Raw genomic sequence first — 228,517 nt, 5'->3', positions numbered from 1 at the left:
AAATACCAGAATGTTTTGAATAAAAATCTAATTACCTCTGCCAGAAAGTGAAAACGGGTAATTAATGGACCTTATACCAGGACAAGGATTCCAAACATACATACAAAATACTAACTAGGCACAAAATCAACCTTTTTTTCTAAAATGTTCCCAGTGAGATTATCCCAATGCAATAAAAGATCAATTTAGGGCTTTTAAGACATTTTTAACAAGGAGTGCCAATAAGTGTGGAGGGTGTGGTAGGCTGATCTGGTTTTAAATAATGTAGACATACTGAGAAGCAATGAGACAAAAAATGTCTTCATTAGACTTTTATCTGTTGTTATTTTTCAGTTTTGTTCTTCTTCATATTCCTAATAATCTTGTTCTTTTTAGCTCACTAGAGCTCACTAGAAAAGTATTGGAAAAATAATACACACAAAAATACGGAATTCTTCAGTGGAATATCATAACCATTTGTTACTCTCCATACTGTATGTCTAACTAGGATTGTTCACTGTTGGGATCACTAGGTGGTACCACCAGATTTGGAAAGTCCATTTTCTTTTTTTTAATTAAACGCCACTTCAACATGATTCTACCTGTCTCCTGCCTGTCCTTGCGTCCTACAACTCTACAAAACCTGCCTATTTATTGCTACATTTCTTTGCAAAAATCTGCACAGAAATTGCCTTAATACAAGTAATAACTCTGAAAATGTGTGTCCTTATGAGTAAGTGGTCAAAAAAATAAGATGTTTTACTAAAAAGGACCAAGACCAACAGGACTTTCGCTTCACTGTTTTACTTATGACTTAACCTGATGTGAATCTAAAATGCATATTTTATGCAATCATCTACCTCCAAACACAAGTATTGCTAATATGATGCAGTGAATAGATTTTTATTTTTTGGGGACATTTCTGCAAACAAATTGCTGATGGTAAATGGTAAATGGCCTGAACTTGTATAACGCTTTATCAAGTCCTCATAAACCCCAAAGCGCTTTACACTACAATCAGTCATCCACCCATTCATACACACACTTACACACTGATGACAGCCTGTTGTGAAAAAAAACAAAAACCCATGAACTCCAAGGTGGGTGGTCCATCTCTATTTAATGTCTGTCTGCAAGTTTAGCTCTAACTTTACACCTTTCTGCCCTATGGACCACCATCACGCTGCTGACCATGACCTGGCCTTCAGGGATTACTTCAGCACCTACCAGCTCTTGCACACCTGAGAAAATACACCTGATCATGCAAACATGTCTTTCCAGATGCTGTTTGAGCACATTTGGGAGGTCAGCATCTTTATCAAAAATGCAGGCATTTAATTTAGGTTTCACAGACATAGACAAATTAAAGACACCTTTCACAAACATGCCTCCGCTGCAGCCCTTCTATAAATCAGTCAAAATGAATTAAAAGTTCAAATCCTTCTGAAGAAATGCACCCATCACTTTACTTTTATTGGTCCTAATTTATTGCGATATTAATTAAGGACCTTAGTGTACTCTTCTCACGGTTGACAAGACACTGATTATTTCAAGGAGAGTTCAGCAAAAAGTTCTCTTTCTCAAAACATGCGGTTGGCTACTGACAGTTACCCAAAAGTATTTGAGAAATCTGCATATTTATTTACCCTTTATTCATTTGACTCTAATGAAATGTCTAATAGTGAAGTTAAAACAGTGTGGACATTGAACAGGCTGTGATTGAAGTGACGGTCAGTCCCCCGTTTTGCTTACATTGGACCTGCTCTCTGAGATTAGAATAATATAAGCACATAAGCCTTTGCTTGTTCACAGCCTCCTCACCTACAACCTCCCCGGTCCTTTTCGTTCTGAGTATGTAATTGCACTAAGAACCTTCTGCATCACATCTCCTGCTTAACCGCATTCGAAAGGAGACATAAACTCTCTCTTAAGTGGAATTTTTGTCCTTATGAGGGGTATGATTGATCAAAACCCTGCCTTTCAATAAGAGTGAGTGAGTAGGCCTGAAAATACCAAAACCACTCCCCCCCTCCTTTTTCTCTGGTTGCAGATGTCAAGCAGGAAGAGGAGGGTAGGTCGAGCACAGAGACCCCTCTCAGATCCTTAGCTGCCCGTAAAAGCAAAAGAAAACATAAAAAAATGAATGTATTTCACAGGAAAGCTGAATCATGTTGCCGGGAGAAATATGAAAAAACACGTCTACTTTTCTGTTTCAATGTTAAGTTTCAGTTTGAGTGAGTATTTGAACCCAAAGTTATTCAGCCCTCAATGCAAATATGCAAAAAATAAAATATATAAAAATCAAAATGTTCAACTAAGCTAATATTATAAGCATTTATCTATAATCAACACATAATGCCACTACATAAATCCACTGAAGTTTCAAATGAATCAGCTTATTCATTCAAAGCATTTTTAGTACGTAGTAAATCATCCTGTTGTTCTTATGACCTTTTGTGAAGTGAGCCCATTATTTCCGACCAATGGCCAGCACTTCTCAATAGAAAATGTCTAATGTGTGTTAACTCACCACAGCACCCCTGATTGACAAAGGCCTCCATTTCATTAATGTGGTACAGTTTGCATAACCCAACCTCCATTTTCAATTTCCACCAGAAATCATCAATAGAGTTCAAGTTAGGTGACTATGATTGCCACCTTAGCACCGTGAAGCCTAGATTTATTTAAACCAATGGCAGACTTAGTTTTAAAGTCTTCTCTTGATTTACAGGCTTTTTCTGACAGGAATCATGTCAATGTTTTGGAACGGCCCAGTCAGAGACCTTTCTATAGAGGGAGCTAAAGATTAGGGTGATGACTATGAGGCCTTCTAGCCTCAGAAATGGAGCTCATCACTTGTTTCCAATCAATGTTTTTTAACTGAAGAGTAAGTGTTGCTCTTCCACTCAGAATCCATCTTGTCATCTCTCTTAAAGCAGCCTGTAGGCATGGTGTTCTTTGCCGCACATGCTTCATTCTTCAGCATTTATGTGCCTTACTGTGGAAACTGAAACATCTGGGGCTGCTGCCACCAAGTATTGTTGCAGCGGCTTTTGCAGTAGCTGTGGGTTTTTGACGACCTGCATTATTAAGAATCTGGTGCCAGTCATTGCTTCCTCTTTCTGCCACAATCTGCTGGCATAGCTTCTGTTCTTTTTTTTTTTTTTTTAGGCACAAAATGTTTCAATTATTTTTGAAAGTGAGCTGTCAGGAGATTGCGTGGAGAGAGAAAAGGGGGGCATGCAGTACACATCAATGGGCTGGGACTCGAACCCACAACAGCATGTGTCGAGGACTAAGGGCTCTGTACATGGGTCTCACGCTTTACCCCTGTGCCACCACTGTGCTTGTAGCTGATGTTCTTTTAGCATAAAACTTGTGAACTATTCTTTTACTTGTATATCTAGGAACATCCAACCAGGGCCTATCTTTTTGAAAACATTTGGCCAGTTCTCTCGAATTGAGCAAATTTCTCTTGAAATAAATTCTACATGCAATAAAACATCACCCTCAACAGCTCAGGTATTTGACTTAAGATCAGTTTCATTAAACTCTTTTAACAATTGTGAGGTGTTTATTTTAATCACTATTTGGACTTTTTAGGTAATAAACCCAATTTTGCAGTAGGGGTAAAAATATTCAGGGGCCTAGCTTGTCTTGGCATGTACAAGCAATGATAAACACAAAAAGGCATTTTTTTCAACAAACATTAAGCAGTGTTTATTTCAGTAAGATATCTTGTAAGTGCAACATACACAAATGAAAGACTCTGTTAACTAGAAATGATACAGTGGTAGTCTGGCCTAAAGAGTCATTTGCTTAAGGTCTGATTATTTCTGCTTTTTCCTGACAGACTATAGTGAAATTATATATTATTATGCATTTATTTTTATGCAAGTTATCACAAAGACAAAGAAAACAATTCATCAATAATAATGTCTGAACTGCCTTGAAGGTTAACATTTTTGTTAATCAGATTTACTGTTTGCAGCCATAGGTTTTGTATTCCTCAGTAAATGCATTAAACTGAGCACAACCATAACTGTTTCTAGATTTTTCACATTCCGTATCTTGTGGCTTCTTTTCCACCCAGGTGTTTGATTCCAACAGGTACTGCATGCTACAAAGACAGAAAAAAGACAATGTAATTCAGTCTGTTTAAAACGGTATTTTTATTGATAAGAGTGTTTTTACTTACTTTCCATCTGCATCTTTAGTGGACCCATCTTTGCCCATAATCAGATACTGTCTTCCTAGGTCTAACCACCCCTTGCACTGAAGCCTTTTGGCAAACACTCGAACACTGCCGGCCATTACGTGGAGGTCTCCATCTGGTAGACAAATAATTACCATCATAATTACAAAAATGTACACAAAGAATTTAAAAGCCTGTTCTTTAACCTCCACTGTCAGTGTTGGTTTGTTACTTACGAAATTTGAGGGTCTCAATGATTCTAGTTTTGTACAGCTCAAAGTTGCTCCTATGAGAAACTTCCGTGACTTCCAAAATGTAAGCTGGAATACAAACAAACATTTAAAAATCTGAATCATATATGAACCCTAGCCTGTTATGCATCAAGGGCCAAACCTGCCACGATACATAACAGGCAATAAAAGGATAATTATTTATGAGAAATTAAATATATCGGGAAATACATTGTCAAAAAAACAAAATATGGTACCTGTATTAAAATGCAGAATTAATTCATTAATATTTGCGATTATTATTTGTAAAAAGCATAATTATTTAATCATTTATATAATCATTTTATACTACTCTGTTGCAAGAAATCTTGATTTTTTTTTATTTTTCAACCTTACCCATGACAGTCAGTAGGCACTGTTTGCAGAGTTATACACAATGTCATTGTTCTGCAGATGAGTTGCTGTACAGGCTAACCAGTTAGATGTGATGAGCTTTACTAACAGCTTAAACAGTTTTATGATGGATTGTAGCACAGACAACATAAAATAATTAAAAACTGTACTAATTACATTGGATGAACACATGTATTCAAATTCTAATGAAGGATTTTGTGATAAACTGACATAATAAAATAATTATAAACATATTATTTAACTTACCATGTTTGTCATGGTTTAATTTGAAGTAGCACATTATTAAACATTTATTTGACAGGTTTTTGTTTATTTATTGGATTGTGACTCTCAATAGTACAATAGACAATAAACAGTTCTTTCTACAAATGCAGCACATCATCAGTTTTTTGAAGTTGTTTGCCAACTATATTTCTGTAGTATAATAAAGTCTTGTAGTCTACTGACCATAATCCACTCTGGGGAAGAAGCATGCGTGATCTACACGAATTTTCTTTGCGATTCTTTTGCCTTGTTTTGATTTGAAGGTATCTTGTACTGTATGACAGGGTCCTAAAGAAAGCATAAAGAGTCATTTTTGATGCATAAATTAAACAAACATATTTAACAGAAGTTAGTATGGCTCCAAATGACTTTTCTTTCTCAAAGTTGGGGGTACAAAACAGAAAAACAGGCAAAGATGTGGTGATAATGTGAATCTATGGATTCACATGTAAAAAAGCGTTTGTGGACTTGAGTCTGTACATGTGCTGTCTGATCATTTTCAGCTCAGGTTGGCTGTCCATAAATTGTAATGAAAATGCTTGCAAAAATCTACAGCTAAATTCATTAGAAAGAGCAAAACATTTAGTCTGCAATCAGTGTTTGGGTACAGAATACAATTTTTTGTTTGTTAAATAAAGTCCACATTCATTAGTCATATAATACAAACTTGAAAAAGTGAACAATTATAGGTTGAAAGGGTGATTATATATAAAAATATAATTATACCTTCAACTATTCCTCATTTGCTCCAGTTACAACCACAAATGTTTATGTATTTTACATAGGATTTGTGAACACAAAGTAGCACATAACTGTGAGGTTAAAAAAAAGATAAAAAATGTTCAAATTCTCTTAGAAATAAATATATAAAACTGTATATTTTTATGTATTTTTATTTATTCCCCTTTATGTCAATATTGCAGAAAAATCCCATGCATCCAATTGCATCAACTGTATAAATAAAGAGAGCCCACATGTGGGTAATTTAATCATAAGATAAATTCAGCTGTTTTGTGAACACCTCAGAGATTAGCCCACATTAGTAGACCAGCAGCCTTATAAAAAACGAAATATAAAACAATATCCCAAGGTTTAAACTTCTCACAAAGGACTGTTCAATCCATCATCTGGAAATAGAACGAGTATGGCACATCCAAACACCAATAAGAGATGGCTGTTCACCTAAGATGACAGGTCAAAGGATGAGAGCATTAACAGAGAAGTGGTCAAGATGCCCACATTAACTCTGGAGGGGTTGTGGAGATGCAAAGAGGATTGGGTGGTGGACGAAGGTGGAGACCTCAGCGGCCCGATCCCCGGATGCTTAGGCTGGCTCTAAGGACGTGGAATATCACCTCGCTGGGGGTGAAGGAGCCTGAGCTTGTGCAGGAGGTCGAGAGATATCGACTAGAAATAGTCGGGCTCGCCTCCAAGCACAGCGTGGGCTCTGGAAACCATCTCCTTGAGAGGGGTTGGACTCTCTTCTACTCTGGAGTGGCCCACGGGGAGAGGCGGCGGGCTGGTGTGGGTTTGCTTGTTGCCCCCCAGCTCAGCCGTCTTGTGTTGGGGTTTACCCCAGTGGATGAGAGGGTCGTATCCCTGCGCCTTCGGGTTGGGGAGAGGTCTCTGACTATCATTTCAGCCTACGGGCCGAGTGGTAGTGCAGAGTACCCGGCCTTCTTGGTGTCCCTGTCGGGGGTGCTGGATAGTGCCCCTCCCGGGGACTCCATTATTCTGCTGGGGGACTTTCAACGCCCACGTGGGGAACGACAGTGACGCCTGGGGAGGCGTGATCGGGAGGAATAGCCTCCCCGACCTGAATCCGAGTGGTGTTTTGTTATTGGACTTCTGTGCTAGTCACGGATTGTCCATAACAAACACCATGTTCAAACATAAGGATGTCCATCAGTGCACTTGGCACCAGGACACCCTAGGCAGGAGGTCAATGATCGACTTTGTGGTCGTATCATCAGACCTTCGGCCGCATGTTTTGGACACTCGGGTGAAGAGAGGGGCTGAGCTGTCTACTGATCACCACCCGGTGGTGAGTTGGATCCGCTGGAGGAGGAGAAAGCCGGACAGACTTGGCAGGCCCAAGCGCATAGTGAGGGTCTGCTGGGAACACCTGGCGGAGCCCTCGGCCAGGGATGTATTCAACTCCCACCTCCGGGAGAGCTTCGACCAGATTCCGGGGGATGTTGGAGACATAGAGTCCGAGTGGACCATGTTCTCCACATCTATTGTCGATGCTGCTGCCCGTAGCTGCGGCCGCAAGGTCTGCGATGCCTGTCGCGGCGGCAATCCCCGTACCCGGTGGTGGACACCGGCAGTAAGGGATGCTGTCAAGCTGAAGAAGGAGTCCTATCGGCTGTGGTTGGCTTGTGGGACTCGTGAGGCGGCTGACGGGTACCGTGAGGCCAAGCGTGCCGCGGCCCGGGCTGTGGCAGAGGCAAAAACTCGGGCCTTGCAGGAGTTCGGTGAGGCCATGAAGAAGGACTACCGGTTGGCCCCGAAGCAATTCTGGCAAACCGACCGGCGCCTCAGGAGGGGGAAGCAGTGCTTCGCCAACACTGTTTATAGTGGGGGTGGGAGACTGCTGACCTCGACTGAGAACATTATCGGGCAGTGGAAGGAGTACATCGAGGATCTCCTCAATCCTGCCATCACGCATTCCGTGGTGGAAACAGAGGCTGGGGACTCGGGGTTGGACTCTTTCATCACCCAGGCTGAAGTCACCGAGGTGGTTAAAAAGCTCCGCGGTAGCAAGGCTTCGGGGGTGGATGAGATCCGCCCTGAGTACCTCAAGTCTCTGGATGTTGTAGGGCTGCCATGGTTGACACGCCTCTTCAACATTGCGTGGCGGTCAGGGACAGTGCCTCTGGACTGGCAGACTGGGGTGGTGGTCCCCCTTCATAAGAAGGGGGGACCGGAGGGTGTGTTCCAACTACAGGTGGATCACACTCCTCAGCCTCCCTGGTAAGGCCTACGCCAGGGTATTGGAGAGGAGAGTCCGGCCGATAGTCGAACCTCGGCTTCAGGAGGAGCAGTGTGGTTTTCGTCCCGGCCGTGGAACACTGGACCAGCTCTATACCCTCTACAGGGTGCTCGAGGGTTCATGGGAGTTTGCCCAACCGGTTCACATGTGTTTTATGGACCTGGAGAAAGCATTCAACTGTGTCCCTCGTGATGCCCTGTGGGGGGTGCTCCAGGAGTATGGAATCTGGGGCCCTTTATTAGGACGTAGTCCTGCTGGGCCCCTCTAGCCAAGACCTACAGCATGCGCTGTGGCGGTTCGCAGCCATGTGTGAAGCAGCTGAGATGAGGATCAGCTCCTCCAAGTCCGAGGCCATGGTTCTCAACCGGAAAAGGGTGGCTTGTCCTCTTCAGGTTGGAAGGGAGTTCCTGCCTCAAGTGGAGGAGTTTAAGTATCTCGGGGTCTTGTTCACGAGTGAGGGAAGAATGGAGCGGGAGATCGACAGACGGATCGGTGCGGCTGCCACAGTAATGGGGGCACTGTGCCGGTCCATTGTGGTGAAGAGAGAGCTGAGCCGAAAAGCAAAGCTCTCAATTTACCGGTCGGTCTACGTTCCTACCCTCACCTATGGCCATGAACTTTGGGTCTTGACCGAAAGAACGAGATCCCGGATACAAGCGGCTGAAATGAGCTTCCTCCGTAGGGTGGCCGGGCACTCCCTTAGAAATAGGGTGAGGAGCTCGGCCATCCGGGAGGGGCTCGGAGTAGAGCCGCTGCTCCTCCACATCGAGAGGAGCCAGTTGAGGTGGCTCGGGCATCTATACCGGATGCCTCCTGGACGCCTTCCTCGGGAGGTGTTCCAGGCACGTCCCACTGGGAGGAGGCCCAGGGGACGGCCCAGGACACGCTGGAAGGACTATGTCTCTCGGCTGGCCTGGGAACGCCTTGGGCTCCCCCTGGAGGAGCTGGAGGAGGTGTCTGGAGAGAGGGACGTCTGGGTGTCTCGGCTGAGTCTGCTGCCCCCGCGACCGGGTCCCGGATAAGCGGAAAATGACGACGACGACGGGTTGTGGAGATCCACAGCTCAGGTGGGAGAAACTGATGATGGGACAAGAATTAGTTGTGCACTCCACAAATCTGGCATTTATGGAGGAAGAAAGCCAATGTTGAGAGAGAGCTATACGAAGGCCTGTATGCAGATTACCACAAGTTATGTAGGTGACACAGTAAACCCGTGGAAGAAGGCCAAATGCTCTGTGTAGGGGAAACTAATACTGAACACACCATCCCCACCATGAAATGTGGTGGTGACAACATCATGCTGCCCATCCAGGTTTCATTTCTTTTCTGTGGAGACAAGAATGCTGGTCAGAGTTGATCGGAAGATAGATTAAGATGTTACAAAAAGGCTTATAACTGGGCCAGAGGTTCACCTGCCAGCAGGATAACAGCCCTAAACATTCAGCCCATTCTACAGTGCAGTGGTTTAGATCAATCTTCATTTGGTGGCATGGCCCAGTCAAAGACCAGTATTAAATCCTACTGAGAGTTTTTTGCAAGATATGTAACTTACTGTTCACAGATACTCTCCATCCTGTCTTACTGAGTGTAAACTAATTTGCAAAGTAGACTGGGAAATGTGGTTCTAGAACATATTGGCTTTGGCCGGTATTAATAGAAATGTACGGCACATTTTTCAGATTTTTTTTTTTGTTGTCAAAATGTTTAAATTATTTAGCGTTTTCCTTGCATTTTATAATTGTGCAGTACTTTGTGTTGGTCAATCACATAAAAATTAAAATAAAATACATTATGTCTGTGTTTTTAAAATGGGAAAAAAGTAAAATGAGTATGAATACTGTCAGACACTAAGTATACATTTTTTGGTATGGAGTGCCTACTTTCTGCACACTGGCAAACATCTTCTGAACACAGTTGGGAGACCAACTTGCTTCTTCGTGGGGGCGAGTAGAACACAGTGCATTTTACATCTGCAAAGAGAATAGTTCCTCATAAATTTGACATGGAGGACATTAAGCGAGAGGTAATTGAAATTAAAAAAGAATAATATACTTGGTTCATAGTAATCATAGAATTCAGCTGGAGCAGGTTGTAAAAGGCCAACTAGTACTGTCTGATTAGCACTGAAACTCACACATTCTTCGGTCTCAAACAGCTGGAGACAGAGAGGAAAAAAGTGTTATATTGGACATACAAAATACCCTAATCTTAACTTGAATTTAGCCTTACCTCATTAAAGTATAACAGCACTCTTCCAGGGGATATCTCATAATGGTTAATGTATTGCTCAGGTGGCTGTTTTAGCTGAGATGGAAACAAACATTGAATCATCTCAGAAACCACAAGACAAGACATTTCTTGGGGGTAACCTATTGGATGTAATTTTTTTTTGTCTTGGCAATAAATAAAAATTTAAATACATAATATAAAACAACAATAAATGGTTTGGAAACTTAGTTTTCTACCAGGCTTGATAAATTAGTAAACAATCAGATAAACCAGTCAAACTGGTTTGAACTCTGAATTACTTTGAACACATTTGATTTGACATCTCTTTGGAAAATCTTGTGATTGAGTTTTGAAAAAATCTGAGGAATTATGGAATCAATTGTATTAACTGAGACATTGGTTTCTGACGTTTCCTCTAATTGCTAAATTTTACCATAAATTAGTGATGAATCCTGATTATGTTGTCTTATCCACATCAGTGTTCTTCAAAATATTGGCATTATCCAGCGGATTTGTATAGTTTAGCACTGTTTATTAACATTGAAGAGGTTCACATACACTTAAAAAAGAGAAGGCATCGGAGCTTAAAACAATTATTAAGAAATGTCTGCTAGATCCACATATAAAATAGTCTTTTACACTTTCAGAAGATGAGATTTAAAGAGGTAATAAAGAGAACAACAAACCCTTTCCAGGTCTTCGACTTCCACCTCAAATCCACTAAGTAATGTGATGTCTGCGATGCCCATTCCAGTGAGAGGGCTGTTTGGTCTATAACTATGTAGAGGAAAAACAAAGAAATTCCTCAAATTTTGCTGTCTTACCTTTTCTGTGAAAACCTTTTTGCCCCCTTACAGAATATTTTAGTTTTTTCTTTCTTCTAACACTTAAATATGTAATATCAACAAACAAATGTTAACATCAAAGACAACCAGAGTAAATACAAATGTAGTTTTCAAATGATTATTTAACTTATTAAAGGTAAAAAAAAAAAGCCGTCATCATCAACAAGGCCCAATTTGTGAATACATAATTGTCACCCTGTCCACCCATCCATTCTTTGTCTATACCCGCTTATCCTTGCAAAGTCGCATGGGAGGATTGTGCCTATTTCCAGCAGTCACTGGTAGAGAGGCGGTGGAGCACCCTGGTAAAATGGTACCCATGGTGAAAATAGCTGATGATGAAAAAAATTGTAAGCTCGGTCTCACATTTGCTAAAAAAAACATCTTGATCCCCAAGACTTCTGAGAAAATATTTTGTGGACTAGTCAAAGTCCAGATTTAAATATGATCCAGCTGCCGTGGCATGTTCTCTAAACAGGGTATTATTTTTTTAAACCTTCCAATATGACTGTACTAAAATGTTTTGGCCCAGAAAATTGGGACAAATGTCCTCCACGTCGATGTAAAAGACTTATTGCTAGCAGTTGCAAACGTTTAATTGCACTTGTTGCCACCAAGAGTTTAGAGGACAATTACTTTGGTTACCAAGGCTGGTTTGAAAAGCTTTTTTCCCTGATAAATAAATTCATCTTTTAAAAACTGCTTTTTGTATTTACTAGAGTTTTGTGATGATTCAAAACATTTGAGTGTGACGAAAAAACAATTTGTAAGAAGTCAAATACATTTTCAAAGGACAGCATGTATAGTGGATTGTCAACTAACCTGACACAGACAGTATAAGTAACAATGTTGTCTGAATATAGGTCATTTTCAACATCTCTCCTGCTTCGTGTGAGAGCATCAAAACGCTCAATCGCCGACCGTGCTACACGTGTCTGCTTTTCCACAGTAGCATCATAATCATCGTAGTACTCATAATTATCTATGATCTTTGCTGCAAACACAGAGGTGGCTGTAAGTATTCAGTTTTATTGATGTCTGTGTTTTTTTATTGTTGTTAAAAAGCTTACCGGTGTACATCACTTTCCCCTCCACTTTGACACTGATATTAAGTTTGGAACAATCATCTTCAGGGTCCAACAGATGATAAGCCTTTACAGTCTGCAAAATAGGACGAGATTTACTGTAAATTTCAGGTGTCAGTCTTAAAATAGAGGAGAAATGAAAGCAGCTCACTTTCAGCTTGATATCTCCTTGTCCTTTCAGCTCTATGGTGATGTTTTTCCCAGTAAGTTTCTGACAAAAAAGGTTAAAAGAAAAGAACAATTACTTCAGGAGGACATGTTTTCTCATTATTAGTAGTGCACACACGCTCTTCATTACCTGCAGGTCTGTTTCCACTATCTCGTTATTGTTTTTCAGTTCAAGCTTAATGATTTCAATCTTTCCTGGGACTGTAAACTCTGCTGTTACATCTGTGACAGAACTAACACTCTTTGTTAGCTCATATTCTGACAGGGCTTCCAGTGCCATGATGGTGTCCTGGCCAGAAAGAAAACCAGAAGCATGTCTAGCATTTTCTGATTATTACTAAATATTGTATTAAACTAACAAAATTAGGAAAAAAGAGACAGTCTCCTAGAAAAGAGGATAGTTTAGATTTAAGTTGCTGTAATCAGTTAGACATTGCAATTACCTGAGATGATCGTTGGCCCCCAAAATAGTTTTCTTGACTGACCAACCAGCAGGCTGTACGGTTTGCCCACTCGCTGTCACCATTTTTCACTGCAGCTAGGAGAGCATAGGATGTGGTCTCAATTGTGATGGCTGTGGTCGTGGTGCTATTTGTCCACAGGTAGCAATTATTCTCGTCTAATAACAATGTGGAAGAAAAAAACAACAACAACAAATGAATAACATTTTCGCTGCATACCAGGAAGTACTCTGCAGTGAATACTTGTTTGATATGAACTTTTCATGCGAAATTTGTATCCTCCTGGCTCATGGGCACCCGAGTATGTTATAAAATGGGGCAGGAAATTTTGGAAAATACTGAGCCCTCCATCACCGAACCATAAATGAGGACTCCAGATATGAACCATTAGCTCTGGCACTCCATCTCTCATATGGTTTGTTAGTAGCTTGTGGATCTAGAATACTCTAAAATTGTGGTGGAGAGTTTTAATCTCCGAAAAAAAAAAAAAAAAAGAAATATCCTGTATTAGTTAATGCTAATTAATAAGACAATATGAAAGATTTACAGTCAGAGTTTGTTCCAAAAAGACCTTGCTTGTGTTCCTGTGTCACTGTTACCAATTAGTTACAGGTATGAGCAACCTACAGCCTTTACCTGCAATGGCATGAAATTCTTTCTAATATATTTTATCAGATTTATGGTAAGTGAGAGAGATGCAGGACTGTTATAACACTTGAAAAGCTGTGCAGGTGGAAAATTGTCTGACTGCAGAAATAACACTGAGGTGAAGTGACTGTTATTTCAAAATCAGACGGTGGTGTATAAGTGAGTTGGACCTAACCAACTCAGAGGTGAAGGAGGGTGGGACTTAACCTCAGCAATTATTTATAATAATACATTTTTGGTTGGTTGTTAAAAAAAAACTTTAATAAAATTAAAAAAGACTCTTTGGGTCAAAAAGTGGAGGAGCAAAAACACAAGTAGACTCTCCCACTTGGGCAAATCTCTATGGTGTGGTCTAAAAACAAATTAATTTAAAGTTGTTGCAAAATCTGTTAAACAAAACCAAATTTGTTCTGAGCTGTAATGACAATGTAGAAAATTAGTAAGGTCTTATTTTAACTATTGGATCAATATAAATACATGTTTATCATGCCTCTTTCTTGATTGTATACAGTTGAAAACCGTCAAAACATACATTGTATGTAAGGACATATAACCTTTTTCTAATGCTGTCTGACATCAATTCAATACAATTTAGCAGTTTTAGCTTAGTGAGGATCCAATTATTTGCATTTCCAGAATAATGAGAAATGTTTTTTTCTTTATTCATATTTAGATGTTTCTATACACTGCCCTAATATTTGTTAGCATTACCTTTTAAACTGCATGACTTGGGTTGAACATTAAGTGAAGCCGTTGCCAAGTTTCTCACTATAGCTTACTGAAATGTTGGTCCATTCCTTCAGACAGAACTGGTCAGGTTTTTAGGTTGCCTTGCTCACACACATTTTCAGCTCTGACTACTAATATCAGAGTTTTGTGATGGACACTCTTTGCTATCCCACAGCCTCTTTGTAACTAATTTGTCTTCAGGTTTAGTGTCATTGCCCATTTGGAAGATCTATTTCTCCCCAAGCTTTAACTTCCTGGTTTATGCCTTGAGATGTTGCTGCAGTATTTTAGCATAATGTCCTTTCCTTGTGACATCTGTAATCTGGCTTCTTCTCTCCGAGTGGCCATTTAGCCCAAACTGGTAACGGGCTTGTTTCACTTCAGCCAGAATCTTCACAAGGTCTTTTGATTTTGTTTTGGTAAGCACATTTTTCACAAAAACACGTTCACTTCTGGGACATAGAATATGTCTTTTTCCTGAACAATATATTGACTGGACATTCCTTTCAGTAATAAAAATATACTGTGTCTTATCTCTCTTTTCTCCTATTCTGACCTAAAACAGGAAAAGTTTAGTCTGATCCCATGTCAGAATATGAAAAAAAAATTGTTTCTTTTCACATCTTGTTTTAGCCTCACATTTGTTGTCGCTATCCAAAAAAACGCACGATAGATTTTATATCAAACAATGAATCTGAGGCAATCAGTTTGATTGGACATGCCTGTTGTCACCATTGATTGAAGTTTATTCCATGCATTTACTCGATCCTCCCCCAGTAGCTGGGAAACTGATAGGCAATAAGCTGTAATAGCCACCGCATAGGTATGGCTCAGCTCTTCAAGTTGTGACTGGAGATACGTTGTTGCCCTTAATATGCTTGTCTCCTGTTAGAAAGTAAACAGGCGGTTAATTTCTTTTTTCAAAAATGTTACTGACAAATGCAAATTAAAAAAATTAAAGTGAAGCAATAACCACAAGTATCGAACGCCAGTATATTAACAAAGCATGCAATGTGTCTTAAATTCAAGTATGCCAAAATTTTAATTATTTCTTATTTGATAAAAATCAGTAAAGATCCAGTCAAGCAAAACAGACAAACCTGTAATAGGTCAAAAAACAAGATTTAAAGTATGATCTATTTTAAATTTGAGAATAATTTTGATTATAATCAAGAGATCTCCAAAAAGTAGTCTTTGAGCCAAAACATTAGGACAGAAAATTGCTTTGGATTAATACAGTAACTGCTAAAAAGTACTAATGCTGGAAACAAATCAACACAAATCCAGCAAAGCAATCAGTGAAAATCTCACCACTTCATTTTGCATTTCAGATGTAAGAAATTGATGGGACCGGTTCAATGCAAGAGTGATGAAGGCAGTCATGGATGCATATTGGTCTTTTCCTCTCTACATAGAACAATGACAGAGCTTTCACATAACTTGTTTTTTATTTAATTGTTTAAGTTTTGTCATATACTTGCACACTCCAAAAGAGCTTACCAGGACGCCTCTGTGTAACATAGGATTAGGGTCTCTGAAGGAGCCATCATTCTGCTGTACTGACAGCAAGTAACTGACCGGGTGGTTTATCTCTTCTTCTGGTACAACTTTGACACGTCGACCGAGCTCTCCAGAACCAGCTGTTTGACGCTCCGCAATCATTGACAGAATCTTTACTACAAGAGCAGTCACCCTTTGGGAAAAGAGTAACAAGTGGCTCTCAAAATCTTAGACACCCTTGTTAAAATTCCAGGTTTTGGAGACCTAAAAAACTGAGACCCTGATGAATAGTTTCAGACTTCTCCCTTTATGGCATTTATCCTGTACAAGAAGGTGCATTGGAAAACAGATTTTCTTCTAAAGAAAACGTCCATGCCTGGCTAAAATCTTCTGGGAGCAGTTGTTAAGGTCTGTGGTTTCTTTCTTCTAATAGAACTTGAGTTTATGTCAGAGTAGATAAAACTGTGAGTAGGCCCAATATCTGTCCATTTTTACCCAATACCTTCAAGATAGAACGCTGAAGTTAAAGATGGAAATTTTAAATGTAGTCTTCGGATTTGCCTTTACAGAGTATGGAAAATAATCTGACAGAAAATCTGCAGGATCTCTTAAAAAGGTCTGTACACATGACCTTTTACAAATACATCTCTCTCTCTCTTTTGAATACATGAGATGTATTCAAAATAGTACTAGTGACTAATCTGACTAATCTGGAGAATTTTTGCAAGGCCCAGAGGGCTAGCATTAACAAGTAAAGATGCACAAGGCTGATGGGAACTATTTAAGAAGATTGAATCCTGAAACTTAAGCGAAAGGGACTTCAACAAAATATTAGTTCAAGGTTGTGCACACCATGTTATTACAGATTTTGTATTTTCTTTTTTTTAAAGATTAAATGATTAGGTTTATTTTCAGTTGAATTCACAGGATATATATTACACTAGAAATGAAAAAAAGCTTGAAAGTTATTTATCATAGTCAAAAAATTTGTAATTTTCATATACATGGAAAGGGTTTAGGATAATTACTCACCAGTTACTTGATGACACATCCCTCCATGCTCCGTAGGATCCATTGGGTTTCTTATATGATAAAATCTTCATATAGCCTGAAAATGATTTGACCATATAAGTAGCACATAAGTAAGTAAAGCCATTGAACCCTTTATGTTTATTGGAAAGCCTGATGAAGATGTGTAAAACAAAAAACCTTAAAACAAACTTGCATTTCATTCCAGTAAATTCCTTTCAGTGGTGCCACCATCAAAAATGGCAGCCCCAACAATTACGATAACATAAATGTAAGCCTAACATTTTTTATTTATACCTTACAGTTTTAGGTTAGACTGTCTATGGCCATTTAATATTTAATCCCTGACCTCTGACCTCCAGTTGCCCTGAAGTGTAAAAATGAGATAACAGCGGGACCTATTTGCCTCAGCTGGTCTTCAAAGTGGCTTGGACTAATGAGCCTGCTATTCAATTGTGGCAGATGTCTTCATCTTCATAGAAGTTGCTAAAGGAAAGTAGCTTGTCTATTGTGTCCCATATTTACAGTCAGAGCCATAATTAAAAAAGAAATAATACCAATAAAATGGTGGAATTGTGTCAAACAAGGTTGGTCAAGGACCTCTTTTTGTGTCCACACACGGAGAACAACAATAAGGGAGGTACACCACTGCAATAAAGGACACCTTTATTTCAAAGTTTTAAGAAGGTGGAAAGAGCTTCAATAAAGAATATTAAATAATTAAAACAAACTTATTAGTAATATTTCCAAGTTTAACTAGTTCATTTACGTAAACATCCTGGTCCTTCCTAGTTAGACGATATTTTACTAATGTGTTTTTTATCATTTCCAGAAGTGATGTTTGTGATTGCTATATAATTTTATTGAATTGGATATTGTGTGATTGGGTTAAATTAGACTTTGAGAATTGTCACAGAAATGTAAAGGTTCAATATTTGAACACCTCTTTAGTATGTATGGGGTCCCATCCATACAGTGCCTTGCCAAAGTATTCATACCCCAGAGGTACCATTGTTCTCACTTTGCCCATCCTGTAGATTTAAAGTGACAGCCATGTATCAGTAGGTTTGGAGTTGTGCTATATGTTCTATTTTTGGGGGTTGGAATGAACAGTGCCCTGGGGGATCCACAGCTCAAGTGGTGGAATCTGTCAACAGGAAAGCTATTATTTGTGTACTAAACACATCTGACCTTATTAGAAGACCATCAAGATTGTTGAATCGTTGAAGTCTGTTTGCAGGTGTGCATTAATTTATGTAAGGAACACAACAAACATATGGAACAGGGTGTTCTGTATGGGACCAAAACTAAACGTTTTTGCCTACATGCTTTATACTATGTGTGCAGAGAAACTAAAACCCTTGACACACGATATTCACAATAAAAGATTGTGGTTGTAGTATCAATGTACAGGGAGTTTTTTTTAGCAGGAAAGGGAAGCTGGTCACAGTTGATAGGAAGATGTATGGAGCTAAATACAGGCCAAGAAGAAACAGGCTGCAAATTACTTGAGACAGACAGACAATAGTGGGCCAGATGTTCACCTTCCAGCAGGAAAATTCCCCTAAACATATAGCCATGGTCACAGTAAAATGGTTTAGATCAACGTATATTCATGTGTTACTATTACCTAATCGTAGTGAAAACCCAGCTCCATGTGAAAATATGAGGACAAAATTAATACTTTTACAAGGCACAGTAGGTATTCTACACATACAAGTAAATGTAATTAGTTTTTCCAGTGACATTATATTTCCTTTTTAATGTATTGTAGATTTTGTTAATAGAAGATTTAACATTTTGAAAAATACAAAAACAGATGCAATAGGGCAGTTTCATCACAAACAGAGATATCAGGTGTAGAGTTTTCCTACCATGTTCAATTTTATCAAGAGCGTCATCTCGGGCGCCAGAATCCAGGTAAAACCACTGGCCACCCAAGTCAAGGTAGCGGATGGCTAAGGTTGTCGGTGCTAGTTTTCGCATCGTCTGTTCCAAGCACCCTGTAGGTAGTTCGATAAGTTTTAAAACTTTTTCTGGGGAAAGAAGATTCTTTGCAAATGAACCACCAAATCCATTCCCTGTGAATGAGAGTGGTGAAAGATTCAGATGTATGTTATTTCTGAGCAGAGTTCTGTGTCCAAGCAGAACAGCAACCCACCTTCCATTGAAACAAATATATTGGTACTGGCCTCGGGGACTGTGTCATCTGGCAATGTCCCATCAAGATATATTGTATGTGAACTCCGTCCTATTTTGTCAGAGAGGTTTACTTCAGAATGAAAACGTTTACAACAGCCAAGCAAGAATCACTAAGGAATAACAAAAACTCACCATCTAAATTAACCAGATTAGTTTTCTCCTCTCGCCTTAATGCTCCCTCAGTCTTCAACCAAATTGGGCAGAGAAAAAGATTTCTATCAGTGTGTATCACTGGCATCATTGTCTTGTGTTCTATGATACCACAAATTATTGTTGAACAAAACTCTCAGCCTCTTACTTGTACTTTTAAGACTTTCTCCAATGCATCTATTCCCATCTCCCTTTCAACATCAAAGAGACGTATTTTAATAGGTAATGAACGAGCTACCATGGGGACAACTGAAAAGGAAACAAACTGAGAAGAGTGGTTCTTTACAGTTATTTCCCTGTAGGAAAGGGCGGTGGCGGAAGCAGGGGAGCAAATTCCTTCGGTTTGTTCCATATGTACAGCCACCTGTACAAATCCAAAGGTTAAAACATAGCAATTTGAATTTCTTTCAGAATATTTTGAATAAACAGTTAATGCTTTCCAAGACATTTTTTCTCTACATTTTATTTACCCGTAACTCTCGCTCATCATGGTTGTAGATAACGGGTGCAATAGACAGTTGCTCAAACCTTTTCACGGAGTAAGGTAGCCTCAGAGACACAAATGACTTCTTAAAAGCTCTGATCTCATGTGGCTTAACTACACACAGACCTGAAAGGAATAGGCCAAAGGTAAGAGTTATTTTTGGCAATTATTAAAAGATTATTCTCAAGCAACGTTTTCCTCTTATATTCTGTACTCTTACCTGTTTCTGGAGATAAAGTGACAACTTGAATCTCCCATGTGGTGATAGAGTCAGGGAGCATTAAATAGTGCCTAAAAGGTTTTCAATAGAATGTATTTTAAAACACATTTGTAACACTGGTTTGACAAATGTTTTATACTTTTTTTTAATATAATATCATTTACGTTTAGTTTGCACTGAACAAAGAGCAAAACTGACCATTTTGGCAATATTAGCTTCTTACCATTTTTTGTCATTTACCAAATAATCTTTGAATTCAAAGCTTGGGGGGAAAAATCGTCTAATATACTGAGCGTTAGTCTCAAAAAAAAACTCTTCAATGTCAGCTGTTGTTGCAGCTAAAAGTAAAAAAAAGGTACATTAGTTGTATCAACCATTTAAATTGTATTTGAGCATTGTCACTTCCTGTCATTCAAAACGGTGCTAATTTGTATCAACTTACTCCTTCCAAGTCCACTCTGAGCATCCTCGAGCATCTTTTTTTGTCTCAGTTTCTCTGCTGCAAGGCAGCACTTTAGGAAAGCATCCGCACATGCCTGATTTCCTTTCACTAGACGGACCCGGTTTGATCTTGTCTTGCATGTATTTTCTCTCATTGGGATGTGAGAAAATGCATGAATACAACATTTTTGCAGTTCAGCTTCTTCAAACTCTAGCTCTGGAAGAGAAAAAAAAAAACATGATTTATTATATTGTTACTTTAGGTATTATTTTATCAAGGTCAAAAAATGCTGGGACGGAAATCTTACTCAATTTCATCTTTTCTTTATTAAGGTCCACTGAACGTCTTGACCTTACATTTTTTGATTTACATCCAAAATCTGCACGTGAGTTAAAGAAAATTCGTGAGTTAAAGAAAATTCAATAAAGAAAATATGAATGAAAAATTGTACTCATACAAATTATTCAATACGTTTGAAGTGAGGCATTGCTAAAAGATTAGTTAAACAAAATATATCTGATGAGGGACAGACAGCAGAGGGAACTTCAACCATTGGTATGTAACCAGACAGGGATAGACAACGGTAGGACATTCCAAGTTGCTGACTGGATTTGCATGATGAAATGCATGTGACCTTACCTTTAATGCCCCCCTGTCTCTCAACACACATATATGTATACATATATATATGTCTGTGTGTGTGTGTGCATATGTCTATATTGAACTCAATTCAATTCAATTTTCTTTATATAGCCCCAATTAACAACACGTCATCTCAAGGCACTTTACAAAGTCAATTCAGTCTAATCATGCAGTATATAAGTATGTCAGTCAGTCATTTTCTACTGCTTCTTCCAAAGTGGGTCGTGGGGAAGCTGGTGCCTATCTCCAGCAGTCTATGGGCTGGAGGCGGGGTAGACCCTGGACTGGTCGCCAGCCAATTGCAGGGCAACACACAAACAGGACAAACAACAATGCACACACTCATTCACACCTAAGAGCACTGTAGAAAGACCAATTAACCTAACACTCATTTTTTTGGACATAAGTAGGTATATAAGTATATATAAAATAGCAAGTATTGAAATTCATTGACTTAGAGTATTCAGAGTCACAAGTTTAGATTGCGAGAAACAACATATAAAATATCACTTAATGAATGAAATTATTTTCTTTTACACCTTTCCTCCACTCGGTCTTGGCCTGAGAAGCAAAAGCAAGGCCAGCATCCACGAGCACTGCTGCTGTGTCAGATCCTCCACTGTATGCACAGCCAAGGTCATATGAGGTCATGGTCGAAAATATCTGCAAAAACAAGTGAAGCATTTTGAATTTCTGTTTCTAATATTTCCGATGATGTAGGAAACAAAACAAAAAAAAGCATGTCTGCAGTGTATTACCTGTTTGGCTGTAAGTTTATTATCAGCTTTGAGACCATAGAAAGCCTTATCCACAGCTAGCAAAGCCACTTTAGCTTCTTGCTTGTGTAAATCTATTTCCAGTTCAGTTGGTTTTCCTGGCGTAGGCTGTCCTTTATGTTTGACCTAAAGTGAGGTAAAGATATTAAAGATATCTTCTCAGTAGTAGTTTGCATTCATCCTAAAAATCTAACGTGAAATATATTTGTAACACTTACATACATATAAAGTTCTCATATAAAGTTAAATTGCAGTTTTAAGTTTGTGAACTTCCAACAACTTTCTGTCAGCCATAATTTTAACAATAATATAATTTCTCAATAGTCCAGCCTGAAGAAAAAAGCAAATGCACAGAAGTGGAGTGACCTGAGGTTAAGCTCTGTTTGTTTAGCTGTGTTACTGGACTCTCTTATCTGTTGTGATTACTCACCGTGACCTTTAATTTGCATTCATCCCTGACATCGACCCACACAGAGTCAGCTATGATGTCACCTGTTTTGCTGTAATAGTAACCAACCAGGCGGAAAGATGGAACCATATCAGCTGTTATCAGCAGATTTTCACGAGTTATTGTACCCATGTGAAGCGAATGTGTTGTTATTATCATCCCACGGTTCAAAACCTACAAAACATGCAATCAAAAATAGTAGTCATCACCAAATGTTTCTCCAATATGTTAAAATACAGTTATTTTGAAAACAGTTGAAACCAGATGTTTTAATTCATTGTATAAAAATACACATAACCTTTCACTGTTTGAATGGGCAGGAAGTTTGGCCCATTCTTCCTGACAGAACTCATGGAACTCAGTCAGGTTTGTTGGCTGCCTTGCTCCCATGCACTTTTTCAGCTGTATTTTCTAAGGGCCTGAGATCAGGAATTTGTGAAAGGCACTCAAAAATATTAGCTAGTTGTCCTTAAGCCACGTTGTAACTAATTTGGTGGAATGTGTAAGGTCATTGTCCATTTGTAACCTTCATTGGCATTCAAGCTTCAGTTTTGTTGCTCATCCCTTGGAATGTGGCTTCAATGTTTCCATAAAAAATTTTTTTCCCATGATACCATCTACACGGTAAGGTTAAAATTAACTACTATTTTCATACCACTGTGAGCTCCTCAAAAGTGTTAATACATTTTCGCAAAAGTTAACAATCAGTTAATTGTATGCAGTCAGTTTTCACTGATTTTAGCTGTTTAAAATAAGTAAATTGAAAATGTTCAGTGAGATAAAATGCTACGGTAGAAGATAGCAGTCTACAGTTTGACATTAGACAGTTTGGTTCTGCTTATCTGCTGAACATCTGTGTTTATATGCAGACTTACCCTGGTTAAACCTGCTGAACGTGAGTCTGCCAGGGTCATTTTTAAGCAATACCTAGACCTGAAAAGTGTAGGAATATACTATTTTTGAAGCTTTTTACTCAGTTGAAGAGAGAATGCTGTTCCTGAGAATCTTGCTGGATTTCTTTTGACTTTTGCCATGTGACGTCACACAAGTATTAAACTCACATTTTTTTAAAGCATACTTCTCTGTTGTAGTGGCCTTACTATTTTTTCAGAGTAATTTTACAGAGAGTTGTAGGATTTAAACTCAGAAGTTTATTTTAGGCAAATCCTACAACTCTCTGCATGTCAAAGTGCCTCTGTTCTGGATTAAGTGTAGTGCATGTAAACACACGTCATGATCGGATTATTTACATTTGCGCCCATATGAACAGAAATTTCGGATTCATTTATTTGAATCCAATCATGAAATTTTGTTCATGTCAACATAGTAACTGATTGTTTAAAGGCATAGTAATCTCAGTGTACTTTGAAAAAAGTAATTTATTATTACTTTTTTTTTTTAAGTCTTGCCCCCTTTTGTTTTTTTGTTTTTTTTTAAAGAGTAATGATGTTATTAATCCTAAGTGAACTAAAACAGAAAAACTTTAGTCTGATTTGCTGTCATATACAGAGAAAATTGGTTACACGTAGATCTACACGTAAATCTACTTTATGTCAAAATCTGATTTCAACTGCATATACATTTCTTACCATGTAATAAATGTATCCATTAGTTGGTCCATTGATAGTGGTAAATGTTACACGAAGGAATTCATCCACCTGGTAAACCTTGTGGGTAATTCCTATGTAAAGATAACTTCCACTGGGTGATGAAGCAGATATTAAAGTTTTTCTGCGTTGAAGACCATCTGCTGAAACCTGCAAGTGACAGAGGCTAAAACTGTGGGAACTTAACTACAATAAATGTTATACTACATATAGCTGAGTTTGTAAATACTAACATCAACTGTAATTGGAGAGGTAGAAACAACATTAAAGACAGAAAACACTTCCCCGTCCTGATTAGTGGTTCCTTGCCAAAAGTCCACTTTGGATGCGGTTGCAGAAATATTTACTGGCACACCAACTGCTGGTGTCCCGTCAGGGTGACGAACAACAGCCTACAACAGAAAGGTCTTTTAGAATGATCATAAGGGATCAAAGGAAAAAAACTGAACGATCATAAGAGGAATGTAATTAAAGTTGTACCCTTTTTTTTCTCTCTGACTTACCACCACATCTAGTGGAACTTTAGGAAGAAAATGTGAACGAGTTCGAGAAAGATCTATGCTGTATTTATGGGTAATGATGGGAAGGTAAATTTCTCCCTGTTGCACTTCACCATCTAGATAAATAAATACACACAGCAATATTACTTTTTTAAAGCAGTTGCACTAATGTACAGACTGATATTTCCAGTATATCAACAGGATGAACATGTATCAGAGAAAAGCGTAACAGATTCACTTAATGCATTAACGAGTCTTGAAAAAGAGAAAGTACTCCCAACACCAATTCCAAGTTTTGTATATTGCATATTAAAAAAAAGCTCGGGGTCTAAACATTCCTGCCAAGGAGTCTTAGGTTAAGGATGATCCAGGTAGTTGCTGAGAGCAACTCTGAGCGAGGACGGGACAAAAACTTAGTAAGGAGGTGTGGTTGACCCCATTACTAGGTGTGATGCTGTCTTCTATGAGCTGAGATTGGTTGTTACAAAAAAACTAAAATAAAACAAAAATCATTGAATTTAGACTGTATTAAGAAATGTGTAAGTCATGATGACAAAACTCAGCTAAATTAAATGAATTGTCACACAGCATGTTTGAGCCTTATGTGCTAGTCGTTTTCCCACTTCATCTATTTGAAATTAATGTGGACACTCAGCTGTCAGTATTTTACTGTGATTTTTTTCTTGTATAAAGTAGTTTGATTTGGCTAACAACCAAAAGAAATGTGAGGAAAAAAAAGGTGGAGAAAACCGAAACTGGACAAAGGAACAGGGCCTGCTGTTGGCAGGTCATAAAGAAGAATAAAGCAGTGTTGAAGGGTGAATTTTGTCCCCGGATCACGGTGCGAACAAAGAGGCAGACTTGCCAGCGCATTGCCGAGCAAATCAATGTGCTGGTGTGTGCCCGGAATGTGAGAAGTGCTGGTACCTGCTGCAAATGAAGTGAGAAAGGAGACTGGAGCACACAAGTGAGCTTCTCCACAGACAGGTGGGTGTAGATGACCATTTAGGCTTTGTCTGCTGACATTATCATTGTCAATACAGTAAACACTTATTCACCTCATTTACATTTTCCTTCTATGTATATAGTGTTTAGATTATTGCACTTTAGCTTGTCTAGAGTCTACATTTGTTTCTATACTTTTTTCCAACCTTTTCCAATTTGTTCAAAAAGTCTATTTCTTTTAATTTTTTTATCCTTCTTAAAATTACCTTACCAGAAGAGCACCTATAACCTGTCCTGCTGCTGAAACCTGTACCCATAGGGGGAATTTAAAGTTTATCTTATCTCTATATTAACAATTCTATGATTATTATAGAAATTTATGTGCTCATTTACTCAACTATTTAGGGGGTGGAATCCCATGTTCTTCATTTGCTATACTTTAGTTCATTCAGGTTTATTAGATTCTGGTGCTCAGATGTTTCTTCCTTCTGGATTCCAATGTTAGATGTTTATTTGTACTTACTGTTTTCTCCCTGTTCATGTTATTTTTGTAGTCTCATTGTTTTCTTGTATCGGTTCACTTAGATCTTTTCTATTACCTCCCAGCATTCCCTGCTCATTGTGTTAATTAGTCACTCTCCCTCAGTTGCCTTCAGTCTCCCTTCCACCAGCTGCTTCTGATTTTATTCTGATTAGCTCCCCTGGTTCATTGGTCTAGTAAACTCTCTAGATGTCATTGCTCTCTGCTGGTTTATCTTGTTAACCAACCTGTTTGCTACCTGGCTTATACCTGCTCCATGTCTGCTGCCATGCCTCTGTTCTTTGAGCTGGCCTGTAAGTTCCCATTCTTAATCATTAAATATTCAACTAACCATCAGGCTCCTGAACTCCTGACTGCAATTTGGTCCAGTAAAACCCACTCCAACTATGACAGTAGTGGCATTTTCAAGAATAAGACCCAACTAATGACTCTCACTCTGAGACCCTGGCTGCAGTAATTGATTATACAATGTCTTTGAGACATTGAACATTAAATGAACTTGGCCAAGCTAAACTGAGTTAAAATTATTTCTTGAAATTATTCCTTCATCGCAAATGAAAATGATTACCGTACATTTCCTCCCCTTCTTTACTTACACAATAATAGGACTGATAAGACATTTGGAACCAGGGAGAGGAGTGTAAGAAGTAGGAAACTGAGTGTGCTTTTACTTTGAATGTTGGTGACAAATACTCCCACATAAAGCTGAGATCCACTTTTCTGCAAGTCAGAGAGGGTTTGGTTCAGCTGTTTCCAATCAATATCATTAAAGTGAAGAGTGGCTGTAGCTCTTCCATTCACAACCTGAAAAAAATATAAATTTTTATTATGCCAAATCTTGAATGTACTAAACAACAAATTGTAAATAGATAAGTTGTTTCTTCACCGAACCAGTCAGCCTCAGGCCACTGAGAATGTGAGGTGCTAGACCTTTTTTCACACCAAACTGGCAGTGATAAGCGCCCTTGACTTTTTCACCATAGGAATACCTAGAAAACATAGCACAAAGTGTCTGTACATGTACAAAATGCAACATAAGTACCAAAGACATGCTATTAAAGGCCTACCATTCAAAGTGCTAAATTATTCATACACCTGGCAGATTTAGGTATAAAGTAATGTTTATTTTATTTACATGTTTCTTTTAACTGGAAGTAATGTTAATCTTTTGCAGTGGCCCAGCCAGAGTCCCGACTTGAATCTGAGAGAGAATCTCTGGAGGGATAAGAAAACATTTTGAGCTCCATCTAAGGTCACTTTGAAGGCCTTTTAAAAATGGTAAATGATCTGCACTTGTACAGGGCTTTACCAAGTCTCCAGAGACCTCAAGGCACTTTACACTACAATCAATCACACAATGACACACTCACAGTGGTAAGCTACATTGTAGCCACAGCTGGCCTGGGGCAAGTGAGGCTGCCATACAATTGGCACCACCGGGCCATCTGACCACCATAAGCAGGCAAGGAGGGTGAAGTGTCTTGCCCAAGGACCCAACAACTGAGACAGACAGAGCGGGGGTTCGAACGAGCTTACGGATGAACCCTTACCATTGCTGCCTCCGTGACCCCAAGTTTGCCCCAAGCTCCTTTGACCAAAATGATCAAAGGAGTGGTCAGAAGGGTGAAATGTGGGCGAAAGGTCAGATTCTGTGTGCTGTGGTCACTATGTTATTGATAAAAAAACTTTTTTTTCAAAGATAACTTACAAGAAAAACACTTAAACATAATTAACACTTACATTGCTGAAATTGTGAAGTCAAACTGTTCATCATTCAACAAAATGTAACGCCGTTCTGTTTCAATGGTCACTTCAAAACTTGGTAAAACTATAACATAGAGCAAAACAATAATAGATCAGAGGGTTTTTCTTTGTTTCATACATATTTGTTTTATATATTTGTGCATTTCAACAAAAAACTAAATGTCGCAAATCAGATTTGTCTTACCAAACTTTTTGACTTTAAACTCTCGCACAGCAGCGTTTGCTTCATCATCTTCATAGTGTGCCGTGATCTTGAAAATGCCCATTCTATATGAAGAAAACATCTTCTAATTACCTCCGTTGGTTGTGTTTCCATGTTAGTTACAAGATATTACAAATATTAATACAAATATGAATATGTAATATAAACATACTCAGATATACTTGGTATTGGGAAACGGCCTTGGTAAATCCCACCCTCTGCTGTCCTCAGAGTCTTCATTATTTTGCTTCCAGCAGCATTCTATTTCAGGCAAAAGCCATGATTTTGAGCATGAAAAACTTATTGTGGAATTTATTTTGAGCTTTGAAGAGAGCCAAATAAATCTACTCACAAACACTGATATGCAGACAGTTTCCTCATGTGGCCTAAACATGTGATTAAGAGTGAAAATCCTGTAGTTCACTAAAAATAAAAGACAAAAACGAAAATGCTGAACTTTTTGACACTACAATATTAATTTTTATTCAAAGTAGTTAACATCATTTTTACCTTGCTGTGTTGGGTTGTACACTGGCTGATCAGTCTGTATGAAGATATATCCCCTGTGGTTTGAGACCAGGACATTTGTTATTTTCCTAGTTCTTTCACCTTGGACCTCTGCCACAAGTTTGAGGTAGGGGGGTGCTTTTATATTTCTTCTTTTGATTTCTAACCATGTGTTTCTGTTTATCTGTAAACATGCAAAGAAACACATTTGGTAAATACAAGTTCTTTTGTTTCCAGAATGTATATTGAACACAAGGAATTGTTCATACCGTTAGTTCAACTGTTTTGATTTCCCCTTCTGTTGTACAACGTGTAGTTTCCCTTGCAGACACAAGTGTCCCAAAAGACCCTTCCAGGTATACATCAACAAATTTGTTGAGATATTGACCTCCCATCTGTACAAACACTTTCTCCTTGACACCCAGGTGAAACACATTGGGGGCTGAGATGAAGAATCTGTGCACAAATCGATGTTTAGATTTTGTTTTATCCCTTAATGGCATCCATTGCATTACATGCATGCTGACAAACAATTGCATTAGCAGCAAATAGCATTTTTTTAATATATTATTTATTAGGTTATAGACAATATGTTATGGAAAAAAGTATTTGGAATGGCTATTAATTTAAAGGGTGCTAAAATGTTACTCAATCGTGTTCACATTAATGGCAAACAGTTGTTAGATATTGCATAAAAATAGATAATTATTACTTAATTTACCTTGTGCCCAATGTGTCCTTCAAAGCTGAGATCAGGAGAAGCACAAAAACAAGACAAAACTTCATTTTGCTGCTTCTGCTACTCTGCCTGCTCTGACACAAGCTTTGGAATAAATGCGGTTTTATACCCCCCCACCCAACTCCCCCCTTTTTATTTCTCAATCACTGGCTCTGGCATTGCTCTCAATTTAGTTTTCACTGCTTAGACAACTTTGACATGTCTTCTGATGAAAAACACTCCTCTAGATAAATCTATCTATTTTTGTAACTACTAGCAGGCTGTAATTTGGAATTAATTTAAGAAACATGTTATATAAATGAGAAGATAAAGTGGACATTGCCAATACCTTGCCACATGGTTATTATTCCTCACTTCATTGAGTTGATATTCATTTTAAAGAGAAGTACAAAACAGGTTTAACATATATTGCAGTAGACGGAGAGGTGGGATTTTCACAGCTTAGCTTTTCAATGGTTTATATCAGTGTTTGGCTCAAAGAGGGGAAAGTGTTTACTTAGGTTTCACAATGTGTAACCCTTCTCTCACTGGTTATTGCCAAATTTTCCCCAGATCATGTGATTTACCAGAAATCAAGGGATATCTATTTGTGCATGAGTTGCAAATGTGCTCTCTAAACAGAACTTCAGAAGATATTTATCTGAAATACTACCTAGTTGCAACAATTTCGTAACTTTAGTAATTACACATTTTATTACAGCTATTAAAATACTAGTACTTATCAAAGCAAATCAGTCACACTATTAAGGTCCTGTGCTATTTGCTGTTTTTGCAGAACTATCTCTGCACTCTGCATTCAACATTTATAGTCTACACTGGCATTTCCTTGCAAGTGAGGCTGGTGCCTATGTCATGCGGTCAATGGATGAAAGCTGGGTAACACCCTGGAAAGCCCACCAGTTGACCATAAGCCAACACAATCAAGTACAGGACAAAAAAACATGTGCACAGACTTTCTCCTAAGCACAACTTAGAAACAAACAAATTGACTTAAAATGCATGTGTTTGGACAGTAGGAAGAGGCCAGAGTACACAGAAAGCATCCATGCATGAATGGGGCGAACATGTTAACTCCCTGGGATTCAAACCTTGCTGCAAGACAACAATGCTTAACAACTGCGCCACCATGCATGCCATCCCCAAACAAATAAAGTCAAAGTTTGTGTTTTTTTTTGTTTGTGCTGCTTTGCTTTAAGTAATTGGGTAACCTTACAGTGCTTTCCAAATGTATTTGTACCTCTTGAACTTTCCCAGACTTTGTCAAGTAACTACCTTAAACTTTAATGGATTTCATTGAGATGTTATGTGATAGACTAAAGAAAAAAGGAATATGCTGTTTTCTAAATGAATGAATAATTGTCATCCTTTCAATAGATTTTCCCACCATAGCTGTGGATCTCTGCAGCTCCTTCAGAGTTACCAAATAATTCTTGGCTGCTTTTCTGATAAATGGTCTCCTTATCCAAATTATTTTAAATGGTTGGCCACGTCTTGATAGGTTTGCAGTTGTACTTTTTCTATTTTCGGCTGATAGACTGAACATTGCACAAGATGGACTGGGGTGATTGTGGCTCAGTGGAAAGAGTAGCTGTTTTAGTCTGAAAGCTGTGGCCTGTGTTATGGAAATCTACTATCAATAGAGTGAGATACTGCTTCAATAAATCGATTTCTACCCGGACTAGTCTTCAGAGTGTTTATTTCAAAGGCTCACAGCGTTTGAAAGGCACAAAGCACAGTTCAGTGAATGCACACTAAAGGCAGACTTCAGTGCTCTTTTATACATTACAAAGCTAGATAAGAAACAACGTCTGCATAAACAACTCCCTAGTTAGAGACAATAGAGTGTTCTTTTCACAAGGCTATCTCCTTCTGTCTAAAACTGCTTTAGCAATTTTTACTCCCTTTCTCTACAAATCTCAGAACAGATACAGCAAGGTTATGAGAAACTTTTAATTAACTCATTTGCATGCAACTATTATAACTGTTGGTTAAAACAAAATCACATCTTCATACCTAAAGCATAAGACAATTTTTCCACAACATTTCCACCCCTTTGATTATTCATTAAACACAATAAAACAAAAGAAAAATTAACAAGCCATAAAATTATATTTGTAAAAAAAAAAAAAAAAAACAATGCGTAGACTTCTCCACAAGGATCAGATGTTTTCAGCACTTTAAGATCAATGTTTCATTAAGTCATGGACATTTTAAGCAATGCAATATTCATCATCCTTATTTTCACTGTTTTCTGCAGAACTCCGATAAGCAAAAGGTTTAGAGAAAGATAACATGTGATATTGTACACTATTCTAAATGGACTGCATCACAAGGCACAAACAGAACATATGAGTTTACTCTTCTCAAATGTTATCATCTGAAATCCATCCTTAATAAAGTTCTCAGAGGAATTAATATACTGGGGATCTGAAGCATTAAGACAGGATGACACACAATCCGTGATCTTCCTTTTTCCTGGTACAGCAACATAAGTAGAGGGGAGATGGTGTGACATGCAGATAAAACAGTTTTCTGCTGTTGTAGTTTTAGCTGAAAAGTTTGCAAATTGATACCACACGTTCCGTTTCACCCATGGTGCCTCCAAAGGATTCTGCACTGGCCTTGGAAAAGCTTTTTGTTCCACTCGACCAATCGGAGGGCCTGTGGAAAATGTGATCATGAAAAAGAAGAGAGCAATAAATCCCCGCAGGGTGAGGAAAACTTTAACCGTGATTCGACTCCTTTGGTGGTTCTCCGCTGAACAGCTTGCAGTGCGATGCGTGGGCCCACGTGGCTCTTTCAGCGACCTTCACGGCAGTGTGAGTGATGAGAAGAATCTGGAAAGGTCCCTGCCACCGTCTGGACTTCCAATGCTTCCTTCGGAGGTATTTGATCAGCACCCTCTGTCCGGGCTGGAACGCATGTAATGGTCCCTCAGCTGGGCTCGGGAGGGTGGTCCTTGTTTTATGATTAGAAGCACACAAAGACCGTGACAGATTGCTACTGCACTACTGTATGCCTGTTTTCTGGGGAACGCTGGGGAAAATACTAGACAGTATTTTTTGCTTCAGAAGGTGTTAGTTCAATGAAATCCATCATTAGATGTTGAAAAGGGCCTTCAGGTGGAGGATGTGCAGCCAAACATTTTGTCTGAATTTTACTAGGATTGTGCGAGGCACAAATAAAACATTTTTACAGTGATTTTCTTCTACCACTGAAAATCCTTTTGTGAACCTCTGTTGTGTTACCATATCAAGCATCCCCCCTTTGGAGACATGGTCCATGACCCATGACTCCACTTTGCAAACCAGTGGAAAAATGTTTGGGGAGGTTTTCCATCAGCTGAAAACCACCCTTTTCAGAGTTAGAACATCCATTGCGTTGCCAGAGCTGTTTCTCTACTGGCGATGCAAAGGACTGCATTCGGGGATCAACAGTGGAACAGAAAAGCTGCCAAAAGAGGAAGAGTAGCAGCGGCTTTTGCAGCTGTGTCAGCTGAGGCGTTTCCCAGGGAAACAGGATCAGTGTTGTGTGAGTGAGCAGTGTATTTAACAACAGCTATTTTAGAAGGTAACAAATTGGCATCCAAAAGGTCAGAGACCTGAGTAGCATTATGAATAGGTTTGCCATCAGACTTTAAAATTGAGCGATCTTTCCACAATGCTCCAAAATCACGAACTACGCCAAATGAGTACTGACTGTCAGTGTAAATGGTTACAGAGTTCTCTTCAGCCAATTTGCAGGCTTGTGTTAAAGCCACCAGTTCTGCAGTTTGTGCAAGAAAATGCTGTGGTAAAGGGCCTGACATTAGGACTTCAAAATCTGAGCATACAGCAAAGCCCATAAGGTTAGCACCCGAGTCTGAGCGACGAAAAGACCTATCAAACTACAAGGTGAGGTTAGAGTCTGTAGCACTTCAGCACAAGAATGAGGGTCTCCATCATCAGCACTTGGGAGGAGAGTGGCTGGATTTAGAATGGTGCAACACTTTACAGTAATATTGGGCATGTCAAGAAGGAACTCAAGTGTAACGCAGCCAACGTGCAACTGAAAGATGTGATGTTTTTTGTTCAAGGAGAATAATCAATACAGCGTGTGGCACATACACCATTAAAGGAGAATAGTTCACAATGTCTCTGGAAGCCAGAACAGCTTTTTCTGCTGCTGACACAGCTCTGAGACATCCAGGGAGGCCTGAAACTCCTGCATCAAGTTTAGAAGAGAAATAAGCAATAGGTCTAAGGTGTCCATCATGTTGTTGTAGGAGGACGGAGGACATGAAACCTTTCTTTTCATCCACCATCTGAATAAAAGGTTTCGCAGGATGGGGCAAAGCCAAAGCTGGTGCCTTTTGGAGTGGATTTTTTAAGTCTTGAAATGCTTTTTCTGCCTCAGGTGTACAGTTGATCCAATCCTGGGCAAAGAGATTTTTCCCATAGATCAAACCAGACAAAGAACTTTCCAGAACAGAGTAACTGGGAATGAATGAACAACAATAGGAAGTCATTCCCAGGAAGGACATAATTTGCTTTTTTGTGCACGGTTTAGGAATGTTGGCAACTGCTTGAGTGCACTTAGTGGACAAAGAATGGGAGGCAGCTGAAATCACATGTCCCAAGAAAGTAAATTGACTTTGAGCAAACTGCAGTTTTGACAGAGAGGCCTTATGCCTCTTAGCACAAAGGTGATGTAACAATTTGTCTGATTTGCATTGCTGCTCAGTTGGTGCACAAATTAAAAGGTCATCCACATACTGAAGAAGGATAGAACCTTCAGTAAGAAGCAAATCATCCAAAGAATCTCTCAATGCAGCATTGTAGATAGTGGGACTTTCACAATAACCTTGACACCGTCTAGTAAAAGTGTAAGATTTACTATCAAACTCAAATGCAAACCAAAATTGGCTATCAGGATGCACTGGGACTGAGAAAAATGCATTTGAAAGATCCACAACAGAAAAAGAGTTTGCATCTGGAGGAATTTGGGACAAAATAGTGTGTGGATTGGGCACAGATGGGGCGCGTGGTACCACGGCTTTGTTTACTGCCTGTAAATCTTGCACAAATTGCCATTCAGCAGGCTGGCCTTCAGGTCTGATTTTTTTTATCAGGAAATAAGGGTGTTCTAACTGGTGAGGTGGGACATGGTTCAATTATTTCTGCCAAGAGTAGTTAGTGGAAAACTGGCCTAATGCCATCAATAGCCTCCCTTCTCAGAGGATATTGTTTTTGGTGGGGTCTATTATCAGACTTAAGAGTTATGACAACTGGTTCACAATCAGAAATTACGCCAACATCATATTTATGGGCTGACTATAATGTGGAAGCAATTGAAGACAGTTCCTGCAATAGAGTAGGAACAGAAGCCAGACTGTGAGTTATGTCCACCAGCTGAACTATGTGTGCACAGTGAAAAGAAGAAGTGTAAACCTTTTCATAGACTTGATGTTTTTGTGAAAACCAGATGGTTGGGTTAGAGGTTACTACCCAATCAGAAATAAGAGTACACTTTAACACAAAACTTCTCACATCTCTCCACTCCATTCCCACTGCTTTTGACAAGGAAACATGAGGGAATGAGTTATCTACTGAGAAAAACTGTTGCTGTGTTTGAGACAGGTTAACTTGGGGGGCAGCAGTGTAATTATTCCAAAAGAGAGAAACCATGTGGAAGATGTATGGAATAATTTTTGTTCATAAGATTCATCTGGTCTGTTCATCACATGAGCAGTGCATCAGGACTCATAAAGTCAGCATGTGGAGAGACTAAGTTACGGGTAAGTGTGATTAAGTCTGACACACAAGGACCGGTTGGAAGCTTCCATTGGTAGACATATAAAGGCGTGTTAGGTGAATAATGAACCCCAGTGAAAACATCATCAGATGATTTTGCTTCCGCACATGAAATTTGTAGTGCTGCAGGGAATGACACCAAGGTTAAAGACAATGCCCACATCAAATCTCGACCTAACAAATTAATAGGACAATGAAACCGAAATGGAATGTTTCAATGTTTTCCCTGTTTGTGTACTGCAAGACAATGGTACAGAAAATCACTCTTTTACAGAAGCCCCTGAAGCAGAAACGGGGTAAACATGACATCCACTGAACTTAGGTGTTGGTGAAAGCACAGTGGATGTTAAAACAAAGTGTGTTGCACCAGAATCTACCATAAACTCCACCCTTTTATCATCTACAAGGAGGATAAACATAGGCATTGTTTTATAAGCTTTAGCAGATAAATGAGCATAAGTTCCCACACATGGTGTTGTTTGTGCTTCTAAGTGTTTTATGGCCTCTGTAAGTATCTGAAATGCATCAGTGGAAGCAGGTGACTCTAAAGATACAGGAGGGTGTAGCGGTATGTGTGTGTGTGAAACCTCACTCCCCTGTGATGTCTCTGGCTCAAGGTAGGTGTTGCCCGTTCCTGGGGTCCCATCCTCCACTCAGTCAGACTGCGGTGGACCGCCTCCTCATGGTGGCTGCGGACATTCATTCATTCCAGTGTCCATATTTTCCACAATTATGACATCTGTCCGATTCATGTGGAATTCAGGGCTGATCATTCGTACGACCTCTGTGTCCTCTTCCTCTGCCTCTACCCCGTCCTCATCCTCTGACCATTTGTTGGAAGTCGGCTGCACCGGAAAACATGGTTAAATTGGCAAGGTGCAGATCATGCCCTTTCTTTTCAGATTTTTTGCAATGTCTTTCTTGCAAAATTTCCTGTGCATGGTGGGCATAACGTCCCAGCTCCTCCAGTCTTACACCATATCTAATTCCCAGAGTCGTGAGAAAAAATGAGTTAGTTTAATCAAAAAAGGTTTTTTCAAAAACATTTTTTCACCCCAAAATAAAATATTCCATTAAAAAAAATAACCGTTACACCTCTGAAAGTTTTGATCACAACTTAATATTTTTTGATTGAGATTAGTTTTTTGTTTGATTGAATAATATTGAGACAAATTTACCTCCATACGGAATGAGTGAGTGGAAAGCCACGTCGTTACCAGTGATAAGAAGCTGATTATGAACAAAAGTTGAGCGCGTTGCTGCGTATATTCAGTCAATGACATGTACACACAACAGTATATATTTGATCACTTATTTTTTGACATTTTAGGGGAAGCTGAGCTTCCCTTGCAGTCTTAGAGCAATCGCTATTGAGATAAATATATATCTCAGTATATGTAAATATATATATAAATGAAACATATTTTATAAACTAAATACACAGTGAAGGAGGTTTTCATGGTCTTTATTTCTGTTAATTATGAAGATTTTCCACTTACAAGTAATGAAAACATGGCATTTAGGATTAAAATAATGCACAGACCAAACAAAAACTTTTTATTATAATGTTAATGATTAAATGTTAATTTCAAAAGGTACTTTTATTCTGACTAACGAGCCTCATCGGAATGCATTTGCACCAGCAATGAAAATATACTGTTTAGACAATGAATATGTGGAAGAAATGCGAAAAAGACCAGTTGTAGATTAAATATTTAAATCTTGAAATATATTTTGGGACCAGAGAATGGCAGAAATTAAAGCAGTAGGTTGAAACAATAGGGTCAGAATAACTGACTAACTCAAGAATTTGGGGAACTTCACAAGGAGTGTACTGAAACTGAGTCAGCGCATCAAGAGCCACTATGCACAGACAAATCCTACACGTGGGCTACAAATGTCTCACTGCTTTTTTCAAGCCCCTTCTATCCCAAAGACAACAGCAGATTGTTTTACCTGGTCTAAAGAGAAAATGAACTGCACTGTTGCTTTGGGATCCAAAGTCCTCTTTTCATATTAAAGTAATATTTCCATTTTATTTGGAAACTGAGGTCCCAGAGTCTGGAGGAAGACTGGAGAAGTCCAGAATCCACGTTTGCACAGCCAGTGATGATTTGGGGTGCCATGTCATCTAGTTGTGCTGGTCTGCTGTGTTTTCTGAAGTTCACAGTCAACGCAGCCTCTACCAGGAACGTTTAAAGCACTTCATGCTTCCTTCTGCTGACAACCTTTATGCAGAAGCTGATTTCATTTTGCAGCAGGACTTGGCACCTGCCCACACTTCCAAAAGTATCAAAAGCTTGTCCAGTGAACATGGTGTTACTGTGCTTGACTAGCCAGCAAACCCATCTGAACTCAACTCCATACAGAATCTATTGGATATTGTCAAGAAGAAGATGAGAGACACCAGACCCAACATTTCAGTTGACCTGAAGGCCGCCATTCAAGCAGCCTGGGCTTTCATAACACCTCAACAAGGCCACAGGGTTATCATAGAAAACACAGACACAACATAGTCTGATATTTCTGTTAAAAAATATTATTTTTTTATTGATCTTTCGTAATATTTACTTTTTTGTGACTGAATTTTGAGTTTTCAATATCTATAAGCAATAATCATCAAAGTTACAAGAAATAAAGGCCCTAAAATATTTCACCGTGTGTGTAACGAACCTGGGTTTTGCCTTCTGAAATAAGTGACAAAAACTATTGAACTTTTTTAAGACATTAGAAGAAGTGGAGAATAAGTACATCTTTCCATCCTGAGAAATGTAGTAAGTAAATGAGTAAAATTTATTAATGTAGCACACAGTCACTTTAATACATTTTGGTGCTTTGGGCTGTAAACCTAGCCCAGTATGCTGGGTCAACCCCATAACCTAATCTTGTTGTGTCAGTCCAACCTGGATTACTCCATATTTGACCAAGGGGTGCATTAGCAAAAAGCCTAAACAGAGTTATTTTTAAACTGTTTTAGAACATGAAACCTTAGTGCTGATAATCTTAAATTCGGAATATATAACCTCCGTGCAAAGGGAATGCAATAGTGTTCCTACTCCGTTAGAACTGAAAAAATAGTTTTCTCTGCAAGGGCTTCAAGAGCAAATGACATCACTCTGTTCTTGCAGTCCTGCTGTGAGTTATTCCTGCTTGATCTTGACACATCTTTAGAGCAAAACGTTTGGCATGTTTCAACAGTTAAATACAAACGTGGCAGTAGGAGGGACCTATGGGGGCTATTCTTGAGTTCTTGAGTAAAAGAACAAATTTCTCTGTTCCTGTAGATGAATGTATTGGCCTTAATTTGTATGCCAATGCTTGTGTGGTAAATACATTCTTAATCAAATCTGATATCTCAGGGCTCCATATTGTGCACCTTAAATAATGTTTTCATTTTATTATACCTTTATTTTTCCAGGAAAGAAATCCATTGAGATTTGTGATCTCTTTTACAAGGATGTCCTGGCTAAGATAAAAAGCAGCACAATATACAGAAATAAATAAATACAAAGCTATTACGTTTTAACAAAGTAACACTAAAATGACTTACAATAACAACATTTAGACATAACAGTTACAAAATATTAGTAAACCTTCTGACAGTTTTTGTTTAAAACTAGATAAAAAAATAGGAGACTCCAGCCTCAACCTGAGCTGCAGATCAGTCCAACACCATGGGCCAAAATAGGACACACTCATCCTTCCTGAGTCTTTGTGCAAGAAGGGCACCTTTAGCCACAGTCAACTACTGGCTCTAAGACTGTGGATGTTCTGGAATACAGTGAACCTGGATAGAATATATGATGGCAGTTAACCTGAAATGGCTTTATATATAAAAATGTACCAGGGCCTCATTCTGTGAGTATTGAGTGAGGTAAATCTGGCAAGGTTATATCAAATACAATGGTGAGTCCTAAACGGTAAACCTGTTATATACCTGTTGAAGCAGCATGGTAAATAAGGTCCAGTTTAGCTAAGGTAGTGGGACAGGCAAATCTATACAGGTCCTTCTCAAAATATTAGCATATTGTGATAAAGTTCATTATTTTCCATAATGTAATGATGAAAATTTAACATTCATATATTTTAGATTCATTGCACACTAACTGAAATATTTCAGATCTTTTATTGTCTTAATACGGATGATTTTGGCATACAGCTCATGAAAACCCAAAATTCCTATCTCACAAAATTAGCATATCATTAAAAGGGTCTCTAAACGAGCTATGAACCTAATCATCTGAATCAACGAGTTAACTCTAAACACCTGCAAAAGATTCCTGAGGCCTTTAAAACTCCCAGCCTGGTTCATCACTCAAAACCCCAATCATGGGTAAGACTGCCGACCTGACTGCTGTCCAGAAGGCCACTATTGACACCCTCAAGCAAGAGGGTAAGACACAGAAAGACATTTCTGAACGAATAGGCTGTTCCCAGAGTGCTGTATCAAGGCACCTCAGTGGGAAGTCTGTGGGAAGGAAAAAGTGTGGCAGAAAACGCTGCACAACGAGAAGAGGTGACCGGACCCTGAGGAAGATTGTGGAGAAGGGCCGATTCCAGACCTTGGGGGACCTGCGGAAGCAGTGGACTGAGTCTGGAGTAGAAACATCCAGAGCCACCGTGCACAGGCGTGTGCAGGAAATGGGCTACAGGTGCCACATTCCCCAGGTCAAGCCACTTTTGAACCAGAAACAGCGGCAGAAGCGCCTGACCTGGGCTACAGAGAAGCAGCACTGGACTGTTGCTCAGTGGTCCAAAGTACTTTTTTCAGATGAAAGCAAATTCTGCATGTCATTCGGAAATCAAGGTGCCAGAGTCTGGAGGAAGACTGGGGAGAAGGAAATGCCAAAATGCCAGAAGTCCAGTGTCAAGTACCCACAGTCAGTGATGGTCTGGGGTGCCGTGTCAGCTGCTGGTGTTGGTCCACTGTGTTTTATCAAGGGCAGGGTCAATGCAGCTAGCTATCAGGAGATTTTGGAGCACTTCATGCTTCCATCTGCTGAAAAGCTTTATGGAGATGAAGATTTCATTTTTCAGCACGACCTGGCACCTGCTCACAGTGCCAAAACAACTGGTAAATGGTTTACTGACCATGGTATCACTGTGCTCAATTGGCCTGCCAACTCTCCTGACCTGAACCCCATAGAGAATCTGTGGGATATTGTGAAGAGAACGTTGAGAGACTCAAGACCCAACACTCTGGATGAGCTAAAGGCCGCTATCGAAGCATCCTGGGCCTCCATAAGACCTCAGCAGTGCCACAGGGTGATTGCCTCCATGCCACGCCGCATTGAAGCAGTCATTTCTGCCAAAGGATTCCCGACCAAGTATTGAGTGCATAACTGTACATGATTATTTGAAGGTTGACGTTTTTTGTATTAAAAATACTTTTCTTTTATTGGTCGGATGAAATATGCTAATTTTGTGAGATATGAATTTTGGGTTTTCATGAGCTGTATGCCAAAATCATCCATATTAAGACAATAAAAGACCTGAAATATTTCAGTTAGTGTGCAATGAATCTAAAATATATGAATGTTAAATTTTCATCATTATATTATGGAAAATAATGAACTTTATCACAATATGCTAATATTTTGAGAAGGACCTGTATATGGTGTCAACGTAGTTCAACTGTGATATAAACAAGCTGGTTACTAGTCGCTTACGGGAAGAAATAGAAAAGCAAGGTTTAAATTATACAAAAAAGTTTCATATAGAGAGAAAACCAATAATAATGAAGTTATTTTCCAAATTTAGTCATGTATTCTAAGTGTGGTCAAGTGTGCACTGCTTTAGCAACAAACACAATAAAGAGCAGAGAGGTTCCAAAGTAGAAAAAAAAATGTAACCAACATTTAAAGCTATGATTATTCTTTACAGTTTGTCTGTCATTTCATCAAAATGTAAGTCCAGAGCTGGTCCTGCAAACCTATAGACATAATGCTTCAACATTCATGTGTGTCGATCTCTGTATCGTAGCAGTGGATGAGATGGGAAGCTAGTGGGAGAAGAGAGCATGATGTCCATCCACAACTCCTGGAAATGGAGCAACAGTACAAGAATTGCGTTTGGACAATCAACACCAGACTCCCTGTCAAACTTGGGATGAACAGGAAAGACATCAGAGTTCTCCCACTTGCAGAGAACTGATAAAATAGAACAGGTGGTGACAAAAACTATTTAGAAAGATCTATATGTTTTCAAACCTTTCTTTTAGTCTTTTAAAAAGCATAATCTAACATTTATTTGCATTGTTTTGTTTAAATAAACAGTGGTATCCACTAAATGGATATTAGCAACGATTTAAACTTGAACAAATCCATTAACTTGTAACTTTGTAGAAAAAAGTTAAAAACTTTAATACTTACAGTGTTCATGATTAATGCAGGGGATAATAATCCAAAAAAAGAAGGTTTTGAAAATATTTTTTCTATATATCAAAATGTGAACTCAGGTTTAAAGTGGTCTTTCCTCTAGTCTGCGGCCATCCTTAACGGCTGCTTGTTCAGTTTGCCTCTCAGTGCCCTCTTCTCTATCACTTCCCCACTATCCATCTCATTTCATGCAGGACTGAGGTTTCCTAAGAGACAGGGCTTCAATGGAGACAATCTGCATTTCTTCAATTAACGCTGAGAATGACAGAAGGAAAAGAAGGGAGAGGGGCAGACTCAGAGGAAAAGCAAAAAGAACAGAGGGTATATTGGTTTGTAGAGATGTAAAGTTATAACATTTTGTGGTATATGAATTCATGTAATTATTTATTTTCAGCTTTTAACTTTTCATACCTTTATACACAGAAGCTAAAATGTAAGTATATAATTAATTAAATTTCTTAGTTTTCAAACTTGATTCTTTTTTTTATTTAACAGTCAACCTTCCTTTTAAATTTTAATGCAATTTTTATATTTCAGTTTTATTTGTGATATTAAATCAATCCCAGTGTAGATGAATTATGCCTAACCACAATCTCTAAAAATTCAAAAGGGGTGACCAGTGGGTTCGCAAAGTGAGAAGTGCACAAAAGGGTGTGGCGTGGGAATGTCCTCAAGGGTCAGGAGTGATGGTGGAAGGGTCAGAGGTCAGAGGCAGCTGGACAGAACACAAGAGGTAATGATGGTGAGAAAAGGAGGAGAAGGAAGAGTCCAGGGCTGACAGACTGGATCCTGAGGAACATTAACATTGAACAGATTTGAGGCTCACTGACCAATGCATATTTGGAGAGAAGTCAAGCTAAAGCGTGATGGTGCATAATAACTGATAAGTGACAATGCTTTCTTTGCATAAGCAAAATGACTTATAGCAGGTGTGCTAGACTGCCTTTAGCAGCAATGTCTCAACACATTCACCAAATGTAGTTCAATACAACTTTGTATTACTAATTTCTAATACTGTGTTATTACTTTGATAATGACTTTTCTCACTAAACCTGCTATGAAAAATGGTGGAAAATATCAACAATTTCTGTTGTGGCCAAGGAATTGTCAATGTTGGCTTGTGACTGAAGCTATCGTTGAACTTGTTCATATTGTCACATTATCACTTAAAATGTCAACATATTTATTGGGTTATACATACACAAATATATATATATATATATATATATATATATATATATATATATATATATATGTGATAGACCAAAATAAATAAGTGAATAAATGTCAAATGGAAAGAAATTTTGTTTCAAGTAAAAATCTGAAATGTGCTGTGCTGAGCTCAGCCGAATTGGATGGAGAACATCTGTAAACATAAATGTTTACTGTAGGCCACATATTATCGATTAGATATTGGTCTGAACTTTGAGTAGGGTTGTTCTAATTTAAGAAATTGCCTCTAACAAATTATTCTCCAGAATTTCCATGTATTTAGCTCCCTCCATTTTCCCATCAGCTCTGTCAAGATTCCCTGTCCCTGCTGAACAAAAACATCCCACAGAACAATGATGCCACTGTGGGCATAGAGTTTTCAAGGTGATATGCAGTGTTTATCCCACACAGGGTGATTTGACTGTAGGCCCTAAAGTTTAATTTTGGTCCCATCCAACAAGACGCTTGTGGTAAATGTTAAACTTTTCATGATTTCCTTACATCATGGGCTTTTTCTTGTCACAATTCTATTATAGAAAACACATTTAGGAAGTGCATGAATATTAGCTATCGTTTCACTTGAGCTGTGGACCACTGCGGCTCTTCCAGAGTTACCATGGGACTCTTTGCTGCTTCTCTGGGAAATGGTCCTCTTGCCTAGTCTGTCAGTTTAGATGAACGGCCATGTCTTGGTGGGTTTGCAGTTGTGTCACACTCTTTCCATTTTCAGAGTATGGATTGAATAGTTCTCTGTGAGAGGTTCGAAGCTTGGGATTTAAATACCTAACCCTGCTTTAAATTTCATCACAGTTATCTCTGACCTGTCTGGTGTGTTCCTTGGTCTTCATGGGGCTGTGTTCACTAATGTTCTCTAACAAACCTTTGAGGCCTTCACAGAACAGATGTTTTTATAGTGGGAACCAATTATAAATAGATAGGCTCCGTTTTACTAATTACGTGTCTTCAAAAGACACGTAATTAGTGTCTTTTGTGTCTTCGTGTCTTCTAGACGCACCCAAGGGCCGGAGGGGTTCTGGTTTGGGGACCAGTGGATTTCATCTCTTATTTTTGCGGATGACGTGGTCCTGCTGGCCCCCTCTAGCCAAGACCTACAGCATGTGCTGTGGCGGTTCGCAGCCGAGTGTGAAGCGGCTGGGATGAGGATCAGCTCCTCCAAGTCCGAGGCCATGGTACTCGACCGGAAAAGGGTGGCTTGTCCTCTTCAGGTTGGAGGAGGGTTCCTGCCTCAAGTGGAGGAGTTTAAGTATCTCGGGGTCTTGTTCACGAGTGAGGGAAGAATGGAGCGGGAGATCGACAGACGGATCGGTGCGGCTGCCACAGTAATGGTGGCGCTGTGCCGGTCCGTTGTGGTGAAGAAAGAGCTGAGCCGAAAAGCAAAGCTCTCAATTTACCGGTCGGTCTACGTTCCTACCCTCATCTATGGCCATGAACTTTGGGTCATGACCGAAAGAACGAGATCCCGGATACAAGCGGCTGAAATGAGCTTCCTCCGTAGGGTGGCCGGGCACTCCCTTAGAGATAGGGTGAGGAGCTCGGCCATCCGGGAGGGGCTCGGAGTAGAGCCGCTGCTCCTACACCTCGAGAGGAGCCAGTTGAGGTGGCTCGGGCATCTATACCGGATGCCTCCTGGACGCCTTCCTCGGGAGGTGTTGCAGGCACGTCCCACCGGGAGGAGGCCCAGGGGACGGCCCAGGACACGCTGGAGGGACTATGTCTCTCGGCTGGCCTGGGAACGCCTTGGGCTCCCCCTGGAGGAGGTGTCTGGAGAGAGGGACGTCTGGGCGTCTCTGCTGAGTCTGCTGCCCCCGCGACCCAGTCCCGGATAAGCGGAAGACGACAAGTACGAGTACGAGTGTCTTCAAAAGGCAATTTTTGGCTCTGGATTTTATTCCAGCGTATCAGGTTGAAGAAGGCTGAATAAAAAAGCACATCACACTTTCCATATTTTTATTTGTAGAAAACCTTCACTTTCCCTTTATTTTACAATTATTGTTTGTATTTATCTAAACAAAAATCCAAAAAGTACTTGTTTGCAATGTAACAAAATGTAAGTTAAAGAAGCATGAATAATTTGGTACAATATAAAAAAATAAGTATTAACAGTTACAATTACATATAAAACTATTTATTTCTTAGTTTTAAAATATTGAGCATTATGCTGCAATTGAAACAAAAGTATTGTGATAAAGATTACTAATGCTAAGTACTTGTCTCTGTTGTTATAGCCCTGAGTTACTGTGTATTTATGGTGCAAACTGAAAGGCAAGTGTCAGCATGCTATGTTTTCTCTAAAAGCACTCCTAAGGGCCAGGCCCTTGGATGTGAGGCTGCATTGGTCTCAAACGGGCACTCTTGACTGCCAGGCCAGGAGGTCAATATGCAAATGTTCACCCCTTAATAAAAGGAGCAGAGCAAATCAATTTTCTCACATTACTCTCTCTGCCCATAATGTGCACACCCATATAACGTGTAGTGTGTTCATGTGAATTTTAAATTTAGCCTGAATAGCAGAGGCAGCTGTATTTCACCTAAACTCACGTGTTGGCACAAACACAGACACAATACCTTGTTTGCATTTCAGAAACATTAACTGGTCTGGTGTTTTCTGTTTCAAGTACTTTTCTTTAAGTCAACTGTAAATATCCAGTAAATACAGCACCAGCATCATTACAATTTCATCACTATTTTAATTCAAATGTTACTGGCAGCCCACTCTCATCCACCACAAGTCTGGCAGATAAAATTCAGTTTCTCAGTCTCTAGCAAACCAACCCACTGCTGCCTCCCAGTGGCCTCAATGGCACCACTCACACCACACTCATATGCCCCTTCTGGTCCTTCTTCTGGCCTCCAGTTCTGGTAACAGCCGGCAATCGAGCTTGTCCAGAACCAGAATTTAAAGTTACAAGTGTAGCGTAAGCCAAGCCACACATGAGGGGATGTGGAGCCCTTTGCCCTCTCAGCCACTTTGTCCTGAATGTCTTCATTGGTAATCTGAACCAGGTCAATGTAATGCTCCCTGCAGAAGCTCAATGCAGCAATCCATGTCATATTTTCCTGGATTAGTATCAGGCGGTTGTCTGAAAAACAAGAAATTTTGAATTAAATTTAAGCAAAATAAACACAAATGCACATGAGTTAATGAAAACATTCTTGAATACAAACTGCTGACAGTTGATAGTGGAGTTGGTGATTTGGTTGTGGTTTGGGCAGACTTTTCCTCCTGATCTGTTAATGTAGAAACACTGTTCGTTTCTACTTTCACAGTAGTGTTTTGAGTCAGTTGTGTTGGTGTCATTTCTGTGTTGTTGAGCTTAGTGCTTATAGGATGTAAAACAGCCTCTGTGGTATTAAACGTGTTTGGTCCAGTGGCTGTTGATGGTGCTGGTGTGGTACCATTGTCAGGTGGTGGTGTTGATGTTGTTTTCATTTCTGTATTTGTATTATTAAGATTACTGGTTATGGGATGAAAAACAACCTCAGTGGTGTTAGATGTAGTCAATGCAGTGACGGTTGATGACGATAATGTGGTAACATTTTGGGATGATTGTGTTGGTGTCATTGTTGGTATGTTTGTGCCTGAATCAGTGCTGATGGTATATGAAACAACCTCAGTGGTGTTAGATGTAGCCAGTCCAGTGATAGTTGGTAGTGCTTGGGTGGTATTATTTTCGTGCAGTGGTGTTGGTGTTGGCATTTCTGTTCTTGTTCTGTTAATCTCAGTGGTTATGAGATTTACAACAAACTCTGTGGTGTTGGGTGTTGTCAGTCCAGTGGCAGTAGTTGGTTCTGGGTTGGTGACATTTTGGGGCAGTTTTTTTGCTGTCACTGTTGGCATTTGAGTAATTGTTTTGTTGGACTCAGTACTGATGGGATGTGAAACAACCTCAGTGGTGTTAGATGTAATCAGTCCAGTGGTGGTTGGTAGAACGTGGGTGGTATTATTTCGGTGCAGTGATGTTGTTGTCATTGTTGACATTTCTGTACTTGTAGTGTTAAACTCAGGTCTGATGGGATTTACAACAAACTCTGTGGTGTTGGGTGTTGTCAGTCTAGTGGCAGTAGTTGGTTCTGGGTTGGTGACATTTTGGGGCAGTTTTTTTGCTGTCACTGTTGGCATTTGAGTAATTGTTTTGTTGGACTCAGTGCTGATGGGATGTGAAGCAACCTCAGTGGTGTTAGATGTAATCAGTCCAGTGGTGGTTGGTAGAACGTGGGTGGTATTATTTTGGTGCAGTGATGTTGTTGTCATTGTTGGCATTTCTGTACTTGTAGTGTTAAACTCAGGTCTGATGGGATTTACAACAAACTCTGTGGTGTTGGGTGTTGTCAGTCCAGTGGCAGTAGTTGGTGCTGGGTAGGTGACATTTTGGGGCGGTTGTGTTGCTGTCACTGTTGCCATTTGTGTCATTGTTTTGTCTGGCTCATTACTGATGGGATGTGAAACATATTTAGTGGTATTAGATGTAGTCACTCCAATGAGAGGTGATGGTGCTGGGGTGGTTACATTCTGGAAAAGTTGTATTGGTGTCATTGTTGACATTTCTGTTCTTGTACTGTTACGCTCAGTGGTTATGGGATATGAAACAACCTGTGTGGTGTTGGATGTTGTCAGTCCAGTGACAGTTGCTGGTTCTGGGTTGGTGACATTTTGGGGCAGTTTTTTGCTGTCACTGTTGGCATTTGAGTAATTTTTTTGTTGGACTCGGTGCTGATGGGATGTGAAACAACCTCAGTTTTGTTAGATGTAATCAGTCCAGTGGTGGTTGGTAGAACGTGAGAGGTATTATTTCGGTGCAGTGATGTTGTTGTCATTGTTGGCATTTCTGTACTTGTAGTGTTAAACTCAGGTCTGATGGGATTTACAACAAACTCTGTGGTGTTGGGCGTTGTCAGTCCAGTGGCAGTAGTTGGTGCTGGGTTGGTGACATTTTGGGGCAGTTGTGTTGCTGTCACTGTTGGTATTTGTGTCATTGTTTTGTGTGGCTCATTACTGATGGGATGTGAAACATCTTTAGTGGTATTAGATGTAGTCACTCTAGTGACAGCTGATGGTGCTGGGGTGGTAACATTCTGGAACAGTTGTATTGGTGTCATTGTTGACATTTCTGTTCTTGTACTGTTAAGCTCAGCGGTTATGGGATATGAAACAACCTCTGTGGTGTTGGATGTTATCAGTGCAGTGGAAGTCATTGGTTCTGGGTTGGTGACATTTTGGGGCAGTTGTGTTGCTGTCACTGTTGGCATTTGAGTAATTGTTTTGTTGGGCTCAGTGCTGATGGGATGTGAAACAACCTCACTTTTGTTAGATGTAATCAGTCCAGTGGTGGTTGGTAGAACGTGAGAGGTATTATTCCGATGCAGTGATGTTGTTGTCATTGTTGGCATTTCTGTACTTGTAGTGTTAAACTCAGGTCTGATGGGATTTACAACAAACTCTGTGGTGTTGGGCGTTGTCAGTCCAGTGGCAGTAGTTGGTGCTGGGTTGGTGACATTTTGGGATGGTTGTATTGGTGTCATTGTTGACATTTCTGTTCTTGTACTGTTAAGCTCAGAGGTTAAGGGATATGAAACAACCTCTGTGGTGTTGGATGTCATCAGTCCAGTGACAGTAGTTGGTGTTGGGTCTGTGACATTTTGGGGCAGTTTTGTTGCTGTCACTGCTGGCATTTGAGTAATTGTTTTGTTGGGCTCAGTGCTGATGGGATGTGAAACAACCTCAGTGGTATTAGATGTAGTGAATCCAGTGACAGCTGATGGTGCTGGGGTAGTAACATTTTGGGACGTTTGTATTGGTGTCATTGTTGGCATTTCTGTTGTACTGGTAAGCTCAGTGGTTATGGCATATGAAACAACCTCTGTGGTAATGGATGTTGTCAGTGGAGTGACAGTGGTTGGTTCTGGGTTGGTGACATTTTGGGGTCGTAGTGTTGCTGGTGTAATCAGTCCAATGATAGTTGGTAGAACTTGGGTGGAATTATTTCGGTCCAGTGATGTTGTTGTCATTGTTGGCATTTTTGTACTTGTAGTGTTAAACTTAGTACTGATGGTACGTGAAGCAACGCCAGTGGGGTTAGATGCAGTCAGTCCAGTGATAGCTGGTGGTGCTATAGTGGTAACATTAGTAATCTGTTGTCCAGTGGTAAACAAAGTGGAATTAAAGGTTGCTGCGTCTGCTTGAGATGAATTAGATGGAGGAGTTGTCAGATTAGGTGATGAACAGTCTGTTGTAATGCTCTGATGTGTAGTTTGTGAACTGGTAGTTTCTAGATCTGTTGCTGCAAAGTTTTGAACAGATAGATATATGATGTAGATTTTTTTTTATTTGTGTAAGATTAAAAAACAGTTCTGCTGAACTTCAGCTGATTTTAAATGATAGCTTTGCTAACAAAGAAAACAATCAGTAACTGAGAAATAACTTACCATTACAACAAATGAAACTGAGTGTGTTATTGCAGTTCTGACTGGACCACTTTCCCAGATTTGTTAAGTCAGCGGCAACACAGCCTCGATTGTCACTATAGCTGGGTTCACTGGCATTCCAAAACCGGAACGATGAGTTACTATCATCCGACCACATCCAGGGATCTTTGAAGAGTCCAATCCATACATCTTCAGATGCGGACATGTTCCTGATTGCTTTATTTTCTTCTGCTGAGTCTATAATAACAAGATCAGATGATAGGCCCCAGCAATGACTGCGAGCATCCCTCCATGATTTTTTATACTGAACGAAGATGTGATTCCTGGCATCCCCGCTGCCTGGAAAATTAAAGAAGAACTGTATACTGTTGTTCAGAATGTGTTATGTACTCCTCTCTCATGTCCAGGTACATCTCGATAACTTGGAACATAATTTTAAACTTACTTTATTTGAGTACAGCACTTCAAAAAAGTAAAACCTATATATAATAATGATCCATTACACGCAGTTAAATATTCAATTCTGATGATTATGAATAACAGCTAAAGACATTAGGACAGAAAAAAAGAGATGTTTAATACAGTGAAATTATGTAATTGTTAGACAATCAGGTGGAAGACTTGTTAACTTGACAGCTGTCCAGCAGACAGTCATTGACTCTCTCCACAAGGAGGTTAAGTGTCAAAAGATCACTGATAAAGAAAGCTGAGTGTTAACAGAGTGCATAGTAATGGAAAGCAGAGTAGAAGGAAAAGGTATGGTAGAAAAAGGTGTGCAAGCAACCACGATAACAGCAGCCTTGAGAGGATGATGAAGCAATGCTATTTAAGAGTTTGTGGGAGATTCACAAGGTGTGGACTGAAGTTGGAGTCAGTGTTTCATAGCCACCACACACAGATGTATCCAGGACAAGGGCCACAATTGACATTTCTCATATTTCACACACCTGAACCACAGACTATGTAACAAGGGTCTTACTTGGGGTGAGGAGAAAAAAGGACAGAACTGTTACTAAGTGGTCCAAAGTCCTCTTTTTAAATGACTGGTATTTTGCTTTTCATTTGAAAAATTAAGGTCCCAAAGTCTGGACAAAAAGTGCAGACAAATAATTCAAGTCATTTGACGTCTAGTGTGAAGTTTGCACAGCCAGTGATGATCTGGGGAACCAAGAGATCTACTGGAGTTTGTCCATTGTGTTTCATCAATTCCAAAGTCGGTGCAACCAACGATCAGAACATTTAGAGCGTTCATGTTTCCCTCTGCTAAAAATCTTTATGGAGATGGTGATTTCATTTTACAGCAGAACTTGGTACCTGCCCACACTGCCAAAACTTGCTTAATGACCATGATATCACTGTGCTTGATAGGCCAGCAAACTCACCTGACTTAAACCCCATAGAGAATCAATAGAGTATTGTCAAGATGAAGAAGAGAGACAACAGATACTATAATGAAGACGAGCCACTGTTATAAAACCTGGCCTTCTTTAACCTCCCAGTAGATCCACAGCCTGATTGCCTCCATGTCACACCACAATGATGTAGTAATTCATCCAAAAGAAGCCCTGAACAAGTACTAAGCAGAAATACTGTACAGTAAATTGGAGTACTTTTCAGAGGTTTTATTGGTCTTATAAAACATTCAACTTTTCTGAAACACAGAATTTTGGTTTTTCTTTAGCTGTAAGCTATCAACATCATAATAAACAAACTCTTGAAATACTTCACTATGATCTTAATGAATCTAATAGCTATAGGATTTTTTTTAAATTGAGTTATGAAATTAGATTTACTGATATTCTAATTTATTGAGATATGCATTTACCATTCTTTCACCTACCTTGGCAAACAAAGCTCTTTGGAATTCCACAGTCATTTTCAACCCATGTTCCATTGTGATCCATTGCTGCACACACTTCTGTTTTATTATTCTTTGGTTCTCCGATCCTCCAGTTTAAAAAGCTTGTTCCTTGATTAGACGCAGTCCAGTGCCAAATCCGCTGTTCTCCAAGCTCCAGCCCTATCCAAACGCGGTCAGCTGATTTTAAAACTAAATCAATCATGGCATTAATTTCTGCTAACTTGTAAAATTTGCATAAATCGGTATACATCCCTCTGCAGTAGCTCTTTGCCTCTTTGTACTTCTTCTTAGAGGTAACTAGCTGAAAGGGTGAAGATTCCAGTGGGGATGTGAAAATCACTGTAAAGTTTAAACACTGACTTTTAATACAAGCAACAAATATAAAAATTGTATAATTTCTACCTTTATAACATTGCTATTAAAAAAACTTTGCATCACCAAGACTGCTACTTTATACTCATATCCTAAATAACCATACATTTTCTATCAGGAAAACAAAATACAGAAAGTATTATGTTTAGTACTAACCTGAGGCAAAAATTAAAAAAAGAGGTAAAGTCCTTCTTGTTATCAGCCATATTTCAGTCATGATAAAAGTTACCTTGAAAAAAAGGGTAAACAAATACTGTTTAATGTAATGACCATTTGCTGCTCTTAACAGAAAGTTCTGGCAGTTTTAAGCAGCAACGTGTCAATACCAAGAATGCCACCTGGGCTGTAAGGATATACTTCCCCAGGAATTACTTGAAGCAAAGTTGTTTATCAAGTTCAACACTCTCTTAGACATACAGTGGTATGTGGTTTGTTGAGATGAAGTAACACCTACTTAGATGTTGTCAAATCACCAGCTAAAATGAACATGTTAACAGATTAGAATAAATGAAAACATTTTAATGTAATGTTTCACATTTGGGACTAATTTGTGTTCAGGAATGAAAAGCTGCTGTCAGGCATTTAAAACTGAAGCAATGTTAATTAAAGTAGTTTTTAAACCTTTTTAAGGGACCCCAAATTAGATACTTTGGGTGTGTGGAAAAATTCTATGAACAAAACAAGTGTTGTAAGAACAAGTTGTTCAATATGTGCAATTTCTCAAGGTGAGAAAATACATTACAGCTACTATAAAGGTGTGGCAGTTGTAAAAACTTGTTCAGGTTGACTACAGTCTGAACAGTGAGTCATAAACAGAATAACCAATAGCAGCACATTGTTTCTGTTTGAAATTACTGCTTTGTAACAATCCGCCACACCATAACCACAACACTCAAATGCTTTCTTTTATCTGTTAATGAAACTTTTATCTCAGTCTGTTGCTGTAGTAAGCCATTTAGATCACCCTAAATGCCATTTGATGTTAACTAAGACTGGAAAATAGTTTACTTAAAACAACAACAAAATATTTAAAAGGGAATTAGGTTTTCGTTTTCGATGGTTTCTCTCGTTTTTGAATAAATAATAAAATCTGAAGCGTGGATAAACATCATAGGTGTCATATGACAGCGCTGTTGTGGGTGGTCCCATAAGACATTTTGGCTCTGCTGGATGATGGCTCAGAGCCAACATGGCCTGTAAACAACAACAGCGTCAAAGTAAAGTTAACCGAATCTGATTGTCGGCGTGACTTCTAGCTCTTGTTTAGATTAGAAGAGATAACACGGGTTGGATTTTTCAACAATGGTTCGAAAGTGTGTATGGTATGTAACTCCAAACGCAAAACAACCATTAGCTAAATGTGCCAGCACCACTTTATATGCATATGGCTAACGCTACTAGCTGCGGTAGCTAGGTTAGCTTGCTAACTTGCCAGCTTCCCCTATAAATGCTCGAGTTGGGTAGGTTTGGCTTCATAGTTTAGCGTATCGTGAAATCTCTGTTTGATTTAAATTTGCATGTTTTAACTTTGACGCATAGGGGTTTTGAAAATATTAAGAGCAAACTCAAGCTAAGCTAATGCTAGCTGAAGGTGTCTGGTTGCCAGGCTTGCTAGCAGTTACGGTTTTACAACCAAATAGTCGTTAATAAAATCAACCGAGATTATGCATTTATTAGTTTGTAATTTGATACAACAAGGTTTGGGAAACGCGTATATGAGTTTTCCTTTTAATATGCATTGTTTTCAGTTTTGTGACGTATTTCATCGGGCGGCGTTAATGTTATTGCGTTTGTACAGCAGCGGTTAGAAAATGTGAAATACTGTCGACTAATAAAGCGAACTAACACTACATTGATTAAATATATACTATCTTTAAAATATGTGTTTCAAAGGCCAATGCCACATACTTGATCAGACAAATGAGTAACAAATCCGTCATCGTGCAATTTAACACGTCTTGGTTTCAGCTGTAGATTTGGAACTGGCGGATACGCGATTATCTCTGATATATTGAACTATTAAAGTAGCATTTGTGAGGTACGAAAAAATTGTATGTAAAATCAAACGAATGTGACTGGAAGGGACAACAAAGTAATTATCAAATTCTATCAGGATGATGTGTATATATTGAGAATTAAGACAGCTATACCATTTTTATGGGGTAATTTATGTCCCCCAATTTACACGAATATCTCTGAAAATGAATCTAAAAAATATCGGATTTTATATTTTCCAGAAGTTTTTGTATAGTCATTGTCTAAAAAGGCCATTTTTGTTTCTATTGAATATATTTTTACAATTTAAAATGGTGACAAAGTATTTAAAGTAGGGCTGGGTATTGTGGCCAATTTCCTGAATCGATTCGGTTCGATTCTTAAGGTTCTGAATCGATTAATTTCAATTTGATCCAATCTGCTCTTAAATATAGAAAATGGCTTACCTGTGTTATAAAATACAAATGTACTTAAATCTTTCTCTTCACCATAGAAAACACAAAGTGCAGACTTGTAAATTGGACGATTTCAACTTGAACCCCATTTCTCTATGGTTCGCTCAACAAATCAGCGATAGTAGTGCTGTGGCTACTATAAAAAAAGTTGGAATCTCCTCCCTTATCCTAAAGGCCCGCGGAAAATTACCTGGTAACGTTAGTGAGTCCCTCAGTTTCTTTTGTTTTGCCCCGGAAAACGCTTTGTCGAATGTTAATGTTAGCAAAGCGTGATACCTTGTCAAGTGATTCCTGACGTTTGTAGTATTTCGACAGTAACTGACTTCCGCTTGGCAGATCTTGCAAATCACTTTGATTTTATCCAGCGAATTGTCTTTTGTTGTTTTAAATGTGAAATTGTTCCAGATGTTAGACTTTAGTTGGGTCGCTGAGCACAACGTTACCTGCATTGGCCATTTTGTTTATGCAGACATTTGTCCTTGGGCGTCAACCTGACGTCATGCACAAGACTATTTAAAAATCAATCTCATGCCATATGTATCGATAATGCAAAATTTCAGTGGAATCGATCCAAAATCGATTAAATCGGCTCCCTTCTCAAAGAAAACATTGCAGAATTCTTTCCAACTTTTGACGTTATCCAAATCTGTTGGGCTAGGTCAGCATGTGCTAACATATCCAATCAATTTCTAGCATTTAGGTAGGGCAGGTTGATTTAAAAAAAAAATTTTAAATACATTTTTCAGGTATATTAAACAGTTTTGGCAGATGAAATCTCCAGCTTTGTTGGTAGCAGGAAAAAAAACTAAAGATGATATTACGGATGTGTTTATCTTCTCATCAGAAACTGTTAAAGCTGCAAAATACATGAAACGTTAGTTTAGAGTGGAGGGCGGAACCAGTAGAGTAAACACCAATCAAATCATTAGAGACAAAACAGGAGCCACAGACTGGCTTATAATAACTACTATTTGTACCTCAGTATTTTTTTTTACAATAAGGTATCAAAGCACTGTTTGCTGAGAGAAGCTGCAACATTTTCACACTGTCCTGTAGGTATTGATCTAAACTGCTACTTTTTGAGATTAAAATCTTTGTACAATGAAAGGCTTTCAACTACTCTCTGGTGGTTTTAAATCACAGCATCAGTTTACTAACCATAAATGTTTATTTTAAATAAGATCTACACACTGTCTTTGCACCGCTGATGGAATTCTCTTGTGTCTATCTCAGATATACATCCTGAAGACGGGACGTCGTTTTCTTCAGCGGGTAGCTTGTGAGCCATGTCTGCACAGCAACCTAACAGCTCAGCCTCCAACAGCCCTACCAACTTCATAGGCTCTCCTTTTTCAGTGATAAGTCCCTCTCTCAACTCTCCAGTGGCATCTCCCTCTCTGGGTTTCGGACCCATCAGCAGCAATCAGGTATCTGTTAGGTAGCTGTAACAATAATTATACTCATTTGGGCCTCAACATTTTTGTATTGTTAAGTCTCACAGTTGTTATAGAGGGCCCTGGTTCAGTCTTACCCTTTTTTGAGTCTCACCCATCCATTGGTATTTCACAACCCCCTACTTCCATTTCATAGAAAACAATCTCCTACATCTTGTTTTATACAAGTTTGAAATTACTGTATTTTTATTGATTGTGTTTCTGATCCCCGTCTGGGCTCGTTGACTCCTACAAAATGTAAAAGATCATGACCTACTCACATTAAAGAAACTATAAATAATCTCCTCTTATTATGTATAATGTTTGTGTCACAAAACCACATTTCCTAATCTTAAAGTAAGCCATAAGAAACTACTTCAGGTAATCGGCTGTCAAAGCGGGCGTGAGACCCCTCCAAAATGGGTACAAATTGACACCATGATTGGCATAAAATGTTCTATGGTTGATGACTCCTTTCGGCGCCCCAAAAAATAGGGGACAAAAAAAGATCAAAGCTGCTCAAATGTTAACTGACAAATGGCCTAAAATGACCAGCACCAATTGAAGAGTAGAAGTGTTACTTTACACTTCTCAAAAATTATGCATTGTCAAAAGTAATTTCTTTTACTTCAATTTTTTACAGTGCAAGGATTAAAATACAATTCTAGTCTGTAGTTGATCAGTTGTCAAGACTTGGTCTTTAACCAATGATGTTATTTTGTATCCAGATTTCATCTTCAGCACCAATATCAGGGATGCATTCAGTCAGCAGCTCAGAAGATATTAAGCCTCCATTTGGCCTGAGGCCCATGCAAGCTCACAGCCCAGGAATAATGATGTCTCAGAAACGACTGTGTGTGATCTGCGGTGACCGTTCCTCTGGTGAGTGGACCGTTGAAAGGCAGCATTGGTTGTCTGTTTAGTTGTTGACTAAAATAATCAAAAATGTTCATGGAGCTGTTGACTTCCCTCCCTTGTTATGTTTGATCAGCTAAAGTTTCATTGACCTGTTTAATTTTTAGGCAAACACTATGGAGTGTACAGCTGTGAGGGCTGCAAAGGTTTCTTTAAGCGAACTGTGCGGAAAGACCTGAGCTACACCTGCAGGGATAACAAGGAGTGCCTGGTGGACAAACGCCAGCGCAACCGCTGCCAGTACTGCCGCTACCAGAAGTGCCTGGCCATGGGGATGAAGAGAGAAGGTATGCAAGGAGAAGTGTCATATGAAACTATTACACCCAGTAATGGTTTTTGTAATGTGGTAAATTAAGGCTGTTATTACAGTTATTGAAATAGTTAAAGTAGTTTTGAATTGGCATTATAGTTCTTGGTGAGAGAGGTTATTGGCTTGGACAGAGATGGATTTATTGGGCCTGGGGGTAAATAACTAACGCCTCTTTGTCTCTTTCCTCCACTTTCTCCAATTCTACCCTTTCCCCATCTGTCAATAGCGGTAAATCCTATAAAGTGGAAAAACAAGGATGGAAAAGATGAGGGATGGATGAGTATGTTGTATAAATTTTAAAGATACTGTATCTCAAACCTACCTCAACATTTATCATCGAAGAAATGCTATAAGCAGGTTAGGCTCATGTGTGACTTTGTGCTATGGAGTGAAAATGAGAGGACTTGGCTGCTTAGTGGTAACAGACAGCTCTATCTGTGCTCATCTTGGGAAAGTGTATAAAAATCCGATCTGTGTCGGCAAATTGAATAATATAGTTGTTCACATTTTGGTGAAAACTGTTTAGGCCTGCTGGAAGAATCCCAAAGCATGTCTTTCAAGCCTTGCATGCATGTCCAAGCTCATTTAAATGAGGTTTCATATTGAGGACCACAGTAGTCTGTTTGCTGGGTGTCACTTTTTATTATTGGCAGCGCTTAGTAATATCAAGAGATGTGCTACAGGGTCTGGGCAAAGAGAAGTTGGAATATTTAGCAATAGATCAAAAACATTTAGTTTCACCCTTCTTTTGAGTTGTGATTCTATTTCCCTCCCTTGAAGTTTTAACAAACAAAATGCAACTATCTATGCTTTTGCAATCATGCTGGGCATATCCAAGTAAAAAATATTACAGTTTCATGACATTTAGACAGAAATGTGAAGCAGAAATCTATAACACTATCTAATTGATTATATTGTATTCAGTTCAGCTGTATTCGATTTCATAAATGTCTTTAAGTAGTTTATGAGAGTTAGTAAGATTATCTGTAACACCTATAGTTTTTTAGCTGCAGAGACTTGGGAATCAGCTTAGAAGAAATTAAAACTCATGTCTTAATTTCTAAGGTAGGGAGCATGTAGCCTGTTACTTGTCCAAAATGCTGAACCTAACTCGCCAACTGTAGTTTTGAAACAGGCAGAGCACAGTACCAGGTGAGGGAGGTGAGTAGTGCAAACCTTTGGTTCCTGTAGCGCTTTCTCCGAAATCTCAATAAAAGGACTTCAAACTGTAGAAATTGAATGATGAAACTGTTTTGCAGTTTTGAAATCATAACATAAAAGCAGTATGCCTTAATACCTGTTACCATCCCATGCCTTGTCGAGATAAACATACCGAATCTGTCACCCAAAAAGCATTATAGGGTTATTGCGTTTCCTGGAGAACATTTCTGGGCCTCCAAGTAGAAACTCACCCTAAAATCTTTAGACATAAAGTAATTCAACTTCTATTTAAAGCTTCTGTTCAGACCTGTGTACTATTAAGATAATCTTCAATCTTCTTTGTAATAAAGAAAAATAAGATGTTGCACCAGGATTGAATTGATCAAACATCCTATGATTTTTTATTTTTTTTTTAAACAACCAAATATTAGAATAAAGTCACCGCCTGCAATTAACTTAACAAATAGACAAGAGCCTTTATTGGAAAACTATTGCCTTGAAAATCTCATTTCTTCTGGTGGTAAGTAATTACAGTCATCTGGTTGTCATGGAAGTGATTATCTGTGGGTGGAGTATAACTAGTCCACACCCACAAGAATATCTTCATTTGTAGGTTTGCTTATTTTTGTTGACCCAGTTAAGTATCTAGGAATAATGCCGCCCTGCATGACTTGGCATGAACGTAAGGCATTTTCTTTCGTGACTAACAGCAATTTCTGGAGTATCTGTGGAGAAAGACATTTGTGATGTTCTGTTTAGGTTCTCGCTCCCGGTATTATTATTATTAGTAAGTGATGTTTGGCTGGAGAGAAGAACACAAGACAAGTCTTTTTTGGGGTTCTGTCGAAATCCATCCATTTCTCCTTTTTCCCCAAAATCCATCTTCTCTTGTTCAGGGTTGTCTCAGCTGTCAACAGGCAAGAGGCAAAGTATAGCATGAGATTTATCTCACTAAACTTTAATGAATTTATGGTATGTGGCTTCCATCTGTGAGCTGTTTTGATCTGTGGCTAAAAATTGCAATTGGGTAGTGGTAGTTTTTGACATGACTATCATCGATCAGAGAGTATCAAAAGAAAAATGTTCGATCTGTGGCCGATTGATTGGTACATCTCTACTGTTGACTAAATGGTTGTACAGTAATGGTAAAGAAAGAGGCATGAAAAGAGGAGGCAAAACCTTCAAGCCAATGCAGATTATTCCAGAGTTTCTGCTGGGTTTTACATTTAATTATCTCAATTTTAGGCCATTTAAAGGCCTTAAGTTTTGGCAAAAAGTGGATTAGGTTTGTAGTTTCTTTGATTCGTTTAGTGACTTTTTTTCTATCTTTTGTAGGGGGGGACATTTGTTGAAAGGAATTTATAACAGAATTGGGTTCTTAACACTGGCTTCTCATTCGTTTGGGAGTTGAAATCAAAATGTTTGTGTTACCCTTTTCTTCCGCCTGATGTGTTACCATGGTTGTCTTTAACAAGATTAGATTTAAAAACCATGTCATGTTCATCTTAAATTTAAATAAAAGTCTTTAAAACCTCTTAAAGTGCCTGTGACATTGATTTTTTTATGATAAATCCCTGGCAAGTAAACTGACTGCTGCTACAAAGGCTGACAACACAGACGTTAGCAAAGAATCTGATGTTTCTTTAGATATATTTCAGTCTCTATCACAGAGAGACACAGCAGAGTCTGGAGAAGAAAGTCAGCTGTCATCAGATGGCAGAGCACAAGTGTCACAACGTGCAGACGGCCGTCCAATTCTCTATTTTTGCCGGACGCCGGAGCACAGCTAGAGTCGATATGCATGAATCTTACTGCACCACCAGGGAACAGAACAAGCACAACATCCGGATTTTCAAAATAATTCACTGAAGACGGACTAGATCTTGCAATATCAGTAAATACACATATATTTATATATACACGTGTATATATTAGCAGTTGTTAACATTAGATCAATTATATCAGTTCCTGGGTTAACTAAGGTATTATAAACCGAGCAATTAAGCATTAAATGTTAAGCAACAAATATAGCTTCACTGTACTCACCTAGCCTTGTAGAATAAAACTTTGGACTTGCTACCGCATTTAGCACTGGCTTTTATTGCACGATCTTCGTATGGTCCTTGGAGCTCCTCCGGGCTATGCAGCGGACCGGGCTGGACCGGAGCAGATACAGTGTAAATCCAGGGTTACAGTAAATCTGGCACTGAGTGAAACAACCGGAGGCGAAGTGAGCAGCATGGAGCAGCAGCAGCAGACACAAGGGATGATTCAACATCTGAAGACACTACCTGGTGTCATTTTTTTAAACTTTATGTTCGAATCTTTAGAGAATCATTTATTTATATATATTGTATACGCGTGTAATTTATCTTATTTCAATAATGATTTCAGATTATTATTATTAATAATAAATATAATAAGATTATAAATAATAATAAAAATAATAATTCTGATTTTCAATTCTTGACAATAACTGCTGATATCTAAACGTACTTTTGCAAGAAGGGGGTATTCTTACCTGCTGAGCCTTGATCTGTTTAGCAACAGCAGCAACAACCTTTTCTTTGGTGATCTTTTCCCATCAGATGCACTGACCAGCGTGGCTATAGCAGCTGCTTTATCATTCTCCTTCGTCTGTCAGATATCCCGACCTCTGACATCATTTCTCTTGTGAATTCAGCGGTTTTTTTTGTTCGAAGCAGTTTGCAGAATAGTCCTCTGATCACAACTGGCTGTGCTTGGCGGGACCAGCCCATCTGTCCCTCCTCAGTTTTAGAGCCCTGTTCCTCTTCACGTCAGGAAAGTAGTGCAGACTAACAGCTGCTGCTGTAGTATTGCTGCCACCACCAGCAATGCACTGTTTCACCATATTAACGCTGTTTTTAACGCAACTCGGCTTCTACCTGAACCGTTTATCATTGACGCTCACACAGTGAATGACCAGAGATTTCAGCTTAGACGTCATTTCCGGGCGACTTTGGACTTGCAAATTTAACATAGAAATATGCTTATTTTGTGTCACAGTTGTCTTTTATCACATCTTTAATCCTGATATAATGTCACTTACTGCCCAGTGTCTTCAAAATTGAGATGTTTTCTTTTCATTTCTGCATTTGTGGAAAAAGCGTGTCACAGGCACTTTAAATTTCAGACTTTCTGTTAACCATTCTGTAAAAGCAGGATAATGATGCAGCTTGAAAGAAAATGACCATTGATGCAGGATTAAAAGCCAGTGACTGTAAATGTCCCTTAAATTTCCCTGTGTACATTTTGGTTGTGTTTCTCTGTGTTGTCTCTGCTGCAGCGGTTCAGGAGGAGCGTCAAAGGAACAGAGAGCGCGAAGGAGAACTGGAGTTCAGTTCTGGAGTGAATGACGAGATGCCTGTGGAGAAGATCTTGGAAGCGGAAATGGCCGTAGATATGCGGGTGGACCTTCACTCCGATGGAGGGTCTGCAGGAAACTCTGTGAGTTTTAGGAACAATGCGGTGAATGCATTTTAGTGATTTTTTTTTTTTCTCTCCTTATTTTTCTAAAGTGTTTTTAAAATCTGCTTTATTTGCTTGACACGTAACTAGGAAATAATGGTAATGTCTTCTTTGTTTTGTAGCCCCATGATGCTGTTTCTAACATCTGCCAAACTGCAGACAAGCAGTTGTTTGCATTGGTGGAATGGGCAAAGAGAATCCCTCATTTCTCCGAGCTGCCCCTTGATGATCAGGTCATACTCCTGCGTGCAGGTATGAACAGCCACTAGCAAACTGAAATTGCGTTCCACACATTCAGCATCTGTTGTAGAGAAGGCATCTCTTACTTCTGAATAGAGTTCTTCATTAATAAATAGTATTTACCTCAGCTGCGTCTTGTGTTTGTGTTTAATTTATTAGGGTGGAATGAGCTTCTGATTGCCTCGTTCTCCCATCGCTCCATTCCTCTGAAGGATGGAGCTCTTCTGGCATCCGAACTGCAGCGTGACAGCGCACACGTGGCTGGAGTTGGTGCTATTTTCGATAGGTACATTTACATGAGCAGAATGCTTAGGCACAGATTAAAACTAATATAAGTAGTTGAAATTTTGGCTTAAATGTCTTTCCACTTTACTAATGTTTGGCTTGACCACCCTTAGTCTGGATTAAATAATTCTTTTTGTCTGGTATTGTTTTTTTAATGCATGATAGGATTCCTACACACTCTTAAAAAGTATGAAATTTGATATGAGAAAATCAGGGCATCAGTGAATATCTATGGTATTTTATAATTTTATATGTTACAAAAATGATGAAAACATGTCAAACTCAAATCATAGGTGGCAACCTTTAGATGCGTCTCTGCAGGACTCTGACTTCATTAGGTAATTAAACCATGTGATGCAGGTGTGTTGGACCAGGTACACACCTAAAACTTATAGAACACCAGCCATCGAGGACTGGAAAAAGACCACCCCCACTCTAGACCAATTTAAATCACAGTTTTAAACTGGGCCTGTGGTTCTTTGACTTAGTCTGATTTTGATTCCAGATGTCCTCTTTTTTTCTTTTTTACTTTTCCTAATAAAATAATGTTATCACTGAGCACATTCGGTGATTAAAAACAGACAAAACATTATGTAACGCAGTATAATCCAGAAGATTTGAGAAGTATAATAGATCTGATCTAAATTTCTTTAATGTTTGGCAGTGAAACGTACCGGTAATTAAACCCAACTAGGTAAATGTTTTGTACTCAAAGCTCCAGCATGTTACAAAAACCGTCAAAATAAGTGAAAAGGTATATGACTAAATGATGAATAAATGAGTCAGACTATTCCCCAGCACATCCCATAAATTGTCTTTGGTTTAAACTCTGTGGTAGTCATTTTTTGTTTTGTTTCAGTCTGTTGAGTCTGTCTCGTTTTTTTTATTTTCTTCACTATTTGAGTATGGATGTTTTGCTTCCCAGTTATGAATCTCTGTAGTTTGTTTTTGTTGTTAAAGCCCAATAATTTAATTTCTTCTCAAATGCAGTTTTTCCTCAAGCAGGCTTCCACATTGTTTATTTGGAATGCGCAAGTAGTCTCTGCATAAATTGTTGCTAGCTCAAACTTAATAATAGTTTAAGTACTTTTCCAACAGAAACCTCTTATGTGTTTGCTTATTTAGGTCCAGGTGTTGACTTCTTTTGGCCAGGCATTGTTTAATTGTTTGTATTTTCTCTAATGAATCTACACATTCCAGGGAGAGTGTCCAGAGTGCAGAAGTTGGTGCCATATTTGACAGGTACTTTTAGTTTTCTAATGATAATTTTTGAGTTCATAATTTTAGAGTACAATTTTGTAGTTATTTCACACATTTTTCTTTCTAAACTACAGGGTTCTTACTGAGCTTGTTAACAAAATGAGAGATATGCAAATGGACAAAGCAGAGCTGGGCTGTCTCCGGGCTATTGTCCTGTTTAACCCAGGTATTTTGAGAATACATGACCATTATAAGATTATATGATTTATATTAAAAGTAGAGGTGAGATCACTTTGTGTGTAGCTTTAGAACAGATTCCTACTATTGTTTTAAAGCAAAGAATGTAGAACTAAACCTTAACTCAAGGAAATCTAAATGCATCATATTTAATGACAAAGTGAAGGCTCAGATTAAAACAGAGCATCTTTGCTGTTCACCCTTTTGGGTATCAGCTGACAGTTTTGCTCTCTCTCGCTATCATGCAGCCAGATATAAATGCAGACATGTCTTGACAGATCATTGAAAATACAGTTTCCTTTTAAATAGGTTGTCCTGGGTAGAGTTTTTCTTCCCTTAGAAACCCTTGTGTCCACATCAGAAAGTGTTGCCAGCCTTTAGATTAGTTGTGTTCCCTTCCGCCAGCCCAGTGAGCTCAGATCAGGTTTGAATTTGCCTGGTTCCAGTCACCAGCAGATTTTTGGCTCATCTTGTATAGATTTTTTTTTTTACCTTACATCAGTTGAAATGTAATGTTGTAATTATGCTCCCAATAATTTTTTTTCTGTTTATTAATTGTTTTTGTTTTTTTCCCTCCTGCTAGATGCTAAAGGGCTCTCAAGTACAAGTGAGGTGGAGCTCCTTAGAGAAAAAGTCTATGCATCACTGGAGGCTTACTGCAAGCAGAAGTATCCAGAGCAGCAGGGAAGGTAAAAGTCTTCTACTTTAAACTTCTTTTTTTGGTGAATTATTTATTTATTTATTTCTCTGAGCAAAAACAAATAAAAATGTTTACCCTGTAGGTTTGCTAAGCTTCTTCTTCGACTTCCGGCGCTGCGATCCATTGGCTTGAAATGCTTGGAGCATCTTTTTTTCTTCAAGCTGATCGGGGACACGCCTATCGACACCTTCCTCATGGAAATGCTTGAAGCCCCCCATCAGTTGTCTTAGATAGGTGTTGTGTACTGTGGATTTTGGATAGCTGGAGCCTGGGGAGGCGGGTGTGGGACTGGAGTGGCACTTTAAGTTCTTTTTACGATTTGTCAGTTTGTCTCACTGCTGTCTGCGTTACACCTTAGTGCAGCACAGATTTGCTCTTTAGACCAAACCCAAGGCTTGGCATGATCTTCTAGCTGGTGCTATGTGTTGTCATAACTTCATGAGTAAAACTATGGTAAACACATGAATATTTTTAAGCAAAAAATATTTACATATTTCTCTCAGAGGCTATAATTTGGGTACTCATTTTTATAAGACTTTTTAAGGACATAAACTCATCTCTAATGCCTTTCTTTTTCATTCAAGAAGGATGCATCCTGAATTATGCTTTTAAATTTTTATTTTAAATTAGATCAAATAGTGCATCAGGGTATCTAGAAGCTCTGAATTGATTCAACAGAACCTAAGCCCTGAGATTAACACGAGGTTGAAATGATCCCAAAATTAAGTCTGCATCTCACATACAGGTCCTTCTCAAAATATTAGCATATTGTGATAAAGTTCATTATTTTCCATAATGTCATGATGAAAATTTAACATTCATATATTTTAGATTCATTGCACACTAACTGAAATATTTCAGGTCTTTTATTGTCTTAATACGGATGATTTTGGCATACAGCTCATGAAAACCCAAAATTCCTATCTCACATAATTAGCATATCATTAAAAGGGTCTCTAAACGAGCTATGAACCTAATCATCTGAATCAACGAGTTAACTCTAAACACCTGCAGAAGATTCCTGAGGCCTTTAAAACTCCCAGCCTGGTTCATCACTCAAAACCCCAATCATGGATAAGACTGACGACCTGACTGCTGTCCAGAAGGCCACTATTGACACCCTCAAGCAAGAGGGTAAGACACAGAAAGAAATTTCTGAACGAATAGGCTGTTCCCAGAGTGCTGTATCAAGGTACCTCAGTGGGAAGTCTGTGGGAAGGAAAAAGTGTGGCAGAAAACGCTGCACAACGAGAAGAGGTGACCGGACCCTGAGGAAGATTGTGGAGAAGGGCCGATTCCAGACTTTGGGGGACCTGCGGAAGCAGTGGACTGAGTCTGGAGTAGAAACATCCAGAGCCACCGTGCACAGGCGTGTGCATGAAATGGGCTACAGGTGCCGCATTCCCCAGGTCAAGCCACTTTTGAAACAGAAACAGCGGCAGAAGCGCCTGACCTGGGCTACAGAGAAGCAGCACTGGACTGTTGCTCAGTGGTCCAAAGTACTTTTTTCGGATGAAAGCAAATTCTGCATGTCATTCGGAAATCAAGGTGCCAGAGTCTGGAGGAAGACTGGGGAGAAGGAAATGCCAAAATGCCAGAAGTCCAGTGTCAAGTACCCACAGTCAGTGATGGTCTGGGGTGCCGTGTCAGCTGCTGGTGTTGGTCCACTGTGTTTTATCAAGGGCAGGGTCAATGCAGCTAGCTATCAGGAGATTTTGGAGCACTTCATGCTTCCATCTGCTGAAAAGCTTTATGGAGATGAAGATTTCATTTTTCAGCACGACCTGGCACCTGCTCACAGTGCCAAAACCACTGGTAAATGGTTTACTGACCATGGTATCACTGTGCTCAATTGGCCTGCCAACTCTCCTGACCTGAACCCCATAGAGAATCTGTGGGATATTGTGAAGAGAACGTTGAGAGACTCAAGACCCAACACTCTGGATGAGCTAAAGGCCACTATCGAAGCATCCTGGGCATCCATAAGACCTCAGCAATGCCACAGGCTGATTGCCTCCATGCCACGCCGCATTGAAGCAGTCATTTCTGGAAAAGGATTCCCGACCAAGTATTGAGTGCATAACTGTACATGATTATTTGAAGGTTGACGTTTTTTGTATTAAAAACACTTTTCTTTTATTGGTCGGATGAAATATGCTAATTTTGTGAGATAGGAATTTTGGGTTTTCATGAGCTGTATGCCAAAATCATCCGTATTAAGACAATAAAAGACCTGAAATATTTCAGTTAGTGTGCAATGAATCTAAAATATATGAATGTTAAATTTTCATCATTACATTATGGAAAATAATGAACTTTATCACAATATGCTAATATTTTGAGAAGGACCTGTATACATTGCTAAGTGTTTACATATTTGCCCTTTAAACAAAGTCTATTCCCCTATTGTATTTGATGACACGAGGAAACTGCACATTTGGGATTTGCGCTTCTTCTAAAACAAACCGCCCCGTCCTTCCAGGCGTTCAGGGGTTGTTTGTTGTTGTGGTGCTATTTCAGAGATGATTTGACATTACTGGTGAAGTTGCACACCAAACCATGAACCTAAGAATATATGCACAACTAGGAATTCCTTTTGTTGATTTGATTTTTTGTTTGTTTGTTTTTAAAATGTAGCAATTAAAGATGATGCCTGCATAAGCCTGCCAGTCATTCAATGTTTTGCAAAGAATAAATGTGTCCAGTGGAAAGGGAATACTCCATGTTGTAATTTATCTATACAATTGTGAGGTACTGAGCTAAACAAAAGGGTCAGAGAAACTGCACATGAAAAAATTTGAATAATAATGGCTAAATTAAAACTGATGTTTTTATGCACCCTTGTTTTTGATGGAATAAAGCAGAATGTGTTTTGGGTTGCACTGGATTTGCTGAGACTTTTATAAGCTTTGTTTTTGTGCTTTTTGTGACGCTTTGTTTTATTTCCAATCTTTCCCTTCATCTTTTTATAGGTTGCTTACTTCATATGGTTTCTGCTGTTTATTAAAAAGGCAAACCATAATCACATTTAAACCTAGGAGATCCTTGATGTACAGATGATGTAAACAAGACCAAATGAGGTCTGTGTGGAAAACACTACACAGGAAAACACTATGTGAGCAATACTGGCAAGCCTGTCATCCACTTCTGCGCTCTTGAACTTTAAGTAACTTGAAGCATGGGTTTTGTGGACTAAAAGAATAAAAAAGATTGAGCTTTTCATGCATTTTCTTCATAAGTGTCACATGTGAAAGTTTTTTTTTTCTTCTGCTGAAATCCAGTACAGCTGAAGGATGATTAAAGAAATAGTCCCAAAGTTGTTTCAATGAGCCTTTTTATTGTAGTTGTTACATACGTTTTTGCTGTGGGCATGAATACAACAGAAGCCTTGGTTTTAAAAGCATTTTTGTTTAGCAGATGATATGGCACAGGCTGCAGTATGTAATGGGCTAAAAGGAAATACAGTATTGCAATAAAATCAAAGGCTTTTAACTTAAAGTTGCTTGTTAATGTGCTCACTTTGTCACAGTGTGAAACGGATTTAGCAAAGTACATCTAAGCCCCACAGCTGTGAGAACCAACCAATCAGGCATGGCTGAGTTTTCTTGAATTATATTTAGAGTTCCACTGCTTTTAGCCTGTAATACGCTTCTCCACATATGGAGCCAAAAAAGGAAAAAACAAACAAATTGTCATTTCTGTATTATTCCCTGTTTATTGCTCAAAATTGGTTCCTTAATAACATGCCTACTCAGGGTTCTTTCACTTCTAATATAGGTGCATCACAATTAAATTATATCAAGGGTTGAATTCAGCAATCCACTGTAAAAAGTGAAACTCTTATTGTGCAGATGTATTACAAATAATGATATATTCCAAGTCTTTGTTTTGGTTCATTTTGATGCTCATTGCTTACAGTGATTAAAAACCCAAGACTATTAAAGCACTTGATAAAAAAAAAAAAAAGAACAGAAATCTCAGCCTTTTGAAAAGTGTGTCCAATTACTGTACAATATATGCACTCCATAGTTGGTCAGAGCTCTGCATCAGAGTGGTGTTGAGGTGGTGGAGAAGACCAGGCTGTTTTAATAGCCTTCAGCTCATCTGCATTATTGGTTCTGATGTCCCTCATCTTCCTCTTGACAATACTCCATAGATTCTCTATGGGGTTTACGTCAGGGCAGAGTGTTAGCCAGTCAAGCACATATGTCTACTTTTTTGGCAGTGTGAGCAGGTGCCTAGACCTGCAAGAAAATGAAATCAGCATCTCCATAAGGCTTGTTAGCAGAGAGAAGCCTGAAGAGCTCTAACATTTCCTGGTAGATAGCTTGCTGGCTGTGGACCTGATGAAACTGGACCAACACCAGTAGATGAAAGGACTCCCTAAATCATCACAGACAGTGACCATATTCTAACTTTATACTGGACCTCAAGCAACTTGGACCTGCGTTTTCAAATGTAATGCAAAATTTACTTTGATCTTTAAAGATGTGTTTGGACCACTGAGCAACAGTCCAGATGCTTCTATCAATGCTTCCTGCTCAGGAGTTAATGTGCAGAATACAATGGTGGCTCTTGCAATACTGACCCTAGTTCCAGTCCACACCTTGTAAATCCCCCTAAATTCTTAATTGGACTTTGCTTCACAATCCTCTCTCAAGGCTGCAGTAAGACTTGTTTCTTGTGCACTTTCTTCAACCACATTTTTCCTTCCGCTCAACTTTCTATTAATTGCATACAAGCAGCACATAGGCAGTTTCTTGAGTGATTGTGGCTCACCCTCCTTGTGCAAAGTGCCAATGACTGTCTCCTGGAATACTGTCTTTGATTGGACACAGCACTGCGGTATTAAAAAAAGTAATTGGTTTTATGTAATATTCTAATTTTCTAAGACACACAATTTTGGGTTTCAACAGCTGTAAGCCATAATCAAATTAATAACCACTTAAAAGCAAGATTTGCTGTTTGAGGTCAATTATGAAATAAATACAATTTTCAATATTTTAATTTATTGAGATGCACCACTATGTTATAACACAAGTCTAAGGTGCTGAATAAATTGCAGTAAACTCCTAAATGTTGTAGTGCTGGTGTAGTTTAATGCAGCTATCACAATGTGCTAACGTTGCATCTCCAGTGACATTTTGCCAGAAAATTAGACATTAAAGCATTTCTAGCATGAATATATTAATGCTAGCAATTGCATTAAGGCAAATACAAATTAGAGTATGTGCTCTGCAAGTGTTTCATTAAAAAAGACCTTTTAATTGACTTTAAAGATGGGGTTAGTTTTACATTTTCTTTAATAATAACTGGTTAATTATCAGTTTGGAAGTCAAAAGTCAGATCTTTTGCCGATCTGGGAACGCACCAGACTAAAATGCAACCTGATTACTGTGAGAAAACAAAAAACATGCATTCTTCGGTATGGACGCTGTTACTCAGGGTAGAAAACTCAAAGTATCAGTACAATGTTTAAAAATAAAAGCAGTACAGGGATTTGAACCATTCAGGCTGTGAGAGAGCAAGACTTTCAGCAGATAACAGGAGGGCTGAGCAGAACACAGAAAGGTTTTTTCGTTTTTATTCTTTGAGCTTTCAAAATCTGTCTGCTTCTGAACATACTGGAATGTTGGCAGCCTTTTCTATCTAGTTAAATCTAATAGTTAAGGTAAGAAGCTATGGAATTCAGGGAATACACACCAAGATTGTCTTTTTTTAATTCTACCTGTGGTGAGAGTGCTAATTGCTAATATATGTATAACCATTTTGTCTTTGTTTTGAAAAATACTTAAAATACTGTTGGGGACTGGAAATTAGCCACAAAATTCTGGTTGGTTAATCTCGAGCTTTAATCTTCTAAAATGTCTCGGTCAGACTAGAAAATGAAAATAAAACAACAGTCAATATGTTCAAAGAGAAACATCTTCAGAAAGCCGGAGGACTAGTCTGCATTTTGAAAAGTAAAATATAAGGAAATGAGCAATGACTTCAAATTTTCACAGCAGTGTACTTGTAGGACAAACAAATACTCAAAGGACAAAGTTAAAACTCCTTTAATGTCATTCAAACTACTGATTAGTTTGACCAATTATTACATTTCCCTTACTTTAATTTAGTTGTATGTGCACTCATTTTATACAAAGGCTAAATAATACAGCTCATGTGCCAAACCAGCTTGAAGTCATAGAAACTACAATATCTCCATGAAAGCAAAAAAGCTACTTTGCTATGATGGATCTAAAAACACTGACTGATCAACACTAAATTGATCTTCTCATACACAGACTGCACACCTGTAATAACAATATGCGATCACATGTCCCTGAAAGTATCTTAATAAATAACTGTCTGCAAGGCACTGAAATGTTCAGCTCATAGTTTCTAAGAAAAAACAACTTTAAAAAGAGTACTAACTGCATTTGCCTCCCTTGAATACTTGCCAGCCTTTCAGTTTTTATTTAAGAATTGATCCGACAATGCCACCCTGAACGCTTTGTCTCCTTCTAATCTTTAAAAATATTCGTACACTAATAAATTCCTTCTTCACCTGTAAACTAATGCACATCTGCCTTGAATCTGTCCACTTCGGTCATGTAAAAACTGTGCTACGGTTGAATAGCTGGCACATTGATGAGCATATTGTCAGATTCAGATGTCAGAGTGGTTCATCAGTGTCAAGAATCTCACATTCCAATCATAGCTAACGTCTACATCCAGTGCAAATTTTCCTTATTTAAGCACCTTTTTGGACAAAAATGAAACAAAACAGCCCAGTAGTATACAACAAAATAACCATTCGCACTAAGCCATCTATTCAATAGATGAAATGTCATTTAGCTCAGCTATGTCTTTTAACCCCCAGCAAACAGTAATTTTAAGGGTTCAGGATCTGCACTACGCTTAGCCTTTTGGATCCAAGGAAGGCTGCAGGGATTGAAGCGCGTGCACTGGCAACCTTATGCGCACACAAAACAAAGCCAAACCTTTGTGGGCGCTTGTATGCACGTCACAATTGAAGGATGAACGTGACGAAGCCTTGCAAAAGCAGTCGTTCTGGTTTCATCCAGCAAAAGCCAAGCTTAGTGGTTTGAATGCAAAGCTGTTTTTCCTGTCCACAGGTTTAAGATTAAGATCTTTCTCAGCGGTTTTCCCTTCTCTTGTATCACAGTATGTAAACCAAACAACTCATCCCAGCTCGCCATGGTTTGAGCCCCAAGCAGGGGGTCGATTTTTAGTCTGGATTTGAACAGGGAAGGGGGCAGTGAAAGGGCCGACAGTCATCTCAATGTCAAGCAGGATTCTGGTCTGCCTCACACCTGCAGCTCCGACCCACTGGACAAGCCAAGAGCGTTTGCCTCCTCCGTCGTCAAGCCGCTCTTTAGAGTCCTCCTTACTGTGTTCAAGAGAGTAAATCAAAAAGGAAGGGCAATTATTCTGTTGAATAAATGCAGCAGAAACATTTCTTGTCTTTGATATTATTTGAGCACAGAGTCAAGACCCACAGGATTTCCTGTTGAGTCGGGATCGTCTCCTCTCGCGAGGTAGCGTCCTCTGGCTGGGCCCCTGAGTGGCTGATCGAACAATCCTCTCCATGATTTCATCAGCTGTGTCATCTGTGCAATTTACAAGGTCATCACTGGCAGAACACCACGGAGCAACACGCCCTGAAACAAACACACCAAAATCAAATTAAAACTCACATCCTCCTCACTTCAGACCCCCTGCCTGGACTGCCTGTCTCCTCCTCATGCGTGAGAGCATGCCCTGTCCAACTAGTTCCCATCTTCACTCAGATCTTCAGTCCGAACAAGTCTCTAGAGCTATGTGAGGTTTCCTACAGCTTCAGGTGTTCCACTATCTTCCTGGTCCACAAGAAAATGCACCATCATGGTGTTAAATTACTCTAGATTTGTCACCCAGTTGTCTGTGTTAATGAAACCCTTTAAGAGTCTGTTGTTGAACCATCTTAAGGACATCACAGGTTCCCCTGCAGTTTGCTTATGGGGCAATCAGTCAGTTACTACACTTCATAATGTACCACCATGATCACCCAGGGACGTATACCAGGATCCTGTTTGTAGACGTCAGCTAGGCCTTCAATACCATCAACCCAGACATCCTCCACCACAAGCTCACCCAGGTCAAAGTGCCGGTCTCCACCGGTGGCTCACCAATTTCCTGAGTGACTCGTGGCAGCAGCTGAATCTGGGGAGCATCTTCTGCCGCACAAGTAGCACACACACAGAAGGTGGATCAGCAGGTCCACTGGTGTGGTCAGAACCACCTGGAGCTTAACCAGCTCAAGATAGTTGAGATGACGGTGGACCTCAGGAGAACACCACCACATTTGCTCCTCTCACTATTCTCAACAATACTGTCTGCTGTGGATCACTTCCGCTTCCTACAGAGCGCTATTTGCAAAAATGAGTCGCCACAGAGACTTTCTTCCCCCAGGCTGTCTCTGATGAACACTTAACAGTCCAAATTAATATCGTGCATATTTGCACTAATTCAAACTATTCCTTCTTTTCTGAAAAAAACTGTATATATGCATAATAACAAGAAAAAAAAAACGTTATTTTTTTAGTTTAGCTTTTTTTATATATTTATAATTTAAATTTCTTCATTGCGAGTGAAAAGTGAGTAGAGCTGATTCGGATCTGAATTTTTAACATGAGGAAGGGTGATGTTGACATTAGAGCACTTTGGGGAATATTCACAACGGCAATTGCAGGTGCTAAATGGGGGGAAACCTAAGTTTGATTCTAGATCAGATTTAGACCAGAGCTATTTAAATAACTTAGACTGTGTGGAAAAAATACTCCCTGCTAAATTAGCGGAAGAATGCAGATAAAAAAGGGGAAAATGCAACCTGCTGCAATTAATGATTTGCAAAGAAGCATTTCAGGCCTGTCAAGAAAGGTAAAATTAATCTTCTCTTCATGTGAGGTTTGCCTGATATTTTTTCCATAATTTCTCTTACTGACAGTTTGTGGATGAAGAGAGGACGATTGTGACTTAATGCAAAAATAGATGGGATTTACTCCCATGTGCTTGGCCTAATGGATGTGTTTGCATCTGCATGTGAATTTGGTGCAGAAACAAAGCAAATAGTAGGAGAAAAGCAGTTAAAATAAAATGGAGGCATTGCTTTGTGAATTTTCTTATTGTTTGATGTTTTTAAGGTAACAAACATTAGATTGCTACATTAGAAAATAAATCCCGCAGGCTTAGGAAAAAACAGTCCTTAAATCTTAATGTCAACGAAACAGATTAACAAGTTTTTTGCACAATTAGCTTTTATTTCTCTTCTTTATTTAACAAGTTATATAACTAGAAGATAAATGACAAAAATTAGTGAACTAATTTTACAAAAACTATTTGATGAAGTTGTTCAAGAAAAAGTCAAAAATCATTGGTAATTGCTCAGACCTGATGAGACCTTTGATGTTGCAGGATGAGATGGGGTTTATAATTCTAATCTCTGCCTTGTTAATAGTTCATTAAAACCACACATTTATAAGTTATATGTTAACATTAAACATTGTAATCTGACTGACCTCTAAGACTGCCGCCTCTGGTACGACTCCGTAAACCGGGCACTGTGGATGTGCTGCTCTCTCCGTCCGTCAGACCAGTTTTTAACACGGCCTTCATGTTTTCATGTTCAGCTGCATCATCAGCACTCTGGATACCCTGAGAATGGCTCTCCTGTGCGTCTGAAGAGGCACCTCCAAATTTACCGCTCTGTAAGGGTTTAAGGAAAGAGTTCAGACATTGAGAAACACAGCTTCTTTTTCTGGCATTTTAAACGTTTTTCTTTTTACAGCTGTTCCCAGACTCAAATAGGGGCAGTTAGTTGTTTCAAAGAAACTGAGTCACACAATAGACTTACAACTGATTTATTTTAATTTTCTTTCAGCATGCATTAGGATCTGCACTATCTACCATTAAGTATGAGTAAGTAACTCCTTAAGGTTAGATTCACTCCAAGTGCACTCCAAGCAGCATCATGTTTCTTGTCCATGCCTTGTCATAGTTAGTCCCTCTTAGTCTTACAAACAACTCATGATTTGTTTAGGCCCTTTGAGTAAAAATGTTATAAAACACAGCCTTGCATGTTTTTAAATGTTAGTCCAAAACAGAGAGTTCACAGGTTGATGCGCATGAATAGATACATAGGTACACCCCTACCTCACTGACTCCATCGTCATCCTCACTCTAATGAAAATAAAAAAACAATATAAGAATTGATAATAATCATTGACTCCCACACTAACATTTTAAGAGAATATTTAAAATCTATTTTATGTCAATGTATTTACATAGGATTTTTTTGTGATAGACTATGGGTTCCCAAAGTGGGGGTCGGGACCCCCCTGGGGGTTGCAAGACACCAAGTGGGGGGTCGTGAGATGATTTTCAGAATCAATGTGATGTGACAGCTGAGGTGTATGGAGGGCCAAAAGGGACAAATGAAACACATTAATCAATCATGAAGTAAATAAATGTACCATGAAAAGTCCTATTAAGTAATATAATAATATATGATTAAATTAAATAATCAAATGTAATTTTTTTTTAAATAAATTAATTTAGAAATACATAATTATTTCACTTTATTTTTTTATAAATAAATATGGAGTAAAAATTATAGGTATTTAGGTTGTCATCAGCCTCTACAACTGGTGCTGTTATTTTAGTGGTCACAGGCTAGAAAGTGTGGGAACCCCTGTGATAGACAACACAATGCAGCACATAATTCTGAAATGAAAGGAAAAGGACGTGTGATCTTAATCACACATTTAATCTGTTACACCTGAATAAAATCCTGTGCAACAGATTGCCTTTCAGATGGTCACCTGTCTTTCACCTGTATGTAATTAAATTTCAGTATCACAACAATTATAAAAAAACAGTTAACAGTTTTAAATAATAACATTACTCACATTGAGTAAACCTTATTACAGTATTAATATTCAAAGAAGTTACACATTGCATTCCATTGTGTTACATTATAACTAAGAACTCCCAATATTTTCCACATGTAAATGCATGGATTTGTATGCATGTTTAACAAAATGTTAAAGTTGGCATTCGTGGCCCTATAACACTGTGCTGCCCTGGGGGGTGAGCAGCTAATGGGGTCTGAAAGACTGTGCTTTCCTGGTCCCTGGTCAACCTGTCAGCGGGCCTGGCTGGGACCCAGTCAGAGAAACAAAGATGTAATATATTTCCCCCAATAAGGCTGATCAGAATTTTAACTCTGTTTAGGCTTTAGAAATTGCAGTTTTCACATTTAAAACCCTGGCACCCAATGAGATATAGAGCTTTCACACCCTCCATCAAACAAGATTTCCTAAAATGTCCAACTTTCAATTTAAAGATGAAGATATTCACAAGATTTTCAGCCAAAACAGTGAAGTATGTTTGGTTTATTTGTATAACACAGGGCCATATCTTTCTGAGAGCTGGCTAAGGTGTAGCCACTTGCTGTTTCTCTTTCAGAGAAATCTACAGGTTTAAGTTTTCACTCAGTGATTAAATTAACTGTCCTTTTAAAAAAAGTGTCCCTTGTTGGGGCTGACTGTGGCCATCAGACATCAGCCAACTCTCTGGGGTTTAAGGGATTTTAATCACACGGAGAGGTGTTTTCTCTGGCCGGTTCTCAGCCTGAAGCAGCTACAGAATGGGATCTACTCCACACAACTCCCTGATTGTTGTTACTGTAACTTATACATGTGAACACATAGGAAGCTCCATGGACTTTGGAAAAGCAAACAGTCAGAAGTAGAGCCAGATTTCACATGATTACAGATATGATAACCGCTGTCAATGGCTTCTTAGCACTGTTTCATGGAACTGAGGAAGCGCGAACTAAACAAGCACTGTGATAGAAAAATGAACAACCCTTACATCTGTTATCATTTTCCCCCTGGTTTTGTTTCTCTCTCTGTGGTTGGCCCTCTTCTGTTTCTGTTGCAGCACGCGCTCTCTCGTCGTGCGGTACTCCAGGGCGAACTCACTCAGGATCTTGCTGAAGCGATGTATGCTGACCTCTCGTACCGCATAGATCGGATGCCCCAAGAACAACAGGAAGGCGTGAAACCTGCAGATGTGCACGGAAAACAGAGATATTCATTCCTTTTGTCATGTTAAACCACAAGCTTCGATGTATTTTTTGGGCTTTTATGTGATGGATCAATGCAAAGCAGCACATAATTGTGAGGTAGAAAGCAGATGATATTGGCAGCAATAATCGAAGAAACAGGCAAGAGCCCCATTGTAACTGTGGAGGAGCCACAGAGACAACTCAGGTGGTAGAATCTGTTAAATATACACTGTTAAAAGAAAATTATACATAAATCTGAAAAGTGTGGCGTTTATTCAGGCACCCTGAGTAAATACTTTGTTCAATCCCCTTTCACCAAAAGGTAAACGTCTTCTCATATATTTACTAAAGTCTGAAAAATATGTATGATATTCTAACTACTTTTAGTTGGTCTGTCACATTAAGTCTAAAAAAAAATACACAACTCATTGTGCAGAATCAAATGTGATAAAGTTATTTTAATCTGCACGTACCTGTTGATTATTCTGCGATGCACTATTTTTAGAATTATAATTCTCTCTGCACAGTCTTTGAGGAAGTCAGACAGTTTTTGCTTCAATGCTGGCTTCATCTCATGTTTCGCAATGACTTTAAGGTGATCCCATGATGCTTTGCACCTGCGCTCCATCTGGGTCAAATTGTCTTGAAGTTGGTCGAAATCCACCTGAGAAGGAAATCAAATCCTATTGAGGAATCTTTTCAGTGGATATGACAGACATCAAAAGAACTTGATATGTTTTTAACCTTGGTCAAGCGGGTGATGGCTCCTATCTCGGAGTAGAGATCGGTGCTGTCTGGAAACTTCTCCACAACAATGGAGCAGGCGTGGTGCAACAAGGACTGCTTATGAACCGTGTCCTTCACCTCTGGGACTTTCTCCAAGTAATTCAGCTCAAAACCTTTGGCCTACAGAGACATAAAAACACACGAAACACCCTAAGAATATGGACAGGAACAGTTTGGCAAAATCACAAATCTGGAGCTCTTGGCTCAAGCACCAGATTGATGTGAATTTCCATTTTGGCACAGTTACATATAAGGGGCTGAATGGAGATACAAAGATTAACTTGATTGTTAGTATCAAAAACCGCAATCTGTTTGATGCAGGAGTGATTGTTCTCTCCACACAACAAAGCAAAAAAGGGTCCAGAATGCATCATGAAAGACAGAATCCCAACAGGATCTCCCTTGTTCTGCTGCCAGCTATAAATGGCTTAGTGCAAAAATATAAATGCAGCAATTATTTACGGGAAACTGCTCATTTTCATGTTGATGACTTATGTTTCCCCTTTTGGATGTTTGGCTTTTCTTATCCCAGAGGCTCACACATGCAGATGCACTCACACAGAGGCGCAGGCAGACTCACGGGAACAAAGAAAAAACCCACTTTATGACAAAGCGAGAGCAAAAAAAAAACACTGAGTTCACACACAGGCAATCCAGATGACAGGCAACCCCTTTTTCCTCCTCAGCAGATGGAGCCAGACTGGACAGGAGCTGCTGCTGTCAGGCAATAAAGCCATTCGCTTACACACTCTAGTGTTATTCATGCCAAAATAATGGGTTTGACTAGAGGTATCAGGAATATGAGCTAATAAGAAATTAGTATAAGATATAGAAGAAAAAACTAGTAATATTAGAAGCATTCCTTGGATTGTTTTTCTTACATTTGAGCCATTGAGGAAGTTACCAATGGCCAACAAAGTGGTCAGGATGTATCTGAGGGTCTTGTTTCTCTCAAGTTGGTCCATTCCTTCTTTTAGGTCCTGCAATGGCTCTGCCACTTCCTAAAAGAGCAGGAAAAAGGACATTAATGTGTCTATGTTCATTTGATATCTGTTCCTTATTCTAGACAGAAGGAAAGATGATGCTGCATAAGAAAATGGCATTGCTGTCAAACAAAAGCCCTGTATCCTCTATAAGCCTTCAAACCTCTATACTTTTTCAATTAAACCATAGAAAGATGTGAAAGGTGATCAATATAGTTGATTTTCACAAGAAAACAAAAATGAATAAAAACGGTGACTCAAGAATTTTACCCGAAATCGTTGCCTTTATGCTACCTTCTTTAATTTTTTTATGCTTAAATATAATTTTGGAATTTCAAGGCTTCCTGAATTCACCCAAGTGGTCACTAATTAGTAGCTAAATTAATCAGAAAATAGACCCACCAGTCTTGCTTTCAGTTTCAAGCATCTGGCATTTTGAGGTGAGCGAATCTTCATTATTTTAGATAGCATAGAATAACGTCAGATTAAGTCATGGTATTACTGGGTCATTGCTGCAATATTTGAGTTTTAGTTTATTTTAATCTATAGGAGTGGTGCACCCGTGTAATGTACATGGCATGTGAGGAGCTGTGTTGCTCATGTGGCAGAGTATTTTGACATCTCAAAAACATAAGTCGAAGCAGGGCTTAGCTGGTGATCAAACTAGTTGTGTTACAGTGTTAAACACGTTTTAAGATATTGCTGGAGGGTTATTTTGCTATGGCATAGTGTATTCCTATGTTGACTTTTGTTTTGAGCCACTTTGATTAAACTAATAGTTTAATCAGCTTATTTAACAATTTGAGCACTTTTCCTATGTAAAAACACAATGTATAAAATTAAAACTTTACAGCACTAACATACAAAAAGAAAGGCTGTTTATCATCCAGGTTGTGACTGTATAATAGTATTTATTTTAGAGAGCAATAACCTAAATCTCTGCTTTTGCACAGCTGAATATGTGTTTCATCTTCCCCAGATTAGATGAAGCAGGAATGTGTCCGACCTTTTCAATAAGCTCGTAGTCCATCTTGAAGGCCCACAGCTGCAGGCGAGCTGACAGCTCCGTGATGGAGGAGAGGGTGAGCAGGAACTGCTCGGCGCTGCCCAGAGGAACGTCTGGGTTCATTAGTTGAGCCTCCTGGATCCTCTGCTTTTCCTCCTCTGTGGGGATCATTGTGAGGATTTTCTAGTACAAAGAAAAAAATTCATCCATCAGACAAATATAAAATGTTTCCCTGCCCGTATGAAATCTTTACATGACATGTCAGAGAATTTATCATTGAGGAGATGGTGGAAAAACATTGATTCTGATATTTCTAAATCAGATATTTTTAAGCTGTTTCCAGTTTAAAAATCCCACAAGTTCTTGTGACATCTGAACTTTTGCCCCTGCTTTTGTTGTCTTACTGCAAATACCTCCAGAGAAAAAAGATGAAGAGTGATCTTCATGTTATATAATTCCAGAAGTATGAAGCCTTAACTGTTACCTGCGACTTTAAACCTCTGCAGATACCCTACATTTAGTTGTTGAAATAAAATAAAACTAACCTTTTATAATCTATCTTTTTAAATATATTATTATAATTATGATATATTATTATAGTATTATTTATACATTATAAAGGTATTAATATCAACTATTGCAATAGAAAAATCATACGATATCGCAGCAGGTTTGACGTATTTCTTTTTTATGACAACCTTGTACAGATTCCACACACTGACACTACACTACATGCATATCAATTCAGATGCTGTTATTTAAAGTTTACCTCAATGCCTTCCTTGTTTAGAGCATACTCATCAAAGTTGAGAATAGCTGTCTTGATTGTGCGTGGAGGAGGCAAGACAGTTAACCCAATATTTATGGCGTTGCTGCGCTTCGAGTCCAGGACGATGATTTCTTGTCGTTTGCCTTCCACCGATGCTTTCTAGGAGATGCCAAAAAAGAAGAAAGGGTGAGTAGGCTGCTTGTAAAATCTCCCTATTGCTCTTCATAAATCGTCTATTTCCATTAGTCTGTTTTATTAAACAATTTTTAATGTCAGTGATGAAATGTAGTGAAATTTTAGGGCCAATTCTTGAGCAACTCTCCATTATTACATGTTCAAGTAAAAGGTTTACACATATGACTGAAATATGTATTATTTTTGTCCTTTAAACAATCATATTTGACATTCACAATAAAATGAATCTCCATTATTGTTGTAATGTTTATGTTGCACTTTATACACACAGTTAGCACTTTATGTCAGTGTTCAATATTTCTTTACCTTTTATGTATCATATATCCTGTATTACTCAGTAAAAAACAAAACAATGTGTTTGCTAAATTTAAAATAAATAACCTGCAAAAACCTGGTGGCATATGAGTGAACAGGCCTAAACCAACACTTTGGTGGAGCATCTTTTGATTCAATTTCAGCATTCAGTCTTCTTGGGTTCACACCTGCCATTGGTTCTGTTAAAGCTGATCAACCTGAAATAAATGTCAGTTGTGCTAACAGGGTTTTATGATGTTTGCTCATTTCATGGAGCTAAATACATATTTTATAGAAGCTTACAAAGAAATCTTCCAAAACCTTGTGGAACGATGTGCTATAGTCTGATGAAACCAGACATAATTCATGATCCCATGAGGTACACTATATTGCGAAATGTATTGGGTCACACAACTAAATCATCAAATTCTGGTGTTTCAATCACTTCCATGGCTGCAGGTCTATAACGTTTGGTGTGGAGAAACTTAATTAGCCTGCACAGAGTCCTGGCCTCAACCTTCTTGAACACCTTTGGGAAGAATTAGAGCAATAATAATAAAAACCTTCATTTAGAAACTGCTTTTTGCGTTAACTTGTGTTGTCTTTGACTAATATTTAAAATAGTTTGATGATCTGAAACACTTTAGTGTGACACACATACAAAGAAATAAGAAATCAGGAAGGGGGCAAACACTTTTTTTTTTGCTTCTCAGCACCACATCCTCCATATTTAAATGTCCATGTTGTCTAAATGATGTTTAAATTTGCTGAAGAAGATAAAGAAAATTATTTAGACCAAACTATTTGAAATCAGTACACAAAATATATGCTTTTTCCCTGCCACAGGGTCCTGCTTTTTTGACTGATAAAGATAGTGAATACAAAAAAAAAAAAAAAACATAAAGTAGGTGGGAGTGTCATGGTGTGGGAGTGTCATGATGTGTCAAAGCATTACTGTAAGTGGATGACACCAATAGAAAGTACAGTGAATGTGAAAACCTGGCTTATGATATTGAAGTATTGTTACTGCAGGATTTTTATTTTAGCTCCTAAAGAGGAAACCCACATAGTGTTAATCCAGCATAGCAACACTGTTATATTTTAAATTGCACTATGTTTCTGACTAAATGAAATAAATGTATTATTACAAAAGCATACCTTTGTGACTGACAGCTCCTTGGATTTGGTCTCAAACAGCTGCTCCAGCTTGGACGTGTCCAGTTTAACCGACTCCAGTTTGGACCACAGGGACTCCTTACAGAACTTGTGATTCCTGCACTGCCAGTCCACAGGACGTACCTCGTTCCAGAAGAGACGGATGGTTTTCTTCTTCTTTTGGAACAGAGGGGCTTCCCCTCGACTCAGCTGAGGGGAGGGTGGCGGTGCGGGAGCCATAAACGGTGGAGGTGGGGGCATCATTCTGCCAGGAATGGGAGGAGGAGGGGGACATCCAAACAAAGGTGGAGGTGGTGGGAGGGCGGAACTGCATGGTGGAGGGGTTGAAGCTAACACACCCTCCATATCTAAAATGTCCATGTCGTCCTCCTCTCTAAGATCCGTGAAGTCCATTTCTTTGATCCTCAGCTCCCTGGGAGACGCCATCAACTGATCCCAGATGTGATCGGACTCCTTCTTAGGAGCTGAACCAGATGATTTGTCCGTCTGCTGCTGCTCTTTAGGAGCCTCTATCTCCAGTGGAGACGTCAGACCTTTGACTAAATCTCCAAACTTCTCTGCCACCGCCCGGACATTGCCCTGGTTGTCCAGATGCCCCACATCCATTTTTTTCACATTTTCTTCCCGGGCCTGTCTGTTTGCCTCCAGTGTAGAGATCCTGCTGGCCAAACTGGTCACAGATTCACTCGCCTCTGTTTCCTTCTCACATATACACCTATCCTTCTCTGACTCTCCTACGTCCCTGTCTTCCTCTGAGACAGTCTTCTGGGCGTAGAGCATGTCCAGCATGAAGCGCTTGTTGTTGAGAATCTTCTTGCATTGGTCATTCACAACTGCGTCCTTTAGACACTCAGTCCATTGGCCTGTTAATAACGAAAACAATATACTTTGTTATATAGTAGTGCCTTGAAAATATTCACACTCAGATCTGACCTTTAAAGAAGAATGGCAAGAAGAAAACCATTGTTAAAAGAAAGTCATCAGAAGTTCTGACTAAAGTCTCACGAGTTCGTAAGGGGACACAGCAAACATATGCACAAAGGTTCTCTGGCCAGAAGAGACTAAGACTGAACTTTCTGGCCTATCTTCAAAACACTGCCTGTGGTTGAAATCTAACCCCTGAAGATCACCCTGAACCCACAATCCCCACAGTGAAACATGGTGGTGACGGTGTCACGGTGTGGAGATGCTTTTCTTCAGTGGGGGCAGGGAAGTTGGTCAGAGTTGATGTGAAGATATATAGGGCTAAATAGAGAGCAATCCTGGGAAAAAAAAACTTAGAGGCTACAAAAGACTTCAGACTGGAGAAGGGATTCACCTTTAAGCATGACAATGATCCTAAACATACAGCCAGAGCTGCAATGAGTTGGGGCTGGACAATATTTTACAAATTTACTGTCATTGCAATATGAGGGAGTGCAATATCAATATTGCAAAGACCTGCTGGAACAGCTATTATTAAAGCTACTTATATGGATCCAATGCATTGATGTTCTGCATGCCAGTAACAACGCTTGTGAAGCTTGCTGTTTAAAGCAGTAGAAAATGTTTTAAGAGAAAATTAAGAGGTTTGGTAAATTCATAAAGAAACTGTCTTGTCGTGAAACAATGTGTTGGTTCATAACAGAAAAAGTAGCCAGTTGCAGGTTTTTCAATAAAACTACGTTGGAATGGATGTGATTTTTTTCACTACGCAATACTTGACATCTATATTTGCAATGAAGGTCTAAGAGTTTGTGTACTTATTGCAGTTCATTTGGTCATTGGTGACATTCACCAACATTATTACATATTGCATAATTTCCTGACAATGCCGACCTAATTTATAATAATAAAATAATAATTAATAAAAAACATTTAAGTTTGTAGGGTCAACACAAAAAAAATAAAAATGCTCTTTGCTAAGCACTGAACAATAATAATATTCAAGCCAAAGTAAATCCAGGTTCAGTACCTGAGTCACTGTCTTTAGTTAGTTTCTGCTCCCGCTCCTCCCTCTCCAGAGTGCTGCTTGTAGAAGAGATGCTGGATGCAGAGCAGTTGTCCTTTTCATTCACTTCCTCGTTCTGTCTCTCTTTCTCACTCAGCACCACACTATCCTCCACCTCCCCTTCTGCAGGCTGCACTTTCTCCTCTAACTCCACCTCCACTTCCACATTCCCAATCTGCTCTCCAACCTCTGGTGCATCGGTCACCTCTGCTCCCACCTCATCCACACTCTGCTCCTGAAGAGCATGAATCTCCTCATCTTGTTTCTCTTCCTTCTTGTTTCCTGACTGCTCCTTCTCATCCAGCTGTGCAGTGGCATTCTCGCTACTCTGTACCTCAGCAACAATCCCTGCATATGCACATGTCTTTGTCTCAGTCTTGTTATCTAGTGTTTGAGGAGGTTCTGATGCTGATAATTCAGGTGCTGGACTTTTGGTTCTGCTCTGAGGGATGAGGTTTGAACTTGAGATATGTTCTGTTCCTGGAAAGAAATACATTAAAGAATGAATGGCAAAACATTGCATAGCATATTTTTCTTAATGACTTGCATATCAACCTTTTTCTTCATATTTTGTGCCCCCAATAATTATTTTATTCTAGAAAAGAAAAACTAAAGCAATATGAAAAAAAATCGAATTTTGAGATTAAAGCTCTTAAATAAAACATTTTTAGGACCTTGTTTTCAGATCTTCCTTGGATTAAAATATATTATACTTAATTTTTACATCTCCACACGCTGATACATTGCTAGTCAGAGGTTTACCTATGCTGATCATTGGCATGACCTATTCAATGAATGACTTAAACACAGATTTAATGAATCTGAGAAACTAGATTTGGGTACACAAAACTTATTTTTCATTTTCTTTAACCTAAAATGGCTCCATATTTTACATAGAGACTTAAACACATACATATACCCTGACCAATATATAAATAAATTTCCTTTAGCAAGTTGTAGAGAAGACATACACTTTTGTAGACTTTAACAAGCTTCTTGCATCATTCTATCCAAATATTTGACCACTCTTTTTGGCAGAATTGGTGTATTTGATTTAAATTGCTTGGTTTCCTGTTACAGGCCCGCCACAAGCATGCCTGAAGGTCACAGCTGCCTGCATGAACAAGCCAAACGCCATCCGGAAAAGAGCTTTATGGGGAGGTGAGACGAAGGTGATGCGATGTGGCCACAATGACAAACGTTATGTTTAGAGGAGTCTATGTGAGGCTTTTAAACCAAATAAAACAGTATCAACTGTCAAGCATGGTGATAGCCTCATGCTGTGTGTTTGTAGACATTCGAGCCTTTTTCATTTTGACCATGTGTGGATTAGAAAAAATCCACAATAAATTTAAACTTGTGCACCCACTATTGGTTTTCAGAACTCATTGAGGTTGTATGATGTATTATCAGTCCATTCCCGAAAATTCAATTCAATTCAAAAATACTTTATTAATCCCAAAAGGAAATTAAATGTTGTTGTAGCTCATATTATGAAGGTTTCTTCAAAGAGCCGTTGTAGATGCTGATGGCTGTGGGCAGGAAGGATCTCCTGTAGCGCTCCGTCTTACAGCAGATCTGAAGAAGCCTCTGACTGAAGACACTCTGTTGTTGTAGGACAGTCTCATGAAGAGGATGCTCAGGGTTCTCCATAATGTTCTTCATTTGATGAAGAATCTGTCTCTCCACAATGATCTCCAGAGGTTCCAGAGGAGTTCCCAGAACAGAGCCAGCCTTTTTTATCAGCTTGTTGAGCTTTTTTAAGTCCCTGGCTCTGATGCTGCTTCCCCAGCAGATGATGGTAGAACAGATCACACTTTCCACAACAGACTTATAGAAGATATGCAGCATCTTGCTGCAAACAACCAAATGACCTAAGCTTCCTCAAGAAGTACAGTCTGCTCTGTCCCTTCTTGTAGATGGTTTCACAGTTGCATCTCCACTCTAGTCTGTTGTCCAGGTGAACACTGAGGTATTTATACTCCTCCACCACCTCCACTTCTTCTCCCATGATGGAAATAGTTTTTGACTTATTCCTGTTTCTCTTAAAATCTACAATCATCTCCTTTGTTTTATTCATGTTCAAGATGAGATGATTGTTTCCACACCATGCCACAAAGCAGTCCACCACCTTCCTGTACTCAGCTTCTTGTCCATCTCTGATCCACCCCACGACTGCAGAATCATCCGAGTATTTCTGCAGATGACAGGAGTCTGTCTTGTACTGGAAGTCTGAGGTGTACAGAGTGAAAAGGAATGGTGAGAGTACAGTCCCCTGTGGTGCTCCTGTGCTGCTGACTACCTGGTTAGACTCACAACCCTTCAGTCTCACAAACTGTGGTCTGTTTGTCAGGTAGTCTTTGATCCAGGAGATTGTTGAGGCCTCCACCTGAGTCTTCTGGAGTTTCTGACAAAGCAAATCAGGTTGGATTGTATTAAATGCACTGGAGAAATCAAAGAACATGATCCTCACAGTGCTGCTGGCTTTGTCCAGATGACAGTGGGTTTGTTGAAGCAGGTTTGTTGAAGCAGAAAAAACAATGATTCAAATAAACCATTAAAAGCCCAAACGTTTTTCACATTAATGCTAATTGTATGTAAATGTCTGACCAGCACTGAATTTCTTTCTTGAGTCCTTATCGTTGTAATTGAATAAATGTACAGCCAAACTGTTTACCAGGTCCATTACGAGTATAGCCCATGCAAACGTTTGTGCAGCAACATTTGGTATTTTGCCCTCAACGTTTTAGCATTACCAATACCAGGATAGCAAAATACTCCAAAAAACACTTTTTACCCAACATCTGCTCTATAGCCATGATTGTCTCTTCCTGTGAGATGGAGGGTGATGCTGTGGAACAGCGGGATACTGAGCGGCTGTTCGGAGTTGGACTCAAACTCAGCGTGATCTCTGTTCGTCCTCTTGTCGGCACTCGAGGGCGCTCCCGCTCAAGCTCCTCTGCAGCCAACCTCTCCACTGCCTTGTACCTACAAAAACAAGATCAAGACATCAGAGGTCTCTGCATTCAGCAATCTGATTATAAGCACTGATTATCATTCCTTTGCCATTTGATTCAGTGAGAGGTGCAGGTACATTAGAGCCTGCCTTTGAAAATGTATTGACATACCTTGAACCTCTCCCTATTTTGACAGTCAAAGTGTATTTTACTTGGATGTGCTAGGATTTCCCACAACAGAAAGTAACGCAAAACTGTGATGTTGAAGGAAAATGCTACATGGTTTTCAACATTATTTTACAAACCAAGATGTGAAAAGGGTGGTGGATATTTGTCTTTAGCCACCCACTGTGTTACCCCAAAATTAAACCTAGTGCCACCAAGTGTCTCCATAACTCATCTATTTAGTAAATAGTGTCCTCCAATGTACAATTTATTCTCAGTACGAATACTGCAGTTCTGTGAAGAACTGAAAGGTTTTATAGCATTATAACAATTTATAGCATTTATAACATTAAGAAACAAACAGCATTATGAAGACCAAAGGTCAGGGAGAATGTTGTGCAATGGTTTAAAGCAGGGTTAGGTTTTAAAACAATATCCCAAGATTTGAACATCTCAAGGAGCACTGCTCAATCCATCTGATAATGGAAAAAGTATGGTACAAGTGCAAATCTGCCAGACAAGGAGAGCATTAATCAGAGAAGCAGCCAAGTGGCCCACTGTAACACTGGAAGAGCTGCAGTAATCCGCAGCTGAGGTGGGAGACTCTGTTGACAGAACTATTATTATTTGCACACTCTACAAACCCTAGCCTTTATGGAATGGTGGCCAGATGAAAGCTATGGTTGAAAGAAAGTTATAAGAAGTCTTGTTCAAAGTTTTCCACAGGCTAAGTAGGGGACACAGCAAACATTTGGAGCAAGGTGAACTGGACAGACAAGACCAAAACTGGATCTTTTGGCCTATGTAAACAACAATATGCATCACACTGAACATACCATCCCTAAAGTGGAATATGGTGGCAGCAGGGGTGCCTTTCTTTATCAGAGGTGGGCTATATTGCGAAGAACAATAGGCAAAAATGTCAATCTCTACATGTGTGAAGCTAATAAAGACAAACCCCAAAAGACACAAAATCAAAATAAAATACATTGAATTTTGTGGTTATAATGTAAGAAAATGGGAAAAAAGTTAAAGGAGTATTAATACTTTTTCCATGCACTGTGCAAAACTGGTATTATTTAATTGAATGACTAAATTTACTGTTGTTTAGTCCACTTGTTTAATTCAGAGTGAGATGTTTTCCGGGAAAATGATAAATTAAAAATGTCCAGCCTTAGAAAAAATGACATTTTTGGAAGTATGAGAGCCTTACATAACATTGATTGTATCTGTGAATATTAGCTAGTTATGCTGTCTCATTCCAGGATAATTATGGAAAAATGGGGCCATAATCCCATTAATCAGAGACCCAAATGATGACAAATGACATCTACCTTTTTTTAAAGTGCTGAGGCATTTTTTGCTACCTGCTGATAATGAGTTTTTTTCTAGGCTTTCCTTCAAATATTTGAGCTAGATATCCAGGTTCACAGAGTTGAGAACAGAATAGGAACACAGAGAGACAAAAACACAGATCCACCTGAAATCACTGAAGCAAAGTAAACTCACCTTTCCTCTCTGGCTTGTCTTGCTTCTTCCCTCTTTTCCACATGATCACGACTGAGACAAAAAAACAAAAGTAACTGAGCTTCAAAAGAAGACAATTTAGTACTTGTATAATGTATACATTACTAAGCATGAATCCCAAAGTAGTAGACTGCTTTGACGTTAAAGATATGGAATATGGTTTACAAATGGCTATGATGTGACATGTACAGAGAACAAATGTTTTTGCAGAGTCCTCCTGTCACATTTCAGTGAGTGTAATGATTCTCATAAATAAAACCCAGCTTCTCTCAGCCTCAGGAGAGATTTATGAGCACCTCAGCTGAGCTGAGAATGGATCCACGCGTACTGTACAGCTTTGAATGGTAAAGAGACGATGCACACACTTCAACATAGAGTCTTACTGGGTTTTATCTAACTGGCAAAGTGAGACTAACTTGAATCGATTTCTCTCTTCTCTTTCAATCCTCAGCAGACGTTCCTCTCTTTCCAGACGTCTCTTCTCTCTCTCAGCGGCCAGAGATTCTTGATGTTGCCTGTACGAGGATGTCAACAAGTTCCCAATGGCAGTTTTGCTTGTAAAAATGGATTGTAAAAATTAGAGAAGGAAAATATGTCAAGGTGTTGTTAAACATTTTGTGTTCATTTTGTGAAGTGACATCTAATGTTATTAAAGCTACAAAATGCCTTTATGTGTTTACCTGTCAGGCTTGCAGTCAGTTGCGGAGGGTGCTGAGTTACTGAGTCGATGGATGAGTGATGTCGGAGTCTGATATCTACCACTTATTCTGGTAAAGAACAAGAAGAAACAACTTAACACTGCTTGTCTTTTCTATTTTTTACTAAAATAAAAAAAGAAAATGCATCTGTGACACAATGCAAAGCCCAGATTTCACTTCTAAAAGTGAAGCTCATATATAGATTCATTAGACACTCAGAGAGTGACATATTTTAAATTGTTTCTTCTGTTAAATTTGAGGATTATGGCTTACAGTGAAAGTAAAGTAAATTCAGTTTTTCAGAAATTGTAAACATTCCAGAAGATCAATAATTTCTTTCTTTTAAAAAGGGCATATTTTGGTCTACACATTCAGGAAAAAGACTGCTGCCTTGAGTTTTATGGCACACAGTCCCTTTACAAGAATGGATAAGCCACAGAAGAATGCTTTATCCAGCTATCTTAATGGAACGTTTAGTAGAAGGAAAAAGTATGATAGAAAAAGGTGAACAAAAAACAGTCTTGAGAGGATTGTGAAGCAAATCCTATTCAAGAGTTTGGGTGACATTTTCAAGGAATGGACTTCGGCTGGAGTCAGTATTTGAAGAGCCACAGCCCACAGAGTTATCCTGGACATGGGCTTCAGCTTTGGCCATCCATGTGTAGAGCCACCCCTGAACCAGAGGCAGCCATGGAAGAGTCTTACATTGACTAAGGAGGAAAATAACTGGACTGTTGTTCCTTGACCTAGAGAAAGAAGTGGAGAGGGAATGACAGAATTCAAGTTGATTCAGGTCCAAACTGGTTTCCACAGTCAATGATGATTTGGGGAACACTGCCATCTGCAGGGGTTGTTCCACTGAATTTTATCAAGTCCAAAGTCAGCGTTGCCATCAACCAGGAAACATTAGATCACTTATGCTCTCCTCTGCTGACAGGCTTTTTGGAGATACTGACTTAATTTTCCAGGAGGACTTACCATTTGCCCACACTACCAAAAGTACCAATATCTGCTTTAATGGCCGTGGTATAACTGTGCTTGACTGGCCAACACTCTGACCTGACCTAAGAACCCCAGAGAGAATCTGTGGAGTATTGACAAGAGGAAGAAAAGAAACATCAGACCTAATTATGCAGATGAACTGAATACAGCTATTAAAGCAACATGGGCTTCCTGAGAACCCCAGCAGTGCCACAGGTTTATCATCTCCATGCCAAGTGGTACTGATGCAGTGATTCTGAGTGCATTTACTGTACAGTACATGGACAGACTTTAAAGTAGGCTGTATTAAAAATCCTTCTATTGGTTTTATGTAAAATAGTGATTGTGTGAGAATCTGAATTATGGGTTTTCATTAGCCATAAGCCATGATAATCAAAATTAACAGCAGTTAAAGCTCTGCAATGAATCAATATATGACCTTTGCTTTTTGAATCTAATTGTTGAAATGAATTAGTTTTGAAGGATATCTTAATTTACCTAGAAGCACCCATACATGCGTATTTGTTCAATCATAGCTTTTAGTGTTTCAGGTCTAAATTTTCAGAAGTTAACATCTGCATTTCTGCATACTCTTGTTACCTAGGACCTCTTAACTCCTGGTCTTACCTCTCAGCCCAGCAGGGCTTTCTAGTTGAGTAAGTAGTGGAAGGTGTCGTATCTGTCAGACTGATGATGGAAGCAAGAAACACAGTAATGTGAATCAGAGAGACAGAGACCGAGGTCGACTGTTAGTCATACAGTTGAGTTAGTTAGAGAGCAGATGGATAGAGGGCTTAATGACCACAAGACATGACAACAAAGCAGACAGGAAGAACACATCTTTGCCTTGAGTCAATGAGCTTATTAGAAAGCAAAAAAGCACAGTACATCACATAATTTAAAAACTATAAAATTATCATCTACAAATCTCAATTAACTGTATTGTTTCTAATACTTTTTAAATAGGCAATCAGCTTCGGAGCAATCAGGGACATGATAAGAAACTACTTAAATTTCTATTGCGGTTAGTGTTGCACCAGGCCAGTGGTCAAAATCAACATATTTTCCTTGGATCCACTTTGACCGGTGATTGGTTGACTGATAGTTAATCAGTTTTTTACCGTTTGTTACATGCTTCAAAACTGAAAACCTACTCCTTTTTAGAATATATGCTTTGACGGATAAATAGAGTATGAATTATAATAATAATTCCTTATTTTCTGTTGGATTAAAGCACATTTTATTTATTTATGGAAAATGTTTATTTGTCAAATAAACGTTTCACAAAAGGGCATTATAGTTAGAGATGCACCAAGAAATCCACTGGTGAACAGAATATACAAATTTTCAACTTCTTTGGTCCTGACTGCTGACAATCTAGCAGGACTGTCAGAAATCCAATCTTTTTCCGAACAGTAACCAGTCCATACCTAAGCCCTATTAGGTTGCGGAAGCAACAACATTGTTCTGTGTGGAGCCTGTTATTGAGTGACGTTTCTGTATCAGTAAGGTTTTTAAAAAGAGAACGAACACAGGTGAAAGAAGGTATTTAAATGCAAACTATATTTTCTATATGCTGGAATACATTGGTGGTTTACTCAGGCTGCTAGAGAGGGAGAGAGAGCAAGACTTTCATCAGATGACAGAAAAGCTAAACAGACTACAGCAAAGTTACTCTGTTCTATAAGTTTGGGCTTCCAGCCTGTGTCTGTCATGGAGTATGCTAGATTTGTAAATGATTGGAATGATTTTTTGGCAAATTGTTTGCTGTTTTTAACTTGTCTTGTACAGTGTCATTGTGTGTTATGAAAGGTGCTTTTAAATAAAATTTATTATTATTATATTATAGTCTTAAAGTGAACTCAGAATCACGTAACATCTGTACCTACAGGTCAAATTTTTACAAAATCTGGAGACTGGAAATCAGCTGCAAAATTCTGATCAGCAGTTACAGCCCTTAGGAGAAAACGTCAGTTCAGACTTCAAAGAAGGCCAGATATCAGTATCAGCCAGTAAAGACCTGATCATTGCATTGCTAATTAACAGATTATCTGAGAAACAGTAACGGTAATAGAAACCCTCACACTAATACGTTGAATAAACTGAACAATTTGTTTTTAACTTAACTCCGGTTCAGAGCATTAATGTGGTTCACATCGGCTCGTGAGATGGATGCAGCTAAACTTAAATGGGTTCAAAATTTTCTCTGGCAACTATTATAAAGTGGGGAATTAATACAAGATATCTTCAGTGTAACTGATCTTGGATTTAAAGTGCTAAACTGTATTAAAGTAAGGGCAGATATAAAATGACAGGGTCTTTAGTTGTGCTTTTATGCTTTCTGGAGTTTTACTGGTAGAAATACAGGATTCAGTAGTGATGTGTTCACAATGGGTAATGAGCCAGTAGTAATGCAAGTCCTTCATCAAATCTAAAAGAAACCTGAGTCTGGTTTAACTTAAAGAATGAAGGGACAAGAAATGTTTTAAGCTGACTAATACTGAGCATGTGCAAAGCCTGTCTTTGTAACGACAGCACCAAACAAGAAAATGGTGGCAGAGAGGAACACACCAAGGACTAAAGGTCCTCTTTTTAGGTGCGATGGACACAGGAGATGCTGTTCTGGTCTTGAAGCTGAGAAAGTCTCTCTGCCCTTCAGGGTCACTGGCTTTAAGGAGGAGGTTGGTCATACACTTTAAGTTCAAACACATGTTAGAAGGACCTGCTACATCTGGAGCCACACTAGGGGGACAAAATACAAGAAAGTAGGAGTCCAAAGAGAAGGAGTAAGGTAATCAGACAGGGACGATGCTAAAAGAGAAAAATGGAGGCAACTGCATCCTGCTTAGCTGGCCTCAAATACCTGTGAGAGCCCTGTCTAGAGGGCTCGGTGTCTGGTTGGCTTTCCTCCTCTGCCTCGCCCTCCTCATCCTCATCCTCCTCTTCTTCCTCTTCCTCTTCTCTGTGGTTAGAGGAGGGGCCGAGGGATGAATGGATGAAAGGGAGGATGTAGGTGGGCAGGTGGAGGGGAGTGGAAATTTGGAAGGAGACAATGTGAAACCGCAGATGGTTGGCCCAGGGGAGACAACACACAGAAATGAGACACACAAGACATGCTTGTCAGAGAAAGCGCTGCAGGTAGTAGTGTAGAACAGCAACAAGCAATGAAAGATGTTAGCAGATGTTAGCAAGATTAGCATGATGACATAAAAAAAACAAGCAATGGATATTTACATGCAACAGATAAAGCTACATAAGAATACAAGTTCTGCAACATACAGTAACCCTCAAAAGTATAGACACAAAAAATGAAAATGCCAGGTTTTTGTAATGCAAACAGTAAGGCTAAGATAAAAAACACTTCATTTTTTCCATCTGTACTGTAATAAAAAATCAGACAAATAAGTTTGGGGAATGTAAAAAAAAAGCTGTATTAACCTGTTTGCCCAAAAAGATACATACACTTTTTTTTCTCTCTGTCTGACATTCAATCAGACTGAATCTCTCCTATTTTAAACGGAGGATTACCAACATTTTTTGCATTTGGCAACTCCCAAAATAATGAGACAGAGATTTTTTCTATTACTTTCTTCAAATGTAGTTTACATACACTACAATCATTAATAAAAAAAAGTAGGGAAAGAAGAGATGATGATGTAATGGCTTTGTAAGCTTCTGATTGGTTTATTCACAACATTTAAGTTAACTAGAGGAAACATCTTAAACACACTGCTTCCTTTTGTGACAAAGGAACATCTAAGGAAATCAGTCAAGATATCAGGAAGAGAACTGGGAACCTCTACTGGTCTTGTTCATCCTTGGTTACAATTTCCAAATGCCTGAAGGAGCCATGCCATAATCTGTTCATCATACCGTTAACAAAGGAGATGTGGTTAGTGTCCCTGAGATGAACGTGAATACCAATCTGACTCAGTTGCGCCAGTTGCACCTTCTTATCACTGGTAACGACGCGGCTTTCCTCTCACTCATTCCCGCAGCTTCACAGTGCTTTAAACAGTTCAATAGCAAAGCAAAAATTCTGGGCTTTGTCCCGCCCATCGGACGCTCAGCGTCTCTGGGGGTCTATGGGGCAGTGGGCTGGCCTCGACTGGCCCGGACGCTCGGCTTCTGCATGATGACTGGATGATCTGTCTGAGGCTGAATCCCTTTTTGATTGACAGCGAAACGAGCAAATCAGCAATCTTGAAATTGAGCTTCCCCTCCTTGAAAGACCAACATCTGCCACTGACCAAAACATTTGACTCAAATCATGCACAAAGCAGTTATACCAAACTCTAAGGTAATGCATGTAAATTCCTGAATTTGAAGGTTGAAGCTTTCTAATACTGCCAAATATCTGATAGACTATACGTAGTAAAATACTTTAAGGGTGTGCAAACTATATATTTATTAGTTTTTTTCCAGTTAAACTGTACAGGATAAACAATATGTCATGTTAAATGTGGATAAAACCTTGAAAGGATTTATTACATCATGAAAATCTGCACTTTAACAGGAATGAGTACACATTTGAGATCCACTGTTGCATTAATACAATACCAAGAAAATAATGACAAATTTTGACAAGAACAAATGATTAGGTTTAACTTAATAACCAGAGTTAGAGCTGTAGGAGATGTCTCATCTGGTTTAACTGATAGGGTGGGATCATCACACATAACTCTGCTGCCAGTTTGCAGTTTGGATCCCTCCAGGTTGTCTGGATTTCATTAACAATATGGAAAATTGTGATCTTCAAAGGCAGCTTGAATTTCCTGTGGCAGTATGGAAGAGGATAGGATGGTATCAAATGGCCTGCTGGATTGAATTTAGCAAACCTGAAGACCTGAGTGCAGCCAAGAACATGAGTAGGCACTGGATTGCTTTAACATTGTACCTTAATGAGACTGAAAGTCAAAATCAAAGTAGTTTCTTTTTGATGCCCGGTACAATAAAAAAGTTAAATAAAGTTCACTTAATGTCCATCAAAACATTAGTTTTGAACTCTGTGTGCTTTTAGCAATAAAGGGTTGCTTGATATGAAAACACATGAAATTGTGTAGTTTATGGTCAGAGTACTCTCTCTGAAGTAAACCTGACATAAAGCAGAGCCCAGACAGCTCATTCCATGAGTTTATAGATGGTTCCTGTTGCCGTCTGCAGCAGCAGAGAGGTTCTCACATGAAGAAAATTAATATATTGTCAATTTTCTGCAGAAGTTCCCAGTTTCATCCTTTAAATTATAATATATTATCTGCTTTAGCTCTGGATAGATTAGATGCATCTGTTCAAGACTGGACCAATAAATCCAAGAAATGTACCAACAAAACGTCTGTTTTTTTATATATCCTTCAGCTTTTACCTTCTTTTGTTTCCCTTGCCTCACCTTTCGCTGATGTCTTCGACCCGCTGGCCACCGAAGGGCAGGAAGCTGCTGGAATGGGGGTGAGGGCTGCTTGGAGATGCTGGGCTGGAAGTATGGTCTGTGTTATTCTGAAGCGAATGTCTGCGGCTCCTTCGTCTCTCCAGGCCCCGTTTCTCATTGGTACCACCAACGCTAGCCCTGCGGCGGTCCTTTCGGCCACATGGGGGCAACTGGGCTTCATTGTCCCCGTCCTCGTGGCGAAGGGTCATCTGGACCAAATGGGCATCATAGTTTAACATGGTGATTAAACATAACCTGCAGGCTTGTCAGAAACGAATACTATGTTTAGGTGTAATATTTGTCTATGGTGAGTGATTTCTGACCTCATAGATGTTGAACTGTTCAACAAGATCAAGGTCGGTGCCCTTTCTGCTCAGGTGTCTATGGGCAGTGGCTTCGATGCCTTGCTCCTCAAGACAGTCCACCATGTCATAGTAGGGGTCCTGATCTGGAAGGGCTGCTAGAGTCTGAGGAAAAAAAGCTGTTGTTTTAAAACAAATATTTTTTTTCCTGTTATTGAAGCACAGTCTGGTTTGTCAGCTGCACTGCTGACAACAGGAAAGACTTGGGATGTATAACAAAAACGGCACAGAGGATTATAGGGGTTAAGCTTCTCAATTTGGACTCAATCTAGAACAGCCAGTTAATAAAGAGGGCAAAAAATGTTGTTAAAAATCCCACTCACCCAGAAAATGGACTGTTTATGCCCCTACAACTGGGGAAATTCAAAGCACGTACAGACTACACTTCAACCCCAGAGCTGTCACCTCCATCCTTCCCCCTTTCTCGCCTCCACCGCCCTTATCCCACCCTTCTCCTCTCTAACATAGAAAGATAAAACAGACTATAGTAATCTATAGTAATAGTTTGTTTTGCTTTGTTTGCTGCTAACTGGTTACCATGCAGGTTTTTTGTATTACAATGATAATACATTTTATGTATCTTACAAACCACTGGATAAATGAAACCAGCTCAGACATATTGCCTCCATTGTTAGTTGTTTCAATTAATTTATTGAATGATTTTCACTGGGAATTGAACATAGGCTTTGAAATAGTAGTACTCATATCATTAACAAGTAATTGTTGCTTTTATTTTTTAAATCTACTTCAAAAACAGCAGAAGTTAGTTTCAGGTTCATCAGGATCTATTATAATTGACGGTGGATGTGAAAACTCAATTATCATTGGCATCCCGGTAAAAATGTGCATAAAGGCCTGGTACTGTAAAAAGTTTACTTAATTTTGAAGAGGTTGCTGTATATTTTTTGCACAAGTGCAATCGTGGCTATTTTAGGTTGCTCTAAATTATTGTTATTTCTGTTCTTAAGTGTTAGAGCTGCTTATTTTACTGTTTGACATAAGAAATAATCAGATTCAACTACTGATTGTTTTACTTGAGGGGAACTGGAGGGAAAATTACCAGACTGGCTGATCTAACAGAGAAAGTGCCCTCACAAGTCTGATTACATTACAGAACAAATGCTCCTTTGCAGAAAACACTTCCTTATATAATTAAGTATATCCTCATCTTTAGAAGTGCTTTAAACATTGATAACAGTTTATTATAATCCATTACAATGTGGACATAGTAAAAGAGATATTAGTAAAAGCTTGTTGTACAATAATATGTAAAGTTGTTATTACTCTGTATTTACCTTATTAATGAGTGTCATGGCAAACACCAGCAGCTCGGTATCCACTCCATCCTTCTCCTCAAGGATCTCCATGACATTTGACCAAAGTTTTTTACCTGCATCACCAAAGTCATGCAAGAGCTTTTGCATTACAAGACCAGAACAAACACATCTGTATGTTAAGATTTACAAAAATACTGGAAAATGATAAAAAAAAAAAAATCAATCCATCTGTCCATCTTATAGCATAAAAAGAGGTTAAATGACCCCTATGACAAAAATTTAAAAACATGCATTTTGTAGCTTCAGTTGGAAAAAAATGCATTGGTGGCCTTATCTCCACTGTGCTTAGCCAGAAGGTCAACTACATCTTCTCATCAGGAGCCTGGGGATTATGTTCAGTCTTCTTGTGTAATTCTCAGCAACAATGATTAGACTCTGTGGTGAGACAGAGGGATATTTGACACCTCCACACAGAAGGCCAACCCTGCTGCTTGCTCATAGGACAATGCTGAGCTTTTAGAGCAGGTAGTTAAAGCCCACAGAAGATGGGAGTTGCAGTTTTTCTGGAAAAACAAAAAAACAGCCATGGAGCAGCTCAGGGCAGTGGATATGATCACTTCTTCAGGGTTTCACTCCTCAGCTTTTACTCTACAGCAGCAATTTTAAGACATTAAAATATTTAATTTAAAGCCCTTATTTGGGTAGCAAATTAAGGATGAAGCTTTGTTACTGTAACAAAAACCTCTATCTCTTTTAAAGCTTTTCAAATCCTTTGGCTGCCATGTTATTCCACTTTTTCACAATGATGTTCTGTATATGAGTGCCTCAACCAAATGTCTTTAGCCTCTGAAAAAAGTGTATCACAGGACCTTAAAGTTTATTACAGGTATTAGCTGCCTCACTCATCGTTATTGTGTTGCTGCAGCACTTCTTACAGGATTGTTCCAAGGGTTTCGAGTGAACTGGGGAAATGAGCATTTGGTTTTGCCATCCTCGCCGCTTAAACTACCTTAAAAATCAAACTAAAACTATCTCAACTCATCTCACTTTAAGTGTTTTATTCTGTCTTAAATGTTAGACAAACTGAATCCAATAAACAGTGTCAGTTTTGGGACTTTCTAAATTTCCTAAATTATTGACTAATTATTGATTTCTTCAATATGTGGTTTGGAATCTGCCCTTATCCTTGCAATTATTATGATCTCTAGGCTTGGTCACCCTTGTTTTGATCCCAATGGGACTTCACCTGGTTAAATAAAAGACAAAAAAAATAAATGTATTCATTTATTGCTTTTATATTATTCAACTTTTCAACATAAAACAATTGTTTTTCTCCATACCATTCAGTGAGCAAAGAAGCCACTCTGTACAAGCATGTGTGCGCGTGTACGATAGTCGAGTTTGGCTCTGTCCAAGGTGTAGTTTCAAAACAGCTACAGGTGATTTAAACGGATGCCTGAACATCTGAGGTGACCACAACCAGGGGATGAGTATGAGAATAAAAGATTAAGCCGCAAATTTTTTTAGGCTGCTAAATAGATAATAAAAAGTTAGTTACATTGTCTATTTGCTACATTTGATAATAGTTAGAGGAAACTCTTAGAATTGGAACCAACCTTAATTAATTCTACATATGTTAATGTGCAGAATCTGCAGCCTGATGAATCAGTTTCCCTGTTTTAGGCACAAAAATAACCAATAGGTGGTCAATTTTATTTTTATGGGGTTAAGGTTAATCTTTGCATATCTTGTGGTGTGCAATAAAGGATACAAAAAAAGGATAGAAAAAAAAACTAAAATCAAGTTGTTTTATATTTTGGGGTGCAATTAGTCATTCACATTTATAAAGTAATTAAAACAAATTCAACAGAATAAAAAAAATATAGCCAGCACTAGGTTTCCACTCTACTGATATTTGATAAAAGATTTACTTTAATTGGTATGACTGTTGTGTTCAGTGTCAGATGTATTACTTTTGTTTTTACTTTATTTATTACATTTTTCTGGTCCTGTACCTCCTTTGGTATCCACAGTGTTCACAGCCTTTATTAGCAGGGCAGCATTGCTCTCCGTGTACTCCACAAACACCAGCAGCAGCTTGAGGGATGTCTTCACCACCAGGCGAAACTATTAAAAATACAAAATAGAAAAAAGGCTCAAATGTAGTATTCAACTAGGGCTGCACAATATTTGGAAAACATGGCATTGCAATATAATTGTTGAATGTTATGACAAAATAATGTTTTTCCCCATCATGCTAATGTTCCTACTCTAACTGAGCTGTAGGATCTTTGTCACTAAGATCTTTATCAGGGATAAACATAAGGGAAAGTGAAACCCAATCCAAGTGGCAAAATATATTATTTGCAAGCAAGTTTTTAATGCATGGCACCTAAAATATTATAGCGGGAGAGAAATTGCATCTGGTGACTCATTTGGGATTGTAATATAGCAATCCGAAATAATTCCATATAACATTAATAGTACAACGATAAGCTCTAAACTCAACTTTAGACATTGCTGACATCCATTAATCTGTAATAACTCTACATTCAGGAATGTGTAATATTATCATTTTGTGAGAGCTATTTCCTGGTAACAAAATACATAATTTCAGCAGGCTGGAAGGGAAAAAAAAATAAAAACAAGAAAACTAAATGCATCTATTGTGAAAGTTCTATGTCAGCTCTAGTAGGGCAATTCTTCAATAAACGTAGTAAAGCAGAAGCCAAGTATTCTGTTATTAAGAGATACAAATGTAAGCTCTAACAATAAAAAAAGAGAAACTTCCTTCAGTGCGGTAATTCAATGTCGCCACAAGGGGGCTTAAGTACCACAATGTCAGGAGAGGATTGAATCCATGTGGACAATGAAGTTCTTGATTCAATCTGTTTGAAGTGCTCTGACGAGATTAGCGAGCTGAGGCTGCTGGTAGGAGATTACTGAGTTTACAATGTATGGACTCGGTGGAGATCTTTTCAGAGCTAAGCGTCATATTCTTTTTACCTTTGATCCGACCAAGGTGTAAAGCCACTGGACTGTTTCATTGTGAGATATGAGGCCATTCATCCCATCCACGTACAGCATTAGCTGACCTAAAGCTAGGGAGAGAAAAAGTGCAGAGAAAAACAATAAGATTAGGAGAAACAAATACAAATAAGTGGTCAATGTTGAAAGTGTGTTTAGAAATGCTTTAAAAAGAAAAAATCACTGCAAATTTAGAATAACTAGTTTCATCGTGAAGGACAAGTAGGAAGTAAAGACTTTCAGTTTTGTTTCATTATCTTAGCAGAATAAAATTATTCAGGTCAGGAGATTTTCTGTAGAGAGCACAGTGAACCAAAGAGCATGCGGCCTTGCCCAACAATGTCGATTTGCTGCAGCAAGCCTGTAAAACCTAGCAACTACTATATGTGCACTTTGGAGGTGTGTGTATTATTCTTACAAACTGGTCAATTGTTTGCTGCAGTGGCTTGTTAAGAATCTTTTGATTCCAGCCAGAACAATAGGCAAGTTGCCAAGATCATTGGAAAAAAAATACTTGGAGCACTACCAGCCAGGTTGGGTGTGATGAGGCTGCGGCCTTAGTATGAGGCCAGTTCTGATTAAGTACATCTATAGTGGGCCAAAGTCAGAGAACCTCTCCAGCATGTTTAATAATGAGGACACTGCATTTTTAATGCATCCCAGATGATCTCCCCAAGACCCTGTAAAGACCAACCCTGTTCCAGGCTGATTTTTTACATTGTGCCATGGTTTTAGTCTGTTTTAAAAAGATTCGTGAATGAACCAGCAAGCAGACGTTTGGGAGAAAAGTTTACATTTAGTCATTTTCTTCAGAAAAACAAATTACAGTGGCAGAAACTTCTACAGAAAGAATACATAACAAGTGTGAATGATGCATTAACTGACTTGAGAAAAAAGGTAGTATGGAACAGGAGCAAAATTATGTATTTAAAGTGGAACATTTTTGGAGGGCCTGTTTTTTGGCAGGGGTTACAGCTTTGGGGTAAAACATGACTGAAACTCTTTGAAAATCACAGTTACATCTGCAAAAGCTGACATCTTGTAAAAGTGGGTGTTACACTAAAAATATACATTAAAAATATCGAATTCCTTAGTTTAATATTGACTGCAGCTCAAAGACTGCGTGACTGAATCAGGAAAATAGTATTAATGTTCCTTACAAACAGAACAATGTTATCCTTTCTTATTCTATTTAAAACCCTTTCTCATGAGACATCATGCTAATGCCAACAGTTATGATACATTTCCCTCTCTATTTCTTATGGCGAGTCTAAAAATCATGTATCTGCTGTAGATAAGCTGGGTGCAGCTGCTGTGTGTACATCAAGCATGAGAGCATGTGTGTATGTGAACGCACATCTTCGTGTGTTTGTGCATGCCTGTGGGTTTCTGTAGCAGCAGCAGTTCATCTTTTATCAATGAGTCAGTTCGTCCCAATGTGTCAGACCAAAACTCACTTAAAAGTTCATTTCTGCTGCACGCTCTGCAGCAAGGACAATACCACTAAATTAATGCACACACAAATACAGAAACAGCTGAGCCTGCACGCTTCTTTTCAAACCCATGCCTTCAATAGGATCACTTTGCAGACTTTTATCTCTTGCGTGCACCTGTAGAAGGTATCTGCAGAAGTGCTGTGTGGTTTTTAAGGAATGTCCAATGTAAACAGGGGTAAGAAAGCATAGGTGGCCTTAATGAGGCTTTTAAAAGTGCCATTACACAAAGCTGCTGACAGATGAGCCTTTATCTGGTAGCCACAAAATGAAATACCTTTCAGATCACTCTGACATGTTATCGTAAGACGTTAGTTAAAAAAAGAAAATCTAAAAAAAGAAAATGGATTTCTTGCCTAAACATGAAGCCAAGTAAAAGAAAAACAAGACCGAAAGTCTATTTCACAGATGTATTTTATTCAATAAAAAGTAAAATATATGCAAACCGTTATAAACCACACTAGAACCCACATAAACATTACCTTTTTCCTCACATTTATCAAAAGTGCTGCTTCATGACAGCCTTCCTTGCCAGAGGTCACTTTGGTACAATTTAATGTAAAAGACCAGAAACCGTATCAGCTGAACAGTATACGGTTTAAAGAAAACTACATTGCCCTTCATTATGGGAATTTCTAGAAACACAGTGAGAAAAGTATCCAATCCCTTTCTAAATGATTGCCTATATGGACAGCAGATGGAGTTGGTACACTCTGGTAAAGTAACCTATATGTGGAAGTTATTCAGTGTAAGCTAATCTAGAATGCTACGTTCTCTTTTTCTTCAGCTCCCCCTAAATAAAGAGTATGTGGAAAAACTGTTGTGGTGCGACATTTCTGGACCTTGTTTGTGGCTTTGTGTTTATTTACCTTTTTGTTTAGAGACTTTAGGTTTTTGTAATCATGAGTGTTTAAGTTGTTTTGCTCCCTTTACCGCCTCCTAGTTTTTGTTGTTTTCTCTCCATTTCGTTCTTAGTTTTCTTAATGATTGCTTTCTTATTACTTTGTGTGTTATTGTTGATTATTATTATTATTATAATTATAGTTCTTTGTCTTCCCTGGATTCTCTTGTTTAGTTTTCTCATTTTGTATCTCGGTGTTATTGCTCTCCTTACTAAGTTTAGTTCCTCTGTCCAGTTTTTATAGTTGCCAGCCTTCCCCATTGGTTAGCTTTTAGTTATTATTTACTTTTGCTTTGCACAAATGCTAGTTCTCATGTTCTCTGTTTCCTTTCCAGTTATCTCAGTCAGTGTTGGTTTAGTTTTTGTTTATTTTACGATCAAGGTTTTTGTTATGGGTTCTTTGTTTATTATTAGTTTGTGGTGTTCCTTCTATTTCCTCTAGTTCTCAGTTTACTTTCGTTAATGACTATTTTAGGTTCCTATGTTTTCTTTAGTTATCTATCTATGTCCATAGAGTCGCTTAGTTCTGTTTCCCTGAGTTTTTGTGTTTACTTATAGTTTTGTTTTCTGGTCTAGGTCCTCTCTCGTTCCCTTTTGTAGTTTTGGTCACCTTAGCAACTATTCACATTTCCTCAGTTCTCTGCAGCCTGGTCCACACCTGAATTCCATCTCCCCTGATTTCCTACCTCTCATTCTCATTGGTCCATACTCCACTTCCTTCTGTTCATAAGCTCTCTGGTTTTGTTTGTTCTTCGCTGGTTCCTCCCTTTCACAATCCCTCGCCTAAGTACGGTGTCTAATATGTTCCTGCAGAGTAAACTTAGTAAGTTTTTGGATTTTCGTCTTGTGATTGCACCTGCAGTGTTTTTGCTATGTTTTGGATAATTCTTTAAATAAAGAAGAAGACTCCTTCAAACATGCTGCTGCCTAGCTCTTGTCTGCACTTTGGTTAACCTGAACCTCAGAACGTGACAAAAACCTCTTTCTGGAAAACCAGCTGCAAGTGTAAAAACTGAATTTTTTCTTTTATTTCAAAATAGCTGCCAAAATCTTGTCAAATATATTTTCTAGTCTTGCCATGGGTGCAGCTCTGGCTGTATGTTTAGAGTTGTTGTCCTGCTATTGGGGGCACCTCCACCCTAATCTCTAGTCAAAGCTCTAGTCTCATCTGGCAAGTGCAACTTCTTCCACATGTTTGGTGTGTCCTGAAACATGACATGTGGCAACCTACAAAAGGCACACCTAAGGATTTTCTTTCAACAATGACTTTCTACTTGTTCTGTAAAGGTCATTTGTAGAATGCATGACTAATATCTGTACAGTTAACAGGTACAACTTGTTGATCTTTGTAGATCTTCTGTAGCCTCTTGGCTGTTTTCCTCACCAATTCTCTCCTTGCCCAGCCAGTCATTTTAGGTGGATGGCCATGTCTTGATTTGTAATTGTTTACTACTCTTTTAATTATTTTTAGATCAAACAGTGCTTTGTGATATTGTTTTATAACCTAACAGTGCTCTAAAATGCTCCACAGCATTGGTCTCCATGTTGTTGTCTGTTCACTAATGCTCTCTATCAACTCTATTCATCCATTAGGTGACTTATAAAAGTAATGGTTGCACTGGATTTTAGGGGATTTAAGGGATCTTAGGAGTACCAGAGCAAAAGTGGCTGTATTCAAATGCCCACAACACTTTACAAAGAGAAATTGTAAACCAATTTTTAAAATCATCTTTTTATTTACACTTTAAATTGAACTGCTTAATGTTGGTTTATCAGAGATAACTCAGTAATAACACAGTAAAGTTTGTTGTTGTAATGTGTATGTGAAAAGTTCAAGGGGTATGAATACTTTTGCATGCCACTTACATACTAGTTGCATTCATACATGCAGTTATTGTAACTTAAAACCCAACCATTGTGCAAAAGGAGCTACATTTAACTGAAATGCAGCTTCAGAGAGTGTTTGATGAAAAGCTTGGTATCTATAGATCGCTTATTGTATCTCAACTGGAAACGTTTCTTTTCCTTCATTGAGTGATTGATTGATTGAAAATTTCAAAAAGTAACCACAGACCTGTGAATTGTAGGAGATAGAACCTGATCCTGTGTCTGAACTAGAATTGTGAGAGAACTACAAACCTAAACAACTAAGGTCTGATGGAGCTGTTTCTTCTGGGCCTCTCCCTTTCATAAACCACAGTAATTATCTTCCACAGCCCCAGGAATGTGCAGGAAGGGCAGCTCCATGACCACTGTTGAGTTGAGAAGTGCTCTGAGGTCTGGGAGGCTGGACCATCTCAAGCTAACTGAATCAAATGTAGATTCACTTCAAAAACTCAGAGTTTATTTATAAAAAATCACCTAAACAAGGCTGTGCTTTGCTTGCACTTACCAATTCAGTTTCATTTACATTTTACGGCTTAAATAAATTGGGTCAGCCAAACTGGCTTGTCAGGGTTCAACATCTATTTTCCCAGTACTCCGGGTTACAACCAGTTCTCCATCCAGGCTGGAGCTTCATATCTTGTATGTTCCACTTTAGTGAGGACCTGGACACACATTTTAAATTTAGCTCTACATATTATCAGGAATTCCTCTTTGCTTTATAGTACACTCCAGCAAACATTTTTATGTAGAGTTTTGTTTGATTATCCCCCTATCATTAGAAAAACGAAACCTCTGCAGAGGGAAAATACAGATTAAACTAACTATACTGATCTAAACTGCATTTTATTTAACCATAGAGTCAAGTTGCTTGTGGTAATAAACTTATGGAAAAAGTCACAGTTCTCCTCAGCCCTGCAGTGCTTTATAGTGTTTTCTTAAGCTGTTTTTCATCGCTGGCTTCTTCATGGGGATTGGCAACAGTGCCGGTTAACCTTCAGAGCTGTAGTTAGCCACAGACAGCCATACAAACCCATGACCTAAAGGCTGAAAAAAAAAGTCAATTACTGATGAAATGCAAGGTTGACCTCAAATAATGCTGCCACAGTATGTTTTTGCTTTTCCAAAAATATTTTAAAGAGCAAAATATATGACTGACTTCATGGACATGAGGTAAGAGCAATGTTTTGTTTGTACACTTTTAGTTTCAGCTCTCTAAAATAGCATATAAAAACTGCAAAAACAAGTGCAAGTCTTGAGTATGTTTTTTTTTCCTTTCACCTTATGGTTTAACTTTCTTATAGGCATATTCTGTTCTTTATAAAGGTACTGTGTGGTTATTTATTAGCAGTAATAAATTACAGGAACCTGACAACAAAGTCAACTCAGTTTGGAGAACCAGGAAGAAATTTAAAGTAATGGCTGCACAGAGTTGAGGCCATGTAAGACTTAATTGCAACTATCCAAAAGCTGTCCAAATTCCATACTTTGTCTGACTTAAACTTTCAGGCCATATTTAAACATACACAAAACCTCACCATCAATTTTATGGCAGATACTGTATTGCAGATTGTATTACAGGTTGAGAAGAAGGATGGATGGATGGAAACAACCTTGTGTTTTTGGATCTTAATTGATTTTGTGGTTTTACTCTTTTTGGATTAGCATTTTAAACGTTGTACATTTGTATGATATCTTTTACGTTTGTAAGCAGGCCCAACTAAGGGCAAACATTGCAAATTAGCTTATGGTTTCAACGTTTAGTCTGTTGACACAGAAATCTTATCCATAAATATAAAAGCTAATCAATGAGATCAGAAAATGCATATCTAAAATTAATTGTATGTAGTGATGATTTAACTAGTGTGTATAGTCCTATAATTTAGGTTCAAGAAAAAAAAAACAAGAAACTTTATCTGATGATTATGTTGAAAGTTGACAGATTTCCTTTTGTTTCCGACATTTTTCTTCACTGCATTCAATGCTTCAGGCTAGGGTCTGATTTAGAGTCTGAGTGCAATAAAAAGACAAGTTTACTACTCTGCTCTCACTGTATATGATCTGGATTAGGACATGGTTGTGGGTTGCCTCCTAATCGTAGTCAGCTAATCACCCAGACCATTAGAGCCAGACAAAGCGCCTCTGCCAGAGCAATTTCAGTCACCGTGCCGTCTGCCAGACTTGCACTGAGCCCCATAAAGTAAAACAACTGGGGGATACTTCCATTTTCAGGCGCGTATGTATTTGGCATCTGACAAAATTTGGTGTAGGCCCTAATCCCAAACAAAATCCCCTGAGACAAACAAACAAAGCTAATGGAACATTAGCATTAAGTAAGGCAGGAAAACCTCTCTGATATTTGGCTGTGCAAGCACTGCAAGCCATAATGAACAGCAGTAGTGAAGAGGGCGGACTGGAGTTGGCTGGATCAGTAAATGGAGGAAACAAAACTGCTTTCTCAACATTTACACCCTCAGACCTGAATGTAGAGGTACTTTTGTACTAAACAAATGATAAATGATAAAAAAGCAGAAAACCGACAATGAACAGCAGGGAATCTTGCCAACAGATGAGCTTCTGCATTCCATCCAAACAGGACAGACTTTGGCAAACTACATCAAATCCACCCTCTTGTAAAGTGAATTGAAGGATGAGCTGTTATAAACTCTTACTGCTCTTGAGAGGATATTGATGTAATTCTGATTTTGGCCACTTGCACAAATCCAATAAAAAGCTCACTCAAATATCATAAATTTCAGTGCTTTGGATGTTGCATTACTACAGAATATATATTTTTGTACCTAATGATTGTTTGGCACCGAGGCCAATGTCAGGGCTGAAGAAGTAAGAACTTGGTGCAGTAACAAAATCTAATAGACTAATAATATAATTGTTGCATTCTGAATTATTTTACAGTAAAACAGGTTTTGAGAAGGGACTGTAATTCCCCTGCCAGTGGGGTTGTTGAGGTTGAAAAACATCTATAAGTCCAGGCAGAAAACTAAGGGGAGGCAGAATATAGGTCAGGCAGGTGGGGTGAAAGTGGGTCCAGATGCAAGCTTCTTGCTAATGTGAGGGCCATAGGGATGTGCTAAAAAGGGAGTGGCATAAATAAGCTTTATATTTTACAACTTTATATTTTAACAGAAACATATCAACTCTTTGTATTAGTCTTAATAAATATATCAAAAGGGATTAATAGAAAATATAAGATAAACTACAAAGTACTTGTTTCTGTCAGGATGTGAGATTTTGGACGTTGTTTGTGGTTTGGTGTTTTTGTTTTACTAGATGCTCTTGTTTGAAGTTTTGTATTCTTGTTCATCACTTTGTGTTCTGACAATTCTGGTTTCCTTTTGCCTCCCTGTCTGTTCTCCTCTCATCATTAGTTTTCCTCTTTTAGTTGTTAATGACTCAGTTTCTGTTCCCTTTACATTCATTGTCCCTCTCAGCTCTGTTTCTACTGTTTATCTTTATTCTCCAATTCCTCCTTTTAACAGGTTAGCTTTAGTTAATGTTTACTTTTATTCTAGTCATCTTTTCTCCTGTTCTGCTTGGGTCTGTGTTTCTCCTTATTGGTTTATCTGTTTCACCTGCTCCCTCTGCCTCCCAGCCTCCTTGTGTCACCTGTTCCCTGTTCCTCTGATTACCTGCCCTATTGTTTCTTGTCCACCTTTGTCTGTATTTAAGTTTGCCTTCGTCCTTTGTTCCACGTGGTGTTGTTATGTCTTTTCAATGTCCTCATGAGATGTCTTTTGGATTTTATCCTTGAACTGGATAATCTTGTCACCCTGCACCTCGCCTGCATGTCAGTGGACTCGCTTTAAATTAAAGGAGTTTTTGACCACCTCTCTGCTTTTCTCTGTGCTTGTCTGCCTTTTGGTCCACCACAAAAAATAGAGATATGACAGTTAGTTATTTTTATTGAAGCAATGTGTTGGTCAATGTACAGTCAAAAATGTCTTGTTTTTTTTTTGTTTTTTTTTTATCAAAAAGGTGGAGGTGCAGCACTGATAGCTGGGACATCAACGGCTGAAACCATGAGAAACTAAAATTCCCCCCTCCAATTGTGGAGTCATTCCTGTCAGCCCAGCAGAGACAGGGACCCATTATGAGTAAACCTATTGGACAAACAAAACCTAAAAGCTGTTAAATAAACCTTCTACTGCAATACTGAATTTTTTATTTTAAAAAAATTCAGACTTGTATTGAGTGCATTAATTTTTTGGATTAAAAAACATATCTTGAAAACTAAATGTTTGTCATCACACATTTTTAAGAGTGCCTCCAAGTGATTAAATGATTATCAACTTAAAAAATCTGAATTTGTTGGACTGCAGTTGTGCTGAGGTTGCTTCAAGCATTCTGCAGGCAGATATGAGCTAATTTCATCAGTGTAAATAGAGAGTCCTCATTATTTAGAATGAGACATCTAAGGTATGTTGAACACCCTCTCTAAATGCACAACACGTTAAACCTTGAAGCAGATAGATTACGGCAGCAGAAGACCACACATAATGTTACTCCTGTCAGCATTATGTCAGCAAATAGCAGAAAACTGAGGCTACTATTTGCACAGCCTCACCAAAACTGGAAAAATGATCGGAAAACATCAAGTGGTCTGAAAATTCTTGATTTCAGCTGCAGCACTCAGATGGTAGGGTCAGATTTTCTGTAAATAACATGAAAGCAAGGATCAATCCAGCTTTTGTCACTGGTTCAGACTGTTGTTGGTGATCTCATGGTGTGATTTCTTTGCGTACTTTGGGCCCCTTTTATTACCTGAGCAGCATTTTAACCTTCATAGCCTGCCTTGTTAAATGGACTGAACTTATATAGCACCCTTCCAGTCATGCAGACCACTCAAAGCGCTTTACATTAGAGCCACATTCACCCAATCACACTCACTAACACATACACCAATACACAGATCGGTAGGCAACTTGAGGTTAAGTGCCTTGCCCAGGGGCACATCTACATATGGCAGGAGGAAGCAAGAAACAAACCCACAACCTTCTGATTGCAAGACGACTACTTTTCCTACTGGACCAGTCGTCATGGTTGCTGACCACGTCCATTTCTTTTTGACCACAGGGTGCCAATCTTCTGATGGCTGCTTCCACCAGGTTAATGAACCATCACAAGGATCAAATATTCTCCAACTGGTTTCTTGAATCAGCTGTAAATAAACATCGTCTCAATATGTGTCTCTGATGAATGTTACAATTTGTTGAATCTTTGCCACAAAGAATTAAGGCAGTTATGAAGGCAAAAGGGGGTACTACAGGTCCTTCTCAAAATATTAGCATATTGTGATAAAGTTCATTATTTTCCATAATGTCATGATGAAAATTTAACATTCATATATTTTAGATTCATTGCACACTAACTGAAATATTTCAGGTCTTTTATTGTCTTAATACGGATGATTGTGGCATACAGCTCATGAAAACCCAAAATTCCTATCTCACAAAATTAGCATATTTCATCCGACCAATAAAAGAAAAGTGTTTTTAATACAAAAAACGTCAACCTTCAAATAATCATGTACAGTTATGCACTCAATACTTGGTCGGGAATCCTTTGGCAGAAATGACTGCTTCAATGCGGCGTGGCATGGAGGCAATCAGCCTGTGGCACTGCTGAGGTCTTATGGAGGCCCAGGATGCTTCGATAGCGGCCTTTAGCTCATCCAGAGTGTTGGGTCTTGAGTCTCTCAACGTTCTCTTCACAATATCCCACAGATTCTCTATGGGGTTCAGGTCAGGAGAGTTGGCAGGCCAATTGAGCACAGTGATACCATGGTCAGTAAACCATTTACCAGTGGTTTTGACACTGTGAGCAGGTGCCAGGTCGTGCTGAAAAATGAAATCTTCATCTCCATAAAGCTTTTCAGCAGATGGAAGCATGAAGTGCTCCAAAATCTCCTGATAGCTAGCTGCATTGACCCTGCCCTTGATAAAACACAGTGAACCAACACCAGCAGCTGACACGGCACCCCAGACCATCACTGACTGTGGGTAATTGACACTGGACTTCTGGCATTTTGACATTTCCTTCTCCCCAGTCTTCCTCCAGACTCTGGCACCTTGATTTCCGAATGACATGCAGAATTTGCTTTCATCCAAAAAAAGTACTTTGGACCACTGAGCAACAGTCCAGTGCTGCTTCTCTGTAGCCCAGGTCAGGCGCTTCTGCCGCTGTTTCTGGTTCAAAAGTGGCTTGACCTGGGGAATGCGGCACCTGTAGCCCATTTCCTGCACACGCCTGTGCACGGTGGCTCTGGATGTTTCTACTCCAGACTCAGTCCACTGCTTCCGCAGGTCCCCCAAGGTCTGGAATCGGCCCTTCTCCACAATCTTCCTCAGGGTCCAGTCACCTCTTCTCGTTGTGCAGCGTTTTCTGCCACACTTTTTCCTTCCCACAGACTTCCCACTGAGGTGCCTTGATACAGCACTCTGGGAACAGCCTATTCGTTCAGAAATTTATTTCTGTGTCTTACCCTCTTGCTTGAGGGTGTCAATAGTGGCCCTCTGGACAGCAGTCAGGTCGGAAATCTTACCCATGATTGGGGTTTTGAGTGATGAACCAGGCTGGGAGTTTTAAAGGCCTCAGGAATCTTTTGCAGGTGTTTAGAGTTAACTCGTTGATTCAGATGATTAGGTTCATAGCTCCTTTAGAGACCCTTTTAATGATATGCTAATTTTGTGAGATAGGAATTTTTGGTTTTCATGAGCTGTATGCCAAAATCATCCGTATTAAGACAATAAAAGACCTGAAATATTTCAGTTAGTGTGCAATGAATCTAAAATATATGAATGTTAAATTTTCATCATGACATGGAAAATAATGAACTTTATCACAATATGCTAATATTTTGAGAAGGACCTGTATGTGGTACTAGTATGATGTAAATAATAAATTTACTTATTTTGCCAGTTAAGACTGAACAACCTGGATTCTAGGTTTTTTGGTCAAGAATGAGGCATGCATGAGCTATAGGTGTCGAACAAATATGCAGGAGATTGGGTGAGAAACCTGCATTAGTTTCCCAGAAATTCAGCCTTCTAGAGCCTTGCAGGAGAGCTCATTCTCATTCCAAACACAGTGCCTGCTAACGTTTTCTAGTCCGGCGTTCTGATTAAGTTGTCTTCTCCCTTGACATCGGCCCAATTTTAATCACAAAAACAAGTAAATGATAAGAATTAAAACCAAAGCACATGCACATGCCAACCCATTTACACAAAAGCCATCTGACACAGTTCAGAGAGAATGGAATTGTTTATCCAGACGATGGGACATCGTAAAGGTTTTCCCTCAGAAGCAGACGACCTATAACACAGCCAGACAACGCAGAACGCACTGTTTCCAAGAAGGGCTTCCAACACTGCTGTTGACTCAACTGAGCCTGGGTTTTCACTCAAAGCACGGTAGTCAAAATAACAGTCCAGATTCTAAATTAAGAGCACTAGAAAGACCCTCTTGTATGTAATGGTATCCTGGAAAAATGTGCTTCTTTTTTCAAGAACACATGATCACATTTAAAGCCAGCCTGTAATCTTGGTTCAGTTTATCTGTTGACTATTAACATGAGGTATGTGACATGAACTTAAATTTTTACTGTTGTTTATATATCTCAACACAACAATTAAAACAGCTATAGCTGGTTCAGCTACAAAAGAGGAGGGAAGGAAAATTGCTTGTTTACTGTGAACTTTTGGATCACACAACACCTTGGCAGAAAGATGAAAGACAGTGAGCAGATATGTCACCTCTCGGCCCCATTGACCCTGCAACATGTACAGTTCGAACCACTACAGCCCGCCAGAGACTAACAGCAACAAAACAACAAAAAAGGGTGTGGTGTTTTTAGGTGAGCTCAAAATATAGTGCATATGGCTGCCCAAGAAAATCCCTGCGTTGGGAGCGGTGATCCAGGTCCCAGACGGCTTAGGAGGCAATGAAACACTCGACTGGAACACAGCTCCATTTTCCCCACAGACGTTCCTCTGAAAATCTCCTGCCACAAAGAAGAAAATCACAGCCATGATACAATAGCCGTGTCATCAGAAACAGGAGATCCTAAAACGGTAGCAGCAGAGAGAGAAATATACACACCTCAAAGGAGCAAAGAAGACAGGATGAAATAAAAGTATAAAAATGAATAATATGGCCATAAATTATTTCACATAGTTATACCTCTGGATCTGGCTTGTTCACGGCACAAGTCCTATCTGTTAAAGCTATAAATACTATGTACCTTACAGCATAAAGCAGCAGGAGATGAGATATGGCCTCCTTGGTATGATAATTTATGGAGATGTTTTCCAAAAATTTATCCAAGATTGCTCTTATACAGTGCTGTGCAAAAGTATTTGAACAATTTTTTTTTGTTTTTGGTGTTTGTTTTGTCACACTTACATGTTTCAGATCATCAATCACATTTTAATATCAGACAAAGATAATCTGAGTATATTCAAAACACAGTTTTAAATGACGATTTTACTTATTTAGGGAAAGACTATACAAAGGCCTAATGAAAATATAATTATCACCCATTTAATCATGAATTACGTTTGAACACACAGCTGTTGTAGCCCCAGGGTTTCCCAGTCGGTGTTTTAAATATTTGATTACATGTGGATTGAGTAACAAATGTCTCCAGTTGGCATGATCTCCTTTAAATAGGCTCTCCATAGCTAGGAGTCCCGGATCTCTACCAACCCCGGGGAAAGGAGACGAAGGTGGTGCCCTGAGCGGAAGTGGAAGAAGAAGCAGAAGCAAAGCTGTAGAGCCGGCACACTAGCTAGGCTAAGGAGACAGCCACATCGACCACCGCTTCCCAGCCTTTTTCTCACCATTGCAAGATCCCTTGCCAATGGATGAACTGAGGTTTCAGGTAGCCACAAACAACATCGTGAATCCCGGATTCTGCTATCGAGCAAGCAGGCTACACCGCTCAGTGCCAGGACAAGACCCAGGACTCTAGTAAAAGCAGAGGAGGGGGGGCTCTTTGTGTACATTAAGAACAGCTGGTGTACAGAGACTGTAGACGGTCACCTCTTCTCAGACCTGGACTACGTAACTATTAAATGCAGGCCCATCTATCTCCCGGGAGAGTTCACTGTACTCTTTTAATTGCTGTTTACATCCCACTGGATGTTGATGCTCGACTGTCGGACTTCCACATAGTAGCATTAGCGACCTACAGAACAAGCATTCTGATGCTGTGCACATTGTAGTGAGGCACTTCAATCATGCTGGCTTAAAGGCACTGCTCCCCAAACTCCACCAGCATGTACATTGTGCTAGAGGAGCTAATCCAATAGTCAAGCACTACAGCAACATCAAGCTAGGTTAGCCACTACCACACCAGGACCAGTCTGACCACTTGTCCCTGTTTTATTCCTGCTTATGCCCCCTCAGGACAACTGCTCTTACTGTCACAAATATTGTTGAAACCTGGCCCAATGATGCCTCCCAACTGTAGGACTGCTTTGACAGGACCAGCTGGGAAAGTTTTGAAGACCCATACCTAGAGGTGCTCGCAGGCAGTGTTCTTTGTTACGTCAAGACCTTCATAGACACTGTTACTAGGAAAAAACCACCTACCGCAACAAGAAGCCCTGGATGACCAGGGAATTGCAGCAGCTACTGAAGGAGAGAAACAATGCCTTAGGTCAAGCAATAAGGGTCTCTACAGCAAAGCCCAAGCAAATCTGAAGAAAGACATCAGAAAAACGTGGTTGGAACATAGGGGACCACTTGGACAGGAACAACAGCAGGCAGGTGTGGAGATCTAGCAACTCACCAACTACAATATCAACCTCAGTGCTGCTGACGCTGACGCCTCGCAGGCAAAGGAGCTGAACCTCTTCTTTGCCCGCTTTGATATGGTGCCACCATAGGCTACTGCTCTACACCTTAAAGCCCACAGAAGCTTCACCCTGAACACCTCTGAGCTGCTTAAAAAGGCCCAGCAGAGACTGCACTTCCTGAGTGTTTTCAGGAAAAATAACATCACACAGAGACTGCTGGTGTCCTTTTATCAGTGCTGTATTGAGAACATAATAAGCTACTGCATCTGTGTGTGATACACCAGCTGTACAGTGGCTCCAAAAGGGTCATTAATGCAGCCCAAAAGATCACTGGCTGCCCTCTCCCCACACTTGGAGAACTTCACAGTTCCTGCTGTCTCTAAATAGCTCATAACATCATAAAGGACTCTTCTCACCTGGGTCACACTCTGTCAACTACAGGTTTAGCCTTCTGTGAGAGGAGTTTCCCTTAATAAATGAAACAATCATTTGAAAAATACTTTTTGTATTTAGTCTGGTTATGTTTGACAGATATCAAACATTTAAGTGTGACATACAAGCAAAAATAGAAAGCAAAAACAGAAGAAATCTGTAAGAGGGAAATAGTTTTTCACAGCTCTGCAAGTGTAAATAAAGAAGACAACTTCTCTAAATTCCCACGGTTCAAAAAGGTAAATCTTTGCAGCAATTTGTTTCCACTGGGGCTTAGAGACAGTGAGTGTTTTGTCAACAAAAACGTGCAAACAAAAATGCCATGGGCTTCAGGAAAGCATTGCTAAAAACACAGCTTATGATGAAGAATGTCAACAGTGAGCATTTTAAAGAAAAGGATAATTACTACAAGTGGACTAACTGATGTGTTTTTAATCTGGTTTCTTTGCATGATGATCCTTTTTTTATAGAAACCAATTAAACACGGTTGTTATTATGTTAGTGTTCTTATGAATTCTGCAAATGGAACAAAGATTCAGGAAGAAACTATGTGATTTGGCTCTTCCAGCCCATCTCCTTGTTTTGGTCTTGAAAATTAGTACCATAAGGATTCTTTTTCCATCCATAGTGAAAAACCTTACGTTTCCTGTTGAAACCTAGGTGACCCTTTGCACAGGCTGTTTTTATTTTAAGCCTGTGAAAGCACTTACTGGGCTGTCAACAGTGATGGGTTACCCTGCAAACATAGTATGTTCGTACCTCTAACAAAAATGGAAAAGACAGAATGGCACTATGACATAATTTGGAATGGACACTGTGGCTTGCCTTGCTGAGTGATTCCACTTCAAACTTTGAACTTTTTAGTCACATTACAACCAAAAGGATCTATGGATTTCATCAGGATTTTATGTGACAGATCAACACTAAGTAGTGCATCATCGTCATGTGAAAGGAAAATGATACATGGTTTTTTAAGTTTTAGAACTTAAAAAAACCATGTATCAGTAAAAGAGACTGAAATTCTTTACCTATTGTTCTTTGCAAAATACCACAAGCTCAGTCAGATTGTCACTGTGTATGTTTAGTGTCCTTATTATGATGGATGTAAACCTAGTCTCAAGCCTTTTCAAGCCTCAAACAGATTTTCTTCCATGATTGCCTGTATTTAGTTTCATCCCTCTTCCCAATAAATGATTAGCTTTCCAGTCCCTGCTGAAGAAATCCCCACAGCAACATGCTGCCACCACCATGTTTCACTGTAGAGATATTGTGTTCAAGGTGATTAGCAATGTTAGTTTCCCCCCCTTGTAGACTTTTACATTGAGGCCAGAATGTTCAGTTTTGGTCTCATCTGATCAAAGAACCTCTTTCCGCATGTTTGTCCCCTACATGGCTTGTGGCAAACTGCAAATGGGACCTCTTAGGGCGTTATGTGAACAATGACTTTCTTCTTGCTACTCTTCCAAAAATATCTAATAGTTAGGGTTAGGGTCCCATCAACAAGATCATTTAATTTAAGATGTGGATCTCTGCAGCCCCTCCAGAGTTACCATGGGCCTCTTGGGTGCCTTTTTGATTAAAACCACATTTACAGGAGAACCAGATGGCATTGGTACCTCTAACAGAGTGACCCCACACCCTTACTCCCGGTGAGCTGATAAAGGCACACAAGCTCTCCCCTGAGCCTCAAAATGTGCAGGTCTCCAAGAGCTAATCAGAGGTTTCAAAGCCCTCTGAGCCAGGTGCGAGGGGCTATGAAAAGGTCTGAATGAGCACTAACTGGCCACAGACATTTTTGGGAGGCTTTACGAAAACAAAATAACCCCCCAACAAATGGAGAAGAGGGTAATGTGGGATAGTGTGGATTGCCCAGGATCTTTCACGGATTTAAGACTGGGAACCTGTTCCTCTAAAAGGCGGGCAGACTGGTGTGCATGTTGTCTGTCTGTGTGCCGTTTCCAACTACAAACGTAAGATTGAAGGAGCTTCATGAAAGAGAGCAAGATTGTTTAGTCGGGGAGGTTTTTAATGCACACCAGACAGATGGGTTCGAGGCCACATTCTCCTTGCTTCTACTCATTTTTTCCCAGGACCAAAAACCCACATTAAAGTTGACCAGTATTTGATATCAAACATAGTGTTTTTTTTTGCCCTTCCTCTTTCTGCCCATGTGTTGCAGGTTAAGACAACTAATTTACTCCTCTCTTTGAAATCCTTCTTACTTACCTCAACTTGGAAGTCATCATCGGCAGAACAGTCACATCTACAGTATAAGCATTTTATACTGAGACTACATTACACCGCTTTGGATAAAGATGTCTTCTGAAGGCAAATGATTGCATTCAACTTATTTTTGGGTATTAATTGCATGCCACACATTCAAGATTTTTACCTGTAAAAAAATACAAAAATAACAGTTTTCCAGTCACCTCACAATAATGCACTACTTGTGCTGGTCTGTCACAAACAAATTCCAAAACAATACATAGACGTTTAGTTGTAAGGTGTAAATTGTGGAAAATTTTGAGGTTGTATTATTACAGTGGGGAGAACAAGTATTTGATTCACTGCTGATTTTGCAGGTTTTCCCACTTGGAAAGTATGTAGAAGTCTTTCATTTTTATCATAGGTACTCTTCAACTGTGAGTCAAATCTAAATCAAAAATCCAGAAAACCATAATGTGTGATTTTTAAGTAATTAATTTGCATTTTATTGCATGACAAGTATTTGATACATCAGAAAAACAAAACTTAATTTTTGGTACAGAAACCTTTGCTTGCAATTACAGATATCAGATGTTTCCTGTAGTTCTTGACATTGTTTGCACACACTGCTGCAGGTATTTTGGACCACTCATCCATACAGATCTTCTCCAGATTCTTCAGGTTTCGGGGCTGTCTCTGGGCAATAGGCACTTTCAGCTCCCTCCAAAGATTTTTGATTGGGTTCAGGTCTGGAGACTGGCTAGGCCACTCCAGGACCTTGAGATGCTTCTTACAGAGCAAATTCTTAGTTGCCCTGAGTGTGTGCTTCGGGTCATCATGCCGGAAGACCCAGTCACAACCAATCTTCAATGCCCTTACTGAGGGACGAGTTTGTTGGCTAAGATCTCCAGATACATGGCCCCATCCATCCTCCCCACAATATGCTGCAGTCGTCCTGTCCCCTTTGCAGAAAAGCATCCCCGGAGAAGGATGTTTCCACCTCCATACGTCATGGTAGGGATGGTGTTAATGGGGTTGTACTCATCCTTCTTCTTCCTCCAAACATGGTGAGTGGAGTTTAGATCAAAAAGCTTTATTTTTGTCTCATCAGACCACATGGCCTTCTTCCATTCTTCATCTGGATCATCCAGATGGTCACTGGCTTGAGCGAGGGCACTTTACGTGAGCTGCAGGATTTTAATCCATGACAGCGTAGTGTGTTACTAATGGTCTTCTTTGAGACTGTGGTTCCAGCTCTCTTCAGGTCATTGTCTAGGTGCTACTGTGTCATTCTGGGCTGATCGCTCACCTTCCTCATGATCATTGATGCCCCACGAGGTGAGATCTTGCATGGAGCCCCAGACCGAAGGAGAATGACCATAATCTTGAACTTCTTCCATCTTCTTATAATTGCGCCAACAGCTGTTGCCTTCTCACCAAGCTGCTTGGCTATTTTCCTGTAGCCCATCCCAGCTTTGTGCAGGTCTAGTATTTTATCCCTGATGTCCTCACACAGCTCTCTGCTCCTGGCCATTGTGGAGAGTTTGTGGAGTTTGATTGAATGTGTGGACAGGTGTCTTTTATACAGATAAGTTCAAACAGGTGCGATTAATACAGGTGATGAGTGGAGAATAGAAGGGCTTCTTAAAGAAGAACTAACAGACCTGTGAGAGCCGGGATTCTTACTGGTTGTTAGGTGATAAAATTCAAATGGCATGCAATAAAATGCAAATCAACCTAATTAAGAACTTTCCTGGATATTTGTTTTAGATTCCATCACTCACCATTGAAAAGTACCTATGATAAAAAGACTTCTATATGCTTTGCAAGTGGGAAAACCTGCAAAATTGGCAGCGAATCAAATACTTCCCACTGTGCTTTTAAGGGCATCGTGGTTCAACAAAAATGAACATAGATAAACCATTTTTTTCTTGCCCAAAACAGGAGAGTAAACATACAGTATTAGAGAGGGGGTCTCATCATTCACAGCCGAATGACACTAACATTTATTGCATGTGGCCAATTTTAGTTTCCAAAAGCCAACTGTTATCATCCTCCATCATGTTTTGGCCATTTAACCTGATGTGATTTATGAGCATGGATCTGAGCCAGGGCAATTCAGATGTTAAGAAACTGCATGCTATTTATGTTTGCAATAAACACAAAATAGACAAACATGAACACTTTTAAGTATTTGATTATTTATTGCAAGTCATATCACTATCATGGCATTCACCAACATAATCACACATAGCATGTTTTACTGGTATTGACAGCAAAATAACAATATCTAAGAACATCATTCAAATTTGTTTTTTTGCATTCCTGCTGTGAGTGGGCATTAATTATTAATATTAAAAGCAGAGGCAAAGTGACTCTACATTAAGAAGACAGTGTCTGTAAAGCAAAGTTTGTTTTATATTTATAAACAAATACCAAGTTCAAATTTAAACTGTAATTAGCATCTTATCTTAGCAATTAACATAGAAAGCGTAAATTTCTGTCTAACATGTGTTTGTGTAGATATTGATTTTAACTCTAGGATCTCCAAAAGGCTGCCACCATTTTTAAACCCAGCATGTTTCATGACAGATTAAAATTGAAAGCTGATCCTTCAGCCTTCTTGTTACCTGCTTTAAGCAGCCTGAATACACAGCAGACAGATCTCAACATGTCATAAAGAATACAGTCTCTTATTAAACAGCTTCTTAAATTTGTGCTTTTTCTTATTTAATTCTACAGAACTTATTGATACTTATTGTCAAAATCCACATGTGTTGTGTTTTGGTTTGTGTTTAGTTTCTTAGTTTATTCTTGTGTTCTGTGCTTTTGTGCTAATTAATTTATTTCCTTACATCTCTGTTTATCTTTCCCCCTTTCCTGTAAATTTCCTTATTTTTTCATTATGAAAATCTCAGTTTTCTGCTACAGCCACTCTCTGCATTACGGTCCTTCATTACCTCAAACATGACACATACACAAATAGCATACAAACAAAAAAAGTTTTGTGTTTGGCACAAACTGCTAGCACTTGCATTTCATGAGTTAACCGATCGGAAAAGAGAATCCTTTTGGGTTTCTAACAGGTTGAAGGCCAATCAAGCTGAATATTGTCCAAATCCAGACACCAGCTTCTCATTACATCTATATTCATTTCCGACCCAGGAAGTGCACTTTTTTTCTTGAGAGAAAACGTCAATAATGAGTAGACTGTAAAATCGCTCCAGTCAACATTAGGTAACACCTATGTGAAATGTGCAACACAAGGGTGAACAACAAAAGGTGTCTAAACCATGTATTGGAAATCGTTTTGCCTCAAAGGTTAGAGTCAAAAGCTCATATTAAACCAACTGAGCTAATGAAGCACACACTAAAAGCTCAGTGCAATCAGGATAAAAGCTACATATTCAAATGGACGGATGAGAAATTAAAGAAACATAGAAGAGATGGAAGCAAAGAAAGAAAGAAAGAAGGCAAAAGGAAATTACTTTTATGATCTGTAATATCCTGGCAGAACTTTATTGGACACTTAAGCATGTGTGACCCGCCTTTTTCACAGCAGGCTGTTGCATGGTAGTGACTTTGGAGTGAGAGCTGTGGTCTTCCAGTATCCACAGACAGGGTGTCCTTCGCCTCTTCAACCTCCGCACAAATGATCTTTCACCTCCCCATCATGGGACCCATAAATTAGGCAGCTGCTACATTTGGCCTAACCGAACCACATTATCTGCAGCACACACTTGAGTATTTTTATGTGCATTAACTGTGTGTGTGTCCGTGTGAGAGGGTCATCAAGCAGAACCATCAATTTGCATACTTTATATACACATGTGGTTCTCGATTGCTTTAAGGAAAGAAAGGCTGGACACTGATTAGAAACATCTTCGTGGTGAGGTAAAAGGAAGAAGCACCGTTAGGTTTGCTGGTGTACATACCCCTGAGGATGTAATTCTGGTAGTTCTGGTCCGCTTCAGCTCCCACTTTAATCAAACACGTCAGACCTTCAGCCACTACAAATTCATGAACCAAATCCTTATCATCCTAAATAAAGAAAAAGGAAAAAATAGGCAAATATTCAAGATCAGTTAATTATCATCTAAAATATCTGTTCATAGTTCATTTAAACCAATGGATAAAAATTTGCCTCCATTACACACCAGTCCTCAGGTATATGTCACTGTTATCTGAATATCTGCAATATTACTATGGCAATTACTGCTGAAAAAAGATACACATCCTCATGTAGAAAATGGTGACATCATTTATGTTCATTATGATGTGGGGAGTTATTGTTTGAGTCTCAACATAAGGCCGCAGCAGGGGAAATGACTTGCTATGATAAAGCAAGACATTGGAGTTAATACACAAATATCATTGTTATATCTTTATTTTAGTACTAAATCCTAATCTGCCATTTATCGTGCACTTGTTGAGATAGAGCACCTAAAGTATTCATGAACTTTTCCATATTTTTATCACAATACTACCACAAACTTCAATGTATTTCATTGGGATTATACACGATAAACCAACACAAAGTTGTGCATAGTTGTGTAGTGAAGGAGAAAATGATACATGGCTTTTTCATATTTGTTTTACAAAAACAAATCTGAAAAAAGGGGCTTGCCTTTAAACCAGAGATCAACCAGTAAAGGCTCACACAGATATCTAAAAGATAGCACATGTAGGCCAACATCTGCTCTAAATAATGGAAATGACTCTGACATAGTAACAAAGAAAATATCAGATTTTCTGTGTCATGCATGTAGTTTTACCCAAATCATTTAAAACAGTGTAAGAACGATCCAAGCCAGCTCAAATATTGCAAAAACACATTTCCTGCTAGATGTTGCACAGTTTACCAGAGTTCAATACAGCAGAGGTTTTAGCTTAAATGCAATATCTAGTTAAACTTCTGATCATAATAAAAACTATCATCTATTTTTTTTTTTATTCAGCTACAGGTATCACACATACAATAAAAAAGGAAGTCCGCTTGGAGCTTGTTAAATTGGACCGTGTTGGTTTGGCATCACAAACGTATCCCATATTTAGTCACTGATGGTAAAACCACCTGCGTTTCTCACACCTGTCGGTGCCTGAGTAATTTAAGACCCAGCATCAGCTTTTCTGCAGGATTTACCGTTTTCTTATACATTCTACTGTTCAGATGGGGTAGAGAGGAAGGTAGCAATAAACACTGTGAGGTGGTCGGGGCTTCTTGTGTCCCTCGAGGAAGTCTAAGTGCTTCCAGAACATCTTTAACATATATCACTAATGGAGACTGCAGTCATTTGGTACAGAGCCTAAGTATACAGAAGTATACTGAGGAAACAGACATGTGCACATCATTTCTGAAATGAAGAGAGGACTTTACAAGTGCTAATAACATCCATCAGATATTCTATAGAGGTACCCATTGTGGAAATATGAGGCATTCTGATCTATTCTGATGTGGCCTAAGCGTCTGTTGCTTCTGTCTCCATACCATAAGCAGACCTGAAAACGTCCACAGCTGCAATGAAGGCAGGCTCTCAGCAGTACAACTCTGTCTTAGAAAAACAGTAGTGTGTCCAAGTGTGAGTGTGCACTGATTAATGTTTTCACACCACATATATCTCTTGCATTTTAATGGGTGAGCACAAACCGCTGCAAAAATTACAAACCCAAAGGACTGTGGAGCGGGATGCTGCAAGCTTCAGTTTAAAGGGAAATGTACCCACAGTGAGTTGCAAAGAACATTTTCACATTTTGTCATGTTACAACCACAAACATCAATGTTTTTTATTGGGATTTTATGAGACAGGCCAACACAAAGTAGTACATAATTGTGAAGTGTAAGAAAAGTGATACATAGTCTTTTTTTTAATTTTTTTTACCAAAAGTTTGCCATGCATTCATTTTCATAGAATACTTTGTAGAATCAACTTTCACCATAATTAAACTGAAAGTCTTTCAGGTAGCTCTGCAAATCTAGCAAGTAATATTTTTGTCCATTCTTCTTCACTAAATACCACGAACTCAGTCAGATTGGATAGATACAACCATGAATATATATTTTCAAGTCTTTTGATTGATTGTCAGCAGGATTTAGGTCTGGACGTTGACTGGGCACATGCATCTACTTCATTCTGAGCCATACCATTACAGTTCTGGACGCTGTTGTATTGGTTGAAGGTGAACCTTTGCACTAGTCTCAAGTTTTTATACCTGCTGCATTAATCTTCACATCAACTCTTCACAGATTCCCTTTCCCTGCTGAAGAAAAGCATTTCTACACCGTGATGTTGACACTGCCATTGTTTTTTGGTGGGGATGGAGTGTTCAGGGCAATGAACATTTTTAGTTTTTTGCTACACAAAGTATTTTGCATGTTAGTCAATCAAGTTACATTTCTGTGGATCTCAGCAGCTCTCCCAAAGTTGCCAGAGTCCTCCTGGTTTCTTCCCTGAATAATGTTCTCCTTTCCTGGCCTGACATTTTAAGTGCATGGTGATGTCTTGTTCGGTTTGCAGTTGTGCCATATTGTATCTGTTTTCAGATGATGGATTGAACAGTGCTCAGTAAGATGTTTTGTTCTCTTTTACAGCAAACCTCAGATGCTTTCACAGAAGAGCTGCATTAATGCTGAGGTGTAATTAGACAGAATGGCTCTATTTAATAGGAGATTTTAGAAGGCAATTGGTTGCACTAGATTTTCACCAAGGTGTACAGGGTACAGGGTACTGAATAAATATGCACTCCAAATTATTTATATGTAAAAAAATGCAAATGGCACAAAATTCCAAAAAAACAATGTTAGGAATAACCTTTATTTATATCATTCATAGCTGTTTTTCCCATTTATACCATAGTGAGATAAAGCTTTTCTGCAACATGGCTAATTGTAAAAAAAGGTTGTAAGGATGTTAATACATTTACAAGGCCATGTAAAAAACATTACATAAACACGAAGTAATTACCTGAAAAATCTGCTTCAGAGAAAAAAGAGCTCTCCGTAGCTCCCGTCCTGTGGAATTGTAGAGTTTTTCTGAGGAGAGAAAAAGAGAAGAGTTTACAGTAACATGTATCAAGAGAGGTTAAAAATAATGCTGACTTCTTTTTAAATACTATGCATTTTAATATACTATAAGATGCTAGTTCTATAAATCACTTCCTTGTATGAATGTAATGCACACAATAATGGAAGCTAGTAGCTAAATATGAAAACTTTCCCACAAGGGCAATGAAGAATATACATACAGTAGGAGCAGCTCTGAGAACATCTGCAAAGAGTTAGTGAACAGAGGATGCTTCCTGATAAAAAGAACCAATCTGCAATTTACTGTAATAATAAAAAAATCACGGAACAAGCTTCGACCGCTAGCCACCACAATGACTAAGAAACAAGTCATGCATCAATCAGTTATGGAAACTGAACTGAGTAGCAAAGAGAGAGATTATATGAGTTTTCAAATGATGACATTTTTTGCAGATCTTCTAGCAATCCTTTACTCTGTGCAGTCTGCAGAGTCTACCAGGGAGGGGCAGTGATGAGCACAAAGAAAGTGGCTTACTCATCACTGCTGTGTGATCGCTCTCTGACTCAGCAGAAACCTGCCAGTTGCTGTTGCAGACACAGCATCATGCAGTTCAATGCAGAGCAGTGCAGGCTAAGTCTTTCAGCCCCTACAAAACTCTCTGCAATGGCTCTTCATTTTTCTCTTATCTCTCCCACACATCAACATCCTACTTTTAACACCAGCTAACTCCACACAGAGAAACAAATATGATATGATATAACAATGCATGTTAATGCTAAATCAAATAGACCATTTACACATAAAATGGGATTCAAAAAACAGCTCTGAATAAACCTTCAGTGTGAAAAATTCACACTGTTTAACTGGATACACTTGGTACAGCAGAAAAACAGTCCTGTTCATTATTGTTGTTGGCCTTGTCAGCTGTGGAATAAATCTCTTCAGCTGATGAATTGAGACAAAGACAGGGCAAGGGTTTGTTACGCCTGCCAGTTTTGCGGGTAGACACATTATACTTCTACATGCTCAACCAGACGAGGTGAATACTCAATGTTCGGTGTCTGTGAGGGCATTTCCAGTGACACAACAGATTTCACAACACACATGAAGTCACTCACATAGCGAAGGTCATCACATGGTGCTCAACTGTGACAACATACAGCATACAGACTGACTCAGAATGGAAAAATAAAATTCCTCTGAAAGAGTTCAGAGGTCAGCATTTATGAGTGTTCCTGCTTTTTAGTTGCCGACCAGTAACAAGCGTATCAAGTCTTTGCCGCTGTATAATTGTCATAGCTTGTCCAGTCCTTTCCCTGAACCAAATACAGCCTGTCATAAATCAAATAAAGTAAAATATATCACATTTCCCCCTTTTTTTCAAGCATATTTGCCTCTGACACTGGAAGACAACCAGTCCCACCATAGTGTTTGTCTAAGCTGCCTGGACAGGAAACCAAAACTGTTTGGCTCACCAATGTTAACACAACATGTAAACAAATCTATATAGTTAAAAAGTATTTTGTCATATTAGGATTTTATTATTTCCCAATTAGGCATACATGAAAAGGAACAAAGGGGACAAGGAGAGGTAACTTATCCTACCAATACAGATTGAGCTTGCACTAGCTAAAAGCCATGATCAGCAAAGTGGAAATAAATACCACAATGTATTTTAAAGCAAATTAGCTTTTTGACAATATCCTACTTTACTGAGACAAACAAGTGGCTTAAGAGTATTCCTTAAATCGGTGTCACCTGTCAAAAAAACAGCACTGAAACACTACCATCTACAACCAGAGTTTCATAATTCATGAATATATTTTGTTCCAAATTCTCGTAACGTTTTCTGCATGCAGGGCTTTGTGTGGTTCAGCCTCCTGGTGAGTAAATGAGTACTGGTCTTTATGGGAATGTCACACCAAATCATTGGCAGCAGCATCCTTGAGGAATAAATTTTGCAACTCCAGAGGTATTGTCAGGGGAAGGCTGTGTAATGCTGCTGATTTATGTCTTTATAAATAACAGGAAGGAAGCCTGACTGGATCTTTTCAGTTTGGGGCCCCTGGCTGTGTAAGTTGAGGTCGCATTGTATTTTATAAACTTGCCATAAAACTGACACATCTTTGTAGCTGCATCTTTTTTGGCTCATTTTTTTCAGTAAAATCTCTTGTAACTTCATTATTAAGTGGACTATAAAACTGAGGAGTATTAAAATGTAAACATATTACACATGTAAAATAAATCAAGGCTAAACACATCTTATACTAAGGATTATCCTTATGCCACAAGGTTTAAAACTAATACCACTCCCTCCTGGAAGTAACGACATAGCCAGCTCTACTACTCTGAACCACAGGAAGATGACTCAAAGTTTGGATTAGGAGGTCTTCAAACAGACAAACTTTCTGTTAATAACTGTGGGTTATTCATTGCACCTTCACAACACAAAGAGAGCTTGATTTGTAGTCATACTTAACCCCAACTTAAATCAGAGCTCTTTTTCTTCTGTCCACATGGACACTGAACATTAATAAGTCAGCAGAAAAATTACACCAAGCATTGCTGAACAGCCTGGGATGGTTTTGCCTAGCACATGAATCAGCACCTGGGTTGCTGTTGAGTTCGACTGAATCCCACCAACGAGTCCTATGTGAGGATGTCAATCAGCAACAGCAAGACAAATTCGTCCCCGCACAGGTTTGCTGCCATTTGCACAAAGGGCTTTTGCTTCTCTACTTAGCCATGTAGTTTGGACAGCAATAAAACTGTCAGAAAGTTATTCCTGCCCCGCATTAAATGAAGCCCATTTGCTGGAACAGAGAGTTCCTTCGCTGTCCCTGTCCACAGTCCACACACCGATGTTTCTCCCAGAGGCCTGTGTTTAATGAGAAATAACTCAGTGGAGATTAGTTCCATACCACTTGGCACAGATATGCACCCAAAAGAACAGGCCCTCTCCATTTCCTTATTTAGGAAGAAACCTGGGAGCTTATTTATCTACAGGAAATGTTTGGGACCCAAATCAATGTGCAAATGAAACCATACTAAGAACGTCCAACTGAATATCTTACAACATTTACCATGCAGTTTAGCATTGGGTAAAGTAATGTTAGAGAACAAAGGAAGACATAAAATAGTCAGTCTGACTTTAATGTGATTTCAGCTATTACAGCTTGAATAGCTAAATAAGCAAACTGTGACAGCCACATAGCATTGCACAGGCAGAACATAGGACTAATATTTCAACTGGTGTTTTCATCTGACAGCCTCTAGTCATGATGCAGGTTCTTCATCACACTGGTATGTGAGATTGTGAGGATATGATAACATTCAACAAAGCAATTATAGGAGCATTGTATTAAATGAAGAACCTTAAACAAATATTTAATAAATACATAACATGATGCCCTGCGATGGACTAGCGATCTGTCCAGGGTGTACCCTGCCTCTCGCCCATAGACTGCTGGAGATAGGCACCATCTTCCCCGGGACCCACTATGGAATAAGCGGTAGAAAATGACTGACTGACATAACATGATGTAATTGCTTCTATTTGAAAAAAATTAATGGTTTCTTCAGAGGAGGGATTGCTCCAAAACAAATAATTTGATGCAATTATCGTTAGACAACTTTTTACCAACTGGCATTACGTAAGCAACTGGATTTGACAGTGTGGTGTTATGAGTGGGATGAGGTGAATTGTATGAATTTTAGTCTGAATATGACAATATGACTGTATTGCATTGCAAAGAATTTGATTCAGTTAAATTTGGACCAAAATACATTAATTACATATGAATTGAACCTGTTTGTGATGTAATTTGCACTTGTTATATAAATTAACTGAACAGAGGTTAAATGCAACAATTCTTACTATTGCTGTCCACATATTGTTATAAAATGTATTCTTAACATAACTAAATTAGATATATGTCATTTTAATTTTGATCCACAGATACACATGGTGTGAGTGTTAACAGTCTGCCAATGCGAAAAATGTTATGCACTCATTTAAATCTAATGTTAGTAACAGATGTTATAATACAATGAGCTTGGAATTTTAATTCATTTAAGGTATGTTTATATGTTTGGATTTAAATAGTGAACCTGCAAACATATTAACTACTTATTTGGCCAGGTTATCTGTCTGACTAGCTTGATCACATTTTTTCTCCATATTTTACCAATAGATATGCTGTAACAGTGTAACATTAAAAAGATTAATACATTCTTATGATTTTTTTTCTTAATGCCTTGTTCAACATATACAGCTGACTGACAGCATACTTGAATACATACATATATAACTGTGTGGAGGAGAAGGGAAAAACATGCTGTCTGTGGCATCCTATTGAAAGGAGATTAAAGTATAAAAGATTCTGTGCAATTTAAAAAGTTTGACCTTTTGGTATAACTTAAAGCTGGTAAACTGGCAATGCTGAAACCCAAACTTCCTTAACATTAGAAACAGACATTCTTATATCAAAAAAAGGAGTAAATAATTTTGCCGAGCTTTACCTTCAGTTTCTCTAAAACTGAATACAGTGAAATGACTCAAAAGCACATGGTTATTTTGATGCCTCACCCTTACCTATAAACACCGCCAACATAGAAAACTGGAGATTTTAGATTCTCGGCAGAAGTATGTGCAAGAATCTAAATATTTAGCATTAGAACAGTCATGAATGTAATAGTTAAGTTTCCATCGTCATCATGAATGTGCTTAAATACAGGCAGTACAAATAAAAAAGTTGATGTCCACAGACAGCTCATGGCTTCGTTGATGTTTAAGCAGCTCCTTTTTAAAAGCTGATCTGTCCTGTGTCACTTTAAACATATGTCAATGCTTTGAATAAACCCCAACACATTCCAAATCCCTATTTCAGTTTTTTTAGAGTCATGGATCACTTTTTATTCATCTTTTTATGCAAATCTGAACTTCAAACCAGGCCATATCCTTCATTGTTTGACAGCTAACAAATTCTGAAAACTTGTTTGCCTTGAAGTCATTCCTTTACTCATTACCCATCTTGCAAACTCTTGAAAACGTTTAGTTACTCATCTGTTCACATGCCTTCATTTCCAGGGAGTGCTATAAAATGAACAGGATGACTACCACTGCTCATGCATCGCGCTGCGGGCGGAATACATAAACCAAATCCAAAGCACTGCCAGAAAACCCACAAGGACCCCACTGGGGAGGAAAGCCTCATGCAGACTGGTGTAAATTAAACTGTGTTTACTTTCTCTGGTAGATGCGTCAACCTGAAAGTACAGGAGGAGGATCTTTTACGCCGTAGTGTGATGTGTATGTAAAATGTTTATGGTAATCCGCAGTAAAATCAACAGCTTTAATGCAGGAGATGTGTAAATGAAATATTGAGTTCAACAATTTATTAAAACACCAAGAAGAAACAATTATCCAGGAACAGGAGCTGAAAATATTAGGTTAACTGTTACTCCAATCACAAGTTCTTATTATTTATAATTCCCAAACCAATGGAAAACATTTTGCAATTGTAAAAGGTCAGCAGTACTCACTCTAATCCAGTATCAACTCAGCCATTTTTATTGCATATAAAAAAAAAAAATCAAGCGTCCATAGATGTCATTAAAAAATAAAGCTTGGTGTGGCAATATTCACCTCTCACTCTTTGACGGGACCAAAAACACAACTTTATATGTTACAGCGTGATTACATAATGTACTGGTATGAAGCATACAGGATGATCAAAATAGAATTTTACACCACAGATGGACTGCTAGAAGACAAATGTTGGGTAAAAGGTTGACAGATTGAATAAAAAAAACAAGGTCAAACTGTTCGCCTGACTATAAGACTCAGTCTAACAAATTTGGAGCACACTGAGACACAGAGGAAGACAATCTCTCTAGAGTGTATGGATTCCTGGGTCCTCTCTTATGCTCTGTGTTCTTCGGCTCACTGCACAGCTTTTCTATAGGATTTAGGTCTGGAATTTCAAAGAGCTAATAATGTCATGCAATCTTAAAAGGCTCCCAGGGCCATTGGATAATTACCAGGCCCACATCATCACAGATCCTCCACCATAACTAACAATGGGTATAGGGCACTTTAAATTCTTTGCTTGTGCCAGATTCAACTGGAGAGTTTGTTGCTAAAATCCTCAGTTTTACATGCATCAGAGAAAAAGAGCACAATTCCAGGAAAAGTACAAGTATGAGTCAAAAATGTCCCACATTTACATTTGTGATAGGACAAAAAAAAATTTTCCTGGCATGAATTGCATCTATATATGCGGTCAATGTTTGTAGTGGAGGTCTGTTGACTACAAGATGCCACTCTTTGCTATTGTTTGATAACAGTGAGGTTCCCTTACCATCTTTCCAAATGTGAGTGGTGACAACATAATCTTTTGTCCTCTTTCAACTTTATTTTTCACGATTCCAGTTTTAACATTTATCATTTTTGCTCTGACTGTAGATATGGAGCAGATTAGATGACTATTTTCTTGTAGCCATTTCCAAGCATATAAAGACCAACTAACTTTTGACTCGACTCGACTAGCATCTTCTCTTGTTGATCCCATTTTGAAGAGTGATACCTGGTTAAACCTGGTTAGTCAGTCACAAGCCAGAGCCTTGTCCATGGCTGGAAATACTCTCGCCCCACAGAGACAGGAAGCTTTTTTTTTGCTGGTCAGTAACGACAACGGACTCTGTGAAAGGCGCAGGATGAGGTCAGCCAAACTGTAGCCATCTGTGAGAGTGCAGTCTCAATGTTTGCCACATCTCTGTTTGGCATGTGAAAGAATAAAAGGATTTCATTTTCAACCCCTTGTATTTTCACAAGAAGCGCTTGAGTTTACAATGTGCAGTCACGAAACACAAAAGAACTATAACAACATCATATTCTTATGTTCCTTTTGCTCCTTTCTTGGTCTGTAAGCAAAGGTGCCCTAGTTTATAAAGACACGAGAAATTAAGATGGAAAACCTCCCAGCAGATGTATTTGATGGAAACTTGATATTTTGTGCTCGAGGTTTCCCCTAGAGCTGTAAGATAAGGTGAATGATTGGTCAATGAAAACATACAATAGGACTTAATAGCAGATCGATTTGAACATGTTTGAATTGTGAGCACAGCATAAACACTAGACTGGAAAAGCTTGTACATTTGGAGTAAGCGTGAACATGACGATGCAGACTCTGCACAGAGGAAAAAAGGCATTAATTAATTTGTTCCTCTTGCCTGGAGTTTATTCAAAATGCTTTGGAAGTTGTGATAGAAGACATATGGGCATGATGGTTTGGATTAGGGAAAACACAGTCAGGCCACACAGATTGAAGAAGCCCGTGTCACTGGCAGCAAGCCTTACAGGAAGGCTGTGGAGGACCCACGCAGAGAAAGAGTTATGGAAAGAAAGAGAAATTAAAAACTAACAAATACACACTTAACCTAAAGATGGAAAAAAAGACCTAACAAGGTTGGACCAGGAGTCAAACTGTGCTGCTCTTAATATGCTATAAAAAGCATTTTAACCAACAATCCTGCAGACTCCAAAATAAATTGTCTCTGGAGTGAGGACACGTGTTCCTTCAAGGATGTTAATGACAGTGTTAGGGGTGTGCAAATAAACCACGGTAATTCGTTTTGATTCAACTTCCTTTCCATATGCCGAACCCAGACCTTCTCTTCACGCTGCTGCAGAGTGCACGGCGTCTACAGCCTGGTTGGAGCACAGAAGAGATTGAATTACAGAGCGGTGCCATTCGATCCGGGTGGAGGCATGTGACACCAGAGTGTGCTTTAATAAACACTAACCCTTCCCCACAGAGCTGAGCGCCACTCACTCCAAGATTAAGAAAATACGTTTATGCGCTTGGACTGAGTGAAAGTTAATGTATTTGTCAGTTCACTGAGATCCCCCCCTGGAAGGTAGCTGTGATTTTATTTTAGATTTTTATTTGCAAAATAATCTCACCTTGCAAACCATGAGCAAACCATGTGTCATTTTCCTTTCACTTAATTATTATGCAGTACTTTGTGATGGTCAAGCACTTAAAGTCCTTATTAAATACTTCTAGGTTTGTGGTTGTAAATTGACAAAATGTGACAAAGTTTAAGTAGTGTCAATACTTCTTCTAGGTAGTATACACCTGCCATTTATTTAAAGAAAAAAAGTAAAAGAGCCTTTATTGAGCCCACCAGGTTACACCCTTCAGGTGAGCCTCCATTTTAAACACTTTGCAAATTTACTATCGAGATAAAAATTTGACACAGGGCACGAGAAGCAGCAGAGGAAAGTGACAGTGGAATCTGCAGAATTCCAGACAAGGAGAGAGCCATGACAGCAAGGCCGATGTGAGGACAGACAAATCTTTTATTAGTGCCTGCCTCTCTAATGAGTCATTCCTTAGCTACCAGGTGGGGGTAAATACCCTCCTTTTCTTGACTCCTCTTCACGGACACCCTTTCACCTCCTCAGCAGGGTTTCCCTCACACTTGCCAGAGCTGACACAGATATGTACTGAAGCGGAGAGCAGAAGAAAAAGTCAAAACCCATTCAGCAGGCCAGACAACAGCCTGACACCGATATAAACTAGGTGACCAACGACTGAAATGGGACTGCTGGAGGTGGTTGCTGTTGTGACAGTATTCTAACTATAGCTTTGGTTTCTTCTTCAACATTATTCTTGTGACTGACGAATCTCTGTACAGAGAGATGGATCCAGGCTACTCCACATGTGTTGCTTGGCAGATGACTGAGCCAAACATCGTTTCTAACTACAGTAAAACGTGCACATAGATGCAGGACCAGATGTCTAAAGAATAAGATTTTAACTCCCAGTCCATATATTTAGCTATCACATGTGAGCACATTCGGTATTCTTCTATATTATGTTGGGATTTTTATAAGATGATCTGTAAAAGCAGAGGTCCGCAATGCCAAGTTCTTTTGGGTTTTATAGTGCTTAAAAGGAAAAAAGGTTTCCTTTTGTCACCTGCAATTAAATAAAAATGTTTTTAAATGATTTGAAAAGTGCTTAAAGAAAAAACACTCTAACCTACTTAGATTTTTTCTCACTTTTCTTGGCCTCTCTGCCCCTGACTTTCCTTTGTTTCCCCTCTTCTTGACAACCTGAGACGTGGGGAAGTGCACCAGTTCGAAATCATCCAATAAACACAGCTGAGTAGAGACCACATCTATTTCAGACTGGGCACTATGAATAGGAAGCAAACACATGTGTCACAGTACACCATCTTATTTTCATACCACCCCCCCGGTGACTGACTGCCATTAATGGAAAGGAGATGTTGAAACACCTGGTTTCTGCACAAATGGGACTCATTGCAGCTTTCCTCGTCTTATATATATTTGTTAGGGGGACATGTGGTTCCTCTTGTCCTGTATTACTGATTTTCCACCAAAGTAGCCATAGTTCTTAAGGTGGTCTTGCCCTGTTTTTAACACTTTGGAGCATGATCACAGATTTCAAAAATACAGTGCCCTGCAAATGTTTTAATACCGGCTGAACTTTTTCTCGTCTTGATATGTAATAATACATACTTTAGATTTTCTTTCACAGATAAAAATCTAAAAAGTGTGGCACGCATATGTATTCAGCCCCCTTCATTTTGTTTTTTTTTATCCAGCTCTCTTTAGACTAATACCCATAAATAAAATCCAGGGCAACTAAGTCAACTATTTAGCAGAGCGTGTAATTAGTCTTAGTTTGAATCCAGCCGCTCTGTGAAGGCCTCAGAAGTTTGTTAGAGAACATTAGTGAACATACAAAATCTTGGAGACCAAGGAGATTGCACTCTTTAGATTTACTCTTACTCTTAGATTTCATTTAGATAGAAATTCAAATCCATGTTTTCTCCACTAAGGGTTTAATATTACAACCAATGCATAAGAAAGAACAATACACAACTAGGATAAACAGCTGGTGAGTTACATCAATTACATTTTTAAAGGGTGAACACAAATGACAAATCAGACTTCTATCAACTCCAACGGACAGCAAGTGTTCCTCAACAGACAAAAATAACCTCTTTTTTTGCCTAAAGGAAGATTGTTATCACTGTAGCATTTCCTAATTCCCTTTCTTAAACACAACAGGCAACTGAAACTAAACTAATCTACATCCCATTAAATTGCATGTCAAAGAAGTCTGTCTTTGTCTTTAATGTTTTTCCTAGCTCTTGATGAGCCTAAAGGTTATTGGAAATGCAACCATTTTGATTTATCCTGATGCACTTAAGTGAAAAGATTTTGATGACTCAAATTAAATGATTTTATGCCAAATTGCTGTTTTTTTATCTTGTAAATACTTGTGAAATAGACAATTTAATTTAGATGTGCCACTGAAAAGATTATAATCCTCGCTTCAAAGAAGCTGTCAAATAACTCAGTCTTGTTTTGTCCTCTAGGCAGAACCAGTTTGCCCAAGTGGGACTTATTAACAATAAACATGTCTTCTCTTTCTCTTATTTTCTAGACAACAAAGCCTATTGATTGATGTGTTCACATTTATATTCCTCATAGATAATATTTGAAATTTATTGTTCATGTTGGCGCTGGCAGATACGGATTAAATATTTGCTAAGTTTCCTAAAAATTTATGGTTAATGATTGCCAATTGGCTTGAAAAGGTTTCTTTCCTTTATACTATTTTTCTTTTTGAACCTCAGATCATTTTGCAGGGTGTCTTGTAAAACCTTCTATAATGTATTGTCAGGGAAATCTCTGCCACAACAATGTGTTGTTGGACATCTGGAATGACACATTCAGCCACAAACTCTGCAATCTTCTTTGTCTTATTACTGCATTTTGGAAACTTTATAGGTTGTTTTAAACGTTGTTGCTTCACCTTACTCGTTTTTCGAGTTGGCTGGGGGAAATTATTCACTGCCACAATGAGACATAAGCTAAATGTGGAGGTAAAGATTTTTTCCAAAACAAAATGATTTTACCAACACTAGTTAGCATGTTCCATCACAGCCTTTTCATGACAACTGCAGGCTTTTACAGTGCAACTGAGATAAAATCACATACAGCAGGGTAGGATGTTTAGCACAGTCAGCTATTCTAGTTCTGATCAATTAAAAAGTCCATGATACTTTAAGCCATTTGGAAATGTGGCGGGTACCAAGTTCTGCTGGACTATGAAATCTCCGTGAAGCTTTTCAACAGAGGGAAGCATGAAATGCTCTAAGATTTCCTGGTAGACAGTTGCTCTTTTTGTCATAGTGTTACGTATGGCTCTGACCCACATGCAGAATCACGCTCAAGGGAAACGGGTACAAGTTTGAAAACGGTTTATTTAAGGAGAATGGATCGGTATGATGTGCAGGAACAACTGTAAGGAAAAACGACAGGTAAGTGGCACAGTAAAAGAAATCGGAACTTAAATGTGAAATGTCTCTTACTAGGAGGGAGTAGGCAATCCGCCAGGAGGAGAGGGATTCGGACTGGAGAAGAAGTGAATATGGAGACAATTGTAAGTCCGATGATTTCTTAGTTACTTGGGTTAGAGCTTGGAGTGCAGGCGAAGTGTCAGCGGAGAGGTGGAGGGTGGACAGGTTAGGTTGAATGGTCTGTGGAGAATCCGGGTCCGGAAGCAGCCAGCCGGGGAAGTTCCAGAGTTTGGCGTCGGGTTGGTGTGTGTGGAAGGTCCTTCCTGGGGAGATTCTAGGAGCGAGGCTAGTGCATAACGAAGCCACCGGGGCCAGCCTGGGTAACCTCCAGGCAGTCGCCGGTATAATCCTTTGAAGGTCCTTGAAAAGGTAGTTAGTGTTTGAACGAAGCCACTGGGGCCAGTCTGGGTGACCTCCAGGTAGTCGCCGGTTCAGTTCACTAAGAAGAACAAAGAACAAGTTAAACGTTGTCAAAGGCAAAGCACACATAAACTTAATTAATACGAGGCTGGCTGAGTAGCTACCACAGAGGCTAATACTCGAGAGACGAGATGCTGGCTGCTTCCTGCTAAAGTACTCCAGGACTCAATCGCCAAAATGGAAAACACCTGTCTCCACCACTGCTGAACACTAGTGCCTACTAGGAGTCAAAAAACACAGACAAAAACATACAACAGAAACTCCAGCCCCGACATTACCCCCCCTCAACGACCTCAATCTCCCAAGACACAGATCCGATGGTCCATGCAGGAGGCACAATAGGTTCAGGTAGCTTCTCAAAGTCATCTGGTGCGAACTGCCGGGAAAGAGCATCAGGCTTGGAGTTATACTCCCAGGTCTGAAAGAGATGGTTAAATTAAACCGAAAAAAATAAAGAGACCAACGGGCTTGTCTTGGGTTAAGTCTTTTAGCAGTCTGTAAATGAGCCAGGTTCTTGTGGTCGGTCCAGACTAAAATAGGGTGAACAGCACCCTCTAACCAGTGTCTCCACTCCTCTAAGGCTAGCTTAATAGCAAGGAGTTCCCTGTCACCCACGTCATAATTCCGTTTGGCTTGGCTCAGCCGATGCAAAAAATACCCACAAGGGTGCAGTTTGTCGTCGTCAGAGGAACGTTGTGAGAGTACTGGTCCCACCCCAGTGTCGGAGGAGTTGACTTCTAAAATGAACTGTCTGGAGGGATCTGGATGTTTTAAGATGGGTGCCAGGGAAAACTTCTCCTGAAGAACACGGAAGGCTTGATTCGCAGCGGAGTTCCAAAGGAAGTGCACTTAAGTAGAAGTTAGTGCAGTTAAAGGTGCTGCCGTCTGGCTGTAGTTCCGGATGAAGCGGCGGTAGAAACTGGCGAAGCCAAGAAACATCTGTATTTGTTTCCGTGAGTCCGGAACAGGCCACTCCAGCACAGCCTTAACCTTCTCTGGGTCTGCACGGAGCTGTCCACCCTCTAGAATAAAACCTAAGAAGGTTACAGAGGTCTGGTGAAATTCACATTTCTCCGCTTTCACGTACAGTTTGTTCTCTAAAAGTCTTTGTAACACCAGATGAACGTGATGTTGGTGAGTCTTCAGGTCCTTAGAATAAATCAAAATATCGTCTAGGTAGACTAACACAAAAATGTTTTAAAAATCCCTGAGGACATCATTAACAAGAGCTTGGAAGACAGCAGGGGCATTGCAGAGGCCGAAGGGCATGACTAAGTATTCCAAATGTCCGAGTGGGGTCTTAAAAGCTGTCTTCCACTCACCCCCCTGGCGGATCATAACTAGGTGGTAGGCATTCCGAAGGTCAAGTTTAGTGAAAACTGTGGCCTCGTGGACAGGTTCAAAAGCTGAAGAAAGTAAAGGAAGGGGATACTTGTTCTTAACCGTAATGTTATTAAGCCCCCTATAATCAATACAGGGTCTTAAAGAACCATCCTTCTTGATGACGAAAAGAAACCTGCACCTAGGGGTGATGAAGAAGGGCGGATAAGGACGGTAGCCAGGGACTCATTAATATATTTCTCCATAGTCTGCTGTTTGTGTGTAGAAATGGGATACAACCTGCTGGTGGGCAGGGAAACTCCTGGAAGGAAGTCAATGGCGCAATCATAGGGTCGTTGTGGAGGTAACGAAAGCGCCTTAGCTTTGTTGAACACTTGTTTAAGATCATGGTATATCAAAGGTACCCGGGTAAGATCCGGAAAATCACTCTCCTCAACAACTGAGTCAGGGGGAACGGGAACGACTGCAGACTGAAGGCAGGTAGTGTGGCAACTGGTGGACCAGGACTCAACTCTGCACTTAACCCAATCAAGATGAGGATTGTGTTTACTAAGCCAAGGGAAACCCATCACCATAGCGTGTATAGCTACAGGAAAAATGTAGAATGAAATTAATTCTCGATGATTGCCAGATTACAAGAGGGCTATAGTTTTAGTTTGGTGAATAATACAAGACAATTCCTGACCGTTGAGGGCTGTCACAAGACGTGGTGCTGTTAAAGCCACAGTCTCAATCCCAGCTGCTTTAACTAGATCCAAATCTATAAGATTCTGTTCACTTCCTGAATCAACCAGTGCAGAGAGATTGTGGACCTGTTGGTTAAGTAGTAACGTGGCTGGTAAACAAAATCTGAGGGATTCAGGTGAAACAGTCTGGTCCGCCGGTATGTCACTATCTACCGACAGACCTGATGTTTTGGCCGAGGAGGACAAGTAGGACAGTCGGCTACAAGATGCTCTATGGGGCTACAATAAAAACATTGCCTAGCCTGCCAGCACCTCTGCCTTTCCTCGCTAGTTAGGCGCGCCCTACCCACCTGCATGGGTTCAGTTTCTCCTGCCAGTTCTTGGGAAGGGGGCTTGGGGTTAACAGTACGCAAAAGCGTTGACTGGGTCCTAACATAACAGCATTAATTTCTGGGCTTCCTCCTCTCTCTTAACCGGCTATCTATTCTAATGGCTTTAGCAATGAAATCCTCCAATAACTCTGGCTCATCCACTAAAACAAGCTCATCCTTTAAAGTCTCATCTAGAGCATGAAAAAATACAGATTTTAGGTCCCGGCTGTCCCAGCCAGATTCAGCTGCAAGGATACGAAAATCTATATCAAATTCTGTTAGGGGTCTACCCCGCTGCTTAATAGTCCATACCTTTCGACCTGAAGCCAAATAATCAATACAGAAAGAAAAATTTCACCTAAACTCCTAGGAGCAAGGCAAGTGCAAAACGAAGCCACCGGGACCAGCCTGGGTAACCTCCAGGTAGTCGCCGGTATAATCCTTGGAAGGTCCTTGAAAAGGTAGTTAGTGTTTGAACGAAGCCACCGGGGCCAATCTGGGTGACCTCCAGGTAGTCGCCGGTTCAGTTCACTAAGAAGAACAAAGAACAAGTTAAACGTTGTCAAAGGCAAAGCACACATAAACTTAATTAATATGAGGCTGGCTGAGTAGCTACCACAGAGGCTAATACTCGAGAGACGAGATGCTGGCTGCTTCCTGCTTAAGCACTCCAGGACTCAATCATCGAGATGGAAAACACCTGTCTCCATCACTGCTGACCACTAGCGCCTACTAGGAGTCAAAAAACACAGACAAAACCATACAACAGAAACTCCAGCCCCGACACTTTTTCTACCACACTATTTCCTTCCAGTAAAAGTTTCATTGACATGCTTGATTTGGGTTTTGATTAGCTGTATACCATAATCATCAAAATGAACATACTATATATTTAAGATAAAATACAAAATAATCTACTTATCACAGTGAGTCACCTTTGAGATTATGCTTTGCCAAGCAAAAAATGTGTGATTTCCTCTCTACCATGTGAGAGGGTACTTGCTTCATTTGTACAAGAAAGCAGTTGAACTTTATTGATAAAGAATTATGTTTTTCTAGTCTACATAATCTCAAGTCAAGGAAGAAATGCTTTGCTTTGCAATAAAGCTAATAAAAACATCAGCATTTTAGATCATAAATGCCTCCATATCCATGAATTTTTCTCATTAGTTTTTTAAAGCCCACTTTAAAAAAAGACATACCTGGCTTTCAACAAACATGCCCTAGCAATGTAAATCACAGTGGGGAGATTGTGGAGCCAGTCATGCATCCCCACAGCATGACAGTGTCAGCGTGGACAGGGATTGGTTGGCACACCTACAGCGCCCTCAGTTTTTGTTTGGATGAATAGCTCACAGACCTACAGCAGATCAGCCATCTCTTGGCAAGAAAGAATGCAAAGTGTTCTTACCTTATTTAGCCAAAGCCAGTGATCATATCACAAACCTTGCAAAGCAGAAAAATAGGAGGGATAGTGACAAGATTATCACCTAAAGCTTTGGAAAAAAAAAAAACCAATGTCAACAACAATTATCTCAAAGTAATGTTAAGCTATTTGTGGTATGAGGATGTTAAGAGGTGCGTACCCTGTTAAAGCACGAACTGCATGTCGCAGGATAAGAGTCTCCACAGCACTTATTTTATATTAAAAAGACTACTCATCAAAAGACTGATTCCAGTTTGGCTAATCTATAAATTTATTTATCTGACATTGTCAGACATAAACTGAAGGCAAATAGATTAGCTTTGTAAAGTGGTTCCAAGAATTTATCATCACCTACAAAACTGGACCTTCGTTTCTAAAACGCCTGTGTGTTCTTGGATGTGATGGATAGATGTTTGTGCTTCTTCCAGGATAACAGAGATAAGAGATTGTTGGCAGCCTTTAAAAGGGGGAAAAGTATTGACATATGGGAACATGTTGCTCTAAATATAATTAAAGACAATCTATTGAAGCCAAAAAGGGTCATTTTAACTTTTAAAGCATCCGAATATTACTAAGTGTGTCATAAATTACGAGTGATCCAAAGACAGAATGTTCCTACTATACTAACCCAAAGGGTTCTCATCAAATGTTTTCTTCAACTTTACTTTTGTGCATTAGAGAAATAATTAAGAGGTTTCACTATCTCAACATTGGAGGTTGGCATAAAAAAAAGGCAGTGAGGGGGAGAGAGTAATAGGTCTTGCTCTTTGCGCAGCAGGGGAGGAAATGTATGTCTGCTTGCATTAAATTCACTGTGAGAAATATGAGTAAAAGGTTTGACTGAATTTAGCCAAAGAGAACATGCTCAGGTTTAGGTAATTCATCCTTTTGGTCTGAATTAAAAAGGCATTATCTAATTTTTACCCTGGTTGTAACTGTAGTAAACAGACTGTATTTTACAAGAAAACAGATTATGTTCTTCACGTTTAAAGGAATGCTTAACTGCTGCTACTGTGTCTTGCAAAAATATTTAAACCTATAAAACGTTTTTGACATTTTGACACATTAAAACATTTGGGGTTTCATACAAAAAATCTGTGGCACAAAACTAACAATGCATATTTCATTGAACACACCATCCCCACAGTGAAGCATGGGGTGGCATCACCATGCTATGGAAGCGCTTTTCTCTAGAAAAGGGATCCTGGACGAAAATGTGTAAGAGGAAGAAAAATAATTGAAAATTGTTGTTCACAAATACTCGCTATCATCTCTAGAAGTTCAAATCTGGTAGAGACAAACCACCACAAAAGCCTTGCAGTTGTAATAGCAGTAAACGATGGTCCTACACATGGAAATTCCAATAAACTACATTCAAGCTTGCGGCTGTAACATGACTAAATTTGAAAAATCTCAAGGGGTATCCATTTGCAAGCCACCCTAGTAAACCTACTGACATGGCTCAGCATTAATGCAACGAGTGAACTGATTGAACTTGACTACACTGTATAAAAAGAAGTATTATTTTCAGAAAAAGCACTGCAACTGTTGAGAAAAGAAATGATTTTATGAGAATACTTTATATTTAGACATTACTTTTGATAATAAACATTACTTCGAGTGACACAAATACACACCTCTCAATCTACCCCCAACCTCCACAGAAAAAAGGCAAAATAAGCAGGCAAAATAAGCAAGCAATAAAGCTGCGTATGGGTCAGGGGTGGGAGTCTGGGTCTTTATGGGATCTGATGTGAGTGGGCTACGGCCCTGCATGATCACACAGTAACAAGTTCAGACACCTTAGCCTAACATTCTGGTACCAGATTCAGGCCGTTTGAAGTTTTCACATTAAGCAACTTCATTCCTCTGGCACTCCCCCACCTATTGCATTCCTCTAACATTCAGCCTGTCTTGACCTTGTGCCAGCTTCACCCAAACCTTTTTTCAAACACACCTGGTAGTGGTTAGGCTCAATCACAGCACAGAGCTGCTGATGGCTGCTGCAGGAGGGCAGGAGAACATCACTAAAAAGGTACTCCTATTAACACATACCTATATGTTATATGTATTACTCACAGTGGAGTTAGATGTGTCTCAGACCCAGAGCTTTACGCAATATCCAACCTTCAGTTTAGAGATAAAACCCCCATCATATGTTTGGTTGAGATTAGATGGTACAGTGCAAAATTTCCACATTCCACCAGCAGCTGTGTTACAAGGTTAATAAATTTATTTTATTGGATCAAGTGTAAAAATGTGCTTAAGAAATACCAATAGCAGTATGCAAAACAGAGTAAGGATTAAAAGCAAATTAATAATCCCATATTTTTAAACTGGTTAGTTTAAGAAGCCTATTCGAGGCTATTGTGGCTGGTTTTGTGTAATAGATGTAAGAAGATATTTGAGTGGAAGCAGTATTTTTTATGTCGAGTTCAGACAGGTCTGTGGTAGAGCTGGGCGATTTCGACAAGAGAGTACCCAAATATTTTTTTATGCATTGAACGGTTTCAATCATTATCGCGATACAGATTCACATTACAAATCCAGTTTATAAGATTTGTTTTAAAACAAACTGAAGGAAGAAATTTTAATAAATATTATTTATACCAAATGTGATTTTTTTTTATTTCCATAAACTATACTTAAAAGTCCCTAAACCTTTGTGTGAAAATGATGCATTACAAGTGAAAAAATAAAAAAATACACTTCCTCAACATCAACACATACTGATGTTCACAAAAAACCCTTTTAGAGCACTGTTTAAAGGTGCCATTTATGCTCGGGGTTAAATATACAGATGGATATGTACAGATTCTTCTTTTGCATTCATTTTGTTGGTAGTTCAGTTGGTCATCAGAGAGTTTCCAGATGCGTACCAAAACAAAGGGAAAGAGCGGTCCAGTCTAGCTCCCGTGTGATCATAGAAAGGAACGAAAAAGATCATGACAGAACTCAAGAACTTTCTCCATCCACATGGATAACAGAAATGGCAAACCTTCTCTCTCTATATGCAGCATAGTATTTATTGTTGAGACATACCACCTTCCTTTACAGTGCCTCTCTTTATATTATGTTCTCAAAATATGTCTTTTTCTAAATAAAAAATTGGAATTGATTTATTGCTAGGTACTGGTCTGCGGTTCATTCTGGCTGCGAGAGAGCAAGAGCGGATGAGACTTCAGCAGATAACAGGAAGGCAAAACATATTACAGCAAAGTTGCTCTTTTTTATCCTGATATTTTAATCTCTGTATGTTTGTATTTGCTTTAAACTACTAAAACACTGTTTTACTGTTTTATAAATGATAAAAAAACACAGACAGAAAAGGCTAAAAATACTTTTTTGAATGTTGTTCTTACATATACTCACATTACTATTCTTTATAAAACTTTAATCGCAATCAATTAAAGTCTTATGAAGCATAATGACTTTAATCGTAATGGATTGAAGTCATTATCAACAGATGAAAGCTTTACACAAACCACATGATGGAAAACAGCCACAAAATTCTGATTGGTACATCTCCAGTTCAAAGACCTATGGATCTTAGAAATGCTGCATCTTAAAGCCAACTGGATTCTCTAAAGGCCTTTCGAACTTTATAAAAGACATTGGATTTAACCAGCAGACAACATTCCTTTTTAAACTCCAAGTATAGAGAATAGAGAATAGAAAACCAGAACAAAACAGACCACCCATTTACACACTAAAAGCTAACGTTTAGTTGGACCGAGAACAATAGGAGTTCATGAACAGATTATAATTTCTATAATATTGAATCATGAAAGAATGTTTCACTTAGTGACTTAAACAAACAATGACATAGTCCTGATGGTGTCCAAAGGCAGAAACGGAGAAGTCGGTGTACAGTGTCAGGTCTTAGGCTGTTGTGTTTTATTTTTTTCTTCTTTAAGTGGACTGTTGCTAAAATGTTTAACTCCTGAGTGGGTGCATTATTTTCCCCTCTTTTCCCATAATCTAGCTTTTATGATTTATCCATGACAGGCTTTGACAGCGATAAGAAAAACAACTCAGTTGAACAGCCCTAATGGAATTTGCAAATGTGCTAGTGTCTGGTTTACTTGAAATCAGACTTGTGTTTATAGATGTTGTTCCCTAAAACATTTTACTCACATGTTGTATTACTCTTAATGGTCGGCAGATGCCCGGTTGCAGAGAACAGTTTTTTTTAAATTAACCTGCCAGTGTTAGATGGTGCTTACAGTCTATATTCAGGTTTATTACGGTGGCCTGCTCCATATGCTGGCATCAATAATAACAAAGTCCAAGGCTAAACTCAACTATGTCTTGTTGGTGCATTGTCTAAGATTTTATGTGAAATGCTGGTTATGTAGCAGTGTATTTGCAGAACCAGGTTTTAAAAATCAAACTGCTTTTTTTTGCAAAACTATTATAGGCCCTGCACATCATATAATCGGTCAGTCATATCTAGATTTTCACTAACACTGAGAGTTTTTCACCCTTTAAAATGACATTCACACTAGAAGAGAGACTGTATTAGCTGCTACAGCTCACTGTCTGTCTGTCATGTGTCCTCTGCATGCTGTGCTCACACAGCTGCCAATACACCCCTGGGACACTAGCCAATAAAAACAGATACAGCTCTCCAGAAAGATGGGGGAGAGGAAGAGCTACTTTACAGTTTGAGAGAATTAACAATGAAAACTCCTCACTGTCTTTGACATCTTTTAAAAGGCTATCGCCTGCAGAAACAGTCTCATGAGACATTTTAATGGTTTCCTTCCTTTGCCTGGAAGAGACCTTTACCAATAACATGTGGCTCATGTTATGGTTTGTCAATGAAGAAAGCTAAAAATGATCGAATTATTTCAAATTATAAAACATACATGTGACAAATATTATCAAATAACATCCTATCATCCAGATCCCATGTGCCAAAAATAGTCTGCAATAATATGGTGGGCTTATCTGGAATATTACCCATCGTTTAAACACCCTCCATCATGTTTAGGTTTCTATAAAGGTTAGCCAAACTGCAAATAAACCATCTTATTCATTACAACTTATGCAACTGAGCTCCTGAGCCCCCATCTTATTCTTAGTTTTGTGAAGTGCTGATTTAAACAACTCTATGAAGTGTAGCAAGGACATTTCACCAGGAAGATTCCATACAATAATAAATACAAAATTGGTTGAATTAACTCTTTGATTTATTGCACTTCTGAGTTCAAGAATATATCACAAGAGTGATTTCTTTAGTTTAGAAACAGTTAGGAAATTGGGAAAAGGTGGTTTTACTAAGTTTGCAGATTTAAAATTCCATCTGTAAATATAAAGTTGCAGTATTTTTAATGTGCCTTCAATCTTCTGCAAAATAAATGTAACCACTGCAACTTTAGGGAGAACAGAATACCTCTACTTCTGAGGCTTTACCTGAAAGTAGTCTTAAAATAGTCCCATTGTTCAATGTCAAAAATGGCTGCTATTGCTACTAAATGAAACCTTGATGAAACCTTCGCATGCTTCTTTAGCTAGTCTTTAATGTTTTCTCTGTCTGGGCCTGTTTGTCTTTGGGCTGCCTGGTTCAGATCAGTGGGAAACACAGGAGAGAAAAGTGAAGTTTGCATGTGTGTGACAGCTGCAGACCTGGTTCACAGAGCCACTGTGACCTACTCTGTAACACCATTCAACAAATCCTTAGGTGTAGTTAACATATCCAGAGTGAGATTTTTCCTTCAGCCTGTCTACATATAAGCAAATATATGCAACTGAAGAGACATCTGGTTCATGGACAAGATTTTTCTCACATGCCATCTTGTTGATTAGGACAAATAAAGATGAATAAGTTTATTGCCTGAGAAAGAAACCAGCTTCTGAGAAGAACAGCTGTGTGTCTGTCTGATGAACATCTAATGAGATGCTGATTTTTAATACTGTTTAGTATCTGAGTTTCATCAGTTAAGACTTCCGAGCACACGACATAGTAATGGGCTTTGAGGAAAAACTGTCATATTTTATATTTTAGAAAACTCTTTCATCTGCATGATTTGAACTTAACAATTCTTTGAACAAGCACAAGCTGTCACCAAATATTTTTTACTAAAGCCATGAGTGATGAATTATGATCACATCAGTGTTTATTTCGCCTACTTCAGAAGACCGATTCACTCATACAGCTCTGGCTCAGCACTACAACAATGTCAATGTCTGCACAACAGCTGTTGTAGGGATAAAAGCTAATTTCCAGTCAATTTGTCTGTCTTGTAACACATACGTGACTGTCTGCTGTGGGATGACCAGAAATGACAGGGATACTATGAGTATAATTTTGAAAGAATTAGGAAACATGTTTGTTTGACAGAATCTTATTGTTTAAGAAGAATTTCCACCAGAGATCAAGAGAAAATGACAGCCTTCTCCAGTGACTGGAATCATACCATGCATGTCCACCGCAGCATTTTGTGACCACAACAGTAGAACAAGCAAATAATAAAATTTTATCCCACTGACATGTTCAAAGCCCAGCAAAGAGCAATAATCTCCCATGAAGCCATGGGACATGTGAATTCACTTTTTGTGGATATAGCTGTTCGAGGCTGTCATGCTTGCCAAAGCCAGCCATTGTATCAAACAGTTCACTGCATTACAGCTATGTTTGTGTTTTCCACTCAAACAGACTAAACCCAGTTGTCTTTTTGCATGCATGACTGTTTTCTCTGTGCAAATAATTATCACTTGGATTTAATGATCCTGAGTGTTTTAGCTATTAGATGCTTATAATCCTCCATTTTAGAAGCAATGTATGGGTGTGGAATCAGTCTTTATGTCCCATTATCTCCCCCATGGCCACCGCTAACAATTCCAAACAGCTGTATTAGCTCATAACTCAAGTACAATAAAGGTTTTTCATAATATTATCACCCATGGGACATAATCATATGATCTTGCTGACCTATATTTTATGGTTTTGTCCCTAAGGTTAAATGCTGTGGTGGAGGAAGAATTTAAATTTTTTAAGACTTGAACTTTGATTCCTTAGTGCAATAATTGCAAGTCAGGTTTAACAAGCATATTAATAGCTGTCTTAACAATGGCCTGCTTTTACTTTGTCTGATATTGTCTAATATTACTAAAAAGATATAGTAAATAGGCCTCATCTATTAATGTTTTTTTTCTGTTTGTAGGATTTATACTTAGTTTACATCTTTGCCTCATATCGATTATTAGAGTGTTTTAAGAGGACATTAAGTTCTTGTAAAATGACATACCCCTGTGATTCAGTACATTTGTATGCGGTGTGATATTGTGAGGTTAAACTTAGGAAAATGCCAGATTTAAAATAAGGAAATAGATGAGTTAGGCAACTTGAATTGTACTGATGTCAGTCAAACCATGTACACATCGTTCTGCTTTAATCGCACTATGATAGTTATAAAGCTTTGGGGAGCACAAATGAACTTAGATAACAGACAGGTTGGTTTGTTCTATTATTTTCAGTTTCCAAACTCTGTTATGTTCCATGCTGGATTAGGCAGTGCTTTCATCATGTTGTATATGTTAGAGTTAGAGATGCACAGAGAAATTGACTGATCGCAACTGGTCAATTTTGAGCTTGAATGGTCAGAACTGACGGTCAAAACTGAGAAATATGATCTTTTCCTATGAGTGAATGGACAATAACATGCTGCTATTTTAGGCACACTGCCATAGTCTTCAATAAACATGAAGACTTGCTCCAGCTGACAATTTCTTCCCATGTGAAGCAGTTTGCCTTAGTGCCAGGCTAACATTAACATTTTTACTTTTTACGTTTTTTAATGCTGTTCCATTTAATCACATGTGAGAAAATAACAAAACATTCTGCTGCTTCTTTAAATTAGCACTTTTCTTTAAACGTCGTAAAATGTAATGATTAGTATTTCAGCTGCTGTCTATTTTGCTCTAACTAAAAGAGGGATGTCCGAGTAGAGCACAGAGCAGGTCACATGATATAGATAGGCATAGGACTGCAGCAGCCAATAATGTATTTCCTTTACTGTGATGATCATTGCAAAGGGTGAAAAATACAGATTGTTAAGGAAAACCCAAATTCCTTACATCAACAAAATATGTGTACTCCCTACAATTGTTTTACAAACCATGAGCACAAAAATAGGTCAATGGTAAATTCAAAACATGGCCACAAGGCTCTCTGGTTATTTTCTTTAAAAAATGTGCCGTACATAGGTGCAATATGGAAGCTAAACAATTAATTTCCAACAGGAATATGTAGATAAAAAAATGATTAGGAAAGTTTCCTAAAATTATATGCAGTCTATAAATCAGTTGCCAGGCAAAAACATGTCAGCATATCCACAGTATTATATTTACAGCTGTACTGCCTTTGAAAATCATTCATTCTCAGCTTAGGTCCAAGATACTCATGCAATGACGTATACTCTGGCACGCCGGAATGTTGGAAACGAATGTGGTGCTAAAGGTTTACATACATTAATTTTTCAGTGGACCTGTGGTCATTAGATGCCAGGCGTGAGCCTCACGTTAGCTTTGCATAGTAGCGTAGCTGCCGAGAAACTTTACGCTATTGCTTTTTTTAAAGGACCAGGTGCACTTTTTTGATGTATTGCTTCCTCAGGGTGCTCAGAAATGTCAGAGGCTCTGTTTCCACCACTAAGTATATTCAAGTGCAAGTTCAGGAACACCAGGGTGAATTCCAACACGTTCACAGTTAAATCTCCTGACTCCAACACACACACAAACACACACCCACACACACACACACACACACACACATACAAAAGCTCACCGGCAGTTTCTCATCTTGCTGTTGTTGGCTTAATCAAAAAATCTGTAGGCAAATAAGATTTTAGTTTTTTTGGGGACACTGACATTGGTAGAAAAAAACCTAAACCAAACAAATAAAGTACAGAGTTTTCTATTGGTAGAAAAGCATTAAAGCAATTATTTTTCTCACTTCCAAATCACTACTGAAAGACATAAGAAAGAGATTTACACATTGTTACCTGTTTTTGTCCCTTTTTTAAAATATTTTTCTCAACTTTCCGGAGCCTGACATAAATTCTTTCAACATCCTCAAAAGCAATAAGCCTGATTTCCTCTGATGTCACAATGTAGAGAAACAATATGGCATCTAGACAGACATGGTCAGCATTGTAACGTATTTCTCTCTAGCAGAAAGAGCATGAAACGATGTCATGCACACAAAAAATGAAAAGATGACCTTTTTCTCTATAAATACATGAACCAAAGTAGCAACACCTTCACACGCTGCAGTAATTTGTGAAGTTACAAGTCTTATCACTGGGATCTAACCAGTGATCAAATTACTCTCTAAACATAGAGAACCTACCAGCTGGAGAGAGCAGATACAGCTGGGACATGCTATATAAACGCAGGAGAAAAGTAAGACCTGTCCACACCCGGGATATATGAGGCTCACATGAAAAAATAAATTGGCACTATTGCAAATCTTCTTAATGAGTCACCCTCAGAGGAGTTACTCTCAATATACCCATAAGTAGTCCAGTAGTTAAAGATACACAACGTTAAATTAGAGATACTTGGTGCATTGCATGTTTTTGGGTGTGCAACAATTTTCTACTGCTGATGCTCAGCTCTCTTCTGAATGGAAACACTGAATGGAAATTATACAATACTGAATAAAATATGGTTTCACTTTGTAATGACATTAACACAAAAATCTTACTTGCATTATTATTTTGATTTTTAAACAGAATACATTTTAAAGCATTCTTCCTGCTGCTAAATGAATATAGCATATTGATTACTACAGGTATAATAATATGATTTTTAATTCAGTTATTTTGAGTTTGATACACATGCTTAAGCAAAAAAATATAATAAACATTTTATAATGATTTTATTTACTGAGGGAAAAACATACTAAACAACCTTTCCCTGTGTGAAAAAGTAATTGCCTCCTAAACCAAATAACTGGTTCTGCCACTTTTGGCTGCAACAACTGACATCAAACATTTGCAATAACTAGTAATAAGTCTGGGATCCTGCGCCGAAAGCGTGCTGGTAAAGCTCCGCAAAAGAGGACTTCGCACACCACTGCCTTCAATCCACCTGGCAAATGTCCGCTCTCTCAACAACAAGATGGACGAGCTGCTTCTTCTCACCGGTAAAAACACGGACCTCAGCGGTTCTCTGCTTCACCGAGACATGGCTGAGTGGAAACATCCCAGGCCGCGCACTGCTGTTGCCGGACTTCCAGCTGCTCAGAGCGGATCGCAGCGCGGAGCTATCGGGGAAGAGGCGAGGAGGCGGAATCTGCTTTTATATAAATGAAGGTTGGTGCAGAGACGTAAAAGTGCTAGGAAAAACATGTTGCCCGGATCTGGAGTCATTTTCCATAATCTGTAAGCCGTTTTATTCACCGAGAGAGTTTTCCTCGTTTATAATAATCGGCTCATATTTTCCACCGCATGGCTGCACTTCTGCCCCGGAAAAACATCTTGCTGAGCTGATTACAGACCTGGAGAAAAAATACACGGACTCTTTCATCATAATATTGGGAGATTTTAACAGTGCAAACCTCTCAAATGAACTCCCCAGAGACAAAAACACACTGGACCATTGTTACACAGCTTTAAAGGACTCATATCATGCTGTTACCAGGGCTGCTCTGGGTTTTTCGGATCATTATCTAATCCACCTCATCCCAACCTACAGACAGAGACTAAGAGCTTCCAAACCCATGGTTCACACTGTTAGGAAGTGGACTGAGGAATCAAAGCAGATGCTACAGGCCTGCTTTGAATGCACAGACTGGACTGTGTTTGAAACTTCAGCCACTGACTTAAACCAACTAACTGATGTGGTGACATCATACATCAGTTTCTGTGAGGACATGTGTGTGCAGACCAAGACCTTCTGCACCTTTGGGAACAATAAACCATGGTTTACTCCACACCTCAGGAATCTGCGCAGGGAAAAGGAAGAAGCTCACAGCAGTGGAGATTGGGCGCGGTACAGGCAGGACAGGAACAAACTAACAAAAGAGATCAAAGCAGCTAAGAGAAGCTATAGCGAGAAGCTTAAGAACAGCCTTTCTACTGGTGATACTTCAGCTGTATGGACTGGTCTGAGAAACCTGACTGCCTACAAGAGCCCCTCCACCCATCCTGAACAGAGTTGTCTCCTGGCCAACCGTCTGAATGGCTTCTACTGCAGACATGACAAGAAGCCATTCACACCTCAAATCATCCTCTCTACATCCCATTCAGGAACAAATTTGACCCGTAAAGCAACCAACCCCCTACCTTCAGATCCTCTGCCTGCACTAAAGATCTCCGAGGAAGAGGTAAACTGGCTCTTTCAGCGCATGAAAACAAAGATAGCTGGAGGACCTGATAACGTCTCCCCATCATGCCTGAAAGTCTGTGCAAATCAACTCATCCCGATCTTCACAAGGATCTTCAACAAGTCACTGGAGAAATGTGAGGTCCCCTCCTGCCTCAAACGATCCACCGTCATCCCGGTTCCCAAGAAACCCACCATCGTAGGATTAAATGACTACAGGCCTGTAGCCCTGACGTCTGTGGTCATGAAATTATTTGAGCGGCTGGTGTTGAAGTACCTGAAAGACATCACAGGCCCCCTGCTGGACCCCCTGCAATTTGCTTACCGAGCAAACAGGTCGGCAGATCATGCTGTTAACTTAGGTCTACACTTCATCCTGCAACACCTCAACCGTCCAAGGACGTACGCCAGGATCCTGTTTGTAGACTTCAGCTCGGCCTTCAACACTATCATACCAGACATCCTCCACCAGAAGCTCACACAGCTCAACGTCCCAGCCTCCACCTGTCAGTGGATCAACAGCTTCCTGACGGACCGACAGCAGCAGGTGAGACTGGGGAGCATCTTCTCCCGATCCAGATCAATAAGTACTGGTGCCCCCCAGGGGTGTGTTCTATCCCCACTCCTCTTCTCCCTGTACACAAATGACTGCACCTCATCGGACTCGTCCGTGAAACTCCTTAAGTTTGCAGATGACACCACTGTCATTGGACTGATCCAGGACGGTGATGAGTCTGCATACAGACAGCAGGTGGATCTACTGGTACACTGGTGCAGTCAGAACTACCTTGAACTGAACCCACTCAAGACTATGGAAATGGTGGTGGACTTTCGGAGAACACCACCCCCATACACCCCCCTCACCATCCTCAACAACACTGTATCGGCCGTGGACCACTTCAGGTTCTTAGGAACCACCATCTCTGAGGACCTGAGATGGTCTTCACACATAGACACTGTTCGAAAGAAGACCCAGCAGAGACTGTACTTCCTGAGGCAACTCAAGAAGTTCAACCTTCCACAGGAGCTGTTGGTCATTTTCTACACTGCCATCATTCAATATGTCCTGTCTTCATCCATCTCAGTGTGGTTTGGCTCATCCACAAAACAGGACAGGTCCAGACTGCAACGAATAATCAGGACTGCAGAGAGAATAATCAGAGCTGACCTTCCCTCCATCCAGGACTTATACAGGTCTAGGGTCAAGAAAAGAGCTGCCAAAATCTCTGCCGACCCCACACACCCTGTACATAAACTGTTCAGAGCTTTACCTTCAGGCCGCCGCTACAGAGCACTGTTTACTAAAACCAGCCGCCACAGAGACAGTTTCTTCCCCCAGGCTGTTTCTCTGATGAACATTCAATAGAGTACAGAACAACATCATATAGATGTTGCAAATGCACCTTTTTTATTAGATATGTGTATATTGTACATTGTAAATTGTAAATTTGTATATTCTGTAATGCAGAATATTGCATTGTACATTGTATATTGTACATTGTAAATTGTAAATTTGTATATTCTGTAATGCAAAAACAGAACCAAAGAATAAAGTGTAGCGGAGGCAAATTCCTTATTTGTATGTACGAACTTGCCAATAAAGCTGATTTTGATTCTGATTTAACATAACTATAAAGGAATTGTGGTCCACTCTTTTTGCAGAATTATTTTAATATACCACATCTAAGAATGTTTGGGCATGAATGCCACAACATGTTAATTGAATCATAGTCTAAATAGACCCTTTTGTTTTTTGTTTCTTTATTTTTTTTTAGCCATTCAGATGTACACCTACAGGTGTGCATTAGATCATTATCCTGCTGCATAACTCAGGTGCGTTCAAGCTTAAGGTCAGAAACTGAGGAAGGGACAATCTCAGATGGGACTTTCTGGTACAAAGATAAATGACAGTGATTTTGTTTTCTAACTGTTCTTTCTGGAATTTTTACTCAAGAAATGTTTGCCATAGAGGTTGCCAGACAACTGCCAGACTTGTAGTGATTCTAAACGTCTGGTAGCAATCAGACCTGGGTGTGACTAACAAAATTAAACAGAAAATGATATCAATATTGTGTATCTACTCAGGATATCTTTATCTGATATAAAGAATTGTTTAAATGATATGAAACATTTAAGTAAGAGAAAAAAAGAAAGAAAACTACGGAAATCCAGAGAAGGCAAAAACCTTTTTCATATCACTTTTTTTTTTTTTTATGTGTCCTGTCCGGCAGGGTATCACTCAGAATTGTTGTCTGAGTGCCAAGAAGAAGCCCCACATATTTACTTTCACATAGCATATAGCATAAGCACAATGTATATACATGGGTTGGACAATGAAACTGAAACACCTGGTTTTAGACCACAATAATTTATTAGTATGGTGTAGGGCCTCCTTTTGCGGCCAATACAGCGTCAATTTGTCTTGGGAATGACATATACAAGTTCTGCACAGTGGTCAGAGGGATTTTAAGCCATTCTTCTTGCAGGATAGTGGCCAGGTCACTACGTGATACTGGTGGAGGAAAACGTTTCCTGACTTGCTCCTCCAAAACTCCCCAAAGTGGCTCAATAATATTTAGATCTGGTAACTGTGGAGGCCATGGGAGATGTTCAACTTCACTTTTATGTTCATCAAACCAATCTTTCACCAGTCTTGCTGTGTGTATTGGTGCATTGCCATCCTGATACATGGCACCGCCTTCAGGATACAATGTTTGAACCATTGGATGCACATGGTCCTCAAGAATGGTTCGGTGGTCCTTGGCAGTGACCATCTAGTACAAGTATTGGGCCAAGGGAATGCCATAATATGGCAGCCCAAACCATCACTGATCCACCCCCATGCTTCACTCTGGGCATGCAACAGTCTGGGTGGTACGCTTCTTTGGGGCTTCTCCACACCGTAACTCCCCCGGATGTGGGGAAAACAGTAAAGGTGGACTCATCAGAGAACAATACATGTTTCACATTGTCCACAGCCCAAGATTTGCGCTCCTTGCACCATTGAAACCGACGTTTGGCATTGGCATGAGTGACCAATGGTTTGGCTATAGCAGCCCGGCCGTGCATATCGACCCTGTGGAGCTCCTGATGGACAGTTCTGGTGGAAACAGGAGAGTTGAGGTGCACATTTAATTCTGCAGTGATTTGGGCAGCCGTGGTTTTATGTTTTTTGGATACAATCCGGGTTAGCACCCAAACATCCCTTTCAGACAGCTTCCTCTTGCGTCCACAGTTAATCCTGTTGGATGTGGTTCATCCTTCTTGGTGGTATGCTGACAATACCCTGGATACTGTGGCTCTTGATACATCACATAGACTTGCTGTCTTGGTCACAGATGCGCCAGCAAGACGTGCACCAACAATTTGTCCTCTTTTGAACTCTGGTATGTCACCCATAATGTTGTGTGCATTTCAATATTTTGAGCAAAACTGTGCTCTTACCCTGCTAATTGAACCTTCACACTCTGCTCTTACTGGTGCAATGTGCAATCAATGAAGACTGGCTACCAGGCTGGTCCAATTTAGCCATGAAACCTCCCACACTAAAATGACAGGTGTTTCAGTTTCATTGTCCAACCCTTGTATAACAACAGCAGTGTTACTGATAAGTGGACGGTACTAATGAATGCAAGTGTTTAATGGTAACTGCGGCTCAATATAGAACATCTATGTATCTTTGAACACCTGAATCCAAACACCTGTTGGTGTAATTGTGAGCACTTTTGTGTAAATAAGGTTTCTCCATAAAAATGTGCAATAGCAAATGTGACGGGCCACAGACCTGCCCCCTGGACCTGAATCAGACACGGAGGATTTCTGAGCCACAGACATCGAAAGGTCCCCCAGAGCAAGGGAACCCCTGGAAGACCACCGCTGGAACTACTGCAACCCTGCTAGAGAAGAGCCCCAGGGGAACCACCCAGCAGCCACAGTGCAGAAGACCCAGGGACTTGCAGCAACGAGCCCACAGGCCCCGCTGGCAGCCGTCTACGCCGAAGCAGATCCAGTCTGCCACCAATACACCAGTGGGAAGAGGCACCAGCCACCGACAGGGAGTGTGGCAGGGGAGGAAATAGGCTGATCCCGGAGAAGGGCCAGCCCTAGACTCAACCTGTCGCAAAAACAGGCGCACACTATCACAATCACACATTTCCACCCTCATGTATACACATAAAAACACTCACACCCACACAACCAACGTAAAGACACACAACAATGGATGTTGTACACTCACTCACACTCCCCATATATACGAATGGGGATGAAGACAAGTCCAAACAGCGCAAGCTCCACACACACTGCCGCTCCAAGAACCCCTGCTGCATCCTGTCCCCCACCACACAGTGCGGTCTGACGACAAAGCAAGCCTTCCCAGCCTCCGCCCACAAGGGCAACAGAGCAGACACCACTGAGCACCGTACTCACAGTGGACCCCAAGACCTCACACCAAGATGGGACACACTCAAACGGCAGGAATTGCCCGGCCGGCAGCACACACCCGGGTACGAGATGCGATTCACCTCCTGACCCACCCGACTGCGACCACAGCCCAGCGCCAGGCCGGGGGCCAGAGCCTTAAGAGGAACCATTGGAGTAAGGCCACCACAGCACGCTAAAGACCGAGCACCCTGCCAACCCCACGCCTCAACCCTGGAGGCGCCCCGGTATGCTGGCAGCACACACTGCTGCACAGCATATCCCCGCCACACAGAGCAGGCTGGCCAGCCCCTCCACCAAAGTGAAGCCATACCCCCAATCACCCCAAGATCCAATAAAATACAAACGATCATGAGAGAGCTGAAACGCCAGCCCCAGCACCAATCGACCCCCAACACCCACTCCCAACCCGAGCCCAAACCCTGACCACAAGGACCATTCCTTCTGCTGGCCTACAAACCCAGCAGCAAACAGTTATATCACTTTTTCATATCACGGCCATTCTGCTCTTTGTAGAGTAAAACCAGGTGTATAAGAAGCTGATATTAGCTGGTTAATTAGTCAGGCTTTCTGTTGGGCTGCCAGGCTGCAATCGGCATCTTAACATACAAACCACTCATAGCTTGACAAATACAGTATTAAAACAGTGCTGATTTTTTAGTTTCCATTGGTTTCTTTTCAACAGAAAGTCTTTATAAACAACATAATTTGTCTTTCTTGTAATTGAGGGAAATGTCTACTAGCCTTACTTCAGATGCTGAGCACAGAAACAGGTGGGTGAGGGGAGTACTCTGCTACTCTATGTTCCGCACAGCTGGAGAAAACTACAGTCACTTTCTCTAGTATCTCATTAAAAATGCTTAAACCATAAGAGTATTATAATGGGAATGTTTATAGGTTTTGAGATAGTAACTTTGGACGATGCCTAGTTGTTATCAAAACATAGTACTTTAATCAATTTGTGGGTTTTGTTTCTTTGCACTAACATAAAGAGGAAATACTAACTTTACTGAAAGCCTTCTTAACTCCTACAATTAATCTTATTGATTTCTTTATGTGGACAAATGCAAACCACGACTGACTGAATTGTTGTGTCTTTGAATAATATATTTTGCCACTCAATGAAACCTCCTCAGAACTCTATATTTGTAGCAAAATGTAAGACATTTTGCCACATGCATTCATGGTAATAGAATGTATAACAAAAGAGATAAATAAGATTAACATAACACTAGAATAAATTATTTAGCTATGTAAGGCCTGGGGCAGAAATTGATACCAGCCATTTGAGCGATAAACATTGAGGAAAGTGTATTACACTTTAAATATTTATTTAAAGTGTACTTTGATTTGGTTCCAAATAGGATACATGGGCAGCTTTGTTCAACAGACGATGAGACTAATTAAATACATTCAAAAGGAAACGTCCGATCTGATGATAAATTGTCCCTCCATGAAATCCTTTTTGAATGTTCCTCCATACTGGAATCGTCTGCTTGCCAGGGCAGGAAATCAACATGCTGTGTTGATGGGACAAGTATCCGCAGAAATTCAGGATTTCAGCAGGGGTGCTAATTTGCCATGCCCCGCAACAACATTGAGATCACCATCCAATCTTCTACTGGCACACAGGGGTCATTATGAAGCCGAAAAAATGACAGCCATATCCAAAGAAAGAATGAGACGGATTCCTGCATTTAAAGGATGAGGCCCTTTCACTCTGGGATTTGGATTACTCTAAGATCTGCCACACATGGACTTCTCTGACCCAAATTCCATTATCATTATTTTTATTACAGAAAAAAACATAGCTGGCTACTAGCAATGTCCAATTGAATTATTCAATTAGACTAAATCACTGCTGCTGTTACACTGTTTCTTATCCTCTCATGCCGGCATATCTAAGAAAAACACCAAATGATTTAACAATGATAAGACAGAAAACGTACGTAACTGGTGCAAGGCGAACATGACATGGAGCAAGGATAGAATAACTAGAGGAACCAGAAAAGAACAATGAAAACCATCAAGCCAGAGTGAGAGTGCAGAATGACAAAGAGTGCAAGTAAGTTAATCAGATTTGGAACAGCTGTGAAGGAGGACAAAACAGGGAGACAGAGAAAAGAGAATAAGTATAACACAGAGGGAACTAAACTAGACTATAAAACAAGAGGGGAAATATACTAACACTGATCAAAGCGGATAAACTAAAATAAACAAAGAATAGATCACAAGAATAAGTAAGAAACTAAATCTAAAGGAATGAACATACGCTGTATTGCCAAATGTAGCGGACCACATCACCAAATGAGTGTGTTCTGGTGTTACAATCACTTCCATGACTGCAGGTGTGTAAAGTCTGGTTTTGAGAAACTTGACCGGTCTGTACAGAGTCCTGACCCCAGCCTTGTTCAACATCTTTGCGATGAATTTTGGAGGCTGCAATTGTGATTTTTTCATCTAACAATAAACATTGTGGAAGATGTTTACAGAATAATTAAAGTTGCTGCATCTGGCAACGGTGGATCCATCAACAAATTGGACCCTATAGATTAAGAATAGGATGTTATTAAAGTTCAAGTAGATGTAAAAGTAGACAGACAAATAGCTTTGGCCACATAGTGTATATGGCAAGACCTTTCAAACATAATTAAACAGCAAAGAAATGACCAAAACAAACACAAATAATAATAATAAATAGGAACCCAAACACTCAAATGTAATAACAAAAAAAATCCTTATTAGTGTTGAAGACTCGCAAGGTTAATAAATTTTTTTTTGTGTGATTGAATATTAATCCTTTTCGCCCTCTTCAGTACTTCCTCTAACTTAGAGAAACAGAGTAGATATGGTGTCTCATATTTGGCAATTCTCAAAAATAATTACTTGAAGGTGTGCATAGTCCAATGCAAGTGAAATGCAGGGGAATGGTCAGAAAGGGGTATAATATAAATATTTTTCACAAAACTCCAGTCGTTTCTGGTCTTTAACTGTTTTCTGTTGCTTGTAAAGAACATCGACAGCCCTGGCTAATTTTGCTTGGATGGCCATTAGATTCTGCACAGTTGTAATGCCATCATTCCTTCTCCTTTATCCTACTGTGCCACAATATCTCCATCCTTCCTCAGTAATAGCGAACCCCAAGTGTCTAGCTGACACTGCTGCTGTTGTATTTCTGTGGAGTCGACACTTTCCAAAGATAACACGGCCCAAAGATTTCGACTCACTGGCAGACTGAGGCCCCACTGAGGCAAACTGCCTGATGGGGAACAGATCAAAATGAGCAGGCACATCTTCTGAGATGCACAGTGCTACGCTATCTGATATGCCTTTAAGGTTTATAATTAGTTACCACATATGAGAGAAACATAAACTGACTGTGATTTAAATACACCCAGAGGATAAAGAACCATAAGACGCATGAAGACCAGCTGGTTTGAAAACATGATACCAATGATAGAGTAATAGGGATGTTATCAAGTGCAAAAACGTCAAACAAATCAAGTGTATTTATATGTAAATCAACTATCAGGATATAACTCATCACTAATAGTCCCCTGTTTCCTAATAAGTAGCAAATTCAGGTCAAAACATTTTCCTGTAATATATTGTTGCTTTCTGTTTTTCATAGGTAAATTAAGATTTCCAAGAAAGGCTTGTCCCTGTGAGGGCCGGCCATGTGCACAGTCATACACTGCATGACGTCTTTGTAGGGGAACATTCCTCCGAGTCATTTTCCTCTGCCTCTAAAACCATCCTTCTCAATTTAGAAACAGGGTGCATGAAAAGTGGTTTAGCACAAAATATGAGGCAGTAGATTAAGGCAAAATTAAGTTACCAAGAAAATGAGTGAAATGTCCCAGACTGGGTACAAAAGAGGGAACTTTCCACTGGATGAAATACACAAGGCTCAATTTCACATAGCCTCTTTTTGCACTGAGCAAAAATGGACAAAAATAGCTGAGTTTTCACCATTGCCAAACATCACAATTACCCAACACAGTTTCTCTGAGGGAAGCAGGTATCTACAGTATGTCAACATTGTAATGTCTTGGATGGAAGTCAATATAACTCTATCCCAACAGTCTCTTTAAAATATTTTCCTTCCATCTGTGCCCCACTAAACACTACAGGGGAAGGCGAAATGAAATGATGGTTCCAGCATTCACTGTAGCTTACAGGAGCTGGGATTGTGTCTCCTCTCCATTAATCACTATATGGTGACAGGAGGTGGTCCTCTAGTCAATCAGCCTACCCCCGCCAGGTGACCCCAAGGCCGGCAGCTTTCCTAAAGCCCCAACTCATACAAAAAGGGTGCTGCCTGCTCCAATAGCCCCAGCTACAAAGGCCTGTGTGACCGGGCCCTTCTTTTGCCCAGTTAGCATCTTAGAATAAAGGCATCAAAGGTGTAAAGATTGAGACACAGGAAAAAAAAGTGTTCAATTGTGTGTGCAATCGTCAGTGGGCTTAGTGTGGGATAATCCTAAAGAGCTCCAAAAGTGGGAGTCTAAGAAGAGGTTATTCAGGGTTAAACCTCAAAGTGTTTCTGCTGTCACAAGTGGAAGGTCTACAGTTGCTTGTCATGAAAGTAAAGACCATGAGGCTTTCCTATCTTTTGTTTTGTCTCGTTATCTTAATTGGGCTTCGCACACATTTAAATCTTGAACCTGGAAAAAATTACAGACTGCAAGAGAGAAAGGACAAATTGACAAACAGACAGATGGATGGATGCAGGGGTCTGCAACATTTTTGTTCCCCAGTGATTCCTTATATCTTTACGTTATTCCCTGGAAAACAACATATTTTATTTGGTTTGATTTATCCATCATTTTTTTGAGAACAATTGTAAATTTAAAACAGTATTTAAATTTTGTTTCACACAAAAATGTTTCAGATTATTTAGCAATGTTTAATAACAGACAAAGATAGCTGGAAAAAATACAATATGCAGTTTTCAAATGAGGATTTTATTTCTTAATCAGCAAAACTAACCAAACTAAACCAATGTGTGAAGTAGGGAAAAAAATTTCAAAAGGCAAAACGTCATTCTCCCGAACAGTGATGAGCCTTCACTCAAGAGCACTCCAAGAGCACATTAAAGACTAATCCAGGAAGTAAGTAAAGGGCCCAGACATCTAAAGCAGTGCAAACCTCACTTGCCCATGATTTATCAATAAGAGACAGGGCAAAAACAGCATCTGATTTCCAAGAGGAAAACAAATGTTGAGCAGAAAAAAGACAATGGCACCTAAGACCTATGTGAACCTATTCTCTTGAAAGACGAGACACAAGTAACACTTTTTCAAAGGGATGTGTCTCATTGTAACTTGTGCAAATCTAAAACAGCATCTCAAACCACCAGTCAAACATGGCTGTGGAGGTGTGATGCTCTGTAGATGCTTTGCTGTTGCATCTGATGTAATTGATAAAACCATAAACTATGTTTCTTACCAGAAAATCGTGAAGGAGAATACTTGGCCATCATAACCTTACGCTCAGGTGCACATGACTTATGTAGCAGGTTGGTGATCAAAAGCACACAAACCAGTAACTCCACCTCTTAGTGGGTAGTAAGAAACAAAATGGATGTTTGGATTGACCTAGTCAAAGTTTGGACTTTCACCTGTCGGGATGCTGTGGCATGATCTTAAACTGGTCATGCTTGAAAACCCTTTTGAAGCATTTCTGAAGAGTAAAACAAAATTCTACTTAGTGATGTACAACAAACAACATCATGTCAATTATTGCAAACCTTTTTAACATCTTAAATCAATAAACTGTGCTTTGAACGTAGTCTGTTATCTTTGTCTGATATTAAAATTAATTTGATGATCTTAAGCATCTAGGTCTGACAAAATTGCAAAAACAGAAGAAATCCGTAAGGAGGTAAATACTTTTGGTCTGAGAGTTTTTTGGTACTTGTACTAGTTCTTTATTGGGGCAAAGTTGTATTTTTGGATCATTGAATCATTAAAAGGGTAAGTGTCAACAAGCTTGAACAAAAAACATATTCCTTTGTTAATGGTCTGGTACAGTTGCTGGACTGAAGGTTAAAAAAGTAGTGAATGACCAAAGATGTTTTAGAAGCCAGGGGTGCTACTTCTCAAGAAAAACACCTTTAAATGATTAAGGCTAGGAGCTTGGAAACAAACCTTACAGAAATGAAGAGTGGCTGAAGACTTCTGCAGAGCACTGTGTGCCAATGCCTTTTCTTTCAGTGTCTTTGATGAAGACACCAGTTATATTTGTTCCAGCTGAGTTACATAAGAGTGCCTCACTCTGGACAAGCCTTGGCAGCAATTCATGGCTGGTTGGAAGGTTCAGGTTTAACTTCCTCTAAACGCTGAGACATAGAGGTTTCAGATGGCAGCATATGCCAGCGGTGGGGATCTCCTTCAGAGTAATTCCAGGTAGCCTAGGTATGTCTGAGCCCGAATCAGCTAACTCTGCTGTAGCCTTAAAATCTCCAAGGTACAATGCATCAGTGCACTGCTATGTGCAAAAGGGACTGAAGACAGGCGTGACAAAGAATCAAATTTATTTTGTCTGGGAAATCTTTCTGGAACAGAAACTGATACATCTGTTCTATGAAGGAAGATTAAGAAAAAGACATGCTGAAATCTTCTTGCAGCTGTTAGCAAAACAAATTACAAGAGTGAAACATAGGTCTTTCAGTTTTTACTAAACACAAAAGAAAAAGAGCAAGCAGCTTGATGATGCATTTATGGAGTGAAAAAACTTTACGTGAAGAGGCACAAAAATCTTTTTTTTCAGTATTTCACCTGCCAGTCAATGCAAAATTGGATACTTTCAATGACTGGGAGTATGTAAGAAAATTCTACATATTTGTTTTACGATAAAATGTATGATCATATTCAAGTCCTAAAGTAAATCTCTGCACATATTGTATGATCTTAAAGAGCGCTGTAAGTAAACAAACCTTAGTCAGGTCCACCAATATATCCACCATGTCAGCAAAGGTAGTCCTGAAAAACTGTGTGCAGCACATATTTTAAAAGGTCTCAACTTAGTATTAAAGATGAAGTCTTATTTGATGGTTTTGCCAGCATGTCACGTATTTAATATAAATACTCTATTAAGTTTGATGACTTGATTTAGAAGAGTATTGACAGACTCTTCAATAGAATAAGGGCACTTTGCGCTATTTGTTATATCTCACTCACAGAAAACGTTAACCCTTGGCCACAGATCTGCAAAACTCCTATTGAGCTTATCAATAGCTTATTTGTGTTTCAATTTAAGTAGAGTGAGTTATACAGCTCTAGGACTGCATTAGCAGTAGCCATAGAGTGCTTGAAAAAGCTTGCATTAGTGATTTGTCATTTTCTTATGGTGGTGCTAGTTTGCTTCTTAACCTAATCTCAGCATCTATGCTCTGGCAGTATTTTTAGTGTCATTGTCCTTCTGCAAGACGAACCTCTAATCAAGTCTCAAGTCAACAAGTTTTCTTCCAGGATTATCTTGTATTTAGCTCCATTCATTTTCCCTTCAAGTCTGAAAGACTTCCATGCCCCAGCTGAAGAATATTATCACCACAGCATAATGCTGCCAGCACCATTTTTAACCTTTGGGTTGGTGAATTTAGGGTGACATGCTGTGCTAGTTTTCTGCCATACATAGCATTTTACACATTGGCCAAAAAGTTAAATTTTGTTCTCATTTAACCAGCGAACCTTTTTCCACATGTTTGGTTGGGTTAAACAAGACTTCTTGGTGAGTTTTTGTCAACAGTGGCTTTTTTGCCAGTGTTCAATAGAACCTAAACTAGTTAAATGCGTGACTAATATTTTTCTTGCTATTATTCTTTCACGTGAACCGTGGATTTCTGCAGCTCATGCAGTGTTACTATTGGCCTCTTGTCTGCTTCCCTGATGAATGCTCTCCTTGCACAGTCAGTTTAGGTTGACAGACATGTCTTTGTAAGTTTGCAGGTGTGCCAAACTCTTTCCATTTTCAGATGATGGATTAAACAGTGCTATGTGACAAATTCAAATCTTGGGATATCATTTTATAACTTAACTCTGCTGTAAATGTCTAAAAAATGTTATGCTTGACCTGTCTGCTGCTTTTCCTGGTCTTCATGATGCTGTTTGTTCACTATTGTTCATTAACAAACTGCTGAGCTCCTCACAGAACAGCTGAAGTCATACTGAGTTCAACTTACACACATGTGGACTGTTTTACTAATTATGTGACTTCTAAAACCAACTGGTTACACTAAATGTTATTTAGGGGTACAAGAGTAAAGGAAAAGTTCAATGAGTATGAACAGTTTTGTACAAATTAGTTAACATAAAAAAGTATAATTTCGCACATATTTTGCCTTCCCTGTGTTTTGTTTGAGATTTTATTTTCTGAATGAAACCTTCCACTGCCTCTCTGAGCTCCATAGAGATCCTTGCTAATACACAGGGCATTCATACCAGAATATGCAGAAAGCAGTCTCTGGTGTCATGAAATACCAAAGGCCAGACAGAGAAACAACTTCTAAGATTTTTTGAAATACTTCCAAACACAGAGATTAAAGCCTTATTCTCTGACTTTTATCTTATAAACAAAACGTGTAAGCAAAACATTGTTGTCCTTTGTGTGTTTAATGATCCTTAAGTGACCACTAAGAAAACCACTACACAGCCCATGGAAATACATCTGAATGAATCACAACATTGCCTGACATATTCACTGAAAGATCAGACTTAACTTTACACTCCTCTAACCACAACAACCATGTAAACACGACTCGCTGTGCTCAAAGCTTTGGACAACATTGCTTATGGTTTACATCAATCAAAATTTTCACTCCTCTTTATAAGCAAGACTAAGCAATAGCAAAAAGGCCCTTTTAACCCTAGCCACAGATGTTGATTGGTCCAGATGTTTGGTTAAATTAAGACAGATGCTTTTGGGATAAAATCTCACAGTTTATGTTAACTTCATAATGATCTCCACATACAAACTTCCTCACTTATGTCTAAGCTGTTAATATAAGTACTTATCTGCACAATTCACTATGTCACTATTTTTCTTGCCACAAATTATTCCGGATAACGCTTTCAAAGAAGAAAAAAATATATATAATTACATCCATAATTATTCTCACGCCAGTCAGATTTAGGTTTAAAGTAATTTTTTTTATAAGGTTGCATTTATAAGGTTTTCTAATTCTGAGGTCATCCCGATACTCAATGCTTTGAAAATGTTATTTGTTCTGTTTTAACAAATAAAGTTGAATAAAGAAGAATCTATGTTCAGTATAAAATAATCCAGTTCGGGTTTGGTCAATCTAAGAATTTTAGATTTTAAACTAGAGATGTTTTTAATACAGCGTGTGTTATATTTAACTAGTAAGGCAACTATGAATTAGGGAATGGCAATGGTACAGTCTATCATTATTGTGAAATTCTTGTAATTGTCACCACAATTTTGATTTATCATGACAACATAAATAATGTGTCACATAAATTGTGAAATGTTTGCAAACCCCAAAAACTAAAAGTATTGTTAGAATTGATGCTTTTACTATTTTTACCATTGTTAGTCCTACGTGAACAGCAAAAAATTAAATGCAGTTATTTTGTCCTGTTTGGCAATTCAACTTGTACCTGGAGTTCTGAAGTAGTCTACCCATTAATTGGTAAGTTTTCTTTTTGTTTTCAGCTTTTATTTTAAAGAGCAGTGACATGAAGTCCCAGCCATCAAGTCTAAATACTCAAAAAGAATACTGTTAACAGTAAAAACCATAAAATATCGTGATCAAATTCTAAGTCCTTAACTGCATCTCTGCTATGAATTCCTTTAGTTGACTGCACAGCAGAATGCATTTTGCTGTGACATTTATGTCAGTGACTGCTTTTTTTTGTTTTATCAAATCAATAGGACTTGGGTGAATGTTTTAAAATGTGGCAGCTGTAAATAAATTGTGGAGATATAAATAAATAATAGAATATTTAACTGTGTATAGTGTTCCAATATAGACTCTGTGAACTCAAGAACAAGGGGTCAGTTTTAATTGGTTGTGCTTAGAAGCAACCATCAAAATTGGTAATTAGTCATTGAGATCTGTTTACAAACAGCTACAGAGTGAATGAAAGATGCACGCAGGACAGACACAAAGAATAGAACTGTTCATTGTTGTAGCATCAAATCATGATTTGTTAGGAAGATATGAGGATTTTTCATTTTACTTCTAAAACTTACATTTGTAAGTTTGTTAAGATCTAGCACATATTTAAATTTTACCTTTTTCACTTATTCTTCAAACTCAAATAAGAAATTGTGATATGTACATTCTGTGTGAGAATGTAGACATCACTACAAAGGTCCAGCTCTGCCTCTCGATGGATCAATGCCGACTGCCCAACATGCCTTTAATGATGAGGTAGGCTTTTGGCTCACATTCACACATTATTTTGTTGCGTCTCTCTTTATTCCCCTCTTCCATCTATGGTTCTCTTCATCTGCTTTAAATGATGTAACAAAGGTTGTCCAGTCTTCTCCTGCTAAAAGTGATACCCTTGAGTGCCATGGGTGGGCTGAAAGAGGAGTTTATGCTGGTGCTTGAGCTCTTTCAAGTAGACCCTTCAATCACCCCTACAATGTTTGGAATGGAGGTGAGAAGAGGATCTATGCTTCCAACTGGAGAAAAATATATTCTGGTTTCTCCAGTTTCCTAAAACCTGGTGAAAACATGGTTTAACTACTACATGATGGGGTCTCTTTTCCAGTTGAACCTCAAATTAGGCTTTACTTACCATGATTTCATTACATACATCTTTTCTTTCATTGTTCAGAACAGAAATTCCTTCTTCAGTTCATTCTCCTGCTTAAATTGGGTAGAAAATGACTTGTTTTGGGGTTCAAAGTGAAGATTATATGTTTCATTGAAGGCTCAACAATCTAAACACTTCTTATTCCTCTAGTCTCCCAATGAGCTTAGATTAGCTCTAAAAATACCAGCAGAAGCTGTGAAGATGTTTGAAGATGATAAATAGAAACAGATACCTAAAAGGATGGCTAATATTTACATGGATCACAAAATTGTTTACAATATCCATCATCATTCCACATTTTTGAATCATACCTCCACTGAGGGGGTTGCAATGCTGTGAACCAGAACGTGAGGTGACGATGCACAAATCATTAACTCATCTCCACAAATCTTCACATACCGACTGCCTCTGCCAAATAACTCAAAATTACTGTGCCTGAAATTCTGTTGGGTTGCAGCCAATTACAGCAGCACAAGGTGAAACACTGGAAACTGCAGGTGTTCAACAGCAGATTTCACTGAAGCCTCAGGAAGAGATAAAAAGGACACTGGTGATCTAATAAATACCATGAAATAAAAAGTTACACTTCAACAGATAAAAAAAGAGCTATTAGAAGTGCAGTGTTCAGACTGATCTGTTTCGGTGTGCTGGAAAAATTCTGTTTTAGTTTAAGTTGTATTTATAGGATTAAGTATGTGTCTCTATTCAACTGTTGGCACAGTTTTTATTTATCAAAACCAGTCAATTGGGCAGAGATTGGAAACAATTAATTTTCCCTTGATACACTGTAAACACAGAAAGTCAAGGGGATTTTGTGAGATATCAAGTCATGCCATGTGTAGCTTTTCATGTGCTCCTAGTCTCAGAAGTGCCTGTATACCAAGATCATTGGTGTGGAATTAACAGTGTTCCTCTTTGACATGTCCAGGTATACCTTAATTTTTCTTGACGTCAATATATTTTCGTAATATCAGAAGATCATCAGACCATTTGGATGTAAAAGTCCAATGCTCTAGGGTTGTCCCTATATTTTCAAATAATAATTACCCAATTAGATATGGGTCAGACAGCACTCATTTTTTTTGTTTAGTCTGAACTCAATCTGTTTTAGGCCATTTGCCTCGATTCCTTATTGATCCGCACCTGTTTGTGTTTTGCTGATTGCACTCGCCTGATTTTCTGTTGTATTTAAGTCTATGTTTTCTGTTCCCTTATTGTTGGGTCGTCTGTTTATCCAGCTGTTACGCTATGAATCCTGATTTCCCGTTACTCCTGGTTCCTGAGTTTTCCTTTGTGCTGCAAGTTTTAGTTTGTTTAATTAAATGTATCCATCTACCATGTGCCTGCTGATGTCCTGTTGCTGCTCTGGTCCTTCAGTACCTCAAATTACGACACTTACTGTATTCTTTTCTTCCTCTATTGATTGATAAACCTGTAAAGAAAAAACTAGCATAATTCCAGAAGCTGTCTAGAAAGTATATTCATCTTAAAACACATTTTTTTTAGACACTTGCAGCTCAGACACTTTCTTTAACATCTCCAACGTTACATAGACCCAACCTAGTTGATGTGTTTCATAGTTTACAATCATCAGGAACATTACGACCTTTTTTCCTACGTAAAATAATTTGAGTAAAAATGAAACGCAATGTCACTGATCGTCCCGTATTTCAGAAGTTAAGCCAGGATAAATACAATGATACAAAACCGCCAGCATTGAAAGCTACACAGCTAGAGAAGCAAAATTCAAGGGCCACTAAAACATTCATACTGGTGTTGAACTATAAAAAGTGCTGCAACAAAACCAAACAGTTTTCAAACGTAGCTTCAGTGCAACAATTGACTTTTGAACTAATGCTCAAACAAAACATATCAATCCCTGTTTTTCCAGCTGAAGGCAGCTTGAGGACTAAATCCATCATGACATATGAATGTAACAAAAATCCAATAAATCCTCCATTATAGGAAAACAGTAATGGTAAATGATTCAGAGCCAACCAGCTGTGGCAACACTACGTGATGCAAGGTGAAGGGAAGAAAAAATAAGCCAGTTTCATACTATAGAGAGTGAGTGACAGTTGGTGTTGTGACAAAAAAAGAAAATGTGAAGTGTTTTGCATTTCCCATTTTCTGTAGATTCAGAAGGAAAGAGATGTTTCCTTACAAAGACAACCAGATCAAAACTGGAGGAGAGAAAATGAACCAGCATGATGTGTGTGGGAGAATGTCTGATGAATCCCATGGCACACAGGGATTTGGCTGAAGGCCAGTGGGGCACAGAGTTAAAGATCAGTCATTTTAAAGGCAGTACTGGCACTCTTCTTTCCCATATAATATAATCCCAAAGTCAAATTCCAGATATGACCAAGATGAAAAACTAAATGCCATCAAAAGGTTCACAGATGATATGCTGGCAGATGTAAATATGGTTTAAAAACATAAAAGGTAATGATAAAAATAGTAACTTTAACCAACTAATTCAGAACAATTACTGAAAAATTATATTCAACTAATAGTTTTAAGGTTCATTAGGATATGTGAAAATCATTAACAATTTCTGTCATTCTGTTTCTGTTTTTAAAACAGTTCTAAAGACTTATCAGAGGAAATGTTAAAGGAGAGCGGTGCAGAAACAAGACTAAAACAGCAAAAACAATGCAAAACTGCAAGCAGTATGGTTATGTCCTCAAGGAGCTAAAAGCAAACACAAAGCACTAACATACACAGAAGGCACAATGCTATTGCTATCAAAACAATGGCCAGGACGTCATATCAACACACAATAAATTCATGTCTAAAAAAAAAAAAAGAGAGTTATAAATTGTGTGGGTTAATACACCCAAAAACCGAACATTTAGATTTATCTACTTGCAGCATCGGCATACTTGAGCTTGCACTACATAATCGCGCGAGAAAAAAAAAAAAGTGGATACACGAATTGGTTAGCCGGAAGTCCATGACCTTTTTTTGGTGTTCCGCAGCAAATACTGTGACGATATTGGTCAAAAAATGTAATAGAGCATAGAGAAAACTGAACGGACAGAAAAATATGACCCAAACAGATTACAAACATATCTACGCAGCACCTGGAGAGACTAAATTAAACTTTTCTGCACTCCTACAGACTCCAAGTACACAACAAAATGTATTTACGGGTTAGTTGCTCTGTTTTATCCTTCAGAGCTTTTAACCTGTCTTTCGTGGAAAATGCTGTATTTGCTGGCAGCCTTTTGGAAATCACAGAGTAGTTGTATTATCTAAGAAATATACACAGACGCCTCTTGTTTAATAATACTAGCCTCGCTAATTGCACTTGGTTAGCATACTCTGTTTCACAGCGACTGACTCTCTCACAAGTGACCTTGCCTCTGGTCCTTGTATAAATATTGACCGCTCAAGGGAGGAACACTGACATAAAAACTATCTGAATGCTGTTCTTAAATTTAGCTGATAAAATCAGCTACAGTCAATATTAGCAGGTCAAAACTTTACAAAAAACAAAAATCAGAATCACAATACACAATACAATACTCCAAGCAGTAAATCTCAGGTTTCACCGACTCTGGCTTTTAGCTGATAATTAAAGTTGCAACCCACTTAAAATAAAAAAAAATAAATGTGCCCATGTTTCTAATGTGCTCCTCACATCCTTTATCCATTAATGGCATGGAGAGAAGTCAACACAAGCTGTCCAGAGGCAACTCAAACCTCAGCTCTAAACCACAAAAATCTCTTAGTATATAAGTAAACATGTCTGCGCAGTCAACAAATAAATATTGGTTTATGGCAAAACAAACATAGACTCTTTCCAAAGCTTCCTCCAACCCAGCAGTAAGATGTTTAGCATCTGTGGTCACGGATGTTACACACCTGCCTGTTTCAGCAGGATCTGCTGCAAACTCAAAGTGGTGGTGAACCTCAGGGCGGTCTGGTTCACATGAACTCCTTTTTAAGCTCTCATGATGGGCCTCTTTCAAAAAGCACTGTGTGTTGTTGTTTTCCGACAGGTGTTTGTGTAGTTGTCAGAAAAAAAGCAATAGGAACAATATAATTTACTGCTGTAAAACCCCATAATGCATCTCTTGTTATGCAGAGTTGCGATTCAGTCCTCAGGTCAGAACCCCACATTCACCCTTTTTCCCTCAATCTTGTAAACATGACAAAAAAGAAGAAAAAAAATCCCCCACAGATGAAAAAGTAGACAGCTCTCTTCTTTCCTGGATGGGTGAGTAGTAGCACTGAGGGGCCTTCCAACTGGAAACAGATGGCTTCTTAATGTGTGCATGCCTTTGGAGTGTGAGCAAGAGAATGTGGGAATCATTGTGCTTGTATGAATTAATGTTACAGCTGTGTACAAGTTTGCAGGAGCCAGCAATCAGTTCTAATCACATGGACAGAAAAAAAGAAACGGCACAGGGACAAAATACAAGCAAAACACACTGCCGCACCTAAATGACACGTTAACCTCAGAAATATTATCTCACTGCATATGGTTGGAAACGGGCAATGTATACAAAAGCTGAGTGCAACAAAGTGTGAGATGAGTGATACCATCAAACTTTCAGACAATCTGGTTTTGCAGAGAAAAAGCAAGATCCAGTCCACCCACTTTTTATTTTTGCTTCTTCAGATTTCTCCTCTTTGGCACATTATTGTTTAGGTTGGCCTCCAGGGGTGACTCTAGGTCTGTCATCCTATTTTAGGCTCTCTTTGAGGCGAAGCAAAGAGATGAGAGTCTTGGCCACTTGATCTTCCACTGTGTCCCATGGGTGCCATGGGACATGAATGTTTTTAATTATTCTCCTTCCCTTCAGCCTTTAAGGCGCAAAAATGCTTGATTTTCTTGCTTTAATGTGACTTAAATGTGACTTCAGTTTATTGAGCTAAAAGATCTTTATTAACCCACTCCGATGAATACCAATTCACAATACAATTTTGTTAATAGTACAATGCAGATATGTTAAAAAAAATCAAGTTTCAGTATTTTAATGACCAGAACCCACATAGTCTTGAGCATTCTAATGGAAACAAAATTCTTTAGGAGGATCTGCATATTAATTCATGCAGCTCTTTCTTGTGGCATGTATGAGATTGATTGCTCTATTGTAAGAGCTCATGGTTTTTTGCAATTTTCTATTTACAGAGGTCTGGATGACTCATTACCAAAGGAAGTTATCACGGTGGCTATCATTAGCCAATGATTCCCACATTTCCTCAGCAGGTCTAGACAATAAACAAAAACAAAAATATTTTCCTAAATATGTATGTCTTGCCTGATAGGGGTCCTATCAGGCAAGACAGAAAGCCAGACATTTTCTGACTAACATAAACTAGAAACTTCTACAAAAACTGGAGAAATGTTGAAAATTTTGTTTCGGCTGAGTTATTTTATTTTTCTCCTTCACTCTTTCACCATACAATGCTTTGCAAAAGTATTCATATTCCTTGAGCTTTTTCCAACTAATACAAATCAGAACACAAGTGAGTTGGAAGGAAAAGTGGAAAAATGTGGTGTGCATTTGTATTCAGACCCCTTTACTATGATACCCCTAAAAAAAACCAATGCAACATGTTGCTTTGAGAAGTTATCTAATTAGTTTAGTCCACCTTTGTGTTATTTAGTAATTTAGTAATTTGATCTCAGTTTAAATACAGCTTTTCTGTAAAACCGTCAGAGTTTTACAGAAAACAAAAAAATTCTGATGTTTAAAGCAGGTTTAAGTTATCAAACAATGATTAATTAAAGAAGCAGCCAAGTGGTCCATTTCAACTATGGAGGAGCTGCAGGGATACACAGCTCAGGTGAGAAAGTCATTGGATACACAAAAAGCCTTAGCTGCGCACTTCAAAAATCTGGTTTTAATGGAAAAGTTGCAAACAAAAAAAAAACATTGTTGAAAGAAAGCCATAAGGAGGACTGCAAACCAGAAGCACCGTGCAACATCTTGTCAATTAACGCAAATCAAACGGTGCCTTTAAAACATGTTGGATGTGCCGTGTTGAGGTGCATGCAAACAGAACTTGTTACTAGATTTCAGACATGGATTTTTTTGAAGCCTCAATATTTCTTAATAGAAAAGGTATGAAACAAATTACTGGGTGCAGCACCTTGCAGCATCAGCCACCAACCTGACTCTGACCGTGTTTGCTGTTTAATAGAAATAATAGGAGCATGCTTGACATTTGACTTAAGGTTTTTTAAATATTGTTAACAGTTTGCAACAAGCCATGTAGAGGCCAGAGCAAACATGTGGAAGATGGTGATGAAAATGTTATCTTTTTTGCCTACATGTAAACACAACATCCCCAATGTGAAACATGGTAGTGGCAGCAACATCCTGTGGGAATAGCTTTCTTCAGCAGGGATTTGGAAGCAGGTTAGAGTAGATAGGTTGGAGTTAAATACAGGCCAAACCTGGAAGGGGACCTGTTAGATGCTTAAAAAGGCTTGACACTGGGGCGAAGGTTCACCTTTTACCAGGGCAACAACCCTAAACGTACAACCAGAGTTATGTTAAAACTGTTTAGATCAATGCAAGCTCATATGTATAGCACATTCTGAAATGTGCTCTACAAATAAACTTGCCTTGTCTTGCCATGCGTTAGAATGCCCCAGTCAAAGTCCAGACCTATATACAATTGTATACTTTAGCGAGGTACTGCATGTTCATTGTACTAAGTTTTTTTGTTGCTGCTTTACTTTAAATAAGGAACGTTTCTTCAGAATTAATATACTGTATTTGTCAGCCTCCAACAGGTGAGGCCCAGATCCATCTGGCCCCCATTACATCCAATTAGATCTATAATTCAATCTTTTGTTTCTTTAAAAAACATTAATCAAATGCTGATTACCTCATATATACAAATGTAGTAAAGAAATTGTGTTTGTGAGAACACAACAGTGCAGGTTGTTTAGTATGGTGCACTGTGGCTGAATTACAGATGATCATTATCTTAAATCGATGTGTCGACGTCCCAAAGTGCTTATAAGACATTAACTAGACAAAGAATGAAAAGTCAAAAGTCAGCTGCAGGTGTTAATTGTTAGCTGCCAGCAACCATTTTTTATCCACTGAATAAAAACATGCATTTTAACAACCCCAAACTCTTCATATGTCCTACTGAAGATCAAAACTACCAATTTTTACAAAATTATAGCATGAAAGAATAGCACAAGTCTGCAGCGGTCACAATGAATTATGCCCTGAGCCAGTATTATAAGAGGTTGTAAGAGACAAGCCTGATAATCTACCAAGAATGTGTCACACACGATCTAAGCTGCCACCCCTCAGATGGGAGCAGTATTACGACAGATGAACTTGTTCTTACTGGAGGATACCATCAGATTTAAGCTTTGATTTAATTTCCTTTAGTTTTATAATTTTAAAGAGAAAAAAGGTCATGTTGTGAAACAAAAAAGGGTTGGATCATCTGGAGAAACTGTAATGTCTGACAAATTTACAGCGGCTTCTTGTAAAACGACACAAGGGTGACAGCAAAAAGCAGATTTTATGGGGAAATTTATATACTTCCTAGAACAGAAATTGATCTGTATGATTTTGATTACTGAGAACATGGTTAATTTATCACTTGGTATTCAAATTTAGACATTATGGGAACCAAACAATGGTCTGCCGTCGTAATTGTCCCTCAATTTCTCCTCCATTTCCCCTCTCCTATAGTCTCGAAGACAACACTAAAGCCAAGATGAGGCCATATTGTATTTATAGACAATTCGAAAATAAGCACAGGACTGCTTTAATCAGCTCAATATACCACATCTTGTGCACTGACAATAATTACAGCCTGACAATATAAACAGGCTGTGGCCAAGGTTAACACGCAAAATGGGACATGAAGAGTTCATTTCTCCAAACCATCAGCTGCTGGGCTAGTTATGCAAATATAAACAGATATCAAATCATCACCAGTTCTGATTACCTAATGAGAAAACCACATCCACTAAAGGTAATTTTCCTTGTTCTTTATTAAAGAACTAGGGCATTCATTACACATCTTTTAAAACACTGACTTTAAAGAATAAACAAAATGAAGCTTCACTGAAGGGCAGTGTTGTGGTACTGAAGACCGGTTTTATTCTTAAGACCAGTCTTGAGACCACATTTTCAAAGTAATTTGTACCTGGTCCAGTCCGAGTCTCAGGTACGCTAGAGTCAGGATGTTTTTTCTCAAGACCATTTAGGCTGCAGCTGCAGCATTAGCAGCATTGTAAATCTCCTGCCTGCATTCAAATGCAACTAAGTTTTATTTTACTTTTAAAATGTCATTGCTTTCAGGCTTCACTTGGTCTTTAGTTGTGAGTCTGATAGCTCTACTCATTTGACTCGTCTGGCTGGTGATGTTAGCAGAAACCTTTGGATCTACCGTAACTGCAAAAAGCTAGCTCTCCATCCTCCAATAAAACACACAGCTAATGCACCGATAACCATTTTTATAGAAGCTATTTATCCAGAGGACATTTTTTATCTGGTACCAATGATTAATGTTCTTTAGTCTGTCTTCTGCTTTCTTTAAGCTTTTCCAGACTTCTTATTTAATACAAAATAAATTGGTATTAGATCAGGCAAACTGATGATGAGGTTGTTTTCGCATGTTAAATGACTAAAAGAGTAAAGATTTATTTATTCAGAAAAAGGGCTGACTCGGCCAGGGTAATAGGTAAGGTTCTGACTAATAAAGGTACATTCCCAGCCTTTAACGATAATCTTAACCAACAAATCCCATGTAAAATACAACTAAATGTTTTAAATATATCCAGCCAGAGGAACTTTTTAATGCAAAGGTCTGGCAGAGTAAACAAGATAAAAATGAACACCCTGAGACAAGTCCATCACAAGTTCTAACAGCATTTGTACAGTGACCTTTTGGTTTTAAAATCTAATACATAAAATTTTTAAAGAACATCCATAGATACGATTTCCTCATGTATGTCAAAAGGCGCTTTCAGTATACAAGTAGGCTTCTTTAGTGTTTTTAACAAGTCACTATGGCAGAAGGGTAAACTACAGTTTAAAAAACCATTAGCTCCTTGGGTGAGACATTTCCTTCCACTTCTTTGTTACCCCTGCAGAGACATATGCAAGTGACTGCTAATGACTATGATTAAGGAAACCTGGATTAGGCCCTACTGTGGTTTATGCACGTTATAGTGTATGCACACACATACATACAGACAGGCAGACAAACAGAAAGCTGGATTTGTTTTGTGTAAATCTTGAGAAACCCCAAAAACCAGAGAACATACTCTAAAAGATGTACCACTTAATTAAAGCTTGAAATCCATACAATGGCTTTTCCACAAAATAGCACTAAATGACACAGATTAGAGTAAACACAACTGAAACCAACTCATTACTCATGTCCAAGGAGGGAGCTTCTGGGATAAACATTTTAACAATGTGGGTGTGCTGATGTTGCACAAAGTCATCAGTGACAATGTTTTTAAAATTAAATTAAAAATTTCAAGTTTCAGGAAAATCTTCCGGAGCCTTTACTTCACCATTACTGTAAGGGAAAAATATATAATTTTCCTGCCTTCATACAGTTTTAGATTAACAAACAGAAAAAAGGAACAGAAAATATGTATTAGTGCTGAATCTGTAAATGCAAAGCATATGTTCAACCTAATATACTTAATGCCATTTAACTTGGAAAGTCCAACACGTTATCTCTTTTGTGGAACAGGAAAATCGCTGCATAATGTGCTCAGTGGGCCAAAAGGTCAGCTTGCGAGTCTGATAAAATTAGACTCATATGTCTGGATGAGTTACAGTAACAGTGACCACCTCAGCTAGACAAAATAAACCAGCTAGCCACACAGAGAGAAACAGAGGGGGACCAGAGTGAGGGGCAACAGGTGGCTGTCAACTTAGAGAGAAAGAGGGTCATCATCCACTTAGAGAAGAGCAGCAATTCTGTCTTTCACTCCCTAGGCTCCACTAAGCTCAGCCATGTGCCAGCAGGGGGTTTCAGGCAAATATTCACAACTACAGCCATATTGAACTTGTGACCTGTTATGAAATCAATGAGACTCCTGATAACAAGATTATCAGTTACAGCTTCATTTTAAAAAGCATTTCATGTAAAAAAGCTTCACATTATCACTTACATGGTTAGCATCTAAACCTTCAAAATAAAAGAAATCTCAGAGTTGTCCACATAACCAAACCTGATCTCTCTCTTAATCCTTGTGCATGTCACTAATCCTTTGATCAGCTGTCATATTTTAGTAATGAATACTCGATTGTTGCCTCCTCAGCTACAGTCAAAAACCTGACTCAGATTGTTGACCTAATTTAAACAAAACCTGCCTTTGTGGATTTTACCTAATGTGACAGTGTGCTTCTTAATAATCTTTGCAGATCTTGGGTTATTATTGCACTTAAAGCAGGGTGTGTGTGTGTGTATGTGTGTGTGTGTGTGTGTGTGTGTGTGTGTGTGTGTGTGTGTGTGTCTTTAAGAGAGAATATTCTCCTCCTTCCTCTGCTAATGCTATGAACACGTATCAGTAATAAACTTAGCTAGTTAATTACTATTTAAAAGCCACTTTAGTCATTTTATACAACACAATAACATTAAACAAGGTAGGAAAACAAATAGCACCCAATTATCAGTGGTGTATTTCCAGAAAGAGGCGGAACAAGAAAGTCCATGTAGTTAAACTAAAATCTGAAAGCCAACATCTGAATCAGATTGGGCGCATGTGTGTCCGCGCACTTGCCACTGCGCGTGCATGTTTGCATGTGTTTCCACTCAGCTCTTTGTGCTGGTTCCCTCACATTACTCAAAGAACACAGAAACTCTCTCTGGCTCATGCTACTGCTGTTTTTTAGTGTGTTGTTGAAGTGCTGTTAATTGTCACTCAAATTAAGGCTCCTGGCCCTGTCCCACCACTGCCACTGTGTAAGTTCAGAAAAGATGTAAAGGAAGGAATCTGCTACTAATAGAGGTAATTAAAGCTCATATTACTTTTGATATCTGGCAAATTGAGCTACAGAGAGAGATAAGTATGATATAAACGGTTTAGTTGGGAGTTATTACTTACCAATGCAAGCATGAACTCTGACAGAAAGCTGTGATCGAAGAATAATGCTGTGTTTCTTGCCCCTCCTGTGAAGAAAAAAAGGAAGTGCATAACAATTTGTTTTTAGGATGTCTAACTAGAGATGCAACAAAAAAATTAGATAGTGAAGAAAATTGCACTATTTTCAGCTCTATCAGTCCTTAAAGGGGATCAGCCAGTCAGAAACCGAACCCAACCTCTTTCAGTTTAGTGAGTGCCTTCCAAACAAACAGTAGCTACGTTCACGTGGATGTAAGTAATAGGAATAAACGGCCAATCAGATTAAAAATGTGTCATGTAAACATGTCAGTCGGAATATTCTGATTGGATTCGGCAGGATCGGAAATAAATTGTAATCTGACTGAGAGAGGTGGTTTATGCTGATTGACAATCCGATCGACATGCTTTGGTGGAGGGAGGGCCAGCAGTGCTAATGTTTGAGGCATCACAGAACTTGAAGAATGCTTATTTCGTTTCGCTGTCTCATCCTGTAACGCCGATAGACCAGTAGCATGTGTTGCTGAGCCCATAGCTTAATTAGGGAGTTCAGTAACGTCTTAACCGTGATTAGAACCTGATCCATCCTGGGCGCTCAGAAGACAAGCGAACTGGTGCACTACTGTTTTTTTTTGCTATTTTTTGTGGTTCAGCACAGACAGAAGTACTTCTTCTGTATTTTTAAGGGAAATTTGATAACTCAACACTTCTCAGTTTTTCTGTTCTGAATAAAGCCATGTGCATTTAAACGCACATCATGGTCAGATTGATTGATTGCGTGCCAATAAAAATAATAATAAACGGTGCAATCCGATTATTTTTTAGTTTTTAGTACAAATACATTTCAATCCAATTGTGAAATTTTGTGCATGTAAACATAGCTACTGTTTGGGTATAAGTACTCTACCCACCTCTGCTAAACATTTCCAGGTCACACTCACAACACTGTTTAGTGTGGACACTGCTACTGAGGGAAGAACACTTAAAGTTAGCTATTTTCAGCTTTGGTGAGGTGTTTAAAAGTAAAGTCAGAGGAAGAGCAACCAGGTAAGAACCTATTTAATAGGAGACTATTTTCTATGAAATGTAGAAGCATGGCTGAAGTTCATTCATGCTGCAAGAAAGAGCAAGACTTTTAAGAATAACAAGAAGGCTGAACAGAGAAAGGCAAAGGTGTCCTGTTTTATCTTTTCAAGCAAATGGAAACTGTAATGGAATATGACGGATATGAATATGTTGCCAGCTTTTTGGAATTTTCAGACTTAATGTATGGGTCTACATTCTCTGGAGAAAACGTATTGAGGCTAATGTTTTCAAATGATAGCTGCAGTAACCACTAACATAAAATGCTAAAGACAGTTTAAAGTGCGAACACCATAATCACTGTTTTTTCAAATCTTGTTTTACAACAATTCCTCCTTCACACATATTGTGACATCACCTCTATCCTTAATATAAATGATTAATAAAAACATGAGTAAGGCTAAAAGATAATATTCTTTTTATCTTCTTGTCTTCTTATACTGTACGACATTCCCTGAATGAACAATTCCTTAAATGCTGATGGAAAGGAAGCCTTACAAACTCAAAAGACTTGGAGCTCATCACCAAAGATATTTCATAAAAATACCAGTGAAACATGCAAAAAGCTGGTAAGCAATTAAAATGGTTTTATTGCTTTAATTCCAATAAAGATTGTTCACTGGGGGTATAAATAATTTTTGACATTCCATTAATAATTAAAACAAAATTGATACTGAGTGCTTAGGGTTTCATTTCAGCTTAGGTACCATTTAACGTCTGGGTTGAACTGTAAAAAGACACAGGATATTTCATTCAATGAGATTTCTAAAATAGCCTATTTTTCAGGGATCTGCAATATACATTTTCTTCAACATTTGTTTGTAACCAAACTGTGAAAAGTTCTTCTGCTGAACACAAAAAGATGGGAGTAACTTAGAGGTCATCTCCACCCCCTGTGTTAATGGAGATGTGTCAAGACCCTATCAACATCCTGTCAGCTGCTTACAAAAGCTGAATGACAATCTACAACAAAGACAGCAACAATGCACCCCAATTCAATTCAGTCATCAAGAGACGAGTATTTTGGCTTAAAAGAGATAATCTGTCTATTTGGTAGTCTCCTCTGCTGTGTAGTAAAGCCATAAGCCTGTAAAATCAGTTGAGAAATAAACTTGGCATTCATTTATTTTTCTTACTGTTTGGCAACCTAGTCACAAGACAGTAATTTATATCTTCCCAGTATAAGTACATCATTCTAGGTAACGTATTTTGTTTTAACTGCAGTACATAATTAATTATTTTGTGTGTCTATTTTGGGTAGAGATGCATCAAGAACTCAGTTGGTGATCAAAATCAGTCTGGACACTTAAAATGTAAATTTATTTTTCCAATCAGTTAATGCACCATACCTACACTTGACTCTATATTGTGACATGTTACTGATAGAAGGACTCATTGCTTCTCTCTTTCAGGGGTTGCCACAGCAAGTCACTTGTCTCCATTTAATTGTATCTTCTGCATCATCTTCTCTCACACACACTATCTTCATGTCCTATTTCACCCTATCCATAAATCTCCTCTCTGGTCTTCTTCTAGGCATCCTTCCTTGCTGTTGCAGCCTCAGGATCCATCTACCAATGCAGTCACAATTCCTCTTTACATGTCGAAACCATCTCAGCCTGGCATTCCTGGCTTTATCTCCAACACATCTAAACATGACCTGTCCCTCAGATGTACTCATTCCTGATCCTGTTCATCCTCGTCACTCCCAAAGAGAGCCTCAGCAACTTTATCTTTGCTACCAGCAGCTCTGCCTCCTACCTAAATGCAGCAGACATCCACAGTAAGCGTTGAATTTTGCTGTCTGAGTCCATTCTGTTGTTTGGTTGGATGATATATTGTTCCCTTAGCCTCCCAAATATCTAAAGAAACACACAAACAAATCAGCTAGACACCAAGACAGACAAGAGCACAGTAGGTATAACTGCACAACAACCCCCTCCTTCACAGATTCAGACTTCTGACAAATGGGCTTTTATGCTGCCTGCACAAAGGTTGTGTGATTATTCAGGCTGGCCCCGAGCCAACTGCTGGCTGTCAGGGACGAGCCGGCAAAAGTGGGTTTGACAGTCAGAGAAAAGGCCTATCAACAAAGAAAGCAGCTCACACTGATGCTATGTCACAAACAGGCAGCGTTGGAAGACAGGCATAACGGCAGCTTTCCCACCCCGAACTAGTCAATGCTAAACTGGTCGGATATGATTCAGAAAATGAGATTACATGGTAGAAAAAGCTTCCTTACGCTCACTATTTTTCAAATATAGTATCCTGCAAAAGCCAGAGGCAATACAGGAGCAACATTTGTCAACACAGGCCTTCCCTTGTGAGATGAGACAGCAAACAGGAACGTAATCCTCTGTGATGCTGTCGAGGCAAACGAGTAACTAGAGCCATTTTGTCACGAATACCTGCTTTCTTTCTGCAACAGGATCCCTGAGCCTCTCCAAGACCTGAGGCTTCATAGGCTGACATTCTCATTATCAAATTAACCAAACAGGCATGGAATATAAGTTTTAAAGTTTTAAAGCCCACCTCCAATGAAAATAAATATGAAAATCCAACACTGTTGTACAAGCAGGCCTGCAGATTTATATTTTGGGAGAGTCTCACAACTGACTGTACAACCTTTTACAATAAAAGGCATGGGATAGACCTGGTGCTATATAAATAATTCAAATAAAAGGAACTGCTGAGACACAATTGCTAATTACATTTTAATAACCATCTGAAATATATTATTCCTCATTTATTGATACTAAATAACCATCAACCAAGATAATGACAAATCATTGATGCCTTCTTTACAATCCTTGTTGTGTAATTTTGTCTCAAAGCAGAATTATGTAAGATAACTTTAGCAAATAATCAACATATTCCAGATAAAGGACGCTTTGCGGGCTAAAACCATATAGACAAGACAGTCTCATATGGCACAAACCTGGTGGAAGGGAGGTGGTAGGTCGCACAAAGAAAAAAAATAGCAGGAGCTGAGCTGACTGGATATACATATATATCTGTGGAGATGGTTATTCCCTCTTCCAGTCAGAATGTCACAAAATACGCCTTCAGATTAGGTCTTTCTCACTTAGGATATGTTGGAAAAACTTCTACATCATGTTCTCTGATAAAGCTGATACTGGTATGCAGGTGACATGTTGCGTCTGTTTTGAACCTTTTTGTTTGGGGAATTGTTCATTCATAGAAATGGTTCATGCACTGTTTGTGGGATCAAGGTTTACCACAGTTTAAAGACTTTGCAGTTTTAAAAGCACAGACATTCTTTGCCATACCATTCCTCTGGTTTAAAGTCATTGTGGACTATTGCCTCAAACCACCACACAGCCAGTGTAATGTATATCACCAATGCCTGTTGATGCATTTTCTACACATACTTCATCTCATGTTGGAAGCACTTTGCCACCATCTAGCAGTCACAGTTGTGTCAAAATAATTGGACTTTGCTAATTGCATACAAAATTTTTGTTTTGCTTTAATAAAACTTACTAATTTTGATTCGTTAAAAATCTATATATCTGACAGCAAAAACTATATTTGTTTTTTATAATACTGAATAAATGTAAGCACTAACGTGTTAATGTGATGCCAGAGACATTGCCAGAATAACTAGCTGTTTTTGACTCTACGGAGCAGATTCGCTGTTTTGGTATACTATTGGTCCCCCCTACATATTTCCCTGTCTTACAAAAAGAAAAAGTCAGCTGTTTGGAAAGTGCTCATGTTAAAACTAGAGAAGTACCACCTATTACTCTCATTAGGGCAACATAGTCTTAAAACCACAGTTAGAAAGCTACAGCAGCAAGTCTATAAAAGCAGCTGACTGTAGATTCTGACAGAACGGATTGTCTGGCTAACTGACAAGGCTTATTAGCTTGTTATGCTAGTATGAATTGACACGTGGTCGGTAAAAAAACATCCCACAGTATCCCAAACATCCCATACATTTTTTTCTCCATGTAGTTAATTGTTCGTTTATTACAATAGTCTGCATGTTATGTGTGACATCAAATACAACTAAACTAAAACTGAAGAATTATCATTTGGAATTGTAGTTGTAATATAAGTATACACGACGATAGTTTGGTTATTTAAATTTTTTGTCTTTGTTGCATATTTTCAACTTGTGTTTAATTTGTCGTCCACAAGAGGCTGCTGCAGAATCCTCCACAGCTCTACCTTTCGCAACTTTGAGTACAAAATGACCTAAACTGCAAACATATAAAAGGACCAAGGCAAGGCAAGTTTATTTATATAGCACCTTTCAGTAGCAATACAATTCAAAGTGCTTCACATGAAATAAAAAAATAAACCAGCAACCCTACTGCATCCATCTGTTGAAACACACAACTGACAAACTATTAAATTGCAGCAGAATTCCTACTTGATTTTTTTTTTTCAAAATACCTTTGGCTGGTAAATCATTGTCATGAGTACATGAACTAATTTACTCTGATTTTAAACAGAACGACTAACAGTTCACTCAACCATGTTGTCTTATTCTGTGTATGTGCGCCTAAGTATCAAAATTAAAATGTCAACAATAAATGTTATAGATAACATAAACATTATATGCACAGTGAAAAATGTTACTTTAAAAACCATGAGAACAATTGTTGCTAAATCTTACTATTAGATTTTGTGATAATACCATGATACTGTAAACCTGGTCTCATTACTTAAGGCTATTATACTGTGAGAATCTCATACCGGCCCATGTCTATTAGGGATGAACCAATTAATTGGCCAGCGATCAAAATCAGCCAATTTCCCCCTGATTGACTTTCACTGATGAATTACATAGTTTGCTCAATAGATTCACCAAATTTCCTACTTTTTACAGTCTACGAACACTTCAAGATACAACATGTTTTATGCATGTTTGTCTGAGTTTATGAAAAATCCGATAAAGGTTAGGGGCATTTGATATGGACCTTAGAGAGAAAATTTCAATCTACAGGCCAGACCTTAAGGAAATCTCAGCTAGTTAAAGGCTTGACTGGTGCATCTATATTTATTTGTTTAATTATGTTATAATGTTTAAAAATATAATATTTATGTGCTTTCTATCTAATCAAACAAGTGAAAGTGAAAATGTTGATGCCTTAATTGCCCTTATATTTTGTGATAGCACAATATCACTACCCTACTTATGCCTGTGGCATAGAATGGTGATGATTTTAGTGCATATATGAAATGCATAACCACTTGATTTCTGGGTTTAATTTAAATTTAAATAAACAATCACTTCATATAATCAATTACTTTGGCAATCAGCTGCTACAGACAGAAACTGAGCCGACATATTTGCTTTGTTTTCTTTATGGTTGTCTTCCCTGTTTATTAGAGTCTTGCATCTTTTGAAATGTTTTCAGCTCAAATTAGACAGACGGATGTCGGCCAAATCTAAAATCTGGCTTTATCCAAGGGACTGTTTCACACCCTGTTCATGAAACACATAATGTGTAATTTGAGTAAGTGAAAACGCACGGTTGGACTGCAGTAACGCGAGTTCTTCACCTCAAAGACCAATTAATATGAGATAAGAGGGCCCAACAGTGTTCTACCGACTTAGAATTTTTTACCTGAGAAACTCCTGCACCGATGGACCACCGGCGTCTGATCAAGACAGGTTAAGTTAAAAGTTTTAAGACTAATCTGGCTTTATTCTTTAGTGACATTGGCCTATGACTAGAACCAACAAGTAGTTGTAAAACTGCCCTATCATGTCAGCAATGTTGGACCACTTGTTTGCTGAATATTGGACTATTTGCACGTTGTTGGACGCCACTATGCCTTTCCAATGTCATCGGCCATTTTGTACCGCAGGATAGTCTGTCCTACAAAACCCAGCGGCTACTGCGGCTGATATGACGGGGCCGTCCCAGGTCTGACGTCACAGGAGGCAATATAGGAAGGCGAACGTTTGAAAGAAGCGCTTTCACGTTGGATACTGGACCAACATCTGAAGCATCTCTCTCTGGAGAAGAAGAGGTCCCCCGTGGAGTCTTCATTTATTCTCCTTCGTTGGCCAACGAAAAATTCATGAAAGAGTTTTCTGGAATGAGAAGGCCAGAAATGTCACTTTCCCGATCGAAGACGTGAGTTTAACACGTAACCAAAACCACGGTGTTTCAAGGAGACGCAACTTTCCCTCCTTGCTTGGTTCTAGTCGACTGCTGACGGTCAGATCATATTTTTCCTTTTTGCCAAGGAGGCCAAAGGACGAAGATTGACTGCTCTTGCCGAAGTTAACTGTGGACACACGTTAACTTCCAACTTTCCCCCTCCTCCTCTCTCCCTCTGCTCAGAAGGAAGACTTCAACAAAGTAAAACTCATCCTTTTATTTTTATTTCTTTATTAGGAATAGCATGGGCAGGATAGAGTAGGAGGTTTTAGTGCGATTAGAGTCACCATTTAGAGTCTAATGTGTTCTGAATTGTATGTGCATGCCATTGTTTTGAAACTTGCTGGTACTGTCGGAGGCCGCCGTGTCTCGCAAGTGTGTCTTCACTGTGCGAACACCTGCGCGCAGGTGCGCCGTGAAACTGGACCGCTATAATAACCTTATGGTGAAAATCAACCATTTTCTTTGTCTTAAACTTCATGTTTTACTGGTTTGCCGCCAAAAGGGTTTATGACCCTTTGTGTGGGCTGAGTTTTACAACCTTGCTGGGGGAAAGTTTATGACTGCCCTTGTCCCGCTGAGCTACACTTTGGGAGGGGCGCACCCAAAGCTTCGTTCAACCATATTCCCCTTTTATTTTGCCATAACTACCATAACTGCTGGTTTGACCTCATACACACCCACTGCTGTTTTGTTTTATTTTGTTTAGTTAGATATTTGGGCAGTTATCAAACTGCCCTATCATGTCAGCAACGTTCCTTAACTACAAACATGTAGTTCTCTACTTGAAATTTAACTTGCATGGTTGTTCGACAAATCCTCTGGTGATTTTAAAATGCACATTTTCCCCTTAAATGAAAATCCTGTGTGAGCCGTGAGCGTCTATGAAACAATGTCCAAATGGGTCAGGAAAAAGTGCTGGAAAAAAAAAAAGAAAATGAAAGCAGAGCTCTCCTATGAGAAATGAACGGATATAATGAGAAACTGAATATTTGAGGCCTGCAGAGCTCAAACAGTTGGACTTTAATACCCCTGCCTTTTAAATGCTTGTCAAACACATCAAAAAACAGGCAATAAACCTAGGAAGAGCATTTTCAGCATAAAATTGTTGGCTTTTGCGTATAAATGATATGCACCAGTGAAATGTTATAAGCTGGAATACACACACATGCACTGGAACAAAAACAATTGCATGCCAAATCAATTATGTAGTCACAAACAGTTCTGATCTTCTGAGGACAATCAAGGGAGTGGAGTCTTTTCTTAAGGATTCAGATCTTAACAAATAACCCGCCAATAGATGTCACATATGTTAGCAAAACCTTTAAGTTTGAAATATATGTCAATGCCAACTCACTTCAATAGTTAAACTACAGTACAAACCAAACGTTTGGACACACCTTCTCATTCAAAGAGTTGTCTTTATTTTCATGACTATGAATATAGTAGCTTTACACTGAAGGCATCAAAACTATTAATTAACACGTGGAATTATATACTGAACAAAAAAGTGTGAAACAACTGAAAATGTCTTATATTCTAGGTTCTTCAAAGTAGCCACCTTTTGCTTTGAGTACTGCTCTGCACACTCTTGGCATTCTGTTGATGAGCTTCAAGAGGTAGTCACCTGAAATGGTTTTCCAACAATCTTGAAGGAGTTCCCAGAGATGCTTAGCACTTGTTGGCCCTTTTGCCTCCACTCTGCAGTCCAGCTCACCCCAAACCATCTCGATTGGGTTCAGGTCCGGTGACTGTGGAGGCCAGGTCATCTGGCGCAGCACCCCATCACTCTCCTTCTTGGTCAAATAGCCCTTACACAGCCTGGAGGTGTGTTCGGGGTCATTGTCCTGTTGAAAAATAAATGATGGTCCAACTAAACGCAAACTGAATGGAATAGCATGCTGCTGCAAGATGCTGTGGAAGCCATGTTGGTTCAGTATGCCTTCAATTTTGAATAAATCCCCAACAGTGTCACCAGCAAAGCACCCCCACACCATCACACCTCCTCCTCCATGCTTCACGGTGGGAACCAGGCATGTAGAGTCCATCCGTTCACCTTTTCTGCGCTGCACAAAGACACGGTAGTTGGAACCAAAGATCTCAAACTTTGACTCATCAGACCAAAGCACAGATTTCCACTGGTCTAATGTCCATTCCTTGTGTTCTTTAGCCCAAACAAGTCTCTTCTGCTTGTTGCCTGTCCTCAGCAGTGGTTTCCTAGCAGCTATTTTACCATGAAGGCCTGAATCACACAGTCTCCTCTTAACAGTTGTTCTAGAGATGGGTCTGCTGCTAGAACTCTGTGTGGCATTGACCTGTTCTCTAATCTGAGCTGCTGTTAACCTGTGATTTCTGAAGCTGGTGACTCAGATGAACTTTTCGTCCGCAGCAGAGGTGACTCTTGGTCTTCCTTTCCTGGGGCAGTCCTCATGTGAGCCAGTTTCTTTGTAACGCTTGATGGTTTTTGCGACTGCACTCGGGGACACTTTCAAAGTTTTCCCAATTGTTCGGACTGACTGACATTAATTTCTTAAAGTAATGATGGCCACTCGTTTTTCTTTACTTAGCTGCTTTTTTCTTGCCATAATACAAATTCTAACAGTCTATTCAGAAGGACTATCAGCTGTGTACTGTATCCACCTCCTGCACAACACAACTGATGGTCCCAACCCCATTTATAAGGCTTGAACTCCCACTTATTAAACCTGACACATGTGAAGTGAAAACTATTTCAGGTGACTACCTCTTGAAGCTCATCAACAAAATGCCAAGAGTGTGCATAGCAGTAATTAAAGCAAAAGGTGGCTACTTTGAAGAACCTAGAATATAAGACACATTTTCAGTTGTTTCACACTTTTTTGTTCAGTATATAATTCCACATGTCTTCATTCATAGTTTTGATGCCTTCAGTGTGAAGCTACAATATTCATAGTCATGAAAATAAAGACAACTCTTTGAATGAGAAGGTGTGTCCAAACCTTTGGTCTGTACTGTATATCATCATGGCCAGTTACTGTGGAAATGCTGCGGTTGGCTTATCTTCCCTTCAGAAAAATATCCAGAGAAGTTTAGAAATGTCTAAAAGGACATGTCAAGCTATAGTGACTTGCAAAAGTAGTTGTACCCCTTGAACTTCTCCACATTTGTTGTGTAACAACAACAAACTTTAATGTATTAAACTTGGAATATCTGTGATAGATCAACAGAAGTAGTGCTTAATAGTAAAAAGGAAGAAAAAGGATATACACAGTTTTTTGTGTTTGTTTTTCGCAAATACAAATGTGAAAAGTGTGGCATGCTTTTTTTAATTCAGTCCCCTTCACTCTGATACCCCAAAATAAATTGCAATGCAAGCAACTGTCTTCAGAATTCCCATAATGAGTAAATGTACTCCACATGTGTAGTCTAAGCTTAGAAATTCATAGCTCGTGTAGGAGACTCTGTTGACTGGTCAAATATTAGTAATAAACTCCATACATATATGAAATAAAGGCAAGAAGAAGGCAATTGTTAAAAAAGCCATCCAAAGTCTAATTTGCAATTTGTCAGAAGCAATGTAGAGGACAAACATGTAGAAGGTGCTCTGGTCGGACGAGACCAAGACTGAATGCTTTTGGTCACATACTGGCCACATATAAAACATTATGTGTGCCAGAAAGCTAACACTGCACATACCTCAAACACACCATCACTAAGCTGAAATATGACAGTGACAGTATCATGCTGTGGATGCTTTTCTTCAGCATGGACAAGAGTTGATAAAAAGATGGATGGAGCTAATTACAAGGCAACCAAAGAAGAACATCTGTGGAGGTTCACCTTCCAGCAGAATAAAAAACCCAAACATACAACGAGAAGCACAACATCAAGGTCGAGATCAAAACATATTTGTGAGATAGAATGGCCCAGTCAAAGTCCAGACTTAATTCTGGTCACCCAACGACCCGCAAATTTATTTTCCTAGACAGTCTTCATACAAAATGACTAAGCTGGAGTTTGCAATAGATGGGTACAAGATTGGGTAGAATTATACTCCAAACGATTTAACCGTAGCGAAAGATGGTTATAAAAAGTATTGACTCATTGCGGCTGAATATAAATCCATAAGTCCTAAATTGTCTTCCACAGAGACTTAGAAATACACATACTTGATTCAGTCTCTCACAGCTACAGAATTTTAATAACAAAGCAACTACCTAAAAACAGAAATGCCTCGGCACATGTCTTGGCAATATGGTCAGTTAATAACTTGAAGTGAAGCTGCATCAGTGATGAGGCGAAGGGGGTTTACGAGTCACAATCCTTTGTAGCTGAGCCACATAACATGGTGTGGTAGTGATTATGGCCCTTAAGCTCCCATGACATGGATATCTCCTGGCTCTGCAGCCTTCTGTCAGAGGATCATACTTTAATCTGATTGTAAAGACACTAGGTATGACACAGGCGCCTCAGGAATGTAACCTGTCATTAATTTCAATTACACATGGATCCAATTGCCAATAATCAAGAGAGTTCAGGGATGTTTTCCATAGGTAAATAACTAAAAGGAATAATGATGATGATGGCATAGGTTTGCTTAGGTTAATGAAGCAGGTTGCTTTATAATTGACTCATTCATTTCTGATTATTTTCAAAAAAATGTCTGATAAATCTGCAATAAAGAGAGAGTTATTGAAAATTTAATAACGCAAAGGTGAGGTTACTTCATCATCGGTTTAAGTATTGTTATCATGAGATCAAGGTATGCTAAACTGCTGGAGGTACATTCCCGGGCACATTACCACCATAAAAAGCCAGTAAGCAGAACTAACCATTATTTTTCACTAAATAATTGGCTAACCACCTTAACCCCCAGCCTCCTCTGTTTTTAATGACCTACATACCACCTCATGCCAGCTGGCAAGACACAATCCCTGGCAGCCTTGGCCTTTGACGCGAGAAGAATTGGACCGCTTTAACCTCACAGCTCTCTGCAACCTCCCCATTAGCTCCCAACAATTTCAGCTGGAACTGGGAAAGGACGGCCCTCTCGATGTCCAACAGAAACACCGGGGCCCGGGAGCCGCTTATGAATTCAAGTTAGACAAATAAATCCATACATGTTTGCGGTGCAGCTAACCAGGAACTCTCACGCCAACCTTTGGTTTGTGAATGTCTAAAGTGGGCAGAGCATATACCTAGCATGCTCCAGAGTTCATGTAAAACAAATGGAGTCCATAAAGTGAAAGGCCAAAGAAAGTGCATGAAACACATTTTGTTGTCTATCCTTTGGGCTCATGTTAATACAACATATAGTTTTGTATATCAGAGAGTTGGCTGATGTGTACAACTCTGTTTACTTCAGTAATTTAATGAAATAGTGTCAACTCAAAAGAGATCATCATGATTAGTCATGAGGTAATCCAACAAGCCAACTGGTTTAGATTACATCACTGCTGCCACTTGATAAAGGACCCCCAGTGTTATGAAGGCTATGTAAAAAGTTAGACCTTTAGTATATAACAAAAGGATGCAAAATCTGTAGTCACAATGTTTCCTGTCCTCACGTTTGCTGATGTGCTGAAACACGTCTTAATGTGAGAAAATGAGGGGAATTTTATAAAATATATTGTCACATCTTTGAAGTGTGTGCTGCATTTGATGCACTGCCAGTTTGAATCCACAGCGTTCTACTGCATCAGTGCTGTATTACTTTTGTCAAGATGTCACCGTCTTGTTTTTTTTTTCCAGATTTAAAGACCAATTGCCCATTAGGTTTGAAATTTCAATGTCCCCTTCAAGTGGTGCCATCAGTTTCATTTTTAGCTTCAAGCATATGCTATCTCGAGGTGAGTGACTCTTATTCATTGAAACCGAGCATCTTAATAGTGTTGCATAAGACCATATAATATTGTTATTGGGTTAGTGCTCTAATATTTGAGAAGCAGGTGTGTAAAAGCTTTTGTAAAGCATGCATGTGCAGTACACATGGTGTATGAAAGCTGTGACGGTCATGTTGCGAAATCTCCATCAAATCTGCATTAGCCTAATCTGATGATTAGGCTATGTATGCTATAGTGTTAACTTCATAGAAATCAACCTGGAGTGCAATTTACCAAAGACACTGAAACTGTCAGTCTGTGTGTGTGTGTGTGTGTGTGCGTGTGTGTGTGTGTGTGTGTGTGTTTGTGTGTGTGTGTTTGGTGCTCTCGTCTTCATAACCATTCAGTGTTTCACAGTTGGTGCTGGAGTTCTCAGGTGCGCTGGATGACAGGTGTCTCCTATCTGCTGATTGCTTGGAGGAGTACTTAAGCGGGAGGTTGCCAGCACTTCGATGCCAGAGTGTTTGCCTTAGTGGTAACAAGCTCAGCCTTTACTGATATTTTGCTTCGTTAATGAACTTCAAGTAACTTTGTATTTTGTTTTCATGCAGGTTTTTACCTGAGGCTTTGATTACCTTGCTGAGTTTCGACTTCGTTCCAGAATTTCTCTGAGCATCTGGATTCTCAACTACTGAGTTAAGGATCTATCTTATTGTGGATTTTTTCCTCTCTACCGTCTGTACCTCTCGGACACGGACCAAGCTAGCAGCTTCCCGTTTTCTCCAACTCCTGGATCCAGGCATCAGCATACCCTGTTCCTTCCTCCATCTCAAACATCGGTACCTGAGCTCCCTTTGGCTGGCATCAATCTACGGCGCCATCATATATCAAGATGGTGCCGCAGATGGTCGCCCCGGCGTGTTGGTGTGCATTGTTTTGCTTTGTTTTTTGCTTTGAAATGGTCTTCTGTGATGGTACCCGGAGCTCTCTCACCAGAGAAGAACTCATGAACATCAGGGCTACCAGCAGGTGGATCACTGACTTCCTGTCTGACAGGAAGCAGCGTGTGAGGCTGGGGAAGCACGTCCCTGACTCCCTGACCATCAGCACCGGTTCCCCCCAAGGCTGTGTTCTCTCTCCTTTGCTCTTCTCCCTGTACACCAACAGCTGCACCTCCAGTCACCAGTCTGTCAAGCTTCTGAAGTTTGCGGACGACACCACCCTCATCGGACTCATCTCTGATGGTGACGAGTCCGCGTACAGATGGGAGGTGGACCATGTGTTGGACTGGTGCAGCCAGAACAACCTTGAGCTCAATGCTCTAAAGACAGTGGTGATGGTTATGGACTTCAGGCAGAACCCAGCCCCACCTGCCCCCATCACCCTCTGTGACTCCACAATTGACACTGTGGAATCTTTCCGCTTCCTGGGAACTATCATCTCCCAGGATCTCAAGTGGGAGCCAAACATCAGCTCCCTCATCAAGAAAGCCCAGCAGAGGATGTTCTTCCTGCGGCAGCTGAAGAAATTCAACCTGCCAAAGACTATGATGGTGCACTTCTACACAGCCATCATTGAGTCCATCCTCACCTCCTCCATCACCATCTGGTACGCCGCTGCTACAGCCAAGGATAAGGGCAGGCTGCAGCGTGTCATTTGGTCTGCTGAGAAGGTGATTGGCTGCAGTCTACTGTCGCTCCAGGAACTTTACACCTCCAGGACCCTGAAGCGGGCAGGGAAGATTCTGGCTGATCCCTCCCACCCTGGTCACAGACTCTTTGAGACTCTCCCCTCTGGCAGGAGGCTGCGGTCCATCCGGACCAAAACCTCACGCCACAAGAACAGTTTTTTACCATTTGCCACCAGCCTTGTTAACAAAGCCCGGAAACCACCCTGACACTCCCTTTCCTCCACACCTCCCCTTTTTTGCTGACAGGACACCTGTAACCTGCAACTCTATGTGTTACATTAACGCTCAGCTTGGACTCCTGCTTTACTTGCACTGCCATACTTGCACAATGATCAACTGCACTGTTGTACTGCTCTCGCACCCAATACTGCTCTATATTTACTCTCACTCACTTAAAACTGTGCACATATATTTATATTATATTGTAGATATGTTTATACTGTTTAATTTGTACTGTATTGCACCGACTATGCCTAAATAAATTCCTTGTATGTCCAAAAACGTACTTGGCAATAAAGCTTTTCTGATTCTGATTCTGATCAAGATCACAACGAAGAAGACAACTGAACGATCTTCCCTCGCAAGTTAAGACTCTGAATCTCTCTCTCCCTGGTGGTTCAAGCTACAACAATTTAGTAAGCCATTTCTCAGATCTAAGTAATCAGTTACTTCATATCAATCGTTTATTCACCAATCCATTATTCTTCCTTCCCGTACAGTTGGTGTTTCCAGTCCTCCCCAGATTACTTTGCTGACAATACATTCTGTAAAAACTTTCTCTTTTGAGTGTTCTCTGTATGTGGGTCAGATCTATACCGAAAATGACAGAACACTGTGGCCAATAAGACCCTGCAGAAACACTCCGAAGAACTCTTTCAGAACATGCAAATCAGCTTCATTCTCATGATTCATCTCTCCATTTTCTTACAGAGCAGCAGCGTCAAGCTAATCAGCAGTTAGTGCAGATCACCTCCATGCTACAGCAGACCCTCAGTACCCAGTCCACCTCACAGGTAGATGGTGCTGCTGCATCCCCGGCAACTCTACAGCCGCCTCACTCTCATGACGTAATTTCCCTTAACCCTGATAAGTTTTCTGGAGAAGTGGGTAATTGTAAAGGGTTTTTACTCCAATGTGCCCTAGTTTTCAACTGCTCTCCAAATTCCTTCCTGCATGATGATGTTAAAATTTCATACATTATTGGTTTATTGACTGGCAAGGCTTTGCAATGGGCCGAGGCCCGATTTTCAGCTTCTTGTAATTTTGGTTGTACCTTTGAAGAATTTATTTCAGACTTTAAGCAGACATTTTTGTCAGAATTAGATAAGTCAGAAACTGGACGTCAGCTGCGGGCATTAAAGCAACGCAATAGACCCCTCACTGAGTTTTCAATAGAATTTCATACTTTGGCAGCAGCTTCCGGTTGGAATGACTGTGCCTTAAAGTCTGCATTTTTTCATGCCATAGACGAGGATTTAAAGGACGAGTTAGCTCTGGTTGATGAACCTATTACATTGGATGGAGTAATTTCTTTGGCCACAAGAGTGGATAACAGAATAAGGGAGAGAAGGAGAACCAGAACAGAAATATCAAGTATTAAATCACGGGTTAACTTTTCATCCATTACTAAATCCACTCAGCCCTTAGCTACTGGGTCAGAACCTATGTTAATAGGATGCACCCGGTTAACTCTGGAAGAGAGACAGAGACGCAGACAAGCCAAACAGTGCTTTTACTGTGGTTCTCCTGACCTTGATGGACAGGCCTTACAGCAAATTACTCATCAGACAAAACCCATTGACCTTTTACTATCAGGAAATCATAGAGAGAAAATATCTTTCTTTGTATTTCCAGTATCACAGGGTTCTTTGGTCTTAGGTTACCCCTGGTTGAGGAAACATAATCCTCATCTTGATTGGTCGAAAGGTCGTGTTGAATCTTGGTCCACTAGTTGCCACTCATCTTGCCTCCAGTCAGCGTTCTCACCGAGCTTTTCTGAACAGAGTAGTGAGGAAAACGAGGACATTGATCTATTACATGTACCCCCAGAATATCATGACCTCAAGGGAGTTTTTAGTAAAAGCAAGGCTTTGTCCTTACCATCCCATAGGCCTTATGACTGCGCTATCAACCTTCTCCCAGGCGCTCCCTTACCCTCTAGCAGATTATATAATATCTCTCGTCCCGAACCGAAGTCGATGGAGAATTATATTAATGATTCCTTAGCTGCAGGAATAATCCGACCCTCTTCTTCACCTCTTGGGGCTGGATTTTTCTTTGTAGGGAAAAAGGATGGTTCATTAAGACCATGTATTGACTATAGGGGTCTTAATCAGATCACTGTCAAAAACAAGTGCCCTCTTCCACTACTTTCCTCAGCTTTCGAACCGGTTCATGGTGCTACAGTATTTTCTAAGCTAGATCTGAGAAATGCTTACCATCTTGTTAGGATCCGCCAGGGGGATGAGTGGAAGACGGCCTTCAAGACTCCACTCGGCCACTTTAAATATCTGGTCATGCCTTTTGGTCTATGCAATGCTCCTGCTGTCTTTCAGGCCCTGGTTAACGACATGCTTAGAGATTTTTTGAACGTTTTTGTTTTTGTGTATCTAGACAACATTCTGATTTATTCTAAGGACGTTGAGGAGCATCATCGTCATGTTCGCCAAGTACTTTTGGAGAAGGGTGAAAAATGTGAATTTCACCAAACCTTTGTCACTTTTTTGGGATACATTCTCGAGAGTGGACAAGTACAATCTGACCTTGAGAAGATTAAGGCAGTCCTGGAGTGGCCTGTACCAGACACCCGCAAAGCATTACAGAGATTCCTCGGATTTGCAAACTTTACAGATGCTTCATAAGAAATTACAGTCAGACAGCCGCACCACTTACTGCCTTAACCTCTTCTAGGGTTTCATTTTCATGGCCACCCGAGGCTGAAGAAGCATTCCAGGAACTAAAAAGGAAGTTCTCTCAAGCCCCCATCTTGATTCACCCTGACTTTTTGAAAAAGTTTATTTTAGAGGTTGATGCCTCTGATATTGGGGTTGGGGCAATATTATCACAGAACTCTGAGGATGGGAGATTACATCCTTGTGCCTTCTTTTCACGCAGACTGAACAATGCAGAGAGAAACTATGACGTCGGAGATAGAGAGCTACTGGCTATTAAGTTAGCTCTTGAGGAGTGGCGCCACTGGCTTGAGGGCGCGGAACATCCTGTCCAAATCTGGACGGATCATAAGAACTTGGCTTACATACAGTCAGCTAAAAGATTGAACCCACGTCAGTCCCGGTGGTCCTTGTTCTTTTCACGTTTTGACCTTTGTATTTCTTTCAGACCTGGACCTAAGAACACAAAACCTGATGCACTTTCCAGACAGTTTGCTTCAGATGATTCTGTAAAGGAGCCAGCTCTCATTCTACCACCCAGCTGGACGGTTGGAGCACTCAGGTGGGAGATAGAAGAAATAATCCACAGAGAACACCAACAGAAACCCGACCCTGGCACAGGTCCACCCAATCGCATCTACGTCCCGCTTCAGGTTTGTCATAGACTCATTTATTGGTTGCACACAGCCAAGTTTTCAGCTCATCCCGGAGTCAGCAGGACAATAGCTCTCATACAGAGAAGGTTTTGGTGGCCTTCAGTTCACAAAGACGTCAAAGACTTTGTTCAGACTTGCTCCGCGTGTGCCAGAAACAAAACCAGCAATCAACCACCCGCAGGTCTCCTTCAGCCACTTAACATTCCTAGCCGTCCCTGGTGGCATATCGCTTTGGACTTTGTTACCGGTCTACCCCTATCCTCAGGTATGACTACCATTCTCACAATCGTGGACCGTTTCTCTAAAACTTGCCATCTCATCCCTCTCAGGAAACTCCCATCAGCACTGCAAACAGCTAAACTCCTCACCAAACACGTTTTTCGATTGCATGGAATACCACATGACATCCTGTCCGACCGGGGTCCGCAATTCATCTCTCAGGTCTGGAAGCAGTTTTGTTTAACCAATCCAACAGACAAACAGAAAAACTCAATCAACAACTTGAATCCACTATACGCTGTCTCACTTCCACTAACCCAACAGACTGGTGGTCATACATACCATGGGTAGAATATGCGTTGAACTCTCATGTTTCCTCTGCTACAGGACGTTCACCTTTTGAAGCATCCCTAGGTTACCAGCCGCCAGACATCACGGTTCCCTCGGTCCACCAACACATTTGTCGCTGCAAATCCATATGGAACTCCACCATCCAAACCCTCCAACGAACCGCAGAACAAAACAAACGATTCGCTGATCGACGACGCCGACCTGCCCCGGAATATCAGCTTGGCCAAAATGTTTGGTTATCAGCACGTGATGTATCATTGAAGACTATGTCCCGAAAACTTTCGCCTCGCTTCATCGGACCTAATGAGATTGAGACAGTGATCAGTCCCTCAGCGGTTCGTCTCGGCCTACCTGCAAGCCTTCGCATACACCCTACATTTCATGTATCCCAGATTAAGCCTTGGATCCTTAGTGCTTTGTTTAGGAGCAAAGGTGATGTGACATAGCTAAGTGAAACAAAAGTCATTGTAAAACAAGAAGTTATTAATAATCTAAAACAAAGGTAAAATGATTAGGGAGTTAACATCCTAAACAATCTGTAGCATCTTAAATTACCAACTAGCATGATTCGCAATACAAAAGCAGTCTCCATGTGTATCCTTTTTATTTTTAAGAATTTTTCTTGTGGCACTATTTGCATTTATTTTGTTTTGTTTTTTTAAAAGTAGGCAGACAGGTGGAGAGAGGGGGAAAAGAGGGGAAGGTGGAGAAAGGACTAAGACATGGACCACAGGTCTTAGGGGTCAAGACTCAAACCCGGGACAGCTGCGCTGAGGACTGAAGCCTCTGTATATGGGTCACACGCTCTACGACTACACAATGCGGCACGCCCCTCCAAGTGTATTCTTCAAAGAATGTGATCTAACTTTGACATTTCCAAAAGGGTGCAAACATTTTCCAACCCAGAAGATCCCATGACATACAGAGGATGAAAAATCAAAACAATAAAATCCCTGTTTCTGTCAGTGCAGCCTGGTACAGGTTACTATGGTGTGTTCACCAATTGAAAAAGTATTGGATTTTTTAAACTTCCTACTGGTCAGTCATCTATCAGGGCCAATCTAGCTGAATATCGGCCACTTTCACCAAACTGGTTCTTGGTGCAACTCTAGCAGAACAACCTAGTGGACCCCAGGAACAATCATTGACTGTCCATTTATTTTATTATTTATTATTAAGTGTACTGCTCTTCTGCTCGGGGTTGAGCAGGTTATGGTGTCAAATAAGAAATATAAATTAGATTTGACATCAAAGTTAATAACATTGAACTCGTTTTTTACTGTGCTTCAACTTAAGCAAGAAGCACTTTGTCTGAATATAATTCAGAAACAGCTTGTAAAGAATAAAATAGTGTCTCATAGTATAGATTTTCAGTGTTTTGGAGAAATTCTCAATTTAAACAGACTTTTACTTGTAATAAGGTGGAATCATTAAAGACTTTGATACCTTGACAGTTTTTAAACAGATCTAATATCTTTGCATGAGCGGAAAGCAGAGCTCATTCAGCTAATGTCTGGAAAAAGGATTTTTGAGTAATTTATCCTGTACCCAGTTAGGTATTTTTATGATTCCAATCACTGTAATTGGATCAGATTAGCCACAGAAATACAGCAAGAAGGATATTAATGTATATCCCTATAGCCAACTATATCAGTTCCATCTTATCAGACCTGAATTTTATTCTCTCTGTCTTAAACAGTAACCATATTGCAGTGATTATGGTTGACTGTAAAAGCGGGAGGTATTTGGGTAGTTTTTAAACCCAGATTGCTGTAATCAGAAATTTTAAGTAAGTTACTCTTGAATCATTTTTTTCATGTATTTCTCTGAGTTGACAGCTAATTTAAAGCATGAGCAATTGATTCCGGGAAAATCAGGGTTTGGCGTGTTATGTATATGACTGTATCCACCTGCTCGGTGGGGTCAGATACTCTTGTATTTTCAGCTTTGTCTGGCATCTGTGTGACACACCGCTTTTGAAGTGGAAGGAGTATACGACCAACTTTTCTCTTACGGGAGTATTCAAGTTTATTTTAGTGTGTGACTTCAGGCCAGTAATGGAGAGTGTTTCTCATTGTGTGTGCTGTTTACACGCTCTTTCTTCTTTCTTTTCTTGGTGTTTCCAAGTTTTGGCGATAGCAAAGGAAAAAGTTAAGCAACAGACAGAGAAGGATGCGATTGTTATCTTACCCTCCATCTTCCTGAAATCCCTCCAGTTCATCCTTCTGCTCTGCCAGGGTAGACTCCAAATCCAAATAGCTTCCATTATGGGACAGTTGGAGGGCACAGTCATCGGGCTAAATGTGGAAAAACACACACACACACACACACACACACACACAGACACACACACACCAGTTAGATTTGACCAATGCAACTTTAAACCATTCTCATCAAGTAAAACAACTGACAACACCCACAAAAAATATTATAACAAGACAGTAACAGGACTGTGACTCAACTAGACTGTTCTTTTTTTCAGCCGATGTCAGAGTGCTACAGTCACAAGCAAAGTAAAGCTAGTGAGGAGTCAGAACTGCTTGGCTGTCTGGTGCCTCTTATCTCTGCCCCGACCTCCCACCATGTCTGATAAACTACCATCAAGCATGATGAATTCACAGCGGGGGTATGATTTGTCTGGTCCTCAGTGGTTATCATCACCCAGCTCGGGCCATAGGGATGAAGAACGAGAGTGCCTGTTCACGTGAATGTGCTTGACCTCCAAATTGAAGATATTAACTTATTTATATTCGAGCTCTGCAGGACCTCTGCCGAGCTCTGCAGGACCTCCAGCAGCGAAGCAGAAGACAGGAAAACAAATACCATTAAAAGAGTCCAAACATTTGATTTCAGGAGCAGAGACTTGGCACTGCTCTGCTCCACTAACACTGTGGGTCTCTAAAACAACACATGGTATGGTAGCTGTTCCCTCTGGTCCTTAATGAAACGCAAAGAAGGAGAAATTTTGAGGCAACCTACAACATCTTTATTTATAATGAGAAACACGTGTAAACATGTAACATGTAGGATTTTTCATAACGGTCCATTTACTCCCAAACCGATGCATTCCCACTTCCTTCCTTTTGTTTATGACAGTAACTTTATTAAACATGATGGAGAGACTTAAACAACACCGGGAGACACTTCATGGCTTTGAAGTGTTCAGCCACTGCACTCAAAGACTGTATCACATTTGGGAACTGAGACAAAACATGTGTTAAGATGGGATAGCTCTCAGTCCCCCCTCCAACTTTTTCTCTGATTCTGAGCTGCAAGCCTCTCCACTCTGGCTCAGCAGGTACAGATGTAAAAGTACTCTTAAAACAAATTATTCTATTATTGCCTCTAGCTCGCCTGCTCCTGCTCAGGCTCTGCTTCCTCCTTCCATGTGCTTTGACATCGCTTCTCCTAGTCTGGATTTTTTCACTGGAGAGGTAGGCAACTGTGAAGGGTTACTCCTTGCACCCTAGTTTTCAACAGACCCTCCCAGTCCTTTTTTCATGGCAATTCTAAAATCTCCCATATGATAGGTTTGTTCTGTAGCAGAGCTCTGAGGTGGGCTGAGGCTAAATTTAGCGAGTATCCCAACTTTATTTGCTCCTTTCCAGAGTTTATCCAGGATTTTAAGATGACATTTGATCATCCTTGTGGTGACACTGAATTATCTAGAAAATTGTGGAGAATGAGACAGGGCCAATAATTAGTTTCTGACTTCTCGACTGTTTTCGTGCAGCCTCAGGGTGGAACAGAAGCACTCTCAAAAGCGCATTCTTTCATGCCCTGAATGACTCCAAAAGGATGAGCTGGCAGTCAGAGATGAGCCTACCACCTTACAGGAGCTCATTATTTTAGCCATCAGACTTGATAACAGCCTCAAAGAAAGGAATAAGGCAAAGCTAAAGAGAAGCGTCCCTCATTCAAGAAACTCTCTGGTCTCAGATATTCCACCCCTTAACCCGTCTAGAAACTCCTCCTCTCCCTCCTCTCAGGCTGCTTGGTCAGGTCCTGAGCCTATGCAGATTGGTTGCAACAGGTTGACTGACATCTGTGGAACAGCAGTGGCGCATCGAGGCAAAAGAATGTATCTACGTTGAAACCCCAGGACACTTGTCCTCCTGTCCATTGAGGTTAAATACCTCATGTGGTATAAATATGATGGGACAAAGAGTCCCATTTTTTAAGCCACTTTTCAAAATGGGAAACATAAGTGTCGATGTGAAGTCATGAAAAATTAGCTGCTTGTCTACACCTGCCCATATCTACAGTCAGAGCAATAATTAAAAGGTTTTAAAAAACTAGAAAAAGAATAAACAGGGCTGTATATTTACAGTATCTGTGCACACAGTCCGGAGGATTGTAACGGAGGCCAGAAATTGAAAAAGAAATCTTCAGTGTTAATGATTAGAAGGCAGCAAATAGCGGCATTTTGGGGTCACCAAGTTACCATAACAGCCATTAGATGGTGTCTTCTTCACAGCTGGTTATTTTGGGACATGACATGCCAGGAAAATGCTTTTATGTCCTTACATCACAAATGTAAATATAAGGAGTTTGCAAATGGCCACTGGGCCTTTAACTGGAACTGTCCTTTGGTCAGATGAAATCAAACCAGAGAATCCTAATAGAAAGGATGATTATATAGAAAGAATCCCCATTCTACCCAATAGTAATGGGCAATTATCATTATCGTTTTTGTGGAAAAAAAAGATTACCATGATGAAAACTGTAATTGAGATAAAAATATACATAAACTGTTTATGTTTACAAATATCCAAAGACAAACAGTATAGTCAGGATTGGTGCTTTTCTGTACAACCTTGTTGTATGTTGTAAGTCTTTTTGAATAAAATTATTGCATGCTGTTCAGATGTGCAATTGCATTACTTAATAATGTGTACATTTGATTAAAAACAGGATTTGTGTTTGTGGGGGAATGATTCTGTGCAGTAATACATTTAAGGCCAAATACTTTATTTTTCCATATTGCTTGTTTCCCCCTGTTAGGTATGGTGGAGGATCTGTTATGCTGTGGGCCTTGTTCTTTATTAGAGTATCTGGCATCATAAACTAAAGGATTTCAGATTTAAAAAAATCTCTGACCTCTGACAGTAATCTGAAAAATTGGTCAATACTGGGTCTGTCAGGAGGAAAGTGAGCCAGGATATACGGCTATGTCAACGGAGAAATGGTTACACCAGACACAAAATCAACCTCATTTCATTCCCCAGGCCTAGATCCTAAGGAAAACCTGTGGTTTAATCTAAAGAGAACTGAACAGAAAAGAGATCGCAGGAGTCTAGACAATCTTGAGAGATGGAGCAAAGAGGCATAGTCAAAGATCCCTCTCATTCTATCCTTGTATAGCCTTAAAGAAGAGGAATAAGTCTTGTCTTACTGGCAAAACCTGATTTGCTTATGCCTCTGGTTTGCTATAGTGACATTAATATTAAATGCAATGCACAAAATAAGATACTAATTCTTATAATCACACACTAAACTACCAAAAGAAACAATTTATAATTGACTTCCCATTCATTTGGTTGTATATTACTAAATCAAGGTCTTAATCCCCTTTACCTGTTCAATACGCTCCAAGAACCCAATAAACTAAATAGAAAACAAGGGCAAAATGTTTGTTGTTTTTTGGTTTTTTGCTCTGCATTACCTTAAATAGACAAAACACTGAGTCAATCCTGCAGCTGTAACCAATAATTAGCCAACTGTGGAACCAGTAAATGACTAGCAGACCGACAGAAAACAAAGAAGCTATCCCAAAGCTTTCTGTTTCTCTATTTATCCACACTTTCACCTCCACTCTCAATTCCCTTCTATTTCCTCATTATACAATCAACCTGGATTGCTCATCACAGCTAGGGCTAAAAGTGATGTGAGGCCAAGTTGATGCATTTAATTGTCCCTAATCGAAGTATCTGAAGGAATGCAGATCACACATTATCCGAAGCAGAGATTTGTTTAGCTGTCTCCTGCCCAGGCCTTGAACCCACAGTAGCACTACAATGGCCAAGTCCAGAGAAGTAACCACAAGTGCTCTGCTTGCACTGAGGTCTGGCCTCTCCCTTCAGCAACCATGTGCTCCACTGACCAGGGAGGCAGTGCAGGGGAAAAATGACTAAAAATAAACACCATGCAATTTCCAATTTAAAACTGCTATCACACTCCAGATTTTTGTTCAAGGAAGGAGAGACATCTAGAAGCAGTTAGCATCAACTAGACACAACATCTGCACACCTTCTTGTACATTCCTTAAATGTACTGCCTCTGTAGAGGCTACCTTGTACATCTGTGTGTGCAAACTGCAATGAACTCCAGGACAAATCATATGAAATCCAGTGATCTCCTACATGAGGCCACGTGGGGTCTTGCTGTTAAGACATGTGACACTAAAACACACCTGATGCATGAATGAGAAACCACAACCGTAATCTTAAATCCCTGTCAGGGACAGTGTTGGAAAATGCATTATTTTGAAAGGGAGCTTCTGCTGTGACAACTCCTCAAAATGCAGAGAGGAGAAAAACCTCAGCTCTGCATGACAATGAGAACAGCAATTGAAAGGAAAAACCTACATTTTAAAGCATTTTACATGAAGTCTCATTTAACATAGGTTTTTATTATGGTACCAGAAAAATGCAGAACAATTGTCTCTGAAGTTTAAATTGGTAAAGTCACAGTCCACAATTGGAACCTGACACCAACAGAACAGAAGCGGTATGACAGAGCGTGTAGTTACAGATGCGTGCTAACAAACATTATGCATATTTTTGATCTGACAGACAACAGTCCTTCATGTTTTAGATGTGTCTCTGCTCCAGTACACCTGATTCAAACTACCTCTTGCAGCCTCTGACAGATGTTCTTCCAGGATTGTTATATATTTATTTCCCACCATCTTCCCATGAACTCTAACTAATTTTACTGTCCCTACTGAAAAAGGCACCCACAGCGTGTCTTAAAATCAGTCCACAATGTTAAAATTGGGTTAATCTGCCCAGACCACCTTCTATTTCTTTCTTGCCATTCGTCCAAATAGGCCAGATTTGTGAAGTGAATAATTGTCCAGTTGACAGATACTCGCACCTGAGCTGCAGATCCCTGCAGCTCCTCCAATGTTACCCAGGATGCTGATTGCTCACAAACCTTTAAAGCCTTCACAGCACAACTGGTATTATACTGAGGTTAAATTACACACAGATGCTAACTCTTCACTAACAATGTGACTTCTAAAGGTGATTGGCTGCTCTGGAGTTTACTCAGGGGTATCAGAGTAAAGGTAGCTAAAACAAATGCAAGATTTTGCCTTACACTTCTCAAATATGACAACTATGTATATGTCAGTCTGTTGCATAAGGTCCCAATAAAATAGATTGAAGTATGTTGTGGCGTGACAAAATGTGGAAAGGTTCTACAGATATTAATACTTTTGCAAAGCACTGTAAATGTTAGAAGCTGGAGAAATTATTGCTCACAGTACCTGTTTTGGATACATTCTTTCTGGATGAAATACTGTTTTTATTTTTAGATTCTACCTTTTCCACTTGTCAGGTGCCATTGTATGAACAGCGCAGTCCAACTCAGTGCAGAGTTAACAACAACAATGCACAGATTTCCAAACTTTAGCATTAGGAACAGACAGCAACAGCTCAGAAACAGCCCATGTAAGCTGTCTGCATCCCTGGACACCATGTGTGAGCAGCACACTATATCAGATTGACCACTGAGCTCTGGGCCTGCAGAGTTGTTGTTTAAGGCATTTACAGGGTCACTCTAAAAACAAATAATTTAAAGAATGTGAATCATAGAACAGCTTGCTTAAATACAGTGACAATGTTGCTGAAAAAAACTGAGTAAAGTTACACCTAACCACTATTTCCAGGAGGTTGAAAACAATGATTGGGCAGATTTTTTTATACATCATTGTTTCTTTTTACTGCCACCTTCCATCTCAAACACTTCACAGTATCTCCGTCACATCCTGTCGGTCAGAGCAAGTGGGGGTATGAATGTGAAGCTTCCATCTCACAAACTCTGTGTAAACAATCTGCAATAACATGGATCTAACAGGACAATAAAACCCCTAAATTAAATGTTGATGTATGTGACGTCTCTATCAGACAAAGACAAATGGCCAATTACACATCTGTGTTTTATTTGACTTTGAAAGGTCAGGAGATGGTGTTTTTTCTTCACATGCGCTTGGATCCACGTGGTCAAACCAGAACACCAAAACAAACATTTCTGAATAGTCAGACCTTTAGAAGCCTTCAAAGGACAGAAAGAGCAAAACAATTAGCTTTAATTTTTGTTTTCTTGATCAGCACAGTTACACCACTCCAAACAGGAACATTAAGGTAACTTCTGTAATTTTGTTGGACAAGAAAAATGTAACTTTTGCAACTCACTCACAATGTGTTAAGCTTCACCCTGGAGATGTCCTTGATGCTGATAACAGATTGCTGCACATTCTGAAGAACAATTCTCATCAGTCTGAGAAGGAAATTACCTTGGCAATATAGCAATATATTGTGCCTTGCAGTGTAACCAGGCCTCTACAGCTTGTTGACATGTTGTCACGTTACATGTTTGTAATGTTTGCAATAGCAATCTGAATCAAAAAATTGTGTGCATTTGAGTTCTGCTTAGATTACACTGATTCTCCTAAATAAATTACAATGGAAGCAATTTCCTTCAGAATTTATAAAGTGAAATTGTTAGAGAACATTAGAGCACAAAACGTATCATGAAGACCAGTGAACACAATAGGCAAGTCAGGGATAAAGTTTTGGAGATGACATCACCATCTACCTAAACTGAATGGCTCAGCAAGGAGAGTGTTAATCAAAAAAGAAATCAAGAGGCCCATGGTAACTCTGGAAGAGCTGCAGAGATCCACAGCTCAGGAGGGATAATTTCTAGACAGGACAACTATTAAATTATACACCTCATAAATTTTGCCTCCATGGAAGAGTGGCAAAATGGAAGCCATAAATAGTCTTATCAGTGCCACAAGGTATGTAGCAGCGAGACCAAACATGAGAAGAAGATGCTTTGGCCAGAGGGGAATAAAGTTAAACATTTTGGCCTATACGCAAAATGTGAAGTGTGGAGAAACATGAACACTGCCCATTTCACCCTAAATACATCATCACTTTGGTGAAACATGGTGGGGGAAGCATCACACTGTAGGGATGTTTCAGGGATAGAGAAGCAAGGCAAAGTTAATGGGAGATGGAGTGAGCTAAACACAAGATAATCTTAGGGGGATCCCTGCAAGACTTCCACAACCTCTAGTGGGCTTTCAGAGGTCCATCTTCCAGCAGAACAACATTAAATATATAGCCAGAGCTACAACTGAATGCTAAAGCATATTTGTGTTACACAGCTCAGTCATAGACCAGACACATTTTATATTAAGAATCTGTGGCAAGTCTTAAGAATTGATGAAATCTTATATATTCCTGTTACTTCATGTGCAAAGCTGTTAGAGATACATGTCATTGTAGCAAAAGGTAGTTCTACAAATTATTTAATTAGCAAGGGATGAGTACATTTGCAGGCCACACTTTTCAGACTTTCATGTGTAAAGAAAGTTATAAACCAGATTTCTTATTCCTTCCACTTTACCACAATGCACTACTTTGTGTTGGTCGGGCACAAAAATACCAATAAAATACATCAAAATGTAGGGTTTTATGTGCAAACATGCAAAAAAAGGTTGCATAGGTGTGAATATTTGTGCTGAAGTTGTCTGTTTCCTTAAAGGATCCTTTTTTTTTCATTTTCAACACATAATAATGCTACCAATACTACAGCAATATCTAGAACTTAAAATGTTATGTTTTACATGTTTCAAAATAAATGAATTGCCTTCGACCCTTCAGAAAAAGTAAGAGGTCTTCATTCCTATATCACTGGGGGTAGCTAGGGTAACCACTGTTTGGGTTCATCAGCATTTCTGCCCCAGGTCACTTGCTCAATGATCCACCAGCTTGGTTTGGTAACTTGGTTACCCCATCAACATACACAAGGTAATTATTCATTTAAGTCAGTTTTAATCTGTAGCTCTCCTCATTGAAAAATAACAACACATAACGAAGAGGTGTTTGTATAAATACCTTGTGTGGGGCTTTCAGCAGCCTGTGGGCTCCAGCTATCTGATTGATCAGAGGAAAATCTTCCCTAAAGGTGTACAGAGGCGGTCTGGTGGGCTCTGGAAAATTGGTGCTGTTGAATGGGTCGGTGTCATCTAAGAACTGCACCCTGCATGTAAACGTAGCCATGATGTATCCATTCAAGGTGATATGAAGTGATCAGAATAGTGGATGCGACGCTGAAGCCTCAGACACCAGCGCAGCCCACCTCCTCCTCTTCCTCCTCCTCCTCCTCCTCCTCCTCCTCTCCTTCTCCTCCTCCCGCTGGTGCTGCGGGACTGCAAACTATCAGTAGGACAATCTCCTGCACCCTGTTATCCTTAAAGCTTCCCCATAAGTTTCAAACTGCGCAGATGGGGCCGCCGCACGACAGGTCCGGGATAAGTCGCTGGGAGACCGGGCTGGTCAGAGCGCTGCGGAGGTGGACGGAGCGACAGTGTCCAAGGGCATTCCGGTGAGGTGCTGAGGCAGACTGCGGTGTGCGGACGGGACTGCTGCACTTAGTGCTTGGTCTGCAAGAGCGATGCATAAACTCAACCACATTCGGTAGTCGGACCTCAGCCTACGGACCCACAACAGCTCATGTTACAGGCGCAACTGCGACCTCTAGTGGCTGAAATTAAACATACAAACAATATCGACGTTTTAGTTGACGTCAAAGTTGCTGTGAATAATATTATCCTAGGAAAACACTCAAATGCAAGTGCATCTTAGGGCAAATTAGGGCATAATTGAGAAGTTAATTTATTTCAGGAATTTAGTTTAAAATGTGTAGCTGATATTTTATATAGATTTATCACATACAGAGTAAAATATTTTAAACATTTATTTGTACGCATTACTACTAATTTCGATGATTATGGCTTGCTGCCTATTTGTTTCTCAAAAGATTTAAACGTTACAAAAGACCAAAAAAAAGGATGGATTTGTGTTATTGCCACGTTACAAGCTACACAATCATAGGCCTACACAAGGCGGGTAAGCCACAAAAGTTAATTGTTTAAGAATTTGGCTGTTCATTATCCAAGCATATTAATGGAATGTTTAGTGGAAGGAAAAATTGTCCAAGACAAAGATGCACAGGGAACCGGGATATCTGCAGTCTTGGGAGGATTGTCAAGCAAAGATGATTAGAGAGTTTGGGAGTAGCTGTGGGTGCGGTCACAAGACATCAACTGTGGCAGGGGTCAGAGCTTCAAGACATGGGGTGCAAATGTGACATTCCTTGTGTTAAGCCAGTCCTGAACAAGAGACAATGCCAGAAGCGTCTTACCTAGCTAGGTCAACAAGATAAAGGACTGGACTGTTGCTCGGTGGTTCTATGATCTATTTTCAAGGCAATGCAAGTCAAATTTACTTGTGAAGTATGATTCATACAAAGTGTAATTTGAAGTGCTTTACAGGAAAAACAAAGGAACAGACATAAAAACATGAAATACGTCGATACAAAACTGAAGCATCACATAAAAGCATTTAAACATGACACATAGTCAAATAAACAGAAAGAAATGCTGAAATGATCATATTCAAGCAAAAAAAAAAAAAAGGTAACACATGATATAAATGATAAAGTAGTCTTTGGCCTTTATAGGTAATCTCTAGTAAGCAGTGTTTTTAGTCCTGATTAAAAGAACGAACAGTTTCTGCACATCTCAGGTTTTAGCATTGAAGAGGTTGTTAAAGAGTTTTCAGATGAACACAATAGAATCTAATAGAATTGAATAGAATCGAATAGAATAACTCTTTTTCTTTTGTCCCTCAGTGGGAAAATTCAAACCTTAAATACAATAATAACAAAAAAGTAAAACTATACATTTGCAATTATTTAATTTATTTGTCTACTACATTTCAGCTTTGGATATCGTGGTACTCGTACTCGTCGTCTTTCGCTTTATCCGGGACCGGGTCGCGGGGGCAGCAGACTCAGCAGAGACACCCAGACGTTCCTCTCACCAGACACCTCCTCCAGCTCCTCCGGATGGAGCCCAAGGCGTTCCCAGGCCAGCTGAGAGACATAGTCCCTCCAGCATGTCCTGGGCCGTCCCCTGGGCCTCCTCCCGGTGGGACGTGCCTGGAACACCTCCCGAGGAAGGCGTCCAGGAGGCATCCGGTATAGATGCCCGAGCCACCTAATGGCTCCTCTCGATGTGGAGAAGCAGCGACTCTACGCCCCTCCCAGATGGCCAAGCTCCTCACCCTATCTCTAAGGGAGTGCCCGGCCACCCTACGGAGGAATCTCATTTCAGCCGCTTGTATCCAGGATCTCGTTCTTTCGGTCATGACCCAAAGTTCATGGCCATAAGTGAGGGTAGGAACGTAGACCGACCGATAAATCGAGAGATTCGCATTTCGGCTCAGCTCTCTCTTCACCACAACGGACCGGCACGGTGACCCCATTACTGTGGCAGCCGCACCGATCCTTCTGTCAATCTCCCTCTCCATTCTTCCCTCACTCGTAAACAAGACCCCGAGATACTTAAACTCCTCCACTTGAGTCAGGAACTCCCCTCCAACCTGAAGTGGACAAGCCACCCTTTTTCGGTCGAGAACCATGGCCTCGGACTTGGAAGAGCTGATCCTCATCCCAGCCGATTCACACTCGGCTGCGAACCGCCACAGCGCATGCTGTAGGTCTTGGCTAGAGGGGGCCAGCAGGACCACGTCATCTGCAAAAAGAAGAGATGAAATCCTCTGGTCCCCAAACCAGACCCCCTCCGACCCTCATGAGGACTAAACAAACGAGGCACGTGACGTCGTGGAGCCGGGGTCCCACCCTGAAGCCAGGTCTGGGGTCGGGACCCATCAGAGAGCGCCTGGTGGCTGGGTTGCTCCTCGCGGGACCCGGCCGGTCCAAGCCCGAAGGAGAGACGCGAGGCCATCCCCCAGTGGGCCCACCACCTGCAGGGGGAACCGTGAGGGACCGGTGCAAACAAGATTGGAGCTTTGGATATCCAAATAAACTAATCACAAATGCAGTCTTAAAATGGTCTGAATTATTATACAGCTGCAAGTTTTCTTCAAACTGTATAATTTGTGGTTTTCATGCCTTTCCAGCTGTGTTTGTATACTCTCATTTAATGTAACCTAGCACCAGACATAATATTTCCCTCGCACTCCAGATGTTTTTGAAAAAAAAATTCCAATAAACTTGTAAATGAATGAAAGTTTGCTAATTAAATCTGCAAAGTATAACATGCTTTCTATCCTGAGATCCACCATGGTGACAGTAAAGTACAGTATACCTTTAGATGCTGTGCCCAACATGTTAAGAGTCATTCCATTTTTGTAAACACATAATGTACAGAAACAAGTTGATGGCACCTAACAAAAAGACTCCTGAGTCTATTTTTAACCCTTCATAAGGCACTTATTAAAATGTTTGAAAATTGAAAATTTTCACCCTAGAGTTTTAATGAACGATATAGAAACTTATTTTCCTTTTGTGCCATTTTTCAAATTTGTTTTTTTTTTAACCATGCAGAAAATCAAGGGTAATGAAATGACTATATATGGCTCCTTGCCTATTTGTGGTAAAAGGAATAAACATCTAAGAAGGCATATAAGAGAAAATATAAGAAAATACAAATAAAGTTAAAGGAACATTGTTTTAGATCATTGTACTTTGTCATCATCATCATAACTGTCACCATCCTCATCTGTGAGTACAACTAGCATGCTGCATCCTCTTCCTCTTAGCAGAGGGGCCCGTGATGCTAATGCCTGAAGTGTAGAGGTTGTGGACAGATGGTTGAAATGTCAAGGTTTGCCACATCTTTCTTATCACTTCTATCAGTGTGGACTGGCCAATTAGCTTTTCTCTTAAAACTCTGTGCTTCTTGCTTCTTTTTTACTACTTTTAGGTCAAACTGATATTTCTAAGGAGCTGACCTTTTCCTTTCAGTCGCTGTATGAACCCCATAGGGGTTTAAATTCAGATTAAGAGCTGGACTTTGACTGGGCCATTCTAACACATGGATATACGCCAGTCTAAACCATTACATTGTAGCTCTGGCATTATATTTAGGGTTGTTGTCCTGCTGGAGGGTGACACTCCTCCCAAGTCTCAAGTCTTTTACAGCCTCTAGCAGCTTTTCTTCCAGGATTGCCCTGTATTTAGCGGCATCTATCTTCTTATCAACCATTATCAACTTCGCCTCCCTGCTAAAGAAAAATGCATCCCCACAACATGATGCTACCACCACAATGTTTAGCCATGGATGGTATATTCATGGTGATGTATGTCAGTTTTTGTTTCATCTGACTAGTGCACCTTCTTCCACCTGTTTCCTGTATCCACTACATGGCTTGCACATGGGTCTTCTTATAAATTTCTTTAAACACAGGCTTTCTTTCTGCTACACTTACATAAAGGCCAGATTTGCAGTGCAGGACTAATAGTTGCATTGTCAAAAGATTCCGCCACCTGAGCTGTATATCTGTGTGGCTCCTATAGAGTTACCATGGAAATGCTTACATGCTTACATCTCTGATTAATGTTCTCTTTTCCTGGCCTATAGCTTAGGTGTTGGGCCATGTCTTTGCAGGTTTGTAGTTGTGCCATGTTTTCAGATTAAATTTGACAGTGCTCTGTGAGATTTACAGAACATAGGATATTATTTAATAACCTAACCCTGCTTTAAACTTCTAGCTTTGTTTTTTATTTTTTATTATGTTGTTTGTAATACTAATGTTCTATAACAAATCTCTGATGGCCTCACAGATCAGATATATTTATACTGGGATTCAATTATAAGATTAAATGAAATACTGATGGAGTCAATTTACTAATGAGGTGACTGCTAAAAGGAATTGAAGGCACTATACTTTGAGTGTCAAAGTCAAGGAGACACAATATAAAAACTGCCTCACACTTTCACATTTGTGTTTAAAGAACATTTAAATAACACATGACAAAAAATCATGTATCCTATTTATCCCACTTTACAATTATGCACGACTTTCACAAAAAAAAATCATTTTTGAAAACGTTTATCACATAAAAATCCAATAAAATACAAGTTTGTGGCTGCAATGGGGCAGAATGTGAGAAAGTTCAAGTAGAATTAATACTTTTGCAAAGTGCTGTGGCCCTTAGGTTGTAATTCAAAGTAAGCAGAAAAAGAAGGCATGTGCTTAATCTGTTCAATAAAAATGATAAACACACTGGACATGGGACATTCCTCTATGCAATGCCTGGTTTTACATTTGTGTGCTGATAGGGATCTGTCTGTTGGTGGACTGATAACAACATGACACAATCCGCAGGAAGAATTGATCATTTGTGGATTACTTTTCTTTCCAGACCTAGGACTTAAATTGCCTTGCTTATAGGTTAAGTGTTTTTTTTAAGTATTTTAAAATTTACTTTCTAACACATGCTTTATGTGGGCTTCTGAGATTTAAAGAGGCACTTACTGCCTCCTTTTTAGAAAATTACCTTTTTCTAACGGCTACTTTCTATTATTGATTACTTGATGCAATTTCATTGGATCACTTGCTCGGTGTCCAAGTCAATGGTGGTCATGTGAGGAAAACCAGGAGCTGAAACACATTTACTTTCTGGTAGCCTGGCATGAGTGCTCTTCCAAAGAAAAAAAATAGTGATCTGGCTTGTTTTGTATTTTTTCTCTCAGTTAAAAAAACCCCAATTCAGCTACTTATATTACTATTATCTAATTTATTTGAAGTGACGTCTTAAACAAAGGGAAAGCAACCATGGAGTTCTGAAATGAGACTATATGTTATTTGTCCAGCAGGTGTCGCTGTCGGTTTGTGGCAACACTGTAGAAGATATGATGGGGTTTGCATAAATTCTTACAGTGTAGTTTGCAAAACGTAAGTCTTTGCGGCTGTGTGCAGCTAGCAATGATTTAAACACGATATTGTGAGAAATAAAATGGGGGCCACAGTATTGCACTTTCAGTTTTTATCCTGTGCTGTTGTTGGCTTTGTTGTCACCATCACAATATTACCTTGTATTTGCTTGCAGAGATTTTTTCTGAGATAATGGTAATTCATTAGTGCAACAAAATGCTAATAGCACTTATTACTGTTTGCAACACTGAGCAAAAGCAACTTTCATATGAAAAAAAGTAGACAAACAAACCTTTCATACAAATAATCCTGCCTTCCATTGTTTTTACTTCAAGTAAGGATTATAATAGCTATGAGTATGCTTCTTCTCTTAAATACTGTAAAAAGGAATTTTCAGTGCCATCAAATTTTAGCCATTAAAATATTCTAAATTTTAATCAAACATATTAATTTGTAAATGTAATGATGGTTTAATTCTAAAACCCTAAAAATTTATTTTAGAAACAAATCTAACCTAAACGTTTTTAGTAGAATAAACTGAAGATTTGTTTCAGTAAACTGCTGGTCTCATTGATATGTGCTGTCCAGTAGCTAGCTTGATATGTTTATAAAGATGATTACTTCATCCTCAGCAAGTGAGACAACATTGGAAATAACTGCAGAACCTGATTTGTGTTTGGACTGTTTTGATCCTGTGAAGTTTCCTCAGTTATCAGAAATATTAGCTTCATCTAAACCTTCAACTTGAATGTTAGACCCAATCCCAACCAAATTATTTAAGGAAGTGGAAAAACTTTTTATCCAATTTGAATAAATAACTAACTCTGACTGCACTGTTAAATGGTTAGTATTAATTGGAATGTATGCACTTGACTGTTGAGAAGTGCCTTGAGACGACATGTGTTGTGAATTGGTGCTATATAAATAAAACTGAATTGAATAAAACTGAAAGTTTGTATTATGAGTTGTTTACAAGTTATGAGCTGTTGCAAGACAAAGAATGGAGTAAGAATTTAGCTCAGCTTGCTTCCAGTGAGACTTGCTAGCAAGCTGAGCTCTGCAACATGAGGCAGTTGCTGCCAAAGAATGGCACATCTAAGCTGCAGTTGCCAGGGAAAAGGTTTACATACCATTAAATGGATTTTAAAATGTTTATCACCATTTCCATTAATGTCATAATTGCAAACAAATTCTTATTATTTGTTTTCTGTTAAATGGAGAACAAACTAGATGACTAATCATTCTGTCAACTGTATTACTATTATTCAGATGTATAGGATGAGGATGTTGAATTGAGAAATTTAGTTATTATCCCAGAGTTCATGTTAAATGAGCTGATGTTTTTTTGCCTCTGTTTGATTAACAGAATATAAACTGACCGATGTTGCCCGTTTTATCTCATGTTTAAGTAAACATTACAAAGAGTAATCAAAACCTTAGTAATTTATTTGAAGAAATATTTTATTTTATTTGGGTAACATGATCTCAGAATGTAATCACAATTTACTGCTTATTTTTGAGTAACTACATTTTAAATCTTTGTTGAAGTTAATTTAGGTTTCTTTTAGTTATTACATAAACATACATTATTTCAGTTCCAAAAAACAAGCATGTTTTTAGACTGAGCAACAAAATTATAGTATCTACAGAAAAGTCCATGAATGCATGAGAAAAGAGATCTTTCACATGCAAAATAAAAAAAATTAAGATAATGGATTAAAACTTTTTTTAAAGAATGGGCAGCAAAACTGCCCTTGTCTGCCTAATACCGTGCATCTGTGTTAACAGTTGCATTGGTTAATACTGTTTTATTTTCTCAAGCATTAGGTAGAAAAAAGGAAAATACTAATAATTAAAAATAATGTTTATGCTATTATTAATATGATTGAAATCATAATATTATTTTAGTGTTTTGGCACTGCTGCTTTAAATTTTGTTCATCCCCGTGGTACTGAAAACATGAATGAAAGCCTTTTATTATCTTTTTCATTAAAGAAAACGTGTCTACATTTCTGTTATTTAACCTGATCATTTAAATGCAGGCTAATGTCCCTGACCAAAATATAAAATAATAAATAGACTACCACAAGGTGAAATTTTTGTTTTAGCTTTATTTCATTGGAAAGGAGCCAAAAGAGTAATTTATAAATCTAAAGTTTAGAACAAACACACCATGATAGTTGAATGCCATGCACTTCATTCATTAACCATTCATGTATTACCCTCACATATTATCTCATGGATCACATTCAGTCAGCCAAGGGAGAACCTTGGTGTGAACCTTGATGTGTTATGACTGTAGCTGGTTTCTGGTTCTCCACCTGTGGTCCTAAAAGTGATGTGATGTTCCATCATGGACCCTTGATGTAACTTTTGAGTCACATGTCATGAGTTCATGTGGGTGTATGAACAGCAGGAATGTGTGTCACTGAGGGTGCATGCATGTTCTCCCTGACCATGTGTGCATTCTGAGTCACACGCATGTACGTAGTTGTCTTTTTTGTGTGTGTTGTCAACGGACAGTGATATTGTCCTCAAAACGTCACGTGCTGTGGAATATGCTGGCTGCCTTTGTTGTCTCTCTGCCTGTTCTGCTTTTCTGGCACTTTCATACAATGGTGCACTTGAACGCTGCAGCGTTATTAAGCCCTTCAAACTACTACAGCTTGAATTCCAACTCTCGGGGAAGACTAGCATCCTAATGTAGGACACATGGCACAAGATACGGCATCAAAGAATAACAGCAAGAACTGAGTCTAACATCAAAGGTAACAATGCAGTCTACATTCTATGTGTGCTTTTCCCTTAAAAATTAGATATGATTTGAATGGTTAGGTTTGTTTTTTTGAAGCATGGTTGTGATGGGAGTTATAAGTAGTCAGTATGTAACCGGTTGTAGACAACTATCAGACAAAATATTTCTCATGGGAGAGTTAGGCTAACAGCTACTCTAGCAGGTCAAGTCAAGTTAGCTTAACCAGATCACTTGTATTTTTGCACCTTCTTACTTTTTTGTGTACTCTTTATTATTTTAAATTGAGTGAATGCTAAAGTGAATACAGCAATATGCATTTTTTCTGGAGAAAGAGCGGTTTATCTGTATAAACCGGATAACACACAGAAAGAGGGCTGATTGTTAAGAGTGCGAAACTCCTGATGGGCTCAGTCTCTGGACATATTTCTTAGAAACTCCGCTAGCAAACCATTGGGACCTCATTGATGAGCATGTGCTGGTATTTATTGTATTCTTTTTGGTTCAGTTGGAGCATATATCAGAGCATTCACTCTGAGATATACAGTGGAACTTCAGATTACAAATGTAGCAAATCCATAAAGTGCAATTTGTGAATACACACTGCATTACATTGAATGCAGTGTCAGTGGTAGACCCACCTGTTTCACATCATGTGCAGTATTAAAGAAGTACTAGAGTTTTATGTTTTCTGTATGAAGGAGAACCCCCTTTCACTACAACTATGAAGACAACACGTGGCACCCTCCTTCCTGGGGTAATTTACATTGCCTCGGCCCATAACACGACACAGTACCCAGAAATCTCGGCAACAATGGCATTCCCTATATGCACATTACATTGCTATTGCAGCTTGTATTTCATTAACAGGTTCTAATTCTGTGGATGGAAGCTTTGCACTTTTCACAGTTCATATTTGTAGAAATTTGTATTTTGGCATATTCAGATTTTGAGTTTCCATGGTACCGTTTCTACTTTTGCCCCAAAGATGCTAGTAATGTGTTGATTTATCAACTTTCTATTCAAAAGACAGTCATCTGTTGTTGTTTAATTGGAGTTTACCCCTATTTCTTCGGCACAAACAGTTCAGTTTGTCATAAAAATCTTTGTTTCACATGGACGTCTACAGAGGGATATGGCAGACTCTTGTGGGAAATGTAGGGCTGATGAAATTTACTCAGGCTTTGCTGTCAGACGGATCTGGAAGAAGGAATTCCCCTACAGTTGACCAGCAGAGAATAATTTCAACCTGTTACACTATAAACAAAAACCAAAACTGGTCTGATGCAGAAATTGTTTTTTTTTTTTTTCATATTTAGGTTGCTTAGAAGTTTGTTCTTAAATTTGCTGTTAGCTTAACTCCTCCATGAGAATTGTTTCTTTATTCTTCAAACTGAATTTTTTCCTACTGCTGCCCACTGCTAGTAACATACTAACTACCCATAACTAGTTCTCAGAACCCCACATAGATATAAAAAAAAAACTATCTGCAGCATGCAGTTTTGTCTTTTTTAATCCTTCCCCAGACAATGTCTCAGCAAACTGATACCTCCCAGTGTGGTGGGATTGTGGTAGAATTTGAATCTGATGACATCACGGATTCAAGAACTACAAAAGCAAGGAACATACCAGGTGAAGTCCTCTTTAAACTTAGGAACAGTTTTTGTATGCAGCAAATGTACATTGATTTTACTTTTTCACTTTGTTTTCATGCATTTCCTTGTAAGGTTCAGCTCTTATCTACCTCAAAGGTCCCAAGTTTCTCATCTATGTGAGTGGAGCTTTGTCAATGTGGGTAAGAGACATTTCTGAAGAAATAGAAACAGCAAAAGGTCATTTTGGTATAAAATGTATGCTATTATACACAGATTTAATGATGATCTTGTGTTTTGGGTTTAACAGGGTGACCGCATGTGGCACTTTGCAATCTCTGTGTTCCTCATTGAGTTGTATGGCCACAACCTGCTGTTGACAGCGGTGTTTGGGTTGGTGCTGGCCGGCTCAGTGTTGTTGCTCGGGGCTTTAATTGGAGACTGGGTTGATCGCAATCCCAGGAATAAAGGTATGCATGACTATTTCACGCTCCTTTAGAAATTTTAGCAGGTAGCAGAGATGGAAAGGTAGAGATAAAAATCAGAGCAATCTGATTTCGGACCAAGAAATTTGCCGGTTTGCTTTTCCAACTTAGGTTGTAATTCCAGTTACCTTACATCTCAAATAAATTAGCTCTTGATTTGATCGTTATACTTTTCCAGCAGGATTTCATGCATGAATCTGTTTCTTCACTTACATTTACTTTTAAGACCACATCTGTTATGTATAAAAGTCTGAACAAATGTTTCCCCATCTTCTGTTTTAGTTGCACATGCATCTCTTTTCATTCAAAACACCTCAGTGACTGTATGTAGCATTGTGCTCATGGTGGTGTTCTCATATAAGGAACGGATAGAACAGATCTGGGATGGATGGTTCACTGTGAGTAGACACTAAATATTGGCTAATATATGCTAATAATCAGGAATTATTAACATGCAATAAACGTATCTAATGTATGCTAAGTGAATTGTTGATAGGAATTACAACATTATTACATAAAGGAGTTAGTGCTGTTGTTTTTTTTCCCTCTTTCCTGTGTCCCTGTTTCCTCTACTTCTGAGCTTGTGGCTCCTCTGTGCTGTCATAGTAACATGTTGCATCGCAAAACTCACACAAGGTGGTTTGTTATACGGTGGTGATCATCCTGGCAGATGTGGCAAACCTTGCAAGTACAGCGCTGACCATTGCCATCCAGAGGGACTGGATAGTGGTTATTACAGGCTACAACCGAGGCCACCTGGCTGGTGAGGAAATGTTTTCTGACAGTCCGCATCTTTGTTTGTACCCAAGGTCTTAGGTTAATAAGCTGCTACTTTTTTCAGAAAGTCCATGTGTGGGTAAGCTTCCATCTCTGTGTGTTTGATCCCAACAATAGGAATGAATGCAACCATGAGAAGGATAGATCAGGTGACCAACATCCTGGCCCCACTGGTAGTGGGACAGGTCATGACCCTGGCCTCTAACGTGGTTGGATGCGGCTTCATCCTGGCGTGGAACCTCTTTTCTCTTATTGTGGAGTTCTTCTTCTTGTCAAGAGTTTATCGCATCGTTCCTGCTCTTTCAGTCAAACCCCCGACGGTTGAGGGTGATCAGGTGTATCTAGAGAGCACAGAAAGAAGAGGGTTGCAAGGTATAGACTAATAACTGTTTTTTTTTTTCTGACTTTCTTCTGTAATGCTATATCTTAACATAAAAGTAACAGAAGAAAATACTACGACTGCATCATGGAGTCCTCCATATGTTTTTAAAGAGTGAGTGACTGTTCAGTTCAGCATTTGTACTACAGACAGAAAATTCAAAAGTCTCTTCAACATGGGTTGGAGTCAGGATCAGGTGTTTGCCAGCACCAAGTCTCAATGTAAAGTTAACAAAATCACAGTCCTGTACATGTTTGAAAACTTAGTAGCTTTAAAGAAAATAACACATTTGGTTACTATTAAAGCCTATGTTAGTATAATGATTGTGTCCAACTTAACTCACTCACCAATGACATTCAAGATGCAGCAGTATCAGTTTTCCTTTGACAGCAACAGATGGTTTGTCCCAACAGGACAAATTATATAGGATGCAGCTTTATTATTCTGCTTCAGCTTGGGAGTTAACTAACTTTAGAAAGCTGCTATAATGTTCTGAAATGACCAAAACACCCATCACTGTATAGTTTGTTTTTGAAGATATACACTGCCCTGAAAAAGAGGTCATCCTGTTATTATTCTTTTTTACTTTTTTGTCACACTTAAGTCATCAAATTTTAAGTATTCAATTGACGACTTCATTTATTAGGGGAAAGAAGCAATTCAAACCAAGCTGGTCCATAAACATAATTGTTCCCTACACCTAATAACTGGTTGTACCACCCTTGATGGCAACAACCCCCAGCAAGTCTGTACAACATCTGGCAACAAGTTATTTACATCACTGTGGAGAAATTTTGGCCCACTCCTATTTGCAGACTTGTTTTATTTTAGCCATATCGGAGGGTTTTTAAACAGAAGTGGCCTGCCAAAGTGACCACAGCATCTCAATCAGATTTATGTTCGGACTTTGACTAGGTCTTAAACCTTCTTTGTGTGAGCCAGTTAGAGGTAGACTTGCTGGTGGGCTTAGGATCATTGTGCTGCTGCAAGAACCAGATGCATTTGGCCTTATGAAACTGATTGCTGAACATTCTCCTTTAGGATTTTCTGCTTGAGAGCATAAATTATAATTCCAGTAATTATAGCAAGTCATCCACGTCCTTAAGAGGTGAAGCAACCCAGACCATAACACTGCCACCACCACATACCATATATGACTGTTGTTCTGATGTTCCTTTCCTGAAATGCTGTTAGTTTTACAGCAGATGTAACATGATGCACGCACCTTCTAAAAAGGGACACTTTTGTTTAGTGAGCCAACGGAATATTTCCCAAATACCTCTGGATCATAAAGACGCTTTTTGGCAAGAGCAATAAGCCTTTTTTTTGGTCAGCAGTGGTTTTCACTTTAGAGCTCCATGAATGCTATTTTATTCGGTGTCTTTCTTATTGTTGAATCATAACTACTGACCCCAACTAAGGTCAGTGAGGTCTGCAGATGTTGTTTGTTGGTGGAGTCCTGAAGTCTTAGAAGTGGCCTGCAACCCTTTTCAGACTGACATATATCAGTGTCTTTGTTTCTCCTCTGTTCTTAAATTTCTTTAGACTGAGCCATAGTGTGTTGCTTCATGTTGTCAGGCAGGTTCTCTTTGTGATTACTTAATTCTACAGGTCTGACAATAAAAGGGCCTGACTGTACCAATAGAAATTGATACAAAAATGTGGTTAATGGAGGACATTTTCACACAGGGCAAAATTAGTTTTTATAGCTGTTTTGCCCTAAACAAATGAAACCATTGAAAGCTGCTGGTTGTTGTTTATTCAGTCTAGCTTTGATGTTAAAATTAGTTTCATGATCTGAAACATTTACTTGTGTTTTGAGATACCTCATTGTTAATTTGTTTCGTGACATTTTAAATTGCTGTTCCAGTATACCGTGTACAAACAAAACTAACTTGTTTCCCTGCTTTGTAAACTTTGTGCTTTGCTTTGGTCATTAAACATTTAACGGGCCTCGTTTTAGCTGTGCCCTGTGGTGCTTTCTCCCACACCAAAGGTTTCTGGAGATATTGAAGCTGCAGCAGCCAATACAGTCTCTCCCCTATGGTGAACATCATTCTAAAGGATGTTGGGGAAAACTGAGATTCCTCAGATCATTTAAATATTGTTCACGGCCAATTGCAGAGGGCCCTGTGATCCAAGTGTTGGGGACTGATCTAAGGAATCAGAATTTTAATGCGTGTTTCAGCTGTTTCTCTGTTGGCACAAACCTGATTTAAATGCTTGATCATTAACACGTTTCTCTAGAACATATTGGCATGTTGGGGAGGGAATCAATAATTTGAACCAAGTGTCCTAGAGCAGAGTCACACTTAGAACAAACCGGACTGTTATTCCTGAGGACCAGAGTTTGGACGACCGGCCTATAATACAGTTTTGCAAACCACTCAAAACATGGCAGTACTGTACGATTTGCCAGTTGTAGGGCTGGCAAAATATCAGATATCATAAAAATGCCTTGATCTGGATCTTGATTCTATAATTGGGATTGGATCAGGGCATCCCTACATTAACCACAAGTCAACTACCCCCAATCAGGTCATATTTGCTCTTTTAAACTTTCAACTTAAAACTGTGAAATATTTGCTTCAGTAACATGATTGGACAATAGTTATGCGAGATATGTGCATGGTTATTTTCAGCAGGACATGCACTGGTCTTAGTTAAGGTTTTGCGTTGATTACAATTTGTTTGCGTTAAGTTTACATGCACAACATTAATTTGTTATAAATACTCAAATTTCCCTGAATTTATCGTTTCAAAACTGAAATCTGAAGGTTATGATCATCGGGTCATTACAGCTTGGATTTGTGCAGATCATCTGATTTTCAGAAGTATTTATGAAGTGACATTTGACATAAAGTAGAAATGTTGCAGAAAATAAACTGATCATTAAGCCTTCATAGCCGATTAACTGAATGTTTTTTTTTGTTCTTCTATCTCATTAGAGGAAGGCAATGATGAACCACCTGAACTTCTGGCAGCGAGCAACTGCAACTCAAACATGCACCTTAAAGAAATCACCAATTTACCACTGTGTTTCCAAAGCTTTCGCAGGCTGTTAAGCACATGTAAGGATGGCTGGAGGGCTTATTATCGACAACCCGTCTTCCTGGCTGGAATGAGTCTGGCTTTCCTCTACACTACAGTCCTGGGATTTGACTGCATCACTGCTGGCTATGCCTACACTCAGGGCATAAGTGGCTCTCTCCTGAGTCTGTTGATGGGCGTGTCGGCTATCACAGGGTTGATGGGCACTGTATTGTTCACCAGGCTCAGAAAGTTGGTTGGCCTGATTAATACAGGCATTATTTCAAGCTGCCTTCACCTGGGTTGCTTGTTGCTGTGTGTGTGCTCTGTGTTTGCTCCTGGCAGCCCTATGGATCTTAGTCTGCTGATGCCCTACTTTAGCTCCTATTCCTCCGCTGAGCCTGGAGGGATGGCAAGCAAAAAGCAAAAACACACTTATCCTATGACGGGAGGGAGCAATCAGCCACTCCTTCCTGATCGCTCCTCCATCCACTGGACCAACAACACTGTCCTGTTTGACAATGTCCCCTCTGGAACAATACCGGACTCTTATATTTCCATTATTCTGCTATTCCTGGGCGTCATCACTGCACGCATTGGTGAGTATTCAAACATTAAAATGTGGGTGAACATTGATCTGGAAAAGATTTTTATTACATAAGTGGACTAGAGAAGTGTCAAATAATTCAAAACCAGCATGGAAACCCCTTAGAAAACAATGTGATTAGATTTGAATAATAAAATTAATAAAACCCATCCACAGGGACCACCTCATACATCACAACATTTAGCAAGTTATGTTGCTAAATTTCCAGTATAAGACACATCCCCACGGTCGAGGCCCTGTGTAGTATATTGGGTTAACTCCTACCTGTGATAATAGAGCTGCAGTTTTTCATACCCTTGGACTTTTTCATGTTTTCAACTTGCAGCCCCAAACCTAAGTGTGTTTCATTGGGATTCATGTAATAGACTAACAAAAGTGCATAATTGTGAAGACTAAGGTAAAGGATAGAAATTTAAAGGATAAGAAAAAACATATATTGTACAAAATTGAAGCGAAGTGCATTTTTATTCACAGTCCTTTACTCTGACACACCTAAATAAAATCCAGTTCAACCAATTGCCTTCAGACGTCATGTAATTAGTACGTAGTGTCCACCCAAGAGTAATTCAATCTCAGTTGGAAATAAAAACTGTTCTGTGAGGGCCTGAGAGGTTTGTTAGAGACCATCATAGAACAAACAGTATCATGAAGACCAAGGAACACAGCAGATGTGTCAGGGATAAAGTTCTGGAGATAATAATGCATGGTTATGTTATAAAATAACATCCGAAGCTTTAAACATCTCTCAAAGCACTGCTCATCCACCTAAGCTAACAGGCCAGGTAACAAGAGCAATAATTAGAGGAACATCTAAGTAGACCATGGTAACCTTAGGGGAGGAACAGTTCATGTTGGATAATCTGTCCACAGGACAATTATTAGTCATGCAATTTACAAATCTGTCTGTAATAGAAGAGTGCCAAGAAGAAAACCATTGCTAAACAAAAGCAATATAAAGTTATGTTCAAGGTTTGGCAATAGTCATGCAGGAGACAAAGTAAACATGTAGAAAAAGGTACTTAAAAAACAACTAGGTCTGTATATGGGCAAAGGTAGAGAGATACCCCAAAAGGCTTGCAGCAAAACAGGGTTGTACATAGCATTGATTGGCATAATACAAATGCATGTATATTTTCACACTTTTAATAGAAAACTTTATGTAAAAAAATGTATGCAAAATTATGTAATTTTTACTTCCACCCGGCAATTAGACTTTTTTATTTCTTTGTTATAGACCAACACTACTTTGTGCTGGTGTACCATATAAAATAAAACATGCTTCTCTTGGGGTTGTAATGTTACAAAAAGTAGAAAAGAAATTTTGTGGGTCAAGTTTGAAACAGAAAATGCATCTGTGTTTTCAGGTTTGTGGTGCTTTGACCTTACTGTGACACAGCTTCTGCAGGAGACCATCTGTGAGTCAGAGCGAGGAGTAGTAAATGGGGTGCAAAGCTCCATGAATTACCTAATGGACTTACTTCACTTCATCATGGTGATTTCTGCTCCACACCCTCAACACTTTGGCATCCTTGTTATCATTTCTGTAATATTCATAAGCACTGGGCACAGTATGTTTTTCCTGTATGCGCATAGAGCCAAGAGAAAACACCGCCTCGAAACATAAGAAGGAGACACAGCTTAGATATGGCCACTGGATCCAATCTTCACCTGGGAAATGAATGCCTCCCTCCTGATCCGATACTGCAACACTCTGCTTGTGACTTAGGCATTCATTTCAGCACTGCACACTTGATTTCATATGTGCAACAGAAGGAACAACTCAGGTGAACAACAATAGGAGACAAGTTCTCCTATGCTCTCCACAACCTAAGGTGGCTGCATTAGATGAAGCAATAATATGTGTAGGAGAAATGTCCATCTGTAACGGACAGGAGGACACAAGGGTAATGACTAAGGTATCATTTATGTGCAAACTGCAGAGTTACTGCAGCTGTAAGACTTTCAAGCAAGTCTGCAACCTTACAAGACTTTATGGATAAAAGGGTGGATGGACAGTGAGGCTTTTCTGGTCTTCTGGCATTTACTCAGTGAAGGCAGGATGTGAGGAAAACCTTACAATGAATGAATAGAGGGAAAGCAAAATGATACTCTGACAAGTGGCGTTGATGTTACTGATCCGTCCACTTGGAAATATTCCAGGATGTCCAGAAAGGAATATAAAGGGAACTGGATGTGAGATTGTTTCATCAAAACAATTAAAAGGCAGCCTCTGGTTCTAGTGGACAAAGTAAATAGACATAAGTATTTCCCTCACCTGGTTTGTTTCTCTGTGGATGAATCAAGCAAACATTTGCCTGTTTTATAAAGATGTAAACCTAGTTTATGGATTACAACGTCAAAACATCTCGTCATGCCTTTCAAAAGTACTCATACTCTATTTTACACTTTTTATATTTTGCTACATAACAACCAGAGACCTATTTTATGTGGTAAATCAACAAACATTACTGTGTATGTGTAATATGGACAAAAAAATATTGGTTTTCCTTTTTTTAAACCTTTTTGACTAAATATCCAAAAGCATGGAGTGCAGTTGTATTAAATCCTCCCGGGTATATTCTTTTTAAAAACGCCTTTTGCTGCTGTTACGGCTGCAAGTCTTTTGCGTACAAACTTGGCACTCATAGACACTGAAATGTTCGCTTTTTTTCAGAAAATTAAAAAAACAGTCAGGTATTGCCTCTGATTCTAAACGGGATTTAAGTCTGCACTGTGACTGGAATATTCTTACACAGGCTTACAGGTCTGGCTGCAAATTTAGGGTAGTTATCCTGTTGGAAAGAGAATCTCCATCCCATTCTACCCAAGTCTTTAGTGCCAGCTTGTCTGTGCCTGCCAAAGTAAAGCATCACCAAATTATGACACTGCCACCACCATGCTTTGCTGTGGAAGAGATGTGTTTATTATGTCATGTTAGTGTTTTTTCTGTGGGCCACATGTTTCTCTTCCCATAACTTACATTTACATACACAGAGCATCACACATAAAGTCTGTGAGATGTTCAAAGCTTGGGATGTTGTTTTATAACCTAACACTGCTTTAAACTTCTCAACAACTTTATTTGTCTTTCGTCATGATGTTGTTTGTTCTCCAATGTAGTCCAACAAGCCTCTCCGAAAACTGAGATGAAATTACACACAGGTTTCTGACAGTGACTTCTCAAGGCAAGCAACTGCATTGGAAATTATTTAGGGGTATTAGAGTTAAAGGGGGTTGAATACAAATGCATTCCACACTTCACATCCTATTTGTTTTATTAAAAAATATATATAATTTTCCTTCCCCTTCCTCTTTTTGTTATTCACTACTTTGCGTTGGTCCATGACACAAAATCCCAACTAAACACATTTAAGCTTGTGGTTGTAACTTGACAAAATGTACAACATTTATGGTGCATTACCACTTTTCCAAGGCACTAGTTTGAACAAACCTAAAAAGAGATGATTTTATTCTACTCCTTTCTGTACATAGGTTAGTTTAGGGTTTCCTTAATTCTTTCCCTTGCTAGGAGTGAAATTATTAGCTTTATGGAGAGCCAAGAGGAAACCAGTCTTGAAATATGTGAGTAGTTATTATGGCAGTAAATGTTGACTGCTATTGTAGTTCGGTTTTAATTTTTGCTGCATTGTTTTGTAGTTCTGATGAACTCAACTGGTACCTTACCTCAAATAGGAACAAGGATGCACCATACAACTCAGTCTCAGCTACTTAATGTTTTCATACTTCATTCATGTACAGTAGAACTATCAACCATGTTCAATCATCTGTTAAACAAGTATCATATCTCAGTATATTTGTCTAATTTTCCTGTGCAATTTCTGTATGTTGTCCTTATTTAAAATCTGATGTTTGTGATAATAAAGATGACTGAATATTATCTTTGCATCAAGTAAATGTATGTAAGAAACATTTTTGTGTTGTTTTAGATGGTGACTCTGACCAACCCCCCACTGAATAAATTGTTTGATCCTTTAACAGAGACCTTCTTGAAAAAAAGTAATAAAATAAAAAGATTTTAAAAATAAAGCTCGCCTCGGAAATAACAGCACTTAGCAATGTTAATACATGTCATTGGACGAAAATAGTGAAAGTGAAAGTCAGCTCCTTGAATACTGAGGCCATGGTTCTGAAGTAGATAAAGGTGGACTCCAGATCGGGACTCTGTCTCAAGTGAAGGAGTTCAAGCATCTTGGAGTCTTCTTCACAACTGATCCCCAGTAGATGGATGGTTGAAACATCCAATCAAAATACCTCCTAGGTACTTCCCTTTGGAGGTCTACAAGAGACCCCAGACCTGACCTGGAACCTGCTGGAAGAACCAAATATCCCATCTTGCTTGGGGACACCTTAAGAACCCCCCAGAATGAGCTGGAGAGTGTTGCTGGAAAGGGGGCTGCTGCCTTTCCCTCTTAGACTGATTTTAGACAAGCAAATTACCTTAAACTTAAACTATGTATGGTAAAGCAGTAAATAAAATGATGCAAAGCAGATGTAATGTAAAACTGGGAACAGGTTAGAGGGAAGAGCAGCACGAGTAAAACCAGGTTCACACTGTATGATTTTGAGCCGCTGAATAGCTTAAATATTTTCTCATCAGCTTTACATTGTTGAGACCCCAGCCATGGGTTACAACATTAGAGGCCATTGAGAACTTTTCTGGAACTTTCCAAGTAAATCGCATTAACCTACTTTCAGCACAGCCAGGAACAAGAACAAGGGGTAACAGAGTACAGCGTACTTCCCGTGATGTCACTGATGTCAAACTGGATCCAAAAGTGACTATGTTCACATGCAACAAAGTTAAGTAATGATTTACTGTTTGAGTATCCGGCATTCATTCATATAAAGGGTGTAAAGAGACAAGCTTGACTTGACATTTCTTCTGTGGCCTCTAGAAGCGGATTTCTCCCACGGCCTGGAAAAGGATGCCGGGATCGCATCACTCGCCTTCCTACATGTACGTCCAGGTAGTAAGAGCTAGCCCACCGAATTGCAGCCGCTCGAGGAGCCGAACTTGCTCCCAGCTAAAGCCCTTTCCCACAGCTACGGCAGTCAGCTACTGCAAGTTAACCCTTAATTTACCCACACGTGGATGTATTTTCTTCAACACCCAGGACAACTCCTCTTCAGCATGGTTCACTTAAGATGTAGTGTTTGGGCAGAGAAGATTAGTTTAGAGGTAAATAATCTAAATAATGTTCATTTGATGACATTGTTTTTGTTTGTGTTGAGAACTCAGCTATCTTCGTGCTAGCAGATTAGCTGCTCTGTGTTTGTGTTTTTAAAGTTAAGAGGAGCTTTATTTAAAGGGTGATTTTAAACACAGAAGATTGGCCATAACGAGCTGTCCACGTTTATGCATTTCAACCTTTTATTTTAAAGCATTTTAAAGGTATGTGTTTGATTCTGATGATAAGCTACCAGTTTCTTTTGTTAGCCCCAACCGCTAACAGTTAAGAACACTGGCTTGCCTACTTTGAGTCAGCTGAAGATTATTTACCCAGAACGGTTGTTAGTTTCCAATCTAGGAAATAATATTTCCTTAAATATTATTGTACTAAACGTGATGACTAATTAAACACCATTAAAACAAATTTATCCAGAAAGGTTTGGTTCTTATTCAAAATATTTCCTTAAATATTATTTTACTAGTTCCTTAATAATATTTCTTTAAATATTATTTTAATACATAAAGGCAGCTAATTAAACACCATTGAGAATTGGTCATCCAGAAGATTGATTTTATTCAGCAAATCATTCTTTGAAATGTTTCTTAAAAATGTTTTATCTGATCTTGCATTGTGAATCGTTGTTTGAAGTTATACCAATTATTGCCTAATTTAGTTCCAAGACTAACTTAACTTCATTTCCAGATTCCTCAAGATAATCCTTGGTTCTCAAACATAAATATTGCATGGTAATATTGCATCACCATCTTTGATAAACTTGTTCATATTGTACATGGCCTATTAGTCTTATTCTTTCAGTCTGCTTGGTAGTTTAGTCAGGTTGTTTTAGCATAGCAAAGAGTTTGTTGGTTGAAATATGTTTGACTTTGAGTTGATGTATTTTTGTTAATAAATTCTTGTATTTTAAGAAATTGTGCGAATTCATTCCATGTGTGTGCAGAGTTTGCTGTTCAATAATGTCAGAGCTTGGTTCATCCCTTTCAATTTTGTCCTAATTCCACCATCTAATTGGCCTGATATTCACAGGACAACCATTAACAGACCGAAATATTACAATATAATATATTCATATTCTTAATCACAACAACATAATCTGGGGTTGTTCAGTAGGATAGGTTTGCCAACAGTCCATCCGGTGCCCTCAAGACCTATGACAAATATCAAGAAGGGTTGAAAGTTTAAAGACAATCTGTGCAGCACAGTGCGTGAGCATGTTCAAAGCTCTCATTTTCTTCACCTTCCTTCCCAGGTTTTAGAGTCGGAATTTACAATTAAATACAATTGAAAAGCTTTGAACTACATTAAATTTAACAGTGTGCAATGCACAAGTTCTTAATTATTTTAAAAATTAGACAGACTATGTCAACCTTAAAAGAAACAAACGGGGACAGCCAATAACAAGAAGAGCCAAAGCAACAAGATCAAGATTTAAGAATACACATAACAAATATTAGAAACCACGACAACACGTCAGTACAAAACCACTGAAGAAAAAGACAATAACTGCAGGTTTTTACAGTCTTTGAAACATAGAAAACAAGTTAAGATATGCAGTATTGTAGGAGATCAGTGATTTCCTCACCAGATGGTCAGGAATGGTGTTAGGGACTCTAAGAATAGCAGAAGACAGCAGTGACCCTGCAGTGGGAATGGCATGACTTCCCCTTTGATGTCAGGTTAACGTCTCCGTCAACTCCACCATCAAATAATCAGCACTGCTGTAAAATAATCTGCACTCCCAAACTGTACCAATCTCATATGTAGTTCGGTTTTGCTCCTAAAAGAAAAGAAAAAAGAAGAAGCTTTCACACTAAGACTGTAGGGCATTGCTTTTGTTTGTGTGGTTTAACATCTCTAGCAAAACTGAAAAGGACTTGGAAATGTTTCAGAAAGAGGGATTCTGTAACAAGCTGAGGGAAGTTTCATCACTTTTTTATTCTTTGCAGCGCTGCACGCCCACAACAGCAGTAAAACTCCCAAGGTTACAGTGGTAGTCCCTGTTTACACAGTGAAAGCTCGCTAACAAGTCTGACTTCAGGCGCTCTGACTTGCTAATTCATTTACTTGAGAAACTGGGTCAGTGGTAGCAGATTATAGCAAGATTCTCTGGCTTCCTCTTACTTTTCTTACCTCAGTGAAATTATATTATGTATAAAGACAGTGCTGTACACTGCTCTGGTGGGTTCTATATGAATGAATTTTCAAAAATAGTTGTAGGAAACTCTTCTACATTTTATTAAGTCTCATCTCATCTTATGTATCTGATATGAAGACAATCTTCCCAGTAGAGTTAATCATCACAGGGAGACTGCACCTCCCACAAAAGAGACTGATCACAAGAGACAGGGACCTTTTCCCTGTCACCCAGCTTTGTCACCACTTTGAAGCAGCAGTGCAATTCACTGGCTTTGCTTGGACCCAGTCAAGCATCGCGTAGTTGACAGAGGTGAAAACAATTTATAACTATAATGGATGAAGTGTTAACATAGAGAATTAATATCCTTGCTTTACCTTGAACTGTGCTTGTGGATCACACTGAACTCTGTTTTCTGTTTAGGCTCAGAAAGCAACAACCTTTATGTAAAAAACATAAATTAGCAGTGAAATGTTTAGTCAAAGGGATGCATTCAGTTCAGTTTATTTATATAGCGCCTATTCATAACACATG

At 39.2% G+C, this 228,517-nt stretch overlaps 5 protein-coding genes and 1 long non-coding RNA gene across 15 annotated transcripts; 3 read left to right on the top strand and 3 right to left on the bottom strand.

The window, feature by feature from the left end:
- Window positions 1-3,672: 3,672 nt before the first annotated feature.
- c4b (complement 4B (Chido blood group)) lies at window positions 3,673-29,019 on the bottom strand. The gene is made up of 41 exons (XM_047361546.1): window positions 28,923-29,019; window positions 28,471-28,657; window positions 28,205-28,385; window positions 28,047-28,117; window positions 27,867-27,955; window positions 27,677-27,759; window positions 27,469-27,556; window positions 26,615-26,717; window positions 26,400-26,532; window positions 24,246-24,358; window positions 23,976-24,134; window positions 23,725-23,892; window positions 22,118-22,309; window positions 21,670-21,813; window positions 21,451-21,574; window positions 20,577-20,648; window positions 20,270-20,485; window positions 20,051-20,165; window positions 19,828-19,898; window positions 19,594-19,733; window positions 19,272-19,487; window positions 19,106-19,157; window positions 18,933-19,022; window positions 18,646-18,852; window positions 16,775-16,850; window positions 15,743-15,935; window positions 15,554-15,649; window positions 14,965-15,127; window positions 12,848-13,023; window positions 12,535-12,693; window positions 12,388-12,447; window positions 12,222-12,312; window positions 11,974-12,145; window positions 10,993-11,083; window positions 10,307-10,381; window positions 10,130-10,232; window positions 9,958-10,047; window positions 5,266-5,370; window positions 4,411-4,494; window positions 4,178-4,310; window positions 3,673-4,099 (listed from the first exon to the last, which is right to left on the bottom strand). Exons 1-41 carry the CDS (start codon window positions 28,985-28,987, stop codon window positions 3,958-3,960), a joined length of 5,088 nt encoding a protein of 1,695 aa, XP_047217502.1. The 5' UTR covers window positions 28,988-29,019; the 3' UTR covers window positions 3,673-3,957.
- A 15,256-nt stretch (window positions 29,020-44,275) lies between these two features.
- On the bottom strand, window positions 44,276-51,301 carry LOC124866002 (macrophage mannose receptor 1). 2 transcript variants are annotated; one of them, XM_047361571.1, is made up of 4 exons: window positions 51,155-51,301; window positions 50,606-50,965; window positions 48,766-49,104; window positions 44,276-45,422 (listed from the first exon to the last, which is right to left on the bottom strand). In XM_047361571.1, the coding sequence occupies exons 1-4, from the start codon at window positions 51,213-51,215 to the stop codon at window positions 45,058-45,060; spliced, it is 1,125 nt and encodes a 374-aa protein (XP_047217527.1). In that variant the 5' UTR covers window positions 51,216-51,301; the 3' UTR covers window positions 44,276-45,057. The 2 variants fall into 2 exon arrangements, with proteins under 2 accessions (XP_047217527.1, XP_047217526.1); XM_047361570.1 differs by lacking the exon at window positions 44,276-45,422 and adding an exon at window positions 45,941-48,620.
- Window positions 51,302-52,142: 841 nt separating this feature from the next.
- rxrbb (retinoid x receptor, beta b) lies at window positions 52,143-63,920 on the top strand. Of its 2 annotated transcripts, XM_047361747.1 has the most exons (12): window positions 52,143-52,320; window positions 54,682-54,875; window positions 55,610-55,763; window positions 55,904-56,083; window positions 56,333-56,386; window positions 60,575-60,735; window positions 60,879-61,008; window positions 61,156-61,282; window positions 62,482-62,523; window positions 62,616-62,707; window positions 63,302-63,407; window positions 63,501-63,920. In XM_047361747.1, exons 2-12 carry the CDS (start codon window positions 54,735-54,737, stop codon window positions 63,646-63,648), a joined length of 1,335 nt encoding a protein of 444 aa, XP_047217703.1. In that variant the 5' UTR covers window positions 52,143-52,320; window positions 54,682-54,734; the 3' UTR covers window positions 63,649-63,920. The 2 variants fall into 2 exon arrangements, with proteins under 2 accessions (XP_047217703.1, XP_047217704.1); XM_047361748.1 differs by lacking the exon at window positions 56,333-56,386 and having other exon boundaries at window positions 52,144-52,320.
- Window positions 63,921-66,735: 2,815 nt separating this feature from the next.
- fhod3b (formin homology 2 domain containing 3b) lies at window positions 66,736-205,411 on the bottom strand. Of its 8 annotated transcripts, none has more exons than XM_047360484.1 (28): window positions 205,168-205,411; window positions 197,225-197,331; window positions 176,186-176,250; window positions 122,847-122,914; window positions 119,820-119,925; window positions 99,131-99,225; window positions 98,140-98,251; window positions 96,143-96,237; window positions 94,809-94,952; window positions 94,447-94,694; window positions 91,924-92,022; window positions 89,688-89,747; window positions 88,062-88,148; window positions 87,798-87,935; window positions 87,364-87,414; window positions 85,530-85,720; window positions 82,697-83,212; window positions 80,725-81,605; window positions 79,078-79,236; window positions 78,309-78,491; window positions 77,201-77,320; window positions 76,278-76,439; window positions 76,007-76,197; window positions 75,338-75,530; window positions 73,616-73,642; window positions 72,982-73,168; window positions 70,924-71,085; window positions 66,736-70,814 (listed from the first exon to the last, which is right to left on the bottom strand). In XM_047360484.1, the coding sequence occupies exons 1-28, from the start codon at window positions 205,330-205,332 to the stop codon at window positions 70,732-70,734; spliced, it is 4,695 nt and encodes a 1,564-aa protein (XP_047216440.1). In that variant the 5' UTR covers window positions 205,333-205,411; the 3' UTR covers window positions 66,736-70,731. The 8 variants fall into 8 exon arrangements, with proteins under 8 accessions (XP_047216440.1, XP_047216443.1, XP_047216442.1 ...); XM_047360487.1 differs by having other exon boundaries at window positions 87,798-87,896; XM_047360486.1 differs by lacking the exon at window positions 73,616-73,642.
- Window positions 107,022-107,862, top strand: LOC124865427. The gene is made up of 2 exons (XR_007037587.1): window positions 107,022-107,237; window positions 107,426-107,862. It is a non-coding gene; the product is annotated as an uncharacterized LOC124865427 (long non-coding RNA).
- A 9,514-nt stretch (window positions 205,412-214,925) lies between the features above and the next one.
- Window positions 214,926-224,635, top strand: si:ch211-254p10.2 (solute carrier family 40 member 1). Its single transcript, XM_047361559.1, has 9 exons — window positions 214,926-215,401; window positions 215,497-215,564; window positions 215,672-215,831; window positions 216,129-216,244; window positions 216,483-216,609; window positions 216,741-216,995; window positions 219,951-220,631; window positions 222,004-222,131; window positions 222,233-224,635. Exons 1-9 carry the CDS (start codon window positions 215,299-215,301, stop codon window positions 222,425-222,427), a joined length of 1,833 nt encoding a protein of 610 aa, XP_047217515.1. The 5' UTR covers window positions 214,926-215,298; the 3' UTR covers window positions 222,428-224,635.
- Window positions 224,636-228,517: the final 3,882 nt, after the last annotated feature.

The sequence above is a fragment of the Girardinichthys multiradiatus genome, chromosome 3 (genome assembly GCF_021462225.1).
Source record: "Girardinichthys multiradiatus isolate DD_20200921_A chromosome 3, DD_fGirMul_XY1, whole genome shotgun sequence".
NCBI lineage: Eukaryota > Metazoa > Chordata > Actinopteri > Cyprinodontiformes > Goodeidae > Girardinichthys > Girardinichthys multiradiatus.
Note: the sequence above shows the minus strand (reverse complement) of the source record. Positions and strands in the feature narration are given on the sequence as shown.

Bases quoted from the DNA above. Each gene is read 5' to 3' on its own strand.
- LOC124866002 (XM_047361570.1), bottom strand. From the start codon at position 51,215: ATGACTGAAATATGGCTGATAACAAGAAGGACTTTACCTCTTTTTTTA. The intron at 50,966-51,154 runs GTTAGTACTAAA...TAAACTTTACAG, and splicing joins TTTTTTAATTTTTGCCTCAG to TGATTTTCACATCCCCACTG. The intron at 49,105-50,605 runs GTAGGTGAAAGA...TTAATTTTCCAG, and splicing joins AAAGAGCTTTGTTTGCCAAG to GCAGCGGGGATGCCAGGAAT.
- fhod3b (XM_047360484.1), bottom strand. From the start codon at position 205,332: ATGGCTACGTTTACATGCAGGGTGCAGTTCTTAGATGACACCGACCCA. The intron at 94,695-94,808 runs GTCAGAAATCAC...CATTTGGTCCAG, and splicing joins AACAGTTCAACATCTATGAG to ATGACCCTTCGCCACGAGGA. The intron at 73,643-75,337 runs GTAAGGGTTGTT...TATTTTCATTAG, and splicing joins GGGGGAAAATGATAACAGAT to AGTGAGGATGACGATGGAGT.
- rxrbb (XM_047361747.1), top strand. From the start codon at position 54,735: ATGTCTGCACAGCAACCTAACAGCTCAGCCTCCAACAGCCCTACCAAC. The intron at 61,283-62,481 runs GTACATTTACAT...TACACATTCCAG, and splicing joins GTTGGTGCTATTTTCGATAG to GGAGAGTGTCCAGAGTGCAG. The intron at 62,708-63,301 runs GTATTTTGAGAA...CCCTCCTGCTAG, and splicing joins TATTGTCCTGTTTAACCCAG to ATGCTAAAGGGCTCTCAAGT.
- si:ch211-254p10.2 (XM_047361559.1), top strand. From the start codon at position 215,299: ATGTCTCAGCAAACTGATACCTCCCAGTGTGGTGGGATTGTGGTAGAA. The intron at 216,245-216,482 runs GTGAGTAGACAC...AACTCACACAAG, and splicing joins TCTGGGATGGATGGTTCACT to GTGGTTTGTTATACGGTGGT. The intron at 216,996-219,950 runs GTATAGACTAAT...CTATCTCATTAG, and splicing joins AGAAAGAAGAGGGTTGCAAG to AGGAAGGCAATGATGAACCA.
- c4b (XM_047361546.1), bottom strand. From the start codon at position 28,987: ATGAAGTTTTGTCTTGTTTTTGTGCTTCTCCTGATCTCAGCTTTGAAG. The intron at 19,899-20,050 runs GTAAGAAGCTAA...AAAACCTTTTAG, and splicing joins TTGGTAAATGACAAAAAATG to GCACTATTTAATGCTCCCTG. The intron at 19,488-19,593 runs GTAAATAAAATG...GGATTTGTACAG, and splicing joins ATGATGAGCGAGAGTTACGG to GTGGCTGTACATATGGAACA.